The sequence below is a fragment of the Mobula birostris genome, chromosome 7 (genome assembly GCF_030028105.1).
Source record: "Mobula birostris isolate sMobBir1 chromosome 7, sMobBir1.hap1, whole genome shotgun sequence".
NCBI classification, from domain to species: Eukaryota; Metazoa; Chordata; class Chondrichthyes; order Myliobatiformes; family Myliobatidae; genus Mobula; species Mobula birostris.
The window spans coordinates 166,951,109-167,239,466 of NC_092376.1; the positions used below are offsets into that span (position 1 = coordinate 166,951,109).

Here is a 288,358-nt window from a genome sequence, read left to right on the forward strand (position 1 = left end):
TTGCAGCGATATTGTCCACAATTATCCAATCATCCTGAGTTCCATGAGTGGTACAAAGGAGAACTCCAAATGTTACAGTCCATTTCTCAAAATAAGGAGAAAAGATGAATCAGCCTACTTCTTTCACTGATAACCTTCACTGTCGAAGAACATTCTAGAAACAACAATACAGGACAAATTAACAGTCTTTGGGTGAATTATTTAAAGGAAGCTAGCATGAATTTGTAGGAGACAAAAGTCATGATTAACTAACATGATGGAATTTTTGTTTAGGTAATACATGAGGACAAAGCAGTTCTTGGGAAGTATGTGGACTTCAGATGGATGTTTACTGAAGGACCATGTTAGGCTTGTCTATTAAGAAAATAAAAAGCAGCAGAGGTAACATGGTAAGAAATTGCCTTTCTGATGGAAAATAATAGCAAATATTTCATATTGGGAGTAGAGAATGGCTCTGCTGGTAAAGAATGGCATCAATCAGTAGGAAGATGTTGAATCCTTGTGGGCTGAGTTAAGAAGCTGCAAGGGTAAAAGGACCCTGGTGGCAGTTATATACAGGCCTCCCAACAGTAGCTGTGATGTGGACCACAGATTACAACAGGAAATAGAAAAGGCGGGTCAAAAGGGACAAGGTTATTATAATCATGGGAGATTAAAACACGCATGTCAATTGAGAAAACAGGTTGGTAATGGGTCTCACAAGAGTGAATTTGCTTATTGCCCATGAGATGGCTTTTTAGAGCAGTTTGTTGTTGGGCCTACTGGGGGATCAGCAATACTGGATTGGGTGTTATGTAATGAACCAGAGGTGATTAAGGAGCTTAAGGTAAAAGAACCCTTAAGAGGCAGTGATCACAATATGATTGAGTTCAACTTGAAATTTGATAGCGAGAAAATAAAGTCTGACCATAGCAGTATTTCAGTGGAGTAAAGGAAATTACAGTGGTATGAGAGAGGAGTTGGCCAAACTAAATTGGAAGGAGATGCGGGCAGGGATGACAGCAGAGCAGCAGTAACTTGTTTCTGGGAAAAATAAAGAAGGTGGAGGATAGATATATTCCAAAAACAAAGAAATACTCAAATGGCAAAATAGTACAACCATGGCTGACAAGGGAAGTCAAAGCTAATGTAAAAGCAAAAGAGAGGGCATACAACAAAGCAAAAATTGGTCAGAGGATTAGGAAGCTTTTAAAAACCTACAACTAAAAGAGTCATTAGGAGGGAAAAGATAAAATATGAAAGCAAGCTAGCAAACAATATCAAAGTGGGTAGTAAAAGCTTTTTCAAGTATGTAAAAAATAAAAGAGAGATGAGAGTGGATATAGGACCACTAGAAAATGAGGCCAGATAAATAATAATGGGGGATGAGGAGATGACAAATAAACTAAATGAGTATCTTACATCAGTCTTCACTGTGGAAGACACTAGCAGTGTGCCATATGTTGAAGAGTGTGGGGGAAGAGAAGTGAGTGCAGTTACTATTACAAGGAGAAGATGCTCAAAAAGACTTAAGGATACGTAAGTCGCACAGGCCAGATGAACTGTACCCTAGGGTTCTGAAAGAGGTAGTGATCAAGATTGTGGAGGCGTTAGTAACGATCTTTCAAAATTCAGTGGACTCTGGCATGGTACCAGAGGACTGAAACATCGCAATTGTCACTCCACTCTTTAAGAAAGGAAGAAAACAGCAGAAAGGAAATTATAGACCAGTTAGCCTGACCTCATTGGTTGGGAAGATGTTGGAGTCAATTGTTAAGGATGAGGTTATGGAGTTCTTGGTGGCACAGGAGATGACAGGACAGTCAGCTTGATTTCCTTAAGGGAAAATCTTGCCTGATGAACCTGCTGAGATTCTTTGAGTAGATTACAAGTAGGATTGATAAAAGAAATGCAGTGCATGTTGTATTTTTAGACTTTCAGAAGGCCTTTGACAAGGCGCCACACATGAGGCTGCTTACCAAGTTAGGAACCCATGGTATTAGAGGAAAGTTACTGGCATAGTTAGAGCATTGGCTGATTGGTGGGAGGCAGCGAGTGGGAATAAAAGGATGCTTTTCTGGTTGACTGCCAGTGACAGATGATGTTCCGCAGGAGTCAGTGTTGGGACCACTTCTTTTTATGGTGTATATCAATGATTTAGATGATGGAATAGATGGCTTTGTTACCAAGTTTGCAGATGATACAAAGATTGGTGGAGGAGCAGGTTGTGTTGAAGATACATGTAGGTTGCAGAAGGACTTATACAGATTAGGAGAATGGGCAAGAAAGTTGCAAATGAAATACCATGTTGGAAAATGCATGGTTGTTTACTTTGGTAGAAGAAATAAATGTACAGACTATTTTCCAAACAGACAGCAAATCCAAAAATCTGAGATGTAAAGGGACTTGGGAATCCTTGTACAGGGCAACCTAAAGGTTAACTTGAAGATAGAGTCAATGGTAAGGAAGGCAAATGCAGTGTTCACATTCATTTCAAGAAGTCTAGAATACAAAAGCAGGGACGTGATGCTGAGGCTTTATAAGACACTGGTGAGGCTTCACATTAAGTTTTGAGCTCCTCATGTAAGACAAGATATGCTGGCATTGGAGTAGGTTCAGAGGAGGTTCGCAAGGATGATTCCGGGAATGAAAGGGTTAGCATATGAGAAACATTTAATAGTTCTGGGTCTGTACTTGCTGGAATTCAGAAACCTTACGAATGTTGAAAGGCCTAGACATCGTAGATGTGGAAAGGATGTTTCCCATGGTTGGGGAGTCTAGGACAAGAGAGCACAGCCTCAGGATAGAGGAGCATCCATTTTAAACAGAGATGAGGCAAAATTTCTTTAGCCAGAAAGTGGTGAATTTATGGAACTTATCGCCACGGGAAGCTGTGGAGGCCAGGTCGTTGGGTATATTTAAGGCAGAGCTTGATAAGTACCAGGAAGTGGGGCTGAGGAGGGGGGAGAAAAGGATCAGCCATGATTGAATGACGGAACAGACGCGATGGGCCAAATAGCCTAATTCTGCTCCTATGTCTTATGGTCTTATAGAGAAGATAGACAGTCATTTTCCCTCGGACTAAATGCTGAGACCAACCGGGTCCAAAGACCAAAAGGACCTTTCGTTTGAAGGCTCTGGAGGAGCAAATAACTTGGGCCAGACTACAGTCAGAATGAGTATCAACATGTCATGTATCAGGTGAATAATATGCCTTGTGAAGTAATAATTTTTTTGACAAACTCTTTTTCAGTCAGCTTCATCATGGGCTGGCTCACCATCAAGGACATCTTCAAAAGAACCACCCCCCACCCCCACTCCCCCGGCCACACCCAGGACATGCTGTGTTCTCATTACTACCAACAGGAAGGAGGTACAGGAGCCTGAGGGAACATACACAATGTTTTACGAACGGCTTCTTCCCTCCGTGATCAGGTTTCTGAATGGTCCATGAACCCGTGAACACTACCTTGCTAATTTTGCTCTCTCTTTGCACTATTTATTTATTTTTTTATATATTTCTCACTGTGATTTGTAGTATTTGTTTAATGTACTGCACAGTACTGCTGACAGAAATCAATAAAATTCATGGCATGTATCACCTGACTCTGATTCTGGACACTCACCTATTAACCCTACGCAGTATGTCACAATAATTGATGATCGCTTTGTGGGGAATTGAAGAGGAAGAATCAACAACTTCAAACTGGAACCTTGTTTAGGAGTCTCTGAAATCTGTAGCCCATTGAACATTTCAATCTCAGCTTCAAAACTAGGATCTGGTTGGTACCTTTTGTATTAAAAAAAAACATATTGATAAGTTAACTCTCTATCCTTATTACATTTGAACTGCATTTTCCTGTACATAGATATAGTGTTCTTACCTCAAAACAAGGATACATATTGCCACCAGTGTATAGGCTAGAAGTGTTCCAATGGACATCATATCAACCAATGCTTTCAAGTCAAGAAGGCAGGCCATTATAGCTAAAAGCAGTTCAAAAAAGATCATTAGTGAATAGTTTAGGTTTATATTTAATTTAAATACCCTACGTAAAGAATGCTTTTAAAATAAATTTGAATGTTGCTGATGTGCTGAGCTTCTTAAACTCAGAGTGTTGTGCGTGTGTGGAATACGCTAACAGCAGAAGTGGGAGATGCAGGCTCCTCCACAGCATTTCAAGGAAGTTTGGAAAAGTCCATGGATAGGAGGAACATAGAGGGCTGTGGTCCAGGAGAGGGTCGATAGGACTGGGCAGAATAACAGTTTGCCACAGACTAAATAGGCTGACGGGTGTGAATCAGTGCTACAGTGCTCTATGACTATGCCACAATATAGCTTAGAATATTTAGCATATCAAGATAATATTCAACTCCATTTGGAGTTCATGTGTGACTATTTCATTGAACACCTTCGCCTCTCTCTATGTCACTTGCAAGTCACTACATAAATGAGCTGAGATCCTTCCTTGTATGCAATAATAAAATTTCACGCAATAGTACAGTCATCTGGTTAAACACTCCACTCCTCCCTTTGATGACTATCTTGCAACCGCAGGTAAGTAACAGTCTTTCATGGAGTGAAGATCATATCCAGCTTTTCTGTGATGTAATAACCTCTGTGTGTAATAACCAGCATTATTTGCATTGATTCATATATCAGTAACGGCAATTTGGTTGAATCCTGGTGGACCAATTAATGGGCAAAAAGATCATGCAACTGTCACAAGGAGAGAAGGGAACAGAATGAGAATTAAGGGCAACAGGAAATGAATACTCTTAGAAAAGATTAGTCGTCTCTACTGGGAATATTATTCCCAATAGCAGTAATGTGTAGTGGTTAGCACAACGTTTTACAGTACAGGTGATCTGGGTTCGATTCCTGCCATTGCCTCAAAGGAGTTTGTACATTCTCTCTGTGAACTGTGTGGGTTTCCTCCGGGTGCTCTGGTTTCCTCCCACAGTCCAAAGACATACCAGTTAGTGGGTTAATTGGTCACTTTAAATTGTTGTCTCATGATTAGGCTGGGGTTTTTGGGCAGCACGGCTCGAAGGGCTTATTTTATGCTGTATCTCAATAAATAAATTAATTAATAATGCTGCGAAAGGTTTTCTTAAATAATGCTGCAGAACCGGAATTATTCCTTCATATACAGAATTGAAATTGATGAAGAACTATACTGACTGAAAAACTATTGACAGAAGTTGATTACATTTTGGTTACTTACAAACAAATTTTTACTTGGAAATAATAAGCAGAGTAAGGTTAAATCTAAATTGCCTCTTACCAGAGATGCTTCCTGCTGTGATTGTGGCAAGGACTGGAGTCTGACGTTTACTCAGTTTTGCTAAGGCTTTGAAAAGCAAACCATCTCTCGCCATTGCAAACAGAATGCGGGGTAGAGGGAACATGGAACCCAAAAGGCTGTGGGGAAATAAAAAAAAATTGAACCGAAAATCAAGACAAAGAGCACAGTGAGAAGATGATGAGCAGTGCTTGCTGAATTTCTTGTTAGTTAAGTGGGTAATCGTACACTCAGTAGCTGTTTATGAGGCCACTGGGTGGATGTTCATGGTCTTCTGCTGCTGTAGCCCATCCATTTCAAAGTTTGGCGAGTTGTGCTTTCAATGATACTCCTCTGCACACCACTGTTGTAACACGTGGTTATTCGGGTTACTGTTGCCTTCCTGTCAGTTTGAACCAGCCTGGCCATTCTCCCCTGACCTCTCACAAAGTGCTTTTGTCCAAAAAACTGCAATTCACTGGATGTTTTTTTGGTTTCTCACAAGTTTCTCTGTAAATTCTAGAGACTGTTGTGCATGAAAATTGCAGTGGATCAGCAGTCTCTGAGGTACTGAAATCACCCCATCTGGCACCCACAACTATTCCATGGTCAAGGTCACTTAGGACACATTTCTTCCCCATTCTTATAATTGGTCTGAACAGCAACTGAACCTCTTGACCATATCTGCATGTTTTTCTGCATTAAGTTCCTGCCACGTGATTGACTATTTAGATATTGTATTAACAAGCAGGTGTACCTAATAAAGTTACCACTGAGTGTACTAGGTACAACTGGTGTCATTAATGGATTAATGTAGATGTGTGCAGATTATTAGATTATTATCGGACCTATGGATGTCTGCGGGCTAGAGGATATAAGTTGGGGCACACACACACCAACACACACACACACACACACACACACACACACACACACACACACACACACACACACACATACACACACACACAACTAATATAAAAGTGCAATCACTCAAGTCGAGTGTGATGTCCTCTGAAGGGGTTTTCTATTGGTGGGTCCTCAGGTGGTTGTAGAGGTCGACCCGGAATCCACGTAACCATTCTGGGATGTCAGGGTGATTCTGTTAATGGAGAATGCCCGAGCATGATTTTGTTTAATGTGGGGAGGCAGCCACCACTCAGCCCTTGACAGATCAGGGTCGGGGTCCAGTGCCATGGAAAGCAAGATGACTGGGGACCTTTCATGACTGCAGCCTTCCTCCACCTTCACTGCTGATGTGACGTGTCATCATTTCTGCCAGCTCTGCTCTTGAGGTCCTGGTTGAACCTCTCTCTTATATGGAACCTACCCCTTGACCTTACTGCCACATGTGACCCTATGAGTCACTATAGTCACCTTTAAATTCAATACAGTCTTTATTTTAGGCTTACGGTTGTTTTATTTACCGTAACATTCTGACCGATTGCATCCAGTCATTCACACGCTCATGGATGTTGGCCACTAACAGTATCGCTCTCCGCCACAAACAGGTGGAGAAGATCAACTAACATTAAGCTACATCTGTGGGTATGTATTCACCACATGTAATTAAGGACATATGCAAGTACTGTTTGAAAATCCAGCATTTAAATCTGTACAATTGATCAGAACATGGGGCTGTGCAAAGAACTATATACGAATTCTGTTTATCTGTATTCTGTTTTTTATCTTTGTGCAAAGATATAATTGTAAACTCACTCATAATCATGATTTGATGATGAAAGAGTTTTTACATACCATAGGACCATTAGACATAGAAGCAAAATTAGGTCATTCAGCCCATCAAGTCTCCTCCTCCATTCCATCATGGCTGATTTATTATCCCTCTCAGCACCATTCTCCTACCTTCTCCCCATAACCTTTAATGACCTGGCTGATCAAAACTTATCAACCTCTGCTTTAAATATACCCAGAGACTAGGCCTCCACAAACTTCTGTGGCAATGGATTCTACAGATTCACCAATATCTGTCTAAAGAATTCCCTCCTCATGTCTGTTCTAAAAGGATGTCACTCTATTCTGAGAGTCTTAGACTCTCCCAAGACAGGAAACCTCCTCTCCATTTCCTCTCTATCTAAGCCTTTCTATATTCAATAGGCTTCAATAAGGCCTCATTTTTCTAGTAAGTACAGGCCCAGAACCATCAAACACACCTCATACATTAACCTTTTCATTCCTGGAATCATTCAGATGAATCTCCTCTGGACCCTCTCCAATGCCAGCACATCTTTTCTCAGATAAGGAGTCCAAAACTGTTCACAACACTCCAATTGATCTGACCTATGCCTTATAAAAGCATACAGGTAGGAGTGTATCATTTTGACTGGCTTCCTCTCCATTTTTCAGTGAGCAACAGGAAAACAGAATCTGTCTCCTTGTATTACAAAATGCTGAGATAAAACTCAGACTCCTTCTATGCTTCTATATGTATTAAATGTTTCAGCATGGACCAGATGGGTCGAAGAGCTTTTCTCTGACTCTATTCTATTCTCTAATTATAAAAATGTAGGAGATATTCAACAAATCAGACAATGTCTGTGGAACAGGAAACAAGCATCAATGTTTCTGATCTATGATGCTAGTCTTTCTACTGATACTCCATTGCATCCTGAATATTTTCAGCATCTTTTGTTGTTATCTCTGTTTCTCTCCCCACGGATGCCTCCCAACCAGTTGAGTATTACATTCATTTTTTCTTTGTTTTATTTCAGGCTTTCTCTCTCTGGCTGAGAGGAAAAGAAACTTCTTTACATAGAAGGATGTGAATCTCAGAGGTGGATAAGCAGTCCGTTAAGTATATTTAAGACTTTGGACAGCAGGGAAATCAAAGAGCATGGTGTTAGAATGGGAAAATAGACTGAGATAGAAGATTAGCCTTAACCTGGCCAACTTGTAGAGCTGGTTCAAGGAAGCATATAGTCTCTCCTATACCTATTTCTTATGTGCTGATGGAACATTGCAACGAATATGTTGGACTAATGGTTAAGGCTTATAATATTGCAGTTTTACAGGAATAAAATGATGACAAGGAGGCATACAAGAGCAAGATAGATCAGCTAGGTGAGTGGTGTCATAACAACCCTCCCCTCGGCATTAGTAAGACCAAGAAATTGATTGTGGACGTCAGGAAGGAGAAGTCGAGGGGAAACACACCAGTCCTCATCAAGGGAACAACAGTGTCAACATCTCTGAAGAACTATCATGGGCCCAACATATTGATGTCAACTACAAAGAAAGCATGACAGCGGCTACATTTCATTAGGAGTTTGAGGAAACTTGGTATGTCACCAAAGGCAATTGCAGATTTCTGCATGTGTACGTGGAGAGCATTCTAACTGGTTGCATCACTGTCTGGTATGGAGGGGCCATCACTCAGGATTGGAAAAAGCTGCAGAAAGTTGTAAAATCAGCCAGTTCTATCATGGGCACTGGCCTCCAAACCATTGAGGACACCTTCAAAAGGTGATGCCTGAAAAAGGCAGCATCCATCATTAAGGACCCTGATCATCCAGGACATTGCATCGTCTCATTGCTACCATCAGGGAGGAGGGACAGGAGCCTGAAGACACACACTCAACATTTCAGAAACAACTTCTTCTCTTCTGCCATCAAGTTTCTAAATGGACAATGAACCCATGTACACTACATCTCGCCACTATTTTTCTTTTCTTTTTGTTCTCATTTTGCAGTTATTTAATTTAATTTTTATACGTAGTACTGTGCCAGAAGTCTTAGGCACATATATATATAGCTCAGGTGCCTAAGACTTTAGCACAATACTGTAATTTGTCAGTGTGAGTTTGTAAATCTGGCAGCAGCTAAGGATGTTGGGAATGGCGAGGGTGAATCATTGCGAGGGGCGTGTGGGACAGGTGACAGAGAAGGAGGGCCAAGGGCGAATTGTGGCGCTGGTGCAGACACACCCAAAACCTGAGACACCAGGCAAGGTAATTTGATGCCAAACAATTGGTTTATTGATCATTACAGAATGCCTTTCTGGTGCTTCCCCCTCCCTTCCCTCTCCTTCTCTTGTTCCCAATCATGATTCCCTTCTCTCTGTCCCCTTCCCACTCTCAGTCCACAATAGAGACCCACATCAGAATCAGGTTTATTATCATTCACATGTTTTTTTTTTGTGGCAGCAGTACAGTGCAATACATAAAATTACTTCAGCACTATTCAAAACCCTTAGGCATCCTAGCTATATATATGTGCCTAAGACTTTTGCTCGGTTCTGTACTTCTCCATTGTTATAAATAATGAGCAGTCCTGGTATATTTGGAAGACAGAAGCCTTCTTGTCCTTTAAATGTAAGTTGAAATTATCAATTCTATTTGATTTTGGGGGATTTTCTTCACACATTACCTGGTGGAAAGGGAACATAGTGAGCCCATAGCCACAAAATATTTGGCAGCACCCCATTCAATATACTGGAAGGCCTCAGGGAATGGACTCTTGGTATCAAGGAGGTAATAGGGCATAATAAGAGTCAGTGCAGCAGAGACCCCAAAGTAGGCGAAGAAGCAAATGAGAAGAGATGACATAATCCCAATTGGGATGGCCTTCTGAGGATTTGTCACTTCCTCACCTGGGAAGATAACCACAAACAGAATCAAGGTGAAATATGACAGAATAAAAATAGCTTAAAATCTCCTCAGGTTCTGTTGAAGTTCTTTCATTTATAAACCTCTTTCATAGTAAAATCAACTGTCGATAGGCTACTTAATGATCCAAAGTGTAACCAAGCAGAAAGGCAGATCAAGAGACTGAGATCAGAAATAATGTGTTCACTGTAATTTTAACATCATCATTCCATTTTCTTTGCTAACAAAGGAGCTACGGAGAATTGAAATAGGAAGTGTTACAGCAATAATAACTTGCCTTTATATAGCACACTATAGAGCAAAACCTCCCAGGACCACCTTCAAGCAAAATTTAACATCATGTGAAACAAGTACAGATGACCAAATGTTTGGTCAAAGAGCTTTAGGAAGGTGTAATTCATTTTAGAGAAGGAACTTCATACTTGTGGGTGTTGGCAGCTTGAAATCTTGGACCTAATGGCAGAAATACTGAAACTAAAATGTTCGGTTGTTTGTCGGTCTGTTTTTTTTAATAGTTTTTCAGAAATTTTATTGTATTTCTTTATTTTCCTGTAAATGCCTGCAAGAAAATTAATCTCAAGATACTATATGGTGATATAAAAATACTTTGATAATAATTTACTTTGAAACTTAAACTGAACTTATTTTATGTTTATGGTTTTCTTGTGAATGCCGTTTATCTGATGCTGTTGCAAGTTTTTCATTGCTGCCAATTTTCTCCCATGTGTAGCTGTGTGGTAGAGTCCATGGGGAGTTGATGGGAAAGAGAGAACAATTTAAAAAAATAGGATTACTGAAGGATTAGTGTGAATGAGTGCTTGGTGTCAGTGAAGAATCAGTGGGCCTAAGGCCCTGTCTCAACTAGTTGACTCTATGACTAGAATAGTTTTAGTAAAGATTTCTGAAAGGAATGTACATGTAAACAGCAAACTAATACTCATGGAATATTTTCTTAGCACAATTCTGCAGAGAAGTTCACTTAAAATACAAAATCAAATGTCTCAAATCTTTATTGATTCGCATGCACTGGCTTTAAACTTTGTAGCATGCTTTTCACCATGTGAAACCTACCTGTGGTCGAAATGCAATCAAACCCCACAAATGCATAGAAGCAGGTGGCAGCGCCAGTCAGAGTACCTCTGAACCCATAGGGCATAAACCCTCCTGTTCCATAATCACTTGTTATGTTTGCACCTGAAGACAAGTTCCTGGGGAATGTGGAAGAACATATATGTAAGCATTCAAAGCAAATTATGAAGTATGTTTAGATGAGGTATTTCTCTTCGCTGCTGTGACTCTTGCTGTGGGACAGTCTCACCACTTCAAGAGGCCTTCTAATCCAGTGATCAACTGAAACTCTTCAACGTGAATAGGAAATGTTGGAAATGTTTAGGAATGATTTCGAGAGATACAGGGGGAACATAGGCATATGAGAATAGCTTTGGTCAGTATGGATGAGTTTGGCTGAAGGGCCTCTCTCTGTGCTATTCGGCTGTGTGGTCCCTCGAGCTTGGGGATGATTTTCTTCCACTCACTTACCTGGCTCAGAGATGACTGATTAGGTCAGTGTGGAACTTGGAAATTATGCAGACTGTGGGGTAGGAGGTCCTGAATATGTGGGTGGGTGGGTAGTTTGAAAGACAGTGCACTCCTTTCAACATATACAGTATGTTTCTTTGTGCTCACAACGCATTGACTGGAATTTTTCAGCACCATCCCAAAATTCTCCTTCCTCACTCTCCTGCAGTCATAGCCAGGGATTTCTAGGAGCCAAAAGGGGTGATGTATCTTTTTCCAAAGAAGCTTTGAGAACTTCCTAGAATATTTTCCTCTTGACTGGTAATGTCTTCCTGTGACAAAGTTGGAATTGTATGTATACTTTTTGGATTTAGGTGTCATAGGATGAGTGGCCTTATCCCAGGTTTGAAGCCTTGACTTCAAACACCTTTTCCTTAGTTGGTATTAAGGCACTGAGTGTTGAAATTCTTTTCTCCCTCTTTGGCAAGTTTTAAGAACTGAGGTCAGCTTTAATTCTTAGCACTTGGACAGAGATCAGTGAGCCTGCAACCTGGAAACTGTGTGATTTAGTTACGCCCAAGGTTCACAAAAAAGGGCCACTTGTGTAAAAACAACAATAATGTGAAATGGTCTCGCAAGTTCAAGGGAACAAATGGAAAAAAGATGGTTCACAAGAGCACAATCAAATAAATTTTGTTTCAAAAAACTATTTACTCAATGTCAGTAAGATCACGAGCTGATTATTGACTTCAGGAGAGGTACCCCAGAGGTCCATGAGACAGTCCTCATCAGGGGATCAGAGTGGAGAGGGTCAGTAATTTAAAATCCCTCAGTATTATCATTTCAGAGGATCTGTCTTGGGTCCAGCTTGTAACTGCAATTATGAGGAAAGTACTGCAGCTTCTCTGCTTTCTTAAGAGCTAGCGAAGGTTTGGCATGACATCTAAAACTTTGACAAACTTCTATAGCTGTGCACTGAAGAGTGTATTGACTGTCTGCATCATGGCTGGTATGGAAACACCAATGCCCTTGAACAGAAAATCCTACAGAAAGTAGTGGATGTGGCCCAGTCCATCATGGGTAAAGCCCTCTCTACCTTTGAGCACATCTACATGAAGCATTGTCACGGGAGAACATCTTCCATCATCAGGGACCCCCAACACCCTGATCATGCTCTCTTCTCATTGCTGCCATCAGGAGGAAGGTACAGGAGCCTCAGGACTCACACCACCAGGTTCAGGAACTGTTAATACTCCTCAACTATCAGACATTTGAACCAAAAGGGATAGCTTCACTTAATTACAATTGCTTCATCACTGAAATGTTCCTACAATCTATCGATTCACATTCAAGGACTCCTCATTTCATGTTCTTGACATTTATTGCTTATTTGTTTGTTTGTTTATTTATTCTTTCTTTTTGTATTTGCACATTTTGCCATCTTTTTCACACTGGCTGTATGCCCAGTTGGTGCGGTCTTTCATTGATTCTGTTATGGCTATTGGATTTACTGAGGATACCTACAAGAAAATGAATCTCAGGGTTGTATATGGTGACACTTACTTTGACCTTTGAACTTTTGAGTTTTGACTAAAAGCTGTAAGCAGCGTCCTAAAGGACAAATAAGGGAACAGGAAATGTTGGGAGTGAATTCCAAAGCTTAGAACCTTGCCGGAAGACGCCCTCGCTACAGGTAAGACCATAACACCGCAAGTCAGTTGAGCAGAATTAGACCATGCAGCCCATTAAGTCTGCTCCGCTATGCCATCATGGCTGATTTATTATCCCTCTCAACTCCATTCTCCCACCTTTTCCCTGTAGAATTTGACATCTTTACTAATCAGCAATCTAAAGTGGCCATTATGTGCATTTAATTTTTTTTCAGATCAATGATTAGCTTTATTTTGCACCTGTACATCAAAACATACAGTTAAGTTCATTGTTTGTGCCCAGGACCAGTCCGATTTGAGGATGGGTTGGGGCAGTCCACGAGAGTTGCCATGCTTCTGCCACCAAAATAGCATGCCTACAACTTACTAACCCTAAGCCACGCACCTTTGTAACATGGGAGGAAACCAGAGCACCCGGAAGAGGCCTATGCAGTCATAGGGAGAACGCACTAACTCCTTACAGACAGCAACAGGAATTGAACCCTAATCGTTGGTGTTGTAAAGCACCGCACCCACTGCTGTGCTATTGTGCCACATATTTGGAACACCAGGTGAACAGTAGAACAGAAACAAAGGAGTCGGCGGAATTTAGAGTCAATACTAAAAGGGGGCTGGAGAAATTCAAGTATTTTTTAAATAATGGTAAAAGTATAAAGGTACTTTTAGTGGGTGTGGTAAAATGCTAATGTTGTGTTACCCAATATGACAATAGTTTTCTAGTTTGCAAGCAAAGAAAAACACATGATGTACATTTGATCAAACCCTTGAATGTCCTAGTCAGCACATACCATGTTTCAGCAGTGATGTTCTTCAGCAACTCAGCAGTAATGTTCCAGTTCTTAATGTTTCCTTTAATGCAACCTCCAATAATAACAAATACAAGCACAAGGAGGTTGATAGTTGTAAAGATTTTGTTTACTGTAGTCGATTCTTTGGCCCCAAATGACAGGAGACCTACAGAACAGCAGGAAGAACACATTGGTGATCTGGACATGTTCACTTTGATATGTAAAGTCAGTTCATGTGGATTTAAGATCCACATTTGCACAACTTCTTGAGAAAAAGAAAGGGAGAAAGGAGAAATGTTTTCAGAGATAATTGTTAAAATTTGTAACATTCTATTCAGAACAGTAGTGTAAACCAATATTCTAATTAATTACAAGGTACTGTTGGGAATTATTTGAAGATTTAAAAATTTCAGCTTACTTGAACAAACGAAAGAGGAAAGAGATTTATAGATCCAGTACAGGCATCATGGGCCAAATGGCCTCCTTCCATAGCATAGGTTTCTATGATTCTAACAGCAACTGGTAAACAATTTAGATTATGAGGACACTCAGTCCTCGTTTATTGTCATTTAGAAATGTACGCATTAAGAAATGATACAATGTTCCTCCAGAGTGATATCACGAAAAAAAAGGACCAACCAAAGTCCAACACTAACAAGACCACATAATTATAACATATAGTTACAGCAGTGCAAAGCAATACCATAATTTGATAAAGAACAGACCATGGGAACGGTAAGAAAAAAGTCTCAAAGTTCCGATCGACTCCCAATAGTCCCCAATAACAGGCGGCAGAAGGTAGAAATTCTCTCTGCTCTAAACCGCCAGGCACCAAAATCTGTCGATGCATTGGAAGCACCTGACCCCAGCCAACTCTGAGTCCGTCTGAAAACTTCGAGCCTCCGGCCAGCCCTTTGACACCGAGCACCATTTCTGCTGAGTGCCTCGACCCCACCCTGGCCGCTGAGCAACAAGCAAAGGCGAGGATTCAGGGCCTTCCCCTCCGGAGATTCAGGATCACACAGTAACAGCGGCAGCCAAAAAGGCATCTCAGAAGTTTCTCCAGATGTTCCTCCTTTCTCTCACGTCTGTCTCCATCAAATCAGAATTGTGCACGGCACCCTACTTGACAGATTGCAGGTATCATTCACCTGAGTGGCCGCACAAGCTGCGTTGTGCCGCCATCTCCTCCTCCTCCTTTGAGAGCATAATATAGGATATTTGCTTCATTAGATCTGTGCTACTATTTATGCTCCATAACAGCCTCTTCTCATCTAACATCGCATCTTGTCAATGCATCTTTCTGCACATTTCTCTTCCAAGCTAGCTTTGGATGCATCTATTCTCCTCAACCACTCGATCTGGTAGCAAGCTCCATTTTCCCTAAGTACGAAATGGGGTCTACTTGCCTTAGAATAGATGACACAGTTACCTTGAACCTTGCACTAGCTAATCTTCTCTAACTAGAGAACTAGCTTAAACAGACTAAAACCACAAGACCATAAGACATGGGAGCACTATTAGGCCATTTGGCCCATTGAGTCTGCTCTGCCATTTCATCATGACTAATTCAATTTCCCTCTCAACTCCATTCTCCTCCTTTTCCCCATAGCCTTCAACACCTTTTCTAATTAAGAGCCTGTTGACTTGCACTTTAAATACACCCAGTGACTTGGCCTCCGCAGCTATCTGTGGTAATGGATTCCACAGATTCACCCCTTTCTGCCGAAAGAATTTCATCCACATCTCTCTTTTATTCTACGGCTATACCCACTGTTCCTAGACTCTTCCAATATTAGAAACATTCTCTCCACATTCGCTCTATCTACGCCTTTCAATAGTTAGTAATTTTTGATGAGGTAACCCGTTGCATTCTTCTTAACTCCTCTGAGTACAGGCTGGAGTTTAGGACTGAGCTACGAAATAAAAATAAAATCTTATGAGGCAGATTGTAAATATCTCAGCGAGATATCGAGGCGAGAAGACTGCAACTAGCGGGGCACTGTCTATGCCACCCTGAGCTACCCGCCAGCCTAGTCATCATATGGGAGCCCAAGCACGGGAGGATGAACCCTGGGCGCCCTCCCAAGACTATAGTCAACACGCGCTTAGAAGACAATGGCGTGGCTAATGTAGATGAACTGAACACACTGACGAGGGAGAGGGAGAAGTGGAGAGTCCGTCATCGTGCCCGACGCCGGCCCCCTAGGCCTGAGTTGACGTAGTAGTAGTAGTAGTAAGTATCTTGAGCTCTCTGCATTAGAAAACTACAGATGCTCAGACATAGAATGTATTGATGAATGATATTGATAGATTTTTGGGCATTAAGCTAGAGGATAAGGACGTTTGATATCAAAATTGGACTGAACACAAGATTGGTTATGATCCTGGAGGATGGTGAAGGAGGGCCAAGGGAACATACAAGCTAATCCTCCTTTTATCTGTACTTTTCTACATTTTTAAAAGATTATTTAATACTAGCTTGAAGATGATGTAAAAAAGTTGGAATATTTAGAGGTCTTTTTATACCAAGAACACAGGAAAAATTGTAATAGAAAATCTGGAGATACTGGAAATCTTAAAGTGCTTTAGATAGAGTGAATTTTAATTACACCTGTTGTGTATTTGATATTTCAGTAATATTGCTGAATAATCATATATATAATATATATATAATATGTATACATATAACCTGTAATGAATTGTTTAAGGGAACAAGAATGCTTAATCAAGGATATATGGGTATTTGATATTTCAGTAATATTGTTGAATAATCATGTACTATTGTTGAATATATATATATGATTATTCAACAATATTACTGAAATATCAAATACACATATATATATCCCTGATTAAGCATTCTTGTTCCCTTAAACAATTCATTACAGGTTATATGTATAAATACATGAATTGCATACCCCATCATGCTACCATGTGAAACGTGCCCCTTGCTTAAAGTAAACTCAAAGTTAGATCCGCTTTTCAGACTCACGTGTCTCCGTTTGAATTAATTTAATGTTTTGAAGTTACAAAACAAGACCTATACAGAGTTAAACTGAAATGTAACAGTATTAGTAAAAACTAGGTCAGAAAAGGACAGATAGTAACCGAGGATAAGTTGTAAATTGCCATGAAAGTGCTGCCATCTTGAAATAAAAGGTCCATTAAACTTCAGCGGGTGACTGTCATGATCAAGTAAGCTCAGTAAACTTTGAATCAACAATGAACAAGCATTCCTAAAAGAACTAACCTTTCACATGTGCCTGTGACAAATGGAAAGAAAATGTTAGCACCGAAGACCATAAAGAATATTTAATGACTGATTTTTCACTGCAGATAAACAAAATCAATAGAAGATGTTCAAAGATTCAGGCGTCAAATTGTTGTCAGTTTGAACAAAAAGTCACTTGAAGACTCCAGGAGAGGTTAAATGTTGTTCCTTGTTTAATCAATGTGCTGGTGGTCTAAGCCAGAGGATATCCGTGATACCTGTGCACATACTGTAATTATTCCTGGCAAAACTGATTCAGATCCAAGAACTCCAAGAGATGTGAAAGACAAATTAATCATGCACAATGAATGATATATTTTTAAGGCTATATTTATTCCGCTAACCTACTTAATTAGACTAAAGAGCCAACAAAATATTTAGGCTTTAACAAAGTATCATGTTACCAAAGTATCAGATAAAAAGAAAATAGAAGTAGCCAGAATGTATTTTCAAATGAGGCAATTATGCTTGGTAAACCTCTTAGCATTTCTTCAGCAAGTAATAGATAGGGTAGAAAGGGAAATTGCAGTGGACTCTGACATCAGGTAGACCTTTGATATGTTCCCACACAGGATTCTCCTGCAAGGGATCTACCATGTTGTGTCAGAGATAAAAGAATCAATGAAAGGAATATGGAACAAAGTGAAAGAGAACCACCAACAAGAGAAAACCTGCAGATGCTGGAAATCCAAAGCAACACACACAAAATGCTGGAGGAACTCAGCAAGTCAGGAGGCATCTATGAAAAGGACTAAACAGTCAACATTTCGGGCTGAGGCCCTTCATCAGGACTGGAAAGGAAAGAGAGAAGTCCACGTAAGATGATGGGTGGGGAGGGGAGGGCAGGAAGAAGCTTATAATTTACTTAGAAAGAAATGTAGCTGCTCAGCTAACTGCCAGGATGAAAAAGCATGGTGAAAGCTTAAATCAAAAGGACCAAGGGAATAAGAGATTAACTTCTTTTGCTTAGTAAACTTCGACATGACTAATCACCCCTTTTGAAAGTTTATTTGATGATTTCTTTAATTATCATTGAACCTTTTAGACATAAACCATACTACTGAGATGGCCAATAACCGAGCTAAAATCCCTTTGACTATCTAATTACATTATGGCCCAAATTCAGACGTAAGCTGTTTCTAGATTTCGATCTTCTATTCATTGCAGCGTTTCTTAAGTTGTTTAAATATAAAAATCACCTTACCTGCCAGTAAGATTATCAAGCATGCTGCAAAGAAATCTGGATATTCTGCCAATTCTGGTGCCTCCATTCTGAAATGATTGCTAAGAAAACTGCCAATACGTTTGCCTAACAGTTCATCAAATGTGCTGCTCCAGGCACGTGCCACACTGGATGTACCTGATGTGGAGAAAAATGTAAAATGAGACCAAAAAATGTGCATATTTTGTTTTGATATTTTAATCGAGGGTAATACTGACTTCTAGAAATAGCATAAAATGGTTATTTTGGATTAGGTATTCCTTGTACATCCTGCCCTTATTCCCTTTGTACAAAGCAGAACCACAGCAACAGTGCTTGATACTGGACTCCCTGGATGAGTGCTCATTTAATTGTGTTTATAACCAGCAATGTCAGTTTCAGCAGGAGGTGTATAATGAGCAGCTATTTCAATATCTCCCATTTTACACTCCCAAGCAAGATTAAAATTATACCAAGAAAGAGGAACTTCATGTCAAGAGAGATAGTTACAGTATAGTGAATAGCTTGCTTTGAGTTCATTCGCAAGCATCATCACTACATCATTGTCTATAAAATTAGGTCCAACTTTTGCACAGCATAGGAACAGGTCGCATCATCTGGTTAGTAACCATAGTTTACATAATAACATAAGAACATTAGCGACAGAAGCGGGAAAAGTTCATTTGGTTCTGGTGCCTAGTCCATCATTCAATAAGATTTATGGCTTTTTGTTTGTTTTATTTCAGCATTGCTTTCTTGCACCAACCTGATATTTATTGTCATTTTCCATAAAACAAAGGAGACCATTCTGTCCATCAAGTTCGTACCAGCACTCAGAGCAATCACATTCATCTCATTGCCCCTTTGTCTCCCTATATCATATTCTATCACACATGCTCAGTGACACCCATACAAGTCCTTCACTAGCCACCAGCACTAGGGATGATTTGCAGTAGCCAAGAAAGTTACCAGTCTATTATCAATTCTTTTTATACACAAATATCTATCAATTCCTGTCTTGAATATATAACCAGAAATATATTAGGTTCTTGATTAGACAGAGCCTCAAAGGGTATGGGGAGAAGGCAGGGGAGTGGGGATGACTGGAAGAATTGGAGCAGCCCATGATTGAATGGCCGAGCAAACTCGATGGGCTGAATGGCCTACTTCGGCTCCTATATTTTATGGTGTTATGGTCTTACATACTGAATGACAGGGCATCTGGAGCATTCCAAGATTCATTTCTCTCTGGTTAAACAATTTTCTTCTTATTTGAGTTATGTATGGCCCACCTCCTACTTGAACACTAGGACTGCAGGTTCCAGATTCCATAGCCAGGGAAATTATCAACTCTGCACTTCCCTGTTAACCACACTAAGAATTCTACAGGTTTCAGGGAGATCATATCTCAAGTTGCTAAACACTTGGGAGAATAAAACCAATTTTATATTGATTTTCTATATCCAAGAGTTTGCAAACTTGAGAGGTGATCTCATTGAAGCCTACTGAATTCTTATGGTGGTTTTATATCGGTTCTATAACCAATTAATCAGCTATGAACAAAAATAACTCAGCCACAATCAAATGGTACTGCAAATGTCACTCCACTCTTCAAGAAGGAAGAGGGGCAGAAGAAAAGAAACTATAGGCCAGTTAGTCTGACCTCTGTGATTGGGAACATGTTGGAGTCGATTATTAAGGATGAAGTCTCAAGATACCTGGAGGCACGTGATAAAATAGGCCGTAGTCAGTATGATTTCCTCAAGGTAAAATCTTGCCTGAGAAATTTGTTGGAATTCTTTGAAGAAGTAATAAGCAGGCTAGAGAAAGGAGAATTGGTTAATGTTGTGTACTTGGATTTTCAGAAGGCCTTTAAACAAGAGGCTGCTTAACAAATCATGAGTATTACAGGAAAGATTCTATCATGGATAAAGCAGTCGCTGATAGGCAGGAGGCAGGGAGTGTGAATAAAGAAATCCTTTTCTGGTTGGCTGTCTACGAGTAGTGGTGTCCCACAGGGGTCTATGTTGGGACCGATTCTTTTATGTTACACTGTATATCAATGATTTGGATGATGGAATTGATGGCTTTGTTCCAAAGTTTGCAGACTATATGAAGACAGGTGGAGGGGCAGGTGGTTTTGAGGAAGTAGAGAGGCTACAGAAGGACTTAGACAAATTAAGAGAATGGGAAAAGAAATGGCAGATAGAATATAGTGTCAAGGAATGTATGGTCATGCACTTTGGTAGAAGAAATGAAAGGACTGGCTGTTTTCTAAATGGAGAGAAAATACAAAAAAATTGAGGCACAAATTGATTTGGGAGTCCTTTTGCAAGATTCCCTAAAGGTTAATTTTTAAGATGAGCCTATGGTGAGGAAGGCAAATGGTTAGCAGTCATTTCAAGGGGAAGTTTCAACATTACATCCTTGCTTTTATATTTTAGTCCTTTTGAAAGCACTGGTGAGGCCTCACTTGGAGTATGATGAGCAGGTGTGGGTGCCTTATCTAATAAAGGAGAGGGTTCAAAGGAGATTCACGAAAATGATTCCAGGATTGAATGGCTGGTTGTATGAAGAGCGTTTGATTACTCTGGGCCTGTATTCACTAGAATTCAGAAGAATGAGGGGCGACTTCATTGAAACCTATAGAATAGTGAAAGGCCTTGATAGAGTGGATATGGAGAGGATGTTTTCTATGGTGGGAGAATCTAAGACCAGAGGATACAGCCTCAGAATAGAGGGAGGTCCTTTTAGAACAGAGATGAGGAGGAATTTCTTTAGCCAGAGAGTGGAATTGTTCACTTCAGGCAGCTGTGGAAGCCAAGTCTTTATGTTTATTTAAGGCAGAGGTTAATAGATTCTTGATTGGTCAGGGCATGAACGGATATGGCGAAAAGGCAGGAGATTGGGACTGAGAGGAAAATTGGATCAGCCATGTTGAAATGGTGGAGCAGACTCGATGGGCCAAATGGCCTTATTCTACTCCTATGCCTGATGGTCTAATTTGCTTTATTTACCCTCATATAAATAGTTGATTTTTTTTGTTAAAATCTTTCCCTTTACTATATGCTCATCTTTTACTATCTCTAGTTTTTCACTGGACAAAGGATTGTTCCAGTCACCATCAGTGACAGGAAAGCATACTCCATCCTCTCTTGATCTGTTAACCTGTGACCTCATACAAACTTCCTCCAAGAGGACCACAACCTTGTCGTGGTTTGGAGGCTTGCATGCCTCAATGACCCAGGGAGCTATGTTGGCTGGAGTCAGGGCATTATGCTTAGGCTCTTGGTAGGGTCACCCATGCTAAACAGGTCAAAGGGGAGAGACCAGACAAGGAGTGGTTCATTGGTCCTCCAGGATTCAGACTGGTAAAACAAAATTATTTCATAAACAGCAATGAAGAATACGTCTACGTTTGTGTCTCCACCTGGGACTTGCATGACTGACAGTAGTGAAAACCAAGAAGAAGCTACTGACATGAAGGAAGCCCTGACCACCAGAGATGGAGGACCTTCATTGCTGCCCTAAAAGCTAACAGCATAATTGTCAGTAAGCAAGTAAGTCATACACACTTATTTGTCAAATAGTGAACCTCATGGCTGAAATAATGGGAAATAAAGCTAGAATAAACATGAGCATGGTCAGAAACACAGCAATGTGTACAACCATAGATCCACTCCAAACTGGAAGAACTAAATATGACTCCAAATGCATGCCAATCATCATCATTATGTGCCCTGTCATATGACAAAGATGACCATGGTCCAATGACCATAATTCTTCTTGGCAAATTTTTCTACAAAAATGGTTTATCATTGTCTTCTTATGGGCTGTGTTGGATGACCCCAGCCGTTATCAATGCTTTTCAAAGACTGTCTGCCTGACGTCAATGGTTGCATAGCCAGGACTTGTGATATGCCCCAGCAGCTCACATGACCATCCATCACCTCTGCCCATGGCTTCATGTGACCCTGCTGAGTGGGCTAAGCAGACGTTACACTTTGCCTAATGGTGGCCTACAGGCTAGTGGAGGAAAGGAGCGCCTTACACCTCCGTCGATAGAGAAGTATCTCCACCCCACCACCCAGATGTACCAATACATGCTGTATTCATGTATTTATCCACATTTTTATTCCATATCCATCCTTTAACCCCCTAACTTTATTTTTATATAATCCTTTATTCAATATAGTTGTGGAATGTTGGTGTTTTTACTGCAATGTAACTAACACATTCACAGCAAATTCCTAATATATGTAATATATGGCAACCTAAGTTGATCCATGATCCTTGAAATACAGTTCGAAAGAGGCTGATGAGCTTGAAAACTGATAAATTCCAGAGAACAAATGATCTCTGGAATAATTCTGGAATTATTCCTGCAGATCCAAAGGTGGCAAATATGACCTTACAATTCAAGAAAGCAAATAAAACCACTGGCTTGTTAGCTAATGTGAGTGGTGAAAAAAAAAAAATCCCAATTTATTTATTTATTTATTTATTTAGCAAGGCAGTGTAGAATGGGCCATTCCATTCCAATGAGCCACACTACCCTACTTAACACTAGCCTAATCAGAGGACAATTTACAATGACCAATTAACCTAGTGAAGAATGTAACAGCAGAGCACCTTGAAAATAAATATTGAGCAGAAACAACAAGATTAAAACCATAAGACAAAGGAGAATTAGACCATTCAGCTTATCAAGTCTTCTCCACCATTCCATCATGGCCGATTTATTATCCCCCTCAACTCCACTTTTTAGCCTTCTTCCTGTAACCTCTGAAGCCCTGTAATTTAGAAGGGGGTTGGGAACTGGATATAGACTAGTTTGGCATGGGATGGAAACCAGAGTGACAGAACTGAGGATGTTGCTGTTAGTTTACAAGTAGATGCATTGTGTAGTGAGACCGAAGATAGGGCAAAATTGCAGACAGTGGGATGAGTTGAAGTGTAACACAGGAGGAAAATCAAAAATGTTGATGAATAGAGGACTGAAGGTGTTATGTTTTAATGCTTGAAGTATATGGAAAAAGGTAGATGATTTTGTCGTGCAGTTAGAGATTGGGGGTAGATATGATGTTGTCGGCATCACTGAGTCATGGCTAAAAGAAGATCATAGTTGGATCCAAGGATATGTCTTGTACTTAAAGGACGGGCAAGTAGGCAGAGGGATTGGGTTGGCTCAGTTCGTAAAAAAATGTAATTTGTTCCTTATAAAGAGATGATTTAGGACAAAGATGGAGAATTCTTGTGGGTAGAGTTAAGAAGCTGCAAGGACAGGCCCTGAACAGTAGCCAGGATGTGGGATGTAAATTACAACAGGAGGTAGAAAAGGCATGTAATAATGGGTAATGTTATGATAGTCATGATGGATTTCAATATGTAGGTAGACTGGGAAAATCAGGTTGGTGCTGGATCCCAAGAGAGGAAATGTTTAGAGCAGCTGGTGGTTGAGCCCACTTGGGGAAAGGCAGATCTGAATTGGGTGTTGTGTAATGAACCTAATTTAATTAAGGAGCTTAAGGTGAAGGAATACTTTGGAGTCAGTGATCATAATATGGTAGATACCACCCTGCAGTTTGAGAGGGAGAAGATAAAGTCAGATGTATCAGTATTACAGTGGAGTAAAGGGAATTACAGAGGCATGAGAGTGGAGCTGGCCAAAGTTGATTGGAAGGGAACACTATCGGGGATGAGAACAGAACAGCAATGGCTGGAGTTTCTGGGGGCAATTCGGAAAGCCATGATAGATACATCTCAAAGCTGAAGTATTCTGAAAGGAGGATGATGCAACTGTGGCTGACAAGGGAAGCCAAAGACAGCATAAAAGCAAAAGAGAGGGCATATAATATAGCAAAGATTAGTGAGAAGTTAAAGTATAGGGAAGATTTAAAAACCAACAGCAGGCAACTAAAAAAACATAAGGGGAGAAAGGATGAAATATGAAAGTAAGCTAGCCAACAATATCAAAAAGGATTCCAAATATTTTTTTCAGATAAGCAAAGAGTAAGTGAGAGATGAGTGTGGATATCAGACCACTGGAAAACAATGATGGAGAAGTAGTAATGGGGGACAAAGAAATGGCAAATGAACTTAATAGTGTTTTGTGCTAGTATTCTCTGTGGAAGACACTAGCAGTATGCCAGAAATTCAAAAGTGTCAGGGGGCAGAAATGAGTGTAGTTGCTATTACTAAGGAAAAGGTGCTTGGAAAGCTGATTCGTCCGAAGGTAGATAATTCATCTCAACCAGATGGACTACACCACAAGGTTCTGAAAGATGTAGCTGATGAAATTGTGGAGATATTAGTAATGATCTTTCAAGAATCACTAGATTCTGGTATGGTTCCAGAGGACTGGAAAATTGCACATGTCACTTCACTCTTTAAAAATGGCGGGAGTCGGTAGAAAGGAAATTAGACAGTAGCCAGTTAGCCTGACTTCAGTGACAATGTTGGAATCTATTATTAAGGACAGGTTTCAGGTTACTTGGAGGAGAATGATAAAATAGACTATAGTCAGCATGGTTTCCTCAAGGGAAAATCTTGCCTGACAAATCTGTTGGAATCCTTTAAGGAAATAACAAGGAAGATAGAGAGCAGAAAGTCAGTGGGTGTTGTTTTATTTCAATTTTCAGAAGGCCTTTGATGAGATACCTTTCATGAGGCTGCTTAACAAGATAAAAGCCCATAGTATGATAGGAAAGGTATAGCATGGATGTAAGATTGGCTGACTGGAAGGAGGCAAACAGTGGGAATAAAGGGGACCTTTTCTAGTTGGCTGCCAGTGACTAGTGGTGTTTGGCAGGAGTCGGCATTGGGACCACTTCTTTTCATGCTACACTGTATGTCAACAATTTGGATGACAAAATTGACGACTTTGTGGCCAAGTTTGCAGATAATACGAAGATAGGAGGAGGGGCAGGTAGCGTTGAGGAAGCAGAGAGTCTGCAGAAGGACTTAGACAGATTGAGAGAATGGGCAAATAAATGTCAGATGGAATATAGTGTAGGGAAGGGCACGGTCCTGCACTTTGTTACAAGGAATAAAAGTGTAATCTAGTTTCTAAATGGGGAGAAAATTCAAAAAACAGAGGTGTAAAGGGACTTGGGAGTCCTTGTGCAGGTTAGCTTGCAGGTTGAGTCGGTGGTAAAGAAGGCAAATGCAATGTTAGCATTCATTTGGAGAGAACTAGAAAATAAGAGCATTAATGTGATGCTAAGGCTTTATAAGGCAATAGTAAGACCACACTTGGAGTTTTGTTAGCAGTTTTGGGCCCCATATCTAAGAAAAGATGAGTCCGGAGGAGGTTCACAAGCATGATTCCAAAATTAAAGGGTTAATGTTTGAGGAGCATTTTTGTTGGCTCTGTAATTGTACTTGCTAGAGGTTAGAAGAATGAGGTGGGATGTCACTGAAACCTATCGAATGTTGAAGAGCCTCGACAGAGTGAATGTTGAGAGGATCTTTCCTGCATTGGGTGAGACTTGGACTGGACAGCACAGCCTCAGAATAGAGGGATGTCTATTTAGAACAGAGATAAGGAGGAATTTTTTTAGTCAGAGGGTGGTCAGTCTGTGGAATTCATAGCCACAGATAGCTGTGGAAACCAAGTCATTGAGTATATTTAAAATGGAGTTTCATTGTTCTTGATTAGCCAGTATTTCAAAGGTTACAGGAAGAAGGCAAGAGAGTGAGATTCTGAGGATAATAACTGAGCTACGAAGGAATAGTGGAGCAGGCTCGATGGGTCGAATGGCCTAATTATGTCTTATGATCTAATGGTCTATATATGAAGAGGATTGGTGTATTTGGATTTTTGGAGAGCTTTCAATAAATTCACAAACAGGAGATCAGACAATAAAATTGGATCACGTGGAAAGGGGTGTAATATACAGAGACAGAAAGCAAAGAGTAGGACTAATCAGAACATTTTCCAGTTCACAAGATGTGTCAACTCGAATAATGTAGAGATTTGTGCTCAGGATCCAGCTTTTCTAATATATAATAACAAAACAAAATTCGGTGAAGAGATTTAGAACGGAGATCAAGCCAAAATAATTAATTCATTTGACACTATGCTGGTAGGATACCCAGTCAAAGTTAGTGAATAAACTGCAATCCATGACAACTTATAGTTGGTAAAATAGTTGTTGAAGAAAATGACTTCCTCATTGGATGAGGACCAAAGCTCAAATAGAAGATAAAATTTAGTCTGAACTAGATGGGATGAATGGCCTGCTTATGTGTTGCATTTCAAATATGGCTTTGACAGTGATTGTTGGCAGAATATCTAACCCAACTTTTCAGTTCTGAGCCCAGTCATGATTTTACCTAATTCTCCTGATGAAGGGTCGCTGCCTGAAACGTCAACACTTTATTCCTTCCTATAGACATTGCCTGATCTGCTGAGTTCCTCCAGCATATTGTATGTGTTACTCTTGCCTAACTTCCACCACTTATGCACAGCAGCAATATCTGGATGACAATTGGAGGAGGGAGTCCCAGTCTATATTCTCCAGATGAATCCAAAGATACTGAGTCTTTACATTGCTAACCAGTAAGCGAATTGATTCTGCAAACCTTTGAATTACTAGGTTCAATCATTCACTTGATAAGTTTACAAAACTATCAAAGGTGTACTCAATGGTATGCCCACCATTGAGCAGATCGACACAAAGTACTGTCACAGAAAAGTAGCATCCATCATCAAGGACCCCCACTACCCATGTCATGTTCTCTTCTCGCTGCTGCCATTGAGAAAAAGTTACAGGAACCTCAGGACTCACACCACTGGGTCCAGGAACAATTATTACTCCTCAACTATCAGGCTCTTGAAACGAACTTCACTCAGCTTCATTTACCCCATCATTGAAATGTTCCCACAATCCATGGACTCACTTTCAAGAACTCTTCATCTCATGTTTTTGATATTTATTGCTTATTTATTTATTATTATTTCTTTCTTATTATATATGCACAGCTTGTTGACTTTTTCACACTAGTTGAACACCCACGTTGGTGCGGAATTTCATTGATTCTATTACGGTTATTTTTCTAATATGGCTTTATTGAGTATGCCCACAAGAAAATGAATCTCAGGGTTGTATACTTTGATAAGAAATTTACTTTGAACTTTGAAAAGGACCTGAAGGAATTTTTGTGGTAAGTGCTCTTATGATCCTTTTTCAGCATATACAATAACTATTGTTATCAATGAAACATACATAAACAGAAGCTGACAGGCAGCTAAAGGGTGGCTCAGTCCAAAATATTGACAGTTTATTCTCCATAGATGCTGCCTGAAATCCTGCTGTTCCTCCACTATTTTGTGGGTGTTGCTCAGTATTTCCAGCACCTGCAGAATCTCTTGGTTTTATGATGAGCTGCTCCACTGCAAGGTCTGTTTGAGGGACGCATACCATGAACAAGTTTAAATCTTCTCTTTGACGGGACTTCAGTGAGATCCTCTTCGATGCTCCCTCTGTGTGATCTTTGCTGCTCTCCAACTCTTTGACCATATGCTCAGCCGGACATACCACCACAGCACCCACCACTTGCCAGCTTGTATTCCATCCCCTCTGCCCACAATCTTATTCTGTCTTCTTCCCCCTTCCTTTCCAGTCCTGATGAAGGGTCTCGGCCAAAGCGATGAATGCTTATTCCTCTCCAGAGATTCTGATGGTCCTGCTGGATTCCTCCAGCATTTTGTGTTTGTTGCTCTGGATTTCCAGTATCTGCGGAATCTCCCTTGTTTATAGTTTTTTTTAAATTTGAATATTTCCCCTGGTGAAATAGGTTCCTGATTCATGTGGAGCTCTCTGCTAAGCTGTGGCTACAGTGTGTCAGGACACTGGCTGAGAACAGGATTAAGTTTACATGACATCTTCTCAATCACAGTTTTGAAGAACTGGCACTGCTCTATTTAGTTAGAAAGTTCACTAAAGTGAGTCCCCAGGGCTCGTACTATGAATAGAAGTGAAGAATATTGGGCCTCCCTCTCCAGAGCTTAGGAAAAAGTCAACAGAGTTCACTGTGCAATGTAAGATTTTCATGGGGCTTGAATTGCGTATCTGGAGCTGATATTTCCCTTTGCTGTGTCAAAGTTTTAAGTGCTTATGTCACCCAGAGGAATATGACTATTTGTTGTTCTTTACCAAAGAGAGCTGTATATGCTCTGTCACTGAAATATATTCAAGATACTGAAAGATTGTGGAATATAAAGGGAAACAAAGGATGTAGGGTTACTACAGGAAAGTGGTGCTGAGATAAACAAAAAAAATCATCCATAATATCATACTGAGTGGCAGAACAGAATGGAATGGACTTGTAAACTTACAATCGACCTCGTCATGGCCTTGCGCCATATTGGATTCAAAGTACATTTATTATCAATGAATGTATAAATTATACAACCTTGAGATTTGTTTGCTTACAGGCAGTCACAAAGCAAAGAATCCAAAAGAACCCAATTTTAAAAAATAAAAACCAACACTTGATCTGCAGAGAAAGGGGAAAAGAAACAAATCATGCAAACAATTGAAGTAAGCAACAACATTTCAAACCAAAAATGAGCCCTTAGATCCAAACCCAAAAGCAGCCTGGAGTAGGCCCAAGCCTGAGTATCAGTCCATTACATTAACAGGCACGGAGCACAGCAGCCAGGGGCAGTTTTCAAAGCCTCAGCGCCATGAGAGAGGAGTGAACATCATGGGAGAGTGAGCAAAATCAGCTCTCACTTCCGATCCCCACATCCTGTCTTTCCAGTATATTAATTAAATTAGCCAAACTGCGTTTCGTACCGCGCACTGGGACACAGGCACCGCTGCAGCAAAAGACTCCTGGCCTAGAACATGCTGCCCAGTGACCCACTCTGGGCTCAGATTTGACCACCCAGCCTCGACTTCTCCAAATAAGCCTGGCGCACTTAGCGATCCCACCTTGCACCCGGGCTAGTTGTACGGGCATCAGAACTCCTCAGACTCGACTTCTCCTCTCCAAATGTCTCACTCCAGCTGCATCGATCCTGCAACGTACTCGCACGGTTCATCCCTCAAATTCACTTCACCTTCGCTCGCCTCTTCATTGATTGCGGTGATAATTTACTACAATTTACTTCAGAAAAGGTGTCATCAGCAATGCTTTCAGTTGAATTTCTTGCTTTTCAAACTACCTGTGACCTGTCACGCGCGTTCAGTAGCACCGTCCTGATTCGGAAGTTTAAAAATTGTCTGCCTATACTGCACTTTCTCTGTAACTGTAACACTTTATTCTGATTATGTTTTTTGCTTTTCCCTTGCACTACCTCAATGTACTGATGTGATGAAATGATCTAGATGGATGGTGTGAAAAACAAAGATCTTCACACTATTTTAGAACATATGGCAATAATAAACCAATTTATTAATCTAATACCACTTAAGTTTCTACCAACTTAATTACCAATGTAAGGTCCATCAACTTTGTTTAATTGTGTCACTTAGGGATAATATTAATCTGCTACTTGCCAATGACGTAAGAGAGGATTAAATTCCAACCCGTAATGAAAGCCAAAAATTCTCCGATGGTAACATAGCTGTAGAGATAAGCCGAGCCAGCCTTCGGTACCCGTGCACCAAATTCCGCAAAGCATACACCTGCCAACGCTGAAGCAACTGCAGCAATTAAGAAGGAGAGGACGATACTGGGCCCAGCCTCTACTTTGGCAACTTCTCCTGCCAGCAAGTATACACCAGCACCCAGAGTACTGCCAATGCCGAGGGCAATGAGGTCAGCGGTAGATAAACAGCGACACAGACTGGATTCTTGAACGTTGTCCAACGTCACCACTTTTTTCCGAAAAAGGCACTGAGCAACCGATGGGACTCGACCACAGGAAATCATCCTAGTGGGAAAATAGAAAGAGTATGAATTATGAAGCAAAGAAAGATTAAAACATGATGTCTGTAACTGCCAAGGAATCACAAAGTGAGTTTTGAACTACCTTCTAACAACTGAATGAAGTGACAATGTCTTTCCTTTAGTTTTAAAAATATATCTTTTTAAAAACTTGTATTTCGGTAGTCATGCATTTAGTCATACTGTATCATATATTCTAGAAAACTCTAGTCAGGCCACATCTGGAATATTGCATCCAGCTCTGGTCACCCCATTACAGGAAAGACGTTGAGGCTTTGGAGAGGGTGTAGAAGAGGTTTACCAAGATACTGCCTGGTTTAGAGGGCATGTGCTGTAACGGGAGGTTGAACAAATTTAGACTGTCTCCTCTGGAGAGCCAAAGGCTGAGGGAAGATCGAGGAGAGGTTTATAAGATTATAAGAGGCATAGATAGAGTGAGCAAACAGTATTTTTTTCTCCCCAGCGTTGAAATGTCAAATACCAGAAGCCATGCATTTAAGGTGAGAGGGAGCAATTTCAAAGGAGATGTGAGGGGCAATTTTTTTTTAACTGCACAGAAAGTGGTGGGTGCCTGGAATACATCATCTGGGGTGGTGGTAGAGGCAGATGTATTAAGGACTTCTAAGAGACATATAGTTAGGCACATAAATGTGAGGAAAATGGAAGGATATAGACATTACGTCAGCATAAAGAATTTGGTAAGTTGGCCATTTGATTACTAATAGATTTGGTTCGGAACAGCATTGTGGTCCGAAGGGCCTGTTCCTGTGATGTACTCTTCTATGTTCTGTGATTCTGTTGAAATTTGCTTATTAATCACAAGTAGGTCAAAACATACAGTGAAATACTTTGTTTGCATTAACAACCAACTCAAACAAAGGATGTGCTGGGGGACTGTCTGTTTTGATGGTGAAGTTCTGTTTCTCACAATGTTGCAAATAATGCATAATATCTATCCTATTCCTTGGCGGTGAGTATATTTATTTATTGACATTCTGCGCAGTGTAAACCCTTCCGGCCCTTTGAGCCGCACCACCCAGCAATCCCCCAGTTTAATCCTAGTCTAATCATGGGACAATTTACAATGACCAGTTGACCTACCAGTGTAAGTATTTGATACACTAATTGGAAATTTATTTTGCTACCATTTTAACTCAGTTATTTTAACTAGTTTAATCCTTTGGTTTACTTACCAGAAAAGAAGATGTAAGACCTATTAGTTGTTTGAATGTAATAAAGAAATAGTTTAATTTCTAAAGCACTTTTCATGACCCAGTCTGTCCCAGATACACTCTAGCTGATTGGTGATGAAATGATAAAAATTTCTAATGTAACTGAAGAAATAGTGCAGGAACAGCTCCTAAGTCTCTTTGGTCTGGAGGTCGGAGGCCTGGAGGTAGCCTGCCTAGGCGTTGGAGGCCCCTCTGTGTGTGGGGGGGCGGGGGGTGGTAAAGGGGGTGTTGTTGGGGAAAGGGTTTGTTTTGCTGTTGTTGCTTGTTGCATGCTGGCTGTGTGTTGTTCTGCGGAATATTGTAGGCATGTAGTGTTTGTTGTGGTAGTTAATACTGTTATTCCTTTGCCATTCAGTTAGCCGCTCGCACTTGGGAGGAGTTCACATATTGTACAAGCAGCGTTATCAATGAAGTTTAGTTGAATATCCTGCATGCTGCTGGCAAACTGGTGTGCTTTGCACTCGCCCTCAATATTGAAAATGACGTGGTGTCAGAAATGGTCGCTCATCAATGAATTCGGGCTACAGACCAAAAGGGATCCCCAAGAGGAAGAATTTACAGTAAAATTGTCCTTGTTCATATATATCTAGGAAAAATATCCGAAGTCTTATCAACCTATATTGTCCATGCCAGTTGCAAATTATATGCACCATAAGGCAAAGCTGAAACTTGGCAACACTTTTGAGCCGTACCCAAAAGTGGATACATTGTAATAAACTGTGTGCCAATAGCCTAGGGAGGTGTACAGAGACACAGCAGAGAAAGCAGAGAAGTCAGTCAAACTCTCAGGGAGAGAAAAAAAGATTTTTTGTTGTCCAAATAAATAAAATACTGAACAAACAAATGGAAAAATGGAGCAACACACGCAAAATGCTGGAGAAACTCAGCAGGCCAGGCAGTATCAATGGAAAAAAGTACAGTTGATGTTTCAGCCCAAGACCCTTCAGCAGGACTGGAAAAAAAGAAATGAGGAGTAGATTTAAAAGATGGGGAGAAGGGAGAGAGAAACACAAGGTGATAGGTGAAACTGGGAGGGGGATGAGTGAAGTAAAGAGCTGGGAAGTTGATTGGTGAATGAGATACAGGGCTGGAGAAAGGGGAGTCTGTTAGGAGAGGAGAGAAGGCCATTGAAGAAAGAAAGCGGGGGGAGGGGGAGCACCAGAGGGAGGTGATGGGCAGGCAAGGAAATAAGGTGAGAGAGGGAAAAGGGGATGGGGAATGGTGAAGGAGGGAGGGGGTGCATTACTGGAAGTTCAAGAAGTCAATGTTCATACCATCAGGTTGGAGGCTACCCAGACGGAATATAAAGTGCTGTTCCTCCAACCTGAGTGTGACCTCATCCCGCTAGGAGAAGAGGCCATGGCTTGATATATCGGAATGGGAATTGGAAGTGGAATTAAAATGGGAGGCCACTGGGAGAGCCTGCTTCTTCTGGCAAATGGAGGATAGGTGTTCGGCGAAGTGGTCTTCCAATCTACGTCGAGTCTCACTGATTTACAGGAAGCCACACCAGGAGCATTGGACACAGGTATATGACCCCAACAGTATATGACAGGTAAAGTGTCACCTTACCTAGAAAGACGGTTTGGGGCCCTGAATGGTAGTGAGGGAGGAGGAGTAGGGGCAGGTGTAGCACTTGTCCCGCTTGCAAGGATAAGTGCCAGAAGCAAGATCTGTGGGGAGGGACGAATGGACAAGGAAGTCGTATAGGGAGTGACCCCTGCAAAAAGCAGAAAGTGGGGTGGGGGGTGAAGATGTGCTTGGTGGTGGGATCCCACTGGAGAAGGCGGAAGATCCGGAGAATTATGTACTAGACATGGAGGCTGGTGGGGTGGTAGGTGAGGACAAGAGCAACCCTATCCCTGGTAGGGTGGCAGGAGGATGGGGTGAGAGCAGACGTGGGCAAGATGGAAGAGATGCGGTTGAGGGCAACATTGATGGTTGAGAAAGGAAAGCCCCTTTCTTTGAAAAAGAAGGACATCTCCTTCATTCTGGAATGAAAAGTCTCATCCTGAGAGCAGATGCAGTGGAGCTAGAGGAATTGAGAGAAGAGGGTGGTGTTTTCACAAGTAACAGGGTGGGAAGAGGTATAGTTGAGGTAGCTGTGAGAGTCTGTGGGTTTATAAGAGGCATCGGTAGATAAGCTGTCTCCAGAGACAGAGACAGGGAGATCAAGAAAGGGGAGGGAGGTGTCAGAAACAGACCAGGTAAATTTGAAGGCAGGATGGAAGTTGGAGGCAAAGTTGATGAAGTCAATGAGCTCCCCATGGGTGCAGGAAGCAGCATCAGTGCAGTCGTCGATGTAGCGTAGGGGAAGTGGGGGACTATGAGTTCAAACACCAGACAAGCAGTCCACAGTACCCACAGGCTAATGGAGAAGTGGAAAGAGCCATGCAAACCGTTTTGGGCCCCCTATCTTCGAAAGGTTGTGCTGATACTGGAGTGGGTTCAAAAGAGGTTCACAAAAATGATTCCAGGATTGAACAGCTTGTCATATGAAGAGCATATGATGACTCTGGGCCTGTATCCACTAAAATTCAGAAGAAGGAAGGGTGACCTCATTGAAACTTATCGAATGGTGAAAGGCCTAGATAAAATGGATGTGGAGAGGATGTGTCTTATGGTGGGAGAGTCTAAGACCAGAAGATACAACCTCAGAATAGAGGGGCGTTCTTTTCGAATGGAGATGCGGAGGAACTTTTCTTACCAGGGAGTGGTAAATCTGTAGAATTCTTTGCCACAGGCAGCTGTGAGGACCAAGTCTTTATGTATATTTATGGCAGAGATTGATAGGTTCTTGATTAGTCACGGCATGACGGGATATGGAGAGAAGGCAGGAGATTGGGGCTGAAAGGAAAATTGGATCAGCCATGACTCGACAGGCCAAATGGCCCAATTCTGCTCCTATATCTTATGGTCTTATGGTCTAACAAGCCTGCCTATTCTTTCTTCCCTTCTTCACCCTCACTTGCCAGTCTTAGAGAAAGAGAGAAATTTTGTGACAATGGAGTGGAGAAAATGAAGAGCATGCATGATCTCAGAGACAGAGCTAAATCTTTGTCGTCACTCAGGAGTGGTGAAGCTGTTTATGTTCCAGACCAATTTTTCAGAGGAACAATAGTCCGGCAGCATGCAACACAATCGCTTGTGATCAGAAAACCACAAGGTGAAATCAGATGGAACAGGCACGTGCTCGTGCGCCTTCAAAGTCCACGAAAGGTAGAGAAAGAAATAGAGTGGTCTTATTCTTATGACCAGGGTGACCTGAGGTAGACGCACCTGGTCAAGAATCTCCTTCCGCTCCAACACCTCCAAGAACCTACACCAGATATGATTGTTTATCTGTCCCACCACAGGGATGTACTCCATAGCCTAATAGCTTAGGGCAGGTGACTAAAGAGGGAGAATAATCCTCTCACTTTGCCAATGTGTTCAGGTGGTCTACCCTGAGCTCCATTAAATTTAGTGTTTTAAAAAGAGTTCTAATGTTGGAAACATTTCACAAAATGAGACTGTTCTTATCAGTGAGAACAAAGCGAAAAAACAAAGAGAAAGACAGTTATAATGTTGGCAATTCTTTTTTACATTATGTAACGGGAATAAGGAGCTTTGCTATGGGCAAAGTGAACTAAATAGCTCAATTTCAGTGACAATAATTTCAATACAGTTCTATGGACAAGAAGTACATGTTCCCGCTGATGGGTGAGTCCAGAACCAGAGGCCACAGTTTAAGAATTAGGGGTAGGCCATTTAGAACGGAGTTGAGGATAAACTTTTTCACCCAGAGAGTGGTGGTTATATGGAATGCTCTGCCCCAGAAGGCTGTGGAGGCCAAGTCTCTGGATGCTTTCAAAAAAGAGATGGATAGAGCTCTTAAAGATAGCGGAATCAAAGGTTATGGGGATAGGGCAGGAACTGGATACTGATAGTGGATGATCAGCCATGATCACAGTGAATGGCGGTGCTGGCTCGAAGGGCTGAATGGCCTACTCCTGCACCTATTGTCTATTGTCTATTGTCTACGTACCTAGTTTTTCTTTATTTTTCAAGAAGGGGAGATGTTGTGGTAGTTAATAGTGTTATTACTGCGTCGCTCAGTTAGGCACTCTCACATGGGAGAAGTTCACATACTGTACAAGCAGTGTTATCAGTAAAGATTAGTTGAATATCTTGCATGTTGCTGGCATCCTGGGTGTACTCTGCTCTCTCCCTCAGTGGCGAACACAATAGTGTCAGCACCTGAATGTGTACTGACCCTTGCAGGCTGCCTCTGCATGTCCTTACTTTCAATGCACATGTGATTAATAATTAAATCTAATCTTTCAGCCTGTTTCATCAAAATCACAATTGATTTCCTAACCTAGTGCTGTCTGCATATCTCTGCATTGCGCCACAGTAGTGCAGCAGCTGGCGCAACGCTATTGCAGCTCGTGGTGTCTGAGTTCAGGGTTCAATTCCGGTGATGTCTGTAAGGAGTTTGTACGTTTTTTCCATGACTGTGCGTGCTTCCACCTGGTGCTCCTGTTTCCTCCCACAATCCAAAGACAAACTGGTTAATAGGTTAATTGGTCATTGTAAATTGTCTGGTGATTAGGCAAGGGTTAAATAGCTGTGTTGCTGGGCGATGGGGCTTGTTGGGCTGGAAGGGCCTGTTCCACACTGTATTTCTAAATAAATAAATATAAATAGGAATTACCTTGATATCCAGCAATCTATTGGCTTCTATTTTAAATAAACTTAGTAGCAGACTCTCCGTAGCCACCACCAGGATAGGGAAGACCAGATTACACCAAACACTGCATGAAATAAAACCAACACAGGATGACTGTTTCTGCTGACCCCACTTGCCCGCATTAAGCTTGCATTCCCCTACACTGGGAGTTCCCAACCTGGGGTCCACGACCCTGGCTTAGGTATTAGTCCACGGCATAAAAATTGCTGGGAACCCCTGCTCTACACCTTTCTTATCCAAGTACCCGCCCAAAAGCTTCTTAAACATTATAATTGCATTTGCCTCCACCACCTCACCACTGCTGGGTCCTGATGCTCTTGGAGGTGCTATTGAAATACTGAGATTTATGGATTGGACTGTATTTCAAACTAACTATAGTTCACACTGGACTCTTTCAGTTCCATGTTTTTTTTCGTGTTCTCACCATTCTTTCCTTTTGCCGATTGCCAGACTAGGCGTTTGATGTTCTTGTTGATGTGTGGGTGATCTGTTTTTGTGTGAGGGAGGGGTGGGTGTGTTTGCGAGCTTTTTTTTCTTTTTCTTTTCATGCTGAGGGTGAATACAATTAGAGAGCGAGGGGGGGGTTGATATCTTTTTTCAACTACTTCTATGGTTTTCTCTATTTTATGGCTATCTGGACAAGACAAATCCCAGAGTTGTATTCTACATACATACTTAGATAATAAAATGAACCTTTGAACCTTTTTGAATCTTTGAAGGGGCAGCTCATTCCAGGCGAACACTACCAGATGAATAACTTACCCCTCAGATCTCCTTTAAATAGTTCCCCTCTCACTTTTGAACTTTGAACTTTAAACCTGTGCATTCTAGGAAAGGCATTCTGATCATCTGCCTTAGAGTTTTAAAATCCTCTCTGAGATCACCCCTCAGTTTCCTATGTTACAGTGAGGAAAAATCCTGCACATACAATCTCTCCTTGTAACTACATCTCTCTCTCTTTGACCTACCTGACAAAGAATGGAACCCATTACTTATTTAACAAACCCTGCATGCAGAGTTGGCATAGACAAAAGTTTTTATACCAAAACAGATCTGTCATATACTCAGTTACACATGGACAAGATGAGGCTGAAATAATTGATGGTTTACATACAAAAGGAGTTTATAATTGTCTACAAAGCCATCTTACAGAGAGATATCATTATCAAAGTTCTCTCAAGCTACAGTTGACAGAATATAACGAGATATTGTGTACTCGAGTTGGTATACTCATTGCAATGCACATGAGAAGGAGTGTCAGAATCAGGTTTTACACCACTGGCATACGTTGTGAAATGTGTTGCTTTGTGGCAGCAGTACATAATAATAAAATTATAAGTTACTGTATATGTGTCTAAGACTTTTACACAGTTCTGTATCTCAGGAGGAACAGACAAGATCAGCGCGGGAGAACGAACTGCTGCCTCTACGGTGGCACTCCAGAACACTTCCATACGTCATATCCCAAGCACCCAGTAAAATCAGTTAGCAGGAAGGGGGAATTGTGAGGGGTCGATTCTCCCTTGAAGCACCTTCCCCTAATCCAGTAATACTCTCAGCTTCCTTGTCATGGGGGTTCCAGATCCTTGAGCTTCAAGCATTTCTTGACTCTGGAGCAGCCAGGAACCTCATGGATATCTCTCCGGCTAAAAGGTAGGGAGCTCCAACATAACAACTGTGAGAGAATATTGATGTCAAGGCTTTGGATGGTTGGCCTCTGGGCACCGGCAAGATCCACCTTTCACAGAGCCCCTTCAATTTGTGCTAGAAGGCAACCATAAGGAACAGCTCTCATTATGTTTCGTTGGTTCACCTGAACTGCCTCGGGTGCTTGGCCTTCCCTGGCATCTCAACACAAAACACCGATCGATTAGTTCCTAACTGCGCTCCGGGATTGGGGACCAGCATACGTGCCTACCTGTCTGGCTGTAGCTCAAACCCCTGTCAGTATATCTCGTCCTGTGCCAGCCGCTACTGTGGACCTGTCTGGTGTTCTGTCTGAATATGCTGATCTTCTTGAGGTCTTCAGCAAGAAAAGGGCCACCTTCCTATCTCCACACCAGCCATACTACTGTACCATTGACCTCTTAACAGTTTGAGACCTCCCCAAGGCTAGCTCTTTGCCCTCTCTCATCCTGAAATAGTGGCCGTGAAATACATCAAGAGGGCTTTGATCTTAGGATTTATCCATCCACCAACCTCTCCAGCAGGGGTCCTTTCTTTTAGTCATAGTCATATTCATACTTTATGGATCCCGGGGGAAATTGGTTTTCATTACAGTTGCACCATAAATAACAAATAGTAATAGAACCATAAATAGTTAAATAGTAATATGTAAATTAGGCCAGTAAATTATGAAATGAGTCCAGGACCAGCCTATTGGCTCAGGGTGCCTGATCCTCCAAGGGAGGAGTTGTAAAGTTTGATGGCCACAGGCAGGAATGACTTCCTACAACGCTCTGTGTTGCATCTCAGTGGAATGAGTCTCTGGCTGAATGTACTCCTGTGCCCACCCTATACATTATGTAGTGGATGGGAAACATTGACCAAGATGGCATGCAACTTAGGCAGCATCCTCTTTTCACACACCACCATCAGAGAGTCCAGTTCCATCCCCACAACATCACTGGCCTTACGAATGAGTTTGTTGATTCTGTTGGTGTCTGCTACCCTCAGCCTGTTGCCCCAGCGCACAACAGCAAACGTGACAGCACTGGCCACCACAGACTCGTAGAACATCCTCAGCATCGTCTGGCAGATGTTAAAGGACCTCAGTCTCCTCAGGAAATAGACACGGCTCTGACCCTTCTTGTAGACAACCTCAGTGTTCTTTGACCAGTCCAGTTTATTGTCAGTTCGTATCCCCAGGTATTTGTAATCCTCCACCATGTCCACACTGGCCCCCTGGATGGAAAGAGGGGTCACCGGTACCTTAGCTCTCCTCAGGTCTACCACCAGCTCCTTAGTCTTTTTCACATTAAGCTGCAAATAATTCCGCTCACACCATGTGACAAAGTTTCCTACCGTAGCCCTGTACTCAGCCTCATCTCCCTTGCTGATGCATCCAACTATGGCAGAGTCATCAGAAAACTTCTGAAGATGACAAGACTCTGTGCAGTAGTTGAAGTCCGAGGTGTAAATGGTGAAGAGAAAGGGAGACAAGACAGTCCCCTGTGGAGCCCCAGTGCTGCTGATCACTCTGTCGGACACACAGTGTTGCAAGCACACGTACTGTGGTCTGCCAGCGAGGTAATCAAGAATCCATGACACCAGGAAAGCATCCATCTGCATCGCTGTCAGCTTCTCCCCCAGCAGTGCAGGGGGGATGGTGTTGAACGCACTGGAGAAGTCAGAAAACATGACCCTCACAGTGCTCGCTGGCTTGTCCAGGTGGGCATAGACACGGTTCAGCAGGTAGACGATGGCATCCTCAACTCCTGGTCGGGGCTGGTAGGCGAACTGGAGGGGATCTAAGTCTGACCTGACCATAGGCCGGAGCAGCTCCAGGACAACTCTCTCCAGGGTCTTCATGATGTGGGAGGTCAGTGCCACCGGTCTGTAGTCATTGAGGCCGCTGGGGCACGGCGTCTTCGGCACAGGAACGAGGCAGGACGTCTTCCACAGTACAGGAACCCTTCGGAGCCTCAGGCTCAGGTTGAATACATGGCGAAGTACTCCACATAGCTGAGGGGCACAGGCTTTGAGCATCCTGGTGCTGACACCATCCAGTCCTGCAGCCTTGCTTGGGTTGAGACATTTCAGCTGCCTTCTCACCTGTTCAGGCTGTGAAGCCCACCATGGTGGTTTCGTGTGGGAAAGGGGTATAGTCATGAGAGCAGGGTGGGGGACTGTGAGGAGGAGTAGGAGGGGAGAGTGGAATATGTGTTTTGAATCAGAAGGATGGCAAGCTCCATCCCTGTATTGATTACCACTACCCTCTTCCCCTGCTTGCCTCTGCAATCAAACACCTCCAGTGAACAACCACATTTTCCAAGATATACGAGGAGTGATTGATAAGTTCGTGGCCTAAGGTAGAAGGAGTCAATTTTTGAAAACCTACATTTTTGAAAACCTACAACCTATTTTTCCTACATTTACACACTTAGTCCAGTGGTCGTAGAGCATACGGATCCCTTCTTTGTAGAAGTCGGTGTCTTAGACCTCCAGAAAGTGATCCATAGCAGGGGTGATTGATAAGTTCAGGGCCTAAGGTAGAAGGAGATGAGTTATTAACTTCAAACTTTCTGAATTTTCACTCAAAAAGTGAACTGCACGTGCATTGTAACAAGAGCTGTATAACTCACCTCCTTCTACCTTAGGCCACAAACTTATCAATCACCCCTGCTGTGGACCACTTCTACAAAGAAGGGATCCGTATGCTCCACGACCGCTGGACTAAATGCGTAAATGTAGGAGGGGACTATGTTGAAAAATAAATGTGCTAGGTTTTCTAAAATTGACTCCTTCTACCTTAGGCCATGAACTTATCAATCAACCCTCATATCTGTGCAATGCTTATAACCTGGTTCGTATCCTAGAAGGGGATGAGTGGAAGACAGCATTCAACACCTCCACTGGTCACTATGAGTTCCTTCTGATGCCTTTTGTCCGGCCAGTCCTCCTGATGCTTTTCAGGCCCTGGTCAATGAGGTGCTCTGGGACATGTGAATCCATTTGTTTTTCTGTATTTGGATGACATTCCTATCTATTCCCGCTCTCATCAAGAAAACGTACAGCATGTCCAGACTGTTTTCAAATGGCTACTCAAGAACAGCCTTCGTGCCAAGCTGGAGAAGTGTGAGTTCCACAAAGACCAGGGGTCATTCTTGGGTTACATCCCCACTCTTTCTGGTGTTCAAATGGACCCATGTAACATTCAGGCAGTCAGCATGGCCCAAACCATCTACGGGCAAACAGATGAGGGGTTGCAAACTTATCTCCTCTTCACCACAAACTTCAGTTTCATCGCGGTCCCCATAAATGCACTCACCAAGAAGACCTGTGCAGGATTTCTATGGACAAGTGGAGCAGACCGAGCATTCCCAGCGCTAAAGCAACACTTTGCCGCTACTCCAGCGCTGCAACATCCAGACCCATCCCACCCATTCAGCATCGAGCTTGATGTATCAGATGTGGGCATTGGAGCTGTATTCGTTAAGCGCTCTTCTGAAGAGAATTGGCTGCACCACTGTTCTCTTCTTTCCTGTCGCTCGACTCCTGCAGAGTGTAACTATGATGTCAGGAACTGGGAACTTCTGGCTACGAAGGATAGCAATACTGGCTGGAGGGACAGAACACCCCTTTCCGTTATGGTGTTACTGCCATAAGATTTCTGGATGAACAATGAACCCATGAACACTACCTCAATGTACAAACACAAGTCTGCAGATGCTGGAATTCCAAACCAACACACAAAACGCTGGAGGAACTCAGCAGGTCAGGTAGTATCTAAGGAAAAGAGTCAACGGTTGATGTTTCAGGCTGAGACTCTTCTTCAGGACTGAGAAGGAAAGGGTTAGGGTACCTGAATAAAATGGTGAGGGTAGGGGAAAGAATCTGGCTGGAAGGTGACAGATGAAGCTAGATGGGTGGGAAAGGTCAAAGGCTGCAGAAGGAAGAATCTGATAAGAGAGGAGAGTGGGCCATAGGAGATAGTGAAGGAGGAGGGGAACCAGGGGAAGTAATGGACAGGAGGGAAGAAGTGAAAGGTCAGAGTGGGGAATAGAAGAGGGAAGTGGAATTTGCTTAGTGGAAGGAGAAATCAATACTTATGCCATCTGGGTGGAGGGTATCTAGACGGAATGAGGGTGGCCTCTTCTTGACACAAGAGGAGGCCATGGATGGACATGGTGGTATGGGAATGGGAATTGGAATTAAAATTTTTGGCCACCAGGAAGTCCCACTTGTGGTGAATTTTGCAGAGGCGCTTAACGAAGCAGTCCCCCAACTTATGATAGGTCTCACTGGGAGCACAATGGACAACCCCAGCAGATTCGCAATTGAAGAGCTGCCTCACCTGGAAGGACTGTTTGGGGCCCTGAATGGAGGTGAGGGAGGAGGTGTATGGGCAGGTGGAGCATTTAGAATTTTATTTATTTATTTAAATCTTACATCTGCCCCACACTGTGAGGGAGTAAAAATCTTTGTGTTATGACTCCATTGAAATGTATGGACATGTCAATTAAAAGTCTAATGGTTTGTAGAAAGAAGCTGTCCCATAGCCTGTTGGTCCTGGCTTTAATGCTGTGGTACTGTTTGCCAGATGGAAGCAGCAGAAACAGTTTATGGTTGGGGTGACTGGTGTCCCCAATGATCTTCTAGGCCTTCTTTATGCACCTGCTGCTATAAATGTCCTCAAAATGGAGGGATGTTCACATCCACAGATGCGCCGGGCTGCCTGTACCACTCTCTGCAGTGCCCAGCGATCAAGGTTGGAGCAGTTCCCATACCAAGCGGGGTATAGCCAGTCAGGTTGCTCTCAATGGTGCCCCTGTAGAAGGTCTTGAGGATTTGGGTGCTCATGCCGAACTTCTGCAGTCTCCTGAGGTGGAAGGGACGCTGTTGTGCTTTTTTGCCACACAGCCGGTATGTACAGTTCAGCTGAGATCTTTGGTGATGTGTATACTAACGAGGAGCTTGAAACTAATCACCTTCTCAACTGCAATCCCATTGATGTTGATCAGGCCTGTCTCCGTTCCTCCTGCAATCCATAATCAGCTATTTCGTTTTTTGGAAACTGGGGGAGATGTTGTTATCTTGACACTGCTGTGTCAGGGCGTTAACCTCTCCTCTCTCTGCTGTCTTCTCGTCACTAGAAATAAGGCCAATCAATGTCGTTTCATCTGTAAATTTGATCAGCAAGTTGGAGCTGTGTGTGACAGCACAGCCATGGGTGTAAAGGGTGTAGAGAAGGGGACTCAGGACACAATGCTGGGGGGCACCTGTATTGAGGGGCAGAGGTGAGGGAGCCCATTCTTACCACCTGTCTGCGATCCGATAGGATGTTGAGCTGCACAAGCTGGGGTGTAGACCGTTTTCAGCGATAAGTGCCTGGAGGGAGATTAGTGGGGACGGACAAATAGACAAAGGAATTGCAGAGGGAGCGATCTCTGCAGAAAGCGGAAGGAGGGAAGTAAAGACATGTTGGTGGTAGGATCCCTTTGGAGATGGCAGAATTTGCAGAGAAGAATATGTTAGATGTGGAGGTTGATGGAGTGTAGATAAGGACAAGAGGAACTCTATCACTATTACGATGGTGGGAAGATAGGATAGGCGCAGGTGTACAGGAAATGGAGATGTGAGTGAGGGCAGGATCAATGCTGGATGAAGTGAAACCCCATTCTTTAAAGGAGGACATCTCTGATGTCCAGGAATGGAAAGCTGTGTGCTGGGAACAGATATGGCGAAGGCAGAGAAACTGAGATATATATACACACACACACAATCAGTGGCCACTTTATTAGATACACCTGTACACCTGCTCATTAATGCAATTATCTAATCAGCCAATCATGTTGCAGAAACTCAATACATGAAACTATGCATACGTGGTCAAGAGGTTCAGTTGTCGTTTCGACCAATTATCAGAATGGGAAAGAAATATGATTGAAGTGACTATGACTGTGGAATGATTGCCAGTGCCAAATGGGGTGGTTTCATTATCTCAGAAAGTGCTGACCTATTGGGATTTTTTCTTTAGAGTTTACAGAGAATGGAGTGAAAAACAAAACAAAAACATTCAATGAGCAACAGTTCTGTGGGTGAAAATGTCACAGCAACTCAAATAATCATGCATTTCAACAATAGTGTGCAGAAGAGCATCTGTGAAAGGACAATACATTGAGCCATGATGTGGATGGATTACAGTGGCAGAAGGCCACACCAGGTTTAGAAGGGTGTGCCCTGTAAAGTGGCTGCTGGGTGTATGCTTGAAGTCTTTTGCTGCTGTCCTAACTCTTCGTTGGATTGAGGTGCATTGGCTTGTGACAGACCATGTTGTGCTGTGATGTTCTTCACAGACTAATAGCATTTGGCAGGAGTCCAAAACACCCCCACACATTTCTCACTAAGTTTGAGGGGACGCTCTATCCCTTGGCATTATTTGCTTTTGGCTTTGAATGTTCAGTGTTGCAAATGTTGCAATGTTTTTCATCTAGTTAAACTATCAGAGCTGTCATTGTTTTTGTCAGACGTGAAGGTTGCTTGTTGGAAGTTAATTATTATCTCCTATTGTTCATTTACGACAATTGAGATTTCAGTCCTTTGTTGTCCTGCATCTATGCAAAGTAGGGGGTCACGAACTCCCAAGACAAGGACCTCAATGATAACAAGGAACACAGGCTATGAGGAGAAGGCAGCTCTGAGAACCACTGGTAGCATTCTGATTTGAAGTGCTAACAAACCAATGAATTACAGCTTGCTATCTTTGTAAAGAAACACAAGAATTCTGGCTCTCTCTATCTTGTCAAAAGGTAGGACAAGAATTTCATCATGTTGAAGGTGGGTGTCTTTTCATCTACGCTTGGAAGATGTGTTTCTTTGGACTTAAGTTATATGAAAGGAATACTTAGGGGTACTTGTTTCTGTTTTGGTTTGAAAGGTATTGCTGGTCTTTGTTATTCCATTTATTCAGTTGGAGGAGAGCAAGTTTTATGGGAATCAGTTTGGGGGTTGGGTTGTTGGGGGTTGGGGGTTACCTTATGTAGAAGATCCAGTCATTATCATGTAGCCAACTGATATTTTCTTCTCCTTCAGTCTGTGTTTATATATGGCTCAAAGTTGGCTGATCTGTAGAATTGTACATCCTAAGAGTCTGGATTAAGAATGGGGTCAGTAGGTCAGTGAGTCTGATCTGTTTTACTGACTATGTTTTTACTAACTTAAATAAATGGCTGGGAAATGAAAAGTACTTCAAATGAGAACACAAAGGATGCATTTCGCTGTACGTTTTGATGTTCTTTCGCTCGTATGCACCAATGTTATATGATGTGAGCCATCATGGGCTTTCCATGACCATGATTATTTTTGGCAAATTTTTCTACTGAAGTAGATAGGGTCCATAGGTAGATAGGGTCATAGAGGAAGCTTTTGGCACATTGCTCTTCATAAATCAAAATATTGAGTACAGAGATAGAATGTAATGTTGAAGTTGTATCAGACACTGGTGAGGCCTAATTTGGAGTATTGTGTGCAGTTTTGGTCACCTATCTACAGGAAAGATGTAAAAAAGATTGAACGAGTAGAGAGAAAATTTGTAAGGAAGTTGCTGGGTCTGAAGGACCTGAGTTATAAGGAAAGATTGAGTAGGTTATGACTTTATTCCTTAGGATGTAGAAGATTGAGAGGAGATATGATAGAGGTATACAAAATTATGAGGGAAATAGATAGGGTAAATGTAAGCAGACTTTTCCCACTGAAATTGGGTGGGACCTCAAAAGAGGTCATCGTTTAATTCAGACCATACATGGATACAGCCAAATGAGACTGCATTTCTCTGAAGCCAAAGTGCAAATACATACATGCGTATTCAAAACAACAAGAAAGAGAAAAGAAAGAACATAGTCACGTAAGAAAACACAGTTGTAGTCCAAGGCCCTGAGCAATGTCCTGCAAATTGATGGTTCCTGGCAGTCCAGCCTGTAATTCCACCAATCCAACACTGGAGGGCAGCACTAAAGGGAGCAGCCACCTCAACCGAGCCTGGATGCTATGCTACAATGCAGGCCCAAGGATTGAGGCCTAGTCCTTGTTACAACCAAGGCGACATTACTGCCTCACAACCTGTCTTACCACCAAACATGGGAAGCCAACCTGCAGCATTAATGTCCCACAGGGTCTTGCGATCACTAAAAAAATGCCTATGACAGTCACTTACAGTTTCACTACGTGCCGACCGTGCTAACTTGAAGGCACCAACACCTTTGCCTCGGCGTAGCAGGCAGCAGCACGATCTCCACCCAGGTCAGCTCTTCCAAACCCAATCCATCTCCTCCTGTGGCCCAAAAGCCCGACTCAAATCCCCTGGCTCAACAGCCCAACTTATATCTCCCAAATGGCACATCTCACCACCCCAGCCCGATGGCACAACATGACTCTGTCGGCCCAGTGGGCTAACACGCCTTCTCTGAACTGCCGGCTGGCTCTTATAACATCCTGGCTGGCTACTCCAAACAATGAGCTGTCCACTGATGCGGTGGACCTGCATCACGTGGTTATTGGAGTCAAGAATGTTCTTACTATGTATAGAAACACATTTAACAAAGAGAAAAACATCTTTAGTTGGCCCCCCGAGAGGTTGCTGCATGTATACATGCCGCCATTTTACTGGAAGTTCTTTACTCTGAGGGTAAAGGATGAAAAGTGAAAAATTTAAGGAGAACATGAGGGGAAATGCCTTCCCTTGGAGGACTGTGGGAGTGTGGAATGAGCTGCCAACTCAAGTGATGCATGCAAGCTCGATTTCAAAGTTTAAGAGTAGTTTGGATAGGTACATGGACAGTAGGGGTATGGAGGGCTGTGGTCCCGGTGTAGGTGGATGAGATTATACAGTTTAAATATTTCAGCATGTAGATGGGCTGAAGGTCTTGTTGCTGTGCTGTACTTTTCTTTATGACTCTAAGTGGTTTGCTTTTCCCTTTTTCTGAGCAATGTCTTTCTAAGTCGGGTGACCCCTGCCAAGAACAATACTCTTCAGATTGTCTGCCTGGCATCAGTGGTTGCATAGCCATGACCTGTGGTATCCACCAGCTGCTCATACGACCATCCACCACCTGCTCCTATGGCTTCATGTGACCCTGACTGGGGGGCTAAGCAGGTGTGACACCCTACCCAAAGGTGACCTACAGGCTAGTGGAGGGAAGGAGCGCCTTACAACTCCTTTGGTCAAGACGTATCTCCACACTGCCACCCAATATTTTGATGTACACGGGACAGATAAAGCTAATCTTCAATCTCTTTATTAGCAATGGGGGGGTGGAATGGTGGCTGTGATCAGTGGTCAGAGAGAGTAGAGTGGTGATCAGGATCCTGTGATCAGTGGTGGGGAAGGGAAGGTTTGGTGAATGAATGTATTCATGTTACCTCATTCAGTCAGGATCTTTTATTTGGACAGATGATAAAATCATGAGGCCATAAGATACAGGAGCAGAATTAGGCCATTTGACCCATCAAGTCTAGTCCGCCATTCAGTCATGGCTGAGTTATTCAAATCACAAACAAGAGAAAATCTGCAGATGCTGGAAATCCGAGTAACACACATAAAATGCTGGAGGAACTCAGCAGGCCAGGCAGCATCTATGGAAAAGAGTATAGTCGACGTTTCCACCCAAAATGTCGACTGTACTTTTTTCCATAGATGCTGCCTGGCCTGCTGAGTTCCTCCAGCAGTCTGTATGTAGGGATGGGTTATTGTTCTCTCTGAACCTCCATCTCTTCGCTTCTCCCCATAACCTTTGACGCATTTACTACTCTAGAACCTCTCAACCTTTGCTTTAAATATTCCCAATGACGAGGCCCCCACTGCTGTATGTGGCAATGAATTCCACAGACTCTGCATCCAAATGTGGTTTGACCAGTGCCTTATATAACATTGGTGTCTGAGGCTCAGGTAGGGTGATCAGGCGAGTGCTGTGTGTTTAGATGGGTGTAGAGGTTGATATTGTCGTCTGGGAATGAGCACAGAAGAGTTGATAGGTATAGTCAATCAATTAAAGAGGACCTACTGAGTGAGGTTCTCAGAGCATATCCAGAATTATTTCACTGCAGAAGAAGCACAACTATTAACACTCAGTTAAGCTGAACATATTCAACAAAGGACACCCTATGGAACCTCATGGACTATTTAATTTCAAGCAGTGCTTGCATGGGAGAATATGTCCACAATGGAAAAAGGCTAGAGTCATGGAGTACCATATCAAGTTTCCAAACCAGTGCAAATCAACCCAAATACAATGATAAGCATTCTCCATCACAGGGAAAATTCATTTAGATTCATTTACAGCATGGAAACAAGCCATTCAGCCCATCTAGTCTGTGCTGAACCATTTAAACTGCCTAGTCCCAATGATCTGCAACTGAACCATAGGACTCTATAACCTTCCCATTCATGTACCTGTCCAAACTTCTCTTAATTGTTGAAATTGAGCTCGACTTAACATATGACCTCTAGTCGTAGTTGCACCTAACCTAGGTGGGAAAAGCCTGTTTGCATTTACCCTATCTATACAACTCATAATTTTGTATACCTCTGTAAATCTCCCCTTAATCTTCTGTGTTCTAGAGTATAAAATCCTAACCTATTCAGTCTTCCATTATAACTCAGGTCCTCTAGTCCCAGCAACATCCCTGTAAATTTTCATTTTCCAATTTTTTTCAGTGTTATTGAAATCCAGTTTCAAGGCCAATGAAGTTAAACACTCAGGATCGTGTTACACCTGATAACAAATGCTATCACATTCTTTCAACTAAATTATCACTGTTTCTAAAGCAGTAAGTATATTACTATGACAAGAGAATGTATAGGACTGTGCAAAAATCTTAGGCACATTTATGTAGCTAGAATGCCCAAGACATTTGCACAGTACTATAGTAATTTTATGTACTGCACTGTACTGCTGTCGCAAAAAAAAAAATTCATGACACATTTGAGTGATGATAAACCTGATTCTGATATAGGTCTCTATTATAGACTGAATGGGAAGGAGGCAGGGAGAAGGGGATCTTAGTTGCAAAAAAGGGAAGGGAGAGGGGAGGGAGCGGGAAGCACCAGAGAGACATTCTGTGATGATCAATAAACCAATTATTTGGAATCAAATGACCTTGCCTGGTGTCTCAAGGCTGGGTGTATCTGCACCAGTGCCACAATGCCCCCCTCCCCTCCCCACAGCACCACTGACACTCTTTCTCTATCTCCTGTCCCACAATGCACCTGCGGCTCTCCACCCTTGCCATTCCCAACATCCTTTGCTGCTGCCAGATTTACAAACTTGCTCCCTGTTCCACATTCACCAATACAGTACCGTGCTAAAGTCTGAGGCTCCCTACCTATATAAATGTGCCTATGATTTTTGCACAGTACTGTAGAGTATTTATAAATCTTTTTAAATTTGTTCAGAAGACACAATGTACTACTTCCAAGATTGTAGACGGATCATATTCTGCATGGAAGTCGGTCACCAGTGGAGTGCATCAGGGATCTGTTCTGGGACCCTTACTTTTTGTGATTTTTATAAATGACCTGGATGAGGAAGCGGAGTGATGGGTTAATAAGTTTTCTGATGACACAAAGGTTGGAGGTGTTGTGGATAGTGTGGAGGGCTGTCAGAGGTTACAATGATGCATTGATAGGATACAAAAATGGACTGAGAAGTGGCAGATGGAGTTCAACCCAGATAAGTGTGAAGTGGTTCATTTTGGTAGGTCAAGTATAATGGCAGAATATAGTATTAATGGTAAGACTCTTGGCAGTGTGGAGGATCAGAGGGGTCTTGGGGTCCGAGCCGATAGGACACTCAAAGCTGCTGCGCAGATTGACTCTGTGGTTAAGAAGGCATATGGTGTATTGGTCTTCATCAATCATGGAACTTAATTTAGGAGTCAAGAAGTAATGTTGCAGCTATATAGGACCCTGGTCAGACCCCACTTGGTGCTCAGTTCTGGTCACCTCACTACAGGAAGGATGTGGAAGCCATTGAATGGGTGCACGGGAGATTTACAAGGATGTTGCCTGGATTGGGGAGCATGCCTTATGTGAATAGGTTGAGTGAACTTAGCCTTTTCTCCTTGGAGCGACAGAGGATGAGAGGTGACCTGATAGCAGTGTATAATATGATGAGAGGCATTGATTGTGTGGATAGTCAGAGGCTTTTTCCCAGGGCTGAAATGGTTGCCACAAGAGGGCACAGGTTTAAGGTGCTGGGGAGTAGGTACAGAGGAGATGTCAGGTGTAAGTTTTTTACTCAGAGTGTGGTGAGTGCGTGGAATGGGCTGCCGGCAACACTGGTGGAGGAGGATACAATAGGGTCTTTTAAGAGACTTTTGGATAGGTACATGGAGCTTAGAAAAATAAAGGGCTATCGGTAAGCCTAGTAATTTCTACGGTAGGGACATGATCGGCACAACTCTCTGGGCCGAAGGGCCTGTATTGTGCTGTAGGTTTTCTATGTTTCTATGTAAGATTCAAAATTCAGGTTTCATTGTGCAGTTTTTGTTAAGTTGAGAAAGTTCAACAAGTTGCCACATCCTGTATCTTGGGAAAACTAAAATTTAACATGAGAATCAAGGGCAATGAGTTCATTTTATAGGGTCTCAGTGAAAAGAATATAAGGAGGTTGGTTTTACCCAATTCAAGGCCATGGGACGGAACGAGTTCGAGAAGGTGACCGGGGGGGAGGGGTTGGGATCAGTTTTGCCTTCAACACACCAAGAAAGCAGGAGTGCGAAGGAAGTGTGAATGAGGAAAGTTATCAGCGCTAAAGCACGGACCAAACTGATGTCCACAAAAATTCCATCATAGCAGTGCAATCATAAACTGCTGATAAGAAGGAGATGAAGTACAACCCACAGAACATCATACACATTGGTTTCTTACAGAGGAACAACAATGAAACATCAATCAAAACATCTGAAAATATGATAGGCATTAATGCAACTACTTGTAAAACATCGTTTTATTTTGAAACATTTTGGTTTCATTTGTTTTTGTTACCTTTCATTTACAGGTCTGCAAATTATAATGTCCCCTTCTTCCAAGAAAAGACCCAGTTCACAGGTGATAAGAAATCTCTGGTCCGTTGTTTGAAATTGCCAAATATGAAATGCAAGACTTAACGCATTGACTAAAATATCAAAAAACATCTAAAGCATTAGACATCACACTGGTGGAATTTGCATATTTTGCGAACAATTTTCCAAGCATTCAATGAAACATTGGGTTTAACATCTATAGGCTCATTGTAAGCATTTCCAAATTAAGAGAAACACAATGTGCAAAAATGAAAATCCGATTTAAAAACAACACAAGAATAATCCTTTTAGAATGCAGTGCATTGTTCGGGGTAAACAGTCGAAAATGCAAGTTTAATACCACATTAATCCAGCATTAATGAGAGAGTAAAGGCGAGTAACAAGTTGGAGCAGCACCATCAGTCATTAGGTTAGAAGCTACCTAGATGATATGAGCTGTTGCTCCAGCAACCAGAGGTTGGTGTCGTCATGGCAGTAGAGAAAGCCATGAGCTAACATGTTAGAATGGGAGTGGGGACTGGAATTAAACTGGTTGGCCACTGGGAAATCCTGGTTTTTGCAGATGGAGTAAAGGTGTTTGACATAGCAATCCACATCAAAGTTGCTGGTGAACGCAGCAGGCCAGGCAGCATCTGTAGGAAGAGGTGCTGCCTGGCCTGCTGCGTTCACCAGCAACTTTGATGTGTGTTGCTTGAATTTCCAGCATCTGCAGAATTCCTGTTGTTGACATAGCAATCCCCCAATCTACATTGGGCCTCACCCCTTTAGAGGAGGCCACATTGGGAGCACTGGGTACAATAGATGGCCTGGCAGATTTGCAGGTGGAAATGTTGTCTCACCCGGAAGGACTATTTGGAGCACTGAATGGAGGGAGGGAGGGTGTGAATGGACAGGTGTAGCACTTCTTCCACTGGCAGGTATAAATGCCAGGAGGGAGGCTGGTGAGGAGGGATGAATAATCAAGGGAACCACAGCAGGAGAGATCCCTACTGAAAGTAGAAATTGGGGCTGGGAGTGGGTTAATGATGTGTTTGGCAGTGGGGTCCTATTGAAGATGGCAGAAGTTGGAGAGAATGATGGACCCAATCATGGGGTAGTAGGTGAGGAGAAGAAGAACTTTATCCTGGTTAAGGCAGTGGGAAGATGGGGTGAGTGCGGATGTTTAGGAAATGGAGGAGATGCCGGTGAGGGCAGCATCACTGGTAGAGGACAAGGATAGAGTTTAAGAAATACCAGATCATCTGATTCCAGGAGTTAGTTGATGCATGTTGGAGGAGAACCAGGAGATTTTGGGCTAGAATTTTATCACACAACTCCATAAAGGATTGTTGTGCAATCAAAAACTAGAGGATTGTAACTCTGTGTATATCTCTAGGTAATTTTGCACCCACCAGAAGCACATTTCTTCGTCTGTTGACCAGACTTTTCTGCTCTACAGCATTTTTGTTTCAGCATAAAACTATTTTCCCAAATATCTGCCTGCTGAGACATATTCAACCTCATTAGTCTGAGGCTGTTCACATATACTATGCCATGGTTATTCATATACAGTATAGTGTAACATAACGTCATTTATTCTCAAACTGTGCTGTTTAAAGATCCCATGTGCAAACTGTATCCTTTACTTCCTTTGCGATCGATGATCTCCTGCATTTCAAGCACAGTCTCAGAGTCAGTGTCAAAGCCAGAGGCAAAGTAAGTTACTATCAGAGTCAGAGGTCAGAGGCACTGTCACTCACAGTTTCTCAGCCATCGATATCCCAGGCCACTGCTGCTGATCCCTGCCATATCTCCCAGTTCTTCATCAGAGAGGCCACTTTTGCTTCATGTTCAAGGAAATGTGTCGCGAGACCAAGACAAGAATGGTTAGGACCCAAGTGCTGGAGAATCCAAGCCTAGAATTGAGACATGATACAAGACTGAAATGAGAACAGAGTACTAAGCTAGACACTAGACAATAATCCAACTAGAGGTGACGATTCTGCACTGAACCTCAGTTCAGGTGCTCTTTAAAAACTAAGATCCTCGTGCCAAACATAGGCACCAATTAGCAGGGTGGCCTGAATCTTTAAAGGAGCCATGCCAGCTATCCATTTTCCAGAGAGTTAAAGCATCTAAACCCTGGTAGCTAGCGCAGTTGGGTGTGTATCATAACAGAAAATTCATATGCCTCATATATTGTTGTAACAGAAAAAGCATTTTTTCTGACCTTGCGTGTTGAACCAGAAAATGCATTATACCTCATATACATTCCTTCAGCCCCCAGGAACTGACAGAGCAGGAACAGAATGAGGGCCTTATCTGTCCCAGCGCCTAGCTTCAGTCATTGGTGATGGATATTTGGTCAAAGTGATGGAGGAATGCTGGTGCTTATGAAAGCAGATTCTAACTTTGAAGAGGGAATTATTTTTTATTTGCACAGCTTGTCTTCTTTTGCACATTAGTTGTTTGTCAGTCTTTTTCTGTTCATGTATAATTTTCCGTAAAAATCTATTGTGTGTCTTCTTTTTCTTGTAAATGCATGCAAAAGAAAATAGATCTCATTATAATATACATTATAACATTCACATACTTTGATAATAAATTTACTTTGAAACTTGAGCTTTAAACATTTATTTATTTACTTATTGAGGTACAGCACGGAATAGGCCACACCAGCCCTTCGAGCCACCCCCCCCCACAGGAAATTTACAATGACCAATTAGCCTATCAACTTGGGCCCTTTAAAGATAGAAATGAGGTGAATTTTTTCCTCTTTCTCTCAGTAGTTGTGAGTCTTTGGAACTCTCTTTCTCAAAGGACAGTTGCTTCCCAGGTGCCAAGGTCAGGGATGTCTCAGATCGGGTCCACGGCATTCTAGAGGGGCAGAATGGCACCAATAACAGAGGTCAAGAAATCCCGAAGAGAGATTTTAGGGAGCTAGGTAGGAAGCTGAAAAACGAGACCTCCAGGGTAGTAATCTCTGGATTGCTGCCTATCTCACACACCAGTGAGGGTAAGAATAGAATGATTTAGCAATTGAATGTGTGGCTGAGGAACTGGTGCAGGAGGCAGGGATTCAGTCATTTATTGATCATTGGGATCTCTTCTAGGGAAGGTACGACCTGTACAGAAAAAGTAAGGAGGGCTGGTGGAACAGACAGGAGTTGAATCTACATGGTGGAATGGAATTGAAAGGGTTGGATGTCGCACTGAGCCTCCAAATTCAAACATTTGCAATATCCACAGGGAAAGACATATTTCCTTATCTCAGTACTGACTGCTTTATCCTACATCTCCAGCCTGAGGAAACAGCCTCACAGTATCTAGCACAACAGTCCCATTCAGCTGTGATATCATCTGTCATTTTTCCATCGCAAGTATAGATCCCATAGCTCAGCCTGCGTGTTATAACAATCAGTGTAATGATTCTACACTCCACTGCCTGTGTGGCTTGTCTGCTATATGCTTTTAATAAGATTAAAGTTCTGGATATAACCAGTCAAGGTTAATAACAGAAATTATAAGGTGTAGTTTAGTACTCCATACAGTTGTGGCAATATTGCGTTGTGGGGAAGGTGCTGACTAATATTATAAAACAAATATGCAAGTACAATAAGGAAAGCTGAGGTTGCTTTTAGTAAAATAAAAGGGTAGATGTGCTTGTAAACTATTTTGCTTGGGCAGCACAGTAGCGTAGTGGTTAGCGTAATGCTATTCCAGCACCAGTGATCCGGGTTCACTGTCTGTAAGGAGTTTGTATGTTCTTCCCGGGACCACATAGGTTTCCTCCGGATTCTCCCATTCCCTCCCACATTGCAAAGACATGGAAGTTAGCAGGTTAATTGGTCGTATGAGTGTACTTGAGCAGCGGGGGCCCTGTTGCATTGAAGGGCCTGATACCTTGCTGTATCTCTAAATAAATACTGATCCATGGCCTCAAGTGGCTGCAAAAATAATGTAGGACTTTTAAAAGATGAGAAAAAAAGGGAAGTGCAATATATGTGTTTGCACTTACTCAAACTGGTCTTACACTCAGCAACCACTTTGTTAAATACCTCTTCTACCTAATAAAATGGCTATTGAGTGTAAGTTTGTGGTCTTCTGCTGCTGCAGCTCATCCACTGCAAAGTTCGACAGTTAGTGCATTCAGAGATGCTCGTCTGCACACCACTGTTGTAGTGTGTGGTTATTTGAGTTACTGTCGCCTTCCTGTCAGCTTGAACCAGTCTGGCCATTCTCATCTGACCTCTCTCATGAGCAAGGTGTTTTCACCCACAGAACTACCACTCACTAGATGTTTTCTTTTTTGTTTTTTGCACCATTCTCTGTAAACAGAGAAGGCTCTATTTCCAGAGGAGACTGAGGTCCTTTAACATCTGCCGGACGATGCTGAGGATGTTCTACGCGTCTGTGGTGGCTAGTGCGATCATGTTTGCTGTTGTGTGCTGGGGCAGCAGGCTGAGGGTAGCAGACACCAACAGAATCAACAAACTCATTCATAAGGCCAGTGATGTTGTGGGGATGGAACTGGACTCTCTCACGGTGGTGTCTGAAAAGAGGATGCTGTCTAAGTTGCATGCCATCTTGGACAATGTCTCCCATTCACTACATAATGTGCTGGTTGGACACAGGAGTACATTCAGCCAGAGACTCATTCCACCGAGATGCAACACAGAGCGTCATAGGAAGTCATTCCTGCCTGTGGCCATAAACTTTACAACTCCTCCCTTGGAGGGTCAGACACCCTGAGCCAGTAGGCTGGTCCTGGACTTATTTCCTGGCATAATTTACATATTACTATTTAATTATTTATGGTTTCATTACTATTTAATTATTTATGGTGCAACTGTAGCGAAAACCAATTTCCCCCGGCATCAATAAAGTATGACTATGACTAAAACTCTAGAGCAGGGGATCCCAACCTAAGGTCAACAGACTCCTTGCTTAATGGTATTGGTCCATGGCATTAGAAATGTTGGAAATCCCTGTTCTACAGACCGTTGTGCATTGAAACTGTAGGAGATCAGCAGTTTCTGAGATACTCAAACCACCCTGTCTGGCACCAATGATTATTCCATGGTCAAAATCATTTAGATCATATTCCTTCCTCATTCTGGTATTTGGTCTGAACAACAACTGACTCTCTTGACTCTGTCTGTGAGTTTTTATTCATTAAGTTGCTGCCACATGATTTGCTGATTAGATATTTGCATTAATGAGCAAATATATAGGTGTTCCTGATAACGTGGCCACTTTTTGGATATGTATGTGGCCAGGTCAGTGGAGGGTGGAGGAAGCTCCATCCTATCAGGGTGCAGTAGTTTAGTAGTCATCCAGACCCCCAAACTAATAACAAGATGGTAGGTCAAATTCATTTAGTTCAACTAGTTGCAAAATCCATTTGGTTCATTGATGCTCTACATTGTAATTCCAGACCATATGATGACCCTCAGCTACCCTCTGAAAATGTCAAAAAAGCCACGCAGTTCAGTGGGAAGTAGGAAGAGGCAACAAATCCTGACATTGTTAATAATGGCAAGGAAGGAGAAATGAGTAAGAAGCACAGGGTTAGACTTTACGGAAAATATCTGATTGTAATGAGAGGATCAAATCACTAGATGGCAACAAAGTATAATAGAAATGTCCAAAATCAGCTGAGCAAATGCATGAACAGTCATAAATCAGCTGTGTGCACCATCTATGGGGACATATGTAGTAGACATTAGCCAACTTGGCCCTTTTAGAGTTAGGTTTGGAAATACAGCACAGTAACAGGCCCCTCTACCCCAACAAGCTCATATCAACCAATTACCCCCATGTGACCAATTAACCTTGTAATCCGTACATTTTTGGACTGTGGGAGGAAGCTGGAGCACCTGGAGGAAACCCTTGTGGCCATGGGGAGAATGTACAAACTCCTTACAGACAGTGGCGGGATTGAAGCCAGGTCACTGGCGTTGTAATAGCGTTACGCTAACAGCTGAGCTACCATGCCACCATGCGCTCTGTTGCTACTTTGTTATACACAAGGTCAACTTTCAACATTAACTTGCATTTTTATATTTCCTTATGACGTAGGAGACGGTATTTTGGTCCATTTATCCCATGCTGTTTCATAGAGGAATTTCCATTCCCGCACTAATTCTCCCATGTTCCCATTAACTCTCCCCAGATTCTACCTCCCACCTGCACAGGGTCAATTCACAGTGGCTAATCAACCTGACTAAAGCCCCCAGGAGCATCATTGGCACTGAGTTAATGGAGATATTATGACAGGAAGCCAAAAGCTTGGTCAAAGGGATAGATTTAATATACTGTGGGGTTTTAGCTAGTTTTAAGTGATGCTGAGATATATCCATAGAACCATAGAACCATAGAAACTACAGCACAGAAACAGGCCTTTTGGCCCTTCTTGGCTGTGCCGAACCATTTTCTGCCTAGTCCCACTGATCTGCACACGGACCATATCCCTCCATACACATCCCATCCATGTATCCGTCCAATTTATTCTTAAATGTCAAAAAAGAACCCGCATTTACCACCTCATCTGGCAGCTCATTCCATACTCCCACCACTCTCTGTGTGGAGAAGCCCCCACTAATGTTCCCTTTAAACTTTTCCCCCCTCACCTTTAACCCATGTCCTCTGGTTTTTTTCTCCCCTTGCCTCAGTGGAAAAAGCCTGCTTGCATTCACTCTATCTATACCCATCATATTTTATATACCTCTATCAAATCTCCCCTCATTCTTCTACGCTCCAGGGAATAAAGTCCTAACCTATTCAACCTTTCTCTGTAACTGAGTTTCTCAAGTCCCAGCAACAGCCTTGTAAACCTTCTCTGCACTCTTTCAACCTTATTTATATTCTTCCTGTAATTTGGTGACCAAAACTGAAGACAATACTCCAGATTCGGCCTCACCAATGCCTTATACAACCTCATCATAACATTCCAGCTCTTATACTCAATACTTTGATTAATAAAGGCCAATGTACCAAAAGCTCTCTTTACAACCCTATCTACCTGTGACACCACTTTTAGGGAATTTTGTATCTGTATTCCCAGATCCCTCTGTTCTACTGCACTCCTCAGTGCCTTACCATTAACCCTGTATGTTCTACGTTGGTTTGTCCTTCCAACGTGCAATTCCTCACAGTTGTCTGCATTAAACTCCATCTGCCATTTTTCAGCCCATTTTTCCAGCTGGTCCAAGTCCCTCTGCAGGCTCTGAAAACCTTCCTCGCTGTCTACTACACCTCCAACCTTTGTATCATCAGCAAATTTGCTGATCCAATTTTCCACATTATCATCCAGATCATTGATATAGATGACAAATAACAATGGACCCAGCACTGATCCCTGTGGCACACCACCAGTCACAGGCCTCCACTTGAAGAAGCAATTCTCTACTACCACTCTTTGGCTTCTTCCATTGAGCCAATGTCTGATCCAATTTACCACCTCTCCATGTATACCTAGCGACTGAATTTTCCTAACTAACCTCCCATGCGGGACTTTGTCAAAGGCCTTACTGAAGTTCATGTAGACAATATCCACTGCCTTCCCTTCATCCACTTTCCTGGTAACCTCCTTGAAAAACTCCAATAGATTGGTCAAACATGACCTACCAAGTACAAAGCCATGTTGACTCTTCCTAATAAGTCCCTGTCTATCCAAATGCTTGTAGATTCTGTCTCTTAGTACTCCCTCCAATAACTTACCTACTACCGACATGATGTGCTGGGACACATCATCAGTGATGTAACCTGGGGTTATTGGGTGTTTTAGGTCTTTCAACATTAGATACCCTCGCCCAGGCCCCAGCCAGGTTTGATCAGGCCCAGGCTTGTGTCCCAGCAGCACTGGCCCACATGTCACACCTTTTGATCCTCGGCTCGCTCGGCAGCCTCTGTTATGGTCCTGATGGCACTTTTCTAGTGCCAAGGAGAGAGTAGGTTCTGCACAGTGATCAGGCAGCAAAACCTCTACACCCCTCCTCCATAGGGCTGCATCATGCCCTCCACCCCTGTCTCTGACACTGCTGTAGCAGCTCCGGGTATTTGTCTTTCTTACGTGAAGATGTCTCCTCAACCTGGTCTTCCCGAAGCACAGTCAGTTTTCCCATGACCACCTGCTTCAAGGTTTCTGACAGAATGACCATGTTAGGCCTCAGTGATGATGTGATGAGGTCAGGGAATTTTAATTGCTTGCCAAATTCAACATGCAGTTGCCATTCAGAAACTGTGGTGAGCAAGCCTACAGGTGATCTGGGCTAAGGCTGTGGTTGGTCTCCAGAAAGCTTTAGAATAATGCAACCTATAAACAAGCAACAGATTTGGATTGGTATCTTAACTTTATTGAAAATTTTCTACTGCTGTTAATACTTTAGAAACTAGGTGCATCATAAAATTAAGATTATTGACATCTGTAATTTCTGATACAGTGCTATCTTAAGTAGAGCACGACTGTGGAGACAACCCACATCAAACCATTAGACTCATTGCTCTTGTGAATTGCTAAGCGATACTGCAGGATATATTCAATGCAATACTCAAGATATAGATTTTATTGTGCCCAGGGTTGCAAAAATCCATATGTACAAGACTTTGTCTGTAACATCCTTCACAGATGCAGCCCGGGAATTAGATCCAAAAGTATGTCCTTTTCTCAATGTCAAATTAAATTTGTTTCCTGGAAATGTCATTAGAGTGTGTCTGAATAGTGTAAAACAGAGTCAATAATTGATGTCCCTGAAAAACAGTGTACTTATAGTGTATCTTTTCTTTTTTGTAAAAATGCAATTAATGTTTAGCCATTAGTCAGGCACATCAAATATACAATTTCAATTATTTGGCAACAATCTTAGCGTGTGATTTATATTGTACCATCAAATGGCATGAAAATAAATGGGAAATGTTAGAGCAGGTCTCAGTGGGAATGCCTTTTTCTCAAAGCCACAATTGGCAGTGAAAGATCAGAAATTAGACTTTTTTGTCTTGTCTCATAATGTGGATATAATTTGTAGAAAAGCTTCACTTATTTGTCATGTGGCAGGAAAATTGTTGTGATCATCCAACAAAATACCGTTAAAGTCACAAATTACGTTCTTCTTCTGAGGCATTCCCTTTATGTTGAGGATGACTTCAGAATCAGAATCAGGATTAACGTCATTGGCATATCTCGTGAAATGTATTGCTATGCATCAGCAGTACATTGTAATACATAATTAAAAACTCTAAATTACAATACGTGCATCTATATTTAAAAGGTTAGTTAAATAAATAGTGCCAAAACAGGGGAAAAAGTGGTAGTGAGGTAGTGTTCTTGGGTTCAATATCCATTCGGAAATCTGATGATAGAGGGGGAAAAGCCATCCCTGAATTGTTGAGTGTGTGCCTTCAGGCTCTTGTACCTCCTCCGTGATAGACGAGGGTGCAGCACATGTACTTCTATCCCCTCCAATTTTGTGTGTTCTGAGGTGACTGATGAAGGCAGATTAGCATTTTCAGATGCTACTGCAGATTTGGTAGGTGACTGCCTGACCAGTATAAGGTGAATCCCCTTTCCTGATATTTATGTACGGCTTCTCATTCTCCTCTTGGTATTCATCAATACCAACCTGGGTGATCAATTTCTCCTCTGAGCAGCCATAAGAAGCAGTGAAGCTGATGCATTATTTTCCAAGGGAACTTTGACTACACCCTTGAATCTTTCCCTTGGTCCACCGAGTACTCTCTGTGGCACAGCTTATAAATAACAAACTGTTATGGGAGTTTGGTATCTGAAATGTAAGCAACGCGGCCTGCTCAATGAGTCCAATTGAGTATAATAAAAACCTCACTACTGAGGATATTGGTGTGGGAGAGGACACAAACTTGTGTTTGTGCATCCTTCCAGTAAATTTTTGGAGATAGTACCCATAGTATCATTCAGGCACCTTGAAGTGTCCACTATAAGTCATAAATGTAAATGTGGGTTGAGATCATTGCTGCCTCTGGGGCCAAGAGCTCTTTGCCAATTCTGAGGTCTTGATCTTCAAATACCCTTTCTCTTTAACTGAACAAATACCATTGAGGGTGAGGGTGAATTTCATCACTAACAACTGACTTCACCAAAAGGTGGTCACCTGAGCCACCCTCTGCTTCATCTGAAGATCTAAAATGGATCTCCTCTGTTGAATTGTGACGTGCAGATCTTCAGAGAAAGGGAAAATAAATGTACCCAATGGAGCCCTCATTTGATGACCACATTAGTGTTAGGTCTGGATCAAACTATGCATAGAACCTGACTACAGAAACACTATGTGTCACAATCTGCTGAGTTCTACCTGAAGCCACTAAGGGTTTTGTACAGTGATAATGGTATTTTCAGTTGAATCTGTAAATAGTGTGTTTTATGAAGTCCAGAATATTGTATAATAGTAAACACAAGAGATTCTGCCAATGCTGGAAATCTGGAGCAAAACACATAAAATTCTGGAGGAACTCAGCATGTCAGGCAGTATCTACGGATTGATGAAAATTCTCAGCCCGAAATGTCAACTGTATTTATTTCCATAGGTGCTGCCTGACCTGCTGAGATCCTCCAGCGTTTTGTGTATGTTATTGTATAATAATGTATTGTTGTGATAATGTAATCCTTTGAATAAAGTTTTGTATATGTAACGAAGAATTTCTTTATCTCAATTTTGCCAAGGGTGGACCTGTGTTGTTGCTGCATAACATTTCATTCATTTGGACCTTGCTACGCAGCTTGTACTCCATAAAAAAGTTATTGCATGAAAATAATTTTGACGACAAATCCATCAGATTCCGGTCAGCACAGAATGCCACTAAAGCCTTGCAGGTGAAAGAGATGGATATGGTTTCCACACAGATGAGTGAAGTAGTATGGTAGGATTCTCCATCTCACAGACAAAGAGCAAGGCCTTGCTTGGCTGGTGTTGAAAGAGGCCCTCCTCCTCAAATCATTCACGAATAGCTGGAGTCTCACTCCCACTTGAGATGGTTGTGATACATAAATCATGATCTTCCACATTTGCCATGAGGTTTCTGTAAAAAGATGCAATGGTTCTTGTCGAGCTTTGTCCTAAGTGGCTGTGCAACAGAGGGCTCAATGTTCCTCTGCCAGGTCCCAGAGACACACACCAAGATAAACATCAACCACTCCTGTGGAATCATCAACTCAGTTTGGTATCCCCTAAAATTATTAGTCTTCCAGTATAATTAATGCCCACAAGTGAATGCTGCTGACTAGCATATTCCAGGGTGGAGGTGTACATGCTGAAGAACAAACTGAAGCTCAAAGCAGCCTCAACAAAGGCCATACGGGAAAAGTCCTCAGACACTGAGGAAATGGACTCAGTATAACACTGTCTCAGACACTTCATGGGTGCACTTTTTAAAGGAAGAAACGTTTGTGGCATTGATGCATTGTAAAAGAAAGTATTGAATTGATGGTACAGTGATAGACTCTGGCCACTTTATTAGGTCCATCCGCACACCTGCTCATTAATGTAACTATCTAATCAGCCAATCATGCGGCAGCAACTCAATACATCAGATCATGCAGAAAAGGTTCAGTTGTTCAAACTTCAGAATGTGGAAAAAATGTGCTCGAAGTGACTTTGACCATGGAATGATTGTTGGTGCCAGATGGGGTGGTTTGAGTATTTCACAAACTGCTGATCTCTTGGGATTTTCACATACAACAGTCTCTAGAGCTTAGAGAGAATAGTGCGAAAAAGAAATCCACTGAGCAGCAGTTCTGTGGGTGAAAGTGTCTTGTTAATGAGATAGGTCAGAGGTGAATGGCCAGACTGGCTCAAGCCGATAGGAGGGCGACAGAGACTGAAATAAAAACACATTACAACAGTGAAATGTAGAAAAACATCTCTGAATGTACAACACATTGAACCTCGAATTGGACGGGGTACAGCAGCAGAAGACCATGAACATACACTCAAAGGCCACTTTATTTGATACAGGACATACCTAATCAAGTGGCCACTGAGTGGGATGTCCCTTCTAGGAAGGATATAATTTGAAGGTGAAATTTAAAGGTGAAATGAGGGGCAACTTCTCACACAGAAGGAGGTGGGTACCATGAACAAGTTGACAGAGGAAACTATAGAAGCAGGTACAATTACATTTTCTAAAAGGCATTTAGATAGGTACATGGGCAGCCAAGATTTAGATGCGTATGGTCCAATGTGACTAGCTCGAGCCAGCAATTTGGCTAGCATTCATGTGCTGGGCTGAAGGGCCTATTGCTCTATAACTCTTTGACTCAGTGGCTGCACTGTATTTACAAATTATATTGTGAATAACGCATATGTTTGAAAAATAAATGTTCACGTACATCTAGTTTTGCCAACTTTCTCACTCCCAAATAAGGGACAAAAGTAGCAGTCAAATACGGAACACTTGTGTTTACCCCGAGAAAGACTACCATGACCATGAAGCCTTGCGTGGGCACCCGTGTGCGCATGCGTGACGTGCGCATACATGACGTGTGCATGCGCGTACGTGCCGATTTTTTTCTACAAATCGGTTTTGGCTTAATCTTCCCGGCTACACTGTACATACATTATTTCTACTTTATATAGGCTGTGTATTTATCATATCATTCCTGCTTTTACTATATGTTAGTGTTAGTGTTATTTTAGGTTTTAAGTGTTATTGGTATGATTTGGTAGGTTATCTTTTGGGTCTGGGAACACTCAAAAACTTTTCCCATATAAATTAATGGTAATTGCTTCTGCGCTTTACGCCATTTCGGCTTACGAACGGTTTCATAGGAACGTTCTACCTTAGCGAGGGAAATACGGGACAAGGGCAGTCCCGTATGGAACAAACCAATTTAGCCCAATATACGGGATGTCCCAGCAAATACGGGACAGTTGGCAACCCTACTTACATCACCTTTAAAAGGGTATCTGGGTGTTGGGGCATGATGAACTTTTCATCTTCACTATTACCACACACTTTAAATGAAGGCTGTTAAATTTGTCACCTGCACATGAGGTTGGTGTATCTTTCTTGATCTGTGTGAATATTACTGCTCTTCTTTGCAGGGGCAGCACAGTAGCTTAACAGTTAGAGTAACACGTTACAGCACCAGCGACCCAGGTTCAATTCTCACCACTGTCTCTGTGGGGTTTGTATGTCCTCCCCTTTACCAAGTGGGTTTTCTCCAGCTGCACCAGTTTCTTCCTGCATCTCAAAGGGGTCAGGGGTTAGTAGGCCAATTGGTCACCTGGGTGTAATCGGCCACCCGGGCGTAATCGGTCACCTGGGTGTAATCGGTCACGGAGGTGTGATTGGTCACCTGGGTGCAGTCGGTCACACGAGTATAATCGGTGACCCGGGTGTAATCGGTCACATGGGTTTAATCGGTCACCTGGGTGTAATTGGTCACTGGGGTGTAATTGGTCACCTGGGTGTAATTGGTCACTGGGGTGTAATCGGTTACTGAGGTGTAATTGATCACCTGGGTGTAATTGGTCACCGGGGTGTAATTGGTCACCTGGGTGCAGTTGGTCACACAGGTGTAATCGGACACCCGGGTGTAATCGGTCACATGGGTGTGATTGGTCACCCGGGTTTAATCGGTCACCCAGGTGTAATCGGTCACCCAGGTGTAATTGGTCACCTGGGTTTAATCGGTCACCTGGGTGTAATTGGTCACTGGGGTGTAATTGGTCACAAGGGTGTGATTGGTCACCAGGGTGTAATTGGTCACCTGGGCGTAATCGGTCACCTGGGTGTGATTGGTCACTGGGGTGTACAGTAATTAGTCACCCGGGTGTAATCGGTCACCCGGGTGTAATTGGTCACCTGGGTGTAATCGGTCACCTGGGTGTGATTGGTCACTGGGGTGTACAGTAATTAGTCACCCGGGTGTAATTGGTCACCTGGGTGTAATCGGTCACCTGGGTGTGATTGGTCACTGGGGTGTACAGTAATTGGTCACCTGGGTTTAATCAGTCACCTGGGTTTACTCAGTCACCTGGGTGTAATTGGTCACCCGGGTGTGATTGGTCACCCGGGTGTAATTGGTCACCCGGGTGTGATTGGTCACCCGGGTGTGATTGGTCACCTGTGTTTAATCGGTCCCCTGGGTGTAGTTGGGCTGCACGGTCTCGTTGGGCCTGAAGGGCCGGTTACTGTACTGTATCTTTAAAGAAATAAATAAAAAGCTGAAACCAAAGTTTATTTACTGGTTCTGTGGCAAGGTATGTACTTTGAGAGGTAGTTTCGTTTAAAGCTTATTTTCCAAGTAACTGAAGTTCAGCAGTAATGGCTGGTTACGGAAATTATTCAAGGGGATCTGAGCAAACATAGTTTCAGAAAGCCCATAGTTATGGCTGAGAAACTAGTGAGGGCGCGTGAAGCCAGGTTACTGAGCAGTGATTCGTTCAGACAGTGCGATCGGCAAACAATTCAGAGGAACTAGAACACTCTGTCCTTGTGCTCTTGCACCGAGAATCCACCCAGAAGCAACCTGCACTCAGCACAGGCTGTCGACGTGTTTGTTGTTTGCTGCACTGGATTGTACAGCCCTAACCTCGCAGTCTCGCAGGGACAGTCGGCTGCAGGATTAGGAGTCTGACTGGCTATCGGCTCAGGCAGTGCAATCACACGACAGGCAGCTGTTGCACTCTGAGGCCTTTCATCCCTGCTCTCTGTATCCCCTGCTGCCATCTCCTTCCAGCACATTGTGCGGATCCCCAGATTTCTCAAAAGGTAAGGAAACCCTTCAATACATACCTTGGACTGTGCCAGAGCCACACTGAACAGTAAGTCTAATGTTGTCAGGATGACACTCAATTTTTGTAGGCCGACATGAGTTCAATTTGGATTAAACTGCCTCCATCTGAGATTTTAGATTATAATAAGACAAAATCCACATTAAAAGAGGCTGCTTTCTTATCTCGGAAGAGCTACTGCTCTATTCTAATCTGTATGTTTGCTGTTTATGCCACAGATCTATAATTTAACTGTTGCATTGCTCTAGGAACATGAATCTCAAACTGCCTCCCCCACTATTTTTAAAACACTGGGTTTGCTTTCAGAAATATTCTTATTGAGTGTCTTCAGACAGACTTCTACAGTAAAAGGGGTCCATGTTTGTTGTAAAGGGTGGTGAATAAATGTGGTATAAAATTCAGAGCTGAGGCCAGGTTCGGAAAGTCTAGTTTGAGTTCGACTAACCACAATTCACCTGAAATATTTTGATCCGATGTGATAAAATGTGAATGTATTTTGAAAAGCTGAAAGGGGAATTGTTAAGATTCTGACTCATATCCAGGATTAATAGAGGAAAAGAAGAACTTTGCTCTCCATTTTAAAACTCAGTGCAATTGCTTTTTTAGCCTCCTTTCCCTCTCCTTTTGATCCTTAAATCTTCCCATTAAACCTGCCAACTCCTCCAGCTATTTAGACAGCACCTCTTCCCACCCTGTTTAGAAACATAGAAACACAGAAAACCTACAGTACAATACAGGCCCTTTGGCCCACAAAGCTGTACTGAAAATGTCCTTACTATAGAAATTACCTAGGGATACCCATAGCCCTCTATTTTTCTAAGCTCCATGTACCTATCCATTGGTGGTTGTCTCTCGGGCTCTGAGGAAGACTAAACATTGTGCAGTCATCTATGGATACGCATGTGGCTTCGCAAGCCGAAAGCTGAATCACACATGCGGTTGCAGGTTGGACATGGAATGGCGGTTGTTAGAACAGGTGCACACACAGCTTTGTAGTGTCAGTCTCGTGCTGCTGCAAGGTGCTGATTTTGGTCATCCTCAAAGTCAGATGCAGCTTTTCTGGTCAGGGCGCGCCACGCAGCCCTGTCGGCTGCGGACTCCTCAAGTTGTCGAGGCTGGAGGTCTGCCCATTTGATGTACGACTTCAGATTGTCTTTGGATCTTTATTTGGGGCGGCTCTGATTGCGACTGCCATGCTCAAGCTCACCGTAGCGCAGCTGCCTGAGAATTCTTGTTTCACCCTTGAGGATTACATGGCCAGTCCAGCGTAGCTGGGCCTGGAGGGTCCTTGTCTCAATGCTTGTGCTGTTGGCTCTGTCAAGGACTTCCTGGTTGGTGATTCGGTCCTGTCATCGAATCCTCATGATCGACCGCAGAGAGCGCATGTGAAACTGCTCCAGCTGTTTGATGTGCCTGTGGTACAGGGTCCAGGTTTCGCAGCCGTACAGGAGAGAGGTGGGGACCACAGCCTTGTACACCTTGAGCCTGTTTGAAAGCTGAGTGTCCTTGTGCTCCAGAACTTTGACACAGAGTTTCCCGAGTGCCTGGCTGGCTTTCTGGATGCTTGCTATGATCTGTTTGTCAAGGAATCCATCACTAGAGATGGTGCTTCCTAGATACTTGTAGCTCTCCATATTCTTCAGGACAGTGCCATCGATGGTGATGCATGGCTGAGGAGGGTGACTGTTTGGTGCAGGTTGTAGGAGAACTTCTGACTTACTGAGGCTGATTGTCAGGCTGAACAGCTTTGAGGCTGTGGAGAACTTGTCGACAATCGTCTGCGGGTGGTTCTCCTGGTGGGCCATGAGGGCACAGTCATCAGCAAACAGGGCTTCAGTGATGAGCCTCCTCAACGTTTTGGTCTTTGCAGCAAGGTGTCTCAGGTCAAACATCGATCTGTCTAGGTGATATCTTATGTAGATACCCAAGTCTATGTCCTTAACAGCATGCTTCAGCATTTGGGTGAAGAAGAGCTTGACGAGCACTGGTTCCAACAGTGTCAGAAGAGAACCTTCCCGAGTTGCAATGTGGCTCTCATCCCGAATGCAGCACTGTCGACATGATCTTTGCAGTGAGACAGATACAGGAGAAATGCCTGGAACAGAGCATGACATTATACTCTGTCTTCATTGATCTGACGAAGGTGTTTGACACCGACAACAGAAAAGCGCTATGGATCATCCTTAGAATGCTTGGCTGCCTGCAGAAATTCACTACGCTCATCTGCCCTGCTCCACGATGGCATGACAGGAGAAGTGTTCTCAGATGGTTCCCCATCTGAGACCTTCAACACCTCAAATGGCGTGAAGCAAGGGTGCATTCAAGGAGCTGATTATTGACTTCAGGAGGAGGAAATTGGAGGTCCATGAGCCAGTCCTCATCTGGGCATCAGAGGTGGAGAGGGTCAACAACTTTAAATTCCTCAGAGGATCTGTCCTGGGCCCAGCAAGTAAATGTCATTACAAGGAAAGCATGACAGTGCATCTACTTCTTTAGAAACCTGCAAGGATCTGGCAAGACATCTAAAACTTTGACAAACTTCGATGGATGAGTGCTAGAAAGTATATTGACTGGCTACATCACAGTCTGGTATGGAAACACCAATACCCACGAAAGGAAAATCCTACAAAAAGTAGTGGACACGGCCCAGTCCATCACGGGTAAAGCCCTCTCCACCACTGAGGACATCTACATGGAGCAGTGTTGCAGGAAAGCAGCATCCATCATCAAGGACTCCACCAGCCAGGACATGCTCTTTTCTTGCTGCTGCCTTCAGGAAGAAGGTACAGAATCCTCAGGACTCATACCACCAAGTTCAAGAACAGTTATTAGCCCTCAACCATCAGGTTCTTGAACCATCTTCACTCATCTTCACTCACCACATCCCTGAATTTGCCCACAACCTATGGGCTCACTTTCAAGAACTCTTCATCTCATGTTCTTGATACTTATTGCACATGCAGTTATTTATTTCTTCTTTTGTATTCGCACAATGTTTTATCTTTTGCACATTGGCTGTTTATCTGTCCCGATTCTATTGTGTTTCATAAATTTACTGTGTATGCCCACAAGAAAATGAATCTCAGGGTTGTATATGGTGATATATATGTACTTTGATAATAAAGTTACTGTAAACTTTGAACTTGGAATGTAAACTGGAGGAGCAACACCTTGTATTCCACCTGGCATTCATATTGAGTTTTCCAATTTTAAGTGACCCAACACCCCCCTCACTTAATTTCTTTTTCTTCCCCTTCCCTCTCCCCACCCCCATTTTTCTGATCCTCCTGTCCTCCCACTTTTATCCCCTTTCCCACTTTGCCCCAAGCCTCCCTCTTCACCCTCTTTACCCCCTTCCTCCTGCCTCTATCCACTCACCACATGCAGGTTTACCCCCAAGCCCTCCCCAACTGTCCTTCACCTCTCTCCCTAACAGTTCCCCATCTCACCTCCGTCACTTATCTAGATCCCGCTCTGGTAGTTCTCTATACTCCTGCTTGTATCCTTCCAGCAGCTGTCATCCATCTTGGCATTCTCCTCCCCCCCCCCACCCCACCCAATTTACTTTCTTTTCCTCTTTCTCTCTTTGTTCTATCATTCACCTGCCCATCTTCCAACTCACCTCTCCTACTTGGTGCCAACTGCCTATCATCTCACACCCCTCCCCAATCCACCAATCACCTCCAAATCCTTTCTTATCATTACCCTTTGCCGTTTTATACTGACCACTCGCCTCTCTGGATTCAGGGTTTCAACCCCAAATTTTGACACTTCCTTCCCTCCCACGGATGGTGCCCGACCTGCTGAGTTCCTCCAGAACATAGCTGCAATACTTCTTCAAATCTTTCACTTCCCAATTTCTCCATCCCACAGACTAGCTCCCTGTTGTTTCCAATGATAGTTGATGCTGTGGTTCCTGGGCTGTTACAAAATTAGCAGCGGGCTAGCTATTGTGTGGAGCTACTGTAAGTGCCAATCCAAAGAGAAGAAAGACTTGGATTTAAGAAACAGCTTTCATGATCTCAAAACTTCTGCCATGCAATCCTTAAGTGAAAACTTTTGAAGCGTTATGATAGCAGAAACAGGACGGCCAGTCTAAGACAGAAATCCACCATATTTAACATTGTGACGAAGCTTCTTTGCTTGAGGGATAAATGTTGCCAGTGACACAGAGGTTAATTATGCTGCTTAAACACGAGGAATTCTGCAGATGCTGGAAATTCAAGCAACACACATCAAAGTTGCTGGTGAATGCAGCAGGCCAGGCCGCATCTATAGGAAGAGGTACAGTCGATGTTTCAGGCCGAGACCCTTTGTCAGGACTAACTGAAGGAAGAGCTAGTAAGAGATTTGAAAGTGGGAGGGGGAGGGGGAGATCAAAAATGATAGGAGAAGACAGGAGGGGGAGGGATGGAGCCAAGAGCTGGACAGGTGATTGGCAAAGGGGGTATGAGAGGATCATGGGACAGGAGGCCTAGGGAGAAGGAAAAGGTGGAGGGGAGGGGAAAAACCCAGAGGATGCGCAAGGGGTATAGTGAGAGGGACAGAGGGAGATAAAGGAGAGAGAGAGAAAGAATGTGTGTATATAAATAAATAACGGATGGAGTACGAGGGGGAGGTGGGGCATTAGCGGAAGTTAGAGAAGTCAATGTTTATACCATCAGGTCATGCCATTATGCTGCTGTTTGAATTAGTGTCAGAGAATCTTGGGAGAACAGATAGGACCTTGGTTTAACTTGTCTTCGAAAACACAGCATGTTCAATTGTGCAGCTTTCGTTCAGCAACTCCACAAGCATGCAGCCATCCACTCAAATACCACACTGCAGCCCATCACATATACCCCTTGGGTTCAAGGCTGACGTGCATCCAAACAAAATCTGCCAGAGGAACTCAGCAGGTCAAGCAGCATCTGTGGAGAAAACGGACCTATTGATGTTTCATAGAACAGAGAGCAAAGGACATAGAATATAGGACATAGAACAATACAGGCCCTCAGGCCCATGATGCTGTGCCAACCTTTTAACCTACTCCAGGATCAATCTAACCCTTCCCTCCCACATAGCACTCGATTTTTCTTTCATCCTTATATCTATTTAAGAGTTTCTTAAATGCTTCTAATATATATGGCTGTACCACCACCCCTCATGGTGCATTCCATGTACACACCAGTCTCTGTGTAAAAAAACTTGCTCTGACAACCCCCTTATACTTTCCTCCAATCACCTTAAAATTACACCTCCTGATATTAGCCATTTCTACTCTGGGGAGAAAAAGGCTCTGTTCCTCCACTCTATCTATGCCTCTTATCATCTTAAACACCACTATCAAATCACCTCTCATTCTCCCTTGCTGTCAAAAGAAAAGGCCTTGCATGCTCAATCTTTCCTCATAAGGCATGCCGTCTAATCCAGACAACATCCTGGGAAATGTCCTCTGCACCTTCTATAAAGCGTCCTCCTCCTCCCTATAATGAGGCAACCAGAACGGAACATAACTCTCCAGGTGTTGTCTAACCAGCGTTTTGTGGAGCTGCAACATTACTCTTGAACTCAATCCCCTGACTAATGAAGGCCAACATAGCATACACAATTTTAACCGTCCTATCAACTTTCTCAGAAGCACAGTGATCACTGCTGCCTCATACACCATGAGGCTTGTGCCAGGCCTGAGATCCTGGTCTTCAAGCAGGCTTTTCTAATGGCGGGCTGAAAACAATAGTGACATTCATCACTGGGGCTTGTTGTTACCAAGAACTGAAGGTGACATCACAGACAGACAGGATGGTGAAGAAGACATTTGGCATGTTGTCCTTCATCAGTCAGGGCATTGATTAGACCAAGATTAGCTTCACCTGTCACATGTACCTTAAAACATTGAAACATACAGTAAGATGTGTCATTTGCGTCAATAACCAACACAGTCCAAGGATTCTACTGAGGACAGCCAGCAAATGTTGGTGCCAACGTAGCATGCCTTCAGCTTACTAACCCTAACCTATACATCTTTGGAATGTGGGAGGAAACCAGAGCACCTGGAGGAAAACCACATGGTCATTGGGGAGAACATACAAACTTTTTGCAGGTAGCAGTGGGAATTGAACCCTGAATGATGATCATTGGCACTGTAAAGCGTTGCTCTAACTGCTACGCTACTGTGGTATCCTTGAGTATAAGAGTTGGACTGTTACGTTGCAGTTGTGGAGGATGTTGGTGAGGTCACATAAGGTGCATTGTGTACAGTTTTGGTCACCCTGTTGTAGATCATTAAGGTGGAAAGAGTGAAAGGAAGATTTGTGAGTATGTTGCCAGGACTCAAGGGCCTGAGTTATTGAGAGAGTAAGAGCAGGCAAAGGCTCCTTAAGAAGGAATTAATCATGGATTACAGGAGGAACGTAGACAGATTAGTCCCTGTTGACATCAATGGGACTGCAGTTGAGAGGGTGAGTAGTTTCAAGTTCCTTGGTAAACACATCACCAAGGATCTCACCTGGACTGTACATACTGGCTGTGTGGTGAAAAAAACACAACAGTGCCTCTTTCACCTCAGGTGGTTGAAGACGTTTGGCATGAGTCCCCAAATCCTCAGGACTTTCTACAGGAGCACCATTAGGAGCATCCTGACTGGCTATGTCACTGCCTGGTATGGGAACTGTACTGCCCTCAATCGTAGGGCACTGCAGAGAGTGGTGCGGACAGCCCAGCGCATCTGTGGATGTGAATTTCCCACTATTCAGGACATCTACAGCAGCAGGATAGTAGGTTGTGGGCCCGGAGGATTATCAGGGACTACAGCCACCCCAACCACAAACTGTTTCAGCTGCTTCCCTCTGGCAAGTGGTACCACAGAATTAAGGCCAGGACCAACAGCACAGCTTCTTTCACCAGGCCATCAGATTTATCAATACACACTGATCTGACTGTACATACATGTATACAACACAATTTTGTATACAATCTTCGTGTTAGGGCAATATCCTCCCACACTTCCCTTGTACATAGCGATGGAGATGCAACATAAAGATTTTTACTCCCTCATGTTGTGAGATGGATGTAAGAAATAAAATTCTAATTCTAATTCTATTCCTTGGAGCGTAAAGGAATGAGGAGCTGACCTTAATGGAGATGTATAAAATCATGAAGGGCAGGGATAACAAGGATAGCTTGAATGCACGTGGTCTTTTCCGAGGGAAAAGGCATCAAAAACTAGACAGCATGGGTTTAAAGTTAGATTAGATTAGATTATGAAGACACACAGTCCTCTTTTATTGTCATTTAGTAATGCATGCATTAAGAAATGATACAATATTTCCTCCAGTGTGATATCACAAAACACAGGACAGACCAAGACTGAAAAAACTAACAAAACCACATAATTATAACATATAGTTACAACAGTGCAACAATACCATAACTTGATGAGCACAGTAAAAAGTTCAAAGTCTTCAAATGTCTCACATCTCACGCAGACGGGAGAAGGAAGAAAACTCTCCCTGCCATGCCCAACTACAGTCTGACTCTGAGTCGTCTGAAAACTTCGAGCCTCTGATCAGCCCCCGACACCGAGTACCAGGGCTGGTTTAAGACACCTGAGGGGGAAGGTTTAAGACACCTGAGGAGAAAGTCCTCTTCCAGGGGTTGTTGCTATAATGGAATGAACTGGGAGAGGAAATGGTAGAGATTAGTACAACAACAGCATTTAAAAGACATTTGGACAGGTATATGGATAGGAAATATTAGAAGGGATATGGGCCAAACATGGGCAAATGGGACTAGCTTAGCTCAGCATGTTGGCCAGCATGGATGAGTTGGGCCAAATGGCCTTTTTCCATGCTTTATCACTATGATTCTATAACTGGCTCCCATGGTATGGACAACACAGTAACATAATGGTTAGCACAATGCTTTACTGCACCAACGAACCGGGTTCAATTCCCACTGCTGTCTGTAAAGAGTTTCTACATTCTCCCCATCACCGCGTGGGTTTCCTCCAGGTGCTCCAGTTTCCTCCCACAGTTCAAAGCCAGATGGGATAGTAGGTTAGTTGGTCATTGTAAATTGTCCCGTGATTAGGCTAGGTTTACATTGGGGGATTGATGTGTGGTACAGTTCGAAATGCTGGAAGAGCCTATGTTGTGTTGTATCTCAATCTTCTCCTTCTTCATGTGCCTTGCACGTTACACGCTTGGGCGATCATGGCTTTCCACATCGAACGATCTCTGGCAGTGTAAATGATATCTCGCACACTTAAATCTGTTAGTTCTTTCACAGTGTCCATATATTTTCTTCTTTGCCTTCCTCTTCCGTGTTTCCCAGGCATATGGCCTTGTAATGTAAGGCATTCTATTTCTCCCTTTCTGATGACGTGGTCCAGGAATTTAAGTTTCCTCTCATTTAATGTTCTCATTAAAGATCTTTTTGTATGGGCACGTTGGAGTACTGTCTCATTAGTTACCCTATCTCTATATGATATTTTCAGCATTCTTCTAAGAAACCACATTTCTGTTGCTTCCAAGTTTCCTTGGAGTTCTGGTGTTATAGTCCATGTTTCGGAAGCATACAGCAAGATTGACCAGGTGTAATATTTCAGTAGCCTAAGCCTTGTTGTCATAGAAATGTGTCTGTTGGTAAAAATGGGTTTCATTTTTTGGAAGTTGGTTTTGGCAATGGCAATTCTTCTTTTTATTTCTACTTTACTTCTAGCATCTTGTGATATGAAACTACCAAGGTAATTAAAGCTGGTCCTTTGTTCAATCTCTTGGTTACCGATGTACAATTGGCAGTTGGGAGTATCCTGCTGTTTTGATATTACCGTACATTTTGTTTTTTTACAGTTGATGGTTAGACCAAAATCTGCACTTGTTTATACTACTTTGTCTAGGATGATTTGTAGGTCTTCTGCAGCACTTGCTATTAGGCTGGTATCGTCTGCATGTCTTATATTGTTGATGTTAACATCTCCAATTTTTATCCCATCTGGGTCTTCCATTTCTGAGAGAATCATTTCACTATAGATATTAAACAATTCCGGTGAGGCAAGTATCTCAATCAATAAATAAGTAAATATGGGAAATGTTCCCAAAAATAACAAGGCCTTGAGAATATGTAGGAGGTTTCACTGTTGAATCCATAAGCTCAGCAGTGAAGAGCTTAAGTCAAAAGCCTCATACACCCATTGGGAAGTATAATGCATATACTTTTCAGAGATACAGGCCCTTCCAGCCCAGTTGTTCAGGACACCAAGATTTTCTACCATGGCTTGTTTTATATTCACCAGTGAGGGTGACTTTAGATTAATGCCTCGTCTGAAAGATTGCGTTTCCATAAGCATGGCAGGCAGTCCACTGTTGTCAAAGCATTGAGGAATTTCAGAGAGCTGCGTTCAGACACACATCTCTGCTGCCCAGTAGATGGTGCTCATTTTGAAGGAAAATAATTGCAGAACTATGGGGAGAGACCAGCAGCAATGGGCAGAATGGAGAGATGCGTGTTTCTATAATTCTGCATTTATTTATTATTTTAAATTAATATTTATGTAGCGATCTAGCACGGTAGCAGGCCCTTCTGGCCTACAAACCCGTGCTGCCCAATTACACCCATGTGACCAAGTAAGCTACCAACCCCACATGTTTGGACATAGTGTCAGGAGACCATTGAGTTGCTGTCATGATAATGTACCGTACCTAATCATAATTGCCAGGGTCCTCCTCTCAGAGCTGCTGCCTGATTCAATCCATTCAAAGGCACCACAAACAGGATCTTCACTGCACAACAACTTGAAGAAAAATACACAGAGCAGCACCCACCACTATACCTTTACACGTCACTTTCTCTGTAACTGCAACACTGCATCTGCATTCAGTGTCCTTATTACCCTGCAGAGCTGCTGCCTGAATTGCTGAGCTCCCCCAGCACTTTGTGTGTGTTGCTCAAGATTTTCAGCAACTGCAGAAACTCTGGTCTTTACTAGTAGCAAAGGCCTTTTCTCCCTCTCATCATAGCATGTGATTCCAGAAAACAAGAGGGCATGTTGTGGTCATAATCTAACTCCATGATGAAAAACAGGTCAAAATTAATAAAGAATGGAAGAAAATCGGGAAGAATCGTGACCTTCTAGTGAAAATCCAGTTAACCTTTCCCAGAAATGGATCAACCAGGAATAAATCAGTTTTAGTGGGAAACGGTGCCCCCTTCTGGTCTGAAGCACTGCACTGCAGAAACAGGAACTCTCAATGGGAAACCCAAGAGATTTATCAGATCAACAACACACACAGAATCTGGAGGAACTCAGCAGGTCAGGCAGCATCTATGGAGAGGAATAAAGTATCAACCTTTCAGGCTGATACCCTTCATCAGGACTGGGAAGGAAGCAGGAAGAACCCTGAATAAGAATATGGGGGAGGAAAAGGTGGTAGGTGATAGGTGAAACGCATCTCTCCCAATTCACGCAAAATGTATCTCTCCCATTTCACGCACATCTGCTCTCACTCCATCCTCCCGCCACCCCACTAGGAATAGGGTTCCCCTTGTCCTCACCTACCACCCCACCAGCCCCTGGGTCCGACATATTATTCTCTGTAACTTCCGCCACATCCAATGGAATCCCATAACTAAGCACATCTTTCCCTCCCCCCCCTCTGCTTTCCGCAGGGATCGCTCCCTACGTGACTCCCTTGTCCATTCGTCCCCCCCATCCCTCCCCACTGATCTCCCTCCTGGCACTTATCCTTGTAAGCGGAACAAGTGCTACACATGCCCTTACACTTCCTCCCTTACCACCATTCAGGGCCCCAGACAGTCCTTCCAGGTGAGGCGACACTTCACCTGTGAGTCGGCTGGGGTGATATACTGCGTCCGGTGCTCCCGATGCGGCCTTCTATATATTGGCGAGACCCGATACAGACTGGGAGATTGTTTCGCTGAACACCTGTGCTCTGTCTGCCAGAGAAAGCAGGATTTCCCAGTGGCCACACATTTTAATTCCACATCCCATTCCCATTCTGATACGTCTATCCACGGCCTCCTCTACTGTCAAGATGAAGCCACACTCAGGTTGGAGGAACAACACCTTATATTCCGTCTGGGTAGCCTCCAACCTGATGGCATGAACATTGACTTCTCTAACTTTCATTAATGCCCCACGTTCCTGTCATACCAACATCCCTTTTTTTTTCTTTTCCCTTTTTTCCCTCTTTTTTTCTCTCTCTGTCCCTTTCACTATAACTCCTTGCCCATCCTCTGGGTTTTCCCCCCCTCCCCCTTTCCTTCTTCCAAGGCCTCCCATCCCATGATCCTCTCCCTTCTCCAGCCTCGTATCCCTTTTGCCAATCACCTGTCCAGCTCTTAGCTCCATCCCTCCCCCTCCTGTCTTCTCCTATCATTTCGGGTCTCCCCCTCCCCCTCCCACTTTCAAATCTCTTACTATCTCTTCTTTCAGTTAGTCCTGATGAAGGGTCTTGGCCGGAAACGTCGACTGTACCACTTCTTATAGATGCTGCCTGGCTTGCTGTGTTCCACCAGCATTTTGAGTGTGTTGCTTGAATTTCCAGCATCTGCAGATTTCCTCGTGTTTGCGTGGGTGGTAGGTGAAGTCAGATGATGGGGAAGGTAGGTGTGTGGGTGGGGGAGGGTGAGATGAAGTGAGAAGCTGGGAGGTGATGGGAGGAAAAGACAAAGGGCTGAAGAAGAAGGAATCTTCTGTGAATAGCGCAAGAAAATGAATGTCAGGATAGTATATGGGTGACATATATGTACATTCAAAATAAATTTTCTTTGAATTTTGAATCTGATGGGAGGGGAGAGTGGACCATGGAAGAAAGGGAAGGGTGAGGGGCACGGTAGGGAGGTGATAGGCAGGTAAGGAGAAAAGAGGAGGAAGAGGCAAGAGGGAAGCCAGAATGGATCACCTATGTTCACATAGGGCAGCATAATAGTCCCAGAGCAAATGGAATTCTCCCACAAAACCTGCAAAGGACACATGTTGTAACAATGAAGAATAATTTTAAAGTAATCCTTTCTGAATTAGTTGAACAAACAACCGCCACCTCCACTATCCCTGCAAGATATTGACAAGTGAGCATTCAGTATCCCTGATTTCTAAAGTTGGAAGTAAATTTATTATCAAAGTACAAATATGTCTCCATATACAACCCTGAAATTCATTTTCTTGTGGGCATACTCAATAAATCCATAATAGTATAACAACCATGATAGAATCAGTGGAAGACCGCCGCAACCTGGGCGTTCAGCCATATGCACAAAAACAACAAACTACAAATACAACAGGAAAAATAAATCAATAAATAAACAGTAACTTAAGAACACGAGTCCTTGAAGGTGAGCCCATAGGTTGTGGGAACATTTCAGTGATGGGGTAAGTGAAGTTCAGTGAAATTCAGTGAGATGTGTATAAAATAAGACAACAGCCTTATTTATTATAATAATATATAATAATTAACTAAACAAATAAAAAGATGAATAGATAGACAGCAGGATAGTTAGACAGATAAATAGACAAACAGATGAATAAATAAATAATACTGAGAACAATGAATAAGCAAAAAAATAAGACTGAGAACAGACCTCAGGAGAAATGAAAGCTATCATTCTAAACAGTGCTCACTGTAGGCTCTGTCCAATTTGCTGTTGAAGAGAACAGGAGTGGTGGATGAGTGGGATGTTGAGGGACAGATGCACAGAGGGTTCATAATGCCCCCTCTCCCGTTGTGCATAATGCCAAGGGGAAAGTGCGCCCGACATGCGCAGCGCCTGTTAAAGCTCTCAAATCTGCCACCACAGGCTATTGAAATGATTTGGCATGGTTCCAATGCAAGCCCGGTTGATGGTGAAGTCTAACATCGTAAACCAAAGGTGAAAAAACTCGCACTGGGGAAAGCAACCTTCTTACGCAACGTCAAGTTCGATGCAAAGTTTAACATGGAAATGGTGCTTTTAACAGCACAGTGCTTCAAACTAAAATTAATCCCAATGCATTTGACTCCTTTGTCCCTCCCTTGCAATCCTTGTTGATTACTTCCTGTTTTCAGATGCTTCCAGACTAGCAAAGAAGGCAAGTACACAGTTCAATGTTGTTCGCTTGTCACCATGCTTTTAACTAGAAACTATATCCTGATATTTCTGAAAGAACTGTTAGTAGTTAAGTGATTGTACTGTTCTGGACAAGAAGTGATCCGTAGGTTACTTGAACGTCAGGAGACACGCTGTTTGGAACAGGTGTGAGTTTTTTCTCTTCTCTATGAAGCAATTAACAACTGGCAAAGATCAAACCATTTCCTACGTGCACACTTTCTATTCATTCCTGTTGTGTGTGGACTGTGGAACTGAATTAATTACAGCTGCAGATGAAAGGATGGATTAGCTGGGTCATAATGGGACCACAGAGGGAGAAGGAAAGAGTGTGGACTCTTTCTGCTGAACGAACTAAGTTACTTTGCCCGAAGCAGTCAGAGGAGCATAATTTAAAGTTGTATCTTGATGCTTACCATTGGGCAATAGTATTATTGGTGTGGTCCACATATCAAATCGCTAATTTCATTTCCTATAACAATTGTTTAATTCAGCGTACATGAAAACTGAATGAACAAAAAACACAGGAATCTTTTTGTGTTACTGAGTGAGCCATTCTGGTCAAAATAGCAAGACTCCACAGGGCTTCCTGATGGAAAACTCCCTAATACGGCGACAACTCCCTTTTTAATGAACTTATTAAGGAATGTTGAGAAACAAGTGTTTTTTTTAACATTAGTCCAATAAGCAAAAATACTAAGGACTGGAGGTTAAATGTCTGACTAGTCCAGGAAAATCAATAGCAATTCCTTAAATATTTGCAACAACAAGAGCTCATGCACGCAATAAACAAAAAGAAACTAAGATGAAATTCCTTTGATTTTGTCTGCCGAAGTCTCAACATGTTTTGTTTTCGTTTTCAGCGAGCATACAAAGCATTTCAGGTCTCAGGTTTGAGACTGTTGTTCCCTAATTTTAAAAAAAGATTATTTAAAGATACAATACTGAACAGGCCCTTCCAGCCCGATGAGCCACAGCACCCAGAAACCCAACTGTTAACCAGTAGCCTAATCACAGGACAACTTACAAACACAAATTATCTAACTGCTAACTGATGCACCTTTGGACTGTGGAAGGAAACCACAGCACCAGGGGAGACCTATGTGGTATACAGAGAGGAACCTGCAAATTTCTTACAGGCGGTGCTGCAATTGCACTCTGAACTCCAGAACCAGCATCTGGTTTAATATCACCAGCACATGTCGTGAAATTTGTTGTCTTTGTGGCAGCAGTACAATGCAATTCATAGTAATAGAAAAAACATGAATTACAGTCAATGTTTATCTATTTATATAAAATAGTTAAGTTATATATATTATTATATAATCAACATTCGCCAGGCTGACAAAGAGAGTCTGGGAGAACAGAAAGCTGACGACGCACACCAAAGTTGCAGTCTACAGGGCCTGCGTCCTCAGCACACTGCTTTACGGCAGCGAGACCTGGAGCCTCTACTACAGACAAGAGCAGCGTCTCAATGCCTTGCACCTTCGCAGTCTGAGACGCATCCTGGACATCACGTGGACTGACCGAGTCACCAACAATGAGGTCCTGGCCCGCGCCCAGATACCCAGCCCCTTCACCCTGCTCCAACAATGCCTACTCCGTTGGCTGGGCCACGTACACCGCATGTCAGACGGGAGGATCCCGAAAGACCTGCTGTACGGGGAACTGGCCTCCAGCAAGAGAGCACAAGGGCGGCCCCAACTTCGTTTCAAAGACGTTTGCAAGAGAGACATGAAGTCACTGAAAATGAACGTCGTGAGGTGGGAGGACATCGCAAGCGATCGCTCTCACTGGAGGCTGGAACTACGCAGAGGTCTAAAAAGAGGAGAAGAGAAGCTGAGGCTTGCTGCTGAAGTAAAGCGTGCTCGTCGGAAAAACAGCGTCAAGACAACACTGGAGGACAGCGCCTTCAAGTGCAGTCGATGCAGCCGAGACTGTCACTCCCGTGTGGGCCTCTACAGCCACACTCTCTACAGACGCTGCTCTAACACAGACTGAAGCAAGACTTTCCAGGCGCAGATCCATGGTCTCGTGAAACTAACGGATGCCACCACCATTATTATATATATATATATATACATACATAAATAAAATAGTTAAATTAAGTAAGTTGTGCAAAAATAGCATTGTGCTAACTGCTATGATGCCATGTCTTCCTAATTTAAGATGAGAAGTATTCATCTGGGGCCTTTACATTCCATGTGTATTCCTGATTGCTACACACTGGCAATTGTGTGTGTAGGTGTTGTATGAGGAGACAATTGGCCCATATTGTGATGTATCCAAAGGTCAAGTGGTCAGCCAAGGTTTATGAAGTGGTGTAATAGAGAGTCTGGTGCTCTTGGAATCATCTGCCAGGGGATGCCAACAACCTCAGGAGAGATGGAAAGGGTAAAACAGCAAGAAAAAAAAGTCTGAATAATCATGTAAATGTTTTGATTTCAAATGTTACAACTAGTTGCTATTTAAAATGAAAGTAGATTGATCTAGATTATTTCACAGGGCACGCCTTTTCTGTTCTAAAATGTACTGAAACAAGAAGTGACAGGATTTGCCTTCAAATGAAGTTCAGTTTCACTCCAAAATTATTGGGCTTGAAGCCAACTGTAAGTGGGAGCTACGTGGTAGTGTAGTCGTTAGCCTAACGATAGTACATTAGCAATTCAGATTTAAGTGTCAAAGCTAAAGAAAGAGTGCAGTGCAAGTAAACCATAAAATGCAAGATTATTACAAGGTAGGTTGTGAGGTCAGCACTCCATCTCATTGTACAAGTGGTCCATTCAAGATCTGGTAACTGATGGAGAGAAGCTGTCCTTGAATTTAGTGCTTACAGGCTTTTATACCTTCTGCTTGATAAGGGAGGGAAGAAAAGAGAATGTCTGGGGAGGGAAGTGTCCATGATTATTCTGGCTGCATTACCGAGGCAGTGAGAAGTATAGACAGAGTCCACAGAGGGGAGGCTGTTTTACGTGAAGCACTGAACACTTGTGCAGAGTCACGATTAAGTTGCAGCCTTTTTTTGGGCACTTGTTTTGTGCAATTGGTTTTTGTGTTCCCAGAATTACAACTGGTGCTAAGGACTCCTGAAAAAGACTCTTAGTTCCAAGCGTAGTCACAGGAAGAGATTACCAGCCTGACAGAGGAAATGATTCAAAGATGAGTTCCGAGCTTGCAACGTGCCCACAGTCTCGTAACAATTCTCGTGTCTACTCAAAGTGAGGAGAGAGCACGTGGGGTAATGCTGAGGACATCTGAGACAATGCAATGGGAATGGAATGAGCACCTGTATTAAAGGTGAAAAGAGTGCATCATCTGAAAAGCTGCTTGCCCAGTCACAATTGAAAGAGCCTAGGGTTCCCTCATTGCCATCAGCAGGCCCCTCAGAGTCCATAAACCAGGGGAGAAGAAAATTATCCTTGATCCTTGATCGGAGAAACGGCAGTACATGGCTATAATGTCCTTTGGGGGATCCTGAGGTTGTGCACTCTACAAATGCAAGTCTTCCAGTTTGTGAAACGCACATGGACACCTCCGCTTAATCTTTCCCATACCGTAGCAGATCAGCCTCTACAGCCACCTGAGGACCCAACAATAGACAATCTGCCATGGTAACGTAGTGGTCAGTGCAATACTATTATAGCTCGGGGCATCGGAGTTCAGCATTCATTTCCAATGCCATCTGTAAGAAGTTTGAACGTCCTTCTCGTAAGCAGCATGGGTTTCCCCTGGCTGCTCCAGTTTCCTCCCACAGTCCAAAGACGTACCAGTTAGTATTTTGATGGTCATCTTAAATTGCCCTGTGATTAGGCTAGGTTTAGATAGATGGGTAGTATGGCTTATTGGGCCGGAAGGGCCTGTTCCATGCTGGATTTCTAAATAAAATTTTTAAAAAATAAAACCCCTTCGGAGAACATCATACTTGAATAATTACACTTCTATGACTATTGCGTTGACAGAAGGTATGACAGAACATTTTATACCGCCCAAATAAAAACTGCAACCTTCACTATCCGACAATAAAATGCCCATGATGATATTAAACAAAATTGGAGACACTGAGTCACCCTGCTTTAATCCTCTTTTCATAGGGATGGACAATTGCTTTATTATCTTCGGTTGGGATAGTTGGCTTAAAATATAAATTGGGAATAAGATAAATAAAATGTATATTATGCCCATTTAGTCAGGGGGATGAACACCCATATTGGACTGTCTCAGTACTTTTATATTTGTATGCTGTAGCACTTACTTTTTATTCGCAGTTATTTTGTAAATAACACTATTCTTTTGCACTTCTGGTCACAGGCGAATTGCATTTCATTGGCTTTGTATCTGTACTCAGTACAATGACAATAAGGTTGAATCTAGTCTAATCTAACCTAATCTAATAAATGGATGACCCACTGAATCAAATGTCATGCCTACTTTGATTGAAAATATACCAAGGTTTTTAACACCCCTTCTGCCCCCTACTAACAAATTAATTAAGGTAAAGATATTTTGATTGCACGCAGGTGTTGCAACTAAAAATCCATTCTGTCATTTGCTCAGGGCAACTGCATAATTATGTCGTACAGTCACAGTGAGATACAGCATGGAAGTACAGCCCCTTTGAGACTGTGTTGACTGTCGATCACTCATTTGCATGAGTCCTACATAGAATGTAGAAGAGATATCTATGAATCACAAGCCTGAGAGTCCAGGTAGGCCCATTGTCCCTGCCTGCTCCTACCCCACTGAACTCGTGTCCGCATACCTCGACTCCATTCTACACCCCTTGGTTTAGTCACTCCTCATCTATATCCGCGACACTTCACATGCTCTCGACCTCCTCAACAGCTTTCAATTCTCTGTCGTTGACCGCTTCATTTCCACCATGGAAGTTCAGTACCTACACACTTCTATCCCCCATCAAGAAGGCCTTAAAGCTCGCTGGGTCATTCTCAAACAAAAGACTCAAGCAGGTCCCCTCCACCAACACCCTCCTCTGACTGGCATAACTGGTCCTCATCCTCAACAATTTCTATTTCAACTTCTCCCACTTTCTCCAATCTCAAGGGGTAGCCATGCATACCTGCATTGGCCCCAACTATGCTTACCTTTTCACTGGCTATGTAGAATAGCCCATGTTCCAAGCCTTTCCTGGTAATGCCCCCAACTCCTCCTGTGCTAAATCGATGACTGCATTGATGCTGATTCATGCACCCATGCTGAACTCGTCAATTTCATGAACTTACCCTCCAATTTCTACCCTGACCTTAAATTCCCTTGGTCCACTTCTGACACCTCTCTCCCCCCTTTCTCAACTCTCTGTCTCTATCTCCAGAGACAAACTGTCTACCAACATCTTTTATAAACCAACGAATTCCCAAAGCTATCTTGACTATACCTCTTCCCAACCCGTCCCCTGTAAAAATACTATTCACTTTTCTCAGTTATTCCGTCTCTGCCACAACTGCTGTCAGGATGAGGCTTTCCTTTCCAGTACAACAGAGATGTCCTCCTTCTGCAAAGAAAGCTTTTTCACTTCCTCCAATATTGATGCTACTCTCACGTGCATCTGCTCCATTTCACGGGCATCATGCTCACACCATTTTCGTGCTGCCTTAACAGGGATAGAGTTCCTCTTGTCATCACCTACCAACCTATGAACCTCCACATCCAACACATCAACCTTCACAACTTCCACTATCTTCAATGGGACCCTACCACCAAAGACATCTTTATCTATTCCCCCGCACCCCCCCCCCACTCTTCGCTTTCCATGATTCCCTTGTCCACTCATCCCATCCCATTAATCTACCTCCCGGCACTTATCCCTGAAAACGACAGCAATGCTGCGCCTGCCCATTCACTTCCTCCCTCACCTCCACTGAGGGCCCCAAGCAGCCCTTCCAGGTGAGGGAAGTCTTCACCTGTGAATCTGCTGGGGTCATCTACTGTGTCTGGCGCTCCTGATGTGGCCTCGTCTACAACAGTGAGACCCTACATAATTTGGGGGACATTATGCACATTCTGCCCCCTCCCCTCCTCCGGTATAAGCCATTTCTACCCTGGGAAACCTTTCTGTTTATTCTCTAGAGCTATGCCTCTAATCATTTTGCACATCTCTATCAAGTGACCTCTCATCCTCGTCGGTTCAGATTAATTCCAGATTTTATTTCCCTACATTGTCATCAATTCGTACCAGTTTCTATCACTCTCCTACTTACTACAACTTAGAGTGACCAATTAATGTACCAACCTGCATGTCTTTGGAAGACCAGAGTGCCCACAGAAAAGCTTAGCCCTTGCAATGAGAATACGCACAGACAGTACCTGAGCTTGGGTCTCTGCCACTGTATGGCAACAGACCTAGGGGCATAAGGAGCTGGTGGTAGACCTGAGGAGAGCTAAGGTACTGGTGACCCCTGTTTCCATCCAGGGGGTCAGTGTGGACAGTGTGGAGGATTACAAATACCTGGGGGTACGAATTGACAATAAACTGGACTGGTCAAAGAACACTGAGGCTGTCTACAAGAAGGGTCAGAGCCGTGTCTATTTCCTGAGGAGACTGAGGTCCTTTAACATCTGCCAGACGATGCTGAGGATGTTCTACGAGTCTGTGGTGGCCAGTGCTATCATGTTTGCTGTTGTGTGCTGGGGCAGCAGGCTGAAGGCAGCAGACACCAACAGAATCAACAAACTCATTCGTAAGGCCAGTGATCTTGTGGGGATGGAACTGGACTCTCTCATGGTGGTGTTTGAAAAGAGGATGCTGTCTAAGTTGCATGCCATCTTGGTCAATGTCTCCCATCCACTACATAATGTACTGGGTGGGCACAGGAGTACATTCAGCCAGAGACTCATTCCACCGAGATGCAACACAGAACGTCATAGGAAGTCATTCCTGCCTGTGGCCATCAAACTTTACAACTCCTCCCTTGGAGGGTCAGACACCCTGAGCCAATAGGCTGGTCCTGGACTTATTTCATAATTTACTGGCATAATTTACACATTGCTATTTATTATTTATGGTGCAACTGTAATGAAAACCAATTTCCCCCAGGAGCAATAAAGTATGACAATGACTATAACTTTAAGGAGGACAGTATAGGGGGGAAAGTCAGAGACAGTGTTTTTGCACAGTGAGTGGTAGGTGCATGGAATGTACAGTCAAGGGCAGATAGATTAGGGACATTTAAGAGACTCTTAGACAGGAATATGAATGAACAAAACATGGAGAGCTGTGTGGGAGTGAAGAATTAGATTGATCTCTGAGCAGTTTAAAGAGTCTGCACAACATTATGGACTGAAGACCCTGTCCTGTGCTCTACTGTCCTATGTTCTATGTTCTCAACAAGCTCTGCCACTCTGCTGCCCCTTCTAGCTTCTAGTCCCTTCTATCTAAAGGTTGTGTAAGCATTCTGAGTAAAATTGGTCTGTAGATACTTATGGCAATATTAAGACCTACACAGTAGTAAAGGCAGCACTGCAGTGAAGTTACACTGCAACATCCACTTAAGGTTGTAGATAAACCATAATACCGTAAGATATAAGAGCAGAATTCGGCCATATGGCCCATCAAGTCTGCTCCCCATGGCATCAAGGCTGATTCATTTTCACTCTTAGTCCTATTCTCCTGACTTTCTCCCCATTTCCCTTCATCCCTTGACCAATCAAGAATCTAACAACCTCTGCCTTAAATATACTTAAAGACTTGGCCCCCACAGTTGCCTGTAGCAGAGAATTCCACAGATTCACCAATCTCTGGCTAAAAAAACTCCTCCTCATCTCCATTCTAAAAGGATGCCCCTCTATTCTGAGCTATATCCTCTGATCCTAGACTCTCCCACCAAAAGAAACATGCTCTCCACATCCACTCTATCGAGGCCTTTCAACATTCGATAGGTTTCAATTAGGTCACACGTCATTCTTCTGAATTCCAATGAAAACATGTCCAGAGCCATGAAACAGTCTTCATTTGACAAGCCATGCAATCCTAGAATCATTTTCATGAAACACACATCAAAGTTGCTGGTGAACGCAGCAGGCCAGGCAGCATCTCTAGGAAGAGGTATGGTCGACGTTTTGGGCCGAGACCCTTCGTCAGGACTTTGATGTGTGTTGCTTGAATTTCCAGCATCTGCAGAATTCCTCGTGTTATCATTTTCATGAACCTCCTTTGAGTTCTACAGATTCATCCTGCAGTCTTCTAACTTCAAGGTGAATATCATATCCACTGTGTGACTTTAGCAAATTCAAACCCTGTTCATTATATTTGTCCTGTAATTTGATATTCAAACCCTTTTTTGGTTTATTTGACATTGGGGACATGATCCCAAGTGTCCTGTTTCCTTTGTTCCAGGCTTCTGGTTCAGAATGATAAAGAATTTTCATGTTTCGAAGCTCTCGGTCAGACCCCTTATCTTTGGATAAGCAGATGTAATTTTCTTATTAAGTTGCTTATTTCTTTAAGTCCATTATTTAACTTTTTGCATCCAGTGGTATTAAGGAAATTCTCTCTCTTCTAAAATTCTCTACTTCATAGAGAAATTTTCTCTCCTACTTGCTGCAAATTATGTCAGGCTTCATACTTCTCCACATGGATAGTTCTGATGGCCCAGGCATTTCCTTTAAGAAATCCAGATGTAAGTTTTTTTCTCGCGTGATAAATTTTCTTAGTCATTTGCTTTATTAGAAACTAAAAAAATTTTGAGGGGTAATTCATCAAAAATGAGTAATATTTTCAACAAGCATTACGTTAACTGGAAAGAAATCCCTGAAGGTAATTTGTTCTGAGAGAGTATATTAAACAATGACTGGGACTTCACGGTAAAAGGGAAGAGGAATTCAGAGTGTACTCTGGGGAGTAAGAGCTATTCATTGTTTTGAAAGATCTGGTTTGTTTTTACAAAGAGGCCTTATTACGATTTACATAAATTTCAAAGTGATAAGCAAGTTGATCTTCACTAACAATTGGGCCAAGTCAGAAGAAAGACAATTGGTAAGTTGAATTCTACAGCTGTGATATTTCAATTTACCTATCGAGCAGGTGCCAATCTATTTATTCTTGGGCAGTTTTTCATTACTTTACCAGGATCTTTGAGAGAGAGATAATTTAATGACAAATACCATTATCACTAATCTGCTATGAATACAAAAACAGAAAATACTGGAATGCTTAGTAGATCCGGCTGGCTGCATCTGTAGAAAGGGAAACAGAGTTAGTGTTTCAGACCTCTTCTTCAAACTGAAATGTTAACTGATTCTCGTGGCCTGAGCAAGAAGAGGGCATGAGAAGGCCTTGGCGAGTAGGGTAAAGGAAAACACCAAGGCATTCTTCAGTTATGGGAACAACAAAAGGATGACAGGAGTGAAGGTAGGACCGATTAGAGATAAAGCTGGGAAGATGTGCCTGGAGACTGTGGAAGCGAGCGAGGTTCTCAATGAATACTTCTCTTCGGTATTCACCAATGAGAGGGAACTTGATGATGGTGAGGACAATGTGAATGAGTTTGATGTTCTGGAGCATGTTGATATTAAGGGAGAGGAGGTGTTGGAGTTGTTAAAATACATTAGGACGGATAAGTCCCCGGGTTCTGACGGAATATTCCCCAGGCTGCTCCACGAGGCGAGGGAAGAGATTGCTGAGCCTCTGGCTAGGATCTTTATGTCCTTTTTGTCCATGATAGAGTCCTTTGAGGAGGTGACCAGGCATATAGATGAGAGTAGTGAAGTGGATGTGATCTACATGGATTTTAGTAAGGCATTTGACAAGGTTCCACACGGTAGGCTAATTCAGAAAGTCAGAAGGCATGGGATCCAGGGAAGTTTGGCCAGGTGGATTCAGAATTCACTGGCCTGCAGAAGGCAGAGGGTGGTGGTGGAGGAAGTACATTCAGATTGGAGGATTGTGACTGGTGGTGTCCCACAAGGATCTGTTCCAGGACCTCTACTTTTCGTGATTTTTATTAACGACCTGGATGTGGGGGTAGAAGGGTGGTTGGCAAGTTTGCAGACAACACAAAAGTTGGTGGTGTTGTGGATAGTGTAGAGGATTGTCGAAGAGTGCAGAGGATTGTCGAAGAGTGCAGAGAGACATTGATAGGATGCAGAAGCGGGCTGAGAAGTGGCAGATGGAGTTCAACCCAGAGAAGTGTGAGGTGGTACACTTTGGAAGGACAAACTCCAAGGCAGAGTACAAAGTAAATGGCAGGATACTTGGTAGTGTGGAGGAGCAGAGGGATCTGGGGGTACATGTCCACAGATCCCTGAAAGTTGCCTCACAGGTAGATAGGGTAGTTAAGAAAGCTTATGGGGTGTTAGTTTTCATAAGTCAAGGGATAGAGTTTAAGGGTCATGAGGTAATGATGTAGCTCTATAAGACTCTGGTTAGGCCACACTTGGAGTACTGTGTCCATTTCTGGTCGCCTCACTATAGGAAGGATGTGGAAGCATTGGAAAGGGTACAGAGGAGATTTACCAGGATGCTGCCTGGTTTAGAAAGTATGCATTATGATCAGAGATTAAGGGAGTTAGGGCTTTACTCTTTGGAGAGGAGGAGGATGAGAGGAGACATGATAGAGGTGTACAAGATATTAAGAGGAATAGACAAAGTGGATAGCCAGCGCCTCTTCCCCAGGGCACCACTGCTCAATACAAGAGGACATGGCTTTAAGGTAAGGGGTGGGAAGTTCAAGGGGGATATTAGAGGAAGGTTTTTTACTCAGAGAGTGGTTAGTGCGTGGAATGCACTGCCTGAGTCAGTGGTAGAGGCAGATACACTAGTGAAATTTAAGAGACTACTAGACAGGTATATGGAGGAATCTAAGGTGGGAGTTATATGGGAGGCAGGGTTTAAGGGTCGACACAACGTTGTGGGCTGAAGGGCCTGTACTGTGCTGTACTATTCTTTGTCCTATGATCTACATTCCTACATTTTCTGTTTTATTTTTCATATTCCACACAGCATTTTGTTTTATTTTCACTGCGGTTGATAAACTTTGCTCTGGAGATTACAAGAAAATGTCGAGAGGGCTCAAAACTCATAGTAAATACATGCCAGTTCCTGCGGGCACATGTAAAGTTGATATCATACAGGATAACCCTCTTGAGGATTTAATGAAGCCAGTCCTGCTCTAATTGCCAGTCTCCTGTTAGTTTATGTTTTATAATCTTTCCTTCGCATTTTTTTTCTCTTTCCCCCTTCTTAAGCATCCTGTTAAAGACGGTGGGATTAACCACCGTTTGTGTTTTTGCCTGTGAAATTCAAGTTGTTCACTGGTTCATTTCCAGAAGGGGGCACTTAAATGCTTTGTTAAATGACTTGTACAACCGTAAAAGCAACATCATTCACTTTTCCAAATATCAGGGGCTTTAAACAGGAAAAAACAGCAACCAGAACGATATTGAAAGTATATTTATGCTGTCCTACTAGTGACTAGTAACTAGTCTATGGTGTTCAACCAGTCAGGGATTACGACCTGCAAACCAAGAAGGTGGCCAATACTAATGACAAACACAAAAGATTCTACAGGTGCGGGAAATCCAGCGTAACACACAAGAATTCTGAATGAAGTCAGCAGGTCAGGCAGCATCTATGGGAAGGAACAAACACTTGAGGTTTCGAGCCAATACTTGATGAAAGGAAACTCTTTTATGATGTTCCCATGCTAAAAGTTCTCACAAGTAAGAATTACAGTCTCCTTCATGTTCTTTTGCAGTCTCTCAGGATTGAGGATGACTTGTTTCTATTCTTCTTTTGTAGCTCTCTGAAGTGATTGGTAAAGCCAACCACATATGGAACGGACAGTGCCTGACAGACAGGCTTTTACGTAAAATAGACAATAACCAGCACCGCCATTCACTGTGATCATGGCTGATCATCCAGTTCCTGCCTCAACCCTATAACCTTTGATTCCACTACCCTTAAGAGCTCTATCCATCTCTCTTTTGAAAGCGTTCCGAGACTTGGCCTCCACAGCCTTCTGGGGCACAGCATTCCATATATCCACCACGCTCTGGGTGAAAAAGTTTTTCCTCAACTCCATTCTAAATGACCTACCCCTTGTAGTAAAATGTCCCAAGGTTCTTTACAGGTGTATAATTTGGCTAGAATTGGTGCCAAACCAGAGACACAGCTTTTAATAGAGGTGATTAAATACTATGGGTGGCAGCCTAGAGATACACCCCTACCAAAAGAGGTGTAAGATGCGACTTCACTCCGCTAACCTGCAGATTACCCGTGGGCAAGGGGTAGCACCTGCTTAGTCCCCTGATCAGGGCCGCCTGAAGCCACAGGAGCAGGCGATAGATGGCCGTATGACTAGCTGGTGCATATCAGAACTGCTGGTTATGTGACCACTGACACCAGGCAGACAACCTGAAGTGTATTGATAATGGCTGGGGTCAGCCATCTTGTAAAGACTCTGCCCAGAAGAAGGCAATGGCAAAGCACTTACGTGCCAAAATTTGCCAAGAGCAATCATGGTCATGAGACCATGATCACCAACGTCATACTGCACGGCACAGAATAATGATGATGATAATTAAGTACCTGAAGTAAATAATTTGGAGTAGGGATTGCATAGGTGAAGCCAAAGCTACTGGTGGAGGAGCATAGACAATTGGGAGTGGAAGAAGTGAAGGAGTGCAGATCTCTCAGAGGAGTGTGAGGTGAGAAGTGGTCACAGAGATCTTGATGACAAAGCAAATATAATCTGGTAAAGTTTGCAGACAATAAAGCAATGTATAACAGTCAGTACAACAGTGATGTGTCAATGGGATATGGCTGAGATGGGAAACGAACAGATTTTGAGATGAACTCAAATTTATGGTGGGTGGAAGAAGAGTATATCTCGGATAACCTTGAAGAACCTGGTTTGGGAGGGAAAATAGTATTATTTAAACAGCAAAAGATTGGGAAGTATTGATCTATAAAAAGACCTGTTTCTTGTATACCAGCAAATATGTACTGTACATGCAGCAAGTTAAAAGGCAAATGATATGTTGTCCTTCATTGGGAAAGACTTCAAATAAGGAACAAGAACAGTTTGGTTCAATTATACAGAACATTCCTGAGATCACACCTGAAATATTGGAAAGAACGTACATTATTTGCTATTGACGGTGTCCAGCAAGGTTCATTCTTGACATAGCACGACTATCGTATGAGGGGACATTGAGATGCCTCAATCCACTCGAATTAAGTTGAGGGATGTGAAGGGTATTGAAGTTAAGGACAGGTGCATTGTTTTTCAGGAACATATAGGTATTAAGATGGCAGAGGTGTTATAACACGAAGAAAAGTAAGTCCTCAGGGATGGATGAAATCTAGCCCAGAGTGCTGAGGCGTGGAAGGACATTGCTGGGTTCAAACAAAGCTGCTTGTATCTTTGTTAGCCATAGGCAAGGTACTAGAAGAGCGGACAATAACTCGTGTAGTTCCTTTATTTAAGAAGAGCAACGGGACTAAGCCAGGTAACTGCAGGTTAGTGAGCTTTCTGTCAGCAGTAATTACTGGACAAAATTCTGAGGGGACAGAATTCGAAAAAAGGGCTGATCAGGAAAAGTCCGCTTGGCTTTCTGAGGTGGGGGTGGGGGGTGGGGAGAGATTCTGTCCCAATAACTTGACTGAGTTTTTCTGAGATGGAAATGAAATTGGTTAATGAAGACAGGCAAAAGATTTTGCCTATATGAACTTTAGTTAGGTATTTAACAAGGTCTCACATGGGAAGCTAGTTGAAAAGGTACCTAAGATCCAAGGTGACCTGACTAATTGGATCCAAAATCAGTTTGGTGATTGGAGGCAGCAGGTAATAGTAGAAAGATGTTTTGAAGATTGGAAACTTGTGACTACCATTGTACTACAGGGATCAACACGAAAGACCTTTGTTCTTTGTGATATATGTAACAAACTTGAAAGTGAAAGTAGAATTAAAGTTCATTGATGACACAAAAATTGGTATGGACAGTGAAAAAGGTGTCTAATGCTACAATATCATAAAAACAGTGGGAAGTAGATGTTACTAAAACCTCAGCTTAAGTCAGGAATCGAAAGGTTGGGCATGTGCAGCTAATGTTCTGAGCTCATATATTTCAATGTAAGAAGTATTGTAGGAAAGGCAGATGAGCTCAAGGCATAGATCAACACCTGGGTATGGATATTGTAGCCATTAATGAGACTTGGTTGTAAGAGGGGCTGGATTGGCAGTTTAGTATTCTGGGGTTCTATTGTTTTAGATGTGACAGAGCGGGAGGGATTAAAGGGGAAGAGGTGACATGACTAGTCAGGAAAATGTCATGGCAATGCTCAGTCAAGACAAACTAGAGAACTTGTCTAGAGAGCCTTTATAGGTTGAACTAAGGAATAAGAAAAGTATGACCATGTTAACGAGACTATATTATAGGCCACCCAACAGAGGAACAAATCTGTAGGGATTACAGGCTATTGCAAGAAGCATAAGCTTGATATAGTAGATGATTTTAACTTTCTACATATTGACTAGGACTCCCATACCATTCAGGGACTAGACAGGATGGAGTTTTTCAAATGTGTTCAGGGAAGTTTCTTTAATCAGCTCATAAAAGTCCCGAAGAGAGAATGTGCTATACTTGATCTCCTATTACAAAATGAGACTGCACAGGTGACAGAAGTTTGTGTAAGGGAACACTTTGCATCTAGTGATTATAATACCATTAGTATCAACGTAAATATGGAAAGAGATAGGTCTGGTCTGCAGGTTGAGATTCTAATTTGGAGAAAATCCAATTTTGATGGTATCAGAAAGGAGCTAGCAAGTAACAATTAGGGCAGGCTGTTTTCTGTCAAAGGTGTACTTGGTAAGTGGGAGGCCGTCAAAAGTAAAATTTTGAGAGGACAAAGCTTGTATGTGCCTATCAGAATAAAAAGTAAAAATGACAAGTGTAGGAAACCTTGGTTTTCAAGAGATATTGAGGCTCTGGTTAAGAAATAAAAAGGAGCTGAATCGCAGGTAGGAACAAATGAGGTGCTTATGGGGTACAAGAAATACAAGAGAACACTTAAAGTAATCAGGAGGGCTAAAAGAAAACATGAGGTTGCCCTGGCAGACAAGGTGACGGAGAATCCAAAGGGATTCTACAGATATGCTAAGAGCAAAAGGATTGCAGGAGACAAAATTGGTCTGCTGCTGGATCAGAATGGTACATGCGTAGAGCCAGAAGAGATGGGGGAGATCTTAAATGGATTTTTTGCATCTGTATTGACTCGGGAGATGGACCTAGAGTCTATAGAAGTGAGGCAAAGCAGAATGAGGTCATGGATTCAATATAGATTACAGTGGAGGAGGTGTTTGCTGTCTTGTGGCAAATTAGGATGGATGAATCCCCAGGGCTTGACAAGATGTTCCCTGAGGACCCTGTGGGAGGCAAGCGCAAAAATTACAGGGTCCCGAGCAAAGGTATTTAAATCATCCTTAGCGACAGGTGGGGTACCCGAGGGTAAGAGGACAGCTAATCTTGTTCCACTGTTTAAGAAAGGCTCTAAAAATAAGCCAGGAAATTACAGGCCCGTGAGCCTGACATCAGTTGTGGGAAAGTTATTGGAAGGTATTCAAAGAGACCGGATATATGAATATTTGGATTAATGGGGACTTATTAGGGATTGTCAGCATGGCTTTGTGTATGATAGGTTATGTCTAACCAATGTTATAGAGTTCTTAAAGGTAGTTACCAGGAAAGTAGATGAAAGCAAGGCAATGGATGTTGTCTACATGGACTCTAGTAAGGCACTTGACAAGGTTCCACATGCGAGGTTGGTCAAAGAGGTTCAGTCACTTGGTATTCAAAATGAGGTAGCAAACTGGATTGAACATTGGCTTTGAGAGAGAAACCAGACGGTGGTGGTAGGTTACTGTCTCTCTGACTAGCGGCCTGTGACTAGTGGAGTACCGCAGGGATCGTGCCGGGTCCGTTGTTGTTTGGCATTTATATCAATAAACTGGGTGGTAATGTGGCTAACTGATCAGCAAATTTGTGGGTGGCACAAAGATTGGCGGTGTAGTGGACAGTGAGTAAGACTATCAGAACCTCCAGCAGGATCTAGACCAGCTGGAATTTAATGCAGACAAGTGCAAGGCATTGCAACTCAGTGGGACCAACCAGAACAGGTCTACACAGTGAACGGTAGGACACTGAGGAGTCTGGTCGAACAAAGGGATCTGGGAATACAGGTACATAATTTATTGAAAGTGGTTTACAGGTTGATAAGATCATAAAGAAAACTTTTGCCACATTGGCCTTCATAAATCAAAGTATTGAGTACAGGAGGTGAGATATTTTGTTGAAGTTGTTAAAGACGCTGGTGAGATATAATTTGGAGTGCTGTGTGCAGTGTTGGTCACCTACCTACAGGAAAGATGTAAATAAGATTGAAAGAGTACAGAGAAAATTTACAAGGATGTTGCCATTTCTGGAAGAACCTGAGTTATAAGGAAAGATTGAACAGATTAAGACTTTATTCCTTGGCACATAGAAGGTGGAGAGGAGATTTGATAGAGGTATACAAAATTATGAGGAGTATAGATAGTGTAAATGCAACCAGGCTTTTTCCACTGAGGTTGGGTGGGACTTCAACCAGAAGTCATGGGTTAAGGTTGAAAGGTGAAACGTTTAAGGGGAACATGAGGGGAAACGTCTTCACTCACAGAGTCGTGAGAGTGTAGAACAAGCTGCCAGCACAAGTGGTGTATACAAATTTGATTTCAACATTTAATAGAAGTTTAGATAGGTACATGTATAGTGTCAGTAGGATAAGATGAGACAGCGATCACTTTATTTGCTGGACTCTTTGCCAATAGTTGCTATCTAGGCCCAGAAGGAAAATAAATCAGGACAAGGATAAGGAGAGAAGAAAACCATGATGGAAAAAAATGAAAAATATATAAATACACTTATGACGTAGACTTTGAATCATTTGGGTTTCTGCTTTGCTGATATTTTTAGCTCCTGGACTGGTATTCATTGAAGTATCTGCTTTCTTGTGTGTCTGTTGATATATTCCAGGAGAGAAGATCCATATGAACACTGTGTCGGAGGCATCATGGATGTTGGAACCGTGACAAGTTTATCAAACTTATCTGATTCCTTCAATCACTTCCTGTCGAGTTACAAAGACCCAAAGCTCTTGTACTGTCAAAATGGAGGGTATTTTATGCGAATTCTTCCTGACGGAACAGTGGAGGGAACACGAGACCACAGTGACATATACAGTGAGAATCATTTTCAATCATCCTGTACTCTACTATTTGTAAAAAGTGTGAGTGTGTATATACATATGTGTGTGTGTGTTTGACTTGTGCTGCTTGGCAACTGCTTTGAAACTTCCCAAGTTACTAAGTTCAATTCATTAAGATCTCTTTAGCAGCTAGAAGAACAAACACTCAGGGGAGCAAGAAATGTTAACCGTTAAAACAACATAATTTCAGCACAAATAGTGTAACTTCCATTTAAACTTTCCTGCAAGTTGAAACTAAGTTCTTGCAAGGCTGTGTTTACCTGTGCTGCATTTTGAATTATATTTTATTGACTTATTTATAGTATAATACTTCGGTTTATGAGCTGTGTGTGATTGATATATGTTGTGTCAGTGTACCATATTCTGGGGGAATATTGTTTTGTTGGTCCGTATATATATATAGAGTCAGGTGACAAACTTGGACTTGAACTGTGAATGTCCCGGTGTATAACTGCACCTTACAAGTGTTCATTAAGTGTCGGAGAGCTAAAGCTTTCACTTTCATTCTTACTGTTTTTCTTTCATTTTCTCTCAATAAAGCCCACACTTTACCGGAGCTACTGCCAAGTTGCCTCTCTCCAGGGGTGAAAATTTGGGGAGCTAGTTGAATATAGGGTGACGTTGCATTAATCCTGTTCATCTCTGTCCTTGATGCAGTTATGGGTCTGTTAATTAGTGGGGAAATGTGGGGATGATGCAGGGGGTGGGGGGAGGGGGGTTAGAGTCAAGCTACTATTGGTTCAAGGAGATGCTGGGTGGCTGAGGAGGTCGCGGACCCTTCTTCCTGCTGATACACCGTGAGAGCTGAAACAGCCATTTACATTGTGGTGCTGTCATGGTGGGGTTAATAACAAAACCAATGAGCAGTTTTAACTCTTCCCCTTCCGGGTCCCACAACCCTGAGACTGATTTCACTGGCCTTACATGGAAGTCATCTGCATCTGGGAAGCTTCAACCTGCCTGCCTGCTTGACATGTTAGCGGCACAGTGTCCAGTTTCTCTCAGATGAGCAGGGATGCAAGGTCTTATACAGACGGGTGTAATAAGAAGAGACTATTTGACCCTGTGAATGGTCAAAGTTATTAAAGTATTGGCAGGGATAGGGGTAGTAGTGGAGGTGAATTTAATTGTAGTGTTCAAAAGTAAGGAAGTGTTTGGTTGACTTTCTGAAAGAAAAGAATTTGCAAGGGTATGAGGAAGGGCATCACAATGGTAGCATGGCAGTCAGCTTTACAGCAGCACTGTATGATCAGGGTTCAATTCCCGCCACTGACTGTAACGAGTTTGCTCCTTCTCCCCATGACCGCGTGGTTTTTCTCCAGGTGCTCTAGTTTCCTCCCACGTTCCAAAGGTGCACGGGCTAGGGCTAGTGAGTTGTGGGCTTGCTATGTTGGCGCTGGAAGTGTGCCGACACCTGCGGGCTGCCCCCAGCATATCTCGGACTGCGTTGGTTGTAGACTCAGAAGAACACAGTTCAAGGAAAGTTTCGACGTACGTGTGACCAGTGAAGGGGCAGGAGAGTAGATCCTTTTTTAAGGGGCGGGAGAGTAGACCCATTTGAATTGCTCTGACACATAGCCTATATGGACTTGACAGGCTGACTAACTTCTCATGCTGAAACCCCCTCTTTTATGTTTCGGACGGCATGGTAGCACAGCCGTTAGCGCAGTGCTGTCACAGTTTGGGGCAATTCAGGGTTCAGTTCCAGTGCCAACAGTAAGGAGTTTATACGTTCCCCCAGGGTGCTCCGGTTGCCTCCCACGTTCTAAAGACGTACGGGTTAGTATGTTAATTGGTCACTTGGGTGTGCGTGGGCAGCGCAGGCCCGTTGGGCCGAAGGACCTGTTACCACACTGGTAAAAATAAAAATTTAATTTAAAATGTTGTGATTTGTTATCAGAGTAGTAAGCATTGAGATTTGATGATGTATAATGGGAGAAAAGAAACTGGATATATTCATGATAAGCTATCCAAAATTCAAAGTAAATTTATTATCAAAGTACACTTATGTCACCATATACAACCCTGAGATTCATTTTCTTGCAAACATAATGAGTAAATCCAAGAACAATAATAGAATCAATGAAAGACCGTACCAAACAGAACGGACAAACAACCATTATGCGAAAGACAACAAACTGTGCAAATACAAAAAGAGAGAATGTAATAATAATAAATATATAAGGAATAAATATCGAGAATATGAGAGGAAAAGTCCTTGAAAGTGAGTCCATAGGTTGTGGGAACATTTCAGTGATGGGGCAGGTGAAGTTGAGTGAAGTTATCCCTCTGGTTCAAGGGCCTAATGGTTGAGAGGTAATAACTGTTCCTGAACTTGGTGGTGTGAGTCCTGAAGCTCCTGTACCTTCTTCCTGATGGCAGCAGTGAGAAGAGAGCATGTCCTGAGTGGCGGGGGTCTGTAATGATGATGATGCTTTCCTGTGACAACACTCTGTGTAGACGTGCTGAATGGTGGGGAGGGCTTTACCTGTAATGGACTGGGGCATCAGTCAGTAGGTGCTGTCCCAAATCTGGGGTTGGCGGCTATGCACCTCCATCTTCTTCGATCTTGCGACAGCACCGAGTACAGCCTCTCCTCCAGTTTGTTCTTGCTGGCCGCCTTGGCACCGCCTGCTGCTGCCCCCGCCAAACTCGAGCCCGAGGCCGTGACAGCCTCCAGCCGCAGCCGCTTCTTCGAGATTGGCCCTTCCTTAGCTGGAGGCCTTGGGCAGGTCCAGGCACACAGTGCAGTGCCTGAGTTCATCACGTCTCTTCTAAGTAAGTGCTCTAAGTAAGTGCGTGGTGAGGCTTTGATCCCTTCCACGGAAGATGGCCGTTGGCTCACAAGGAGCTCATCCGCCCTTTGTCAGGTTTTTTTTCAGTCCTGCTGGGTGTCCTCACACCCTCCTCACCAGACTAAGTCCGGTGGGGGAGCCGGCCAAGTCACCGACCACTTGACCACGGCCCCCGGCCGAGCGCCAGGCGCCCGCCCCCACCGAATCTCTCCAAACATCCGGCGTCCGACTGAAAACCATGGTCGAGAGGCTGGCGACCAAATGACTGGGGCACATCCACCACTTTCAGGAGTATTTTCCGCTCAAGGTCATTAGTGTTTCTATACTAGGCCGTGATGCAGTCGGACAATATACTCTCCACCACACATCCACAGAAGTATTATTGTGGACTGGATAACTGCTGTCACTGGGACCTGCTGCATTTGCAACATAGGCTAAGAAAATGAAAATGTTATTTATTCAGAGCACAGGTTCCTCCAGCCCACAAGCCACACTGCCCAGCAACCCACCCATTTAACACTGGACTAATCACAGAACATTTTACAAAGACCACTTAACCTTCTAGTCTTTGGACTGTGGGAGGAAACTGGATCTTCCGGAAGAAACCCACGCTGGCACAAGGAGAGTGTACAAACTCCTTACAGATGGCACTGGAAATGAACTCTGAAACCCTCCCGACCTGTAATAGTGTTATGCTTACTGCTACGTTACTATGGTGCCCCAAAGTAGTTTATTTTATTTAGGGTTAAAGCACAGCAACAAGCCCTTCCGGCTGAATGAGTCCACATTGCCTCATTACACTTATCGAATGGTGAAAGGTCTTGACAGAGTGGATGTGGAGATGATGTTTCCTATGGTGGGAGAGTCCAAGACCAGAGGACACAGCTTCAGTTCAGAGGGCCGTCCTTTTAGAACGGAGATGAGGAGAAATTTCTTTGGCCAAAGGGTGGTGAATCTGGTATTGATTGCCACAGGCAGCTATGGAGACCAAGTCTTTATGTATATTTAAGGCAGAGGTTGATAGATTCTTAATTGGTCAGGACATGAAGGGATATGGGGGTGTCGGCAAAGGCAGGAGACTGGAGCTGAGAGGAAAAATGGATCAGCCATGATGAAATGGTGGAGCAGACTCAATAGGCCAAATGGCTTAATTCTGCTCCCATATCTTATAGTTTTATGGTCTTATTACACCCAGGTGATAATTAATCTACTAATTGTCTTTAGAATGTGGGAGGAAACCTGGGTACCCGGAGGAGACCTATGTGGTCACTGGGAGATTGTACAAACTCCTTACAGAAAGTAGCAAGAATTGACCCTGGGTCACTCATGCTGTAAAGCGACGTGCTGACCACTATGCTTCTGTGCCACCAATTACTGGAAAGTTCCGGTGATCCGGCAAGTTCGGGACATTAGTGCTGTAAGAATTGCACATTTTCAGGATTATTGGATATTTTTCCCCACCTATACCCTGCAATAGGATAACATATTTTCTAGTGAATCTGGATAGGTTTCAGAGAAGCACGGGAAACAGAATGAGGTGAGTTTTCATGGAGTGTGGGAACCAGGGTTCTGGTGTGTTAGAGGGAGAGTGGAAGTACACACCCAGTGAACCAGACACCGAGCCGCTAGGATATCTGACAAATCAGATGGTGAATTATCAGAACTTTTTCATACATCATTCAATTGCTTTTCACTCTTGGTCTCTCATTCCTTCTCTTACATTTAAACTTTATGGTGTAGGTGTGGCATGGCCTGGTCCCTTCACACCACAGATTAAGTTACTTGGTCGCTTTGGGATCATAGAAACACAGAAGGTTTATGGCACTGAAGCAGCAATTTGGTCCATCATTTGCAGCTTTGACTTGTCTCACAGTCTCAGTTCAAAGCCCAGTAGTTTTCAGAATCAGGTTTAATATCTTTGATGTGTGTCATGAAATTTATTGTTTATGTGGCAGCAGTACATCACAATACATAATAATAAAAACTGTAAATTACAGTAAACATATATATTTTTTTAATTCAGTAAGTAGTGCAAAAAGAGAATAAAAAAGTAGTGGGGTAGAGTCCATGGGTTCAATGTCCATTCAGAAATCTGATGACAAAGAGGAAGAAGCTGTTCCTGAGTTGTTGAGTGTGTGTCTTCAGGCTCTGGTACCTCCTCCCTGATGGTAGCATTGAGAAGAAGGGGTGCCCCAGGTGCCACCTTTTTGAGGCATCGGTCCTTAAAGATGTCCTGGATGCTGGGGAAGCTATTGCCCATGACGGAGTTGTCTGGGTTCACAGCTTTCTGCAGCGGGTAATTACTTCGTCCAAATGCTTTTTCCATGTGGCAGGAAGTTTCTGCCTCCAGCACCATTTCAGGGAGTGAGTTTGAGACTTACCGTGCTCCCTGGATGTAAAGGAAACTTCCTCAAATACCCTCTAATCTTCTACCAGTTACTTTAAATCTTGGCCCCTGGTTATTGACCTCTTTGCTAAGGGAAATAGTTCCTTTCTTTCCACCCTAGTTAGGCCTCTTAGAACTTCACATACTCACTTTCCCTCAGCCTCATCTGGTCCAAAGTAAACAAATCAGCTTGACTAAACTTTCTTCGGTACTAAAATCCTTCAGTTCTTACATTTTCCATCAGTAACATAACATCCTTCCTGAATGTGATTTCATTGCAAGTTCAACAATGGCTTTTTCTAAGTTACCAAGTTTTGAACATAAACTTCCCCAAGTCATAACTTCTGTTTTCTTACTCCATGGCTTAGTATTTTCCTTACATCCTTTTCTCATTTTTGTTAAATAAGGAGGAAAGAAAACAGAGATTGCGGGTGCTGGAATCGGGGGAAAAAGGCATAAGGCACTGGAGGAAGTCAACAGGTCAGGCTGCAGCTTTCTAGAGCAGGGGTTCCCACCCTTTTTTATGCCATGGACCAATATCATCGAGCAAGGTGTCCATGGAGCCCAGATTGGGAACCCCTGTTCTAGGGAAATGGAGATTCGACATCCCATTGAAATGCCTTGCCCTAAAATGTCAGCTGTCCATTTGCCTCCGTAGATGCTGCCCAACCCAGTGAGTTTCTACAGAGACTTTTCTGAGCTGCTCGAGGAAACTGAACCAATAGAAAGAATGCAGAAGCATCAGCATCAGTCTGAAACAAGAGATGGAAGCAGCCAGATAGGTTCACAGCATCCACATAGAAGGAGGAGGAGAAGATGGCGGCACGACACATCCAGTGAATGATATCTGTAATCTATCAAGTAGGAGATCGTGCACAATTCTGATTTGATGGAGACAGATGTGAGAGTACGGAGGAACATCTGGAGAAACTTCTGAAATGCCTGCTTCGCTGCCGCTGCTACTGTGTGGAAACTGGAATCTCTGGAGCAGAAGGCCCCGAATCCTCGGCTTTGCTTATTTTGGCGGCCGGGGCGAGGTCGAAGGCGCTCGGGAGAGGATGGCGCTCGGGAGGCTGTATCGGAGGGGCTGGTCGGAGGCTCGAAGCTTTCGGATGGACGGACTCGGTGTCGGCTGTGGTCGGCTGCTTCCAAGGCATCAGCAGTTGTCAACGCCTTGGAGTTTTATGATGGGGAGTTTCTCTCTTTTGCCGCCTGCAACCAGGGATTTGGGAGTCGATCGGGACTTGAGACTTTTTTTACTGTGCCCACGGTCTGTTCTTTATCAAATTATGGTATTGTTTAGCACTGTTGTAACTATATGTTATAATTATGTGGTTCTGTTAGTGTTAGTCTTTGGTTTGTCCTGTTTTCTGTGATATCACTCTGGAGGAACATTGTATCATTTCTTAATGCATGTATGCATTTCTAAATGATAATAAAAGAGGACTGAGTGTTCTCATAATCTAAAAAAAAAGTGGTCTCTTCTCCTTAAGTTGGAGGACAAATCCCCATCAGTTAATCCACATAAACATTTCAGCCTCAGACTCTTAAGATTCCACAATATGCTATTAGCTAAGACAAGAATTCTGTGAGGCTTGATACTTTGCCCATCAGCTTGCCGCATCACAGAACAACCAAAATAGTAATGATAACACACGCAAAATGCTGGAGGAACTCAGCAGGCCAGGCAGCATCTATGGAAAAGAGTGTCCTGCTGAAGGATCTCGGCCCAAAACGCTGACTGTACGCTTTTCCATTGATGCTGCCTGGCCTGCTAAGTTCCTCCAGCATTTTGTCTGTGTAGCTTGGATTTATAGCATCTGCAGATTTTCCCTTGTTTGAAAATAGTAATGACTGTGGGAACCTTTCCCATGTTGGGTCCTTTTTCCATTAGATTTACTCACACACTCAATGAACATGCTTCAAAAAATCAAGACATCGCTTCCACCCATCCGAGATATTTATCAGGAGTTGCAAAACCAGGGCCCTTAGCATTGTTAAGGATCCCTCCCACCCATCCCATTATCTATTGACCCTCTACCATCAGGCAGGAGGTACTGTAGCATTAGGACAAGGACTGTTAAGAATGGGAAACAGCTTCTTCCCCAGGCCGTGAGACTATTGCACTCCCTGCCTTCTCCCAGGTCTCGTCAGGTATGAAGCACCAGTAATGTTATGCTATTTACTTCTTAACTTGTGTCTTTATGCAAAATGTCAATCTTCTGGAATATATTTTATCTATTTGTTAACTTACTTGTGGTAATATTACTTTATGTGTTTTTTTTGTGAGTTATATGTACTGTGTTGTGTCCCTTAGTCCAGGGAAATGTTATTTTGTTGAATGACAATGAACCTGAACTTGAACTTTTACTTGAAATTTGCATCTTAGTTGCTCAATTTCGTCTTGTGGAAAATAAAATTCACCTTTCTGCCTTCCTCCTTTTTCAGTTCAGCTTCGGCTGCAGGCCGTGTGCAGAGGAGTGGTGACAATTCAGGGGGTTGAAGCCGGACACTACCTGGCAATGAGTGAAAAGGGTCATCTTCATGGCTCGGTAAGGAGAAACCTTGGCATTCCTGTGGAATTACATCATTATATGTAGATTGCACAATGCATCATTTACGTTCAGAGTTAACTGGAAAATGTCATGGGCTTTCAGTTGGGAAATTACTCCCCTGTCCACTCTCCTCTGTTTCCCCTTCTATTCCCACCTTTTTTTGTTTTCCCCCATTCTGGTAGCCTTCTCAGCCTTTCTCTTCTTCCCAACCCCCCAACTCCATCATGACCTGCCCATCACCTCCCTCTGGTTCCCTACCTCGTTCCCTTTATTCCATAGTCTACTGTCCTCTGCTCTCAGATTCCTTCTTTAGTTATTTACCATCTCCACCTATCACCTCCCAGCTACTCGCATCAACCCCCACCCACCCACCTTACCCCTCATCTGGTCTCACTTATCCCCTGCAAGTTTGTATCCCCTCCCCTTCCCTTCCAAAGTTTGAAGTAAGTTTACTATCCAAGTACATATATGTCACCACGTACAACCCTAAGATTCACTTCCTTGTGGGCATACTCAACAAATCTATGAGCACCTCTGTCAGTCAAAGTAACCATGGATATTGCATCCTAGCTGTCTAGATATGCAAGACAGGGCAGTACGATATGGACAGCAAGCTCCCCCTCGCCACACAACTGGTGAACCCAAAGGAACAGCAGGGGCCGATACAGTTCGGTACCGGCAGTGTTTCAGGAGTTGCCAGTCAGCATTGAATTCCCAAAGCCTTCCCCACGAGTGGGTATAGCCACAAGGCAGCAGAGGTTTGAGATCAGAGTTTCCCTTCTCCTAGATGAGCTGCCAACCACCGCTGACGAGCCCCATCTGCCCGAAACGACTGGTTTTAAGGTGCCAGTAACCAGCCTTTGTCCCTTCTCCTGCTGGTGAAATGGTTCCGACAGGCTTAGAAGCTAAGCCACACATGAAGGCCAGGAGTTGGACTTGGTTGTCAGGGCTATTTGAGGCACTTCCCATATGGGACTATTTAATAGGTAGTGGGAGCTTGTCCCCATTACTACCTCTGGCTGTAACAAACTTAAGGAACCACAACTATTGAATAATAGCTATAACTGAATCAGTGAAAGACCACTCAACTAGGGCGTTCAACCAGAGTGAAGAAGACAATAAACTGCACTAATACAAAAAGAAGAAACAATAATAAATAAATAACAAGAAAAATCGAGAACATGAGATGAAGAGTCCTTGAAAGTGAGTCCACAGGTGGCATGAACATTTAAGAACATAAGAACATAAGAAATAGGAGCAGGAGTCGGCCATCTGGCCCATCAAGCCTGCCCCGCCATTCAATAAAGTCATGGCTGATCTGTCCGTAAACTCAGCTCTATCTACCTGCCTTTTCCCCATAACCCTTAATTCCCCTACTATGTAAAAATCTAACTGTATCTTAAATATATTTAGTGAAGAAGCCTCAACTGCTTCCCTGGGCAGAGAATTCTACGGATTCACCACTCTCTGAGAAAAACAGTTTCTCCTCATCTCCATCCTAAATCTTCTCCCCTGAATCTTGAGGCGATGTCCCCTAGTTGTAGTCTCACCTACCAATGGAAACAACTTTCCTGCTTCTATCTTACCTATCCCTTTCAAAATTTTGTATGTTTCTATAAGATCCCCTCTCATTCTTCTGAATTCCAGAGAGTATAGTCCCAGGCGACTCAATCTCTCCTCTTAGGTTAACCCCTTCATCCCTGGAATCAACCTGGTGAACCTCTTCTGCACTGCCTCCAAAGCCAGTATATCCTTCCTCAAGTATGGAGACCAGAACTGCACACAGTACTTCAGGCACGGCCTCACCAGTACCCTGTATAGTTGCAGCATGACCTCCCTGTTCCTGAATTCAATCCTCTAGCAATGAAAGCCAACGTTCCATCTGGCTTCTTAATAACCTGTTGTACCTGCAAGCCAACTTTTTAAGATTCATGAACAAGCACTCACAAGTCCCTCTGCACAACAGTATGCTGCAATCTTTCACCATTTAAACAATAATCTGCTCTTCTATTATTCCTTCCAAAGTGGATGATCTCGCATTTACCAACGTTGTATTCCATCTGCCAGATCTTGGCCCACTCACTTAACCTATCTATATCCCTCTGCAGACTCTCCACATCCTCTGTACAATTTGTTTTTCCACTCAGATTAGTGTCATCAGCAAATTTTGCTACGCTACACTCAGTCCCCTCTTCCAAATCATCAATGTAAATGGTAAACAGCTGCGGGCCCAGCACCGACCCCTGCGGCACCCCACTCACCATTGACTGGCAACCGGAGAAACACCCATTTATACCAACTGTCTGCCTTAACCAATCGACTATCCATGCCAATATACTTCCTCCGACTCCATGCATCCATATCTTATTTATAAGCCTCTTGTGTGGCACCTTATCGAATGCCTTCTGGAAGTCGAAGTATATGACATCCACCTGTTCCCCTCTATCCACTGTACTCATTATGTCCTGAAAGAATTCCAGTAAGTTTGTCAAACAGGACCTGCCCTTTCTGAATCCATGCTGCGTCTGTCTAATGGAACCACTCCTTTCTAAATGTTTCGCTATTTCTTCCTTAATGACAGCTTCAAGCATTTTCCCGACTACGGATGTTAAGCTAACTGGCCTATAGTTGCCCATCTTTAGTCTACAATCAATGATGAGTCAACTGAAGTTATCCCCTTTGTTTCAAGAGCCTGATGGTTGAGGGTCCCCCTTCTTGTTCTGGCTTCTGCCTCCTTCCTTTCTAGTCCTGATGAAGGGTGCTCACTGTCTGGAGTTAGCACATCATTGTGGGACTCTCCTCACTGTTCTAGTTTACTCCCGCAGCCCGAAGGTTGACTTCTGGGCAAATTATTCACTATAAGTAGTCCCTAATAAGGAGGTAGGTGGCTTAACTTGGAGGAGTTAAGAGGTATGTTGGGAGAATTGAAAATGGGATTAGCATTAACTGAGTGTGAGTGCTCACTGCGGTCTCCGTGGGCTGTTCTGTGCTGTGTGACTCTATAACGAAATTGCTGGAGTGCGTGACAAAATAAAATATTTTCTTCAAAGAGCCAGTATGAAGATAATGGAATGAATGGCCACTTTTTATTCTGTAAGATCCTATAATTCTAGTGGAATTGTAATTCCTGCAGTAGTATGAGAAAAAGTCCTGCAAACTGCCAGGGGTGCTGGTGAAAAATATGCTTATTTAAGAGGCTCTTGTAGGCACATGAATGTGCAGAGAGTGGAGGGATATTTACCTTGTGATGGTTGAAGGAATTAGTTTAGTTAGGTATTTAGTTACACGTTTAAAAATAATATATTATATATACAGTATAAGTAAATGATATATATACAGCAATGTGCAAAAGTCTTAGGCACATATACCTACGGTGACTTAGACTTTTGCACGGTACTGTAGTAATTTTATGTATTGCACTGTACTGCTGCCACATAAAAAAAAGAAAATTTCATGACAGATGTGAGTGATGATAAACCTGATTCTGATATGGATCTCTATTGTGGACTGCGAGTGGGAAAGGGGCAGGGAGAGGGGAATCAGGTTTGGGAAAAGGGGAAGGGAGAGGGGAGGGAGCTGGAAGAGAGACATCCTGTAATGCTCAATAAACCAATTGTTTGGAATCAAATGACCCTGCCTGGTGTCTCAGTGTGGGGTGTGCCTGCACCTGCACCAACACCCATCCCCGGCACTTCTTCTCCGCCACCTGTCCCACACGCTCCCACGGCACTCCACCGTCACCATTCCCAACATCCTCTGCTCCCACCAGATTTACAAACACGCTCTCCACTCACATTGACAAATACAGTTCTGTGCAAGTCTTAGTAAGCACTCTAATTATATACATGTGCCTAAGACTTTAAGATAGTTATTGTATAAAATATAATGATATCATATAATTAAAAAAAATATATATATAGTATATAATAAATAAATAAAGGGGCAGCGTGGGTTTCCTCAGGGTGCTCCATTTTTCTCCAATGTTCCTAGGACATAGAAGTTAGAGGGTTAACGGGTCACATAGGTGTAATCGGACTGTACTGGCTCAATGGGCCAGAAGGGCCTGTTACTGTACTGTATCTTTAAATTAAAAAAATAGGTAGATAGGGGAATAAATTAGTGAATACATGGATGAATGACTGAAGATTTCAGTGCTGCATTGAGAGGTGAAAGGCCTCTTTCTGTACACTTCTATGCTCTGTCAGCTTTCTATTTATTTCTTTGAGATACAGCGTGGGATAGGCTTGTCCAGCCCTTCAAGCTGCGCTGCCCAGCAATCCCCCGATTTAACCCTCACCTAATCATGGGACAATTTACAATGACCAATTAGCTTCCCAACCAGTACATCTTTGGAATGTGGGAGGAAACCAGAGGTGGTCACAGAGAGAACGTACAAACTCTTTATAGGCAGGGATGGGAACTGAACCCGGGTCACCTGTACTGTAAGGTTCTATGCTTGTACAGTGCAGGATGACACTCCGGGAGGACACCAAAAGCAGATGTACAAAGTTAAGGAGGATTCCGTGCTATAAGGATCATGAAAGTGAGATCAGGCCTCAGGCTTTTGGAGTGAAGTCAACTTTGTGAGTTGGTCAGGGTCATCTGTTGTAGCACCTGAAAGAAACCCACACAGTCACGGGGAGAACATACAACCTCCTTACAGGATTATTCAAAGCAAGCCATGTCTAACAGCACTATGGGAGGGATTTTAGCCACCAAAGACAAGAAAGGTTCTGTCAGGACACAAATACAAATATTAAAACTCTAAAACCCATCTCTAACAAGGCATATTGCAGACCAATCCACAGGCTAGAGAAGGGTTAGTTATTTAAATATTATAATGGCAAGTGAAAAAAACTATAAGTTTTAGAAACTGAAAATGTTGGAGATAGTGAAGATGACCAGCAGCTTCGGTGGACAGAGAATAAAAGTTAATGTTTTAGTTTGATGACTTTGGTGGGGTGAGGAAATGTGGTTGGGGGATTGAGAGGGTGCAGTGCGGATTGTGTAAAAGAATTGTTGGGTCAAGATGTTAGTGCTTTCCAGTTGGACAGGTTTATTCGCTTCACCCGTCCTCTGCAATCAAGTTAAATCCCCAGCCCTATCATTTTATTCTCTGAAGAAGCCTCTGATTTCCTCCATCATCGTCACTTGCAATCTTCCCTCACACCACGGCCCTGCCAATCTCTCCCTGAGTCCTGCCCATAGTTCTGCCATCCTCTCCATAGCCTGTGTGATGTAATTTCCAGCCTTTTCAACCTGGCAACCTGTCCCTGGGCAGGGAATATGGAAAAACCATCAGATTCAATAGATCAGTCCTCAGGGGAAACAGTCTTCCTGTTATCAAAGCAGCATCTCTCATTCCACCACAGTCTCTGCTCTCTTCCTCTCCTCCCACCTCTGATATCCACTAACTTACATACATCCTTGTCTCCCTTTGGTGGCAGAAGATACAAAAGCCAAAAAGCATGTGCCATCAGGCTGAAGGACAGTTTATTTTGTTGCAAAACTGTTAAGACTATTAAGATGCAATTTTGACCTCACAATCTACTTTATCATGGTCTTGCACCTTACTGTCTGCCTGTACTTTCCCTGTAACTGTAATACTGTAGTCTGCATTCGGAGATTGCTTTTCTCAGGATGATGTACTGAGGTGATGAAATGACCTGTACGGGTGACAGGGAAAACAAACTCTTCACTGTACATGTGACAATAATAAAGAAATTCCCAATTACCAATGATCAATATCTTGGAGTATCTGAAGCAACATTCCTTCTGTTCCATGAATTAACGAACATTAAAATCCTATCAACTCCTCCAAAAAAAATCCAAGTTCAGGCGAGGTGTCTTTCAGCTTATGTTTCAATCAAAGCAACTGACTGCTTTTAACTACTAAGTGATTACTAAAACACATAATATTGATTTATATTCCTCCTTATAAAGTCAATCACTATCCCTTTTGGCTCTGAGATCTCATCTCAGCAAAATAGATTGATGGAATGATTTCCAGTAGTGCAAGTTTGATCACTGTCAAGACAGAAATTCATCTTTGTTTGCTTTCACTTGATACGTGATATAGTGCCATTGCTCTCCATTTCCAAAAGTCATTTATTTATTTATTTATCTATCTATTTATTGATTGATTGATTGAGATACAGAGCAGAACAGGTCCTTCCGACCCTTTTGAGCCATGCTGCTGAGCAATCCCCGAATTAATCTTAGCACATCACAGGACACTTTACAATGACCAATTAACTACCAATAGGTACATTTTGGACTATGGAAGGAAACTGGATCACCTGGAGGAAACAGTACAAACAATTTTGAAAAGCAGGGTTTGAATGCGTTCATGATTACCCTGTGTGTTTATCACAAATGACCAAAGATATTCTGTGATCTGTATCCCAATTACTTCTCATAGCTTCTTTGAAGACCATTATACAAAATTCTAGTATTTGTAGGTTCACAGAACTTACAGTACCATGCAAAAGTATTAGGCACATTTATATAGCTAGGGTGCTTGAGACTTTTGTACCATATTGTATTTGTCAGTGTCTCTAACTTTATAGCTTACTATATTTTAGATTCAAACCCAGCTACTTCTGAAGTGCAGTGTGGGTTTTGGCCCTTATTGCTCTTTCAACCAATGAGTGTAAGATCTCAACCAACATCTGGTATTCTCATCCCTTGACTAATTACTTTGAACCCTAGCCCCTCATTAATGACTTCTTAGCTAAGGGAAGTGGGCCCTTCCTACTCACTCTGCCTATGTCCTTTGTAATCTAATAAACCAAAAATAAATCTCCCCTCAGCTTTCTCTATTCCAACGAAAGCAAGCCTTGTGCTTTCTTTATTTCCCACACAATTTACTTTACTAACATTTCCTGCGCTTCACTCCAGACTACGTCTGACAGCTTGGAATCATCAGTTTCAAGGGGAGGGGTTGGGGTTAAAGAAAGGTCTTTTAAAGGCAAAGTCAAGTTTTAAACACAAGAGGTTCTACAGGTACTAGAAATCCAGAGTGACACACGTAAAATGCTGGAGGAACTCAGCAGGTCAGGCAGCATCTATGGGAAGGAATAATCAGCCAGTGTTTCAAGCCCAGAGTCAGAATCAGGTTTATTATCACATGTGTCATGAAATTTGTTAACTTAGCAGCAGTAGTTCGATTGACCCTCTATCAGGACTCAGTTGTCATGTGCACAAGTACATGTATGTACAGGTGCAATGAAATAATTACCCATAGCAGCATCACAGGCACATGGCATCAGATAGACAGCATTTACAAGAACATAAACAGAATTTTTACAAGAGAAAACAATTAGAACAAAAAAGATTACATTACAGTGCAAAGTGGTCACCCTGCAGCCATGTTGCGGTGGTGATTTGAGTGACAGAGTGAGTTGTCCTCTCAGGCCTCATGCCTTAATCTATAACCTCAGGTGCAAAATGTAAACTCAAGGTGAAATTACACTAAATTTCCTACTGATGCAGTCTATCATCAGCAATGTGATTTAATCTATTTGCACAGTACTGTGTTTGTTAATTGGAGCGGAGAGTAAGTTTCTCAATCAGGTGGGAGCAAAGGATGTTGGGAATGATGAGACTGGAGCACCATGGGAGGGGTGTGGCACAGGTGACAGAGAAGGAGTGCCCGGTGCGGGGTTGGTACTGGTGCAGACGAACTCAGCCCTGAGACACCCGGCAAGGTCATTTGATCCCAAACAATTGGTTTGTTGATCATTACAGGATGTCTCTCTGGTGCATCCCGCTCCCTCTCCCCTCTCTTCTCCTTTTCCCAGCCACGATTCCCTTCTCTCCCCTCCCCTCCCCTTTTCCTATTCTCAGTCCATACTGGAGACCCACATCAGAATCAGTTTATCATCACTCACATATGTCATAAAATTTGCTTTTTTTTTGTGTCAGCAGTACAGTGCAAAACACAGAATCAATACAGTACTGTGTAAAGGTCTCAGGCACCCTAGATACAGTATATATATACGTCCCTAAGACTTTTGCACAGTACTGTGCATCATCAACAGACCAACATTTCCCAAGTTTCTTTCTCCTCAGCTTGCATGGTGTGGATACTACCCTTCTCTGCCACCTGTCCCACGTTCCTCCCATGGCACTCCTCCCTCCCCGTTCCCAACGGTTTGCTCCCAGCTAATTTACAAACTCGCTCCCCACTTCACGTTGACAAATACAGTGCTGTGCAAAAGTCTTAGGCATCTTCGCTATATATATGCCCAAGACTTGTGCACAGTACTGTAAATATGGGAGGCCCTCAGGTATTCTGGCCAATAATTATCAATCAGCTGAAATTGAGAAATCAATAATTTTCACTACCCTCTCAGTGTCAAGCAACTAAGGTTTCACCTGCTCCTTCAACGTGACCTAAAGGATCTCACGGCACTGTTCTAAGGATCTAGTACTGTACAAATGTCTTAGGCACAAACTGTACATATAGCTATGGTGCCTAACTTTTGCACAATACTGTAGTAATTTTATGAATGGCACTGTACTGCTGCCACCAAAAGAAGAACAAATTTCATGGCAACACACATCAAAGTTGTTGGTGAATGCAGCAGGCCAGGCAGCATCTCTAGGAAGAGGTACAGTCAACGTTTCACGCCGAGACCCTTCGTCAGGACTAACTGAAGGAAGAGCTAGTAAGAGATTTGGAAGTGGGAGGGGGAGGGGAGATCCAAAATGATAGGAGACGACAGGAGGGGGAGGGATGGAGCCAAGAGCTGGACAGTTGATTGGCAAAAGGGATATGAGAGGATAGTGGGACAGGAGGCCTAAGGAGAAAGAAATGGGGAAGGGGGGGGAAACCCAGAGGATGGGCAAGGGGTATAGTCAGAGGGACAGAGGGAGAAAAAGGAGAGAGAGAGAAAGAATGTGTGTATATAAATAAATAACAGATGGAGTAAGAGGGGGAGGTGGGGCATTAGCGGAAGTTAGAGAAGTTAATGTTCATGGCATATGTGAATGATGATAAATCTATTCTGATATGAGTTTCTATTGTGGAGTGAGAGTGGGAAAGGGTCAGGGAGAGGGGAATCATGGTTGGGAAAAGGTGAAGGCAGAGGGGAGGGAGTGGGAAGCACCAGAGAGACATTTTGTAATGATCAATGAACCAATTGTTTGGAGTCAAGTGACCTTGCCTGGTGTCTCAGGGCTGGTGTGTCTGCACCCAATGCCACCACTCAGCTCCCCGCTCTGCCCTGGCACTCCTTCTCTGGCACCTGTTCCACATGCCCCCTGTGGCACTCCACCATCGCTATTCCCAACAACCTTTGCTCCCGTCGGATTTACAAACTCATGCTCTGCTCCACGTTGACAAACACAGCACTGTGTAAAAGTCTGAGGCACCTAGCTATATCCAGTAGATGTGCGGAAGACATTTGCAGAGTACAGTACTGTAAATATGGGAGTTCCTCGGGCATCCTGGTCAACAATTATCACTCAGCAGAAATCACTACTTAAAAATTGTTCAATTATTTCACTGCTATTTCTGAGAACATGCAGATTTCAAGCAGCTCTCTATGCTTCCTGTATTAGCACAGCGACCTTATTTCAAAAAGAACCGTTGAACGCCTTGACAACCTAAATTTGGGAAAGGCATGAAGTAAATGTCAGCCTTCCTTTGTATTTTCTATCCTACTGGAGTAGAAATACAACCATGCCCTGTACCTGAAAAGGATTCTTTGATCACAAAGAGCTCTGTACAAAAATGTGTTTCTCCGTAACAGCTTCCTTCCCCCCACTCCTCCCTCTTTTGCTTTCCTTCCTTGCTATTCTTTCTCATGCTCTTTCCTGTCAAACCATAAATCACGGCCTACAACTTGGCTCCCCTGGAAGAGATAAGTATAGGGGAGGTAACATCTTGGTAAATTACTGTTATAAGACAAAGGAAACACTACTCACCTGCAAACACTGAGCTGAGGACAGCTGCTCTTCCCCGGAGCAATGAAGAAACTGGAAAAACGAGTCAGAAAGAAAGGATTCTTGAAATTCATCGTCGCAGCCTTGCAATATTAGCTGATCCTCCTGCTCGACAGCTCATCACTCCCTGTAATAAAAAATATAGTCAAAGTTATTCACAGCATGTTTCTTTATTTTTCACAGTAACGTAATATTTCCTTACTAATCTATTCACCAGAACATCCTTCTTGATGGCACAGATTCTTAGAGCTCTGCAGTAATGAGCATGGAAACAGAACATTCACTCAACTTGTCCATGCCGACCAAGATGTCCAACTGAGCCTGTATACAGCCCATATTTCCCTAAATCTTTCTTACCCACTTACCTGTCCAAATATCTTCTAAGTGTTGTCTTTGTACTCATCTCAACCACTTCTGGCATCTCCGTCCAACCCCCCCTGAAATTTCTGAAGGATTGATAGAGGCTTATAAGGTTATGAGAGGCAGAGATAGAGTCGGCAGGGAGGATCTTTTTCCCCTGAGGGTGAGAGTGGGTAGGTTCAAGAGGGATGTGAGGCGTACGTTTTTGGACTCAGAGAGTGATAGATACCACCTGGTATGGTGGTGGTGGCAAATACGTTAGAGGCTTTTAAGAGACATTTAGAGAGGAACATGAATATGAGGAAGATGGAGGGATATGGACATTATGTAGGTAGGAGAGATTCTTTTCTTGGAGGGAGGGGTTGATTTAATTTTTAGCTGGTTCAGCACAACACTGTGGGCCGAGGGGCCTGTTCCTGTGCTGTACTCTTCTATGCACTAACTCATCAATCCCAATATCTCACTGAGGATGAAAATGAGGCTTAAAGTAGATGGACCACTGACGAGCATGGAGACTTAGCCTGTTTGATTGGCTGGATCTTATTTCAGCCAATAGTTCCAGTGTCTAGTCTGAACGTACCCTTTCCACTACCGAGGAAATTGGGCATCCATTAACCTATGATAACTATATTGATGACTGGTGAATAGGGAGCACTAAATGCTCAACAGGGTTGAGTCAAAATCTGGGGCAAATGTGTCCCAAGGATTGTGTGGCCTGGCTGGGAAACCCACTCACCAGGTCCAAGCCAACCAATAAAAATCATCTATACTAATTCTGCACTAATCCCATTTTATCCTCCCTATAGTCCTGTCCTGGGTGGTGGGGTGGAGATATGTCACCACCAGAAGGAGACGTAAGGAACTTCATCACTGCACTAGCATGCAGCTTACCCTTGGGCAAGCATAGCAACTGCTTAGAAACCACCCCCCCCCCGCACCGATCGGTGTCACGTAAAGCCGAGGAAGCAGGTGATGGATAGTCATACGAGCAGTTGGTGCACATCACAAGTTATGGAACCACTGACACCAGTCAGACAATGTCTGAAGAGTACTGATTATGACAAGACAGGGTCACCTATCTTGTAAAGACACGGCACAGGAGAAGGCAATGACAAACCACTTCTGTAGGCAAATTTGCCAAGAATAATCACGATCATGGAAAGACCATGATCGCCCATGTCATGTAACAGAGCACATGGAAAACAAATGATAGTCCTGTCCTCCCCCCCCCGCCAACTAATTCCTATCAGCCGCCTTTACTCTGGGGGCCATTCACAGTCACCAGTTAACCTCACAATCCCCATATCCTTGGAAATCTGGAAGAAACAAATTGAGGCTTAGATAGAGCAGGTAGCTGCTGCCTTTTCCCCAGGGTGCCAACAGCCAATACCAGAGGACACCTGTTCAAGGTGAGTGGAGGAAAGTTCGTGGGGGCGTCAGAGGTCATTTGTTTTACAGAGAGAGTGGTGGGTGATGGTAGAGACTGATGCAATAGCAACACTTAAGAGATTCTTGGAGAGGACACCGATGTAAGAACAACAGAGCATTGTACACTGCGTAGGAGGGAAGGATTAACTTTCTTTAAGATTAAGATTAGCTTTATTTGCCACATAAACATTGAAACTGAAAACATACAGTGAAATGCATTGTTTGTATCAACGACCAATGTGGTCTGATGATGTGCTGGGGGCAGCCTGCAGGTGTCTCCATGCTTCTGGTGCCAAAGTAACGTGCTCACAACTTACTAACCTGTACGTCTGTGGAGTGGCAGGGCACCCAGAGGAAACTCACATGGTCACAGGGAGAACGTAGAAACTTCTTACAGACGGGCAGGAATTAAACCCCTTCTGCTGGCGCCATAAAGCTTGACGCTGATCACGATGCTACCATCCCACTCTTATGAAGGTCAATGCACATCGCTCGTTTGTTTTGTGCTGTGTCATATGACACGGGCAATCATGGTCTTGCCATGACCAGGATTGTTCATGGCAAATCTTTCCACAGAAGTGGCTTGCCATGGCCTTCTGGGCAGTGCCTTTACAAGATGGGTGACCCCAGGCATTACCAATAATATTGTCCGCATGGTGTCAGTGGCGGCATAACCAGGACTTGTGATATGTACCAGCTGCTCATACAATCATCCATCTGCTGCTTCCGTGGCTCCAGGTGACCCTAATCCGGGGCGGTGGGGGGGGGAGGCTAAACAGCTACTAGACCTTCCTGATCGGTGAAGAAGTTACAGTGGTCTGCATGAACTCAAAGTTCAAAGGAAATTTATATGAAAATACATATATATACTACCCTGAGATTCATTTTCTTGCAGAACAGAGAAATACAATAGAATCAATGAAAAACTACCTATAAAAACTGACAAACAACCAGTGTCCAAAAAGAGACAATCTAAGCAAATAGAAAACATAAATAAACAATTAAGTAAATATTACTCAGAACTTGAGTTGTAGAGTGCTTGACAATAAGTCCATAGGCTGTTGTAACACACACAAAATTCTGGATAGAACTCAGCAGGCCAGGCAGCATCTATGGAAAAGAGTAAATGGTCGATGTTTTGGGCTGAGACTCCTTCTTCAGGAACATTGGCTGTGGAATCAGTTCAGGGTTGAGGTGAGTGAAGTTACCCACACTGGTTCAGGAAGCTGATAACTTCACTCACCTCATCTCTGAACTGAGTCCACTGTTTCGGAGATGTATGGCTCCGCAGTTCTATAACTGCAAGAGGAGTCCTGCATAAGGAAAACTACGTTGCTCAACCTGTCAGCTCCTAACCTCTTTGCATAACGTGTAAGTGTCTGGCTCCCAGCCCAGCGCTGCCACCACTGCCGGCTCTGAATGCAGGGACACATCCCGAGACACCATTGTAGGCAGCAAGTGCAAGAGGGAAGGAGGATATGGAGCACTTGTTGAGTGAGTGAGAGAGAGGACAGAGTGATGGAGTGGGAGACACACAGGAAAAGAGGGAAAAGGCAAAAAGTCATGCAGAGGAGGGGTGGGGGAGATGTAACGAGAGCTGAAGGGAGAGGCGGAAGGAAGGAATGTGGGAAGGAGGGAAGAAAGCAAGCAAGCAAGCAGAATTTAGTGTACATTTTCTAAACTAAAGACCACATTAAAAAAAACATAGCCACATACTTTCTAAAGTTGGAAGCATGAAAAGACCTCCAATTACATGCAAAAGATTGTGGTATACATTATCAACATCTTTAATATTGTATCATTATAATTTGGCTGGTTGACTTTTTAAAATGTAAATAATTAAGTGGTTATTAATTAAATAGTGATTTTATTGCTGTTTTAACCACATAAAACAATAACAGATGATTGAATAACACAGAAGTAAATGTTTTGATCTGGCATGGGAAAGTAGAGCTGACAGAAAAGGTTAAAGCACCACAGCTAACAGCTGACAATTCATACAGTTTTACAGCAATGCACAAATTCTATTACATAGTGTTCAACAATGTATTTTTAGACCTCTTTAAAATAGCATTAGAAACATGCACATAACTCTCATAAAACTGAGCAATTTATCTCTGGGTAGTTTCTCTTTATTTACAATGCATTCACAACATTGAGGCATGTCCGGGCTGGTAAAATAAATGCTTTCCAATGTGACCTTAACCAATGCAAAAGATTATTTTTAGAGTTATAGAACATTACAGCGCAGAAACAGGCCCTTCAGCCCATCTAGTCAATGCCGATACATTATCGTTTTGCTGAACACCTACACCCTGTCCGCCAGAGAAAGCAGGATCTCCCAGTGGCCACACATTTTAATTCCACATCCCATTCCCATTCTGATATGTCTATCCACGGCCTCCTCTACTGTAAAGATGAAGCCACACTCAAGTTGGAGGAACAACACCTTATATTCCGTCTGGGTAGCCTCCAACCTGATGGCATGAACATTGACTTCTCTAATTTCCGCTAATGCCCCACCTCCCCCTCATACCCCATCTATTTATTTATATACACACATTCTTTCTCTCTCTCTCCTTTTTCTCCCTCCGTCCCTCTGACTATACCCCTTGCCCATCCTCTGGGTTTCCCCCCTCCCCCTTTTCCTTCTCCCTGGGCCTCCTGTCCCATGATCCTCTCATATCCGTTTTGCCAATCACCTGTCCAGCTCTTGGCTTCATCCCTCCCCCTCCTGTCTTCTCCTATCATTTTGGATCCCCCCTCCCCCTCCCACTTTCAAATTACTTACTAGCTCTTCCTTCAGTTCGTCCTGACAAAGGGCCTTGGCCCGAAACATCGACTGTACCTCTTCCTAGAGATGCTGCCTGGCCTGCTGCGTTCACCAGCAACTTTGATGTGTGTTGCTTGAATTTCTAGCATCTGCAGAATTCCTCGTGTTTACGCGGATACATTATGCTGTCTTGTCCCATCAACCTGCACCTGATCCATAGTCTTCCATATCCTTTCCATCTACGTGCTTGTCCAAACTTCTCTTAAATGTTAAAATCAAACCTGCATCCAATACTTCCATTGGCAGCTCGTTCCACACTCACACCACCCTCTGAATGAAGAAGTTCCCCTTCAGATTCCTCTTAAAAACGTCTCCTTTCACCCTTAACCTCTAGAGTCTCACCCAACCTCAGTGGAAAAAGGCTGCTTGCATTTACCTCTATCAAATCTCCTCTCATTCTCCTACGCTACAGGGATTAAAGTCCTAACCGATCCACTCTTTCCCTAATAGCGCAGGTCCTCAGACCTGCCAACGTTCTTGTAAATTTTCTCCGCACTCTTTCAATCTTATTGATATGTTGCAGAGATAAGGTGACAGGTATTTGGAATTAAGGTGCAATCTGCCCCTGATTTCTCTATAAGATAGAACACAGTTAGAAGGGCTGAGCGGACTACTCTAGTTCTGAAGAGTGCAGTGCAATTCAAAGGAAGAGTACTCTGCCTCAACATTGCAATGAAACTTCCTTAAGACTGCATCAATCAATACTTTTAAAATTCCATAATTTAGTAGCCAAAGTAGATGGTCATGACACTGTGTGACTTAAGTCAGAGAAATTATATTATATTGCAAGTGTTAGATCTCTATACGAGGAAATCTGCAGATGCTGAAAATCCAAAGCAACACGCACAAGGTGTTGGAGGATCTCAGCAGGTCAAGCAGCATCTATGGAAAAGAGTAAACAATCAACATTTCGGGCCGAGACCCTTCATCAGGACCGAAAAAGAAGGGGAGAAGTCCTTCCTCAAGGAGGTGACAGAAACACCCAGGGTTTCTGAAGGAAGGCTTCTCCCCTTCCTTTCCAGCCCTGAGGAAGGGTCCTGGCCCAAAACGTCAACCGTACTCTTTTCCATAGATGCTGCCTGACCTGCTCTGTTCCTCCAACATTTTGTATGTGTTGCTTTGGATTTCCAGCATCTGCAGATTTCCTCGTATAGAGATCTAACACTTGCATTATAATATAATTTCTCTGACTTAAGTCACACAGTGTAACATGTTCATTGCGAAGACCACCTTCAATCAGCAAATAATATTCTAATTTCTACCTCATAAGATTGTGGACTCCAAAGTTATTTTAGCAGTGGTCTTGACCATCACATGAAACTTTAAACCATAGATCTACTGTATTTGCTTTTTCATAAGGATGAAAAAGATCTCTTGACTTCGAAGTTTTTTGATGCTATGGCCGATATTCTTTCTCAAACAGCATTAACTGGCAATTGCCTGCCAAAATGCTCCATGGAGAATGCACTTCAGAAGTAAATCATAAGCTGGGAAAGGCACCGGAGGTTCTTGAGATCATGGGGAGACACGTTGTCATGGCTAAACACTAAGTTCCCAGGAGCAATCCAGCAGTCCACTTCCTGCACTAAATCTTTCATTTATCCCAGAGCATACCAATGGGTGACATTTCTTTGTTCTTGGTGTCCTCCTTTCCTCTCCTGGAGGCTGTGGAATCGTGCATTCTACAACAGATGGTATCTTCTCATTAGCTCTTTGCAGTGACTGTTGGTAGCCTTTTTTTTTACTACGGTTGGAGACAATGAAGCTAGATTGTTGGTGGCCTCAGCTAATATTCACACAGGTCCGGATTCAAACAGGATCACCGGATGACAACCAGCAGCAGAAACCCTGGGTATTTCTCTCACCTCCCTTAGCCTGTGGTCAATCAAAGTGCCTCCAACCACAACCCTGCTTGAGACCAGCTGAGCCCAGACAAACCAGAACAGCAACACTACAGCGGATCAAGAAAGCAGCTCACCAGCCCTTCCACATGGTCAGTTAGGGATGGGCTAGAACTTGCCAGCAACTCCCACATCCGCAAAAGAATAAAGGAATTATTGGAAACGATGATTAGCATGAAGGGGCTAAATCATAGTGCGACTTGCTTTGACTAAGCTCATGTTTCCTTAGAAATAAAAGATTAAGGGGCAACTTTAATTGAGGTGTTTGATGTGAATGAAGGATTTGCCGATGTTGTTAAGGTGAATCTTTTTTTTTACGTTAGTACAGGGATGAAGGACAAGGGTCATAAAATTCAATTGAAGACCCATCTTTATACAAAGGGTCATGGAAATTGGAACCAAAGTCAATGGAAAATTCAAAGATGAATCTAGTTTTGTTATGTCAGGGCACAAAGAGAAATGATTTGAAGCTGAGATATAAATTACCTATGGAAAATGTAAGTAAACAGGTAATTGGTTTATTATTGTCAGAAGGGAGTTGAGAAAAAGGACTGCAAAGGTAGTAATCTCGGGATTACTGCCTGTGCCACGCGACAGTGAGAGTAGGAATGCGGTGAGGTGGAGGATAAATGCGTGGCTGAGGAATTGGAGCAGGGGGCAGGGATTCAAGTTTTTGGATCATTGGGACCTCTTTTGGCGCAGGCGTGACCTGTACAAAAAGGACGGGTTACACTTGAATCCTAGGGGGACCAATATCCTGGCAGGGAGATTAGCGGGGGCTACTGAGGTGACTTTAAACTAGAATGGTTGGGGGGTGGGAATCAAATTAAAGAGGCTAGGCGTGAGGAGGTTAGTTCATGACAGGGGGATGGGAAACAGTGCAGAGAGACAGAGGGGTGTAAAGTGAGGGTAGAAGCAACAAGTACTAAGGAAAAAAGTAAAAGTGGCAGGCCGACAAATCCAGGGCAAGCATTAAAAAGGGCCACTTTTCAGCATAATTGTATAAGGGCTAAGAGAGTTGTAAAAGAGCGCCTGAAGGCTTTGTGTGTCAATGCAAGGAGCATTCGTAATAAGGTGGATGAATTGAAAGTGCAGATTGTTATTAATGATTATGATATAGTTGGGATCACAGAGACATGGCTCCAGGGTGACCAGGGATGGGAGCTCAACGTTCAGGGATATTCAATATTTAGGAGGGATAGACATGAAGGAAGGGGAGGTGGGGTGGCGTTGCTGCTTAAAGAAGATATTAACGCAATAGAAAGGAAGGACATAAGCCGGGAAGATGTGGAATCGATATGGGTAGAGCTGCGTAACACTAAGGGGCAGAAAACGCTGGTGGGAGTTGTGTACAGGCCACCTAACAGTAGTAGTGAGGTTGGAGATGGTATTAAACAGGAAATTAGAAATGTGTGCAATAAAGGAACAGCAGTTATAATGGGTGACTTCAATCTACATGTAGATTGGGTGAACCAAATTGGTAAAGGTGCTGAGGAAGAGGATTTCTTGGAATGTATGCGGAATGGTTTTTTGAACCAACATGTCGAGGAACCAACTAGAGAGCAGGCTATTCTGGACTGGGTTTTGAGCAATGAGGAAGGGTTAATTAGCAATCTTGTCGTGAGAGGCCCCTTGGGTAAGAGTGACCATAATATGGTGGAATTCTTCATTAAGATGGAGAGTGACATAGTTAATTCAGAAACAAAGGTTCTGAACTTAAAGAGGGGTAACTTTGAAGGTATGAGACGTGAATTAGCTAAGATAGACTGGCAAATGACACTTAAAGGATTGACGGTGGATATGCAATGGCAAGCATTTAAAGGTTGCATGGATGAACTACAACAATTGTTCATCCCAGTTTGGCAAAAGAATAAATCAAGGAAGGTAGTGCACCCGTGGCTGACAAGAGCAATTAGGGATAGTATCAATTCCAAGGAAGAAGCATACAAATTAGCCAGAGAAAGTGGCTCACCTGAGGACTGGGAGAAATTCAGAGTTCAGCAGAGGAGGACAAAGGGCTTAATTAGGAAGGGGAAAAAAGATTATGAGAGAAAACTGGCAGGGAACATAAAAACGGACTGTAAAAGCTTTTATAGATATGTAAAAAGGAAAAGACTGGTAAAGACAAATGTAGGTCCCCTGCAGACAGAAACAGGTGAATTGATTATGGGGAGCAAGGACATGGCAGACCAATTGAATAATTACTTTGGTTCTGTCTTCACTAAGGAGGACATAAATAATCTTCCAGAAATAGTAGGGGACAGAGGGTCCAGTGAGATGGAGGAACTGAGCGAAATACATGTTAGTAGGGAAGTGGTGTTAGGTAACTTGAAGGGATTGAAGGCAGATAAATCCCCAGGGCCAGATGGTCTGCATCCTAGAGTGCTTAAGGAAGTAGCCCAAGAAATAGTGGATGCATTAGTGATAATTTTTCAAAACTCGTTAGATTCTAGACTAGTTCCTGAGGATTGGAGGGTGGCTAATGTAACTCCACTTTTAAAAAAGAGGGAGAGAGAAACCGGGGAATTATAGACCGGTTAGCCTAACGTCGGTGGTGGGGAAACTGCTGGAGTCAGTTATCAAGGATGTGATAACAGCACATTTGGAAAGCGGTGAAATGATCGGACAAAGTCAGCATGGATTTGTGAAAGGAAAATCATGTCTGACGAATCTCATAGAATTTTTTGAGGATGTAACTAGTAGAGTGGATAGGGGAGAACCAGTGGATGTGGTATATTTGGATTTTCAAAAGGCTTTTGACAAGGTCCCACACAGGAGATTAGTGTGCAAACTTAAAGCACACGGTATTGGGGGTAAGGTATTGGTGTGGGTGGAGAATTGGTTAGCAGACAGGAAGCAAAGAGTGGGAATAAACGGGACCTTTTCAGAATGGCAGGCGGTGACTAGTGGGGTACCGCAAGGCTCAGTGCTGGGACCCCAGTTGTTTACAATATATATTAATGACTTGGATGAGGGAATTAAATGCAGCATCTCCAAGTTTGCGGATGACACGAAGCTGGGTGGCAGTGTTAGCTGTGAGGAGGATGCTAAGAGGATGCAGGGTGACTTGGATAGGTTGGGTGAGTGGGCAAGTTCATGGCAGATGCAATTTAATGTGGATAAATGTGAAGTTATCCACTTTGGTGGCAAAAATAGGAAAACAGATTATTATCTGAATGGTGGCCGATTAGGAAAAGGGGAGGTGCAACGAGACCTGGGTGTCATTATACACCAGTCATTGAAAGTGGGCATGCAGGTACGGCAGGCGGTGAAAAAGGCGAATGGTATGCTGGCATTTTTAGTGAGAGGATTCGAGTACAGGAGCAGGGAGGTACTACTGCAGTTGTACAAGGCCTTGGTGAGACCACACCTGGAGCATTGAGTGCAGTTTTGGTCCCCTAATCTGAGGAAAGACATCCTTGCCATAGAGGGAGTACAAAGAAGGTTCACTAGATTGATTCCTGGGATGGCAGGACTTTCATATGAAGAAAGACTGGATGAACTGGGCTTGTACTCGTTGGAATTTAGAAGATTGAGGGGGGATCTGATTGAAATGTACAAGATCCTAAAGGGATTGGACAGGCTAGATGCAGGAAGATTATTCCCGATGTTGGGAAAGTCCAGAACAAGGGGTCACAGTTTGAGGATAGAGGGGAAGCCTTTTAGGACCGAGATTAGGAAAAACTTCTTCACACAGAGAGTGGTGAATCTGTGGAATTCTCTGCCACAGGAAACAGTTGAGGCCAGTTCATTGCTATATTTAAGAGGGAGTTAGATATGGCCCTTGTGGCTACGGGGGTCAGGGGGTATGGAGGGAAGGCTGGGGCGGGGTTCTGAGTTGGATGATCAGCCATGATCATAATAAATGGCGGTGCAGGTTCGAAGGGCCGAATGGCCTACTCCTGCACCTATTTTCTATGTTTCTATGTTTCTATATCAGAATCAGGTTTAATATCACTGGCATATGTCGTGAAATTTGTTAACTTTACAGCAGCAGCACAAGGCAATACATGATAAATAAATAGAGTGAAAAAGAAACTGAGTTATATTAAGTAGGTATATGTTTATTAAATAGTTATGTTAAAATAAGCAGTGCAGAAAAACCCAGAAATATAGAAGCAGTGAGGTGGTGTTAATGGGTTCAACATCCATTTAGAAACCAGATGACAGAGGGGAAGAAGCTGTTCCAGAATCGCGGAATGTGTGCCTTCAGGCTTCTGTACCTCCTTCCCAATGGTAACAGTGTGAAGAGGGCATGCCCTGGGTGGTGGGGATCCTTAGGCACTGCTCCTTGAAGATGTCTTGGAGACTACGGAGGCTGGACAAGGTAGAGCTGACTAACTTTACAAGTTTCTGCAACTTATTTTGATCTTGTGCCGTAGCCAAGGTTTCGAGGTACGGTGAAAAACTTGCATTCCAGCCTTTCCAACCACTTTACTACAATAGCGAATTAAGGCACATAACAATGATGAGGATGGAGGCAGTACGAGGTTAAAAGAATAACAGCACGGTAGCATAGCGGTTAGTGCAATGCTTTACAGCCAGCGCCAGCGGCCCAGCTTCAACTCCACTGCTGTCTGTAAGGAGTTTGTACGTTGTCCCCGTGACCATGTGGGTTTCCACCGGGTGCTCTGGTTTCCTCCCACAGTCCAAAGACCTACAGGTTAGTAGGTTAATTGTTCACATGGGTGTTATTGGGTGGTGCGGGAAGGGCCTGTTGCCTTATAAATACATTTAAAAAATAAGTAAAAGAATCAAGAAATCTAAATAAAAAATGAAGTACAGAATAAATTGCTACAGTTGTAAGAATTCATGTTGTAGGATCAGGAAGGAGGTACAGAAGTCTTAGGTCCCCCCCCGCCCCAACCAGGTTCAGAAACAATTATTACCCCTCAACCATCAGGCTCCTGAACAAGTGTTGATAACTTCACTCACCTCAACACCGAGCTATTCCACAACCTATGGACTCAGTTTCAGGGACTCTACAACTCAGATCCTCAATATTTATTGCTTATTTATTTAATATTATTATTATTTGTTTTTTGTGTCTTCGAATGCACATTGGTTGTTTGTCCATCTTTACGTGTAGTTTTCCATTGATTCTACTGTGTTTCTTTACATTTTCTGTGAATTCCCACAAGAAAATGAATCTCAGGGTAATATATGGTGACATATACTGAGTGTACCTTGATAATAAATTTACTTTGAACTCTGAAAATTGTATAATGGAATAAGCTTGGTGTTCATCATTGCTACATCATTGGGACTCACAGTTGGAGAGCATAAAACAAACAACATGACCCTGAATTCCAAAACACAAGTACTTCATATTCAATGGAGACTTGGTAGTTTGATTTTGGCTTCATGTTTGGACCGGGATCTTCCTTGTCAAAAACTTTACTGGTTCAGCCACCAGGGGGAGCTATTTTCATTTCAATCAGTTTTATTCCTTCTATTTATTCGCAGCCATCTCCGACAGAAGAATGCTTCTTCCTGGAAACCCTGGAGGAGAATGGCTATAACACGTACAGATCGAAAGAGTACTTGGAGAGGAACTGGTACGTCGCCATTCGAAAGAATGGGAATGCCAAGCCAGGGCCGAAAACCAACGCTGGGCAGAAAGCAATCCTGTTCCTTCCCATGCAAGTGAAGAACAATTAGCAGGACGCCGAACAGCCACCACATTCAAAAAACTTCTGAATGGACTTCTGAAAGAGGATTAAATGGTCAATGTGTTGATAAAGGCAGGTGACTAGTGATAGTCACTAGCAGTAAAAATGAGACCTACAGAACATTTTCCCCTTCACTCATTTCTGGTCATATTTACTCCTCCTTTACTGGCACCATTGACTTAGCCTGGAACCAAGGAGGTTTAGTCAGCATGCTCCTTCTGACCTGACCATCCCAGACGGGGAGCCTTGGCAGTGGTCAGTTTTCAAGGGCTCCGGACTAAAGCCAACCCTGACCTGTCTGGACAAAGTGCAGATAGGGATGAAACAACACCCGGATACAGACTGGGAGCTTGAGCTCTCACTGCATTTCACATTCATTACTGTATCATTACCGTTATTTGGACCTCTCCCAGATCGGAGAAGAGTTCAGAATTGTGCAGCTTACTGACATATGAAGTATTTTACTTATTTAGAGATGCAGCATGCTAACAGGCCCTTCCTGCCCACAGTCCCGCACCACCCAATTACACCCATGTGACCAGTTAACGTACTCACCCGTAGGTCTTTGGAATGTGAGAGGAAACCAGAGCACCTGGATGAAAGCTGTTCAGTGACAGGGAGAATGTGGGGACTCCTTACAGACAGCAGAATTGAATCCAGGACGATGTCGCTGTAAAGTGATGTGCTAGCCACTACACTACTGTGCCGCCAAATTCATAAATTCTCAGCCACGGAAGGAGGGGCAGGGTGAAGGGGGGAGGTGGTTGCCACTAGGAACCCAAGTTGAGGGGATGTACTGTTACTAAGTCATTCTATAACTGACATTTAAGAACAAAACCTCATGAGTTTTCCTCTGCAGTGGAGTATCTGACCTTTGGGTAGGGTTACCAGCTCTGGCAGTAGTTAATATGTACTTCCTGGAAACAATACCTGAGTTATATTAAGGCATCCGTTAGTCTTGCGAGACCATAGATCTGCACCTGGAAAGTCTTCACTCTCCAGGGCGCAGGCCTGGGCAAGGTTGTATGCAAGTCTCCCCTCTCCACGACACCAATGTTGTCCAAGGGAAGGGCAAGGGCCAATACAGTGGCACCAGCGTCGTCGCAGAGCAATGTGTGATTAAGGGCCTTGCTCAAGGACACAACACGCTGCCTCGGCTGGGGCTCGAACTCACGACCTTCAGGTCGCTAGTCCAATGCCTCAACCACTTGGCCACGTGCCCACGATACCTGAGTTATGGTTTGAAATAAAACAGGCCAACTATGAACATGACCATCTTCACGTTAAATAACCACTGCATTATATCCCGATCTTCAAACATTACAGGTGTGTAATTTCACTTCCAGTAAGGATTCAGAAAAAACCCGACTTCATTTCGGAATTTTAGAATACTAAATTTTGACAATTGTTATTTTATTTCAACGATCACCTACTTTAAGCTGCTGACTTGAAAGGTGAGAGATGATGTCACAAATTCAGTTCACTATGCTCTCTGCATACTTTAACCATGTATTTATTCATTATAGGCTGGATGAGATCATTAAAGAAACATTGTAAACTCAGACATAGCGGTTTCCTTTACATAATTCCTAAGGTATGTTATAAAAAGAAATCTGTGATAACATTATCACTTTATGCTGATACAGTGTCATGAGGGATGATGTAACTAATATTGTATTTTCTCCTTATTAGATGTGTGGAAATCTACTGATACTATTTACAATAAACATAATATTTTAAATGACAGCACCTGATAATATACTGTATATCCAAACAGAAAAAGACAACAGTAGCTGCTGAAAATCTGGAATATAAGCAGAAAATGCTGGGAAGACCCAGCATCTGTGAATTCAGAAACATTTAATATTTTAGGTTAATAATCCACATCAAAAATGGAAATTGGTTTTCCTATTCTGGTGAAAGATCGTTGTCCTGATATGTTAGCTCAGTTTCTCTCTCCTCGGATGCTGACAGATTCACTATTCCTAGTACGTTTGTTTTCAGTTCACGTAACGTATGACTAGTATCCTGTTTACCTCCTACACCATACCCTGCAGTTTCCTGCACAATAGTTTCCGCTGCCACAACACACACTGTTCGAGTGTCCAAAATGGGAGAGCGGGAAACAAAAGTGAACACTGCTTGGTTACAGTATCACTGATACCCTCACCAGTGATCCTACAACAACCACCACCTGTTAACAAACTTTCATCCCTCAGTCTACCTCAGTATGGTTCTTGTACTCTCTCTACCTGAACTGTACTTTCTCGGTAATGGTTAACACCGTATTCTGTACTCTGTTCATAACACACACAAACTGGAGGAACTTAGCAGGTCAGGCAGCATGTACGGGGAGCAATAAAGAGTTGACATTTTGGGACGAGACACTTCATCGGGACTGGGCAAGTCAGGACGGATCTTGGCCCGAAGCCTCAACTCATTATTCCTCTCCATAGATGCTGCCTGACCTGTTGAGTTCCTCCAGCATTTCTTATGTGTCCCTCTGGATTTCCAGCATCTGCAGAATCTCTTGTGTTGATGATATTTTGCAGTCTGTTATCATTTTCCCTTGGTATGACCTTGATATACTTACGTATGAAATTATTTGCCGAATAATATGTTTTTCACTGTATCTCAATACATGGAACAATAATAAATCACTCACCAATTAGCCAATTCAGTTAATTTCTCTATCGACCTCACATTATTTCCTGCTGTTCTCTGTTTTTCTTTCTGTCTCTCTTCCCACTCTTTTGCTTTATGTCACTTTATTAGAGTCAATTAAAAAATGGTGGCTTGATGCCAACCAAGGGACTCAAATACAAAAGGAGTAACACTTCAGCGCAACGTGAAGGGACCAATTGAATTGCTGTCTTTGAAACAAGACAAGATATTGAGTTAAGTCTCAATGGCATCATTTGGCTGAAAGCGGTAATACTTCCCCTGTGCTCTGGCCAATACTTATTTTTCCCTTCAACATCACTAAAACAGATGAAATCTACTCCCTCTTATAAGTGCTTTATGTGAAGTGCATTAATGTCTTTGTGCGGAATTCCATTTGAGAGTGAAGAGTTTGCTGATTGTCCCCTTCCTTAGCCAAAAGTCAATCAGACAGCCTCAAATGGCTGAAATCAGCCAATTCAGCTCAGATTGAAATCGGCATGTTCTTGGCCCCACAGCACAATGTATTCATCTGACATTCCCCCAATTCGACAGAAGAAAAAGCCATCAGGTCACTTTTAAATGCAAGAGACTCTGCAGATGCTGGAAATCCAGGGTAAGACATACAAAACGCAAGAGGCACTCAGCAGGACAGGCAACATATATGGAGAGGAATAGCAGGCCAATATTTTGAGGTCGAGAGCCTTCATTGGGACTAGAAAGGAAGGGGGAAGATACCAGAATAAGAAGGAGGGGAGGGCAGGAGGACAAGATGGAAGGGTGATAGTTGAAGCCAGATGAGGGGGAAGGCAGTTGAATGGAGGAAGGGGGATGAAGTGAGAAGCTGGGAAGTGATAGGTGGAATAAGTAAAGGGCTGAAAATACAGAAACATAAAGGTACCCTTTACCTATTCCACCTATCACCTTCCAGTTTTTCACATTATCCCTCCTCCCCCACCCATCCACTTTCCCCCTTACCTGGCTTCACCTCTCACCTTCTAGCTTGTACTTCTTCCTCTTCCTACCCCCCACCCCACCTTCTTATTCCACTTCCTCACATCTTATTCTGGCTTCTTTACCCTTCTTTTCCAGTCCTGAAGAACCTCAACCCGAAACGTCAGCTCTTTATTCTTCTCCATAGGTGTTGCCTGACCTGCTGAATTCCTCCAGCATTTTGTGTCTGTTGCTGTGGATTTCCAGCATCTGCAGAATCTCTTGATATTTTATCAAGCAATTTTGTTTAACCAAGAAGAACTAACTGTCTTGAAAATGTATTTTATAATAGAACCTTATAATAAACAGAAATTGCACTGGGACCTGATGATTGATGGAAAATAAAGTTCTCATAACCAGTATGTTTGAGTTACGCATCCCATGACGATCGAGGGTTTCTTTTTATAAACCATCCCGCCTCCATGTTTCTCCTCTCTTCTCGCTCAAGTCTTTAGGCCCTGAAAATCAGTCACAAAGTAGTCATTTTCCGATGACCTGTTAACAAATAACAGAACTGGCCCGGTTGTGTCGAGGTGTCTACTAAGTTTGCAATTTTATCTTCATATGCAAACTAACTTCTGTTCAAAATGGAGTCAGGTTCAGCTTTATTTCAGAATGAGATTTATTTACATCGAAGCCTAGAGTGAAAATGTCATTTGTGTTAACAATGAAAACATCCAAGGATGTGCTGGGGACAACCCACAAGTGTCGCCATACATCCCAGCGCCAACATAGCAAGCCCTCAACGCTTGAAAGAACAAAACAGTACTCAATAAATGACAAAGCAACAACAGCACAACAAGCCCCGTTCCACCCTCTCTCCTACCCACCCACACACACACACACACATGAACAGTCCTCTATCCCCAGTCGACCTCTGCTTCCAGCCTCCAGCAGATTCCTGGATTCACGGCCACTGGGCCTCTGACTTCCCCAACAGACCCGCAGAGATTCACAGACTCGGGGGTTCAGCCATCAGGCCTTAACGTCTGGACTTCCGATTGACCTTCAGGCTTTGATCTTCGGCATTGGCCCAAGAATCACCAATGATGACAAGTAAGGACTGTGGATGAGAACCCAAACACCAGGATTCTAACGCTAGATGTGCTGATGAACACTAGGCCTTGAACACCAGTCTTGCCAGCTCGCATATCTAGGAGGGGTCACCGGTCCTCGTGCCTCCTCTCTGCATGGAACTTCACCTTGTCCTCACTGGTCTGCCAGCCCAACATCTAACTATGTTCAAGTTGCTGGCCTTCGTACATGGAGTGGAGGCTTAGACTCCTGCCTGCCCTCTAATTTACCACATCCCTCTCCCTATTCTGTGCTTGGTGTCAGTGGAAGGTCCTGGAGGCTCCCAGCCTCCCGGACGACCACATCTGCACCAGTTGCGTCAAGCTGCAGCTCCTTAGAGACCGCATTAGGGAACTGGAGCTGCAGCTCGATGACCTTCATCTGGTCAAGGAGAGTGAGGAGGTGATAGAGAGGAGCTATAAGGCAGGTAGTCACCCCGGGACCATAGGTTTCAGAGAAGTGGGTAACAGTCAGGAAGGGGAAGGGCAAGAAGCAGGTACTAGAGAGTACCCCAATTGCTGAACCCCCTTAACAATAAGTATTCCTGCTTGAGTATTGGGGGGCGGGGGGAACAGCCTACCTGGGGGAAGCAACAGTGGTCGTGCCTCTGACACAGAGTCTGGCCCTGTGGCTCAGAAGGGTAGGGAAAGGAAGAGGATGGCAGCAGTGATAGGGGACTCTATAGTTAGGGGGTCAGTTAGGCGATTCTGTGGATGCAGGAAAGAAACACAGATAGTACAGTAGTTTGCCTCCCAGGTGCCAGGGTCCGGGATGTTTCTGATCACGTCCACAATACCTTGAAGTGGGAAGGAGAACAGCCAGAGGTCGTGGTACATATTGGTACCAATGACATAGGTAGGAAAAGGGAGGAGGTCCTGAAAACAGACTACAGGGAGTTAGGAAGGAAGGTTGAGAAGCAAGACCTCAAAGGTGGTAATCTCGGGATTACTGCCTATGCCACATGACAGTGAGTATAAGAATAGAATGAGGTGGAGGATAAATGCGTGGCTGAAGGATTGGAGCAGGGGGCAGGGATTCAGATTTCTGGATCACTGGGGCCTCTTTTGGGGCAGGAGTGACCTGTACAAAAAGGATGGGTTGCACTTGAATCCGAGGGGGACCAATATCCTGGTGGGAAGATTTGTTAAGGCTATTGGGGAGAGTTTAAACTAGAATTGCTGGGGGGTGGAAACTGAACTGAAGTGACTGAGGAAAGGGAGGTTTGCTTACAGATAGAGAAAGCTTGGAGACAGCGCAAAAGGGTGATAGAGAAGGGACACGCTCAGTCCGATGGTTTGAGATGTGTCTACTTTAATGAGAGGAGTATCATGAATAAAGCAGTTGAGCTTAGAGCATGGATCAGCACTTGGAGCTATGATGCTGTGGCCATTACAGAGACTGGATGGTGCAATGCCAGGAATGGCTACTTCAAGTGCCAGGCTTTAGATGTTTCAGAAAGGATAGGGAGAGAGGCAAAGGAGGTGGGAGCATGGCACCGTTGATCAGAGATAATGTCACGGCTGCAGAAAAGGAGGAAGTCTTGGAGGGGTTGTCTACGGAGTCTCTGTGGGTAGAAGTTAGGAATAGGAAGGGGTCAATAACTCTACTGGGTGCTTTTTATAGATCACCCAATAGTAACAGGGACATCGAGGAGCAGATAGGGAGACAGATTCTGGAAAGGAGTAATAATAACAGGGTTGTTGTGGTGGGAGATTTTAATTTCCCAAATATTGATTGGCATCTCCTTATAGTGAGGGGTTTAGATGGAGTAGAGTTTGTTAGGTGTGTTCAGGAAGGTTTCTTGACACAATATATAGATAAGCCTACAAGAGGAGAGGCTGTACTTGATCTGGTATTGGAAAATGAACATGGTCAGGTGTCAGGTCTCTCAGTGGCAGAGCATTTTGGAGATAGTGATCACAATTCTATCTCCTTTACCATAGCATTGGAGAGGGAGAGGAACAGACAAGTTAGGAAAGCGTTTACTTGGAATAAGGGGAAATACGAAGCTATCAGGCAGGAACTTGAAAGCATAAATTGGAAACGGATGTCCTTATGGAAACGTACAGAAGAAATGTGGCAAATGTTCAGGGGATATTTGTGTGGGGTTCTGTGTAGGTACGTTCCAATGAGACAGGGAAAGGATGGTAGGGTGCAAGATCTGTGGTGTACAAAGGCTGTTGTAAATCTAGTCAAGAAGAAAAGAAGAGCTTACGAAAGGTTCAAAAAACTAAGTTATGTTAGGAATCTAGAAGATTATAAGGTTAGTAGGAAGGAGCTAAAGAATGAAATTAGGAGAGTCAGAAGGGACCATGAGCAGGCATTGGCGGACAGGATTAAGGAAAACCCCAAGGCATTCTACAAGTATGTGAAGAGCAAGAGGATAAGATGTGAGAGAATAGGACCAATCGTGTGACAGTGGAAAAGTGTGTATGAAACTGGAAGAGATAAGGAAGGTACTTAATGAATACTTTGCTTCAGTATTCACTACGGAAAAGGATCTTGCAAATTGTAGGGATGACCTGTAGTGGACTGAAAAGCTTGAGAATGTAGATATTAAGGAAGAGGATGTGCTGGAGCTTTTGGAAAGCATGAAGTTGGATAAGTCACCAGGACCGGACGGGATGTACCCCAGGCTACTGTGGGAAATGAGGGAGAAGATTGCTGAGCCTCTGGCAACGATCTTTGCATCATCGATGAGGACGAGAGAGGTTCCAGAGGATTGGAAGGTTGTGGATGTTTTTCCCTTATCAAGAAAGGGATTAGGGATAGCCCAGGAAATTATAGATAGTGAGTCTTACTTCAGTGGTTGGTAAGTTGATGGAGAAGATCATGAAAGGCAGGACTTATGAACATTTGGAGAGGCATAATATGATTAGGAATAGTCAGCATGGCTTTGTGAAAGGTAGTTTGTGCCTTACGAGCCTGATTGAATTTTTTGAGGATGTGACTAAACACATTGATGAAGGTAGAGCAGTAGATGTAGTGTATATGGATTTTAGCAAGGCATTTGATAATGTACCCCATGCAAGGCTTATTGAGAAAGTAAGGAGGCATGGTATCCAAGGGGACATTGCTTTGTGGATCCAGAACTGGCTTGGCCACAGAAGACAAAAAAGTGGTTGTAGACAGGTCATGTTCTGCATGGAGGCCGGTGACAAGTGGTGTACCTCAGGGTTCTGTTCTGGGACCCCTATTCTTTGTGATTTTTATAAATGACCTGGATGAGGAAGTGGAGGGATGGGTTTGTAAATTTGCTGATGACACAAAGGTTGGAGGTGTTGTGGATAGTGCGAAGGGCTGTCAGAGGTTACAACGGGACATTGATAGGAACAAAACTGGGCTTAGAAGTGGCAGATGGAGTTCAACCCAGTTAAGTGTGAGGTGGTTCATTTTGGTAGGTCAAATATGATGGCAGAATATAGTATTAATGGTAAGTCTCTTGGCAGTGTGGAGGATCTTGGGGTCCGAGTCCATAGGACACTCAAAGCTGCTATGCAGTTTGACTCTGTGGTTAAGAAGGCATACAGTGCATTAGCCTTCATCAATTGTGGGATTGAGTTTAAGAGCCAAGAGGTATTGTTGCAGCTATATAGGACTCTGGTCAGACCCCACTTGGAGCACTGTGTTCAATTCTGGTCGCCTCACTACAGGAAGGACGTGGAAACCATAGAAAGGGTGCAAAGGAGATTTACAAGGATGTTGCCCGGATTAGGGAGCATGCCTTATGAGAATAGAAAAAAAAAATAGGTTGAGTGAACTTGGCCTTTTCTCCTTGGAGGATGGGAGGTGACCTGACAGAGGTGTATAAGATGATGAGAGGCATTGATCGTGTGGATAGTCAGAGGCTTTTCCCCAGGGCTGAAATGGCTAGCACGAGAGGGTATAGTTTTAAGGTGCTTGGAAGCAGGTACAGAGGAGATGTCAGGGGTAAGTTTTTTATGCAGAGAGTGGTGAAGGCATGGAATACACCGCCGGCAGTGGTGGTGGAGGCGGAAACGATAGGGTCTTTTAAGGGACTCCTGGATGGCTACATGGAGCTTAGAAAAATAGAGGGTTGTGGGTAAAGCCTAGGTAGTTCTAAGGCACAGACATGTTCGGCACAGCTTTGTGAGCTGAAGGGCCTGTATTGTGCTGTAGGTTTTCTATGTTCTATGTTCTATGTTCTATTCCCTAACCTGACCCCTAAATCCCCGCTCTGACCCCAAAGCAATCCCTACAAACTTAAAAAAACTAAAACTAAAGCTAACTCTGAGCCACAACCTTAACAAAGACCACAGCTCGACACTATCTTGACTGGAGGAGCCCTTTATTTGCAAAAGCACCATATGTTGGTTTGACGTTTCGATGTACTGGTAACAAATAAAGCTAATTTTTATCTTCATACAAGTGGTACCTACTCACTGCATGTCAGTTAATAGTGGGCGAACGTGAGTTTCTAGCGAGGGGTTTTTGTGTTTCAATGCATTTGATTTTAAGACCGATTAAAATTGATCTTTTCCTTTGAATGGGTTCCATGTTTTCTTTCTTTTGTGAAAAGATGAATATCGGGGTTGTATACTGCATGCATACTTTGATAATAAATGTATTTTGAATTTGAATCTTTGAAGTATAAACCAGATGTCTTTCAGAAATTGGAACAAACCGTTTATTCGATAATGGGTCATCAGATAATGAACTATTTAAGGGATGTAAAGCAGGATGATGAAGCGCTAAAGAGAACCACAAATCCCAAATTAAGACAAAAGAAAGGTCACCGACCCGTAACTTGACTACTGTTTCCATCTCCACCGTTACAGCTCAGCTCACTTTGCGTGTCTAACATTTTCTGGTTTCAATCTTAATGTAAAGTAAGAATAGTGTTTTCATCACAGAATCGCAATGTGGTCACAGTACCAATGAAGGTCTTTCTGTCCATCCAATTAATACTAGCACAACATACGAGCAATCTAGCTGAATCCGTTGCCTTCTTATGATCCTGCAAACTTGTTCCTCTCAGATAATTGTCCAGCTCCCTTTTGAAGTCTAAAACAACACCTGCTTTTAAGATCATAAGATGTAGGAGCAGAATTGGACCATTTGGCCCATCAAGTCTGCTTCACCACTTCATCAAGTCTGATCCATTTTACTGTGACACCTGCCAATACATTCCAAGCCCTAACAACTTGCACAGTGAAAAATGTCCAATTAAAAGAACTTGAATGTCAATCTTCTCCCCAGGGTGATAATGTCCATATTGGTGAGTAGTTGCCAACCTTTGATCAATGATTAACCATGGGAATGCCTTTAGTATTCAATTAACATTTGCTTTCACTTGATTCCCATTCCCTTTATTGGAAGGATAGTTCCAGCCTTTATCTGCACTGAACACCAGCACTGTGCAGGGGGAAACCTTATCTACAAAGTGTATGTGGCTAAGGCTTCTGCTCCACTATAACAATGCACACTAATACAGAAGTGTACCGAAGGACACAGTAGTGTATTGGTATTCAATACAGTATGGGAGGGGGTATCCCTGGAAAACAGGCATGCAGTGCACTGTATTCCAGAAGAGAAAACCTAACCAATTACCACACATAACTTCACCTAACCCTTTCGCTTATCCTTCAGTTCCATTCTTCCTCATCTATTCATCTGACTTCTCCTTATTGTAGTAATATTCGTTGCTTCATCTTCTCCACACGCTCACCTGCAAAGGATCTAATTTCTTTTTTTTGTTTGCCAGCTGGCAGATTTGATCCCTGGCTTGTGCAGAACCTGTTATCCATTGTCAGAGAGCATCACAGCACAGATACAGCCTCCTCGGCCCAACCATTCCAATACTTCTAATGACTTCAGTCTCCGCTGAGGCTCTCCTCACAGCAATGATTGAAATGTTTTGAAGATTTGAACTATTGAGGATTAGCTTTATTTGTCACAGGTACATCAAAACACGTTGTGAAATGAGTTGCTTTACTCAAAGCAAATCAGCGAGGGTTGTGTCTTAGGCAGCCCGCAAGTGCCATTACACCCCCAGACGACAACACAGTATGCCCACAACCACCAACCCCAACCCACACTACCCTGGAATGTGGGAGAAAACCAGAGCACCTGGGGGAAACCCGTGCAGTCACGGGCAGAACACACAAGCTCCCCACTGACAGTGGCGGGAATTGAACCCCAATCTTACAGCCGGCACTGTAATCATGTGACACCAACTGCTATGTCAACGTGGCACTTTACTCAGATGATTCCTATTCAGTCAGGGCACTGAATACAAGAGCTGGGACTGGTTTGTTTTGTGCCGTGTCGCATGATGTGGGCGATCAGAGTCCTTCCATGACCATGATTGTTCTTGGCCAAATTTTTCTACAGAAGTGACTTGCCATTGTCTTCTTCTGGGCAGTGTCTTTACTAGTCAGGTGACGCCAACCATTATCAAAGCTCTTCACAGATCGTCTGGCTTCAGCGGTCACATAACCAGGACTTGTGATATGCACCAGCTGCTCCTATGGCTTCAGGTGACCCTGACTGGGGACTAAACAGCTCCTACACCTTGCCCAAGGGTGACCTGCAGACGAAGCAGAGGGAAGGAGCACCTTACACCTCCTTTGGTAGCGACATAGCTCCACCCTGCCACTCATAAGAGTGGGATACTCAGTTAATAACTGCTTGAATGACAGGATGTGATGTGATGCTCCTGTGTTAGTCTTCCTAAATTAAACCACCTCAATTATTTTGTGATGACTAATCAGTGAATAAATTTCCTTCCCCTCTTGCTGAGAGATCACTAGTTAATCAGTGACATTAAAACTAAATGTAAGTATCCAAATATTTTGGTTGGGGATCATTTGGCAGTATTCGTGTCCTTCTCCCAGAATATGAGCACACAAAATTTTGTATGATACACTTGCCTAGGATAGAGGAAGTACTAGATTGCTGGAGGTGCCATGGCTGATGTCAGAGGATCTGGTTTTGGGAGGTGCTGACAGAGCAGTCCAAGCGAATGATTCCAGATAAGTGGCTACAGAGCATGTTGCATATCGTACCCACTGCAGCTGCTGTAAATGGAAAGACGGTTTAGGATGGAGAATGGTGCGCCACCCCATGAGCTCAGAATGCTTTTAGCCTTCTAGAGTTATGCTGCAATTGCGTTCGTCAGGCAAGTAGGGATTATTCCATCAGTTTCCCAATTTGTGCTATAGTGTTGAAAAGATGTCAAGAGTTGTGTCACCTGCCTGTTAACTGTCACTCCATACCTCACCCTTTGTCACTTTTACCTAAGAAAGAAAGTGAATTTTGCTGCGATTAGCCCTACGGCAGCATCAACTCACCATTAGAACATAGTACAGACCCTCGATGTTGCACCGAACTTTTAACCTACTCTAAGATCAATCTAACCCTCCCTCTACTTATCCCTCCATTTTTAGCTCATAATAAATGCTCCCTAATCCAAGCAGCATCCCAGGTAAACATCCTCTGCATCCTCTCAGAAGCTTCCACTTCCTTCCTAAAATGAGTGGACCATAACTGAACACAATATTCCATTTGCTGGGCAATGTGACTTTTCTCCAAGTGTTGTCCTCCCTAAGGAGTACCAGCAACTGTGGGTTATCATAGCTAAGGCTATTGCCACATAGCACCAATGTGCTGATTCACAAGGGTAGATTTAACAAGATCTATTCTGCATGTCCCACATGATGGATTCCACTCTCCCATTCCAATTTTGATCCCCAATCAAAATGGGACAACATTGTTTCAATATAATCCAAGAAAGACAAATGGGAATAGGGAAGAAATGAAGTGTTGATTGGATACCAATTACATTCCCATGGTTAATCATTGGCTAGTTGGCTCAATAATGCTGCCTGTTTTTTGGTAAACCTGTTTCTATCTCAATGGGGCTGACAGCTTAGCCTTTGAAAGAGATGCAGACTCTGCCTGGAAAAACAACTGTTATTAACAATTCATCAACTGATGCCCGCACTGTCATTTCATGGTTAACGCCACTTCCCTGACCTCGACGGCCATTCCTGAGATCAATGTCAATGTCAAAATACGTCTATTATCAAAGTCTGTACTCATTTCCATAAACTACTTCAAGATTTCTTGCAGGCATTTACAAGAAAATGCAGACATGTAATAGAATTTATGAAAACTATACATAAAGACTGTAAACAACCAATGTGCAAAAGAAGACAAATTGTGCAAATCCTCCCGAAAACATGAGTTGAAGAGTCTTTGACAGTGAGTCTGTAGAATCAGTTCTGTGTGGAGGTGAGTGAAGTTATCCACACTGGTTCAGGAGCCTGATGGTCATGGGACCTAAGGCTCTGATACCTCCTAACCAATTGTGGACATGAGAAGAGTGCATGGCCTGGATGGTGGGGGTCCTTGATGATGGATTCTGCTTTCTTGTGGCAGTGCTCCTTGTAAGTGTACCTCATAGAAATCAGGTTCAAGCTAAAGTTGATACACAGGGTGGAAATGCTATAAAAATTAGTTTTTGCAGCAGCAGCAGCTCTGTACATTGCATACATGACAAGCATGTTAACATGAACTTAAATTAACATAAATTATATGACAAAATAAAATAGGAATAACAATATTAGTGCACACTTGAGAGCAAGTAAAAGAGAAATATAATCCAAAGTAGTGTTAGGGCTTTACATGTCAGTTCAAGAACCCATCTCTGTGGTGCAAACGTTCAGCAAATTCAGCCACTAATGCAAAGACTGGTGGTTCGAGACCAACCAGAGACGCTAGCGTCCAGCAGCTTGGGCTGGTTCGATAGCACAGCGGTTAACATAATGCTATTAAGGCACCCTCGAACTGGGTTCAGTTCCCACAGCTGGCTGAAGGAAGTCTACACGGTCTCCCTGTGACTGTGTGGGATCCCTTCGGATGCCCTGGCTTCTTCACACAGACTAAAGATGGACGGGTTATTAGGTTAATTGGTCACAAGGGTGTAATTGTTGTGGCAGAAAGGCCTGTTACCACCAAATAAAAATGAATAAATGAACATGATGACAGTGGGGAGAAAAAGAGGAGTGGGTAGTATAAATGGCTGCAACTTTACTAATGATATTTATTAAAGATTCTTCTTTCAATTGCCTCTGCATTTCCTTTTTAAAACATTTGGATTCAGCCAGTCTGTTGCTATAACTGTTGGTCTGTGAATAAACATTGAGCCGGCTGTAGGACCAAGCATTCTAGGTATGTTATCCACTTGTGCCCTACAATGGAGGAGCAGTAGCGTAGTGGTAGGCACATCGCTTTAGGGTGCCAGCTACCCGGGGTTCAATTCCCACTGCTGCCTGTGAGGAGTTTGTACGTTCTCCCCGTGACCACGTGGGTTTCCTCCAGGTCGGTTTCCTCCCACAGTCCAAAGACCTACCAGTTGGTCGGTTAATGAGTCATTGTAAGTTGTCCCGTGATTAAGCTAGGATTAGATTAGAAGATTGTTAGACAGCATGGCTCAATGGGCCAGAAGGGCCTACTCCGCTCTGTATCTCAACAAATGAATAAATATTGACAGCGTTAGCACAGGTGTTGACTGATATAGGAGTCTGTTCACCCAACAACACATTAAAAGGTCCTATGTAATGACTAAGTATAGAGCAAGACCCACAGGAACTCAGCAAGTCAGGAGAGGAATAAGCGTTCGACGTTTCGGGCCGAGACTCTGCGAAGTATAAATCATCAGCAATAGATCTGGTCAGGAGCTCAGAAGAGAGTTCCTCAACAAAAGAATGCACAGAATGTGGAACAAATGGTATGCTAGTCTGGGGCAACAAAAAAACTAAATGGAATCTATGAGATTGAATAAGGGCCACAGCAGAAAAGACAAACAGGACTGATGGGATTGTTCTGCCCCAAGTTGTCGTGGATCCAATGAGTTAAATGAGCTTCCTTTCTATGCCATAGTAAGGAGTCAGTAGAGCAGTTATGAAGAATAGTTTAAATACTTTTAAGATAAAGCTATATAAATTCATGAAAGAGAAATAAGTGGAAGCATACACAGATAGTGTTCATCAGAGGATCAGAACGTGGAGAGGGTCATCAGCTTCAACTTCCTCAGTGTTATTATTTTGGAGGACCTGTCTTGGGCCCAGTCAGTAAGCGCAATTACGAAGAAAGCGCAGCAGTGCATCTATTTCCTTAGGAGTTTGGTGAAGATTTGGCATGACACCTAAAACTTTTACAGGCTTCTATAGGTATGTAGTGGAGAGTATATCGACTGGGCTGCACCACAGCCTGGTATGGAAACACCCACGCCCTTGAATGGAAAATCCTACAAAAAGAAGTGGATATGGCCCAATCCTTCACAGGTAAAGCCCTCCCATCACCGAGCACATCTACATGAAATACTGGAAAGTAGCATCCTTCACCCACACCCAGGACATGATCTGTTCTCACTGCTGCCATCAGGAAGAAGGTACAGGAACCTTAGGATTCTTACATCCAGGTTTGCAAAGTAGTTATTACCCCTCAACCATCAGACTCTTGAACCAAACAGGATGGCTTCACTCGTCCCATCAATGAAATGTCCCCACAACCTTTGGACTAATTTTCAAGGATCTTACGTTGTCAATATTCATTGCTTGCTTATTTCTTTCTTTCTTTCTTTCTTTATTATTTTGATTTTTGCACACTGGTGCTGCATCCCAGTTGGTTCGGTCTTTCATTAATTCTATAATGCTTATTATTCTATTAAGGATTTATTGAGTATGCCTGCAAGAAAATGAATCTCATAGCTGCATATAGTGACATATATATACTTTGTTAATCTGTTGTAAGGAGGTCTGGTCCAAACACTGATGGGGAAGCTGCAAATCAACAGCAGAGAGCATCATCAAAAATAAATCACTGAGAAGAAATGCCTGTGAACTCAATTGTGACTGCGGTGTTTGCGAAGACAATATCATCTTTTCATTAGGTCTTTTGACTCAGCCTGGGTTCTGTGCGCTAAGTTGTGGTTAGAGAAACAAAAGGTCAAAAATGTTCCATCGGAGATGATATTTGTTTGACCTCGTGATAGTGTAAGTGGCTTTGGGGCCCACAATGCTTTGTGGAGGTGGCTGTATCACAAGAATTCCATGCAGCCTGGCCTTCGGCTCTTGTGCGCTGTAATTTCTTCCAAAGGAGATGCTGTCTTTCTGCAAAGGGTTATGGAAAAGGTGAACACATATCACCTGTTTATGTCACTGAAATCAGCCTCTGAGACATGCAACCTTGTAATGGCTTGATGACGCAATGGCACCTCTCAGTATAGGTCACGCTCTCAGATCCAGTGAGCTAAGCTTTCCAAGCAGTTTTTGAAGCCTACTAACTCTTTGGCCTAAACTACTATTTCCACGATCACTTGATCTTCTCAATTCTTAATAAATTTTAAATTTGGTTATGAGCAAATGTAAGACATTAATGGACGAGTCTTCGGGAATAATTTTAACCTTACCCACCCAGCAGAAAAATATTGGCCGAAGCACAGTCATTACTGTAATTCTTTACAGGGCAGCGACCCAGGTTCAATTCCTGCAGCGGTCGGTAAGAAGTTTGTATGCTCACCTTGTGACCTCGTGGGTTTCCTCCAGGTGCTCCGGTTTCATCCCACATTCCAAAGGCATACGGGTTTGGGTTAGTGAGTTGTGGGAATATTACTACATGTTGGCATGGCAAAACTCATGGACTGTTCTCAGCACATCTCAGACTGTGTTGATCACTGACACAAATAACACATTATGTTTCAATAAAACCCTGATCTACAGGTCCAAGCCCTAGAACATTTCCTGTCAAGAAAGTAAATGCAAAATTATAAGCCAAAAAATGATAAGTTTCTGTGCTACTTTAGAAAATGAAGTGAAATTTTTCTCTCAGAAGGCCATGAGACATAAAAAAATAAAAATGTGGAAAACTGAAGCAAGACTGGACTATTTTGCATTTGAGCGCATACCACCACTCAGTTGTTGTCCCTTTATATCATGTTCCAGCTCTTTACTGCTATCCTTCAATGCGCTTTGAATCTAGAAATTGACCTCTCTTTCTTTCGTTTTCAATGACTTTTCCTTCATCTTTTGGGGTAGTGAATTCTACAGGTACACTATCATCTGCATGTCAAAATTTCTGAGTCTGCGATTAGATGAGCTGGCCTCCAGAAATCATGTGGTAAAGACTTACTCATTTCCCAGATGAGGAAAGGAGATTTAAACTGGATATCGGATGGGCGCAAGAGGAAATGATTTGCAGCACTACATGGAAAGAGCTGAGGACAGGGATTACAAAATTGCTCTGTTAATAGCCACGGGAGACTTGACGAGCCAAATGGCTCATGCTCGGCTGCCAAAATTTTATGACCAGTGGCTTAACTGCCGTAAGAAACTATTGACAACAAGGACCCAGATTCCGAGATGAAAGAAAAATAACAAAAGTTGGATAATCAGGGCTCGATCACTGGAGTAAGTTGCTACCTCCTGTACTTAATAAAATGGTCACTGAGTGTGTGTTTGTGGTCTTCTGCTGCTGTAGCCCATCCACTTCTAGGTTCAACATTTTGTGCGTTCAGAGATGCTCTTCTAAACACCACTGTTGTAACACGTAGTTGTTTGAGTCACTGTTGCCTTCCTGTCAGTTTGAACCAGTCTGGCCATTCTCCTCTGACCTCACTTCTTTCCAAGGCGTTTTCACACTGCTGCTCATTTTACGTTTTTTTTTGTTTTTCGCACAATTCTTGGGAAACTCTAGAGAATGGTGTACATGAAAATGCAACGAGATCAGCAATTTCTGAGATACTCAAGTCACCTCATCTGGCACCAACGATCGTTTTACAGTCAAAGTCACTTAGATCACATGTCGGCCCCACTTTGATGTTGCACTGAACAACAACTGAATCCCTTGACCCACATAAAAGTGGGCATACTTTTGTGATTGAGTTGCCACACATAATTGGCTAATTAAATATTTGCATTAATGAGGAGGAGTACAGGTGTATCTAATAAACTGTCCATTGAGTGTATGTCTGCCCTGTTCCATCTCCATTAGGATTGATTAGATCTTATGATGGTAGTGTACCAGGGTATCACAATTTGAACAATATCAATGGTCTCTCATTGTTTAATCTACTGCATTAATTACATGTACCAGCTTTATCTTTCAACTTCAAGCCATCTGAATGACGTGATTCCATCTTGTTCCCATCTCCTTGTAATTGAAGGATTGGAGAGCACATCCAGTTGAGCAAGCTAGGGCTTTCCTCTTTGGAGCGGAGGAGGATGAGAGGTGACTTGATAGAGGTTTATAACATGATAAGAGGCGTAAATCAAATGGACAGCCTGAGACTATTTCCCAGGGCAGAAATGTCTAATACAAGGAGGCATAATTTTAAGGTGATTGGAGGAAAGTACAGGGGGAATGTCAGAGGTGAGTATTTTACGCAGAGAGTGGTGGGTGCATGGAACAAGATCCCCAGGATGATGGTAGAGGCAGATACATGAGGGACATTGAAGAAACTCTTAGCTAGACACATTGATGATAGAAAAATTGAAGGCTATGTGGGAGTGAAGGGTTAGATTGATCTTAAAGTAATCTAAAAAGATGGCACAACATTGTGGGGCCGAAGGGTCTATACTGATAAGGAAGCTTAATTATGAAAAGTGGAGGGAGAGAGAGAGAGATGAAACTATTTCTGCCATTTGTAGGAACAAATGTATGCACAATTTATATCAGTCTTTTAAATTTAATAATATTACGGGAACTTGTTTATAAGCCTGGCATTCTTGTCCCAGGGACAGTCTATATTCTTTTGTAGAGGGCAAGCACTCCAACCAGAGCATATCTGGTTAGAGGACCGGTCAAGCTGGCTGCTTTTTCCTGGATATTGTTGAATCTCCCTGAATGTTGTTGCTGTTGTAACACTCATCCAGGCAAGTGGAAAGTATTCCATCATACCCTTGACTTGTATTTTGTAGATGGTGGAAATACACAGGCGCTTTATGGTATTCGTGTGGTTTAGTCCAGCTGAATTCCCAGTCAATAGTGACCTTCAGGATATGAGTAACTCAGTGGAAAAGAAAGAACTTGCATCCATGGAGCACCATTAACAACCCTGGATATCTCAGAACACTTTCCAGTCAACTCAATACATTTAAAGTGTTATCACTTCTGTAACATAAGGCAGCATTCACAGCCCATTTGCACCACAAACCGTAATGCAATAATGACCTGGTTTTCAACTTTAGTGTCTGGTTGAAGGCCAGGTATCCAGATAAAATTCCCCTCAGCCGTGCACTACTCAATCCACGCTGCACAGGAGTGTTCACCTTAATTTTACGTTCATAGCTGGAGCCATTAACGTCTTGAAACGTGGATGTAAATGGAACTAACTGAACCTTCACTGATACTGTGGTCTTCTGTTTAGCAGCACACAAAAGGGTCAGATAGCATCTATAGAGGGAAAAGGACAGTCAGCATTTCAGATTGAGATTCTTCAGAATCAGAATCTAGTTTTCTATCACTGACATTATTTATTGATAATCTATTAATATTTATTAATAATTATTGATTGATTGATTGAGATACAACACAGAATAGGCTCTTCCGGCCCTTTGAGCTGCACCACCCAGCAATCCCCCAATTTCATCCAAGCCTAATCACAGGACAATGACCAATTAACCTACCAAGCAGTACATCTTTGGACTGTGGGAGGGAACTGGAGCATCCACAGGAAACGCACACAGTCACGGGGAGAACATGCAAGCTGCTCATGGGCAGCGGCGGGAATTGAACCTGGTCACCAGTAATGTAAAATGCTGTGCAAACCACCGTACTATCGTGCCAACCAACAAATTTATGTAGTGAAATTTGTTGTTCTGCAGCAGCGTTCCAGCGCACGACGTAAGAAATACTAAGTTAAATAGTGCAATGCAGCAATAGTGAGGTAATGATCACGGACCATTCAGAAATTTGATGACGGAGGGAAGGAAGCTGTTACTAAATCATTGAGCGTGGGTCATCAGGCTCCTGTTCCCCTGCTTGATGGTAGCAATGGCATGTCCTGACTGGTGAGGGTCCTCAATGATGGATAACGCCTTCCGAAGGCACTGCTGTTTGAAGATATCTCCAGTGGCTGAGAGGCATGTGCTGTTGATGAAGATGGCTGAGCCTACAACCCGCTGTAGCTTCTTTTGACCCTGGTGGTGATGCAACTAGTCAGAATTCACTCCACCATGCACCTGTAGAAATTTGCATCCAGACTGGCAATTTTTTTTTTAGTTTGGAGAAGACTTGAAGAAAGCAAGGTCCTCCATGTTCTCAGCTTCTTCTAAACTAGAAATTTAAAAAAGATGGCATCCTTTTTTTTGATTCCTACCCACTAACACCTAGTCGATAACTATGGCTGAAGATTGGACAGTAGTTGGCTGTGCCACCTTATCCCAAGAAAGTCATCTTGCTTGAAAAAAGCCATGGTCAAATACACACAAAGAGAATCATTGGCTGGTGTCACCAAAGCAAAGCCAAGGACGTTGTGTCAACATATTCACAAAAAAAAAGTTGCCAAAATATGTTTTTTATTCATTTTATTTCAGCAATGTGGGTATTCAAAGTTTGAAATTCAAGGTAAATTTATTTTCAAAGAACATAGTGTCCATAAAAAGTATTCACTCCCCTCGAAAGTTTTCATTTTTTATTGTTTTACAACGTTGAATCGCAGTGGATTTAATTTGGCTTTTTTTGACACTGATCAACAGAAAAAAGCTCTTTCTTGTCAAGGTGAGAACAAATCTCTTCAAAGTGATCTAAATTAATTACAAATATAAAACACAAAATAAATGATTGCATAAGTATTCACTGTCTTTAATTTGACACGCCAAACCATCACTGCTGCAGCCAATTGATTTAAGGAGTCATCTAATTAGTTAAATGGAGATCTGATTTTGGAGACCTGTGTGCAGTCAAGGTGTTTCAGTTGATTGTAGTAAAAATACACCTGTCTCTGGAAGGTCCAACTGCTGGTGAGTCAGTATCCTGGCAAAAATTACACCATGAAGACAAAAGAACACTCAAGGCTACTCCGTGAAAAGGTTTTTGAAAAGGACAAGTCAGGAGATGGATACAAGAAAATGTCCAAATCACTGAATATCCCTTGCAGTACAGTTAAACCAAACGTCAAGAAATGGAAAGAATATGGCAAAGCTGTAAATCTGTCTAGAGCAGGCTTTTTCCCTCAAAAACTGAGTGAATATGCAAGAAGGGGACTAGTGAGGGAGGCCACCAAGAGACTTATGACAACTCGGGAGGAATTACAAGCTTCAATGGCTGAAATGGAGAGACTGCGCATACAATAACTGTTGCCTGGGTGCTTCACCAGTCACAGCATTATGGGAAAGTGGCAAAGAGAAAGCCACTGTTGAAAAAAACTCACATGAAATCTGCTGCTGTATTCACCAGCAACTTTTATGTGTGTTACATGAAATCCCAACTAGTTTGCCAGAAGGCATGCGGGAGACTCTGAAGTCAGCTGGAAGAAGGTTCTGTGTGTGATGAAAACAAAATTGAGCTTTTTGGCCATCAGACTAAATACTAAGTTTGGTGTAAGCAAAATGCCACACATCATCAAAAACATACCATCCCTACTGTGAAACATGGTGGTGGCTGCCTCATGCCATGGGGATGCTTCACTGTAGCAGGCCCTGGAAGGCTTATGAAGGTAGAGGGTAACATGAAAGCAGCAAAATACAGGGAAACCTTGGAGGAAAATCTGGTGCAATCTACAAGAGAACTGTGACTTGGGATAAGACTTGTTTTCCAGTAAGAAAATGAACCCAAGCATAAAGCCAAAGCTATACAGGAATGGCTTAAATACAACGAAGTTAATGTCTTGGAGTGGCCAAGTCAGAGTCGAGACCTCCATGCATTTGAGAATTTGTGGCTGGATTTGAAAAGGGTCATGATCCCCTTGCAATCTGACAGAGTTTAAGCAGCTTTGTAAAGAAGAATGGGGAAAAAGTGTCCAGATGTGCAAAGCTGTTAGAGACCTATCCACACAGACTCAAAGCTGTAACTACTGCCAAAGGTACATCTACTGAATACTGATTTGAAGGGGGTAATCATGCAATCGATTATCTTGTGTTTAATAAAATCGTGCAATCAATTATTTTCTGTGATATCATTCTGGAGGAACATTGTATCATTTCTTAATGCATGCATTACTAAATGACAATAAAAGAGGACTGCGTGTCTTCATAATCTAATCTAATCTAATCTAATAATTAGACCAATTGGTAGACATTTGTTTTAACATGAAAGTCTTTTCTGTTAATCAGTGTCAAAAGAGCCAAAGTAAATCCACTGTGATTCAATGTGGTAAAACAATAAACCATTAAAACTTCCAAGGGGGTTGAATACTCTTAGAGGCACTGTATATATTGGGGTGTATGTGGAAAGAGTTTGCACCTCTGTTGAAGGGATTTGTCATGTTCAATCTGGAGCAGTTGACTCACCATTAGTACCCACCAGACACTCAGCTCTCACCTGTGGCTCCAAGTACCATTTGCATACTGCAGCAGCCGCACCCTAGTACACCACTTTGACAGGCAGGCTAAACCCAGTGTGGATAGCTGGCAAACCTCATACCCTGGTGAGATAGGGACGGGGCTGTCTTAGCATGCAAAGTCCACTCTGGCAGACTGGGCAGATGAGATCTACAGTGAGATCCAACGGCCAGCTCTGCAATGCTATGTGGAGAGCGAAGGGCATTCAGAGGAACAGAAGAAATCAGCGCCATCCACTGCAACCAAAGAAGACCACAATTGTGACGAGTAGTGTATCACTGGACCCAGACTTCCGAGGTCGAGAGAGAGTGGAACTACCCCAGTGTAATGTGTGTCAAATGTACACTGTAGGTACCGCGCACCCTACATCGTACCCTACGCCATAGGGTGACATGAACCTCCTCAAAAATGTAACTCACACGTCGCGGTGACGCAGACCACAACTGTGATTGGTCCGCTTGGTAGCATCGCATTTCCTCCTACGCACTTCTGGTTGCTTTTCTCCGTCATGTCTGTACACTGATGTGAAATAAATGGTTGGAGATGATGAACCGAATCGTCAAATCTACCTGCCGACATCCGAAAGTATTTGAAATGCATTTCCTCATCCACGTCTCTCACGAAGAATCTCAACGCAGTGCCATAGAAACCCCAGCGCCAACTGGCATTTTGGCGGTGAATTGCAGAGCGATGCAGACACAACTACACGTGCTTGCTATGGCGTAGGGCTACGCAGAAGTATAAATCAGCCTTAAGGCTCCAGTACCTCCTAACAGAAAACAGCAGTGAAATGAGAGCGTGTCCTGGACGGTGGGGGTTCTTAAACCTTGTCAGTGGCGTTGGGGGGCCTTACCTGTGATGGCCTAGGCTGTATCCACTACTTTTTATAGGCTTTTTTGTTCATAGGCATTGGTGCTACTATACCAGACTGTGATGCAACCAGTCAGGATAGTCTTCACTGTGTATCTTTAGAAGTTTGTCAAAGTTTTAGATGTCATGCCAAATCTGCGCTAACAGTGTCTTCCTTATGATGGCACATACGTGCTGGTCCCAGGGTAGGTCACTCAATATATTCACACAAAAAATTGGTTGCCAATAATTTTTTTATTCATTTTAAATCAGCAATGCAGTTATTCCAAACCCAGAAAAAGCTTAATTTAAATCATCTAGTTTAAGTAAAATAGAAGTACTTGTTTTTTACGCGTGTCACATCTGCCTAAATTCTAATGTACCATTCACTAGTGTTCACTAACTTTCACGTTATTCTAGAAGCACTTTTGTCTGAAACCACCTACAGGTTAATGAAAGGGTTAAGCTTTTGCAAAGTGCTTCAGGAAGCCTGCTGGCCCCAGGGTACAGTGAGAGCAGGAAGGGAGTCATTAGCTGTAAACTGACATGGTATTACTTCCTTCTGGATTACTGTTTAAGGAGGGCAGGAATTTGAGCCCTGTCACTACCACAGTAAAGCAATTTGGCAAGCATGTGTCAGCACTGACAGCAAAGAAGCCTCTGTGGTTTTAGTGAGCTGCTGTGCATTGACAATCATATATTTATACGTCTGGTCAAGGTCTATACTTTACAATTTGGAAATTCTGGCCTTCCGCTTCTTTCAACTACTGTCATTTGAGTGTCACCTAATGTAATAGTAATCTATAATCTGTGGGCCTCTGAATTTGACCTTGATGAGTCTAGGCTGCTTCCGGGAATGAAAATACAACATCGAAAATGTGTCATTAGGACTCTACTTGTGATTCATTGGACAAGTACACCAAATGGCCAAGTGTTATAGACCCATACACTCCAAGATCTCTAAATGAAGTGGTTGATTTTATTTTCTTTTAATGTTCATTCATTTAGAGGACCCACCAGCCCTTGATGGTATTTATTGCTCGTCCCTCATAGACTGAGTAGTTTGTAGAATCAGCCATCACTGTAGTGCTGGACTCAAGAAGGATAAATTCAATAGATCTTCTTCCCTATAAGAAGTGTGAATAGGAAGAATTTTTATAGCTATCGAGTCAATTAACGCACTGTATGTTCACCACTGCTGATGTAGTGCTGAACCTTTCCGTGCCTTGTAGCACATCGGGTGGCAATCTTGCTGTTTCTTTAGCATTGGTCTGTTTTTTTTCATGAGGCCGAGTTGCTAGCTTGACACTCAGCCCAGCAGGGATGGAAAGCGTGCAAGGAGCCGGCCAGATTCGAACCTCAGTCCGCTCATCACAAAGTCTGGTGTGGATGCCTCCACACCACCAGCCAGCAACAGCTGATGTGGCGTGTGGGGGAAAGCTGTGGACTGTGGGGAAATTTTCACTGGGTTGGAAGAGGGCCTATTGTGGCCCAGTTTCCCACATATCAGTGCCCCTGACACTGTCAATTAAGTCTCGTATGTTGTCAGTTAAGGACATAGCTCAGCAATACTCTATAAACTCCACAACTAATAAAAGGAATCAGCAGATCTAAACCAAATTTCCCAAATAGTGGAAAATAATCTAATCCATTAACATAAAATTCACGTTGCTTCTGAAATCCTGCACAGTGAATGGAAGCAATCTAATTACTTTGACTTTGGACAAAAATGTTGAGCTGGCAATATCAGGTCAGTGGCCTGATGTCACCCTGACTGATTTTCCTTTTTATTGATTGCAATGCAAATTAAAATTGAACTGCCTGCATAATGGGTGTCTGATTCAATATTATCTGTTTTCTTCTGTCCCTGAGGGTTAAAATTGGTCCCATTATCTTTAAAAAAGGCTTTAGTGTAGGTCACATTGAGGATTGTACAGCAGGCACACAGTCCCTTGTCCAGATTATATTTTTATTCGCTATTTTCCGTGGAGTATTTGGGTTCTAGAACTGTGTGTATTGCAGAATGTACTTGGTCTCCAAGGATTTATTGTAACAGAGGGGTGGCATGTGGTGCGGCGTGGTGGCATAGCAGCTAGTTTAATGTTTTACAACGCCAGTGGCATGGGTTCAATTCCCACCTCTGCCTGTAAGGAGATTGTACGTTCTCCACGTGACCGCATGGGTTTCCTCCGGGTGCTCTGGTTTACTCCCACAGTCCAAAGACTGGACCGACAGATTAGAAAGTCACGGGCATGCCAGAAGCACAACGATACTTGCCGGCTGCCCCCACCACATATTCGGACTGCATTGGTCATTGATGCAAACGATGCATTTTATTATATGCTTTGATAAACGTGTGCCAAATAAAGCTAATCTTTAAAAATGCAAGCAAGAGGAAATCTGCAGATGCTGGAAATTCAAGTGACAACACAAAAAATGCTGGTGAACGCAGCAGGCCAGGCAGCATCTACAGGAAGAGGTACAGTCGATGTTTCGGGCCGAAATCCTGAGCTGTACTTCTTCCTGTAGATGCTGCCTGGCCTGTTGCGTTCACCAGCATTTTTTGTGTGTGAAGCTAATCTTTAGATTTTTTTCAGAGATTTTCAGCTGAACCTAAAGCAAGGTACATCCAGTGCTGTAAACATTAACCACATGACACATTTCCTCAAGGTAGCGACTCCTTATGGCTACATTAACAGTCAGTATACACAAGCCACAAAACAAGGCATGCTACATTTTCTTAAACGAAATCCATGGAACTGATCTCACCAAGTCTCCAGTTGCAGCCCAGAGCTGAACTTGCTCTGCTGCGTAAAATATGGCATTAAAAGTCTTCAGCTAAGTATTCGAATTCAATCATTTATTCAGTCGTTAAAAAATATACATGTAAATACTACATATACAAACATCCTCTCCATGTCCACTTATCTAGGTCTTTCAGTCTCACCTGGCCCCTCAACACCATCTCTTTGGTCAAGAAGGCACATCAGCATCTCCATTTCCTTAGGAGGTTGTTCCTCTCCCTCACTCCTCCCACCATCTCCCCCCCCACCCTCCGCAATGCCTCCATTCTAAACAATGTTTATACTACCATCAGGCAAGAGGTACTGTAGCTTTAGACAAGAAATGTTTGGATGAGAAACAGCTTCTTCTCCCAGGCCATAAAACTACTGAGCTCCCAGTCAACACCCACATCTCATCAAGTATGAAACGCCAGCAGTGTTTTGGTATTTACTTTATAACTCGTGTTACAAATGCACCTTATTTTTGTTAATTTATTTGCGGCAGTATTACTGTATGTTGCATTGTGTGTATGTGTGTGTGAGTTATATGTACTGTGTTGTGCACCTTGCTCCAGAGAAACCTTGTTCCGTTTGGTGGTATACACATGTACAATTCAATGACCATAGACCGACCTTCACATTGAGCTTGAACACATCAATGTTGAAAGGCCCAGAAAGAGTGGATGTGAGGAGGACCAGAGGGCACGTCCTCAGAGCAGATGAATGTCCCTTCGGAGGAGGAATTTCTTCAGCTAGGGGGTGGTGAATCTGTGGAATTCATTGCCACAGATGGCTGTGAAGGCCAAGTCATTGGTTATGTTTAGCGTGGAAGTTGATAGGTTCTTGATTAGTAAGGGCATCGAAAGTTACAAGAAGAAGACAAAAGAATGGGGTTGAGAGGGATAATAAATCAGCAATGATCGAATGGCAGATAAGACTCCATGGGCCAAATGGCCTAATTCTGCCCCTGTGCTTTATGGTCCTATGGTCTTGCATTCATGTAACATCAAATAAATAGGTTCCTTTACATCAAAGTCACTCATATCTTCTCCTTAAACAATAAACCCATCATGTGTTTGGTTTGAAAGACTGTTAGACAGGATCCAGCCCCTCAGTGTCCAGTGATGGCAGAAACATAGACTGTTAGACAGGACCCAGAGCCTCATTGTCCAATGATGGCAGAACCATCGACTATTAGACAGGAAAGGACCCCTCAGTGTCCAGTGATGGCAGAACCATAGACTGTTAGACAGGACTCAGCCTCTCAGTGTCCAGTGATATCAGAACCATAGACTGCAGTTTTTACGTTTCATAACTTCAAACTTACTTACCTCATGCCCATTACGCCATTGGCTTTAGGGCAGCAATAAAGATCCTTCTTCACTTGGGGTGTTCAGGGCTTCCTTCATCATGTCTGCAGCTTCCTGTCAGTTTTCACTACTAGAAGTCATGCAAGTCCTGAGTGGAGAACCAGGAATAGCATTGCATTCCGATGTAGAAGGGTTCTTCATTGCTGTTTCCATAACAATTTTGTTTGACGAGTCAGGTCTGCTAGCATTGAGCTGAACCCTCAAACCTGGAAGACCTCTTGCCTTTGACCTTATTGATATGGGTGACCCTACCAAAGGCCAAAGCACAAGGCCCTGACTCCAGCCAGCGTGGTTCGCCGGGTTATTGAGGCACGCAAGCCTCCAGACCACGACAACGCTTTGGTCCTCTTGGAGGTTTTTATTTCAAAACATTAAACTAATTCAAAGGAATACACGGGAGTCTGAAGTGCAGGTCTAAGTTCGAGTTGCTTTAAGCGAGGCATGTACATATCACGTGGTAGTGTGCAATTCATGTATTTATCCATCTAACTGGCAATTAATTATTTGAACAAATAACATATATACAAAATTACTCAAATATTATTGAAATAAATACACAATAATAGTCCTTCCCCACACAGAGGCTGCACCCTAGACACATTCACCCATTGGCAATTGTGGGATGAAATCTAAAGAAATGAAAGAAAGACTCGCATTTACATAGCATCCTTCATGGTCTTCCAGAACATCCCAAAGTGTATCGAGGTCAACGAAACTCGTTCAATGTGCGCTCACTATAGCCAGCCAGCCAGCAGTGTAAAGATCTAATCATCTGCTCCAGTAATTTTCCGTGAGGAATAAATAGAGGCCAGGGCACTGGGGATAACGTCTTCAAACTGGTACGCTGGAACTCCAGCAGTCGACCGGAAACGCTGATGATCCGGCTTCTGCCTCTGTCACTGGGGTGAGATGTGAGTGAGGGATCCAGAGTGCAAGCAGGGAGTGTGGCCAGAGCCCTGGCCAGAGTGCAGTTGGGACCAGGATCCAGAGTGTTGGCCTTGTGTGCAGCCAGTACTGGGGTCTTGGAATGTGGACCAGATTCATGACTAGAGCTGGAGTCCGCAGTACTTGTACCATTGTCTTCTCCCTTTAACCTCATTAGAACATTTATTATACAATTTTATAACATGTAAAAGTCTTTCAATATTAAATGAAAAACATGCCGTTTACACAAACAGCCCTGTAACACCAAGGTCCCAAGGGTGGCAGATTTTGTGGAGTTTTTCCACACTGTGAAATCTTCCTGCACATGAGAAAGCAGAGACATTTCAACACACACAAAATGTTGGAGGAGCTCAGCAGGACAGGCAGCATCCATGGAAAGGAATGAGATGGTTCAGCAGGACTGTCTCCCAGTATCTGCAGAATCTCTTGGGAGATGTTCAAGTGCTGTAATTTCAAACTGACTGACTAAGAGGAAAGAGGAAAAAAATAATCCAAACACTGTAAAGAGCCTGAAATTACTTAATGAAACTGGTGATAAGATTTAATATTTATTTATGCTATGCACAATTCCTTCTCATTTGATTGCAGATTTTAGTTGAATGACTGAAGAAAAAGGCCACTAGAGGGGGCACAAGAGATTTTTTAAAATTTATTTTAATATATTTAAAGATACAGCGAGGAACAGGCCCTTCTGGCCTAACAAGTCGCACTGTCCAGCAGCCTACCTGTTTAGCCCTAGCCTAATCACAGGACAATTTACAATGACCAATTAACCTACTAACCTGTACATCTTTGGACTGTGGGATGAAACTAGAGCACCCAGAGAAAATCCACGTGGTTCACAGAGAGACCGTACCAACTCACGACAGACCGCACCGGAATTGAACTCCAAACTCCGGAATATCCCAAGCTGTAACAGTTTTTTTTTACAAGTTTATTCTCTAACAAAAACACAATGCAACGATCAAGCTATAGCTATTTACAATTTCAAATTAAAATATGATTATATTTCTCTGATTTGAAGGTCGCTAGTTCGAGCCTTGGCTGAGGCAACGTGTTGTGTCCTTGAGCAAGGCACTTAACCACACATTGCTCTGCGACAACACCGGTGCCAAGCTGTATGGGCCCTAATGCCCTTCCCTTGGACAACACCGTTGGCGTGGAGAGGGGAGACACGCAGCATGGGCAACTGCTGGTCTTCCATACAACCTTGCCCAGGCCTGCGCCCTGGAAACCTTCCAAGGCGCAAATCCATGGTCTCATGAGACTAACAGATGCCTATACGAATTTCTCTACCACATATTGGGGTCCCTTAGGGGCCGACCATTCTCAGAAATCCCCCCACAGTACCTGTGGATACCACGTGCTCCTTTCCAGGGACAGGGGACATAACCCCAGAAAAGGGCAGGCGATCGGCTCAGGCAGAGGCCTCGACTGACTACACCGCCTGGACCCGTGACTGGCCAGCTCGGCCAGGCCCAGGAGCAAACCAAGCCTAAAGCAGTTTCTGCTATTCTATTTGCCCAGTCTTGCTGATCATTCATTTGTTCTCACATTTTCTACATTACCCCAGTATCCTCAAGTTCCTGAACAATATTTATCAGCTGCTGCACATCACTGTTTGTGCATTGACTCTAAGGTTGCCAACTTTCTCACTCCCAAATAAGGGACAAAAGTAGCAGTCTAATACGGGACACTTGTGTTTACCCTGAGAAAGACTACCATGACCATGAAGCCTTGCGCGGGCACTTGTGTGCGCATGTGTGTACGTGCCGATTTTTTTTCTACAAATTGGTTTTGGCTTAATCTTCCCGATTCTGTTAAGTGAAACTACACTGTACATACATTATTACTACTTTATATAGGCTGTGTATTTATCATATCATTCCTGCTTTTACTATATGTTGGTGTTATTTTAGGTTTTATGTGTTATTGGTATGATTTGGTAGGTTATTTTTTGGGTCTGGGAACGCTCAAAAAATTTTCCCATATAAATTAATGGCAATTGCTTCTTCGCTTTACGTCATTTCGGCTTACGAACGGTTTCATAGGAACGCTCTACCCTAGCAGGGGAAATACAAGACAAGGGCAGTCCCGTATGGGACAAACCAATTTAGCCTAATATACGGGATGTCCTGGCTAATACGGGACAGTTGGCAACCCTAATTGACTCTGCTGTTCCAGGCTGCTTGCTTTGAATTAACTGGGTACAACACTTTCAATGTTACAATGGTAACAACAACTCAAAGTTTTTTCAAAGACTGCAATTCACCTTGCAACACTCTGAGAAATACAAGGTAATAGGACGTGTTGGTCTCATTAATCAGCAACTGAGTTTGCCGGCTCTTTAAAACCCTGGTTGGATCACCCTTGGAGCATTGTGTTCAGTTCCGGTCACTTCATCATAGGAAGGATACGGATGCTTTAGAGGGAGCAGAGGAGATTTACCAGGATGCCGCCTGGACTTGGGAGCATATCTCATGAGGATAGGTTAAGTGAGCTGGGGCTTTTCTCTTTGGAGCGAGGGAGGATGAGAAGTGACTTGATAGGTATGTACAAGATGACAACTGGCATAGATCGAATGGACATCCAGAGACCATGTCCCAGCACAGAAATGGCTAACACAAGGGGGCATAACTTTAAAGAGTTTAGAGGAATGTGTCGGGGGGATGTCAGAGGTGAGTTTTTGCACAGAGTGTTAGGTGCATGGAAGGCACTGCAAGCGGTGGTGATAAATGCACATTCAAGAGATCCTTAAACAAGGAGCTATATGGGAGAGAAGGGCTACATTAATCTTGGAGTAGGTTAGATGTGACAGCACAACATTGTGGGCTGAAGAGCCTGTAATATGCTGCACAGTTCCATATTCCAAGATCATAAATGTCAATATGAGGAGTGTAAAACATCTCGGGATCTAATGGGGGTAAATGGCAGGTACAAGGATCCAGACATTGTAAATTTTGAGAGGAGGGTATTTCAATCATTTTTTTTTCCTTCCCTTCTTTATATCTGCTCAGCTAGGACAGTAGAGATGACAGGCAGGATAGTTGAAAGCTCCTCTCGTGGGATATGGGAAGGCTGGGAGACCTCCAGTGTCCCGGACAACTACAGCTGCGAGAAGTAGATCCAACTGCACCTTCTAACAAATCACATTAAGGAGTTGGAGCTGGAACTGAATGAGCTCCAGGTCATTCGGGAGGCTGAGAGGGTGATAGGATATTTAGAGAGGGAGTTACACACAAGGTGCAGCACACAGGAAACTGGGTGACAGTCAGGAAGGGGAAAGGGATTAAGGAGCCAGTGCAGAATACCCCTATGGCCATCTCATTCAATAACAGATATAACACTTTGGAGGAAAGTCACAGTGGTCAGGTCTCTGGCACTGCGTTTTCCACTATGACTCAGAAGGGAAGGGGGAAGAAGAAGCATACTGTGTGATGGGGGAATTCAATAGTTAGGGGAACAAGCAGGAGGTTCTGTGGGCAAGAACAAGATTCCCAGATGGTATATTGCGTCCTGGGTGCCAGGGTCCAGAATATCTCGGATCGAGTCCTCAGCATTCTTAAGTGGGAGGGTGAACAGCCAGAAGTCATGGTCCATGTAGGTACCATTGACATAGGTAGGATGAGTGACGAGGTTCTGTGTAGGAAGTTAGATGCCAGGTTAAAGGGCAGGACCTCCAGGGCTGTGATCTCAGGATTGCTACCTGTGCCATGTGCTAGTGAGGCCAGAACCAGGAAGATTTTCCCGTTAATATATGGCTAAGGAGTTGGTGTAGGAGGGAGGGTGGATGATTTTTGGAACATGGGACTCTCTTCTAGGGAAGGTGGGACCTATACAGAAGGGTTAGTTTCCACCTGACCTGGAGGGGGACTAATATCCTAGCAGGAAGGTTTGTTAATACCGCATGGTGGGGTTGAAACTAGAGTTGCAACGGGATGGGAGCCAGAGTGCCAAAGCAGTCAGTGGAGAGGTTGTAGAGGCAGATGTTGGTAAGATCTCAGACAAAGTTAGGAATCAAAAGGTTGAGCATGGTGCGACCAGTGTCCTCAGCTGCATATATTTCAATGCAATTAGGGAAGGCAGATAATGGTACTGGTTAACAAACAGAGGGAACGGGTAGTAAGGAGAGGCTGCTGATAGGGCAAAATTACAGTCAACAGGATGAGTTGCAATGTAAAAGGCAAATAAGATTGAAAAGGGTGAATGCAGGACTGAAGGTGTTGCATTTGAATGCGTGCAGTGTACAGAGTAAGGTAGATGAATTTGTAGCTCAGTTGCAAAATGGCAGTATGATGTGGTAGGCATCACTGAATCATGGCTGAAGGAAGATTACAGCTGAGAGCTTAATGTCCAAAGATACACATTGTCTCAAAAGGACAAACAGGAAGGCAGAGGGGGGAGGCTTTGCTCTGTTGGTAAAAAATGAAATCGAATCATCGGTAAAAGGTGGCATAGGATCAGAAGGTATTGAATCATTGTGGATAGAGCTAAGGAACTGCAAGGGTATAAAGACCCTGATGGGAGTTCTATACAGAGCCCCAAATGGTAGTAAGGAGATAGAAAATGCATATCAAAAGGACAATGTTACAATAGTCATGGGAAGAAGGTTCTTGGGAAACTGAAAGGTCTGAAGGTAGATAAGTCACCTGGATCAGAAGGTGTACAGCCCAGGGTTCTGAAAGAGATGGCTGAAGAGATTGTGGAGGCACTAGTAATGATTTTTCAAGAATCACTAGTTTCTGGAATGGTTCCAGAAGACTGGAAAATTACAAGTGCCTCTCCACTCTTCAGAAAGAGAGAGAGGCAGAAGAAAGGAAACTTTAGGCCAGTTAATCTGACCTCAGTGGTTGGGAAGATGTTAGAGTCAATTATTAAGTATGCGGTCTCAGGGTACTTGGAGACACATGATAAAATCGGCCATCGTCAGCATGGATTCCTCAAGGGAAAACCTTGCCTGACAAATTTGTTGAAATTCTTTGAAGAAAAAACAAGTAGGATGGGCAAAGGAGAATCTGTTGATGTTGTGTACTTGGATTTTCAGAAGGCCTTTGATAAAGTGCTGCACATGAGGCTGTTTAACAAGCAACAAGCCCATGGTATTACAGGGAAGATTCTATCATGCATAGAACAGTGGCTGATTGGCAGGAGGCAGAGTGGGAATAAAGGGAGCCTTTTCTGATTGGCTGCCGGTGACTAGTGGTATTTCACAGGGGTCTGTGTTGGGATCAATTCTTTTTATGTTATATGTTAATAACTTGGATGATAAAATTGATGGCTTTGTTGCAAAGTTTGCAGCCATTATGAAATAGCTGGGGGGACAGTAGTTTTCAGGAAGTAGAGAGGCTACAGAAGGGCAAAGAAATGGCAGATGGAACACAATATTGGGAAGTGTATGGTCATGCACTTTGGTAGAAGAAATAAAGGGGTTGACTATTTTCTAAATGAAGAGAAAATGCGAAAAAAAAACTGTGGTGCAAGTGGACTTGGGAGTCCTTGTGCAGGATTCCCTAAAGGTTAACTTGCAGGTTGAGTCTGTGGTGAGGAAGGCAAATTCAATGTTAGCATTCATTTCAAGAGGACTAAAACGTAAAAGCAAGAATGTAATGTTGGGACTTTATAAAGGACTGTTGAGGCCTCACTTGGAGTATTGTGAGCAGTTTTGGGCCCCTTATCTTAGAAAGAATGTGCTGAACCTGGAGAGGGTTCAATGGAGTTTATGAAAATGATTTCAGGATTAAGTGGCTTGACACATGAAGAGCATTTGATGACTCTGGGCCTGTATTCAGTGGCACTCAGAAGAATGAAGGAGACATCACTGAAATCTATCAAATGGTGAAAGGCCTTGATAGAGTGGATGTGGAGAGGATGTTTCCTGTGGTGGGGAAGTCTAAGACCAGAGGACCATAGCCTCAGAATAGAAGGGTGTCTTTTTAAAACAGAGAACAGGAGTTTCTTCAGCCAGAGAGTGGTGAATCTCTGGAATTCTTTGCCACAGGCAGCCATGGAGGCCAAGGCTTTACGTATATCTAAGGCAGAGGTTGATAGGTTCTTGACTGGTCAGGGCATGAAGGGATACGGGGAGAAGGCAGGAGATTGAGGATGAGACAAAAACTGGATCATCTATAATGAAATGGCAGAACAGATTCAATGGGCCAAATGGCTTAATTCTGTTCTTATATCTTATGGTCTTATATCCTAGATACAGTTGGCCGAGAGGACTTTGTACTGTATGATTCAATCGTTCCATCACTAAACAATGGAAGGATCATATCCTGAGCCTGTTTTTAACCATTGTCCAAATTGCCAGCAGAATCTGGCTGCTTATTTTCCACGGTCCCTGTCAAAACTCTTGCTATCATATAAACTCACATTGCAGAGAAAGGCAGCAAACTCTGACAAAGTAAAATCATCTGCCTACAAAGCTGCAAAAATGTCAATGCTTATCTTAATTGCAAAAAAAAACAAGTACTTAGTTACGTGAATGCTATTATTGTCCCCAAAGAGTTAAGACTATGAGAATGAGACATTCGTCCTCGGACTGGTTTGGAACTGAGCCTGGGTCCCAGAGGTGGATATGGGCAACTTTGGAACAAGTTGTACTCTACAATCCCACATCAGAGACGATGGAGAAATCTAGCCTTTTCCATCTGGGCTTCTTTTGACTTCAACTCAGATGCAGAAGGACAGGACTCTAAAATAAAAGTCACTGTACTTATCTTCAGCAAGGATCAAGTTTCAATCTTTATGTGATTGGTCAGCAGAGAATGGTAGATAAAGAGGCAGGTTTGAAACAGCAGGAACTATAAAAATAATTAGCAAAGAATTTTGCATGGGTAAGGTTCATTTAATGATTAGTGAACAAGAAACCTATGGACATTTTATTACAACACAATCAAACCTGCAGAAAATGACAATAAAGTATTGAATTGCAAACATTCTCTTGGAAGCATATGTTATTCTAATTTAGCTTTACAGTTTTCAGCAGTAGAATGTTCCAGAACGTATTATTTTCGCAGATGTTCCACACAAGCAGTGCGTGTGTTGAAGTCATCAAAGGACAAGCGGCATTTAAAGGATTAATCACTGCATTATCATCGTTTGCCCTCCAGGCAATAAGAGTGCGTTAACAGTTTGTGAAATATTTCCGTATACACAACACAAATTATGGTTTCTATAGCTCAGCAAATGGAACTTCAGAGACATTCCACTGGGGCAGAGGGGTACAATTATGCAGATAGACCTGGGAACTTCTTCTCTGTGCATGCACTGAAGATATCAGCTGCAAAAGATCTCTTGCTTGGAAGTATTCTGATTGCTCAACAAATTTCCCTTGTAAGCAGCCAAGCCAAGCAAATGCAAGATGTCTTTGGTTTGGTCTCCAGCCTGATCTGACTGAGTGATCTGCCAGCAAGTGTTACAATTGTTGTCACGAGCAGCTGTGGAGGACAAGTCAGTGGGTGTATTTAAGGCAGAGATCGACAGGTTCTTGATTAGCCAGGGCGTCAAAGGGTATGGGGTAAAAGCAGCGGAGTGGAGATAACTGGAAAAATTAGATCAGCCCATGATTGAGTGGTGGAGCAGACTTGATGGACCGAATAGCCTACTTCTGCTCCCATATCTTATGGTCTTATGGTCTAATTGGTCAAAGTCCATTTGCCCATTATGTGCCGTGTTGCACGACATAGCTGATCATGGTCTTTCCATGACCACTATTTTTCTACAAATTTTTCTACAGAAGTGGTTTGCCATTACCTTCTTCCGGACAGTGCCTTTGCAAGATGGGTGACCCCAGCCATTATCAATACCCTTCAGAGATTGTCTGCCTGGTATCAGTGGTCGCATAACCAGGATTTGTGGTATCCACCAGCTGCTCATACGACCATCCACCACCTGCTCCCACGGCTTCACGTGACCCTGGCCATGGGGCGAAGCAGATGCTACACCTTGCCCAATGGTGACCTACATGCTAGTGGAGAGAAGGAGTGCCTTACACCTCCTTTGGTAGAAAAGTAATGTATCTCCACCCCACCATAGTGTCCTTGGTATTTATAAATTAATTGGCATATAAACTTTAATTGAAGGGCTGGTTTTACCAATTGAACTGTTCAGAGCTCACTCAGACTGGTTTCTTGGGCAAAGTTCTTGGAGCACGCAATGTACACTCAGTGGCCACTGCACTAAATACCTCCTGTACCTCAGAAAGTGGCCACTGACTGCAGATTTGTGGTCTTCTCCTGCCGTAGCCCATCCACTTCAAAGTTTTGAAGTTCGACATGCTGGGCGTTCAGAGATGCTCTTCTGCACACCACTGTTGTAACGTGTGTTTATTTGAGTTACTGTCACCTTCCTGTCAGTTTGAACCAGTCTGGCTATTCCCCTGTGATCTGTCTCATTAACAAGGTGTTATCACCCAAAGAACTGCCGCTCACCGGCTGTGCTTTTTTGTTTTTCACACCATTTTTTGTAAGCTCTAGAGAATGCTGTGCACGAAAATCCCAGGAGGTCAGCAGTTTCTGAATCATTCAAGCTTTCCTATTTGGCACCAACAATCATTAGGCAGTCAAAAACACTAAGATAAATGTGTTCCCCATTCTCATCCTCACAGCTGGTCTGAACAACAATTGAACCTTTTGGCCATCTCTGCATACTCCTATCCATTGAGTTGCTGCCACATGCTTGGCTGATCAGATATTTGCATTAATGAGCAAGTGTACATGTGCATCTAATAAAGTGGCCACTGATTATAACTTGCATATGACATAGGAGCAGAATTAGGCCGTTCGGCCCACTGAGTCTGTTCCACCATTTCATCATGGCTGATCCCAGATCCCACTCAACCCATACACCTGCTTCCTCACCATGTCCTTTGATGCCCTGACTAATCAGAAAACTATCAACTTTTGCTTTAAGTATACCCACGGACATGGCCTCCACCACAGTCTGTGGCAGAGCATTCCACAGATTCACTACTCTCTGGATAAAAAAGTTCCTCCTTACCTCTGTTCTAAAATGTCACCCTTCAATTTTGAGGCTTTACCCTCTAGTTCTGGGTATCCCCACCATAGGAGGCATCCTCTCCACATCCACCTTATCTAGTCTTTCAACATTTGGTAGGTTTCAATGAGATCCCCCTGCATCCTTCTAAATTCCAATGAGTACTGGCCCAAAGCTGCCAAACAGTCTTCATATGTTAACCCCTTCATTCCTGGAATCATCCTCATGAAACTCCTCTGGACTCCAATAACAACACATTCTTTCTGAGATAAGGGGCCCAATACTGTTGACAATACTCCAAGTGTGGCCTGACTAGTGTCTTATAAAACCTTGGCATTATCTCCTTGCATTTATATTCTATTCCCCTTGAAATAAATGTATTTGCCTTCTTTACCACAGACACAACCTGTAAATTAACCTTCCAGGAGTCTCGCATGAGGATTCTGAAGTGCCCCTGCACTTCTGATGTTTGAATTTTCTCCCCGTTTAGATAATAGTCTGCACTATTGTTCCTTTTACCAAAATGCATTATCACACATTTCCCAACACAGTATTCCATCTGCCCATTCTTCCAATTTGTCTAAGTCCTGCTGCAATTTTATTGTTTCTCACACGATCTACCCCTCCATCTATCTTCATATCATCTGCACCTTGGCCACAAAACCATCAATTCCATTATCTAATACATTGAAAAACAATGTGAAAAACAGCGGTCCCAATACCGACCCCTGAGGAACACCACTACTCACTGGCAGCCAACCAGAAAAGGCCCCACTTATTCCTACTTACTGCCTCCTGCCTACCAGCCATTCCTCTATCCATATCAGTACTGTATCTTTCCTGTAACGGCATAGGATTTTATCTTGTTAAGCAGCCTCATGTGTGGTGTCTTATCAATTGCCTTCTGAAAATCCAAGTAAATGACATCCACTGCCTCAAATTTGTCTACCCTGCTGATTACTTCCTCGAAGAACCCTAACAGATTTGTCAGGCAAGATTTCTCTTTCCAGAAACCATGCTAATTTTGACTTATTTTATCATTAGTCTCCAAGTAACCCGAAACGTCATCCTTAATAATAGACTCCAACACTTTTCCAAGCACTGAGGTTAGGCTAAATGGCCTATAATTTCCTTTCTTTTGTTTTCCTCCCTTCTTAAAGAGTAGAGTGACATTTGCAGTGTTACAGACCTTCAGGACCAGGCCAGAATCAAATGGTTCTTGAAAGATCATAACCAATGCATCTGTTATCTCTTCAGCAACCCCTCTCAGGACTCTAGAATGTAGTCCACCTGGTTCAGGTGACTTATCCACCTTAAGACCTTTGAGATTGCCTAGCACTTTTTGTTTTGTAATAGCAATGGCATTAATTCCTGCTCCCTGACATTCACGGACCTCTAGCACACTGCTAGTGTCTTCCAGTGAAGACTGATGCAAAGTACTTGTTAAGTTCATCTGCCATTTCTTTGTCCCCCATTACTACCTCAACAGCATCATTTTCCAGTGGACCAATATCAACTCTCACCTCCCTTTTACTCTTTATATAACTGAAAAAAACTTTTAGTATCCTGCTTTATATTATTGGCGAGTTTGCCCACATATTTCACCTTTTCCCTTCTTTATAGTTTTTTTAGTTGCCTTTTATTGCATTTTAAAAGCTTCCCAATCATCCAACTTCTCACTCACTTTTGCTACATTATATGCCCTTTTCTTTGCTTTTAAACTGTCCATAACTTCCCTTGTCAGCCATGGTTGCCTCACCCTGCTATTTGCAAACTTCTTCTGTGGGACATATCTATCCTGCGCCTTGTGAACTATTTCCAGAAACCTCAGCCGCCTCTGCTCTGCCATCATCCCCACCTATATCTTCCTCCAATCCACCTGGGCAAGTTCCTCTCTCATGCCTCTGTAATTCCTATTATTCCGTTGCAATACTGATACACGTGACTTGTGCTTCTCCCACTCAGGTTGCAGGATGAGTTCAATCATATTATGATCACTGCCTCCTAAAGATTCCTTTACGTTAAGCTCCTAATAAGATCAGGGTTATTACACAACACCCAATCTAAGATAGCCTTTCCCTGAGTGGGCTCAAGCACAAGCTGCTGGAAAAGCCATCTTGCAGGCATTCACTTGTGATCCGACACCAACCTGACTTTCCCAGTCCCCTTGCATATTGAAGTCCACCATTACAATTGTGTCATTACCTTTAATACATGCTTTTTCCAGCTTCTATTGCAATATCAACCCCACATCTTGGCTACTATTTGGAGACTTATATATGATTCTCATAATGGTGTTTTTACCCTTGCAGTTTCTTAACTCCACTCACAAAAGCTCAACATTCTCTGACCTTATGTCACCTTTCTCTAAAATGTAATTCCATCTCTTACTAACAGAATCACACCACCGCCTATGCCTATACCTTCCTGCCAGACCTTTCAATACCATGTATCTCCTTGGATGTTAAGTTCCCAACTATGGCCTTCTTTCAGCCACAACTGAGAGATGCTCACAACATGATACCAACCAATCCCTAATTGTACCACGAGTTCATCCACTTTATTCCAAAGACTCTGTGTATTTAAATATAGCATCTTCAGTCCTGCATTTCTCGCCCTTTTGAATTTTGCCTCTGTGGTACAATTTTACTCTTCACTCTGTCTGTATTCCTATCCAGTCATTGGTTTGTCCTTCCTTGCATTCATGTTACACCCATCATCCACTGGAAAACCTGTTGGCTCATCCTCTGCTCTATCATACTGGTTCCCATACCCTTGCCGTATTAGTTTAAGCCACTCCCAACAGCTCTAGTAAAATCTGCCCTCAAGAATATTGGTCCCCCTCAGATTCAGGTGCAACCCATCCCTTTTCTACATGTCAAACCTGCCCCAGAAGAGATCCCAATTATCCAGAAATCTGAATCCCTGCTCCCTGCTCCAATTCTTCATCCATGTATTTATCTGCCACCTCACTCTATTCCTATCCTCTCTGTCACGTGGCACAGGCAGCAACCCTGAGAGTTCTACCCTTGGGGTCCTGCTTCTCAGCTTCCTTCCTATCTACCTGCATTCTGTTTTTTGGACCTCTCCCTTTTTTCTACCTATGATGTTGGTACCCATATGTACCAGGACTTCTGGCTGCTCACCCTCCCTTTTCAGGATATTGTGAAACATCTCGGACCCCAGCATCTGGGAGGCAAGCTACCAACTCTGTTTTTTTTCATGTCCACAGACTTGCCTATCTGTCCCCCTGACTATAGAGTCCCTTATTACTGTTGCCATCCTCTTCTGTTCCCTACTGTTCTAAGCCACAGGGCCAGACTCCGTGCCAGAGGAACGACCGTTGTTGCTTCCCCCAGGTAGATTGTTTCCCCCCTCCACAACCCCCCCCCCACCAACAGAACTCAAAATGGAGTACCTATTGTTGAGGGGCTCGGCCACAGTAGTGTTCTCTACTATCTGATGTTATCCCTTCCCTCTCTTGACAGTCACCCATTTAGCTGTCTCCTGTAGCCTTGGGGTGACTACCTCCCTGTAGCTCCTGTCTATCACCTCTTCGCTTTCCCTAACAAGCTGAAAGTCATCGAGCTGCAGCTTCAGTTCCCTAACACTTTCTCTAAGGAGCTGCATCTCGATGTTGCTGGTGCAGCTGTAGCCATCAGGGAGATGGTAGTCTCCCAGAAATCCCACATCTGACACCCAGAACAGAACAACTCTGCTGTAGTAGAAACTAGAAATATTAAATGACTGAAATCTAAAGTAACATTTCAAAATTCAAAGTAAATTTATTATTAAAGTACATATATGTCACCATATACAACCCTGAGATTCATTTGCTTTTAGGCATACTCAATAAATCAAACAACAGGAATTCTGCAGATGCTGGAAATTCAAGCAACACACATAAAAGTTGCTGGTGAACGCAGCAGGCCAGGCAGCATCTCTAGGAAGAGGTGCAGTCAACGTTTCAGGCCGAGACCCTTCATCAGGACTAATGAAGTCCTGACGAAGGGTCTCGGCCTGAAACGTCGACTGTACCTCTTCCTAGAGATGCTGCCTGGCCTGCTGTGTTCACCAGCAACTTTGATGTGTGTTGCTCAATAAATCAATACAGAATCAATAGAAGACTGTGCTAACAAGGCAGACAACCAGTGTGTAAAGGAGAACAAACTGCACAGAAAAATGGGGGTTTGGTCTTTTAGGACTGAGACAAATTATTTATTTATTCAGAGAATTGTTAGTTTTTTGGTGGGAATTGCTGTCTTGGGGGCTTTGGTTTCAATGCCAAGATCAGTAGGTTTTCGGACACTAAGGGAACCAAGGCCATGTCTTTTACCAAATGCCAAGGTTTTTTGAATGATAAGCAGGCTCAAGGAGGCATATGATCCAATCCTAGTTCCATGTTTAAATATCTCTGTGCCATTATCTAGTAAACAGTACATCCACTAAGGCAAAGTAAGTGTCAACATTGAATCTATGGTCTATATGGAGTTTCCTGAATGGTCTCCTTGTTTTCTTGCCCTGATATGTATGGTAGAAGGAGTGCTCTAATAGTGGATTCCATCCAATATGTAGGGCAGAAATACACTCAATGACCACTTTATTAGATACACCTGCTTGTTAATACAAATATCTTATCAGCCAATTCAATGAATGAAGATATGCAGACATGGTCAGGAGGTTCAGTTGTTGGTGCTCCTATCTCTCTCCACGGAGAAGCCACTTACGTGTAGTAAGGAGTTGTCATCCTTCACTTTCCTAAAGCCCACAACAATCATCTCTAGTCTTGGCCATGTTGAGACTCAAGTTGCTGTGCTCGCAGTATTCCACCAGCTGCTCTACCTCCTCTCTGTATGCCATCTCGTCATTGTTGTTGATGAGGCCAACCACTGTTGTGCCATCAGCAAATTTGATAAGACCATAAGACCATAAGACATAAGAGCAGAATTAGGCCATCTGGCCCATCGAGGTTCATGATGATTCAGTTCGAACTGGATCTAGCAGTGCAGTCATCCATCAGCAGCAGGCTGAGCACGCAGTACTCTGTGTGACAGAGCTAGACATGTTACTGACTGTGGTCTTTCTGTTAAGAAGTTCAAGATCCAGTTCCAGAGAGAGAGGTGTTGAGACCCAACAAGGACAGTTTACCCACCAGAAGAGACCAGTCTCTAAATATTTTCGATCCATTTTCCAATTGACCACGATCTTGAAGCTCCATCATGAGCACAAATCTCCCACCATAGAGGACATATTGAAAAGGTGAAGCCTCAAGAAGATGCCATTTGTCATTACAGACCCTAAGCAGCCACACATGCCCTTTTCTCATTGCCACAATCACGGAGGAGATACAGGAACTTCAGTCAACATTTTAAGAACAGCTTCTTCCCCTCTGCTGTCAGATTTCTGAACACTACTTTGCAATTTTGCTCTCTTTTGTACTAATTATGTTTTATGTCATTGTAACTTACATTAATATTTTGTTATTGCACTGTCCTGCTGCACAAAACAAGAAAATTCACTGCATATGTCAGTGATAATACACCTGATTCAGATTCTGATTGCTACCTTGCTCTGCTAACATTGTGTAGCAATAGCTTGCAATACCTATCTGCTGGTAAAGAATTTAAGCATGGGCAGCTTCCACTTGAGGAATTGCTTAAGAAGAAATTGACAATTTTCTGGGGAAATGAAAACCTGACAGCTTTTTACACTGGAACCTGCTGGGTTGCAGAATAATGCACAACTTTCAAAACTCTACAAAATACTGGAACATGAAAACTCATTTTTCTTGGACTTATGAAATGGAGCCAAGAGATGGAGAGAAGACATTAGCATCTCTTGTGGAAAAACTGCTCAAAGGAATAGACATCAAGAAATAGGGAAGTTTACATATCAAATAATAACCAAGCGGCCTACAGAGGAGAAGTCATCATCCTGACACAGTGGTGTCAAGAAAACAACCTCTCCCTCAATGTCGCAAAAACAAAGGAGCTGGTTGTGGACTACAGGAGGTATGGAGACAGGCTAACCTCTATTGACATCAATCGATCTGGGGTTCAAATGGTGAACAGCTTTAAGTTCTTTGGCATAGACATCACCGAGGACTTCACGTGGTCTGTACATACCAGCTGTGTGCCTCTTTCACCTCAGACAGTTGAAGAAGTTTGGTATCGGCCCTCAAATCCTAAGAATTTTCTGTAAGGGCACAATTGAGAGCATCCTGACTGGCTGCATCACTGCCTCGTATGGGAACCGTACCTTCCTTAATCGCAGGACTCTACAGAGAGTGGGGCAGACAGCCCAGTGCATCTGTAGATGTGAACTTCCCACTATTCAGAACATTAACAAAGGCAGATGTGTAAAAAGGGCCCAAAGGGTCATTGGGGACCTGAATCACCCCAACCACAAACTGTTCCAGTTGCTACCTTCCGGGAAACAGTACCGCAGCATAAAAGCCAGAACCAACAGACTCCATGACAGCTTCTTCCACCAGGCCATCAGACTAATTAATTCATGCTGATACAATTGTATTTCTATGTTACATTGACTGTCCTGTTGTACATACTATTCATTATAAATTACTATAAATTGCACATTGCACATTTAGACAGAGACGTAACACAAAGATTTTTACTCCTCATGTATATGAAGGATGTAAGTAATAAAGCCATTTCAATTCAATATGGTGTAACCACCTAAAGTTGTCAAGTAAATGAGGTGTGAATATGATACAGCACTTAGCATTTGTTTTGGCACTTGGGTGTATTGTCAATACAGCACCCACATGTGCATTACCAGTACCATCAGCCTATTCACACCTTCTCTGCAGCAGAGAAGACGAGAATCTAAAATTTCAAGCCATTTAATTGCTACCTTTTGCCTTCTTTTCTTGAGGACTAAACTCTGGATCACAGTTTTTAGCAACCTTCAACACATATTTGTAGAAAATAGCTCTTACCTTGCTGCAAAGTTTAAGAAGTGCAAAGTAAATGCATTATCGAAGTACATATACATGCCCCAGGTTCATTTTCTTAAGAGCAGACTCAAGAAATCTATAATAGAATAGTAACCATAATAGAATCAATGAAAGACCTCACCAATTGGGCATTCAACCAGGGTGCATAAGGCAACGAACTGTGCAAATACAAGAAAGAAATAATAATAATAAAATAAATAAGCAATAAATACCAAGAACATGAGATGAAGAGTCTTTGAAAGTGAGTTCATAGGTTGTTGGAACATTTCAGTGATGGGGCAAGTGAAGTTGAGTGAAGTTATCCCCTTTGGGTCAAGAGACTGGTGGTGGGGGGTAATAACCATTCCTGAACCTGGGGAATGGGTCCCAACTCCTGTGCTTTCTTCCTGGTGGTAGCAGTGAAAAGAGATCACGGTGTTGTTGGTGGGGGTCCCTGATGATGGATGCTGCTTCTCTGCAACAACGCTCCATGTAGGTGTGCTCAATGGTGGGGAGGGCTTTACCTGTGACAGACTGGGCCATATCTACTATATTTTGTAGGATTTTTCATCCAAGGGTATTGGTGTTTCCATACTAGGCTGTGGTGCAGCCGGTCAATATCCTCTCCACTGCACATCTACAGCAGTTAGTCAAAGTTTTAGATGTCATTTTGAATCTTTGCAAACTCTTAAGGAAGTAGAGGCACTGCCATACTTTCTGAATAATTGCACTATGTGCTGGGCACGGGACCCATCTGGTGATCAGCACAGTTCATCCCTTGTAGCAGTTAAAGGAGAGCCCATTATAATTATCAGAGTTACAGATCTACAAAATGTTATGACTATATGTTCCTTTTCCAGTGGTGTGCCTTAGGGATCTGTTCTGTCACCTCTCCTCTTCGTGATTTTTATAAATGACCTGGATGAGGAAGTGGAAGGATGGGTTAGTAAATTTGCTGATGACACAAAGGTTGGGGGTGTTGTGGATAGTGTAGAGGGCTATCAGAGGTTACAACAGGACATTGATAGGATGCAAAACTGGACTGAGAAGTGGCAGATGGAGTTCAACCCGGATAAATGTAAGGTGGTTCATTTTGCTAGGTCAAATATGATGGCAGAATATAGTATTAATAGTAAGACTCTTGGCAGTGCGGAGGATCAGAGGGATCTTGGGGTCTGAGTCCATAAGACACTCAAAGCTGCTGTGCAGCTTGATTGTGTAGTTAAGAAGGCATACGGTGCGTTGGCCTTCATCAACTGTGGGATTGAGTTCAAGAGCCGAGAGGTAATGTTACAGCTATATAGGACCCTGGTCAGACCTCTCTTGGAGTATTGTGCTCAGTTCTGGTCACCTCACTACAGGAAGGATGTGGAAGCCATAGAAAGGGTGCAGAGGAGATTTACAAGGACGTTGTCTGGATTAGGGAGCATGCCTTACATGAAAAGGTTGAGTGAACTTGGCCTTTTCTCCTTGGAGCGACAGAGGATGAGAGGTGACCTGATAGAAGTGTATAAGATGATGAGAGGCATTGATTGTACAGGTAAATAGAGGCTTTTCCCCAGGGCTGAAATGGTTAACATGAGAGAGCATAGTTTTAAGGTGCTTAGAAATAGGTACAAAGGGGATGTCAGGGGTAAGTTTTTTATGCAGAGAGTGGTGAGAGCGTGGAATGGGCTGCTAGCAACAGTGGTGGGGTGGATAAAATAGAGTCTTTTAAGTGAGCTTAAAAAAATAGAGGGCTATGGGGAACCTTAGGTAATTTCTAAAGTAATTACATTTTCAGCACAGCATTGTGGGCTGAAAGGCCTGTATTGTGTTGTGTTTCTATGTTTCTGTGTTTCAGCTTATAATAAATTCCAGTTTCAAACAATAAAAGAAATGTCACCAACAAAACTGAATATATCTCTGGCACGTGGGATGATGAGGGTGTTTGATAGAGGTATTCAAAATTCCTGAGGGGTCTGGTTAGTGGAAGTACAAGCAGGATTCTTACACTGAGGTTGGGTGAGATTACAACTAGAGTTCATGGGTTAAGGGTAAAAGGTGAAAGGTTTAAGGAGATCATGAGGGGGAGCTTCTTGACTCAGAGCCTGGAATGAGCTGCCAGCCAAAGTGATAGATACAGGTTCAATTTCAACATTTGATAGAAATTTGGATAGGTATATTGATGGGAGGGGTATGAGTGGCAATGGTCCAGGTGCAGTCGATGGGACTATGCAACATAGTAGTTCACCACATGGTTCTGAAGGTTGTCATAGCTAGGGGTGGTAGTGGGGATAAACTCCCACTACCTATAAAGTACCTCGAGTGGTGTGCGGCTCTAACAGCCTCTGACAACTAATTCCAACTCTTGGCCTTCTCGTGTGGCTTAGCTACTAGGCCCGGCGGAACTGTTCCTACTGACAAGAGAGGGGGCAAAGGCAGACCACTGGCACCTCAAAACCAGTTGCTTCGGGCAGGTGGGGCTCGTCAGCCTTGGATGGCAGACCGCCTAGGAGAAGGAAAACTGATTTGAAACCTCCGCTGCCTTGCAGCCACACCCACCCTTGGGAAAGCTTCGGGAGTAAACCCCGAGGAAGAAATCTGGAACCGGTCTCCCTAAGGCAGTTTGATGTTGATTACAACTTCACTCTGGCAACCTCTGTGACGACACTGGTGCCAAGCTGTGTCGGCACTTGCCCTTCCCTTGGACTACATCAGTGACATGGAGAGGGGGAACCCACTGCATGGGCAATAGCCAGTTCTTCAAATCGTCCCGCCCAGGCTTGCGCCCTGGAGAGGGCATAGTCCACCAGAGGTGCAAACCCATGATCCCCTGGGATCAACAGCTGCCTACTAGTTCACCACGTATTAGGTGGGTTGAAGAGCCTGTTTCTGTGCTGTGGTGTTAAATGACTCTATGTGCTCAATAGTCATTCTATGCATTACAGATGAGTTCACTCCCATTCCTGCTGTCAGTGTTTGGGGTCTTGGGTGCGATAGCTTTAGAGCACTGAAGAACCTTAGAGGTTCAAGACACCGACTTCTACAAAGAAGGGATCCATAAAGTCCACGACTGCTGGACTAAGTGTGTAAATGTAGGAGGAGACTATGTTGAAAAATAAGTGTGCTAGGTTTTCAAAAATTGACTCCTTCTGCATTAGGCTACGAACTTATCAATCACCCCTCATATGTCATGGTTCTTTTTTTTTGTAATTTATTTTTTATTGAACTTCATCATCAAACAAAAATTTCCATAAGATGGATTTCAGATACTGTACATATATATCATATAATGATATTTATCACAAATCTCCACATAATAGCTGCAGTCTCTCCATCTATCATCTTTTACTTTAGGTCCCAAGTTTTCTCCTGGGCTTCTGCTTTCTTGTGCTTTGCTAAAAATCTGGAACCCTTATTGTTGGTGGTTAACTAACTATTCGGTCACTGGCTAGTCAAAGGTCCAAAGTACATGTTATTTATCAGAGTATGTATGCAACATACACCCCTGAAGTTCGCCTTCACCACAGAGAGCCACAAAACAAAGAACCACAGAACTAACCCATTCAAAGAGAAACATCACACCCCCACCTTTTCCCCACATGCAAAAAAGTTGAACAAACAACAATAAAAAAATGAGTGGAAACACAGAATACAAAACACAAAATAAAAAGGCATAGTTCAGTTCAGCTCAGTGTTCACTACCTGCAGGCCACCCTGATTCATAAGTTGCCAAAAAGTAACAACGAAAAAAAAAGTGACCGGTATAGAACACATCATAAACTTGAATTAGAGTCCAAAAATACAAACCACGTCGATTAAACTTTCCACTGACAGCATTGCGGGAGAAAGAGAAAGAGATCACTGTATGTAAGGAGCTCCCCTTGACATTAGCGAGCGAGAGGGAGAGAGAGAGACTGTCAGACACAGTCACCAACCTCCGGCAGAGGCTGGTAGATGTCGATGAACACTCCCTTGTCCTCCACACTCACTTCAACGATTTCAGTCTTCCTTGGCGCATTAATCAGCCAGATCTACTCCTGGCTTCTTGAACTTCATGATGCACACTTTGCTCGCAACTTCTTGGAGACAGCAAAGCGCCAGATCGCACAATTGGCCTGAATACTCATCACCAGAGTGGAGATAACAGGATCCAACAGCAGCAGATTCACACCTGAAATAGAGAAACGATGTCAAAAAAAGTGAGAGGAATTGCTTTGTGAACCATCTTGAGGATATCACTTTAGGTAGCGTTGCTTGCTGGCGCCATCTTCTTTCACCAATCCAGTCCAGATGAAGGATCTTGATCTGTAACATCAATTTTTCAGATGCTGCCTGATAGTCTGAACTTCTTCAGCGTCTCTCTGTCCTGACGAAGGATCTCGGCCTGAAACGTCGACTGTACCTCTTCCTAGAGATGCTGCCTGGCCTGCTGCGTTCACCAGCAACTTTGATGCGTGTTTCTCCAGCGCTTTGTGTTTTTCTTCCAAATTTCAGCATGTTTTAGTTTTGCTCCATATTGTGCGATCTCCTGTGTCTCCTGGATCTTCCAGTTAGGGAAGATACTATTATTTTGCACAAACACTTTACAGCACCACCGTTGCCTACAAGGAGGCTGTACGTTCTCCCTGTGACCGCGTGTGTTTCCCCAGGTATTCCGGTTTCCTCCCAAATTCCAGAGATGTACAGGTTGGGGTGGAAAGTGGTGGACATGCTATGTGGATGCCAGAAGCATGACGACACTTGCGGGCTACCCAGCACAATCCTCACTGACTTGATTTGAGACAAAGAATGCACTTCACTGTACATTTTGATGCTCATTTGTTCCTGACAAAGTTTTCTACAGAAGTGGTTTGCCATTGCCTTCTTCTGGGCAGTGTCCTTACAGTACAGGTGACCCCAGCCATTACCAATACTCTTCAGAGGTTGTCCTACCTGAAATCAGTGGTCACATAACCAGGACTTGTGCTCATACAACCATCCACCAGCTCCTCCGATGATTTCATATGACCCTAATTGGGGATGCTAAACAGGTGCTACGCCTTGCCCAAGGGTGACCTGCAGGCTAGCGGAGGGAAGGAGCACCTTACGCCCCCTTTGGTAGAGATGTATCTCCAACCTACCAGCCCATATTTTGATGTACATGTGACAAATAAATCTCATCTTTAATCTTTACACAGTTGGTAATTATTGTGGACTTCAAAGCAGAGCTTAAGTTGTACAGCTCTGTACAGTACTGGCCGCCCCAGGAAGTATTTGGTCCTGATATGCTCTCGGTTGGATTTGGCACTGTATCCTGGGACATGTGACAATAATAAACCAACAGCAATGAGGCATGATGAACTTGGTCACTCTGGAGCAGGCAGGGTGGGTTTAGTACCTGGTCAGATGATGGGGTCAATGGGGCTAGGCAGCACTAACTCAATGGGCCTGTTTATCTGCTGTCGTCCTCTATGAATTTCACTTTTTGGTTAGTCTTTATTAGACCCTACTTGTAAATACAAATGTGAATGAGGGGAAAGGACAGAATTCGGGTGGATGTGGTATCCCCTGCAGGGGTATTAGTGTGTACCAATTCTAACTTGGGTAATTTAGCTCATAGATGATCATTCAAATTTCCTGTGGCTTTAGTCCATCAACAATGATAATAGAATATGTTAAACTACTCCTTCCTCCTCCATTCCCCAGATATCTAATCTCCTGATAGGGATTTTAAAAATTCCCAGAGATACAAATGTAATACTCATAGGCAATAAGGGGCAAATTATTGTGGTAAATTTTTTTTAAGTGATCAAGACCATTGAGATTACATGGTCCATGGATATCTTCAGATGTGCTCAACAGCACAAGGAAATGTCTTCAGATGAGAGAAAGGGATGAGATTTTGCTTCACTTCACTGCTGTTGATTTTCAACACGTAATCAACATCACTCAACAATGTAATCTGAGTGGTTCCAGGTGAGAGAAGGCAGCAAAGACAGACTTGAAAATATACACCTATATCTTATAAACTTTCAAAAGCCCCAAGATGTTCCAAGAAATTTGGCCTGTCCCCTAAAACCCTCACTAATTTTTATAGAAGCACCGTAGAAAGCATTTTTCTAGGGTGCATCACAGCCTGGTATGGAAGTTGTCCTGTCCAAGACCGAAGAAGCTTCAGAAGATCATGAACATGGCGCAGCACATCACACAAACCAATCTTACGTCCTTGGATTCACTTTACACTGCATGCTGTCCGAGCAGTGCTGCCAGGATAATCAAGGACACGACTCACCCAGCCAACACACTTTCCGTCGCTCTTCCCTCCGGGAGAAGGCTCAGGAGCTTGAAGACTCGTACAGCCAGATTTAGGAACAGCTTCTTTCCAACTGTGATAAGACAGCTGAACGGATCCTGACCCGGATCTGGGCCGTACCCTCCAAATATCCGGACCTGCCTCTCGGTTGTTTTTTGCACTACCTTACTTCCCTTTTTCTGTTTTCTATTTATGACTTATAATTTAAATTTTTAATAATTACTACCGATTTGTACTCCAGGGAGCACGAAGCACAGAATCAAATATCGCTGTGATGATTGTATGTTCTAGTATCAATTGTTTGGTGACAATAAAGTATAAAGTATGTTTCTCATAACCTGAAGAAGTCAAAGAGAATTCTCAGAGTGGCAGGAAAAGAAGGCTAGTTCAATATCAGATGCCAGTGACGTCCAGCTCCCTTCCTGACAGGGCTGCCAACTTCCCATCCCATCCCTTGGCTACTGATGGGGTTCTTCCATTCAACTCCGGAGGGCACAGCCTCAGAATAGAGGGAGTTTGTACATCTCCCCATGAACTGCATAAGTTTCATCCGGGCGCTCTGGTATCCTCCCACAGCCAGGTTAGCAGGTTAACTGGTCTTTTGTAAATTGTCCCATGATTAGGTTAGGGTACAATCGAGGTTGCTGAGTGGTGCGGCTCGAAGGGCTGGAAGGGCCTATCTATCCACGTTGTATCTCAATAAATAAATGAATGAATTAATTAAATAGATGGGTATCTCTCTAGAACAGAGATGAGAAGGACTATCTTTAGCCAGAGGGTGCTGAATCTGTGGAACTCAATGCCACAGACAGGTGTGAGGGCATGTCATCGGATATATTTAAAGCGGAGGTTGATAGGTTTTTGATTAGTAAAGGCGTCAAAGTTTATGTAGGAGAGTGGAATTGAGAGGGATAATGAATCAGCCATGATGGAATGGCAGAGCAGACTCGATGGGCCAAATGGCCTACTTCTGCTCCTATGTCTTATGGTTTTATGGTCGAACTCAGAAACGATAACATATGCAAAAAAGTGTTTTTTTAGGTGATAGTGAGACATGTTGGGTGGATGTTGAAACTTCCATGATACATCTCTGAAGAAGGAAAAATATTCTGGCCACTATTCAATGCTCGATGTCTCCGAAATATATTATCTGGTCATTTGTAGCATAACTCTTTCTGGGACGTTGCTGTGCAGGTTGGCTGCTGTAATTTCTATGTCACAACCATAACTTCTAAAATATTTATTGGATGCAAAATGCTTTGGAACATCCTAAAATTCTTGATTGTCCAGGGAATGACAACCATGAACTGCGTTTGCTGGGAACTAAGATGATCGGATATCAAAAAAGAGATTAGCTCAATTTGTCAGGGATACGTTAAAACATCAAACATTCAGTGAAATGTGTTATTTGTGTCAAATCAAATCAGTAAGGATAGTGCTGTGCAGTATTGTTGGTGACACCAACAAAGCACACCTACATCCCACTAACCCCAACTGCGTGTCTTTGGAAAATGGGAGAGAACCAGAACAGTCAGAAGAAACCCACAAGGTCATACGGAGAACGTGCAACTTCCTTACAGACAGCAGCAGGATTTAAACCCCGGCTGGTTATCGCTGGTGCTGTGATAGTATTATGCAAACCGCTACACTAATGCGCCCAAATCTGAACAATAGGAAGACCAGGTATCAGTGTGGCTAAAGAAGCTGTGGGCTACAGTGGGGGAGGGAGAAAGTCACTGAGGGAAGGCAGTGAGGTGGGTGCTGTACACTTTTAGTATTCTACTCTCCTGCAGGTCAGACAAAAGTGAAAGCTCTTTGAGCTAATCCATTCCATCCTTCTCTGGAAGTGACTGCCGGCGAATCATTTCAAAGGCCCGTTGGTAAATAAATAAAGGTTACACCCTGTGAACTGTGCAAGCTGTCCCTAAGTGGGTGTGAATAAGGACACACATATATAGCCACACTCCTGTGAATCCTTTTGAAGGTGGAGAGCCCAGGAAATTAGTATCTCACCAGCTGGGAAATTATCCGTTTGCAGGAGCTGTTGGTTCTTGCCAGTTGCTTCCAAGTGAAAATAATCCTACTTAAAACAATAAAGAATTCATGTAGTTTTTACTTTGACGGGCCGTGTCTTGTCTTGGATCTTCATATGTGTGTCTCCCGCTTTCTGAGTTTGTCAAATGTAGTTAACTCCTTCAGAGTACGCCCCCCAAGTCCATACAAGTGATTATTTGGTCCCAATAACAAGGGACCGATTTAGTAATTATACTAAATCCCCTCATCTGGGCATAGAAACATAAACCAATTCATCTAGAATATATTGTCCTGCAGACAAGTATTGTTATATTTAGCAGTGCAAATGCTAATGTGCACTGGTTATCTGAAATATGATTTCTATGTCTCTATAACTAGAGGTCATAGGTTAAGGGCGAAAGTGAAATATTTAAAGGGAACTTGAGGGGAAAACTTCTTCACTCAGAGGGTAGTAGTAGCGTAGTGCGATCCCTCGAGTCGAGTACTCAGGCGGCTGGTGAGAGTGTGGAACAAGCCACCAGCAGAAGTGACGGATGTGGAATGGATTTCAACATTAAAGAGTGGCTTGGATAGACCGTAAGACCATAAGACCATAAGGTAAAGGAGCAGAAGTAGGCCATTCAGCCCATCGAGTCTGCTCCGCCATTTTATCATGAGCTGATCCATTTTATCCTATTTAGTCCCACTGCCCTGCTTTCTCACCATAACCTTTGATGCCCTGGCTACTCAGATAACTATCAATCTCTGCCTTAAATACACCCAATGACTTGGCCTCCACTGCTGCCTGTGGCAACAAATTCCATAGATTCACCACCCTCTGACTAAAAAAATTTTTTCGCATTTCTGTTCTGAAAGGGCGCCCTTCAATCCTGAAGTCATGCCCTCTCGTACTTGACTCCCCCATCATGGGAAACAACTTTGCCACATCCACTCTGTCCATGCCTTTCAACATTCAAAATGTTTCTATGAGGTCTCCCCTCATTCTTCTAAACTCCAAGGAATACAGTCCAAGAGCGGACAAATGTTCCTCATATGTTAACCCTCTCATTCCTGGAATCATTCTGGTGAATCTTCTCTGTACCCTCTCCAACGTCAGCACATCCTTTCTTAAATAAGGAGACCAAAACTGCCCACAGTACTCCAAGTGAGGTCTCACCAGCGCCTTATAGAGCCTCAACATCACATCCCTGCTCCTATACTCTATTCCTCTAGAAATGAATGCCAACATTGCATTCGCCTTCTTCACTACCGACTCAACCTGGAGGTTAATTTTAAGGGAATCCTGTACGAGGACTCCCAAGTTCCGTTGCATCTCAGAACTTTGAATTCTTTCCCCATTTAAATAATAGTCTGCCAGTTTATTTTTTCTGCCAAAGTGCATAACCATACACTTTCCAACATTGTACTTCATTTGCCACTTCTCTGCACATTCTTCCAATCTATCCAAGTCTTTCTGCAGACTCTCCATTTCCTCAGCACTACCGGCCCCTCCGCCTATCTTCGTATCGTCAGCAAACTTAGCCACAAAGCCATCTATTCCATAATCCAAATCGTTGATGTGCAATGTAAAAAGAAGCAGCCCCAACACTGATCCCTGTGGAACACCACTGGTAACCGGCGGCCAACCAGAATAGGATCCCTTTATTCCCACTCTCTGTTTCCTGCCAATCAGCCAACGCTCTATCCACGTATGTAAGCTTCCTGTAATTCCATGGGCTCTTATCTTGTTAAGCAGCCTCATGTGTGGCACCTTGTCAAAGGCCTTCTGAAAATCCAAATATACAACATCCACTGCATCTCCCTTGTCTAGCCTACTGGTAATTTCCTCAAAAAATTGTCATAGGTTTGTCAGGCAGGATTTTCCTTTAAGGAATCCATGCTGAGTTCTGCCTATCTTGTCATATGCCTCCAGGTACTCTGTAACCTCATCCTTGACAATCGACTCCAACAACTTCCCAACCAGCGACGTCAAGCTAACAGGTCTATAATTAGGTCTATACCTAACAGGATAGGTACATGGATGGGAGGGGTATGGATGGATATGGTCCAAGTGCAGGTCGATACGACTCAGCAGAATAATAGTTTGGCAATGATTACATGGGCCAAATGGCCTGTTTCTGTGCTGTAGTACTCTATAACTGTTAACAAATTTCATTCCGTCATTATCTTTGTCTTTACTCCAGCTTTTAAAGAAATGCTATATACACAAATAATGCAATTAGAACTTCTCTTCCTCAACCACCATGCCCCTCCAAGTCTTTAAAAACCTTCACAAAACCTATCAGTTGGCCTCATCTTAAATTGCTTCAACTCCTCTAATTTTGTCCAATTTCTACTCAAAACTGATTTGCGATTAATTTTAAAAATTTTCTATTTTGCAAGTTAACCAGGATCCATTCAATACAGGAAAGATGTTATTTCTGTGAAGTCGCTGTAAGTTTATGGTCAATAGCTAACCTCAAACAATCATTTTCCAATTAGCCTTTCACCTACACTAATATTGATATGGCTACTTGGTGGCCAACCATTTTAGTTCCAATCCCCATTCCCATTCCGACATGTTGGGCCACAGCCTCCCCTACTGCCAAAGTGAGGCCACTCTCAGGTTGGAGGAGCAACACCTCATATTCCATCTGAGTAGCTTCCAACCTGTCAGTATAAGCATTGATCTCTCTATCGGTATTTGCTCAGCTTCCCACTTCTCTCTTCTTCCATTCCCCATTCTGGTCCCCTCCTACTTCTTCTTTTCTCCTTACCTGCTTATCACCTCCGTCTGGTGCCCCTCCTCCTTCCCTTTCTCTCATGGTCCACTCTCCACTCCTATTCAGCACTTTACCTTTTCCACCTATCACCTCCGAGCTTCTCACTTCATCCCACTTCCCCACCCACCTCCCTTTCCCCCTCACCTGGCTTCACCTATCAGCTTCTAGCTTGTACTCTTACCCTCACCTTTTTATTCTGGTTTCTTCCCCCTTCCTCTCCAGTCCTCATGAAGGGCCTCAGCCAAAAAAGTTGACTCTTTATTGCTTTCCATAGATGTTTCCTGACCTGAACAGTCCCTCCATCATTTTCTGTGTGTTGCTCTGGATTTCCAGCATCTACAGAATCTCTTTTAGTAATGGCTGGCTTTTAGTAATCAATACTGTTTGATCAAAACAGAGACCACTAGTTAACCAGGCAACAAAATGACAGTTCGGTCATTTTAATGCCCTTTTTTTTTCAAATTTATGCAAATATTTTCTTCATTCTGTAAATATTGTTTTCATCATCTACATTGGCAGCCCACCTTCCCTGCCTCTCATCCCAGGCAGTGAATTGTGAAGAGATAGAACAAACTACTTCTGGAAATGTACTGGCCCACCTAATCTCTGTTCAGAGTCTACTTAATCCATAAAGGATCATCCAAGTTCTAGGACAGAAGAGGCTGTTCTCTGCATAATATTGATTGCTTGATAGGATATGCAGGCTTCAGAACAATTTCCTCTAGTTTACAAATTATTATACAATTTCATTCTGCATTTATATAGGACCTGCCATAAACTTCAGTTATCCCAAAGTGCTTTATATTGATGAGCACTTTCAAAGTGTTGTTTGTAGTCAGTGAGTCTGCATGAACAACGATGAGATAATGACCAAGTGACCTTTTCTAATTACGTTAAATGCTAGCTGGGACAATAGGCAAAATTCTCCTACCCTCCTTCAAAGCAATACCATGGGGTACTTTATTTGAATGTATAGACAGGGCCCGGGTTGGGTTAAATTCTGATTGTGAGACTGCACCTCTGGCAGTGAAGCACCTGAGGTGTTCACCTCAGTTGTTGCTTGAGTGGGAGAAGTGGAGAGTCCGTCATGGTGCACGACGCCGGCTCCCTAGGTCTGAGTTGATGTGGTTGTAGTAGTAGTTGTTGCTTGAGTGTCTGGAGTGGAAAGCTGCGACGCGATGTGAATCAGTCTGCTGCTTGCAAGCTGTGAGTGGGTGCGTGTGGATCCGCAATATCGGTAAATGGTTGTCCACCTCCTTCAAATGCACAAGCATGTTCTGAAAGTTATTGAATACATCTTTTAAAATTATACTTCAAAACTGACAACTTAGAAACTCTAATTGAAATATGGTGCTGTGGAGATCGTTTAAATACATTTCTGTGTTTAATTTCATTCCTTCCAAAGGTGACTGCTTGACACTGTGATATTAAAGCATATATTTGTTTAGACCAGCCAATTTTCAGTTAATTCTACCTCTTAAATATATTATGCAATGGTTTCTTTTTCTTAAAGCACAGCTTCTCTCTTGTGATGTGTTGCCCCGTTCCACAAGTTCAGGAGACAGTTTTTTAATTCAGTAAATCACAAGTAAACAAAAATCCTGGGCAACACACACACACACCTGGAGGAACTCAGCAGGTCAGGCAGCATCTATGGAGAGAAATAAAGAGCCCTTGTTTCGGGTGGAGACCCTTCGTCAGGACTCAGAGCTCAGCCTAAAGCATCGACTGGACAACGGCAGCGATGACTGGCTTCGTGGTTGCAGACTCACTTTTGTGAACTTCAGTTCTGAATGTTATTTGCTTACTTTAATTGCTTGCACGATTTTTTTTCCCTACGCACTGGGTGTTTGATTTTTTTTTAATGGATTCTATTGGGTTTCTTTGTTTTGTGGCTGCCTGTAAGCAGACAAATCTAAAGGTTGTATAGTATTCATACTTTGATAATAAATGTATTTTGTACTTAGGGCTCTTCATTCCTCTCCATGGTTGCTACCTGGCCTACTGTGTTCCTCCAGTATTGTGTGTGTGTGTGTTACTTTGGATTTCCAGCATCTGCAGAATCTCTTGTGCTAAAATTCTTGGGCCTTATTTTCAGCTGGAATGTCCCAGAAACCCTAGCACAGATGATTTAAGGCTGGTGTCTTTCTGGCAGATGCTGGGCCAGGCAGATGGAACTCAGGTGGTATATGCAGCTCAGCCAGAAATGATGGGAAGTGTCAGCAAATGTCACAGGCAAGACGGCAAATGTGTCTCATTGTTATTTATAAAAGGCTTCCTCAAATATAAATCACTCCCAGAGGAGGGGGAGTGGGTGGGGGAAATTGTGATTGACTAAATTGGTATTGGATTCACACAATTTACAGCAGGAAATTGAGTACCTACTCTGTCATCTAATTTAACATCCCAGCCTAGGGGGAATTGTACAGAAGAAGGAAGAAGCTCCGAAACTTATCCTCAACAAATTCAGATTTCTGGATGCCAGAGCCAGTTTGCACCAGAATCCCTGGGCACATTTAACATCGGGAAGCTGACAGGAAGCCAAGAAAGCTCTGGAAGTTTCTGGAGATTAAGGACAGAATCCCTTTATAGAGAGGTTCTTATACCTCTTCTAGATTGCCCAAAGGTACTTCACAGCCAGTGAAGTATTTTTTCTGTATCATATACAACACACAACCACAATCAGTCTCTGGACCAGGCCTCTTGTACAATAAGATGGACTCTCGGCCTTACAATCTACCTTGTTGTGATCTTGTTATTCACTGTTTACCTGCACTGCACTCTTCTGCAAGCTTTTATTCTGCATTGCTATTGTTTTACCTAGTTCTAGCTCAATTCACTGTGCAATGACTTGATCTGTATAAACAGGCTTTTTACTGATTCAAAGGATTTCAAAAGGGTTTCAAAGCACATTTATTATCAAAGAATATATAAATTACACATCCTTGAGATTTGTTTGCCTGCAGGTGGCCACAAAGTAAGAAACTCAAAAGAACCCAATTAAAAAAATGAAGACCAACAAAAGGAAGAAAAAAACACAAATCATGCAAACAACAATCAAGATGAGTCCTTGGATCTGAACCCTGGAGCAGCTCAGATTAGGCCCAGGCATTGATCATATTAGTGGACATGGAGCACAGCAGCCAGGGGACAGTCTTCGTAGCCCCAGCGCCATGGAGAGAGGAGTGACCATCACTGGAGCACGAGCGAAATCGGCTCCCCCCTCTGATCTGACACCTTGTCTTTCCAGTAGATCATATAAATTGTTCAAACAGCGTACTGAACCTCACACCAAAATACGGGCACCGCTGCAGAGAAAGGCTATGGGCCTAGAACATGTCGGCCAGCTTGGTACATGTGATACAATATACTACAATTTGCTTTCAGAAAAGGCAACACAGGCAGCAATATCTCCAGCACAATTGCTCTCAGCACTGATGCCCCCACAAGGTTGTGTCCTTAGCCCTTGACTCTACTCCCTGTTTACTCATGACCTTGGTGCCAGATTCTACTTTATTATCATCTGCAACTCTTTAGATGATCCCACTATAGTGGACTTTATCTCAAATAATGATGAGTTGGAGCACAGGAAGAGATAGGGAGCTTATTAACATGGTGCCATGGCAACAACCTTTCCTTTAGTGTCAGCAAAACAAAAGAGCTGGTCATTGACGTCAGGAAGGGGAGTGGTGCACATGCTGCTATCAACATCAATGGTGATGAGGCCAAGAAGTTTCAAAGTTTTAAGATACTTGATCCCACAATGTAGATGCCCTGACCAAGAAAGTTCATTTAAACTTCCTCATGAGGTTAAGATATTTGGGATGTTCCTTTGTCCATTACTGATTTTTATTGATGCACCATAGAAAGCATTTCTCCAGATGCTTCCTAGTTTGGTTTGGGCAGCTACTCTATCTGTGACTACAAAAAACCACAGTGAGTTGTGAACACAGCTCAGTACATCAGGGAAACCAATTTCCCTCCGTGGATTTTGTCCATACTTCTCAATGCTTCAGTAAAGCAGTCAGCATAACCGAAGACCCAACCCACCCCAGACATTCTCTCCTCACTCCCTCTCTCTCTCTCTCTCTCTCTCTCTCTCTCTCTCTCTCTCTCTCTCTCTCTCTCTCTCTCTCTCTCTCTCTCTCTCTCTATTTCTCTCTCCCTCTCCCTCTCTCTCTCTCCCTCTCTCTCTCTTTTATCAAAGATACAAATGCATGAAAGCATGTACTATGAGACTCAAGCAGGACACCGATAGAAGACTATTAAATAGTCTGGATGTAGGGTGTAAATTGAATCAAGAGTTAAAATTGGCATGTCGCAAAGGTAATGCTACAGTTGTTATGGGGGACTTCAACATGCAGGTAGACTGGGGGAATCAGGTTGGTGCTGGACCCCAAGAAAGGGAGTTTGTGGAGTCCCTCCGAGATGGATTCTTAGAACAGCTTGTACTGGAGCCTACCAGAGAGAACGCAATTCTAGATTTACTGTTGTGCAATGAACCGGATTTAATCAGGGGCCTCGAGGTAAAGGAGCCATTAGGAGGTAGTGACCATAATATGATAAGTTTTAATCTACAATTTGAGAGGGAGAAGGGAAACTCGGAAGTGTCAGTATTACAGTTGAACAAAGGGAACTATGGTGCTATGAGGGAGGAGCTGGCCAAAGTTCAATGGAACAATACCCTAGCAGGGATGGCAGTGGAACAGCAATGGCAAGCGTTTCTGGGAATAACGCAGAAGGTGCAGGATCAGTTCGTTCCAAAGAGGAAGAAAGATCCTAAGGGGAGTAAGGGGAGGCCGTGGCTGAAAGGGAAGTAATGGACAGCATAAAAATAAAAGAGAAGAAGTATAACATAGCAAAGACGAGTGGGAAGCCAGAGGATTGGGAAACTTTTAAAGAGCAACAGAAGGTAACTAAAAAGGCAATATGTGGAGAAAAATGAGGTACGAAGGTAAACTAGCCAAGAATATAAAGGAGGATAGTAAAAGCTTCTTTAGGTATGTGAAAAGGAAAAAAATAGTTAAGACCAAAATTGGGCCCTTGAAGAAAGAAGCGGGTGAATTTATTATGGGGAACAAGGAAATGGCAGACGAGTTGAACAGGTACCTCGGATCTGTCTTCACTAGGGAAGACACAAACAATCTCCCAGATGTAATAGTGGCCAAAAGACCTAGGGTAATGGATGAATTGAAGGAAATTTCTATTAGGCAGGAAATGGTGTTGGATGGGCTGTTGGGTCTCTGATAAGTCCCCGAGACCTGATGGTCTGCATCCCAGGGTACTTAAGTAGGTGGCTTTAGAAATCGTGGACACATTGGTAATCATCTTCCAATGTTCTATAGATTCAGGATCAGTTCCTGTGGATTGGAGGGTGGCAAATGTTGTCCCTCTCTTCAAGAAGGGAGGAAGAGAGAAAACAGGGAATTATAGACCAGTTAGCCTGACGTCGGTGGTGGGAAAGATGCTGGAGTCAATTATAAAAGATGAAATTACAACACATCTGGATAGTAGTAACAGGATTGGTCTGAGTCAGCATGGATTTACGAAGGGGAAATCGTGCTTGACTAATCTTCTGGAATTTTTTGAAGATGTAACTATGAAAATGGACAAGGGAGAGCCAGTGGATGTAGTGTACCTGGACTTTCAGAAAGCCTTTGATAAAGTCCCACATAGGAGATTAGTGGGCAAAATTAGGGCACATGGTATTGGGGGCAGAGTACTGACATGGATTGAAAATTGGCTGGCTGACAGAAAACAAGGAGTAGCGATTAACAGGTCCCTTTTGGAATGGCAGGCGTTGACCAGTGGGGTACTGCAGGGTTCAGTGCTGGGACCGCAGCTGTTTACAATATATATTAATGATTTAGATGAGGGAATTAAAAGTAACATTAGCAAATTTGCCTATGACACAAAGCTGGGAGGCAGTGTGAAATGTGAGGAGGATGTTATGAGAATGCAGGTGACTTGGACAGGCTGGGTGAGTGGGCAGATGCAGTTTAATGTGGATAAATGTGAGGTTATCCACTTTGGTGGTAAGAACAGGAAGGCAGATTATTATCTAAATGAAGTCAAGTTAGGAAAAGGGGAAGCACAACGAGTCTAGGTGTTCTTGTACATCAGTCACTGAAAGCAAGTACGCAAATACAGCAGGCAGTGAAAAAATCTAATGGCACGCTGGCCTTCATAACAAGGGGAATTGAGTATAAGAGCAAAGAGGTCCTTCTGCAGCTGTACAGGGCCCTGGTGACACCACACCTGGAGTACTGTGTGCAGTTTTGGTCTCCAAATTTGAGGAAGGACATTCTTGCTATTGAGGGAGTGCAGCGTAGGTTCACAAGGTTAATTCCCGGGATGGCGGGACTGTCATATGTTGAAAGGTTGGAGCGACTGGGCTTGTGTACTCTGGAATTTAGAAGGCTGAGAGGGGATCTTATTGAAACATATAAGATTATTAAGGGATTGGACATGCTGCAGGCAGGAAGCATGTTCCCACTGATGGGTGAGTCCAGAACCAGAGGCCACAGTTTAAGAATTAGGGGTAGGCCATTTAGAACGGAGTTGAGGAAAAACTTTCACCCAGAGAGTGGTGGATATTTGGAATGCTCTGCCCCAGAAGGCTGTGGAGGCCAAGTCTCTGGATGCTTTCAAAAAAGAGATGGATAGAGCTCTTAAAGATAGTGGAATCAAAGGTTACGGGGATAAGGCAGGAACTGGATACTGATAGTGGATGATCAGCCATGATCACAGTGAATGGTGGTGCTGGCTCAAAGGGCCGAATGGTCTACTCCTGCACCTATTGTCTATTGTCTATAAATAGTTCCCTAGTTAGCTGAGTTGGACTCTTGACCACAATATATCTCTTTATGACCTTACACCTTGTTGTGCACCTCATCTGCACTTTCTATGTAGCTGTTACCCTTTATTCTGTATTATGTTATTGTCTTATCTTGAATTACCTCAATGCACTATGTAATGAATGGATCTGCATGAACAGTGTGCAAGACAAGCTTCTCACTGTATTCTGGTACATGTGACAATAATAAACCAAATCCAATTCCAATTCCAATTCCATTGATAAGAGAGGAAGACAGAGGCTGCAGATCTGGAGCAACAAGAAAGATGCTGGAGGAACCCAGCAGGTCGAGCAGCACCTCTGGATCAAGACATTGAGAATACATTTTCCTCCACCATAGGTAACGGGAAGGGACACACACCCAAACCCAGCCCCACTAACTCCACACCACACTCAACCCTGGGTCCCTGAGGGTTAAGGGGAACCTGAGGGGGAACATCTTCTCTCAGAGGGTGGTGCAAGTGTGGAATGATCCGCCAGTGGAAGTGATGGATGCAGTTTCAAGTTCAACATTTAAGGAGAAGTTGGATAAATACACGGAGGGGAGAGGTCTGAAGGGCTGTGGTCCAAGTGAGGATCGATGGATTAGATTAAATTAGATTCGATTCAACTTTATTGTCTTTGTGCCAAGTACAGATACAAAGCCAACGAAATGCATTTAACATCTGACCAGAAATGCAAAGGATAGCGTTATTTACAAAATAACTGTGCATAAAAAAGTGCTACAGCACACAAATATAAAAGTACTGAGACAGTACAATATGGATGCAGTACTGCTTAGCACTGTGATGAGAGGTTCAGCAGTGTCACAGCCTCAGGGAAGAAGCTCTTCCTGCGCCTGTTGGTGCAGGAGCGGAGGCTCCTGTAGCGCCTACCGGATGGGAGGAGAGTAAAAAGTCCATAGTTAGGGTGAGATGCATTCCTGATAATGCTTTTCGCCCTGCCCAGGCAGTGTTTATGGTAGATGTTCTCAATGGTGGACAATTGGGTGCCGATAATCCGCTGGGCAGTTTTCACCACACACTGGAGTGCTTTGCGGTCTGATACGGGACAATTGCCATTCCACACTGAGATGCAGTTGGTGAGTATGCTCTCAATGGTACAGCGGTAAAAGTCCATCAGTATCCTGGGACAGAGGTGAGCTTTCTTCATGCTCCACAGGAAATAAGGCGCTGTTGCGCCTTTTTGATCAGGATGGAGGAGTTCAGGGACCAGGTGAGATCCTGGGAAATGTGGACACCAAGAAAATCCAGGCAGAATAAACATTCGGCATGGACTAGATGGGCCAAAGGGCCTGTTTGTATGCTGTAGTGCGCTATGACTGGACTGAAGGATAGGAATGTAGGAGTCGAGGATGAAGGAACCACTCGTCCTGTCAGGCAGCATCAATGGGGAGAAAGGCAGGACTGGAAAACTCACATGAGCATATTTTAAGTAACAGAAAGTGGGAGGTGGAGAGGACGGTGGAAATGCCTGCGATAAGGAGCAAATCAAAATAAACAAAGTAAAAATTACCTTAAAAACTGTCAGTCAGGATAAAATGACACAGAAAAGCTGAAATACAGGTCCAGACACAGCTCAGAAAGATAGGGATTTGCATGAAATTGCTAAACAATTATCAATTGTTAAAGTAAATACGCCGAGTAAAGGAAAAAGCAGAGGGGAATGGGTGAGAGAAAGAAAAAAAAATAGGGTGGTGATAAATCTTTCCTAAGAGTATAATGATTCTTTCATGCAGAATCAGCTTTTAATAAATAATATGACTGTGGTACAATAAACTGAAGAAATGCAGGCAGGAAGCATTACTTGTCTCTCACAATGGTTTTGCAACATGTTGGAGGAATCCCAGTCTGACAGTGGGTTTAATATTTGACAGTAAAGGAGGATGGATAGTGTGTGCTGATGGTGTATCCCGCTTCTATTTGCCCCGACGGTGACTCGCTGGAGGTTGGTTCAGAAGCTGTCGGCCATATGGTGCCTGATTCTCACAGGCAATAAATGCTTAATGTGCCTTCCAAAAAAATATCGAACTCCGTCTGGGTTTTCTTCCCCCAGCGATGCATAATCTGCACACAACCGTTGAGGCACCACCTGAGTGGACGCTAATTTCGATCTAATTGCGCAATTTTACCGGGAGAGGAAGGGAAAAGTGGCCACGGGGCCCTATGTGTCAGAGGAAATGAAGGTTATTTGCGGAGAATGGGAAGTGCTTTGTGACGGAACGGCGTGTGAAATGTCCTCCTTTGTTCCTTTATTGTCGCTTTCATGGGATTCCTCATTCAAGCAGCAGAAATTTGCTCTAATTGCTGATGACACTTGCCAGTGAAGAGTTAAGATCCTAATCCAACTGGTCTGTTGGAGAGTGACAAGGAGCACAGAGCCATCTTACTATAAAGCGAAATTATTTATTAAAGATATTTTATATGGACGTCTCCCAAGTAAAGCTGGAAAACTTGTTAAAATAGCTTGCTGCCTGAGGGCGGCTTTCCGGGCATTGCGGAAAAGAAGGGGATGGCGCGGTAGTTGTCAGCGTAACGTACTACAGCGCTAGCAACCCGGGTTCAGTTCTGCCGCTGGCTGTAAGGAATTTCTACGTTCTCCCCGTGTCCGTGTGGGTATCCTCCGGGGGGCTCCGGTTTCCTCCCACATTGCAAAGATGTACGGGTCACATGGCTGTAATTGGGCTGCAGGAGTTCTTTGGGCCTGTCCCTGTGCTGTATCTCTAAATAAAAACGAATTAAATAAGGCAAAATGGACAAAACTAGAAGAATTTGCTCAATTTTGCCCCCATTTATGACAGCAACTGCTGTACATTTAAAATGTGGAAGCTTGCTTCTTTCCATCCAGCCAGCAGTGAGCGACACAAGTAACATTGTTCCCTGTCTATTAGCTAACCCAAGCACCAAGAGCCATTTAACCAGGCTGAGAACAAAGAGATAAGTTAACATTGCACGCGTAGCCCTTTTGTCAGAATATTAATTTTTCATAATCCTGTATTTATATAGCACCTTTCTATCATGGTCCAGATCAGCGTCCCTTTAAATTTACCTTGTTTATGTTACGATCCGGACCGTTGATTTCCTGTTTTCTTGTGTCCCTCGACTTTGGTGATTAGAGGCAATTAACACTCGGCTGAACCAGTAGTTTATAGCCTCTGGCTTTCAGCCGTTCAGGCGGGAGCGTCTGCAAAGTCATCTAAGGTACGGTGTGTCGATGTCATCTGGCCGGAGCAAGTCTAGTCTCTGCCGAAGCGAGTGCCGGTAATTCGCCTTTTCCTCACCGGAGCAACCCAGTCCAGTTACCTCGCCAAAGCGAGCCTGCAAAGTTTCCTCACCGAGGTGGGTCTGTCAGTTAACCCGCCAGAGGGAATCAAGAACCGCTGTCTACTGTTCCCGGGTCGAGTCGAGAGCTCGGCACTACCCAGAGGCTCCAAGTCAAGTCCTGGCTCTGGGGGCATTCAAGTACCAAGTCAAGTCCTGGCCCTGGCGGTCTGTGATTCCTGTCCTACCACCTTGTCTGAATCCCTTCTCTGCCCCTCTCACCTCTAGCCCTCATCTGCAGTCCCCGCCTGCACTTCGGTCTAGTTCCATCGCCGGAGCTAGATAGGTACTGTCTGGTGTTCATTCATGTTGGCCTTGTCTTGTCTTGTCCTCCGTGGGGTAAGTCAGACCGTCTTGCTGTTGCCCCGCGGGGGGGTCATGAGTCCCGGCCCTATGTCCTGTACCCAAGGAGGGGTCCCGACTCTGTGTTCTGTGTATGTGTCCATGGTTCCATGTACCTGCTCTCCTGAGACCGAGGATCCATTTTTCCATGTTCCTCCTCTCCCTAGCCCATGTCATGTCCATGCCTGGTTCTGGGGTCCGAGCCCGAGGCAAGACCTAGGTATTAGGTCCTTGCCCAGTCTCTGGCTGAGAGTCCATACCCTAGCCTCTTCATGTCTCCTTTAGTTCTGGGAGCCAATTCCGAGTCCAAGCCCAGACCCTTGGTCCCAGCCTAGTTGTAGTCCTGAGACCTTGTTCAGTTCGCTATTTCCTGCTCCTGCCTTGCTCTCCTGGTATGGAACAATAAACTAAATCTAAGTAACCTCACAAGATGTGTCTTGCATTTGGGTCCACCCTTGCTCCCAATGCCCCCACCAGTGTGACACTTTCAGAACATCACAATAACTTAAAACTCTGCTTAAATTAATGGGCGTAATCTGAGAACCTGGGCTAATAATCTAGGAATGCCAGTTCAGCAGCAGCTTCAAAATTTTAATTCAATGTTCAAGGCAAATTTAATATCTAAATACATATATGTTACCATATACTACTTTGAGATTTATTTTCTTATAGGAATATAAAGAAATACAATACAATTTGTGAAAAATATACACTATTAAAGATCAATAACCAATATTGAAAAGAAGACAAATTAAGCATACTGAGAAAATGAGTTGTAGATTCCTTGAAAGTGAGTCCATACATTGTGGGATCAGTTCAGAGTTGAGGTGGGTGAAGTTATTCATGCTGGTTCAGGAGCCTGATGACTGCAGGGTATTAACTGCTCCTGAACCTGACCAGGTTGTATGGGAGCCTTAGGGTCCCATACCAACAGGTTCAGGAACAGTTATTATCCTCAAATCATCAAACTCCTGAGCCAGCGTGTACATCTTCACTCAATATTGGAACTGATCACTGAACACAACCTATGGACTCACTTTCAAGGACTCTAGAACTCATGTTCTCAGTATTATTTAGTTAATGATTATTACAGTGGATTCTGGTTAATTGATCCATCAGTTAATAGGGCCAGCTGCTTATTTGGCACAGCTCTTAAGGAACAATTTTGCAGGCATTCCCTTTGTTTATTTGGGACATTATGCCACTTTACTGGGGCATGAGAATTGCGGAACAGTTTCCAACTAGAGTCTGATGGTGCATTTGCGTAGCTATTACATACGACACCATACTTAGAGCAAACAGTTATGGAATAGCTTCAAATGTGTGTGTTTGTGTTCAAAATGCAGAGATTTTGTCACTGAAAGTTAGCGAGAAATAAGCAGTAAAACAATTCAGAATGGTTTTGCTCATTGCGGTTTCAAGCATTCAAGCTTAGAGATGTCAGAAACGGCTAAGAGTGAAAATGAAACAATTGCACTTCTTCAACAACTTAGGAACTACAAAGAATTTGAAGGTATCAACAAGCATTTTGAGTGTTACAATGAAAATGAAGTTTTGGAAAATGCAATAGTTGAAAGCATTGTATGGAGGTGGTGCATTATCTGCACCAGGTGTATGTGCTAATTTTTTTCATTTACAGTCAATCAAAAGAACACAGCAGTGTGTTCATTGTCCATTGTATCTGACAATGGACACAATGAAACCGGTGCAGGTGAGTTTTAAAGTGGGAAAGCTGTTGATTTGAGACAACTCCACTCTACTCTCTATACCTCGGAAATCCAGTTCCAGTGGTACGAGTAGGCGTCACAAACTGGGGTCTTCCTTGGTTGCAGTCGACGACCATGACTTCTTCTGTGCCTTGTCATGCCCTTTGCTCTCCACAAAGTGTTACAGAACTGCCTTCTTGGCCATTGAATCTTACTGTTGATCTCTTCCACCCGGTCCACCAAAACTGACTTCACATGCTAGGGCAGGCATGTCCCTCCTTCACTGGGATATGAGGCCCACTGGATACCCTCACACATTTTAGCCTGCCTTTCGTAGCTGTGTATCGGGCTGTGGCCTCTGTTGCATGCACACAGTTACTTGGGGCCAGAGCTGAGTGTCCATTGGGGACCAAAAGTGAGTGAGCTGCCCCAGAACGGACACAACAAGCCCTTTCACCAGAGGCTTCCAAGTCTTTTCCTTGGACACCTTATACACAGCAGCATACACTGGATCAATTCCTCCATCAATAACCTTTAGGAACTAAATCACAGCTTTACCATCAAGAGAAAGGCTACAGATGTTGGAAATTTGAGCAACGCACACAAAATGCTGGAGGCCAGGGATTATCTATGGAAAAAAGTACAGTTGATGTTCCGGGCTGACAGGACTGCTGAAGGGTTTTGGCCCAAAGCATCGACTATACTTTTTCCCATAGATGTTCCCTGGCCTGCTGAATTCTTCCAGCAGTTTGTATGGGTTGCACAGTTTTACAGTACTGTAGTAGCATTTGGTAGTGTTCTAATTTGTTCTGTGTTTCATTTAAATACTTAATTAAGCAGTAGATGGACTCTTTTAGATCTGTTTAACTATTTCCATGAAATTTTGACTTACTGGGGCAACCACTTAATTGGGCCAAAATTTACCAGTCCCGATGTGTCCCTATTAACCTGAATCCACTATTTCTTATTTTATTTGGATAATTTGTTGGTCGTTTTTATGTGTAGTTTTTCATTGATTCTATTGTACTTCTATGTTCTACTGTGAATGCCTAAAAGAAAATGAATCTCAGGTATTTGGCAACACATACAATGCTTTGACAATAAATTCAGTTTGAGTACTTCGAACTGGCGGTGGTGGTGATTCAGTGCAGATTGGCTATTGTCATTTAATGATCCTGAGCAGTCTGATTCCCTCTCAGTGCAGCTTCTCAGCAATGCAAATACACTGCATTGGCAGCAGAAATAGTGAGTAACGCAGCAACATCCCTTTATTGTGCAATACCTTGAGTCTATTTTTGGAAAGGACACAATGAGTAATAAGCCTCCTTCTAAATTTAAAAAAAAGTGTGGTATGTAAACCTTGAATGGGAGCAAGTTAAGGAAAGGCAAACAGAAATAGGTGGAGCTAAGGCTTGGAGAAAAGGCTGAATAACTTAGGACTCTTTTCCTTGCAGCATGTGGGTGGCAAGGTGAGGATACATCTCTAATAAAGGAGGTGTAAGATGCTCCTTCCCTCCGCTAGTCTGCAGGTCACTCCTGAGCAAGACGTAGCTTGACCTTCTTGGCCTCCCACCGCAATCAGGGTCACGTGAAGCCATGGGAGCAGGTGGTAGATGGTCGCATGAGCATATCACAAGTCCTGATTACGTGACAGCTGACGCGAGGCAGACGATCTCCGAAGAGTACTAATAATAACTTGGGTCACCCTTCCTGTAAAGACACTGCCCAGGAGAAGGCAATGGCAAACCACTTCTGTGGAAAAATTTGCCAGGCACAATCACTGTCATGGAAAGATCATATAATGAATGAACGATAGGAGAATGAGGAGAGATATACAAAATTATGAATGACATAGATGGGATGAATGCATTGCAGGATTCATCCTCTCAGTATGGATGAGACTAGAACTAGAGGTCGTCGGTTTAGGGTGAAAGGAGAAATATTTAATTTTTACTTTTACTAATTTTTGCCAATCTCCATATGTATGCTGTTTCTTTGGACTGTCTTTTAGTCACTGAAACTCAGTGCTGTGGTACAGCATAGTGTAACAGAATTAACACCCACTCAGTTTTGATCATTTATTTTCATCAGAAAAGTAACAGTAAAAATTCATTAAGCTATGCAATGTTAGTGCTTTTTTTTTACTGGTATTTCTGGCTGTTTCACAATACATGTTGATTGCTGGTCATTTCCTCAAGTTTCGTCTTCATGTTGTTGCCCATGTCACCAAAAAAACACAAAAATTGCCCTGGTGAGTCACTGTGCCAGCACAATGTTCAGCTATGTTCATCACAGTAAGATGCACTCAACAAAGCAGTGTTGCTGAAAGGTGATAGGTTTATAAGACTTCTTCTAGACATGGATGGTTTATAGTTTTGTACAAAGCTCCAGTACTGCATTAGTCTCAGGCTAAATGAATATATATAAATAAAAGTTCTCACCAAACTCCAGTATACTCCTAGCAAACCTTCCTATACTTGTACCCACACTTGTCGGTTGTGAGCGCTCATCTGGCCATTACACCGTGCTTAGAGGGAGTAGTTTTTAAATAATGTCAGTTGGGTGTGCTTGTGTTCAAAATGCAGTGATTTTTGTCACTGATAATTGGCAAAAAATAAGCAGTAAGACAATTCAGAATTATTTTGCTCACCGAGGTTTCAAGCATTCAGGCTTGGCGATGCCAGAAACAGACGGGAGTGAAAACAAAACTATTTCACTACTTCAACAAGTTAGAAGCTATGAAGAATTTGAGGGTACTGACAATCATCTTGAAGATAATAATGAAAAAGAAGATTTGGGGGATGAAATTATCGAAAGCATTGTATGAATGCAGTCTATTATCTGCACCAGGTGTCTGTGCTGATTTTGTTCTTTACAATCAAAGGTACACAGTAGCATACACTTGATGAATTCCTCCATCAGTAAATTTTAGGAACGAATATACAGTTTTAATACCAGCCAGTGGTGGAGTGGCATCGCACCAAACTTCGAAGTGAGTAGTCCTGGCTTCGAATCCGGTTTGGCTCCTTGCACGCTTTCTATCGCGCTGGGTTGAGCACCAAGCTAGGAACTCAGCCTCGTAAAAAACAGGCAAGTGCCGAAGAAACGGCAAGGTTACCTCCTGATGTGCCACAAGACGCGGAGAAGAACAGCAACGCCGTTTTATAGACACCCAAGAGAAAATCTGCAGACACTGGAAATCCAAGCAACACACACTAAATGCTGGAGGAACTCAGCAGGTCAGGCGGCATCTATGGAAAAGAGCAAACTGTCAACGTTTTGGGCTGAGACCCTTCTTCAGGACTGGACAAAAAAAGATGAAAAGTCAGAGTAAGAGGTAGTACTGTGGTAGTATTGGTAGTGTTCTAATTTTTTATGTATTTCATTTAAATACATAATTTGTTACTCAGTTAAACAGTAGTTTCATTTTTATGCCTTTCTGACTATTCCCATGAATCTTCGGCTAGTTGGGGCAGCCAGTTAATTGGGCCAAAATATTTTGATCCCGATGTGTCCCAATGAACCAGATTCCATTATATACTGTATGTATATAATGAATTGTTTGTCAATGATATACATTGCTCAGGTGTATATAACTGACAAACTCCAGATACAGTTTGCAGATACAAGCTGCAAAAAGAGACAGCAGATACTAGAATCTGGACAACAGAAAACAGATCTCCAGAAAACCATAAATTACCATATAGACATTGGTTGTTTGTCAGTCTTTATTTACTGTGTGTATTGTTTTTCACTAATTCTATTATATTTCTCTATTTTCCTGTAAATGCCTGAAAGAAAATGGATCTCTTTTCAGCTCGTCGGATGATTGCATTTCTTACATTAATGGCTAGAAGATCCATTTTGCTGAACTGGAAAGAGATTAATCCTCTCACCACATTTCATTGATTCTCTCAAACTATGTTGTGCTTAAACTTGGAAAAAATTAGAAGCGTTGTTTATGATCCCTCTATTAAATTTGAAAAGACTTGGAGGCCATTTATTCAACATTTTCATATGATGTAATTTGACCTTTTCCAAACTTATTCTATCTCTTTGTAATATATGTTGAGAGGAACGGAGTCAACAACACTAATGGTTCCTTTTTTTATGATGTTACATAACAGCCCATGTCTTTTTTTTCTTAGTTTAGTTGATTAACACTGTTTAGGTTAGTTTTTTTTGGGGGGGTATATTTTTTTTCAGGATTTTTTTTAGATTTTTGTTTGTTTTATATCGTTCATCTGTATCCTGTATGATTGGGAGATTTAACACTCGTGTCAACTGGGCTTATATTTAACTATGTTAACTACAACAATGTATTCCCAATAATTTTCTATCAATATTATGGTATGTTTATTATTATGAAACTAATTTGAAAAAGAAAAAAAGAAAATGGATCTCAAGTAAACACACCTTAATAATAAATATACTTTGACCTTTGTTGTTGAGTTTGAGGCTCCTTTAAAGTGATATGCATTGTCAATGCTCAATAGCCTTCATGTCAGTCTCCACCCCACCATGAACATTACTCCCCTCCCATAAACTCATGGCAGGCAGGGTATTCTTTGGGAGAGCATTAAATCCGGATCTCTTCTGTTCTTAATATCCCTTGGCACTACTTTGAAAAGAACAGAGAAGTCTCCAGCAACTGGCCAAATTTATTCTCTAACCAACTTCATTAAACTAAGTTATTTTGTAATTATCACCTTGTTGCATTCGGGGTTTTGCTGTGTACAAAGTGGCTGCTGTGTTACCTTCATTACAGCATGGATTAGTGCTCAGATGTTCCTCATTGGCAGTAAAGTGCTTTGGGACATGCTGTGGTCAGGACTGACATTCTGTTCAATGTAGGTCTTTCAGTCTGCAGTCTACCCACTACTCTGCCACCAGGAAATGGTGAGCTGCAGTGGAACGTGGGATTGCTGCTGCTTTATGGAGGCTGCAGTTCACCCAACGCCATGGTGATGAGTTGGGGATTCACAACAGTGTGAAGGGGCAGGCCACATCAAATGCTTAGCATCTATTCTGAGAAAGTGGAGTTTGAGCCTTTTCTGCTTTTTTCCATCATCTAATTGCAACTCCTGTGCAACAGCAACCAGACATGCCACTGGGCACACCATTTCCTAGTGGCTGGGCCAAAGGTAGGAAGACACAAGTGAGTGAGTATGACATTAGTCATTACGCCAGAATGTCTCAAAGTACTATTGAGGAAGATTATGCCTACTCTAATTCCCCAAGCCTTGTGCACTTTGATGGCAAAAGGGGCTGCAGATACTAGAAACTGGACCAAAAAAAATCAGAACACGAGAAGAACTCAACAGGTGATGCAGCATCTGTGGAGAAAAGTAGACATTTTGGCTTGAGAGTCTGCACCAGGACTGAGTAGGAAGAGGAAAGACTACCAGTATGTACCCATCCTTGTGCTGATCAAGTTTTTTGAAAGGAAACCTACGGAGGCCGAGGTTCAACTTCGGTTAGAAAAATTAAAGAGGGAGGATGAGAAAGAGGCTGAGACCCTTTCAGAGTCTGCTAAGATAGCAGACGAAGTTGTTTTAACCCATGAGGTTGAGTTTACTCCAGATGAGAGTTTGCCAGAGAGTAGCTGGGAGGATCAGGGTAACTTTGAATTTGAAACTGGGATTAGCAATGAAGGCCTAGAAGAGGCAGCTGTTCCGTTTGCCTGTGTTGAGGTTGTCAAGTTTTTCCACTTCCCTCTCGACCCCAAAATGTCAACTTACACCTTTTGCCTCCGTGGATACTTCTGACCTGCTGAGTACTTCCAGTGTTCTGTTTTTTCTGTTGTGGATTTGGTTGGTAATGTTGAATTAGTTTCCGCAGAGGGGCAAGTCATTGGGTATACCTGAGGCAGTTACTGACAGGCTCTTGATTGGTGAAGGGGTTAGGGGTTACAGGGAGACGGCAGAGCAATGCTTTGAAACAGAATTAGCCATGATTGAATTGATGGGCTGAATGGCCTAATTCTGTTCCTATATTATGGTCTTAAGGCCTTTTATCAAATGTTGGCTGTCCAGCTTGCTGGCTTGTTGAGTCCTACTGCATGCATTCCTTTAATTAATTATAACACCTGCATTGAGTCTCACTTTAACTCTTCAAACTTTTTTTTTGATACCCATTCACTGTTAACATGTTCTTTGCCACTATCTTAAAGGCAAGGACAGTAACTTCCTTGACTTCAGATATCTTCACAGGCAACAGAAGTGGTTTGCTTTTCCTTCTTCTGTTTGGTGTCTTTATAAGATGAATGACCTCAGCCATTATCAATATTCTACAGAGATTGTCTGTCTGGTGTCAGTGTGTCACATAACCAGGACTTGTGATATGCACCAGCTGCTCAGACAACCAACAACCAACTGTCTCCATGGCTTCACTTGACCCTGATTGGGAGGGTTAAGCAGGTGGCCTGCAGGCTAGAGGAAGGAAGGAGCACCTTACACCTCCTTTGGTTGAGTCATATCTCTACCTCATTACCCAATTTCTTTTTACCATTCTTATTTTAACATACAACATAGAACATTGCAGCACCATACAGGACCTTCGACCCAGGACATTATGCCGAGCTGTTAACCTTCTGTAAGTTCAATCTAACCCTTCTCTCCTACATAGACCACTATGTTTCTATCTTCCATGATCCTATCTCAGAGTTCCTTAAATGCCCTTAATGTATCTGCCTCTGCCGCCACCCCCAGCAGGGTGTTCCATGCACCCACCACTCTCTGTCCAAAATAAACTTAAATAAACTCTGACTTTCCCCCTATACTTTCTTCCAATCAACTTAAAATTATGCCCCTTTGACAGAGCTACACAAGATAATAAGAGGCTTAGATCGAGCGGATAGCCAGAGAATTTTTTTCCGGGGCAGAAATACAAAGGGACATAATTTTAAGGTGATTGGATGAAGGTATGGGGGGTGTGAATCAAGGTAAGTTTTTACTCAGAGAGCGGTGAGTGGGTGGAACATGTTGCCAGAGATGGCGGCAGAGGCAGATTCATTCGAAGTACTTAAGAAGTTCTTAGGCACATGGATGATTAAAAAAATGAAGGGCTTTGGGAGGGGGAGGGGTTCAATTGATCATAAGAGAAGTTTAAAAGGTTGGCATAAAATTGTGGGACGAAGGGCTTAGACTGTGCTGTAATGTTCTATGTTGTTGAGCAAGGTGGACTTCAGAAAGGATCTGAACAGGAAAGGAAGCGAAGGAGATTGAGAAGGGAATTCCAGGTTAAGTGTATTGGCAATCGTAGACAAAGCTATAACTATGGGACAAAGGACAGAGAATGTGTAGAAGAAAACAAAGAAAGAATTACAAAATTGTGAAAGAATTGAACTGATTACAGAAATATGAAATGAATAAAACTATTGAGGTGTCAAGGGAAAGGCTCATAAGCTTGGAGAGTTAGAAGTTCAGATGTCATTGTGGGTTAACAAGGATATTTATGATGGTTAAAAATAATTTCATTTGGAAAAGAAAAGGACTATTAGGCTTCATCATGAGCTATCATGGGAGAGGAAGGGCAACTGTCTGGAAGCTTTGAAACAGTCAAAGCCGGAGGTAACAAAGGCATAATTGATGCAACAAAAACATATTTTCACCCAAGTATGAAAACCAATGTCCTTTCTCTTCAAAACCAATCTTAATCTTAATGCAAGAATTTCCTCATATTTCAAACAAAGTAACTGCAGCCAAATTCTCTTGTAAATTCCAGAAAATCTTCAGCTTGAAAATCAGTCGCATCATTATTATTGTTTTTTCAAAAGTTGATTTTATTCATGATAAGAAAATACCTACAAGGGATGAAACAGTACAAAGCAAACCCATAACATTCATTTCTGTTGTATTCATTAGTGTATCAGACAGAGAGTGTGGTAACATGGTGTCATGGCAACACCTTTCCCTTAATGTCAGCCAAAAAGTTCTATTCAAAAGGTTCAAAGGAACATCTAAACAAGCCTAATGCATTTTGAAAACAAGTCCTGTGGACTGTTGAAGTTAAAATAGAACTTTTTGGCCACAATGAGTAAAGGTATGTTTGGAGATAAAAGAACCCCTCTCCAACTGTTAAGCACGGGGGTGGATCGATCATGCTTTGGGCTTGTGTTGCAGCCAGTGGCACAGGGAACTTTTATTGGTAGAGGGAAGAATGAATTCCGTTAAATACCAGCAAATTCTGGAAGCAAACATCACACTGTCTGTAAAAAAGCCGAAGATGAAAAGAGGATGGCTTCTACAACAGGATAATGATCCTAAACACACCTCAAAATCCACAATGGACTACTTCAAGAGGCACAAGCTGAAGGTTTTGCCATGGCCATCACAGTCCCCTGACCTAAACATCATCGAGAATCTGTGGATAGACCTCAAAAGAGCAGTGCATGCAAGACGGCCCAAGAATCTCACAGAACTAGAAGCCTTTTGCAAGGAAGAATAGGCAAAAATCCCCCAAACAAGAATTGAAAGACTCTTAGCTGGCTCCAAAAATTGTTTACAGTACAAGCCGTGATACTTGCCAAAGGGGGTGTTACTAAGTACTGACTTGCAGGGTGCCCAAACTTTCACTTTGGGCCCTTCTCCTTTTTTGTTAGTTTGAAACTGTAAAAGATGGAAATAAAAAAGTTTTCTTGCTTAAAATATTAAAGAAATGTGTCATCTTTAACCTTATGCCTTTTGGAAATCAATTCATCTTTTACTCGCTTAGCTATTCACAGTAACAGAAATTTTGACCAGGGGTGCCCAAACTTTTGCATGCCACTGTATATGTACTCTGATAATAAAAATTACTTTGAACTTTGAGAGCATCCTATCCATGCATTCTGGCTTGGTATAGCAATTGCTCTGTGCATGACAGCAAGAAACTGCAGCGAGCGGTGGACACAAGTCAACATGTCACAGAAATCAGACTCTTCTCAATGGGCTCTGTCTTCACATCTTACCGCTTTGTTGAAGCAGCCAGCATAATCAAAGATCCCACCCACCCGGACATCCTCTTCCCCCCTCCCATCAGGCAGAAGCTTCAAAAGTCTAAAGGCACGCACCATCAGTCTCAAGGGCAGCTTCTATCCTGCTGTTATAAGACTATTGAACAGTCACCTAGTACAATAAGATGAACTCTTGACCTCACAATTTACTTCATTATGGTCTTGCACCTTATTGTCTGTCTGCACCTTCTCTGTAACTCTAACACTTTCTTCTGCATTCTGTTATTGTTTTGCTTTGTACTACCTCAATGCACCATTGTAATGGACTGATCTGTATAGACAGTATGCAAGGCAAGATTTTCAATGTATTTTGCAAAAGTCTTAGGCACATATATATAGCTAGGGTGCCTAAGATTTGCACAGTACTGTAGTAATTTTATGTATTGCACTGTACTGCTGCCGTAAAAAATAAACAAATTTCATGACACGTGAGTGATGATAAACCTGATTCTGATATGGGTGCCTATTGAGGACTGAGAGTGGGAAGGGGGCAGGGAGAGGGGAATGAATCATGGTTGGGGAAAGGGGACGGGAGAGGGGAGGAAGACACTCTGCAATGATCAATAAACCGATTGTTTGGAATCAAATTGCCTTGCCTGATGTCTGAGGGCTGAGTGAGTCTGTAACCACACCCCCCCCCCTTCTCTGCCAGCTGTGCACACCCCTCTCAAGGTGCTCCACCCTCACTGTTCCCTACGTTCTTTGCTCCCACCAGATTTATAATTTCGGTCTCCAGTCCACATTAACAAATACAGTACTGTTCAAAATTCTTAGGTACCCTAGCTACTGTATATATATGCCTAAGACTTTCACACAGTACTGTAGGTACGTGTAACAATTATAAAGCAATTTAATCTTATGTTACCCATTTTACTAGTTCAATTCTGAGGTTCTTGCCTGCTTGACCTCATCTTTGCCAGCACCTCTTTCAATGGTCCATTTGCTCCAAATGAATTTAAGGAATTGTTTTAGAAGTTCAAAGTTCATCCACCAATGTAACCAATTACCCACTACATTCGACCAGCAAAGAACAAGCAGTATTGACTAATATTTTCCCAGTACTGATTCAGATAAAAATCTCGTGATCTTTACGTTTGAAAGAAAAATCATTTGATTCAATCTTCTGCTGCTTAACTCTGTGATGTGCTTGCTTCCTACTGAAGGAGAACAAGCCCTCCCCTTATATGGAGTAAACAGTTATTATTTTGTAAAGATACCATTAGCATCAGGTACGAAGTTTCCAATGTAAGCAATGCCAAATTTCACAGAATAAGCCAGTTTCCTTTATTTGTTAGCTATAAGTGAACTTCCATCCTTATATTCCAGACAAACAGATGTTAGAGTTTACTTGTCTTCTTAACAGTAACTTCCTGATAAATAGCAACTTAACACAAACAATTATAGCTTTATTGTTATTTACCCTATCACATCACTATGATCTTAATGTTTGATGGAGTTGTTCAGTTGAAGAAGTCATATATATTTACAAAATGGTGTGGATTTAATATTTGCTTTTTAAAGTCAAAAACTTGTAAAATCACTTTGAATTTCTGAGATTGAAATACCCTAAGGCCTCTTTGCTCTTTCCTTCCCCAGTTGCCATTGACCAGATTGTGTTTTGGATGAGTTTTTTTGTCATAAATGCTTTAGTCTACCATCTCAGTACCTCTCCTATTAAATAAACAACCCTCTAGCTCATTCTAACAGAGAACTATAAGACCATAAGACACTAAGACAAAGGAACAGAAGTCGGCCATTCAGCCCATCGAGTCTGCCCTGCCATTTTATCATGAACTGATCCATTCCCCCATTTAGTCCCACTCCCCCGCCTTTGCACCATAACCTTTGATGCCCTGGCTACTCAGATACCTATCAATCTCTGCCTTAAATACACCCAATGACTTGGCCTCCACTGCTGCCCATGGCAACAAATTCCATAGATTCACCACCCTCTGACTAAAAAAATTTCTTCGCATTTCTGTTCTGAATGGGCGCCCTTCAATCCTTAAGTCATGCCCTCTCGTACTAGACTCCCCCATCATGGGAGACAACTTTGCCACATCCACTCTGTCCATGCCTTTCAACATTCAAAATGTTTCTATGAGGTCTCCCCTCATTCTTCTAAACTCCAAGGAATACGGTCCAAGAGCGGACAAATGTTCCTCACATGTTAACCCTCTCATTCCCGGAATCATTCTAGTGAATCTTCTCTGTACCCTCTCCAACGTCAGCACATCCTTCCTTAAATAAGGAGACCAAAACTGCCCACAGTACTCCAAGTAAGGTCTCACCAGCGCCTTATAGAGCCTCAACATCACATCCCTGCTCCTATACTCTATTCCTCTAGAAATGAATGCCAACATTGCATTCCCCTTCTTCACTACTGACTCAACCTGGAGGTTAACTTTAAGGGTATCCTGGATGAGGACTCCGAAGTTCCGTTGCATCTCCGAACTTTGAATTCTTTCCCCATTTAAATAATAGTCCGCCCGTTTATTTTTCTGCCAAAGTGCATAACCATACACTTTCCAACATTGTACTTCATTTGCCACTTCTCTGTCCATTCTTCCAATCTATCCAAGTCTCTCTGCAGACTCTCCATTTCCTCAGCATTACCAGCCCCTCCACCTATCTTCGTATCGCCAGCAAACTTAGCCACAAAGCCATCTATTCCATAATCCAAGTCGTTGATGTACAATGTAAAAAGAAGCGGTCCCCAACACGGACCCCTGTGGAACATCACTGGTAACCGGCAGCCAACCAGAATAGGATCCTTTTATTCCCACTCTCTGTTTCCTGCCAATCAGCCAATGCTCTATCCACGTATGTAACTTTCCTATAATTCCATGGGCTCTTATCTTGTTAAGTAGCCTCATGTGTGGCACCTTGTCAAAGGCCTCCTGAAAATCCAAATATACAACATCCACTACATCTCCCTTGTCTAGCCTATTGGTAATTTCCTCAAAAATTTGTAATAGGTTTGTCAGGCAGGATTTTCCTTTAAGGAATCCATGCTGAGTTCTGCCTATCTTGTCATATGCCTCCAGGTACTCTGTAACCTCATCCTTGACAATCAACTCCAACAACTTCCCAACCACCAATGTCAAACTAACAGGTCTATAATTTCCTTTTTGCTTCCTTGCCCCCTTCTTAAATAGCGGAGTGACATTTGTAATCTTCCGGTCCTCCGGAACCATGCCAGAATCTATCGACTTTTGAAAGATCATCGCTAATGCCTCTGCAATCTCCACAGCTACTTCCTTCAGAACACATGGGTGCATTCCATCTGGTCCGGGAGATTTATCTACCTTTAGACTATTCAGCTTCCTGAGTACTTTCTCTGTCGTAATTGTGACTGCGCACACTTCTTTTTCCTGCCACCCTTGAGTGTCCGGTATACTGCTGATGTCTTCCTCAGTGAAGACTGATGCAAAATACTCATTCAGTTCCTCTGCCATCTCCTTATCTCCCATTACAATTTCTCCAGCATCATTTTCTGTCGGTCCTATATCTACTCTCACCTGTCTTTTACTCTTTATATACTTGAAAAAGCTTTTAGTATCCTCTTTGATATTATTTGCTAGCTTCCTTTCATAGTTAATCTTTTTCCTCTTAATGACCTTCTTGGTTTCCTTTTGTAAGGTTTTAAGAACTTCCCAATCCTCTGCCTTCCCACAAATTTTTGCTTCCTTGTATACTCTCTCCTTTGCTTTCTTTGGCTTTGACTTCTCTTGCCAACCACGGTTGCATCCTTTTTCCACTCGAAAATTTCTTCTTTTTTGGAATATACCTGTCTTGCACCTTCCTCACTTCTCGCATAAACTCCAGCCACTGCTGCTCTGCTGTCTTTTCCGCCAGTCTCCCTTTCCAGTCAGCTTTGGCCAGTTCCTCTCTCATGCCACTGTAATTTCCTTTACTCCACTGAAATACCGATACATCAGATTTTGGCTTCTCTTTTTCAAATTTCACAGTAAACTCAATCATGTTATGATCACTGCCTCCTAAGGGTTCCTTCACCTCAGTCTCTCTAATCACCTCCGGTTCATTACACAATATCCAATCCAGTACAGCTGATCCCCTAGTGGGCTCAACAACATGCTGTTCTAAAAAGCCATCTCGCAGATATTCTACAAACTCTCTCTCTTGAGATCCAGTGCCAATCTGATTTTCCCAATCCACTCGCATGTTAAAATCCCCCACAATTATCATAACACTGCCCTTCTGACAAGCCTTTTCTATTTCCTGTTGTAATTTGTAGTCCACATCCCTGCAGCTGTTTGGAGGCCTATAAATAACTGCCACCAGGGTCCTTTTACCCCTGCTATTTCTTAGCTCAACCCATAAAGATTCTGCACCTTCTGATCCTATATCACCTCTTTCTAATGATTTAATATCATTTCTTACCAATAAAGCCACGCCTTCCCCTCTGCCTACCTGCCTATCCTTCCGATACACCGTGTATCCTTGGACGTTCAGCTCCCAGAGACATGCATCCTTTAGCCAGGTCTCAGTGATGGCCACAATATCATACCTGCCAATATGTAGCTGTACGACAAGATCATCCACTTTATTCCTTATGCTGCTGGCATTTAAGTATAACACCTTAAGACCAGTATTTGATACTTTTCACTTTGATTTCACTGTAACTTTATTGCACTGCAACTCATTCCAATGGCTACAAATTTGCCCCATCACCTGCCTGTCTTTCCTGACATCTTTACTGCTCACTATCTTAGATTTATTTCTGATTTCCCCTTCCTCCGCTCTGTCATTCCAGTTCCCATTCCCCTGCCAAATTAGTTTAAACCCTCCCCAACAGCTCTATTAAACTTTTCCGCCAGGATATTGGTCCCCTCCGGGTTCATGTGTAACCCGTCCTTTTTGAACCAGTATACACGACAGTCATTAGCATATATATCTCATTCTTGGAAACTACAACTGAGACCAAGAAAGCCTTTAAAAAATCTCATCACAAAGGAAGTCAAATTGATCCACCCAGGTGATTTCAATGCCAGCATCAGAAGAGACACGATCATCTCCAAGGACATGATTGAAAGGAAGGGAGTAACTAATAATGTAAGAATTAGGAATAGAATTAGATTCTCTGGCTCATCAAACCTCTTCCCCTGTCCATCAAAGTCATTGTTGATCTTCCACCTCAGTGCCATATTTCTGCATTGTCCCCATGTTCTGTTAACATTCAGATATCAATCAATCTCTGTTCTGAATTAACTCAATGGCTGAACCGTCACAGACCTCCAGAGTAATGAATTGCAACGAATCACCACCATCTGAGTGAAGAAATTTCTTCTCATCGCACCATGAGAAGAGATTATCATAAGACTGTCACTTCTTGTTCCAGACTACTCTGTCACGTAAAGCATGCTCTCCCTACAGCAGCCCTATTGAGCTCTGTAAGCATACAACATAGAACATAGACCAGAGAACAGAGAACATAGAATACTACAGCGCAGGACAGGTCTTTCAGCCCACGATGTTGTGCAGAAATTTAAACCCGTTTAAGATCAATCTAACCCTTCCTTCGTACGTAGCCCTCTGTTTTCCTATTATTCATGTGCCTGTCTAAGAGTTTCTTAATCGAATGTTGTACATTTCAATGGATCACCTTGCATTCATGAAGATTAAAGAGAATGCATGCATAGTCTACTCGTGCTCACCTCATAGAACAAAACTGTTTTCCAAGGAACTTGTCTGGGAACCTTTGTTGCACTTTTCTACAACATATGTTCATTTTTAGGTAAATAGACCAGACTAACAAAATACTCCAGATGTCATCTCAGCAAGACCTTAAATAATTGCAATATGACAACTTTCCTCTTGTACTCAAATCCTCTCATAACAATGCATTAGCCTTCCTAGTCCGTTGATGTACTTAACAAGTGACAAGTATACTCTAGCACCTTGGAACACTACTATTTCCCAATCTATCACCAAAGTTCAAAGTACATTTATTATCAAAGTACGTACACTATATATCAAGCTTGAGATTCGTCTTCTTACAGGCAGCCGCAAAACAAAGAAAGCCAATAAAACCATTAAAAAAAAGGAGACAGTCGAACATCCAATGTACAGAAAAAAAAAACAAATTGTGCAAAGAATAAAAGTAAGCAGATAACATTTAGAACTGAAGTTCACAAAAGGGAATCCACAGCCTCAAAGCCAGTCATCACTGCAGCTGATGCATGAGCCCATTTAATAGATATTCTAATTCATAGTTTTGTGTATGAAAGTGGATGATCTCACATCTACATTGTATTCCATCCGCCATATTCTTATTGATGCTCTGAGCTTGCCTCCATCCACAAAACCCCATAATGTCCCAACTCCTAATCCCATTGCCCTGTGTGATAAAGACCACTATGCTAAATACCTTCTTCACCAACACCTTTAAGTGTGATGCTGCTATCAGGCAACTATGCACTTGTACACCTAGGTTCCTCTATTATACTAGTGCCCTATCATGGTCTGACTTTCTACTTACACTTATCTCTATTGTCCCTTCTCGGCCCACTTCTCTAATCAATCAATGCACCTTGTAATCTACAATAACCTTTGTCACTATTAACAACACCTCCCTATTTCATGTCATCTGTAAACTTCAAGATTCAAGATTGTTTAATGTCATTTCCAGTACACAAATGTAAAGGAGAACAAAAAAAACCACAATTAGATAAAGAACACAATAATAAAAAAGCACAATAAATATAAGTACAAAATATACACAGATTGCTTGTATGTACATAGGGTGATGCCAAGTCCAAGTGTGTCTGTACGTAAATCGTCTCTGATAGGAAATGATAAAGTAGTGGTAGTGAGGTGGGTCAGTGAGTGGAGCTGCTGAACACCTTACTGTCTGGTGGTCTTGGCGTGGATGCTATGTAGTCTCCTCCCTGAAGGGAGTGGCAAAAACAGCCCATGAGCAGGGTAGGAAGGATTCCTCATGACATTGCTGGCACCTTTATGTATATATCACTAAATAATTACCCAGAGGAATCAACACACTGGACCACTGTTACACCACCATCAAGAATGCCTGCCATGCTATTCCATGCCCTCACTTCAGACAATCTGATCACCTGGCTGTACTTCTACTCCCTGAGTATAGACAGAGACTGAAGCCTCCAGCACTAGCAGTGAGGACCAAGAAGAAAGGAAGCACAGGACTGTCTACAGGTCTGCTTTGAATCAGTGGTCTGGACTGTATTCAGGGATTCATCTTCCAAGCTGGATGAGTATGCTGCTGTTGTTACTGACTTCATTAAAATCTGTGAAGATGGGTGTGTGCCTCCGAAAACTTGCTCTACATTATCAAACCAAAAGTCATGGATGAACCCGGAGGTTCGTCATCTGCTGAGGGCTAGATCTGTGGCATTTAAGTCTAGTGACCCAGGTCTGTACAAGAAAACCAGGTATGATTTGTGGAGAGCTATTTCAAGAGCAAAGAGACAGTTCTGAGTGAGGTTGGAGGTGACATCTAATGCACGATAACTCTGGCAGGGTCTGCAAGACATTACTTCCTACAAAGTGAAACCCAACAGCAAGAATAGCAGCGATGCTTCACTACCAGGTGAGCTCAACGCCTTCTATGCCCGCTTTGAAAGAGAGAATATAACTACAGCTGTGAAGATCCCTGCTGCATCTGGTGACCCTGTGATCTCCATCTCAGAGGCCGATGTTAGGCTGTCTTTCAGGAGGGTGAACCCTCACAAGGTGGCAGGCCCCGATGGAGTGCCTGGTAAGGCTCTGAAAACTTGTGCCAACCAACTCGTGGAAGTATTCAAGGACATTTTCAACCTCTCATTGCTATGGTTGGAAGTTCCCACCTGTTTCAAAAAGGCAACAATTATATCAGTGCCTAAGGAGAGCAGTGTGGTCTGCCTTAATGACTATCACCCAGTAGCACCCACATCCACGGTGACGAGATGCTTTGAGAGGTTGGTCATGGCTAGAATGAACACTTGTCTCAGCAAGGACCTGGACTCACTGCAATTTGCTTATCACCACAATAGATCTACAACAGATGTAATCTCAATGGTTCTTCACATGGGCTTAAATCACTTGGACAATAGGAACACCCAAGTCAGTATGCAGTTCGTTGAATATAGCTCAGTGTTTATCACCATCATTCCCACAGTCCTGATTGATAAGCTACAGAACTTGGGCCTCTGTACCTCCCTCTGCAATTGGATCCTCAACTTCTTAACCGGATGACCATAATCTGTGCACATCTGTACATATCTCCTCCTCACGGATGATCAACATAGGAGCGTCTCAGGGGTGTGTTCTTAGCCCACTGTTCTATTTTCTCTATACCCATGACTGTGTGGCTAAGTGTAGCTCAAATGCCATCTATAAACTTGCTGATGATACAACCATTGTTTCATAATCTCAGATGGAGATGAGAGGGCGTACAGGAGCGAGATATACCAGCTAGTTGAGTGGTATCACAGCAACAGCCTTACACTCAATGTCAATAAGACAAAAGAGCTGATTGTGGACTTCTGGAAGGGTAAGAAGAGGGAACACAAACTAATCCTCATAGAGGGATCAGAAGTTGAGAAAGTGGGCAACTTCAAGCTCCTGGTTGTCAAGATCTCTGAGGATCTAACTTGGTTGCAACACGTCGATGCAGCTATATAGAAGGCTATATTTCATTAGGAGTTTGAAGAGATTTGGTTTGTCACCTAAGACACTCGAAAACTTCTATAGAAGTATCGTAGAGAGCATTCTGATAGGCTGCATCACCGTCTGGTATGGGGGAGGGAGCGGTGTACAGGCTACCACACAGGATTGAAAGAAGTTACAGAAAGTTGCAAAATTAGTCAGCTGCATCTTGGGTACTAGCCTCCATAGTATCCAAGACATTTTCAAAGAGCAGTGGCTCAGAAAGCTAGCACATATCATTAAGGACCCCCATCACCCAGGGCATGCTCTTCTCACTGTTACCATCAGGTAAGAGGTACAGAAGCCTGAAGGCACACATTCAGCAATTCAGGAACAGCTTCTTCCCCTCTGCCATACGATCCCTAAATGGACATTGAACCAATGAACACTGACTCACTTTTTAAAAATACATATTACTTCTGTTTTGCATTATTTTAAATGCATTTAATATGCATATGTAAACTTGCTGCATTTCACCACACATGCCAATGATAATAAACCTGATTCTGATTTTGATATATCCTTGCTGGCAGGTAGCCTGTGATATCTTGGGCAGTTTTGGCTACCCATCGTAGAGCCTTCCTGTCCACTACGTACAGTTTCCGTACCAAGCTGTGATGCAGCATGTTAGGATGCTCTCTACTGAACATCTGTAAAAGGTCAGGAGTATCGATGTGAAAAATCCACTCTCTTCAATCTCCTCAGAAAATAGAGGTGTTGGTGAGCTTTCTTGATTGTGTAGGGTGTGTTCTAGGACCCTGAGAGGTTGTGCGAGATGTGCACTCCCAGGCGTTTGAAACTGCTAGCAGTTTCCACTGCTATGCCGCTGATATAAAGAGGGGTGTGAGTGTTGTGAGTTCTTCTGAAATAGATAACTGTCTGTTTTGCCTTGTTGAGATGGAAGAAGAGGTTATTTGCTTGGCACCAGGTCTTGAGCTCTTCCACCTCCTCTCTGTAGGTTGTTTCATCATGCTGGTGATGAGCTCCACCATTGTGGTGTTGTCAGCAAACTTAACCATGTGATTAATTGGCTGTTTGGTCATGCAATCATGTGTGAGCCGACTGTACAGCAATGGGCTCAGCACACACCCGTGTTGGGGATGTTGGGGATGGAGGAGTGGTTGTTCATCTTGACTGTCTGGGGTCTGTTAGTTGGGAAGATCAACACCCAGTTGTACAGTGGTGTATTTAGACTGAGGAGCAGGAGTTTGTTCACAAAGGTCTGTGGGACAATAGCATTGAATGCGGCACTGAAATCCAAGAGCAGCATTCTGACATGCGTCCTTGTTTTCTAGGTGTGTTCAGGCCAGGTGTTTTACAGAGTGATTCTATGTGTAAGCGTATTGGTGACTGCCTCTTGTCTCGAACCACAAAGCCTCTTCGTATCCTCCTCAACCCTGCTGACAATCCTACCCAATTGTGCACCATCAGGGGAGGCACAGTAGCGTAGTGGTTCGCACAATGCTTTTCAGTACCAGCGACCTGGGTTCAATTCCCGCCACTGTCTGTAAGAAGTTTGCATGTTCTCCCTGTGACTGTGTGGGTTTTCTCTGGGTGCTCTAGTTTCCTCTCACAGTCCAAAGACAGCTGGTAGGTTAATTGGTCATTGCAAATTGTCCCTTGATTAGGCCAGGAATAAAATTGGAGGGTTGCTGGGCAGCGTGGCTCAAAGGGCCAGAAGGGCCTATTGCACACTGTATGTCAACAAAAACAACAAGTAAGTCTGCAAACTTAGAAGTATGAACATTGGTACCTTCAGCAAAATTGATATAAATTGTGAATATCTGGGACCCAAGCACCAATGCCTGTGTGATTTTCCCCATCTCAACATACCACCAAGCAATCTGTTAATTCCCACTCTCCGTCTTCTGAGTGATAACCAGTTCTTAATCCTTACCACTATATTACTCACAATTCCACGTACACTAACTTTTTGACTGACCTACTCTGTAGAACAAGCCTTGGGGACAGACAGTGTGGCTGCTCCACAGTTACTATAAGAACTAAGAACTATATTTTAAGCATCATCAGACAAAATAGCTGAGACCTAAGAAAAACATCTATTCTGGCTTGGGAAATCTCCTGTGAGGTTGTTTGAAATAATTACATTTCAACTACCAGAATCCATTTATGAATACATAACATTTATTTCAAGAAATAAGAACATATTTAGAAACCAAACAAGAACACAGATATGGTAAAAAGCTAACTTCACTGGGTTTAAAATAGCTTTGATACACTGAAGATAAAGATCTTGATTTCGGTTGTATTTGGAAAAAATTACGCTATAGGAAATGATGAAATTGTCCCTCAAATCAACTCATTCTCTAAAGGGACTTTTGAGATCTGAGAATAGATGTGGTTTACTTGTGTTCATGGCAACCGAAAAAAGACACTGGTTTCGTATACAGCAGACTTAATTATTTAATTAGGTTTCACTTTAGCTACAAATTCAGACTGTTTGGAAGTTCTGTGATGTATAACTTTGATGGAGTATTCATTCAGTGTAAGTTGGTCCAAGGATGGAGCATTACATCGCCTGCATAAAGTCACAATCAGCAGTAGGTGAGCCCTGTTGAAGGTGGTACCCGCAGAGGATGTAGCAAGAGAGCTCCTTTAAAGTCTGTGGAGAGAGTGTTAATTTGAACATAAGTGCCCACTGCCAGTGGTAAATTAATTTGTATCAGGCAAACATGTAATTCTTGGTGATCATAACCAAAGCTCATGCACAAAAATGATATTTTAAGAACATGGCACAATGAAGTAGAAATAATGCTAGTGAAACCACACAGACAGGAAGAAGAGTGCTTTCAGTGAAAGAAGAAAATAGGTCAAATTAGTCTGATGAACTATGCAAAGGCCACTTGGTCCATTATGTCTTTGCCAGCCCTTTGAAACAACAGTCTAATTAGTCTACTTTCCTCATACCCTACAATTTTTTTTAATTCACTCACCTTCTGGAACTTACTATTGAATTTGGTTAGAGTCATAAAGTTGTAGAGCACTTCTTCAGTCCTGAAGAAGGTTCTTGGCTCAAAACGTTGACTGTCTGCTGTTTTCCATAGATGCTGCCTGACCTTCTGAGTTCCTCCAGCACTGGATGTCCAGCATCTGCAGACTTTCTCATGTTTGTGAGCACGAGTGCTGCTTCTTTGGCCCACCGCCCTTTCCCTGCATTGGATCAATAAGCTCCACTAGTTAAGCAACACACATAAAAGTTGCTTGAAATTCCAGCATCTGCAGATTTCCTCGTGCTTGCATGTCCACTAGTTAAGTTCAGTTTATTGCCAAATGTACAAGTTCATCCCCATGTATGAAATGCTGGTGGAACACAGCAGGCCAGGCAGCATCTCTAGGAAGAAGTACAGTCGACGTTTCGGGTCAAGACCCTTCGTCAGGACTAACGGAAAGAAGAGATAGTAAGAGATTTGAAAGTGGGAGGGGGAGGGGAGACCTGAAATGATAGAAGAAGACAGGAGGGGTAGGGATGAAGCCAAGAGCTAGGAAGTTGATTGGCAAAAGGGATACGAGGCTGGAGAAGGGAGAGGATCATGAGACGGATGGCCTTGGAAGAAAGAAAGGGAGAGGGGAGCAGCAGAGGAAGATGGACAGCAGGCAAGGAGTTATTGTGAGAGGGACAGAGAGAGAGAGAGAGAAAATAAATAAATGAATAAGTAATAAATTAGGGATGGGGTAAGAAGGGGAGGAGGGGCATTAACGGAGTTTAGAGAAATCGATGTTCATGCTATCAGGTTGGAGGCTACCCAGACGGAATATAAGATGTTGTTCCTCCAGCCTGAGTGTGGAACAACACCTTATATTCCGTCAAGCCACACTTAGGTTGGAGGAACAACACTTTATGTTCCATCAAGCCACACTCAGGTTGGAGGAACAACACCTTATATTCCGTCTGGGTAGCCTCCAACCTGATGGCATGAACATCGATTTCTCTAACTTCCGTTAATGCCCCTCCTCCCCTTCTTACCCCATCCCTATTTATTTTTCTTTCTTTCTCTCTCTCTCTCTCTCTCTCTCTCTCTTTCCCTCTCACAATAACTCCTTGCCTGATCTCCATCTCCCTCTGGTGCTCCCCTCCCCCTTTCTTTCTTCCAAGGCCTTCCGTCCCATGATCCTCCCCCTTCCCCAGCTTTGTATCCCTTTTGCCCATCAACTTCCAGCTGTTACCTTCATCCCTCCCCCTCCTGTCTTCTCCTATCATTTCCGATCTCGCCCTCCTCCTCCCACTTTCAAATCTCTTGCTATCTCTTTTTTCCATTAGTCCTGACAAAGGGTCCCGACCTGAAACGCCGACTGTACTTCTTCCTATAGATGCTGCCTGGCCTGCTGTGTTCACCAGCATTTTGTGTGTGTTGCTTGAATTTCCAGCATCTGCAGATTTTCTCATGTTTGCGTCCTCATGTATGCACATCTGCAGTGAAAAACTTACTTGCACACACTATTACAGGCACAAAGCTTCAGGGACATAACATTCACAGGAAAAACATAACTTACATATAACTTATATGTAATTTATGCAAGAAAGAATACAGAACAAAAAATAACAAAGCCCTTTGCAGGGCAAAGTGGTCAAAGTGGTCATTCTTCTGTTGAGGTGGTGATTAGGATTGTGCAGGTTAGTTCAAGATCTAAATGGTTGAAGCAATGTAGCTGGTCTTGAACCTCCTGATGTGGGTCTTCAGGCCTGCAAGATGATGGCATGACCCATACATTGGGGATCTGTGATGATAAATGCTGCCTTCTTGAAGCAATGCCTCAGGTAGGTACTTTTGATGGTATGGAGGGATGTGCCTGTGATGCATTGGAATGAGTCCACTGCTCTTCGCCACTTCTTACACTCCAATGCATTCCATGAAGCAGCCAGCCAGAATACTTTCAGCAGTAGATCTGTGGAAATCTGCTGGCATTTGGTGACATCCCAAACCTCTTTACCCTTCTAAGAAGGGGGGCCACTTACACATCTTCTTCATGATTGCTCCTATGTACTGGGCCATGATTTTCATACCATGTCTTTCTCTCTACTGCCCATTATGCCACTGGCATTCAGGGCACCAATGAAGGTCCCCCATCTCTGGTGGTGTTCATGGCTTCCTTCATCATGTCAGCAGCTCGGTTTTCGCTGCTCTTGAGTCATACAAGTCCTGACCGGAGACTCAGAAATACTGTCACACTCCAGTAGGATTCTTCATGGTTATTCCCGTAGCAATTTTGTTTTACCAGTTAGGGTTGTTAGCCCTAAGCTGAAACCCCGAACCTGGAGGACCAGTGGGCTACTCTTAATCTGACCTCTACCCTTTGACCTGTTTGGCATGGGTGACCCTACCAAGAGCCAAAGCATAAAGCCCTGACTTCAGCCAGCATAGCTCTCCAGATAATTGAGGCATGCAAGCCTCCAAACCACGACAAGAATGTTGTCCTGTTGGAGGCATATCTATCTTTCTGATCATATTTTATTTGCCTTTCTTTCCCAGCTGATTCTTTCGCCAATCCTCTTAAAATTTGACTCACCTGGATATGGATCCATCTGCCAATGGAAACTATTTTTATTTATTCTGTCAAGTCAATCTGTAAGTAGCCTTTTGCTTTTTCCCGGTACAAGGATACAGAACAGCAGCTAATACTGTTTATGAGTCACACTCTCTGGCTTCAGTCTCAACCTGTGAATGAAAAACAGGGGAGGGCGATTAGTGTTTATCAGTAAGCAATGCATTGAAATAAATGTATGGAGGCAGTGTTAACTGAGGGGAAAGAAACAGGAAATCATATGTGAAATGGAATAATGGGTGGCAAGTGGACAGAGAGAGAATTCCTGGAGCAAAATATAAGGATATGACGGTTTAATGACATTTTTTTCATTCTGTATTACATGCTCATTAAGGAAAGGGCAGCTGAAAGTGAAACGTAGCCTGGCTAAGACACAACCACAGAAATGATGGTTTCAGATGAAAATTGAGATATAAGTGTTCAATGCAAACACTCGTTCCCAGAGATCACCATATCTATCCAAGGGACAAGGAGACTGGATTGACCGAGAAAGGAAAGTGTTAAGAACTTAAAGGCAAATTGCTGTATTTAATAAGCAATTAAATGGATACCTATTACACTCGCTCAGAGAGCTAATCCATGTCAGCTTCTGTCCATCTTTGGAAGACTTACCCCAGTTTTGTGAAATTCCCTAAAGCAGTGAAGCAGCAAAATACCTTTTTTCCTATTGGGATACTATTAATAATTTGCTTTTTAAAGAGTCAGTGTCACTACGGGATGTGATCTGAGGACCATTCTAAGCCTTCTCCAAATACTCTTATCCTGATCGCAAGGTGAATGGAATCATGTGATTTGACGTGAAGTTCTCAGTAGAAATATGTGCAAGAACATTATGTTTATTTTAATCCCTTCACAGGATGTTCCATTACAACCCAAGATCAGAATTTATCACTCACCTCTATTAGCTGTGGAACTGAGTGCCTGTTAGTGGTGAGTGGTTACTGAAGGTCACTTAAGAATCGGGCATGAGACGGATGTGGTGACACATTCTGCGCAGGCCAGTTGAGGGCGGCAGATTCTCTTAAAAAATATGGATTGTTATAATAATCCTGCATTTCCATAGCCTGCAAAACAGACATGAACATCATAATTCCGGATAATTTATTTAACTGAATATGAACTTTCCAACAGCTGAGTTTGGATTGAAACTTATCTCACTGCAGATATCTGGGGAAAGATCTGTGTTTGCTCCACAGGGACGTAGAGTCATAGAGCACTACAGCAGAGAAACAGGCATTTTTGTCATTCTAGTCCATGCCAAACCATTGTTTTCCCCAGTCCCATTGGCGCACATCTGATCCATAGCCCTCCATATCCCTCTCATTGATTAACATATTCAAATTTCTCTTAGTTGTTGAAATCGAACCTTCATCCACCACTTCCTCTGGCAGCTCATTCCACATTCTCACCATCCTCTGACTGAAGAAGCTCCCCCTCATAAGACTATAAGATATAGAAGCAGAATTAGGCCATTAGACCATTTGGTCTATCAAGTCTGTTCTGCCATTTCATCGTGGTTGATCCATTTTTCCTCTCAGCCCCAGTCTCCTGCCCCTCACCCTGTATCTCCTCGTGCTCATGTTTCCCTTAAGCATTTCACCTTTCACCCCCAACCCATGACCTTTAGTTCTAGTCTCACCAAACCTCAGTGGGAAAAGCATATTTGTAGTTACCCTATCTGTACCACTCATAATTTTATATGCCTCTCCTCTTTCCCCTGCGCTCCAGGGAATAAAGTGCTAAACCATTCCAGCTTTCACTATAACTCAGGTCCCCAAGTCCCAGCAACTTCCTTGTATATCTGCAAACTTCTTCGAAAACCCGTATCAAACTTTGCTCAGTCCAATGAGCAGCAGTTAGCATGCAGTTTATTCTTACATAAGGCAGGTCAGTAGTGCTCGTCTCACACGCCAGCTGAATTAATTACATTTAGTATAGGTACAAGATCAATGCGGCCCATTTATTTTCGTTGGAGCGCTGTGTTTCCATTAATTGAAATTCAGCTTATGTGACCATAAAAACACCTAATGTCAATCCACAGTGTAATGAAAACAGAATAAGATTTCACTTCCTTACTTTCCAACAAAAGTCTAATTATAGATTCTGAACTGGTCAATGCCCGTATGCTCCCCTTCTTTGCGAGTGCAATGTCACAGTGTTTCTGGACATTCAAAAGCAAATGTTGGTTCATTTTAACACAAGAGATTCACACGGATGCTAGAGATCTAGACAAAGCACACACACAAAATGCTGGAGGGACTCAGAAGGTCAGGCAGCATCTATGGAAATGAATAGAGTCAACGTTTCATGCCGAGACCCTTCATTCGGACTGGAAAGAGAAGGGGAAGAAGCCAGAATAAGAAGGTTGGGGGGGGGGAAGGACAAGTTGGAAGGTAATATGTGAAATTAGATGGGGGGAGGGAGGATGAAGTGAGAAGCTATTGGTAATAGATGGAAAAGGTAAAGGACTGAAGAAGAAAAATTCTGATAGGAGAGGAGAGTGGACTATGGGAGAAAGGGAAGGAGGAGGGGCACCAGAGGTAGACGATAGGCAAGTGAGGTGAAGAGAAGAGGCAAGAGAGGAGTCAGAATGGGGAACAGAAATAGAGCGAAGGTGAAGAAATTCCCAGAAGTTAGAGAAATAGATGTTCATCCCGTTAGGTTGGAGGCTACCAGATGGAATATGGGGTGCTGCTCCTCCAATCTGAGAGTGGCCTCATCATGGCAGTAGTCCCGGTCATGGATCGACATGTTGGAATGGGAACGGGGATTGGAATTTAAATAGTTGGCCACAGGGAAATTCTGCTTATTGCAGATAGAGCGAAGGTGCTTGGTTCACTTCTCTGACATAAGGGTAGCCTGTATTTTTATGGGAGCAAGCAGGATCGTTAATGAAGGACTGGCTTGTGTCATCCGCACATAAGTTTGGATTATCTTTTTGCATACTGAATGGAAGGTTTCGGATGCCTCATAGGCAAAAGATTTTCTCGTGAGTCCCCAGTGCTACTCTTCAACAGTGATGACCTGTGTCCGTCAGTTTTTTTTTATTTTGCTTGTCACAAAAGGCATGAAAATTGAGATTCCTTAGGAGGAGATATAGTCAAAACCTAAACCCCATTGAGACAGAGGAAGCCAGACATGAGAAGGACACAGCAGGGTTGTAGACAGCTCCTGGGAGGAATTTACAAGACAGCTTCCAGCAGACAACCTTTCAATAATGTTAATAACATGTGATAAAATTTTAACTAAGCAACATCTGTAACAACCAGGATGCTCGATATAATTCAAAACTACAAGCCTTGAGAATACTCAATGGCTGGTCTTAGCTTGCCTTTTTATCAGAAGGTTAAGTGTTCAAGCTACACTCCAGAGAGTTATCCAGGCTGAGACTTCAGTGCCTTACTAAGAAAGAGCTGCATTGTGCTGTTCTTTTGACAGAATGTTTAATCAAGATTCCACCTCCCTCTTCAGAGGATATAAAAGTAGAAGAGTTCTCCTCATGTTTGTACCTCAATATTTAATCTTCAAACAACATTACTAGCACACTTCATTCAATCATTTACCTCAATGCAGCAGTGAGATCTTCCTGAGTGGTAAACTCCATTTCCTACTTTGTGACACAGCGCTTTAAATTTGCAAAGTAATTTATTGTTCGTGCGACACTTTGGGATCTCATGAATTCATCTGATACAAACATATCTTCTTTCTCTATAGTCATGCCTCAAAAAGGCATCATCCATCATTAAGGACATGCTTTCTTCTCATTGTTACCATCAGGAAGGAGGTACATAAGCCTGAAGTCACATACTCAACGATTCAGGAACAGCTTCTGCCATCCGATTTCTGAATGGACAATGAACCCATAAACACTATCACACTACTTTTTAATTTCTGTTTTTGCACTACTTATTTAATTCAACTATTATAATTCACAGGATTTTTTTCTATATTATCATGTGTTGCATTGTATTGCTGCCGCAATGTTAACAAATTTCATGACATATGCCAGTGATATTAAACCTGATTCTGATTGTGAATCTAATCATTGAAAGCAAAATCTAAAGAATGGCTCCAGCCTGTAACATTTTTTTTTGTTTTTAACAAAGAAAATATTAAATTTTTGATATACTCTGACAAAAGTGACCAGTTGACTTTGAAACTTTAACCAGGAAGTTACTTTGAATTATCAGTGTGCACCATCTTTGTTATTTTCACCTATTTACTCTGCAGCTGAAAATGATCTGACATTCGAAGCTCTAAAATCTGACTGACTGTTCAATATGACCACACTCTTTCCTGGCAAGAGGTAACCACACTCTGTCACTGAAGTCAGGAATGGTTGATGGTTTGGCAATTACTTCCAAAACTCAGCTTATTGATTTTCTTGCAATGTCTACACATTTGCCCAAGAGCTGAACCTTATAATATTAATGTCCTGGGGTAAAGTCAAATTCTTTGTATTCTTTAAATGTTCTGGAATATTGTATTAATTTAATATCACAATTTAGAGGCAGGTTGCTAATGAGTGTCCTAGTGAGTAGTAAGCAGCTTCAGATTCCTCAGCACTAACTACTCAGTGACCTGTTCTGGGTCCAGCAATCAGGAAGAAGGTGTGCCAACCTTCCTACTTTCTTAAAAGCTGAAGTAGATTTGTCATGTAACCAACTTTCACTAACTTCTGCAGATACACTGTTGAAAGATGCTGACAAGATACATCATGGCTGAACATGGTAATTTCAATGTAACTCAGCTATTCATAGGTACAGCTCTCCCCATCATTGACAGAATCTACAGGAGGTCCTGCTTCGAGAAATCAGCAACTATCACCAAGGAATGAGAATCAGAATCTGGTTTATTATCTGCTGCCCCTTATCCTTTCCTTTCTCCCATGGTCCACTCTCCTCTCCTATCAGATTCCTTCTCCTCCTGTCTTTTACCTTTGCCACCTATCACCTCCCTGATGCTTTCTTCCCTCCCCACTCACCTGGCTTCACCTAACACCTCCCAGCTTGTTCTCCTTCCTCTCCCCTACCTTCTTATTTTGGCTTCTTCCCTCTTCCTTTCCAATCCTGATGAAGGGTCTTGGCTGAAAACATCAACTGTTCATTCATTTCCGTTGGTTACACCTGACCTGCTGAGTTCCTCCAGCATTTTGTGTGCATTGCTTTGGATCTTTTCTGCTTTTATCAATGATATATGTCGTGAAATTTGTTTTTGTTTTGCGGCAGCAGGACAATGCGATACATAAAATACAGTATTTTACTGTAAGTTATGAAAAGAAATATAAAAATAGAAGTATGTAGTGCAAAAAGGCAGGAAAATGTTGAGGTAGTGTTTATGGGCTCATGTTCAGTTCAGAATTCTGATGGTGGAAGGAAAGGTGCTGTTCCTAAATGCTGAGTGTGTGCCTTCTGCCTTCTGCCTCCTGTACCTGATCCACACTCTCTGAGTTAAGGCTTCTTCCGTCAGACAGACAGTAAAGAAACCTGAAACACAAACCACCAGGTTCAGGAACAGCTACTTTACTATTCCTCAAAGTTCAAAGTAAGCAAAGTAAGTTTATCATCAAAGTACATATATGTCACCATATGCAACCCTGAGATCCATTGTCTTGTGGGCATACTCAATAAGTTCATAGATTAGTAACCATAACAGTATAAATGAAAGACCCCACCAACCGGGGCATTCAACCAGCGTGCAAAAGACAACAAACTGAGCAAATAGATAAAGAAAGAAATAACAATCATCGCAATATCGCAATTGGTTCATTCGTCCTCTTATCAATAGATAATCCAAAACAGACTGCTAGCAGGAAGGACTTTCTCAGCAGTTATCATAACAAAGAAGTCCTTTCAATTATAACATAACAAAGAAGCCATTTTGATTAGACTACGCAGTGACATAAAAAAAAGAAAACCCTTACAAAATAAATAAGCAATAAATATTGAGAACATGGGATGAAGAGTCCTTGAAAGTGAGTTTGTAGGTTGTGGAAACATTTTAGTGATGGGGCAAGTGAAGTTGAGTGAAGTTATCACCTTTGATTCAAAAACCTGATGGTTGAGGGGTAATAACTGTTCCTGAACTTGGCGGCGTAGTTCCCAAGGCTCCTGTTCCTTCTTCCTGATGGCAGCAGTGGGAAGGGAGCATGTTTTGGGTGCTGGGAGGTTCCTGTTAATGGATGCTGCTTTCCTGTGACAGTGTTTCATTGTAGATTTGCTCAATGATGAGTGGGATTTATCCATATCCGACAGGGTCATATCCACTATTTTTTGTAGGATTTTCCATTCAAGGGCACTGGTGTTTCCATTCCAGGCTGTGTACTCTCCACTGCATATCTATAGAAGCTGACCTGCAGAACCCTAATCATACATCAGCAATAGAACACTGAAGACGACTTCTTGCAAAACCGTTGACTTGTCTGGGATCGTGTTTATTTTGAACTTGTGTCCTGATTTGCATAATATTTTAGAGTCTCTTCACTGTCTCATATAATTCATGTTTATTTCTGTTCCAGTTGTTGTTTGAGTCTGTGTTTGTGTTTCACTGCTGCACCTGTTCTACACCATACTTGTACACATGGTAATGAACTCAACTTGACTGGCCTTATCTTGAGTGTCAGGAAATGATGGTGTTGGCAAACTTCTGTGCACTCTAAGCACAAGAGATTCTGCAGATGCTGGAAACCCAGAGTAACACACACAGCATGCAGGAGGAAATTAGCAGCATGGACAGCATCCATGGAGAAGAATAAAGAGCCAGCGTTTGGTTTCTTCTGGTTTATTATTGTCACATGTACCAAGATGCAGTGAAAGGCTTGTCATTGCATAGTGTTTATACAGATCATTGCATGATGTGCAGGAGCCATGTATCTCTTTTCTGTCAGTATATTGTATTTGCGTTATTATGGGTTACAGTAAATTTGGCACATGGATTGGGGCAGGTAGAAGCAAATGAGTATAGTCACATTATCACCCTTTGTGCCATTAGTTTAGTTTAGCTTAGTCAGAGAGAGATTTGGCTGGATGTCTTTTGTTGACTGCTTATTTTGCTAATTCTGCTTGTCTTTGCTGGTTTCGTAATAAAGAATCGAACATACTTTTTTTGACTTGGAACTCAATTATTTGGAAGCGTGTCAGGCAGGGTCAAGCTCCTCACTGTCTGTCTGTGGTTTCGGTTTATTTTTAAGACAACTGCTACATGGTGCATTGAACTAGAATAAGGTAAAATAATAACAATTCAGAATAAATTAAAGAAGCTACTGAAAAGTGCGGTGCAGTAAATGAAGAAGTGTAAGATCATAATGAGGTGGATTGTGAGGGCAAGAGTCCATCTTATAGTACACAGGGTTCATTCAATAGTCTGATATTAGTGGTATAGAAACTATCCTTTAGCCTGGTGGTATTCCTTTTGTTTCTTCCGTCCAATGGGAGAAGGGAAAAGAGAGAATGTCTAGGGCGGGTAGGGCCCTTGATGATGCTGACAGTTTCACTGAGGCAGCAAGAAGTATACACAGAGCCCGCAGAGAGGACGCTGGTACCCATGATGCACTGTGCCGTGTCCACAGCTCTCTGCAATTTCTTGCAGTCATATGCAGAGTCGTTACCTTGCCAAGCCACGATGCATCTGTACAGAATGCTTTCTATTTTTTCCACTCACTTAGGTGAGAGCTCGCTTGGAGCCTAACCTACCAATATCCCTTGGATATGCTTGGAGCCTAACCAATATCAGTGCTGGTTCTTGGGGCCTGTTCCACCACGTGTCCTTGGGAGCCTGCCCAATGTCAGACCTTGTACCCTCTCCTTCTTCTTGCTGTTTTCACTTCCCTGGACTGCCCTGTGAAATGCTAACAGGTAAGAGTTCTAATCTCACTTCCTCACAGGAGAACCTGTGAAACATGAAATGCTTAGGAAGATAGGGTGAGAGAGAGATATTCAAAGTCAAAGTCAAAGTAAATTTATTTATTAATGTTACCCAATACTACTCTGAGATTCACACTCTTGCAGGAATTTACAGGAAAATAAAGAAATACCGTAGAATTTATGCAAAAAACATACATAAACAAAGACTGACAAACAACTAATGTACAAAAGAAGGCAAATTGAGCAATAAAATAATAACATAAATAAATATTGAGAATATTAGTTATAGAGTCTGTATATTGTGGGATCAGTTCAGAGCTGAGTCTAGTGAGGTCATCCACACTGATTCAGGAGCCTGATGTTTGAAGTGTAATAACTTTTCCTGAACTTGGTGCTGTGGGACCTAAGTCTCATGTACCTCCTGCCCGATGGTAGTAGCGAGAAGAATGAGAATCCAAATCAGGTTTATTATCACCGGCATGTGTCGTGAAATTTGTTAACTTAGCAGCAGCAGTTCAATGCGATACATAATACGGAAGAGAAAATAATAATAATAATAACTAAATAAATAAATTACAGTATATGTATATTGAATAGATTAAAAATCGTGCAAAAAAACAGAAATAAAATATATTTAAAAAGTGAGATAGTGTTCAATCTATTTAGGAATCGGATGGCAGAGGGGAAGAAGCTGTTCCTGAATCGCTGACTGTGTGCCTTCAGGCTTCTGTACCTCCTACCTGATGGTAACAGTGAGAAAAGGGCATGCCCTGGGTGCTGGAGGTCTTTAATAATGGATGCTGCCTTTTTGAGACACTGCTCCTTGAACATGTCCTGGGTACTTTGTAGACTAGTACCCAAGATGGAGCCGACTACATTTACAACCCTCTGCAGCTTCTTTCGGTCCCTTGCCGTAGCCCCTCCAATACCAGACAGTGAAGAGAGCATGGCCTGGATGGTGGGGGTCCTTGAAGACGGATAGTGCTTTCTTGTGGCAGCGCTCCTTTTAAAAGTGCTCAGTGGTGTGGAGGGCTTTGCCTGTGATGGTGATAGAGGAGGTCAGAGAGGGAGAGTGGAAGGAGAGAAGAGGGATGGGCTTAGAGCAGGAATGGAGAAAGGGAAAGGGATTGAAGTTTGATGGTATCTTTCTCTATCCCCTGTTCTCTTTCTCCTGCCTCTCTCTCTGATACTTTACTGATCTCCAGTTTGCAATTTTTCTGCACATAATTTCCCAGGACATGTCCAATCCCACTGCCCAACTTGTGAAAGCCGATAGTACTTGGCCATACTACAGCCATTCATGGACTGTTGGTAAGGGCATAAACTTCATATCTCTCTCTGCAATCTTCTCAAACTTTGCAATCTGAACATCAATTTTTTCCAGACTGCGTATTGTGAAGGGTAAATATCTTTAAAGATCAGCTTTATTTGTCACATACATATTGAGACATTGAAACCTACAGTGAAATGCATTGCTTGTTTCAATGACAATACAGTCTGAGGATGTGCTGGGGGGCAGCCTGTAAGGGTCACCATGCTTCCCGCATCAACGTAACTCACAATATACTAACCCTGACCCAACCCGTACACCTTTGGAATGTGCGAGGAAACCAGAGCACTGGGAGGAAACCAAACTCTTCAGGGAAAGCTGGAGTTTTTTCAAGAGAAGTATGTTCCTGAAGTTGAAATCCCCAAAAGGAGTAGTGTCTTATACACTGGGCTGACTAATCTACAGGACTTTATGGTATATGTTTTCTGAAGTCTATGTTTGCCATGTTCAAAGTCTGTTAGAGCGGTCCGGTAATGGAATGTGCAGTCATTAACCTAGGTTGAAAACGGACTCTGCTATGCACCATGAATGAGCATACTGGTTTCTGTGTTTTGGTTTCGTCCAGCATTTATGGCTGCAAAATGTAAACAACAGACTGCTTCGGTATTTCAAGTAAATATCATTGGGATTTCTCAACCACTGTTACCAGAAGTTCTGGAGCTGTTCAAACACAAAGTCGAAGTGAGGTGCAGTGTGGAGGCAGACCCTTCAGCCGGCTGAGACAGTGCTATCAATTTCCACTCATCCTAGTCCCATTTCTATTCTGCACATAATGCCACCAATAACCCTTAGATCCTACCATCCACCTACAAAGACCAAGGAGCGGAATTAGGCCATTCAGCCCATCGAGTCTACTCTGCCATTCCATCATGGCTGATTTATTATCCCTCTTAACCCCATTCTCCTGCTTTCTCTCTCTCTCTAACCTTTGATGCCCTTACTAGTCAATAACTATGGCTGTCACAGACTTTATAAAAATCAATATGTCCCCACAAAACCATTCAGAGACTTCCCCAACCAGAAGCCCTGAATGAAACATGAGATGCTCACTCTGCTGAGGGCCAGGTCAGTGGCATTGACAGCATGATTTGTAGATACCTTGAAAGTGAGTCCATAGGCTGTGGAATCAGTTTAGAGTTGAGGTGAGTGAAGTTATCCATGCTGATCCAGAAGCCTGATGGGCGAAAGGTATTAGCAATTTCTGAACTTGGTGGTGTGGGGCCTGAGAATTCTATATCTCCTTCCCAACGGCAGCAGCAAGAAGAGAGTATAGCCTGGATGGTAAGGGGGGGGGGGGTGGTGCTTGATAATGGATGTTGCTTATTTGTGGCAGTACTCCTTAAAAATGTGTTCAATGGTGGGGAGTCATAGACTCATAGAAAACCACAGCACTGAAATCAGGCCCTTCGGCCCATCTAGTCCATGCCAAACCACTTAAACTGCCTAGTCCTATCGACCTGCACCTGGGCCATAGCCCTCCATTCTCCTCCCATCCATGTACCTATCTAAACGTTTTCTCTTAAATGTTTAAATCGAAATCACTTCTCCTGTGATTTCCCCTGTGCCCACCACTTTTTGGAGGACTTTCCATTCTTGGCCTTTGGTGTTACCGTACCAGGCTGTGATGCAGCCAGCCAGTCTCCACCGTGCATCTATAACAGTTTGTCAAAGTTTCAGATGACATGCCGATCTGTACAATCTATGTCTGATCTCCATGGCTCTATGATTCTAATGAAATAATGGGACAGTGTAGGATTAGTGTTAATAGGAACTTTATGGTTGGTGTTGACTTAATGGTCTGAAAGACCTACCACGTTACCCATTTAACTCATTTTATGCTGATTCCACTCTCTTCTCAGTACACTGTACCAGTCCATATTCACTTACTTTCATTTCTGACTATGCAGCCCATCACGATGATCAGAAGTTAGCTTTCATCAAGACCAATTAGTCAGTGCTCCAGTGTCTGAATTCTGACTATGATAAGTCCTTGGTCAGATCAGCGATGATATAGATGAATGGTGGAGCAGGCTCAATGGACCAGATGGCCTACTCCTGCTCCTATTTCTTATGTTCTTATGTTCTGTGGTCGAGAGAGTGCAACTGCCTCAGTGCATTGGCTTTCCCACTTTAAAAACTCTCCTACACGGGTCTCCTGTCACTGTTGGATAAGGCAGTCAACCAACAGTGTCTGAGTACTGAAATTGTAAATTCCAAGGCCATTCCAAAGGCCTGTATAGAGAAAATACTGTATATGTACATAGGAAATAGAAGTGGTCAAACCCAGACAAGGACAGAAAATCCCCTTCACTGAAGAACATAAGTGAAGCAAAAAAAACAAATTAGTGAGAAAATAAATTAATGACAACAATATTAATCTAGCACTGCAAAAGGCTGCAAGCCTGCACAGCAGTAGGATCAGAATCAGATTCTGATTTATTATCATTGAAAGTTTTCATGAAATTTGCTGCTGCAAAAGAACAAATTTCACGTAACACTCACAACACGCTGGAAGAACTCAGCAGATCGGGCAGCATCCATGGAAAAGATGAGTCGACGATTCGGGCCGGAACCCTTCGTCAGGACTGTAGAGGGAAGGGGCAGAGGCCCTGTAAAGAAGGTGGGGGGAGGGTGGGAAGGAGAAGGCTGGTAGGTTCCAGGTGAAAAACCAGTAAGGGGAAAGATAAAGGGGTGGTGGAGGGGAGGCAGGGAGGTGATAGGCAGGAAAGGTGAAGAAGGAATAGGGGAAAATACAATGGGTAGTAGACATAGTCCTGACATAGGGATAGAGGAAGGGAGGGGGAGGGAATTACCGGAAGTTGGAGAATTCTATGTTCGTACCAAGGGGCTGGAGACTACCTAGACAGTATATGAGGTGTTGCTCCTCCAGTCTGAGCTTAGCCTCATCATGGCAGTAGAGGAGGCCATGTATGGACATATCTGAATGGGAGTGGGAAGCAGAGTTTCCCCCTACAGTCCTGACGAAGAGTTCCGGCCCGAAACGTCGACTCATCTTTTCCACTGATGCTGTCCGGCCTGCTGAGTTCCTCCAGCGTGTTGTGAGTGTTGCTTTGACCACAGCATCTGCAGATTATTTTGTGTTAACAAATTTCACGCGATACGAATGTGATGATAAGTCTGATTCTGATTCTGATAGGGCGCAGCTAGCTCCCTTTTCCATCAGAGTCAGAATCGGGTTTGTTATCTCTGACATCAGTAGTGAAGTTTGTCGTTTGGCAGCAGCAGTATAGTGCGAGACGTAAAATTACTGTAAGTTACAAGAATTAATAAATAGCGCAAAAGAGGAGTAACAAGGTAGTGCTCGGGGGTTCACAGAGGGTCAGAAACCTGATGGCTGAGGGAAAGAAGCCGTTTGTAAAATGTTGAGTTTGGGCCTTCAGGCTCCTGCATCCCCCTCCCTCTCACTCACTGCTCTCAGGAAAGGACCCTCGCATTTGAGAGATCACTTTCTCCATTGATGCTATCAGAGGATGATGCCGGAGAAAGGTTTTGTGGTAACTTCTACTTTGGAAAAGACCAGGGGTGGGAGCTCAACGTTCAGGGATATTCAATATTCAGGAGGGATAGACATGAAGGAAGGAGAGGTGGGGTGGCGTTGCTGGTTAAAGAAGAGATTAACGCAATAGAAAGGAAGGACATAAGCCGGGAAGATGTGGAATCGATATGGGTAGATCTGCGTAACACTAAGGGGCAGAAGACGCTGGTGGGAGTTGTGTACAGGCCACCTAACAGTAGTAGTGAGGTCGGAGATGGTATTAAACAGGAAATTAGAAATGTGTGCAATAAAGGAACAGCAGTTATAATGGGTGACTTCAATCTACATGTAGATTGGGTGAACCAAATTGGTAAAGGTGCTGAGGAAGAGGATTTCTTGGAATGTATGCGGGATGGTTTTTTGAACCAACATGTCGAGGAACCAACTAGAGAGCAGGCTATTCTGGACTGGGGTTTGAGCAATGAGGAAGGGTTAATTAGCAATCTTGTCGTGAGAAGCCCCTTGGGTAAGAGTGATCATAATATGGTGGAATTCTTCATTAAGATGGAGAGTGACATAGTTAATTCAGAAACAAAGGTTCTGAACTGAAAGAGGGGTAACTTTGAAGGTATGAGACGTGAATTAGCTAAGATAGACTGGCAAATGACACTTAAAGGATTGACGGTGGGTATGCAATGGCAAGCATTTAAAGGTTGCATGGATGAACTACAACAATTGTTCATCCCAGTTTGGCAAAAGAATAAATCAAGGAAGGTAGTGCACCCGTGGCCGACAAGAGAAATTAGGGATAGTATCAATTCCAAAGAAGGAGCATACAAATTAGCCAGAGAAAGTGGCTCACCTGAGGACTGGGAGAAATTCAGAATTCAGCAGAGGAGGACAAAGGGCTTAATTAGGAAGGGGAAAAAAGATTATGAGAGAAAACTGGCAGGAAACATAAAAACGGACTGTAAAAGCTTTTATAGATATGTAAAAAGGAAAAGACTGGTAAAGACAAATGTAGGTCCCCTGCAGACAGAAACAGGTGAATTGATTAGAGCAAGGACATGGCAGACCAATTGAATAATTACTTTGGTTCTGTCTTCACTAAGGAGGACATAAATAATCTTCCAGAAATAGTAGGGGACAGAGGGTCCAGTGAGATGGAGGAACTGAGCGAAATACATGTTAGTAGGGAAGTGGTGTTACGTAAATTGAAGGGATTGAAGGCAGATAAGTCCCCAGGGCCAGATGGTCTGCATCCTAGAGTGCTTAAGGAAGTAGCCCAAGAAATAGTGGATGCATTAGTGATAATTTTTCAAAACTCGTTAGATTCTGGACTAGTTCCTGAGGATTGGAGTGTGGCTAATGTAACCCCACTTTTTAAAAAAGGAGGGAGAGAGAAACCGGGGAATTATAGACCGGTTAGCCTAACGTCGGTGGTGGGGAAACTGCTGGAGTCAGTTATCAAGGATGTGATAACAGCACATTTGGAAAGCGGTGAAATGATCGGACAAAGTCAGCATGGATTTGTGAAAGGAAAATCATGTCTGACAAATCTCATAGAATTTTTTGAGGATGTAACTAGTAGAGTGGATAGGGGAGAACCAGTGGATGTGGTATATTTGGATTTTCAAAAGGCTTTTGACAAGGTCCCACACAGGAGATTAGTGTGCAAACTTAAAGCACACGGTATTGGGGGTAAGGTATTGGTGTGGGTGGACAATTGGTTAGCAGACAGGAAGCAAAGAGTGGGAATAAACGGGACCTTTTCAGAATGGCAGGCGGTGACTAGTGGGGTACCGCAAGGCTCAGTGCTGGGACCCCAGTTGTTTACAATATATATTAATGACTTGGATGAGGGAATTAAATGCAGCATCTCCAAGTTTGCAGATGACACAAAGCTGGGTGGCGGTGTTGGCTGTGAGGAGGATGCTAAGAGGATGCAGGGTGACTTGGATAGGTTGGGTGAGTGGGCAAATTCATGGCAGATGCAATTTAATGTGGATAAATGTGAAGTTATCCACTTTGGTGGCAAAAATAGGAAAACAGATTATTATCTGAATGGTGGCCGATTAGGAAAAGGGGAGGTGCAATGAGACCTGGGTGTCATTATACACCAGTCATTGAAAGTGGGCATGCAGGTACAGCAGGCGGTGAAAAAGGCAAATGGTATGCTGGCATTTATAGCGAGAGGATTCGAGTACAGGAGCAGGGAGGTACTACTGCAGTTGTACAAGGCCTTGGTGAGACCACACCTGGAGTATTGTGTGCAGTTTTGGTCCCCTAATCTGAGGAAAGACATCCTTGCCACAGAGGGAGTACAAAGAAGGTTCACCAGATTGATTCCTGGGATGGCAGGACTTTCATATGAAGAAAGACTGGATGAACTAGGCTTGTACTCATTGGAATTTAGAAGATTGAGGGGGGATCTGATTGAAACATATAAAATCCTAAAGGGATTGGACAGGCTAGATGCAGGAAGATTGTTCCCGATGTTGGGGAAGTCCAGAACAAGGGGTCACAGTTTGAGGATAAAGGGGAAGCCTTTTAGGACCGAGATTAGGAAAAACTTCTTCACACAGAGAGTGGTGAATCTGTGGAATTCTCTGCCACAGGACACAGTTGAGGCCAGTTCATTGGCTATATTTAAGAGGGAGTTAGATATGGCCCTTGTGGCTACGGGGATCGGGGGTATGGAGGGAAGGCTGGGGCGGTGTTCTGAGTTGGATGATCAGCCATGATCATAATAAATGGCGGTGCAGGCTCGAAGGGCCGAATGGCCTACCCCTGCCCCTATTTTCTATGTTTCTACGTTTCTATGATAATTTCATGTCCAAAGGAACAATTTTATCTCGAACAGCAAAAGCAATATTTATATGCAGAGGCTTTCACAACCCGTACAGCATGGCAGGGACACTAAATACAAAAGCAAACCAGAAGTAAAAGAACGGAAGTAAACCCCCCCCACCCCCCATTATCCTAATTAACATTAACTTACTATTAATAATGCTCACATTGCAACAGGTTTAATCATCGCAGTTCGTAGATTTGGACTTAATTCAGGTTTATGATGCGCTCCAGTTTCAGATCACTCCTTTTTTTATTGCTAATTGTGGACAACTTTTGAGTCCTGGTGGCCTGCAGGTAGTGAACACTGAGCCAAGGTGAAACATGCCTCTTGATTTTTGTGCTTTACATTTTGTGCTTTTGCTCATTCTTTATGTTGCCATTTGCATGATATTTTTTAGCGTGGGCGGGGGAGGGTGGGAGTTGGATGTTTCTCTTTGAACAGGTTGGTTCCATGGCTCTTTGTTCTGCGGCTGTTTGTAGGGAAGAAGAATTTCAGGGCTGTATGCTGCATGCATCCTTTGGTAATAAATGTACTTCGAGTCTTCGAATCCTTCCTGATGGTAGGAACCTGGAAGGTGAGGGTGCTTCTTGACGGAGGCCACCTTCCTGGGGCACCACTCCTTGAAGATGTCCTCGATGTTGTGCCTGTGGTGGAGCCGGCTGGGTCTACAACCATCTACAGTTCACCGGAAGCGAGTCTACCCTGTACTCCAGCAGATGGGATCTGTGGTTTCATTTCAAAGATCAATGTCAAAAGCAAGACTCTGGGGTAACTGAAAAAGTACTGTAAGTAAAGCAGAGGATGTTGTGGACTCTCAGTAGGCCAAGCAGCATCTTTCACAAGAGAAAGAAAGTTAACATTTCAGGTCAATGATCCTCTGATGGAAGGTCAACTAGATCACACTTTTACTCCTGGTTTGTAGTTATCTGCATGAGTTGTTACTGGTACCCTGACCAATATTCGCAATGTTCATCTCCTTTTCAGCTTTCTGTGAACTAGACACCTGCACGTGAGTGTGTGAAAGACAAATGGTGTAGCTGTGGCATTCTTCTCTTTACTTTCACAGTGACTGGCATGGACTCTTTTGCAGGTCATTTCAAAGGCAATCAGTGGCCACTTTGCTAGGTATACCAGTACACCGGCTCGTTATTGCAAATATCTAATTAATCAATCATGTGATGGCAACTCAATGAATAAAATCATGCGGACGTGGTCAAGAACTTTCAGTCGCTGTTCAGCACAAACATCAGAATGAGGAAGAAATGTGATTTAAGTGACTTTGACTATGGAATGATCTTTGGTGCCAAAGGGAATAGTCTGAATATTTCAGAAACTGCTGATCTCCTGGGATTTTCATACACAGCAGTCTTTAGAGTTCACAGAGAATGGTGTGAAAAACAAAAAAAAAACATTCAGTGAGCAGCAGTTCTGTGGGGAAAAATGCCTTGTTAATGAGAGAGGTCAGAGGAAAGTGGCTAGACCAGTTCAAGCTGACAGGAACATGACTGTAACTCAAATAACCAGGTATTACAACAGTGGTGTGCAGAAGAGCATCTCTGAAAGCACCAAACATTGAACCTTGAAGTGGATGGGCTACAGCAGCAAAAGACCACAAATATGTACGCAGTGGCCACTTTATTAGATACAGGAGGTATTTAATAAAGTGGCCACTGATTGTTTTTATCATCTATATTTCTCTAGAAGTAATATTGAAATTTCTCTCAGTTCTAACTGTTACCAATTAACTTTCTAGTGGAATTTGATTGAGATGTGCCTCTAGCTACAATTTGTGTATAAACTTCCGTAAATGTATTTAAATGCTGCTTGAGTGTTTTCTTTGTGGAAACTCAAAAGGTTCTGAAATTGAAACCTGCCCGTTAGTTGTTCCATGGAAGGTATGAATGGGCTGCTTGATTTTAGGATTGCCTTTGTGAAATCTCAATGGTGACATTATCTCTTTGCCTTTTGGAAACTCCCCCAGAACTGGAGTAGCTGGTGATGTTAATTTAACCTATAGGTTAATAAGGGGCATCAAAGCATGTGGCTGTGTTTTGGGTTAGTAAACCAAAGGCTCAGAGGAATGATTGAGTGAGCTGGTATTGTATCATGAGACTGAATTTGAAGTCAGTGTACTAAGTAGTCTGTGATTGTACTAGTAATGTTACTGCGAGATCGCAGAGCTACTGAGCCCATTTTGTTCCTTTTCTCAAGGCAGGGAAACGTGCCACAAGTCCACAGCACTGCTGTGATCTCAGTGATTGTTGGAGATCCTTCGCAACTGGGCTGGAAATGTTATTGGAAGTGTCGATTGCTAACAACCGTTCTTGAGTCAGGTTTGATGTTAAGCCCAGTTTGCTAACAATCAGCACCTCCAAAAACTTTTTTAAAATTTTATTTTGTTAAGGTACAGCACAGAACAGACCCTTTGAGCCACACTTGATGATTTAATACTAGCCTAATATAGAATAGTACAGCACATTACAGGCCCTTCAGCCCACGATGTTGTGTTGACCCTCAAACCCTGCCTCCCATATAACCCCCCACCTTAACTTCCTCCATATACCTGCCTAGTAGTCTCTTGAACTTCACCAGTGTATCTGCCTCCACCACTGACTCAGGCAGTGCATTCCACGCACCAACCACTCCCTGAGTAAAAAACCTTCCTCTAATATCCCCCTTGAACTTCCCACCCCTTATCTTAAAGCCATGTCCTCTTGTATTGAGCAGTGGTGCCCTGAGAAAGAGCCGCTGGCTGTCCACTCTATCTATCTAATCACAGGACAATTTACAATGACCAATTATCTAACCTTCTGGTACATCTTTGGACACTGGGAGGAAATCGGAGCACCCGGAGGAAACTCACATGATCACAGGAAGAATACAGAAACTGCTTGCGGGCAACGGCGGGAATTGAACCCGGTTTACTGGTACTCTAAAGTGTGTGCTAACCACCAAGCTATCATGGTGGTTAGGTGGTGCCCACTACTGTCTCAGGAATTGTCAGTGGGAGGACTTCAAAACTGATCGCAGGAATGGTCACTCCTTATCCAGGCTGACTTCAAGTTCAAGTTTAATTGTCATTCAACCATACATGAACTCCCATGAATACAACCAAACAGAGTAGAGTTACTCTGGGGCCAAGGTGCAAAGCACAGTACCAACAGTCACATACAGCTCAAGGTGCATATAAGGTAGCAAGCACATATGAGATATCAGTAAAATACAGTCACACAAAAAAAAATACAGTCCAAGTCCCTGAGTCCATCAATGTTGCAGCAGTCTGCAGTCAAACACAATACGGCTTGTCTTCTGCCAAGTGAACACCAGGGGACAGCACCAATTCCAGCTTGCATGCTATGCCACACTGCCTCCAGTGGAATGCACCAACTCCAATGGCTATGTCACGGGTGGCTGGAAATAGGAGACACTGTGGTTTTTATGCTTATCTACATTAGATCCATATTCCTCTATGCATTTCCTATTCAAGGACTTGCCAAAGCATCCTTTCAATATTGTAGTCATGTGTACCTCCACCATCTCCTCGGACAGATTATTCCAGATATTCACCACCCTCTGTGAGTAAAAACTGCCCCTCAGGTCTTCATTAAGTTTAGTCAATGTCTAATTAACCTTTGAACCCAGTTGTCTTTGGCGGGTGGGAAGAAACTGGAACACCCAGCAGGAATTCATGTATTTGCAGGCAAAGTGTGCAAACTTCAGATGAGTGTCACCAAGCCCAGCTCTGAGCCCTGGGAAGAGGCAGCAGATCTGCCAGCTGCACCTTTGTGCTGGTCTTTGAGGGTGGAGGAAGAGAAAAAAAAGGTTAGAAATGGAAATAAACAGTTTTGCTCTTTTGAAAATTGTACACAGAGCAGACATGGAATACCGTGAACAGTTTTGGGCCCCTTATCTAAGAAAGTATGTGCTGGCATTGGAGAGAGTAGGATTCCAGGAATGAAGGGGTTAATGTATAAGGAGCATTTGATGGCTCTAGGTTTGTACTCTTTGGAGTTTAGAAAACGAGGAAGGGCTGAGCAGTGATCTCATTGAAACCTATTGAATACTGAAAGGACTAGATAGAGTGGATGTGGAGAGGATGTTTCCTATATTGGGGAATCTAGGACCAGAGGGCACAGCTTGGAGTACAAGTATGTTCATTTAGAACAGAGATGAGGAGGAATTTCTTTAACCAAAGGGTGGTGAATCTGTGGAATTCATTCCTATGGATGGCTATGGAGGCCAGGTCATTGGGTTTATTTAAAATAGAGGTTGCTAGGTTCTTGATAAGTAAAGGTGTCTAAGGTTACAGGAAGAAGGCGGGATGTTGAGGTTGAGTGGCAAATGGATCAGCCGTGATCAAATGGCAGAACTGAATGGCCTAATTCTGCTCCTACGTCTTATGGTTTTACTTGAAGCAGTAAACAGTTCAGGCAGACGTGAGTAATCCAGCTGTTCTATGGAAGGAAGACCAGATCAGCTTTGTACCCCACAGATCTTTGGCACGAATAGATTTGCTCCAGGGCAATGGCCAACACAGCTCACAATGTAAGTGAGCTAAATCAACAGTTCTTGTGCAGTATGTGCTATCGCAGACTGAAGTGAGTATTCAGTGGGCTCAAAGAAGCTCTTGAGGTCATTGACCTGCTTACACCCATTTTCCACTTTACAGATCTGTCTACATTAAAAAAAGGAAAATAGGAAAATTGTTAAAATTAAACATATTTGGTATTCAAGAATACTAAAAATGAAACTCTTTTAAAGTGAGTATAGTGAGGTTATTATACATAGAAAATAATTGTATCAAAAATATCTGCTTATGTTGAAATTTGCATATAAGCAAATGTTCCACGGAAATTCCAGCAAATGTTTTACTCCCTAGTCTTTATTCTTTTGGATTCCATTTCTTTATACTTTTATATTTACACAGTTGTTGTATTTTGCATATTGATTGTTTGTTTGTCCATCCTATTGGGTACAGTCTTTCAATGATTCTGCTGTGTTTTTTGGATTTATTGAGTATGCCCACAAGAAAATGAATCTCAGGGTGAGATATACTTTGATAATAAATTTACTTTGAATTACTGCAAATTTCAAGCACCAAAAATTCCATCAGGTGTCTCCCAGGTATCTGATAATGAGCGAGAGAGGAGTAGGAACTGTAAGGAGTTCTGCACTTAAGCTTACTGCAGCCAGTGCAAGGGCTCAGTGGGGAAGGACTATTCCAGACACGGGGGACTGGGATCCGAAAGGAAAGCCCCTCAAAAAATGTAATGGTGTATCACCCCAAGGGACCAGCTGAACAGCAATGGTATTATGCACAAAAATGTGCTAATGCTACCTAATGTATGGACAAAATGTTACAATGAGTTGTAAAACATTTTGTGATGTAAAAATAAGATCTAGTGTTTTCCCGGCGTATATCACAAATAAACTCTTCTCGGGTTTCCAGCTGGGTACAGGCATCGATTATAACCAACATTTCAATGACAAACTCTGCCATCTTCAGGGGTGACGCCTGAGCAAGTCTAGTCTGGTGGTATTTATACCCCATGTAGTCTATCTCTCCTGATTGGTTAGTCCTCATCCAATCAGGTTTCCGCTGTCCCACCTTGTTTACAATTGAATCCCAGTTCTTAGTTAGAGCAAGACCTTCGTCCTTGTTAAAATTCTTTTCCTCTAGTTTTATTTCAATGGCTTCCTTTACCAGGCAGTCCCAAAAGCCAATGTAACGTTGGTGTAATCAATATGTGTAGCCAGCTGGAAACCTGAGAAGAGTTTATTCTTTTATTCCTTTTGTGGTGTGTTTATTCTTTATAATAAAAGAAGTTTAATTTTTTCAAAATAAAAAGCACTAGTGCCATTGCAAGTATTTGCTAGAGGAATAGTTTGAAGAATTAAGCCACAGTCCTGAAAAATACTTGCATTGGTGAAATGCTTTTCACAATCTCAGGACATTCCAAAGAGCTTTACAACCAGTAAAGTACTTTTAAATTGTAGTCACTGTTAGCATATGGGAAATTTTCATCCTAATTGTTAAGTCGTGTTTCGTTCCATAATCTGTCCTTATAACCTATCACACGGTTTTAATAGAATCATAGAGTCATAGAACACTGCAGCACAGAAACAGGCTCTTCCCCCATCTAGTCCACGCTGAACTATTATTGTGCCTCATCCCATTGACATGCACCTAGACCATAGCCCTCCATACCCACCTCCCATCCATGCACTTATCCAAACTTCTCCTAAGTATTGGAATTGAAACTGCATCCACCACTTCCACACTCTCAACACTCTCTGACTGAAAAAGTTCCAGCATGTGGAAACCTTCCAATACCCAGGTGACTCTCTCTTTTTTTTCTTTTTTTCTTTTTAGGTAGGACTTTATATGGGGGGGGAGGGTAGATACTATCTTTTCATGTATTTTTGAAAACTCAATAAAAATTATATTAAAAAAAAAGTTCCCCCTCATGTTCCCCTTAAACCATGACCTCTAGTTCTAGTCTCACCCAAACTCAGTGGAAAAAGCCTGCTTGCATCTACTCTATCTATACCCCTCCTAATCTTGTATGCCTCTATCAAATCTCCCCTCGTTCTCCTGCACTTCAGAGAATAAAACCTGTTCAACCTTTCCCTATAACTGAGCTCCTCAAGTCCCAGCAACATCCCTGTAAATTTTCTCGGTACTCCTTCAATCTTATTAACATCTTTCCTGTAGGTAAGTGACAGAATTGCACACAAAATTCAATGCACCTCTATTATCAAAGTTTGTATGCAGTTATCAACCGTGAGATTCATCTTCCCCACAGATAGCCACAAAACAAAGAAAACCGTGGAACCCGCTCAATGAAGAACATCAATCTCCAACCCCCCTCACATGCAAAAAAAGGCAAATCACACAAAAAGCAAACAAAAAAATGAGTGCGAAACATGGAATATAAAGCACAAAATCAAAAGCACCCAGGCACAATCAGTTCAACTCAATGTTCATTATCTGCAGGTTGCCCCGATCCAAAATCGGCCAAAATAGCAACAGAAAAAAGAAGTGAGCAGAGACCAGAAACACATCAAAACGTAAACTACAGAGTCAAATCCACAAACCATATTGACTAAACCTTGACCAAGACCCAGAACTCTGGTACCATCCTCTGGCGGTGTCAAGGGAGACATGACTATGCAGGGACCTTCCTTTGGAAGCAGCAAGAGAGAGAGAAAGACTGTTACACACAGATTCAATTCAAGATTCAAAAAACTTTACAGTCATTCTAACCATACATCAGCTCTGCAGGGCAGAATGAGAGCGTTTCCCAGGAGCAGTGCAATCATAACATTACAAACGCAACACTAAATAATAAACGTAACAATAAATAGTAAAACACAACAGCCACATGTCAGTTAAATTAGTTATAAGTGTTCAGTGTGAGTTAAAAGTGTCCAAAAGCAGAGTCAGGTAGAGCAGCTAATTAGCAGTCTGACTGCCTGCGGGAGGAAGCTGTTTAGTAGCCTTGTGGTTTTAGTTTTGATGCTCCTGTAACGTTTGCCTGATGGCAGAAGAACAAACAGTTCATGGAGAGGGTGTGAGGAGTCTTTAATGATGTACCGTGTCTTCTGGAGGCATTGACTCTGAAAGAGGTCTTGGATAGAAGGTAGGGAGACCCCAATAACCTTCTCTGCTCCCCTAACCATCCTCTGCAAGGTTTGTTTGTCGACAGCACTGCAGCTGGAGTACCAGGCTGTGATGCGAAAGGTCAGCACACTCTCAACCATGCCTCTGTAGAATGTAGTTAAGATGTTAGTGGGGAGTGATGTTTGTTTAAGCTTCCTCAGAAAGTGCAATCTCTGCTGGGCCCGTTTCACAATCCCAGTGGTGTTCCTGGACCAGGTGAGATTTTCACCTTCCTTTGGAAGCAGCAAGCGAGTGACTGGTAGATAGCACTGAACACCCGCTGGCCATTCCGCACTTGCCTCGATTATTCCAATCCTCCTCGGCACTTTAATCAGTGAGATTGGCGAGAAGTGGCTCATGCCCCATCTCCAGGCCTCTTGGCCTCGAGGCCACACCCCTGGAAGACAGCAAAGCACCAAATCGCTTAACCGGCCTGAGAACACTTCACCAAAATGTAGATCACAGTCTCCAAAAGTAGCAGAACCACATTTTTGAAAGAAAAAGATGTAAAAGAAGTGAGAGAAGTAGTCTTGTGACCCATCTGGAGGATGTCACCCTTAGTCGTGTTGTTCACTGGTGCCATCTTCTTCCAGAACCCAAATTAGGCCTCAGCAATGTTTCATACAACTTCAACAACTCCTGTACTCAGCACTTCAGTTTATGAAGGCCAATGTGCCAGAAGCTCTCTTTAAGACCCTATCTATCCGTGAATAAAAAAACTATACCAAAAAAAATCGCAAGTTTTGTATGTACATTCTAACCTTCATGGACAAAGTGCTTTATCCCCAATTAAACACTGATGTGCAACTACCATTGTATGGTGGAAATACGGCAGCTAATTTATGAACGACATGCTTCCACAAATAGCAATGTAACATTCACTTGCAAACCTGTTTTGTGGCATTGTTTGTGACTTGTTTAGCCACTTATCACATACATTCATCTCCTCTTCCTTTTCCAATGTAATTCCAGGAATGAAAGGGTTAAATATGAGGCACATTTCATGGCTCTGGGCCTGTACTCTGTAGCATTTATTAGAATGAAGGTGGATCTCATTGAAAACTATCAAATATTGAAAAGCCGAGACAGAGTGGATGTGGAGAAAATGTTTGTCATAACGTGTGAGTCTTGGGCCAGAGGGCGCACCCTCAGAATAGGGGGACATTCGTTTAGAACAGAGATGAGAAGGAATTTTTTTTTTGGCCAGAGGGTGGTGAATCTGTGGAATTCGCTGCCACAGACAGCTGTGAAAGCCAAGTCATTGAGCATATTTGAGGGAGAGGTTGATAGTTTCTTGGTTAGAGGTTACGAGGAGAAGGGGTTGAGAGGGATAATAAATCAGCTATGATGGAATGGCTGAGCAGACTTGATGGGGCGAGTGGCCTAATTCTGCTCCTATGCCTTATGGTCTTGCTTGAATGTGTCATAAATTCTTAACTATACTGTCATAGACTTATATGGTGCAGAAACAAGCTCTTCAGTCAATTGCACCTGCAACAATAATCACCTATTTAGACTAATCCTAACTAATCCTATTTTATTCTCCACGCCTTTCCACCAGTTCCCCTGAGATTCCTGCTTTAATGTACATAACAGGGGCAGTTTACAGTGGCCAGTTCACCTACTAAAGCATCGGAAAGATCACTGCCACCAATTTCAGCCCCACATAAGCCCTAAACCCTCACCGCCTACTCATTATCTCAGACTGAGCCATCTATTTTACGTGCTCGGCATCCTGTATTACCTTGGGCTGGGTTTCCAACCGCACTTACCCGAGATCACAAAAAGTGATTATTTGTGCAACAATGCCCACCCAACTCAACTCGTCTTCTGGTAATTAGCCATCTCCAGCCTTAATTATTCAAACAATCCCTGTCCACCCTCCACCCTCAATAAACCACTTCTCATCCAAAATTCCTGTCACCCTATCACCCACCAAAATGTGCACCAACCAATTATTCTTAAACATAACGTGCTGTTATGTAGTAGAACTTCGATTAAAATAAGACTGTTTTGTAAGTACACCAAAACCTTTTTTCTTTTTTTTACTGTAAGTTTTTACAAATCATTGTTGGCTTGACTTTCTGCTTTCAAAACCTCAGATTCTGCAATTCCTACCCATCCTCTTCAACTAAATCCCCAAGATTTGAATGAGCATGTACAAGATATGGTTAGTAAGTTTGCAGATCACACCAAAACAATTCTACTCCTATGTCTTATGGTCTGTTAGGTACATCTGTTCGCTTGCTGTTTAATGTGGCAGCAACTCAATGCATTAAAGTATGTAGACATGGTCAAGAGATTCAGTTATTGTTCAGACCAAACATCAGAATAGGGAAGAAATGTGATCTAAGTGACGTTGACCATGGAATGATTATTGGTTCTAGACGTGGTGGTTTGAGTATCTGAGGCACTGCAGATCTCCCGGGATTTTCACACACACCAGTTTACAGAAAAAGACCCAGTAAGCGGCAATTCTGTGGGCAAAAATGCCTTTTTAATGAATGATGTTAGAGAAGGTTCAGACTCACTCAAGACAGTAACTCCAATAACTACGCATTACAACAGTGGTGTGCAGAAGAACATCTCTGAATGCGCAATACATCGAAACTTGAAGTGGATGGGCTACAGCAGCAGAAGACCATGAACATACACTCAGTGGCCATTTTATTAAGTACAGGAGGTACCTGATAAAGTAGCCGCTGAGTGTAGATATCTCCTAGATTATCCTTATATTTATTTCCCCTTTCTTTACCTATTTATTGTATTCCTTTGCCCAAATTCTACTGTGTTTGTTTTCCTCAGTTTACAGGCCTTATCAGACTCACTGACATGTTCTGGAATGCTGTCTACACCTATCGGCAATTTCCTGTGAAGAGCTGAAGGTTAAGGTAGTACTCCCCATGTGAATAAACCCTACGGGATCATCCTGTGCTTCTGCACCCCAACGAATATTCTTCTCCACAGGTTCTAGTCGTTTTATCTAGGGTGTGGAACAGTCATAACATGAGCAATCACTTTGTGCATTGTAGAATTCGCTGTGGTTTTTCATACTGGCATTATCAAACCAAAGTCAGTGCTGAGTCAGAGAGAACAGGGGACTAAACTCTGGTTGAAAAATGTTAGCTTTAAAGGGAGACTGACAGATTTAGAGAGGTGAATTAAGCAGCCTGGGCTTGTCAAATGAAGGCTGTGGTCCTAATGCTTGAGAAGACATTTGGGCATGATTAACAGGCTAGAGTGGAAGAGCACAAAGACCTAGTAGGTTGGTAGATTACAGAGATGGAAACTAGCTGAGAAAGCCATCAGAATGAGAATTTTGAAAAGAAAATGTTGCTTTGACCACAAGGCCATAAGATATAGTTGCAGGATCAGGCCACTTGGCCTGCTCCACCATTCCATCATGGCTGATTTAACATCCCTCTCAACCCCATTCTTCTGCCTTCTCCCTGTAGCATTTAATACCCTTACTAATCAACAACCACAGTTGTCACGGACTCTATAAAAACAGTCATAGACAAGTGTGTCCCCACAAAATCGTTCAGAGTCTTCTCCAAGAAGCCCTGGATGAACCATAAGATCTTTACTTTCTTTTCAAATTTTTTTATTATTATTATCCAAAATTAACATGAGTACATCAAAGTAAGCAACACGTACAATGTCTCAAGAAAAGAAACATTATTTTAAAGATTGAAAAAATTTGGTGATAAAAAACCCTACTAAGCGAGAAAAAGTGGGAAAAAAGAAACCCCATTCAGTGTTCAACCTCGGAGTCATGCGCCAAACAGAAAGCTTCTAAAGATAAACGTCAAACAGCCAGCAAGAAAAAAAAATGTACCAAAAATTTACAATTAGGTCATGGAGGAAATCTATCAATTAACTCAAATGATAATAATGAGCAAATGAACCCCATCTTTTCTCAAAATCAAACATAGATTCAAAGGTTCGACTTCTAATTTTCTCCAAACTAAGTCATAGCATCACTTGAGAGAACCATTGTGACAAGGTGAGAGCTGATGTATTCTTCCACTTCAACAAAATGGCCCTCCTAGCTAAAACTATAAGATCTGCTGAGGGCCAGATTAGTGGCTTTCAGGTCTGGCGACCAAGTAAGAGACAAGAGGTCCAGCTATGATCTCCAGAAAGCTATCACATGTGCTAAGTGGCAATTCCAGACCAAACTTGAATCTCTGAGCTATGTTCAACAGCTGTGGCAGGGTTTGATGCTGTTACTTTTTACAAAGTGAAACCAAGCAACATCCATGACAACGAGGCTTGGCTCCCAAATGAGCTCAATGCCTCCTATGCTCACATCGACAACTCAAATATGGAGGAACCTTCATGAACTCCCAAGTCACCGAAGGCCCTGTGATTTCAGTCTCTAAGACTGATGTGAGAACATCCTTCAGGAGGGTGAACTCACACAAAGTATCCAGCCCAGATGGGGTATTTGGCCAAGTACTAAAAACCTGTGATGATCAACTTGCTAGGGTGTTCACTGATATCTTTAATCTCTCACTTTGGCAGTCTGAGGTCCCCACCTGCTTCAAGCAGGCTTCAATTATACCGGTGCCTAAAAAGAATATGGTAATTTGCCTCAATGACTATCGCCCAGTAGCACTTACGCCCAGTGAGATGAAGTGCCTTGAGAGGTTGGTGATGGAACTTATCAACTCCTGCCTGAGAAGCAACTCGGATCCAATCCAATTTGCTTACTGGCACAACAGTTCTATAGCAGATACCAATTCATTGACTTTTCACTCCACCCTTAACATCTGGACAGCAAAAATGCACACACCAGTATACTCTTTATTACTACAGCTCGGCATCACCTCAAAACTGATCAATAAGCTTCAAGACCTTGGCCTAAATACCTCCTTGTTCAATTGGATACTCAATTTCCTCAAGACCCCAGTCTGTTCAGATTGGCAACATCTCCTCCACAATCCCTATCAGCATAGGTGCACCACAGCCTGTGTGCTTAGACCCTGCTTGCTTGCTTTATACTTATGACTGTGAGGCTAAGCACAGCTCAAATATTTAATTTTGCTGATGATACCATTGTCGCTGGACGAGTGAAAGGTGGTGACGAATCAACATATAGGAGGGAGATTGAAACTCTTGCCTAGTGGTGCCATAACAACCTCTCAGTCAATGAAAGCAAGACCAAGGAGCTGATATTGACTTCAGGAGGAGGAAACTGAAGGTCCACGAGTTAGTCTTCATCAGGGGATCAGAGTTGGAGAGGGTCAACAACTTTAAATACCTCGGTGTTACCATTTCAGAGGATCTGGACCCAGCATGTAAGTACAATTATAAAGAAAGTACGGCAACACCTCTACTTCCTTAGAAGTTTATGACGATTGGGCATGATGTCTAAAATTTTGACAAACTTCTATAGATGTGCGGTGGGGAGTATATTGACTTGGTGCATCACAGCCTGGTGCAGAAACAGCAACACCCTTGAACAGAAAATTCGTCAAAAGGTAATGGATACCACCCAGTCCATCACAGGTAAAGTCCTTCCCACCCTTGAGCACACCTACACGGAACACTGTCACAGGAAAGCAAGACCTCATCAACCAGGCCATTCACTCTCTTCAGTGCAGTCATCAGAATGAAGGTGCAGGAGCCTCAGGACCCACACCACTAGGTTCAGGAATAGTTATTACCCCTCAGCCATCAGTCTGCTGAACCAGAGAGGATAACTTCATTCACCCCATCTCCGGACTGGACTCACTTTCAAGGACTCTTCATTTCATGTTCTCGTTGTTTATAGCTTATTTATTCATTATTGTTATTTCTTTTTTTACTCTTTTATTTTGTATTTGCAGAGTTTGTTTTGTTTTTGCACATTGGTTGAGGTCTACCTGGTTGAGTGTGGTCTTTCACTGATTCCGTTGTATTTCTTGTATGTACTGTGATTGCCCGCTGGGACATGAATCTGTGTTCTATATGGTGACATACTGTATAGGTATCATGAAAATAAATTTACTTTGGATATAGATCACAAGATCACAAGACAAAGGAGCAGAAGTAGGCCATTCGGCCCATCGAGTCTGCTCCACAGCTCCCCCATGAGCTAAACTATTCACCCATCTAGTTCCAATTTCCGGCTTTTTCCCCATGTCCCTTGATACCGTGACTAACTAGATACCTGTCAATCTCCTCCTTAAACACCCTCAATGATCGGGCCTCCGCAGCTGTATGTGGCAACGAATTCCACAAATCCACGACCCTCTGGCTAAAAAAATTTCTCCTCATCTCTGTCTTAACTGGGTACCCTCTAATTCTAAGACTATGGCCTCTTGTCCTGGACTCACCCACCAAGGGAAACAACCTTTCCACATCTACTCTGTCCCACCCTTTCAACATTCGAAATGTTTCTATGAGATCCCCTCTCATTCTTCTATACTCTAATGAATACAATCCAAGAGCCGACAAACACTCCTCATATGTTAGCCCCTGCATTCCAGGAATCATCCTCGTAAATCTTCTGTGAACTCTCTCCAACATCAGTACATCCTTTCTAAGATAGGGGGCCCAAAACTGCACACAGTATTCCAAATGAGGTCTCACTAATGCCCCATAGAGCCTCATCAACACCTCCTTACTCTTATACACTATTCCTCTTGAAATGAATGCCAACATAGCATTCGCTTTCCTTACTGCCGATCCAACTTGGTGGTTAACCTTTAGGGTATCCTGCACGAGGACCCCCAAGTCCCTTTGTACTTTCGATTTTTGAATTTTCTCCCCATCTACATAATAATCTGCCTGATTATTTCTTCTTCCGAAATGTACAACCGTACATTTGTCAATGTTGTATCTCATCTGCCATTTCTTTGTCCACTCTCCTAAACTGACTAAGTCTCTCTGCAACCTTTCCATTTCTTCAACATTTCCTGCTCCTCCACCTATCTTGGTGTCATCCACAAACTTAGCCACAAAACCATTTAATCCATAATCCAAATCGTCGATATACATCGTAAAAAGAAACGGCCCCAACACTCAATGACTTGGCCTCCACAGCCATCTGTGCCAATGAGTTCCACACAATCATCAATCTCTGGCTAAAGGAATTCCTCTTCGTTTCTGTTCTAAAGGGACACCTTTCTGTTCTGAGGCTGTGACTCCCTTCTATAGAAAGCATCCTCTCCAAGTCCACCCTGTATTGGCTTTTCAATATTTAATAGGTTCAGATAGATTAGTTGAGTGCCATTGCTAGGAGTGATAAGTAAATGGGAAGGAATTAGTGCAAGTTTGGACACCAGCTAGAGTTTTGAATGATTTCAATTTTATGGAGGTAGTTTTGGAGTTTTGGAATCTGATTCTGCATAAGCAGAGGTCAGACAAGTTAATCTGGCTGCAGCGATGGCCTTATCACTTTACAATACGAGTTTATCATCCTGGCGTGTGATCATGACACTGTGACATGTTCTGACTCTGGATATGGACTGGTATCTCAGCTCCGCACTTCTGATCCCATGACACGTGTTCAAATCCCACCTTGGCAGCTGAGAGATTTAGATTCACTTCAATAATTTCTGAAACAAGATAAAAGGTCTTAATAAGTTTGGTAAATGACAGGATTGCCGTAAGAATTCGTTTGGTTCACTTAGCTTATTGTGGAAGGAAATCTGCTATCGTCAACACAAGAGATTCCACAGATGCTGGAAATCCAGAGCAACACACACAAAATGCTGGAGGAACTCAGCAGGTCAGGAAGTATTAAGCGAACAGTCGATATTTTCGGCCGAGACCGTTCATCAGGACTCTCCCCGGCCTTATTCTCTCTTCCCTTTCAGTCTTAATGTAGGCTTTCGCTTGAAACGCTTGGACCATAAACTTTTTTTTCAGTCTTATGGTTTTTTATATTCTGTGTTTTTTGCCCAATCTTTCTCATTTTTATTTTGTGCCGAGAGGTGGGATTTGGGGGTTGCTGATCGTGCTGCTTTTCTTTTCCATCTTGGTTTCATGACTACCCGGAGAAGAAGAATTTCAGAGTTGTATACTTAAATGAACCTTTGAGACCCCGATTCTTTATTCCTCTCCACGGAGGCTGCCTGACCTGCTGAGTTCCTCCAGCGTTTTGTGTCAGGTATATGATGTAAGGAAAAGCAAGGGGAGCAGTTTCTGCCACAGATGACCTGCGGCACAGGGCAGTCCAGTGAAATTACAAGGGAAAAGTAGAGGGTCTAAACGATGGCTTTGAACTTATAATTCTAAAATGAGCAGGCAGACAGAGTCGGTGACTAATGAATGCAGACTCGGACAAGTAATGCACCAAATTCTGTTTGTTTGTTGACAGGCAAGTTAGAATGCAATGATGATGCCAGGATAATTGCTGTTTACTGGTGCTCTTTAGAAAGAGAGGAGTCACCTGTTTATTTAATAAGGGTCTGTAGAGGTGTTCATGAAGCCTATTCATTTCCTTATCTCACTTCCTCATAGGTGTTCAGTCCAAGGAAGAATGGAAGCCTTGTCCCTGTTTTATTATTCCACAGCTGGGTGACCATGACACTAGATACACTGTTGCTGCCAGCACTCTGACTGCGATCAGATAACAAACTCAGCTCGAGTCAAACCTGAAACCATCTTTGAGAGTATGGAAGGAAGGAAAAATGGAAGATCAGATTATTATTTAAATGGTAAAAAACTGCAGCATGCTGCTGTGCAGAGGGACTTGGGAGAGCTTGTGCACGAATCACAAAAGGTCGGTTTGCAGGTGCAGCAGGCTATCAGGAAGGCAAGTGGAATGTTGGCCTTCACTGTTAGAGGGACTGAACTTAAAGAGCAGGGAGGTTATGCTGCAACTGTACAGGGTGCTGGTGAGGCTGCACCTGGAGTACTGTGTGCAGTTCTGGTCTCCATACTTGAGGAAGGATATACTGGCTTTGGAGGCAGTGCAGAGGAGGTTCACCAGGTTGATTCCAGAGATGAAGGGGTTAACCTATGAGGAGAGATTGAGTCGCCTGGGACTACTCACTGGAATTCAGAAGAAAGGAGATCTTATAGAAACAGATAAAATTATAAAAGGGATAGATAAGACAGAGGCAGGAAAGTTGTTTCCACTGCCAGGTGTGACTAGAACTAGAACCAGGGGACATAGCCTGAAGATTCGGGGGAGTGGATGTAGGGTGGAGATGAAGAGGAACTGCTTTTCCCAGAGAATGGTGGATCTGTGGAATTCTCTGCCCAATGAAGCAGTGGAGGCTTCCTCAGTGAATATACTTAAGACAAGATTGGATAGATTTTTGCTTAGTAGGGGAATTAAGGGTTATGGGGAAACAGCAGGCAGGTGGAGATGAGACAATAGTCAGATCAGCCACGATCTTATTGAATAACGGAGCAGGCTCAACAGGCCAGATGGCCTACTCCTGCTCCTATTTCTTATTGTCTTATGTTGGGGGGGGGGGGTGGTTCTTGCCTTCACCCACTGAGCCGGTACGACGACTTGTTGCAGGCTTAGAGAAGTAACAATGTGCGGCACTGTAAATATATCTGGGGTTCACCAAGCATCACATGCAAATCTGCTGTCCACTTAGAACACATGGTACAGTTTTCAGGGTGGGGTGCGGTACGGTGAGGTGCACCAGAGTAGCATCGAGGTTTGCACAACGCTTTACGGTACAGGAGGCTCAGGTCGAATGTCCGCTGCTGCCTGTAAGGATTTGTACGTTCTCCCTGTGAACATCTGGGTTTCCTTCTGGTGCTCTGGTTTCCTCCCACACTCCAAAGATCTACTGATAGGCAGGCTAACTGCTCGTAGTAAATTGTCCCATGATTAGGCTAAGGTTAAATTGAGGAATTGCTGGGCAGCGCTGCTCAAAAGGCCGGAAGGGCCTATTCCATGCAGTATCTCAATAAATAAATAAGCAAGACGCTGAAGACCCTGTGAGACTGTACTTCACAGAAACAACGCTCTATATTTTAACTGTCAATATTATATGAGAATATGACGATTTCTGTTTTGGCCATTGTAGCTGTATGTCTGAGGCCAGTTTAACAAAATCAGATATCTTCGTTCCATCCAGCTCATATGAGTTGATCTTTCCTACAGACACAGAACCACTAACCTGCAGAGTTTAGCATTTATTTCCTCCAATGAGCAAGCAAATTTAACCTTTTTTCTGTGTGGGACGTCTTTAATCTGATGTGATATTCGTAACATTAAATTCCGCATTTTTGCCGGGTGTGCAATTGCATTTGGTTTCTGATGTTTTTGCTGTTTCTTTACTCTCTCACACACATTGCTTACTTCACCACTGTTCTCTCATTTTCTCCCTATCGCTGTCATTAATTTTTTTCCCCCTATAGTTCTTTTTTCTGCCTTTCTTTCTCTCTCTTGCTTTGTCCCGTGCAGAGTCCCAGAGCAGGGATGAATCTACAGTGAAGTTTCATGTTTCATTTGATGAATAAAGCACATGCCAAATTCAATTAAATTCAATGCGAGTGGGTAACAAAATTGTCCCAAATGATTCAGTCACACAACAAACAAAAGTGTATTTGAAACTTCACAGCAACTGCAGCTCAGAAACCTTAATAAGTGCTTTCCTGTAAACAGCGTGGGGTGGTAAAGAGGTTAAGGCCCCAAGCTGCCTTAGGCAATCACCCAGAGACGCTCTAACGGTCTCTTCAGCTTCTGATGGTGATGATAAGCTTTTTGACAAAAGGCCATTGTGATCAAGCCTTAATAGGGGCGTGGGGAGATGCCAGTAGCAAGACCACCTACCTGTGTTCCTGTCCTTGCAACACCTGCTCCTCACGGCCGTGAATACAGGAAATGTTGAGTTTATGATTTGTGGAGGCTGGGATTGATATGATAGTCACAGCCCTTTTAGGAAGTTAACAATTTGGACCTTGACATTTCCTCTTCAGGATGTTGATTTAACCCTTTAGCCTTTATTACCACGGCAGCTGTGTATCTTTGGCATATGTTCTCTTTGATTCCTACCAATAATGTGTCTTTTAATCTTGATAGGAACCTGAATCAGAATCAGGCTTAGTATCACTGGTATAAGTCATGAAATTTGTTGTTTTGTGACAGCAGTACATTGAAATACATAATAATAAATTACAATAAGAAGTATATATCCAGGTATATTTATATGTGTGTGTGTGTGTGTGTGTGTGTGTGTGTGTGTGTGTGTGTGTGTGTGTACTTTACTTTATACTTTATTGTCGCCAAACAATTGATACTAGGGCATACAATCATCACAGCCATATTTGATTCTGCTCTTCGTGCTCCCTGGAGTACAAATCGGTAGTAAATATTAAAAATTTAAATTATAAATCATAAACAGGAAGTAGAAAAGGGAAAGTAGGTAGTGAAAAAAAACTGAGAGGCAGGTCCGGATATTTGGAGGGTATGGCCCAGATCCAGGTCATATATATATATATACATATATATATTATATACTATAAGATTGATAGATCCTTTATTGATTCCAAAGGAAATTACAGTGGCACAGTAGCATTACAACTACACACATATAAATATTAGAAAAGTATAAAGAATAATAAAAAAATAAGTTACCACAAACAGTATATACCATCATTATGTGTTGTGTCATGCAATCGCAGTCATGGATGGATTACACCACAGGGTTCAGAAAGGGGTAGCTGAAGAGATTGTGCAGGCATTAATAATGTTCTTTAAAGAATCACTTTAAGATTCTGGAATGGTTAAGAAGGGAGGGAGGCAGAAGAGAGGAAATTACAGGCCAGTTAGCCTGACATCAGTGGTTGGGAAGATGTTGAGATGTTGGAAGGATGAGGTTTCAGGGTATTGGAGGCACACAATAAAATAGGCTGAAAATTGTATGGTTTCCTTAAGGAGAAATTTTTTGCCTGACAAATATGTTGGAAATCTTTGAGGAAATAAGAGGCAGGATAGGCAAAAGAGATTCAATGGGTGCTTACTTGGATTTTCAGAAGGCCTTTGACAAGTTGCTTCACATGAGGCTGCTTAACAAGATAAGAGCCCATGATATTACAGGCAAGATATTAGCATGGATAGAAGATTGGCTGACTGGCAGGATGATTGGTGCCCTTTTGAAATAGGTGGGAACCTCTGACTGTAGCAGTGAGAGATTGAAAATGTCCTTTAAAACTCCTGTGTTGGCTTTTATAGCAAGAGGATTTGAGAACACCCTTCTGTAATTATACATGGCTCTGGTGAATCAACACATGGAATATTAAATATACATCTGGTCTTCCTCCCTTTGGAAGAATATACGAATATACAGGTGATAGAAAGAATGGTTCCTAAGGTTGTCATAGCCAGGGGTGGTAGTGGGGATAAGCTCCCATGACCTATAAAGTGCTCCAAATGGTGTACGACTCTAACAGCCTCTGACAACCAAGTCCAATTCTTGGCCTTCACATGTGGCTTATCCACTAGGCCCGGCAGAACTGTTTCTACTGACAAGAGAGGGGGCAAAGGCAGACCACTGGCACCCCAAAACCAGTTGCTTCAGGCAAGTGGGGTTTGTCAGCCTTGGACGGCAGCCTGCCTAGGAGAAAGAAAACTCTGATTTTAAACCTCTGCTGCCTTGCAGCCATACCACCCATGGGAAGGGCTTCGGAAGTAAACCCTGAGGAAGAAATCCGGAGCTGGGGTCCCTAAGGCAGTTTGATATTGTTTACAACTTCACTCTGGCAACCTCTGTGACAATACCGGTGCCAAGCTGTGTGGGCACTTGCCCTTCCCTTGGACTACATCAGTGACGTGGAGAGGGGGAACCCACTGCATGGGCAACAGCCAGTTCTTCAAACCTTCCTGCCCAGGCTTGTGCCCCTGGAGAGGACACAGTCCACCAGAAGGGCAAACCCATGATCCCCTGGGATCAACGGCTGCCTACTACTAGAAAGAATGAAAGCAAGGCTCTGCAGCTTGACTTATGCATGGAGTGTTTGCCCCTAGAGGAGACATTAAGTGGACTCAGCCTCTGCTCTCTTGAGTTTAGAAGAATGGGAGACCATTTCACTGAATCATCAAATTCCTACTGGACAGGACAGGGTAGATGCAGGGATGATATTTCCTCTGGATAAGCTGTGAAGAACCGGAGTTCACACTCTCATGTTAAGAGGTTAACTACTCAAAACTGAGGTGAGAAGACATACATTCATCCAGAAGGAGCCGAGTCTTTAAAAGTCTATAGGCAAGAGGGATGTGGAGGCTGTTGTTTGCTATCATCGATATATGCCATGAAATTTGTTGTTATGTGGCAGCAGTACGGTACAAGGCATAACATTACCATAAATTACAGTAAGAACATACGTAAAATATAGTGCAAAAATAGAGCTAAATACTGAGGTCATGTTCAAGGGTTTATGGACCTTCAGAAATCTGCTGGTGGAGAGGGAGAAGCTGATCTTTAAATGTCGAGTGTGAGTCCCCTGGCTCCTTTATCTCCTCCCAGATGCAAAGAAAGAGAATGTACCTAAATGGTGAGGTCCTTCACGATGGGTGTCACCTCCTTTTGAAGATATCCTCGATGGTGCTCAAGGTGGATCTGGCTGAGTCTACAGCTCTCTGTAGTGTTTTCTGATCCTGTGCGTTTGTAGTGCAGAGAGTAGATCAGCAGGTTTTTAGATACTAAGGGATTCAAGAGATGTGGTGCTACATTGGGAGAGTGGTACTGAGGTGAAAGATCAGCCATGATCTTTATTATGTTTTGTAACTTCAAAACATTACATTGATTCAAAGGATAGTACAAGATTCTGAAAATGTTGGTGTATCTTCACCAACATTACCATGTTTACCTTTAGTTTAAGCGAGGCACACACTGATCATGTGATGTCATAATGGTGTGCAATTAGCATATTTTTACATATAACTCATAATTAATTATTTAAATGAACAAGAATGCTTAATCAACCCAAATATACAAGATTACTGAAATATTATTGAAATTTTAAATACACAATCTTACTGAATGGTAAAGCAGGCTTGTAGAACTTTTGTTCTAAAGTCTTTCCAACATCATGGAGAAAGGACAGGTTAAGAAGTGTGCAAAAGCTGTTTCCCATTTGGTGAAGCACATTAGGCAAGCTGCTCACGCCCTTACCAGAGTAGATATAAACATAAGATACCCAGCAGGAATCAGAATGCAGAATGCAGGCAGGGAGAGTCTGATCGTGCCTTCAGCAATGCAAGAGGTGCTCACTGCGTGACAAGAGATGCCACAGCATTTCAGGTAAAACATTAAAGCCGGGGTCTTCTCTCCCCCCCAGCAACATCTCCAAAACCCATGGCCACTACCACCCAGCAGTAGCCACATGGCCAGCACATCATGGGCACATCCCTCCCCACCATCAGGAGTATTATCATGAGGCACTGCCCCAAGAAGGCAGCATCAAAGCTCCACACCTTCTGAGCCATGCTACCTTCTCATAGCTATAACCGGGTAGGAGGCACAGAAACCTGAAGTCCCACATCACCACTTTTCAAGAACAGTTACTTCCCTTCAGCCATTTGGCTCTTTAGTACCAGGGTCATTTTTTCCAAGATTGGTTGTATTGTGCCTAGGAGTTCTGAATGAGTCTAAAGTTTTAAAAGGAATGAAAACATGCCTTCTGTGTTTCTTTCAGGAAAATGTAAAGTGCTTTCGATGAGCTAGTTTTAAAGTGGGGTTTAATGCATAAAATCAATAGAACGAAGCTGATTGTGAAGATGGACTCGGCGGCCACTCTACTAGGTACAGCTGTACACCTGCTCATTAATGCAAATGTCTAATTAGCCAGTCACATAGCATAAAAGCATGCTGACATGAACAAGAAGTTCAGACTAAACATTAGAATGGGGAAGACCAGCTTGCACAATCCTAATCACAGCCTGTCTGACCACCGCACTACAACGGACTTTTATTTTGTTCTAATTGCATTGTTTGTTGTATAATTTATGTAGTTACCTTACACTCAGTGGCCATTTTATTCAATACCTTCTGTAACTAATAAAGTGGCCACTGGGTGTATGCTTGTGGTCTTCTACTGCTGTAGCCCGTCCACTTCAAGGTTTGATGTGTTGTGCATTCAGAGATGCACCTCTGCACACCATAGTTGTAGTTTGTGATTACTTGAGTTACTGTTGCCTTCCTGTCGGCTTGAACCATTCTTGCCCCTTCTCCTCTGACTTCGCTCATTAACAAGGCATTTTTGCCCACAGAACTGCCACTCACTGGATGTTTTTTTTTGTTTTTTTGCACCATTCTCTGTAAACTTTAGAGACTGTTGTGCATGAAAATCCCAGGAGACCATCCAGGGTAACTCCAACAATCATTTCACAAAGTCACTTAAATCACATTTCTTCCCCTTTCTGATGTTTGTTCTGAACCTCTTGACCATATTTGCATGCTTTTATGCGTTGAGTTTCTGCTACGTGATTGACTGATTAGTTATTTCCATTAATGAACAGGTATACAGGTGTAAACACGAGGAATTCTGCAGATGCTGGAAATTCAAGCAACACACATCAAAATTGCTGGTGAACACAGCAAGCCAGGCAGCGTCTCTAGGAAGAGGTACAGTCGACGTTTCGGGCCGAGACCCTTCGTCAGGACTTTGATGTGCGTTGCAGGTATACAGGTGTACCCAGTAAAGTGGCCACTGAGTCTATCTTCACAAATAGCTTCATTCTATTGTTTTATGCATTAAACCCCACTTTTCAAAAGTACTTTACATCTTTCTAAAAGAAACACAGAAGGCACGTTTTTATTTCTTTTTAAACTTTAGACTTGTTCAGAACTCCTAGGTACAATACAACCAAAATGATCATTTTGGTATTAAAGTAAGTTTACTTTAATTTTGATCCATTTACAGTCTGGTTGGTCTGGGGCTTGACAGAGTGTAGCCATCTCTGCCTCTATCACAAAGCATATATGGGGGAGAAAATGGTTGCCAAAAATCAAATAATCAATTTCTTTAAATCTAATTAAAAAAACTGAAAATGCTGAAAATAGTCAACATGTCAGGTGGCATCTGGGGAGAGAGTAGAAGATTCACCCTTTTAGGTTGATGACCTTTCATCCGAAGTGGGGTCCTGTTCTGATAAAGAAGCATCGACTTTAATTGTCAACTCAAAAGGAAGTAGGGCAGATGGTAGCATAGTGGTTAACACAACGCTTTACAGCACAGATGACCCAGTTTCAATTCCCGCTGCTGCCTGTAAGGAGTTTGTACATTCTTCCCATGACTGCGTGCGTCTCCTCCGGGTGCTTCAGTTTCCTCCCACGGTCCAATGACATACTGGTTGGTGGGTTCATTGTTCATTGTAAATTGTCCCATGATTAGGCTAGGATTAAATCGGGGGATTGTTGAGCAGCACGGCGCGAAGGGTTGGAAGGAACTTTTCCGTGCTGTATCTCAATCAATGGATAGATAGCTAGATAGTTAGATAGATAAATTAGTATTTTTTTTACAGTGGGATTAGGCCTCCTGGTCCCTTACGCCTATCCCGCTATTCATTTTCTGGGCTCAGTTACCCCCAAGATTCTACTCTGCCACTGTGCCAGTTCCCTTTCGCTCTCAATTCCCCAATTTTTCCCTGTTTCTCTGTCCATTTATGTTCAGCATTTGCTGTTTTTAACTTGAGAAAATGGCTATACATTTTCCTGTCCAGATATGAAGACATCCTGCTGAAAGTCAGATTTAAAAACAGAGATCCAATCTGAAAACACAGCATTGTTCACCAATCTATCTATTAATATCTAATCCCGTAACATACTATGCTCAACCATTCTAGATAATGTTTCTACTATTACTAAGCAGCAAGTTCTCCCTAGAATACGCTCATTTATTTATAAGTACTATGATTATTTGGGTTTTTTGCAATTGTACAGTTTGTTTTTTGCACATTAGTTGTTTATCATTCTTTGTTTGAGTGCAGTTTTCCCATGGATTTTATTTTATTACTTTGTTCTACTGTGAATGTTAGCAAAAAAAAATCTCAGGGTAGTATATGGCGACCTATACATACGTCCTTTGATTTAAAAAAATACTTTAAATATTCTGGATATAGATTCCAGATATATTCAATACTCCACTTATGCACTAGATAACTAACACAGACTGAAACCTTTTAACATCAAGGAACGCTGCCTGTAAGGACCATAAAATTGTTAATTATTATGAAAAGGATCAAAGGAACATCACAACTTAAGCAAAGTAATTAACATTAGGACAGCTAAAGCTTTGAAAGAACACAATGGCAACAGATCCAAAATAGATTAAAAGATTCAATATAGTATTTCGATGTAAGTTGAATTGGTAAAAGCCAAACTGGTGATAGGAGCAAAAGGTTATTGAACACATAACTTGACATTTGTTCTTTTGTTCTCTGTGCAGAGAGTGTTGTCATTTGTGGATGATGACTAAAACGTGGCTGAGGTACTTAATGAGTATCTTCCTTTGGTCTTCACCAAAGGGGAAGGATGCAAGAGAGGAGGTGGGTCTTGAAGTGGTTGAGAGTGAGATAAATGATATTGCAATGGGCAAAGGGAAATTCTTAGATAATTTAGTCTAAAGAAAGGCAAAACTCCGGGGCCTGACAGGATACATCCTGGAGTCCTAAGGGATATGAGGGAGGAAATTGCCAGTGGCTCTATTACTTAGTGCGGATGTGTGCCCTAGCACTGGGGAGTGGACAATTTGGTACCCATTTCTGAATAGGGAGACATAGCTAATCTGGGTAATTACAGGCCAGCTGGTTTTACATAGGCGGTAGAAAAAATGTCAGAATTGTTAATAAGGATAAAATTACCATGTACGTAGATAAAGAGAAAATAATTAGAGGTAACTAGTAACTGATGAAATTAGTGGCAAGGGAGTAAAATAGACTGAGGATTAGTTGAAAGGAAGGAAGCACAAAATATGTGAGCCAATCTCCAGAGAATTTAACTATGGGTCACTGGTGCTAATTGTTAACAAAAGTTTTCTATGTTAGTTATAATCTGCCCAACGTTCAGTTTCACAAATTCAACAGAGTTAAGTGTTCAGAGGTGGCATAGTAATACACAAGACATTAGACATAGGAGCAGATTTAGGCCATTCAGCTCATCGAGTCTGCTCCATTATTCCATCAAGGCTGATTTGTTATTCCTCTCAACCCCATTCTCCTGCCTTTTCTCTGTAATTTTTGGCATTCTTATTAATCAACCTGTCAAGCTCTGCTTTACATATACCCAATGACTTGGCCTCCACAGCCATCCATGCCATGAATTCCACAGATTTACCACCCTAAAGAAATTCCTCCTCTAAATTGATGTCCTATTCTGAGGCTGTGCTCTCTGGTCCTAGACTCCCCCACTATAGGAAACATACTCTCCACGTCCACTGTGTTAAGGCCTTTCAATATTCATTACGTTTCAATGAGATCACCTCTCCTTCTTCTAAACTCCAGCAAGTACAGGCTCACCGCCATCAAACGCCCTTCATATGTTAACCGTTTAATTCCTGGGATCATTCTCGTGAACATCTTCTGGACTATCTCGAATACCAGCACGTCCTTTCTTAGCTAAGGGACAAATACTCTCGTATCAGTTTAGTGCTAGTGATCAGAAATGACTCACTTTGTTTCGTTTTTAACATACAGCACTTCTCATTGAAGGGGCTGCAGTAGAAAGAGTGATCAGCTTCAAGTTGTTAGGTGTCGACATATCTGATGATAAGAAGGCAAGACAGCGGCTATATTTTCATTAGGAGTTTGAGGAGATTTGGTTTCTAACCTAAAACACTCAAAAACATCTACAGATGTACCGTGGAGAGCATTCTGACAGACTACATCACTGTCTGGTATGGAGGGGCTACTGCACAGGACCGAAAGAAGCTGCAGAAAGTTGTGAAGTTAGTCAGCTCCATTTTGGGTACTGGTCTCCGTAGTATCCAAGCCATCTTCAAAGAGCAGTGTCCCAGAAAGGCAGCATCTTTCATTAAGGACCCCCCATTGCCCCCTTCTCATTGTTACCATCAGGAAGGAGATACAGAAGCCTGAAGGCTCACATTCAGGAACAGCTTCTTCCACTCTGCCATATGATTGCTAAATGGACATTGAACCCATGAACATTACCTCACTTTTTATATATTATTTCTGGTTTTGCACTATTTTTAATTTCACTATTTAATACACATAAATATGCATACTGTAATTGATTTACTTATTTTTTTTCCCATGTTATTATGTACTGTATTGTACTGCTGCCGCTACTTTAACAAATTTCACGAAATATGCCGACGATATTAAACGTGATTGTGATTCTAAAAGCAATGATTTAATGCTCAGACTTTAAGACCATATTTGGATTATTGTGATTGGTCATGGGCTCCTTATCTGAGAAAGAACATACCAGCATTATAGAGATTTAGGAAGAAAAATTCAGGCACTATGAGCTCTGTTCATTAGTACATTCCTTCAGGAAGATCAGTAGTAAACTAATCAATAAGCCAAGACTTGAGCCTCAATACCTTCTTGTGCTATTGGATCCTCAATTTCCTCACTTGTAGACCCCAGTCAGTTTGGATTGACAACAATCTCTCCTCCATGATCTCCATCAGCACAGATGCACCACAAGGCTGTGTGCTTAGCTCCCTGCTCTACTCACTTCATGCCTATGACTGTGTGGCTAAGCACAGCTCCAATGCCATATTCAAGTTTGCTGATGACACCACTGTTGCAGGCCGATCAAAGGCAGTTATCAATCAGCATACAGGAGGGAGATTGAAAATTCAGGCTGAGTGGTGTCATAACAATCTCTCACTCAATGTCAGCAAGACCAAGGAACTGATTGTAGACTTCAGGAGAGGGAAACCAGAGATTCATGAGCCAGTCCTCATCAGAGGATCAGAGGTGGAGAGGGTGAGCAACTTTAAATTCCTGGTATTACTTTTTCAGAGGACCTGTCCTGAACCCAGCACGTAAGAAAGAATTGCGAAGAAAGCACTGCAGCGCCTCTACTTCCTTAGGAGTCTGAGAAGATTCGGCATGACATCTAAAACTTTGACAAACTTCTATAGATGTGTAGTGGAGAGCATATTGTCCGGCTGCATCATAGCCTGGTATGGAAACACCAATACCTTTGAATGGAAAATCCTACAAAAGATAATGGATTTGCCCCAGTACATCACGGGTAAATTCCACCCAACCTTTGAGCACATTACATGAAATGCTGTCGTAGGAAAGCAGCATCCATCATCAGAGATCCTCACCACCACGGACCGTGCTCCTTTCTCACTGCTATCATCAGTTAGAAGGTACAAAGGCCACAGGCCTCACACCACCAGGTTCAAGACCCACCAGGCTCTTGAACAAAAGAGATTACTACACTCACTTGCCCATCCATGGAGGTGTTCCCACAACCAATGATCTCACTTTAAGGACTCTTTATCTTGTCATCTCATGTTCTCATTATTTATTGCTGTTCATTTATATTTGCATTTCCACAGTTTGTTGTCTTCTGCACTCTGGTTGATCTTTCACTGATCCTGTTATAGTTGCTGTTCTATAGATTTGCTGAGCATGTGCACAGGAAAATGAATCTCAGGGCTGTGTGTGTTGACATATATGTACTGAGATAATTGAATTTACTTCGAACTTTACTATTGTCAGGAATCTATCGTCGAGGATGATTGGCACTCTGGCTACCCATTTTTCTTTCCTCTGCCTTTTGGGAGAAGATATATGAGCTTGAATGCCCACAAGTACAGGCTCAAGCTCAGCTTCCTGACCATGGTCTATCAGACTTCTAAACCAGTCACCTATTTCACACCCATTTCACAGAGTTGTTCGCGACACTTTCATTCTCAACGCTTCTCTCGGTTATTCTATTATTGTCACTCTCGTGCACTATTTTGCATAATTCAGACTGCATAACAATTTTTACAGCATTCTGCTATTTTGCGCTTGTCATCATATTTATTGTTGTCTTTATCATTGCCACATATAGTACTTACTCCACGAGCTCCTAGGAAAAAAGAATCTCATTGCACCCTGGTCTGTATGACAATAAACAAAACTCATCTAATCTACTTGCTGTATACCCAAGTGGGATCACGCTGTGGCTTTAAATCAGCTATAACTTTTTAGGGTATTGCAAGGTATGCAAAAACATCAATGCAAAGATGCAACTGTAATATTGGAGATTTCCATTAAAATTGTGGTTCATGGATCAAGGAACAATTTTATTCACCATATATGTTTACAGGTATTTGGAATTTGCTGTGGTGTATTAACAGGACGTACAATAAGAAACAACAGTCAACAGTTATAAAGATGCAGGCTAAGGTTCAGATTTATTTATTAAGTGTACACCAAAACAGTGAAGTGTGTTGTTTGCATTAACAACCAACACAACCCACCCGCAAGTATCACCACACATCCTGCAACGCCATGTTCAGCAGAACAAGTCAAGCAACAACAACACAAGCCTCCTTTCTCCCTCCCACCCACCCACGCACACACATGCACGGCCCTCAACCTCCAGTCCCTGGCCTAAACTTGCGGAATTATTTAAAAATCAAGTTAGAAGTACAGAAATGGAATAAAATGAGAAGACAAAACATTTAAATTATAAAAGGATTTGATATTTGTAATAGAAGCAGACCAAAATAAATATTATTGCTTTCTAAAATGGGTAAAGAGCATTTCTTTACAGAAAGACACAGCAGGTCAGACAGCATCTATGGAAAGAGAAACAGAGGTAGTGCCACTGTCAAGGGTTTCTGCCGGACATGTTAACTCCTTCCCACATAAGCCTCCTGATCTGCTGAGAGCATTAAGTATTTTATATCTATATTTCAGGCTTCAACAAATCTTTAAAATTTTCTTTGCTAAGAGAATTTTTTGCACTTTCAGTTAGAGCGAAAACGATGTCAATGTCAGTAGGTTATGAAGACACGCAGTCCTCTTTTATTGTCATTTAGTAATGCATGCATTAAGAAATGATACAAAATTTCCTCCAGTATTAAGTATTAAGGATTAATTGATACAGTATTAAGGATTAATTGGATCGATGGCTGAAGGAGAAGGATTGATGAGAAATATGTTCGGCAAATCTGATTAAGACTACCTGATGAAGAGAAGGGTAATCATCAGTCTGTTTGTTCCAACGAGCCGAAATCCATTCAGCAATATTAAAAGTTTATATATCACTTTGAAAATCTTGAGGAATGATTTATACAAATCTCAGCTCAGTACTGGACTATCTTGCTGGAATATTTATATTGATCATAATATCTGCACGGGGCGATGTCGCAGCAAATCAGCATCGATCATCAGGGACCCCCACGACCCAGGATAGGCTCGTTTCTCACTCTGCCATCAGGAAGAAGGTACAGAAGCCTCAGGACTCACCAGGTTCAGGAACAGTTATTACCCCTCAACCATCAGGCTCTTGAACCAAAGGGAATAACCTCACTCAACTTCACTTGCCCCATCACTGAAATGTTCCCATGACCCTGTGGACTCAGTTTCAAGGAATCTTTATCTGATGTTCTCAACATTTATTGCTTATTCATTTGTTATTATTATTATTTTTCTCTCAGCTCAAGCTGGTAAAACCTGAGGTCCCGGTATAGCCAAACACTCATTTGTCAATTGCTAGGAACTTACAGTCTATTCTAGTGGTGTTTAGTATTGTGACTTTCTGAAGATTTACATAAATATTATTGTGTAGCCCAAATTGTTTAATGCTATTCTGTATTGACTTTGGGATGATACCAGTTGTAGCTATTACTATCGGAACAATGATATCCTGTTCATGTTCAAAATCTTTCAATTTCTTCTTTTAATTCAGCATACTTCTGGTGATTTTTACTTATTCTGTAAGTTATGTGTGTGGGGATAGGCTATATCTATTAAATAAGTTGTTCTTGCTTGTTTATCCTGTATTATTATATCCAGACAGTTATTATGGATTTCCTATCTGTAATAACAGATTGATCGTAATATAATTTGTAGGATTCTGATTCTAAAACTGGATCCTGCTAGTATTTATAGTAAGGTATGATTTCATTTATGAGTTTGTATTTTAAAGCAAGATTTGGATGAATTATTATTTCTTTCTTTTTGTATTTGCACAATTTATTATCTTTTGCACACTGGTTGAATGCCCAAGTTAGTGTGGTCTTTAATTGATTCTATTACAGTTATTATTCTATTATGGGTTCATTGAGTATGCCCACAAGAAAATGAATCTCAGGGTGCATATGGTGACAGAGATGTACTTTAACAATAAATTTACTTTGAATATCATAAAAATATGCATCATAGTGGTGGCCATTTGACACATTCTGCCTAGCACAACCCAAGAAGATCTATTTACTGAGAGTGCTCTTGTAATCCATTTCCAGCTTGTTCATCTGTGTTTATAGACTCAAAGATTGAGTTTATGATAGGTTTCCTTTTCAGGGTTTAGAAACATTACCTTTGCTTTTTAGCTGGGGGGGGGTAGGGGGAGGGTAGAAAGAAACATTCCTTTGAGGTTTGCTCTTAGCATTTTGCTTAAAATGATGCCGAATTCATTTAGTTCTCCTTTTTCTTTGATGTACTCTGCTTCAAGCGTTTCACTGACCTCTTCCTTCTGTTTTTTTGTCATGGTGATGATAATTTTACTAAAGCTTTTCAGGTCTAAAAACAGCTCAGTGAATTATACAAAATAGCCGTTGTAAAGAAAACTTGCAATGCTCACATTCTTCAGCATTGCCTCTGACTGAGTATACCTGCCAGTGGGGTCTGTTTATGCAACAAAAGTCTGTTTAGGCACTCTTCCTTAGACTCAATGTGTATCCCCAAGGAGCTCCACTACAGCCCATCTTTCTTTACGTACCAGGAAATGTCTCGACCATTTTACCATATCAGTGGGTGGGAGGGCCACACACCAAGCAAGAAGGTTGTTGGGGGGGGGGTGAAGTTGGAGGCTTGGGCGGGGGGGGGTGGGTAGCAATACCAGGAGAGCAATTCAATACCAGTCAGTGCAAATAGTCCTTAGAACTTGTCTGAGAGAAAAGAGGTTAGGAAGGCAGAGAGTATGGAGGAAGAAGTGTCTGGAAAAGCAGCAGCTGCTGATGAAAAGAGGAGTGAAACAAGAACATAGCCAGTATTGGAGGGTTAGAGAAGGGGAAGAAGACAATAAGAGTTGAGACCTGACAGGATTGGAAGACATTTGACGGTCAGTTTGTGCAGCCTCTTCTAGCTCTACAGCCCTCTGAGATCGCTGCTTTTCTCCAAATGTGGACCACTCCTTATCTCTAAGTTTCACCGTTGTCAGCCCTGCCTTGAGCTACATCACCATAATTCCCTCGCTTTTCCCCTCCGTCTCTCTAGTTTTGTAAGGCACCCCTAAAAACCCACCTCTTCGACCCAGCTTTACCTCTCTCGTTTAAATCGTCAAGTAAAGCCAATAACCCGAGAATAAGGGGCTGACCTGACAGGATTGGAAGACATTTGGAAGTCAGTTTGTGCAGCCTCTTCTAGCCTTACAGCCCTCTGAGATCATCGCTTTTCTCCAAATGTGGACCACTCTTTTCACTGTGGAGTTGAGTTTATTTATTTATTTATTATCGATTTATTTATTGAGATGCAGTGTGGAATAGGCCCTTCTGGGCCTTTGAGCCACACTGCCTAGCAATCCCCGAATTTAATCCCAGCCAGATCACGGGACAATTTACAATGACCGACTAACCTACCAACTGGTGGGTCTTTGGACTGTGGGAGGAAACTGGAGCATCTGGAGGAAACCCATGCGGTCACGGAGAGGATGTACAATCTTCTTACAAGCAGTGGCGGGAATTGAACCTGAGTTGCTGGTACTATAGAGCACTGTGCTAACCACTACGCAACCATGACCCCCCCCATCTGTCATGTGCACAAGTACGGTGAGGTACAGGTACGTTACAAAACGTTCTTGGGGCAGCACCTCAGGCACGTAGGTGCAGACAGCACATGTTTTCCATAGGTTGATACTTTTTGGTAATTATCCTGGAATTTTACAATAAGCTTTAGGTATTCTATCAGGGAGCCACAGGTTTGTGGCATTTGGCATTAACCTAGGAGAAGTAAGCAAAGACAACAGGAAGAAAATGTGTGCTTGTGACTCAAATTTGTTCTGGGCATGAGTGCAATGTGGTCAAAAGTGAATCATCTGCCTGCTTCACAAGAGCTTAAAATAATTTTGATATTCACTGTTAGCAACCATACCCAATATCTCATACTTTTGAGGCTCTGCAGCAGCTGACTCATCTGGTTGCCTTGAGTAATGACAATAAACTTCAATTCTATTCTATTCTATGCTCATGAGGCCATAAGTATGCTGCACCAAATTATTTTCCCATTTTCTGTGAAGTTCAGGAGCCAAAAGCCTGAATTGGTGAAGAGGAAATCTGAGAGATTGGTACTCTTAGTAAAACCATGAGTTGCCCCTATACAATGCTATTTAAGTTCTCTTTCAATGTTACCGGGGTGGTCGTAGAAGCAGAGACATTAAGGGCTTTTAAGAGACTCAGATCGACTGGAAAAATGGAGGACTATGTGGGAGGGAAGGGTTAGATTGATCTTAAAGTAGGTTAAAAGATTGGTACAACAGTGAGCCGAAGGGCCTGTAGTGAGCTATGGAGTTCTATGTTACCCCTGAGCCTCAAACTGAAAAATCACTTTGGTGCATAATGACACCAGTAAGTGCCTGATGAAGTTCCTGGAGTGAATGAAACAACCCTAAAATTGTTTCACTCTCGGAGTGAACAGCCTTATGTAATTGAATTTCTAGTCAATAGGATTTAAACAGAAGAGATTCTGCAAATGCTGGAAATTTAGAGTATAACGTACAAAATAAATAACAAAAATGTAATGCAGGTCAGACAGCATCAATGCAAAGGAATAAATAATCGACGTTTAAGGCAAAACCCTTAAAGTTTCTTTCGGTTACTTTTTCTTGGGTTGCAATTAAACTCCTGCTGTAACGTGAATCACAGTTAAAGAGAGGTCACTGGTTGCTAGTTCCAAGCTGCCTACGTCTTCTTAACTTAGAGATGACATTGAAAGACATTAGTGCTGTGAGCCTACATCTTTGTTTCCAGGCAACCACTAGGATAAGGAACTGTGAGTGATTAAAGGTCACCTACGTTACAATATTTCTGTGATCACAAAAAAATGTTTCATTCCTTTTTTGTTTCTGTTTTTTTTTGTTTATTTTCTTCCACTCCATTGCTTAAGTCATGAGAAATATTTCCTCAGGAGCCTGAAATTGTCCAGTGTTACTCGAAGCACCATTCTTCTTCAACGAACTAGTACAAAAATATTAGAAAACTATTCCACTTGATATGCACACACGAGGAATTCTGCAGATGCTGGAAATTCAAGCAACACACATCAAAGTTGCTGGTGAACGCAGCAGGCCAGGCAGCATCTCTAGGAAGAGGTACAGTCGACGTTTCAGGCCGAGACCCTTCGTCAGGACTAACTGAAGGAAGAGTTAGTAAGGGGGGGGGATCCAAAATGATAGGAGAAGACAGGAGGGGGAGGGATGGAGCCAAGAGCTGGACAGTTGACTGACAAAAGGGATATGAGAGGATCATGGGACAGGAGGCCCAGGGAGAAAGAAAAGGGGGAGGGGGGGAAAACCCAGAGGATGGGCAAGGGGTATAGTGAGAGGGACAGAGGAAGAAAAAGGAGAGAGAGAAAGAATGTGTGTATATAAATAAATAACAGATGGGGTACGAGGGGGAGGTTGGGCATTAGCGGAAGTTTGAGAAGTTAATGTTCATGCCATCAGGTTGGAGGCTACCCAGACGGAATATAAGGTGTTGTTCCCCCAACCTGAGTGTGGCTTCATCTTTACAGTAGAGGAGGCTGCGGATAAACATATCAGAATGGGAATGGGACGTAGAATTATAATATGTGCCCACTGGGAGATCCTGCTTTCTCTGGTGGACAGAGCATAGGTGTTCAGCAAAACGATCTCCCAGTCTGCGTCGGATCTCGCCAATATATAGAAGGCCACATTGGGAGCACCGGACGCAGTATATCACCCCAGCCCACTCACAGGTGAAGTGTCGCTTCACCTGGAAGGACTGTCTGGGGCCCTGGGTGGTGGTAAGGGAGGAAATGTAAGGGCATGCGTAGCACTTGTTCCGCTTACAAGGATAAGTGCCAGGAGGGAGATCAGCGGGAAGGGATGGGGGAACAAATGGACAAGAGAGTCACGTAGGGAACGATCCCTGCGGAAAGCAGAGAGAGAGGGGGAGGGAAAGATGTGCTTAGTGGTGGGATCCCGTTGGAGGTGGTGGAAGTTACGGAGAATTATATGTTGGACCCAGAGGCTGGTGGGGTGGTAGGTGAGGACCAGGGGTACCCTATTCCCAGTGGGGTGGCGGGAGGATGGAGTGAGAGCAGATGTGCGTGAAGTGGGGGTGATGCATTTGAGAGCAGAGTTGATGGTGGAGGAAGGGAGGATATGCATCACAATGTGGCCCAATTCTGTTCCCATCTGATGTCGGCAACATGTGCAGTTCTTTTGTGTTACTGCTTGCATTAGCAAATAACAAAGGCAGAGTGACAAACAGAATGTGCTTTATTGGAGATAATATCTCTCCATTAAACAACAGCATCTGATATAACAATGCATCAGGGTCATACAGCACATGTGCACAGTTGTGGAAGATATACTCACATGTATTGTATATGCAGTACTGTGCAAAAGTTTTAGGCACCCTAGCTATGTACATATGTGTGCCTAAGAATTTTACACAGTACTGTACATTACAAAATCCTTGTGCATGCTTAGAAAAATATGTAAGCAAATCTACATTCTTTCAGCTCAATTTTGGTTTCATCAGACCATAAAACCTTCTTTCAGCTGACTTCAGAGCCTCCCACATGCCTTCTGGCAAACTCTACCCAAGATTTTATGTGAGTTTTTTTTTTCTCTTTGCCACTATCCCATAAAGCTGTGACTGGTGAAGCACCCGGGCAACAGTTATTGTATGCGCCATCTCCCACGCCAGCCACTGAAGCTTGCAACTCCTCCAGAGTTGTCATAGGTCTCTTAGTGGCCTCCCTCACTAGTCCCTGTCTTGTACAGTCGCTCAGTTTTTGAGGATGGCTCAATCTAGGCAGACTTAGAGCTGTGCCATATTCTTTCCATTTCTTAATGATTGACTTCCCTGTTCCAAGGGATAGTCAGTGACTTGGAAATTTTCTTGTATCCATCTCCTGACCTGCATTTTTCAGTCACCGTTTTATGGAATTGCTTGGAGTGTTCTTTCGTCTTCATGCTGTAGTTTTTGCCAGGATACTGACTCATCAGCCGTTGGACCTTCCAGATACAGGTGTATTTTTACTACTATCAATTGAAACAGCTTGACTGCACACAGGTCTCCTAAAACAGATTTAACTAATTATGTAACTTCTGAAACCAATTGACTGCACTGGCGATGATTTAGTGTGTCATATTAAAGGGGGAAGGGGGGGTGAATACTTATGCAATCAATTATTTTGTGTTTTATGCTTGTAATTAATTTAGATCACTTTGTAGAGATCTGTTTTCACTTTGACACAAGAGTCTTGTTCTGCTGATCGATGTCAAAGAAAGCCAATTTAAATGCATTGTGATTCAATGTTATAAAACAATAAAACATGAAAACTTCCAAGGGGGTGAATACTTTTTGTAGGCACTGTATGCGTGTACTTTGATAATTAATGTGCTTTGATCTTTAAAGGTTTAGCAGACAGCAATCCTTGGGCAGCTAAGGCAACTTAGCTCCAGCCTTGACCAGGATTATCTAACAATGCTAAAGAGCAAATGAAGGACATTTCTGGAATTGATATCTTAAGACTTCATCGTTTGGAAACATGTGGGTTATCGAGATGGCATGAAATAGAGGTCATCCATATTTCAAATGAATCTAAAAAAAATCTTCCTTTTTATCTAAATGATCAATATAACCGCCTTTCAACTTTTTTTCTTCCCTTAATCAAATTAGTGGTCAATTTAAGATCCACTGAACAAATCCAAGATCACTAAACCCTGTGCTCAAGCAGATTCAGAATGAAAAGTTATCAGATCAAAATTGCAAAAGAATGGATGGTGGGGTGGAGATACGTCTCTACCAAAGTAGTGCAAGCAAGGTGCTCCTTTCCTCCACTAGCCTCCACTTGCCAAGGTGCAGATCCTGCTCAGCCGCCCGGTCAGGATCACATGAAGCCATGGAAGCAGATATGAGCATCTGGGGCATATCACAAGTCCTGGTTATGTGACCACTGACACCAGGCCGACAATCGCTGAAGAAATAGCTGGGGACTCCTGTCTTGTGAAAACAGTGCCCAGAAGAAGGCAATGGCAAACCACGTCTGTAGAAAACTTTGCCAAGCACAATCATGGTCATGGAGCTCATGATCACCCATGTCCTACGACTCAGCACATAATGATGATGATACCAAAAAAAATGTACGAGGGAGAAATAATTATAGCATCTGGTACTTTGATGGTCCAAGATGGCCCCGAGCTGCTCCCCCTGTTGAATTATAGCTCAGATTTAGTCTTTTTTTATTGTTTTTGTGACATAAGAATGGTTTGGGGGACAGAGAGAGCAGTTAGGAGCCACATTGGGGTTTAGGAACAGGGATATGGGGGAATTGGAGGTAAGGCTAGTGTCTAAGTCTCCGTTGCATGTTTGAAAGCCAGCGGCATGGGACATCTGTGGTTGGATGTCAGATGTCGGGTCAGCAGAAAGGAAATGCGGACCCACCCCCCAAGGTCAGTGAGTTGTTGGAGGGTTTGGAGTCGTAGTGGAGGGTCTCGAGTCCGTGTCCGCTGCAGGCTAGAGGCTGAAGACGACGACCTGCCCTAGGGTTAAAGGACTCTGTATGTGTGTGGGTGAGAGGGAGGAATGGGGCCTGTTTTGTTTGGTTGCTTGTTGGGTTTTGCGTTGCACTGCTGAGAATCATGGGCATGCTATGTTGGCGCCAGAGTGAATGGCGACACTTGCCAGCTGCCACCCAGCACACACTCAGATGTGTTGTTTGTTAACTTCACTGTATGTTTCAATGTACACATGATAAATAAACTTGAATCTGGAATCTTGATTCTGTCTGTTTTCTTTTTAAGAATTTGTAGAATGCATTCGTCCAACATCCTGTCCTGGCAGCAATCTGCTTTTATAACTGAAATGTTTGGATTACACAGACTCTGGACCACACGTTACCAATTCAGCTTAACCTCAACACTGAACTTAAAACTGGCCCAACGCTGGTTCCATTCAAAGAAAAGTGTTTGGCAAACCTTTATTATTTTGGGCAGTCGTGTGTCAGTTTCCTTACCGCGAGCTAATCTTCCAAGGCATTGCTAAGGGTGAGTTGCAAAATACGGTATAATTGAGGTTATAGATATGAACGTTCAGAGGAGAAAAAACAGATTTGCAGCTTGGGGAGATGCTTACAGGGACAGTGAAGTAATTGCTAAAGGTCTCATGGTTGGTGCACAGATAACCATCTTCTCAAAATAACAAAAGGTAACATATACAAGATACTGCAGGAACTCAATAGGTCAGGCACCATCTATAGGGAGGAATAAACAGTCTATGTTTCGGGCCGAGACCCTTCACCAGACTTCATTCCTCTCCGTAGAAGAGAATGGAATAAGTTCCCAAGAATGAAAAAAACATACAAAAACCAGTGAAGACAGTCTAATCATCACAGGCAAAGCTCTCTCCACCACTGAGTATGTCACCGAGGAGCTCTGCCACATAAACAAAACCAGTATCCGTGATTAAGGACACCCATCATCCAGACCATGCTGTCTTTTACTGTGCCGCCATCGAAAGGAACCTCAAGGCATTATGGGTCCAATTCCCTTTGCATGTCTGATACAATGGAAGAAAGAGCAAGTTACCTGAGAAGAGAAGTTATGCCTGCTCCAAGTTAACCCAAAGTTGAAGAGTAAGGCTGCTCATGCCCTAATCTCACTGAGATGCTTCTATCGCCATCTCCCAAGTCAACGGCCTTGCAGAGAATCTGCAAACTTGGAACACGTGTGTGCACTCTTCAAGCTGGCAGCTGGGGAGTCTCCATGGTAAAGGGCTTTCCCAGCGATCATCTGGGTTTATGCTCGCAATTGGCCATCAGCGGAGCATACTGTTCCAACATCCTACCGACTATGATACAAAGCAGGTAAAGTGACACTTTGGCCAGAGGGTGGGGAATCCATGGAAATTCGTTGCCACAGATGGCTGTGGAGGCCAAGTCATTGAGTTTATTTAAACCTGAGGTTGATAGGTTCTTGATTAATAAAGACATCAGAAGTTATGGGGGGGAAGGCGGGAGAATGGGGTTGAAAGAGATAATAAATTATGGGGAGGGGAGGAGAAGATGGCGGTGCAACGCAGCACGCTGCTGCTCCAAATGATATCGTATTTGTTAATAGGGGTCGTGCACAAACCTGATTTGATGGAGACAGACGTGAAGAAGCACGGATGAGCATCTGGAGAAACTTCTGAAATGCCTGCTTCGCTGCCGCTGCTACTGTGCGATCGAGAATCTCCGGAGGGGTAGGCCCCAAATCCTCGGCTTTGCCTATTGCCTATTGCCGGGGCTGGGGTCGAAGCGCTCAGCAGAGATGGTGCTCGGTGCTCAGTGTCAGAGGGCTGGTCAGAGGCTCGAAGTTTTCGGACGGACTCAGAGTCGGACCGTGGTCGGGTGCTTCCAGGATGCTGCATCGGCAAATTTGCGGTGCTGGAAGCTCATGGCAGGGAGAGTTTCTCCCTTCTACCGTCTGCGTGAGATGATGGGACTTTCGAGAGACCTTGAGACTTTTTTTTACGTGCCCTTGGTCTGTTCTTCATCAAATTACGGTATTGCTTTGCTCTGTTGAAACTATATGTTATAATTATGTGGTTTTTGTTAGTTTTTTTTTAGTCTTGGTTTGTTTTGTATTTCTGTGATATCATTCTGGAGAAACAAATTGTATCATTTCTTAATTCATGCATTACTAAATGACAATAAAAGAGGACTGCGTGTCCTCATAATCTAACCTAATCTAATCTAAATCAGCCACAATTGAGTGGCAGAGCTGACTTTGACGGACTCAATGGCCTAATTCTGCTCCTATGTCTAATGGTCTTATGGTAATGTCTCCAACAGAATGGAGAAAAAACAAGTTAAAACTGATTAACTGGAATCAAAGCGGATGTGACCTTGCTCTGCTGTTGAGTAAATACTATGTTCACAATAGAGATGTATAAACATGTTTACACTGGCAACTGGGGCCATGGTGCACAAACAGAATGGTGGTCGGAGCTGGTCGAGTTCATAAGTTATGATATATCCACTTCGGCTTCAAGATCTTTTCCTGTGAGTAACCCACCTTTTCCAGCCCTGGATGGAGCGTTTGTCCTCCTGGTGCCTGGATACAGACATCAGTTTTCGCCACAAAGCTGACAGGCAGGTCCTGCTCCCCTGTGATACAAGGTACAAATGACAAATTACAAAAGTTCAAAGTAAATTTATTATCAAAGTTTACATTTGGTTCTGTGCAAAAGTCTTAGGCACATAGATATAGCTAGGGTGCCTAAGACTTTTGCATAGTACTGGAGTAATTTTATAAATTGTATTGTACTGCTGCTGCAAAAAAAACCAAATTTCATGACATATGTGAGTGATGATAAACCTGATTCTGATATGGGTTTCTATTGTGGACTGAGAGTGGGAAGGGGGCAGGGAGAGGGGGAATCATGGTTGGGAAAAGGGGAAGGGAGAGGGGAGGGAGCATGAAGCACCAGAGAGATATTCTGTAATGATCAATAAACCAAATGTTTTGAATCAAATAACCTTGCCTGGAGTCTCAAGACTGGCTGTGATGCACCCACATCTCCCCCTGCCCCTGGCAATCCTTCTCTGCCACCCGTCCCACAACACCACACCTCCCCCCCCCCGTGGCACTCCAGCCTCGCCACTCCCAACATCCTTTGCCCCTGCCAATTTACAAACTCACTCCCCGCTCCATGTTGACAAAGATAGTACTGTAAAAAGGTCTTGGGCAACCTAGCTCTATATATATGCCTAAGACTTTTGCACAGTACCGTACATCTTCTTTCAACATTTAGGTTTTGGACAATGGATAGTCATTCCATCCAGATGGTCAGTTTCTATTGGTGGTCTCTATTTGGGTGGTGTACAGGTCATAGCAAATGTTGTAGCACATGATATTCAATACCCTAGTCACACTTTATTAGCTTGTTAAGCACCTTTGTCAGGGAATGGAGAATTGCGAAGGCTAGTATGCAGAGAACTATATCTGAACTCTATATGTATTCAAATTCCTATCCCTTAAAAATATTAAGATTAATGTTACACTCTGAGAAGTGCCTTGGCTGCGTTCTGCAACTGTGTATCTGTGGCAGCCTTAATTCCTTATCAGAAGTGTGACCTTTCCTTCCTGTGAGGAAGACTGGTTGGAACTGGTTTTCTCCGCTCTGACCTTTATGGTTATTAAGAAAAGGAAGAGCTGGAAGGGGTTCCTGGAAAACCTGTCTTTCGTTTTCATTTTGCAGGCAGTCAAAAGCATATTTACCAGTAATGCTGCTGTTCTGCCCTGTAATGATCACAGTAGTGTTGAACGCGCACACTTGAAAAGTAGGCTGTGCATTGCAAGCCCTACCCCTCACGTACTTCATTACAAATAACATCTCCACCCCTTATTCCCTTTCCCAAATAGTCCCTATAGTAGTCAGGGGAGAGAAAACGAGAGATTATTTAACCCTTTGACTTTTTCTTTCTGATGGCAATGACCTATAGTGTCAAGTTAAATGCACCAAAGAAACAAATCAATCAATATTGTTCGGTGTTTTACCCCATTTAAGTTGCTCTCTATTTTATTTCATAAAACCATAAGCCTATGAACCTATTAAGTCATTCCGCCAATCCATCAAGGCTGATTTATTGTCCCTCTCAACCCCATTCCCCTGCCTTCTCCCAACCTTACTAATCAAGAACTTATCAACCACTATGTTAAATATCCCTCAAACACAAGGAAATCTGCAGATGCTGGAATTTCAAGCAACACACATAAAGGTTGCTGGTGAACGCAGCAGGCCAGACAGCATCTCTAGGAAGAGGTACTTCTTCCTAGAGATGCTGCCTGACCTGCTGCGCTCACCAGCAACTTTTATGTGTGTTGTTAAATATACCTAATGACTTCTCTCACAGCCATCTGTGGCAAAGAATTGCACAGATTCACCACCCTCTGGCGGAAGAAATTCCTCCTTGTCTCTTTTCTAAAGGGATGTCCCTCTATTCTAAGTCTGTGCCCTCTGGTGCTAGACTCCCTCACTATAGGAAACATCCTCTCCATGTTCACTCTGTCCAGGCCTTTCAACATTTGATAGGTTTCATTGAGATCCCCCCCTCATTCTTATAAACTCCAGCGAGTACAGACCCAGAGATGTCAAACGTGCCTCATACGTTAACTCTTTCGTTCCCAGAATCATTCTTATGAATCTCCTCTGCTCTCACCTTCTCTTTTTGCTGACAAAGTTCATAAGGTATTGTTTCAAAGCCGTCATTCACTCTCAGCTGCCTCATCCAGGTAGCCAGTGTTCATTTTCAGATTTCGACGTTGAACACGAGATGGCTTCTCATGATTAAGTAAATACAGAGCTGAATGATTTCCTGGCTACATTTAAGTTGTTCTTTCAAAGACCTTTTCAGCTGTTTAGAATTGTCTCAGAGACATTTAAATTTTGAAGAAATACCTTTGAAACTTCAAAATATAAATTAAAAAATGAAAACATTACTGCATATTATATAGGAGGCCATTCAGCCCATCAGGTTTATGAAAGCTCATAGAGCAATTCCATTTCCCCATTTAATTTGTCCTGCAGCCTCATTACCATTAACTACCTCAGACATTACCCCTCACTAACACATGAGGGGCAGTTTATGTTAACTTACACTCAGTTGTCACTTTATTAGATACAGAAGCTACCTAATAAAGTGGCCACTATAGTCTTCTGCTGTTGTAGCCCATCCACTTCAAGGTTTGAAGTTTTGTGCATTCAAAGATACTCTTCTACACACCACTGTTGTAAAACCTAGTTATCTGAGTTACTATTACCTTCTTGTCAGCTTGTCTGGCCATTCTGCTTTGACCTCTGTCATTAAAAGGTGCTCTCGCCCACAGAACTGCTGCTCACTGGATGTTTTTTTTTTGGTTTTTCACACCCTTCTCTGCAAACTCTAGAGACTGCTCTCCATGAAAACCCCAGGAGATCAGCAGTTTCTGAGATACACAAACCACCCCACAAACCACCCCATCTGGCACCAACATTCATTCCACAGTCAAAATTATTTAAATCCCATTTCTTCCCATTGTATTGTTTGGGCTGAATGACATCTGAACCTCTTGACCATGTCTGCATGCTTTAATGCATTGAGTTGCTGCCACATGATTGGCTGATAGGATATTTGCATTAGCGAGCAGGTGTACTGGTGTACCTAATAAAATGGCAACTGAGTGTATAACCTGCTTGCCTTTGAGATGCAGGGAGAAGCTGGTGCTCCCAGAGAAAGCATGCCTGAACCAAGGGAGAAAGTGTAAAGTCCACAAACAGCACAGGATCCTAGAATTGAACCCAAATTCATCAAATGGATCTGTGAGACAGCAGTTCCATTAACTGTCCCCAACAAAGGAAAAAATATAAGTCTGCTTCAGATTTTACTTAAAGTTGAAGAGTAATGCTGCTCATATCCTAAGTTCACTGGGATGTTTGTCCCACTATCTACCAGGTCAATGTCCTTGCACAGGAAACTGCAGACCAAGGATAATTTACTTGTGAAATGTGTTGGCAGAAGGAGAAGATGTAGTGAGCAGCATTGATACATTAAAGGGAATCACACGAATGGATGTTAATAAAGATTGGAAGGATATGTTGCATGAGTTTTATTGAATAAAATAGGAAGCAACTTAAATATTTAACTGCTGTAAGTTCATTGAAAGTATTTATGTTAAATAATATTGGAACAAAATTTACCTTCACTTGTCTTTTTGGTGCCAGTTTGAATGAATGAGGTTGTATGGGGGAGGGGGTTGTCAGTAATGTGTATCTAACCCCTCAGTTTGGCATTGGTGAGCACCTTCCCCAGAGCCAGAGTGAATGCCGCGGCAGGGAGTGAGGTCAGGTGCCAATGAGGAATTCAGAAAGATAATGACCTATAAGTCTCTTATCGATAGTTCTCTTTGGGTACACCTGCGAGAGCTGAGCACATTTCAACCCAATAACATCTACTGGTTCATGAGGTGACCAAATCTTTTTTCCTTCTTCAGAAAATACCCAACTGTTGCAAGAAGTATACCTCTGCCAATATAGCACCATACCAGTAAAAAAAGGTGAAGTAACCTGGCTTTTTACATTCTTCATGCCCAGTTCCTTTTCATTACCTTTCTTCACTATTTCGGATCAGAGGAACCTTCTCTCTTAGATGCTGTTGTTCAATCTTCCCCAACTTTCTATTCCTCCCTCCATCCACAGCTCTTAATTGTTCCATTCAAACAAAATATATAGTATAGAAACACACCATGGGTCCTACAAAATCATTTCCCTTGGCTCTCCATCCAATTCCCCTTCGAAAGCACTGCCCACCAAGCATCTGCAGGGTTTAAATTTCAGATCAGAACCACTATCTGTATAAAGTACTCTTTCCTCCCATCTCTTCCCACCCTGTAATCTTCTTGCCTTCTTTTAACCTAAACCTAGCCCTTGATCTACAGTATTTCCCCATTCTGAACCACTCACAATATTATAATACTGTAAATCCTTCTTTCACCCTTCATTAGTCCCGAAAGAACAACCTTAACTTGTTCACTATAAACTTACAGCTAAGAACTGTTTTCTTTCAACCATTCTAGTTAATCTTTTTCAAAGAGAAGTTGTGAAGAAGCAATTTTATGACTGCCCTAGAAAGGCAGGGGCAAGTCAGTCCCATTCTCCAGAAAGTGGATGTTTGAGAAATCATTTGAGGGTTAAAGAACAAACAGAATAATCAGGCTAAGCATGGATTATTACTCAAGGCTCACGGTAAATACACAGAGTAAAGGTGGCAAGAAATAAGTGATTAAAGTGTTCAGTTTTGCATGACATTACATTATGGGATAAAATTGAGGTTAAACAGTGTATGAATAGGCATATCTGCATGTGTTTGGTGTGTGTATGTATGTATGTACAAATGTATGTATGTGTACATGAGTGTGTGTGCACACAAGTGTATGTGTGCATATGTACTTGAGTGTGTGCATGCATGTGGGTGGGTGTGCATTGCGTGTGTGTGTGTGTGTGTGTGTGTGTGTGTGTGTGTTCTTGTGCCTAATTCTGTTTTGCTTACATTTATATTTACACTTGTATGTGTTTAACTCTTCACTTGCTTGTGGGATTTTATGTGTGTTTATATAAATAAAAAATGTTATAGATAACAGATTATGTATATGTTTGTGTGTGTATAGGTTAATGTTTGTGTACTAATGTATACACATGATTGCAAGTGTGCAGATATTTGTATATATCTGATTCATTCATGTGAATACTTTTGTGTATGTTTTGTGTATGTTTAAGTCCAGATATATTACTGTACTCATTTATGTGCGTTCGGATCACTTTCTGAATGATTTGTGTGCATGTGTGGAATTTATACACAAATATAAATTTTCATGCATTTGTATGCACATACGAAATGGTTGGTGACTGTCTGTGTTTGACTCCCCAAGTGTTTGCTTCTCTATATTTATGTGCATATGTCTGGGTTGACTACATTCATTTTAGTGTATTGATAATGGTAAATGTCATATTTTTGTGTACAGATGATTGCACTCAAGAGGAAGGTAGAAAGGAAATACATTTTTTAGAACAGCAAGAACTGTTCCAAACAGTAAGAATACCGGGGGCAGAATAGGAAAACAAGACAATAGAAGTACAGTAGATTTAATTCTATCAGCAGTTATCTTAATTACAACTTTCTTGGTAGCAAGCCGCAACCTCCTTTCTCTAGCAGAGAACATGACCTAACTTTGGCTCTGCTCATAAATACATTAATAAACTGACCTAAACAAGAGCGTTCTTGCCAGAATGTTTTGTACACAAGTGAACACAAGTTACAGATTGAAAATGTTTCCTAGAGTTTTTCCAGTATCAAATTAAGAGTATCATCAGCAAAGCAAGTATAGCTGGGACGAAACCACATAACCCTGAAAACTCTTTGTCTGTCAACAAGACATTAATTGATTCTTAAGGATGAAAGTTCATTTATCAACTTTAGTTGCCATATACTTTTACATGTATTCGAAATTCGTAGCGTTGTATTGGTCAGGGCATGACATGGAACAATAAACAGCAAAATTCAACAAATACACATAATAAAGAATTATAAGGCACAGTAGCATAGAGGTTAGCACAACACTTTACAGTAATAGTGACCTGGGTTCAACTCCCGACACTGCTTGTAAGTAGTTTATACACTCTCTCTATGACCACGTGGGTTTCCTCCGGGTGCTCTGGTTTCCTCCCACAGTCCAAAGACCTACCGATTAATAGGTTAATTGGTCCTTGTAAATTGTCCTGTAATTAGGCTAGGATTAAATCAGGAGATTGCTGGGTGGTGCAGCAAAAAGGGCCTATTCTGCATTGTAACGCAATAATTAATTAATTAATTAAGTTAGCGGTTAAAGTATGAATGTAGAATAATATGTGCGTAAATACATAAATACCAATGTGTCTTTACAATGCAAACAGCATTATAAACAGTGATTTAAAGTGTTTACAGTACCTGCAGTGATGGGTGGTAATAATTTGAGGGGGAAGGGGGAGCTAACTATATAGGTTGATCAGATTAACTGTTCGGGAAAGAGTTAAAGGTTCTGTGTTCATTGCACTTTTTGCCTGATTTCTATTCCTTCTAAATCTCAAAAAATATAGTTCCTTCAAAAAACATACTCAAAAGATGAGGATCAGTCTTCTGGAGTTGAGAATTTCAGGAATCAAAGTTCAAAAGCTCAAAGTAAATTTATTATCCAAGTACATATAGTTCACCATATACAACACAGAGATGTATTTTCTTGTGGGGCATACTCAGTAAATCCAGTAAGCATAATACAATCAATGAAAGACCACACTTAACCATTCGGGCAAACAAACAACATGCGAAAAGTAACAATAGTGCAGATACAAAAGAAAAAATGATAATAACAAATAAATAAACAAACAATAAATATTGAGAACACAAGATGAAGAGTGCTTAAAAGTGAGTCCAAAGTTGTGGGAACATTTCAGTGAAGGAGTGAGTGAAGTTGAATGAAGTTATTCCCAGTGGTCCAAGAACCTGAGGGTTGAGGGATAATAACTGTTCCTGAACTTGGAGCTGTGGGTCCTGAGGCTCCTGTACCTTTTTCCTGATGGCAACAATGAGAAGAGAGCATGACCTTGGTGGTGAGGGTCCTTGATAATGGAGGTTGCTTTCCTGCGTCTATGCTCTGTGTAGATGTGCTCAATGGTGGGGAGGACTTTACCATGATCGGCTGGGCCAGATCCACTACATTTTGTAGGATCTCCTGGTGTTTCCATACCAGGCTGTGATGTCGCCTGTCAATATACTCTCCACCACACATCTAAAGAAGTTTGTCAAAGTTTTACATGTCGTGCTGGATCTTCGCAAACTTTTAAAGAAGTAGAGGAGCTGCTGTGCCTTCTCCGTAACTGTACTTACAGTACATGCTGGGCCCAAGGCAGATCCTCTGAAGTGATAATGCTGAGGAATTTAAAGTTGTTGATCCTCTCCACCTCTGATTCTCCCAGTGAGGACTGGCTAACTGATCTCCGGTTTCCTCCTCCTGAAGTCAACAATCAGCTCCTTGGTCATGCTGACATTGAGTGAGAGATTTCCAGCCTTCTGAAGAAAGACATTTTCCTAACCTCAGTGCCAGCTTGCTCTTTGAGACTATATCCCCCTAGTCTGCATTCTCTCACCTGGGGAAAGAGCCTCTCTACACTTACCCAATCGATTCCTCTCAAAATCTTAAGTTTCAATGGCATCTCCTGTACTTCAGAACTACAGGGAGTCTGTGAAGATTATGCTCAGTTTCTCCTCAATGGACTGTCCCACCCTCACTAAAAAAAAGACACCAGTGCATTGAATCTACCCTACACTGACTCCAAAGAAAGAATATACATCATTCAGATGCAGACAAAAACTGCACGTGATTTTCTAATGCAGCCAACAACAATTGCAGCAAGACTTCCTTATTCTTTGACTAAACCCCAAGTAAATATAATAAATGATGTTTCTATAAAGCTATCATTTGTCATGGCTTATCAGAGATTCCCCTTCATTACTCGGTCTCGCTGTTCTGTCCGATCGGACAAACCAATTCTTGGAAAGCCATGCCAATTTGCTTAATATTGACATTTCAGTTCCATTTGACTGTGTGAACAGTCACTTTGGTGAAAGCAGAAATGTTTAAGAGTCAAGTCTGTCACTGTTCAAAGTCCAAGGCAGCCTGCTGGCTTTATGAGCAGATACTTGAATGACAGCTGAACCTGGGAGAAGCATAATTACTTCCTTTGGTGGAGTTTTGTGAAGGACAGTGAGAAAATAGGCCCAAGGCTCAGACTTTTAACATTTTATAGGCCACAGACTGGTATAAATAATTATTAGGAGAGGTGATGGTTTTGCTAGATTAGTAATGGGAAACAGAGCCTTTCAACTGATCGAAAAATTATACTTGAGCTCATAAAAGAGAACTATATATTGCATTTTATAAAATGGCCTACGCAAAGTGCAAACAATTGACATCATTTACCCAAGCTTAGAAAAAAAAATGTTCAGTGTAATTTAAAGAGCAAGACAGCAGCATGGTGATTAAAGTCATTAAGGACTTGAGCAGCAGAGATCTGACACGCTGACCTGACATTTTATAACAAGTTATCTTGTCTCATCACAGCGCTAGAAGCTCTAGGAACTCCGAGTTCAGGAAAAACTGCATTCTTAGGTAGCATTTTCCTAACTTTGGGTTATCTTTACTAACTTTATCTCACAACATACTTTCAAAGAGTGAAAAAGGTATGGAAACACCATTGTAATCTGTATCCAACTGCTCCAGGGATATCAGGCTCAAGCATTAATAAAGCACAGGGTCTGGTATAGCTGTGATGTTCCCTGGTTCTTGGTTGTCACCCATGAGTGATGCCTGATTGGATGAGCTGCTGGAAGTTTTGGTTTGGTTTATTCTTATCGTCACATGTACCATGATACAGTGTCTTGCAAACTGTTTATACAGATCACATCATTACATATTGCATTGAACTAGAGCAGGGGTCCCCAGTCTAGGGTCCATGCACCCTTGCTTAATGGTATTGGTCCATGGCGTAACAAAGGTTTGGAGTCTCTGTTCTAGAATATGGTAAAGCATTAACAATGCAGAATAAAATGTGAAAGCTACCAAAAAAAAGTGCAGCACGGGTAAACAATGAGGTGTTAGAGGAGGCCAAGAGTCCACCTTATCATAAAGAGCTCCTTTCCAGAATCTGGTAACAGTGGGATAGAAGCTGTTCCTGAACCTGGTAGTACGTGCTTTCAGCACATTTATCTTCTGCCCAAAGGGAGAAGGCTTGAGGTTAGAAGAAGGTTAAAGAAGATTAGCTTTATTTGTCACATGTACATCGCAACATACAGTGAAATGTGCCATTCGTGAAAACAACCTTCTCAGCCTGAAGATGTCCTAAGGCAGCCTGCAAGTGTCACCATTCATCCGGCACCAACTTAGCATACCAACAGCTCATTAACCCTAACCCACACATCTTTGGAATGTTGGAGGAAGCCCACATGGTCATGGGGAGAACATGCAAACTCCTCAAAGACAGCAACGGGAATTAAACCTCACCCTGACAGCTGGCCCTGTAAAGCATTACACTACCATTGCACCTGGGAGAATGCCTGGAGTGGGTGGGATCTTTGAAGGTGCTGCCTACTTTTCTGAGGCAGCAGGAAATATGGACAGAGTCTGTAGTGAGAAGGCTGATTCTGGTGATGTCCGTCTTCAATTCTGCAATTTCTTGCTAGTCATATGCAGGGCAGTTTCCATACCAAGCTCTTCATGGTGCATTGATAAATATTGATAAGAGTTAATAGGGACATGCTGAATTTCTTTAGCCTCCTGAGGAAGTAGAGGCATTGGTGAGCTTCCTTAGCCATGACATCAATGTGACTGGACCAGAGTAGGCTATTAGTGATATTCACACCTCGTAAGCTAACGCTCTCAACTTCAACAATGTTGATGCAGACAGGAGCATGTACACCAACCCCCACCCGCCGCCGCCCCGAGGTCAATGACCATTGTGGGACGGTCCCCAGTGAAGAGATGAGTTAAAGGAGCAGAATTAGAGTAAGTAGAGAAAAAAAGAAAATCCATTTGAGGACTACTAATGGCTATCACTTCCCTCACCATGAGGAAATTTACATTTAGCAGCAATAAAATGGTTTGAAAGCTCTTCTCCCTGCTACCATTTGACAAAGTCCTCCACTAGGGCCCTGCATTCGTCCTTCTGTCTTCCCTCCATACACCCAACTATGGCTGAGTCATCGAAGAATTTCTGCAGATGACGTGACTTAGTGTTGTATCTAAGGTCTGAGGTGTACAGGGTAAACAGGAAGGGAGTCAATATAGTCCCCTGTGAGACCCCAGTGCTGCTTGTAGCCATGTCTGACTCACAGCTCTGAAGCTGTTCAAATTGTGGTCTGCCAGTCAGGTGGTCCATTATTCAAGTTACAATGGAAGTGCCAATCTGCACTGAATGGAGCTTTTTCCCCAGCAATGAAGGCTGTATGATACTGAAGGCACTTCAGAAATCAAAACATGTGATGCTCACAGGGCTGCCCTTATCCATATGGGAATAGGAGTTCACTCAGCAGGTAGATGACAACTCCAGTGTGCTCCTGGTAGACAAACTGCAGGGGATTGAGGGCTGATCTGACCAGGGGTTGGAGGTGAGCCAGGACCAGGCTCTCTAGGCTCTTCATGACGTGTGAGGTCAAGGCCACTGGATGGTCGTTTTCCACACAGTCGGGACCCTTTCCAGGCTGAGACTCAGATTGAAAATGCACTGAAGAACTCCACACGACTGCTCAGCACACTCCTTCAGGACCCTGGGGTTCACACCGTCCAGTCCCAATGCTTTGCCACGCCTGAGTTTCCCCAGAGCCCTTCTCACCTGCTCAGTACTGAAGGTGAGTCCGTGATGACTGGGGAGTTGGTGGAAGTTGGGGGTTGGGTGAGGTGAGGATGGGAATGATAGCAGTTGGTATGTGGAGGTGTGGGTGGTAGGTTCAGGGCAAGGAGGGGATGTAGACAGTGGTAGTCTGTGTTGTTCATCCATGTGTTGAATTGGAGGGTGGAAGAGGGAGGAGGGGAGACTTTGGTGCAGAGGGACTATTGGGTGCCTCTACAACTGGACTGGTATACTGAGGGGGATGTGAACAGGAGGCCAATTTTCAAACCTATTGAAGAATTGGTTTAATTTATTAGCCCATTCATGGCTGCATTCCGAGGCTCTACAGCCTGGCTGACTGAGCCAGTGAAGTTCTTCATGCCTCTCCACACCTCCTGTGTGCTACTCTGCCCAAGCTTGTTCTCCAGTGTTGGGCAGAAGAGTTTCACTGGATCATCATAAATTGTCATTAAATATTGTCCAACTGATTAAAAACGCAAGCATTTAACCTACGGACTCATTTTCAAGAATTGTTATTGTTTATTTATTTATTTGTTTGTTTGTTTATTTATTTATTGTTATTTTAATTCTTTTCTCTTTTTGTATTTGCACAGTTTGTTGGCTTTAGTTGGTCCATCTTGATTGCGGTTACTCATTTATTCTATTGTGTTTCTTTGCATTTACAGTGAACACCTGCAAGAAAATGAATCTCAGGGTAGTATATGATGACATTTATGTACTTAGATAAAATTTACTTTGAACTTTGAACTTTTTTGAACTAACATAATAAATGCACAAAATAAAATTTGAATTCCTGTTTAGCCAGGGTGGGGATTAAAGTATATTGACTGACAGAGTTTAGTGGACTTTGAAAGTAAACATAGAACATAGTACAGCACAGTATGGGCCATTCGGCCCTTTAACTCTTCCTAGATCAATCTAATCCTTTCCTCCCACATAGCCCTCCATTTTCCTTTCATCCATGTGCCTATCCAAGTGCTTCTTAAATGTCCCTATGTATCTGCCTAAAGTAAGGAAATGAATTGTATTTAAGCACCACCTTTCATTACTTCAGGATCTTAGAGTGACTCAAGCACTTTTAGAGGGAAGTTACTCTTGCAGGAAAACGCAGCAGCCATTTCGCAGTTGAATTATACTCATATAAAAAGGATTGTCTTGCTCTTAAAATTGTATCCCCAGTCTTGAATATTTCCTACATGTTATACGTATTAATATGGAGGCCATTGCTATTGATCTAATTAACTAACTAAAGTGATTTCATACACAAACATGAGGAAATCTGCAGATGCTGGAATTTCAAGCAGCACACATAAAAGTTGCTGGCGAACGTAGCAGGCCAGGCAGCATCTATTGGAAGAGGTACAGTCGACTGTCTCGGGCCGAGACCCTTCGTCAGGACTCATTTCGGATCTCCCCTTCCCCCTCCCACTTTCAAATCTCTTACTAGCTCTTCTTTCAGTTAGTCCTGACGAAGGGTCTCGGCCCGAAACGTCGACTGTACCTCTTCCTAGAGATGCTGCCTGGCCTGCTGCATTCACCAGCAACTTTTATGAAAGTGATTTCATACCTTACTGGAGCCATGTGGCATCAAATTCAATAAATAGGGTACTAAAGTGGAAAGAACTGAGAATTTGGCAAGGTTGGTTAAAGAAAGGGTAAAAATGGTATAAGAATACTTACAGCATTCTGCTGGCCTCAGCTGCCACGATCATTGTCTTGATCAAAAACACAGCCGTGCGATAATAATGCAGCATGCTCTTATGTCTACCTGAAGGAATTATAAAGTCATACTATACCAACACAGGCCCTTCAGCCCACTAAACCCATGCTGACCACCCTGATCCCTTTACAATAATCATATTTTTTTTCTCCGCATACCCATCAACTCTCCCAAAATTCTTCCACTTTCCTATACACTAGAGACAATTAACAAACTTTCCTACGTTTTCTCAGAATGTGGAAGGAGACCAGAGTACTGGAAGAAGTATCATGATCTCAGAAGCCAAACGTGCAAACTCCACACAGACCGACCCAGAGGTCAGTCTTGAACCCGTATTACCGGAGTTGTAAGCTCTATCAACTGTGCGATTGTTCCACTCTGCTAAAACCACACAAGATGTTGCCAGGACTTGAGGACCTGAGTGAAAGAGAAAGGATGAATAGGTTCAAAGGTTCAAAGGTTTATTTATTATCAAAGCAGGTATCCATATACAGATAGCCATGAAACAAAGAAAGAACATAAAAGTCATTCAGAGAGAAACATCAAACTCACCTTCCCCCCCACCGCCCCAACAGAAAATGGCAACCCAATCATCAGCCTGCAAAAACCACCCTCCCCCTGCACAAAACAGAACAGGAACATTCATCCCCAAAAAGCAACCCCTCCCCCACACAAAGAACTAACAGAACACAACGCAACATCAACCCCCAAACTCTCTCCCCTCGCGCAACAAAATGGAAGAGGAACAGGTAAGGAAAGAAACACAGAATATAAAAACCCTAAGTCTGAAAAAAAGTCCACAGTCCATAAATGCAGATCCATGATACCATCCTTCGATATCACCAACATTCATCTAAAGAGAGGGACACCACACAAGGCAGAGGCCTACCCACCTGCCATAGTGAGCCACACAGGGATAGGCCACTCACAGACGCCTTCTCCAGCAGCAATCAAAAGGAAGGCAGCCGGCGATGAAACTCTCCCTCACCTTCCATATTCGTCTCGATATCTCAATCTTCCTTGATGGTTTAATCGGAGATTAATGGACATTTTAAACAGCATAATGCAATCAAACATCGGGTTGTGCCCCATCTCGACATTTCTTTGCACCGAGGCCATCTGAGTACGCGCCCGCTTCTCAGAATCTTGGAGACAGCAAAGTGCTGAATCACTCAACCAACCTCCAAACTGTAAATCGAAGGCTCTTACAGTCCCAGAAACACAGTTAAGCTGAAAAACAGATGTAAATGGAGAAAAATATATATTTCGTGAGCAACCGGAAGATGTCGACCGAGGGAGTGTTGTACGCTGGCACTATCTTGACCGGTTAGGATTTTATTTGCTGGAGTTTAGGAGAATGAGGGTAAATTTGACAGAGGTACGATATATAAAATTATGAGGGTATAGATAGGGTAAGTGCAAGTGGGCATTCTCCACTGAGGTTGGGGTCATGGGTTAAGGGTAAAAGGTGAAATGTTTAAGGGAAACTATAGGGGGAACTCCTTCGCTCAGTGGGTGGTGAGAATGTGGAACGAGCTTCCTTCGGAAGAGGTGGATGCAGGTTTGGTTTAAAAGAAGTTTGGATAAGTACATGGATGGGAAGGGCCCAGATGCAGGTCAATGGGACCAGATACAATAACAGTTTGCCATGGACTGGATGGTTTGAAGGCATGTTTCTATGCTGTAGTGCTCTATGATTCTATGCTCTACAAACTCGTAACTCTAGTACGAGTGCCCATAAGATGTCAATTTAATCGTGACTGGCCCTTTTACATCATCACCGGTTAAAGTGGAAAAGCACTTTATCTTGAACAACAGGCCCTGAATGAAAAAAAAATTGAATCAACCAAAAGTAAATGGCATATTTTAAAATGGATTTCCAGACTGTGAAATAAACCACATTTCTTATTGTTCAATACCTTCTGCACCTCTTGTGGTCACCTTTTCCGCACATGTCTCAAAGGACTGAACAGCTTCAATGATTTTCCTTTCATATCCTTTAGTAACTAGGGACCGGTGCCTTACTCTTTGAAATACCTCCAAAATTTGAAAGTTTCCCACATGTTATAAGCATTAGCGCAGAGGCCATAGCTTTGTCCTAGGAAACCTGCAGGAGTGAGATCAAACCTCATGAGCACTATGCAGAATTGAATTCAGTAAAGGGGCTTCCAAGGTGGAAGTGACCGTAAAATTTGACAGATTGATGTGAAAGTCTAATGTCCTTCAGGGTATGAAGGCTACTAACCCACCTGGTGTGAGGTTTTAAGCTCTGTGGTCGAGGGTAACGCTCAGTGAGGAAATTTTAAAATGGGTAAATATTGCCATGTTATGAGAAATGCCTTAAAGTAATTTTGAATCTTTATCTACAGTTTATTTAGTTCAGAGCTCTCCTTGCTCCTTGCTCTGTTGTTTTTTTGACTTGAGTTCTACCAAAACTCTGAGATTTTTGAAAATGTCCACCTGGCTTTAGCCTGACATCTCTTTCATTGCCTCCTTGTACTTTCTGCTAAATCTGTGTTTGATACGTCACCTAAGGCATTTCCACAGATGTACTGTGGAGAGCATCCTGACTGGTTGTATTTCCATCTCCTACGAAGGGACCACTGCACAGGATCAGAAAAAGCTGCAGAAAATTGCAAGCACAGCCAGCTCCATCACTGGTACTAACTTCCCCAGCACCCAGGACATCTTCAAATGGCAATGGCTCAAAAAGACAGCCATCTATTATTAAGGACCATCGTCACCCAGGGCATGCCCTCTTCGCTTTGCTACCGTCAAGCAGGAGGTACAGGAGCCTGAAAACACACACGCAGCATTTCAAGAGCAGCTTCTTCCCCTCCACCATCAGATTTCTGAATGAACAATGAACCCGTGTGCACTCCCTCAGGATCTCCCAGTGGCCGCACATTTTAATTCCACGTCCCATTCCCATTCTGACATGTCTATCCACGGCCTCCTCTACTGTCAAGATGAAGCCACACTCAGGTTGGAGGAACAACACCTTATATTCCGTCTGGGTAGCCTCCAACCTGATGGCATGAACATTGACTTCTCTAACTTCCACTAATGCCCCACCTCCCTCTCGTACCCCATCCGTTATTTATTTATATACACACATTCTTTCTCTCTCTTTTTTCTCCCTCTGTCCCTCTGACCATAACCCTTGCCCATCCTCTGGGTTTTTCCCCCCTCCCATTTTTCCTTCTCCCTGGGCCTCCTGTCCCATGATCCTCTCGCATCCCTTTTGCCTATCACCTGTCCAGCTCTTGGCTCCATTCCTCTCCCTCCTGTCTTCTCCCATCGTTTTGGTTATCCCCCTCCCCCTCCCACTTTCAAATCTCTTACTCACTCTTCCTTCAGTTAGTTCTGACGAAGGGTCTCAGCCCGAAACGTCAACTGGACCTCTTCCTAGAGATGCTGCCTGGCCTGCTGCGTTTACCAGCAACTTTGATGTATGTTGCTTGAATTTCCAGCATCTGCAGAATGCCTCATGTGCGCACTCCCTCAATATTTTTATTTAACTTTTGTTCTCTTTTTACACTACTTACTTCATTTTATATATATATATTT

General features: G+C 42.8%; 2 protein-coding genes and 2 long non-coding RNA genes across 7 annotated transcripts in view; 1 reads left to right on the top strand and 3 right to left on the bottom strand.

Annotated features, from left to right (window-relative positions):
* The window catches only part of LOC140200553 (cationic amino acid transporter 2-like), a 25,413-nt gene extending 6,929 nt beyond the window's left edge, over positions 1-18,484 (bottom strand). Inside the window, exons 1-7 of the mRNA XM_072264051.1 lie at positions 18,344-18,484; positions 13,866-14,031; positions 10,961-11,097; positions 9,651-9,873; positions 5,268-5,404; positions 3,864-3,966; positions 3,606-3,769 (exon numbers count right to left, since the gene is read on the bottom strand). Coding sequence (XP_072120152.1) covers positions 3,606-3,769; positions 3,864-3,966; positions 5,268-5,404; positions 9,651-9,873; positions 10,961-11,097; positions 13,866-14,031; positions 18,344-18,410 — 997 coding nt within the window. The 5' untranslated portion in view covers positions 18,411-18,484. The remainder of the gene's footprint in view (positions 1-3,605; positions 3,770-3,863; positions 3,967-5,267; positions 5,405-9,650; positions 9,874-10,960; positions 11,098-13,865; positions 14,032-18,343) is intronic.
* A 33,153-nt stretch (positions 18,485-51,637) lies between these two features.
* Positions 51,638-176,435, bottom strand: LOC140200555 (uncharacterized). Of its 2 annotated transcripts, none has more exons than XR_011886661.1 (4): positions 176,333-176,435; positions 113,713-113,857; positions 52,687-52,842; positions 51,638-52,594 (listed from the first exon to the last, which is right to left on the bottom strand). It is a non-coding gene; the product is annotated as an uncharacterized lncRNA (long non-coding RNA). The 2 variants fall into 2 exon arrangements; XR_011886660.1 differs by lacking the exon at positions 176,333-176,435 and adding an exon at positions 170,080-170,156.
* Positions 65,412-128,573, top strand: LOC140200554 (fibroblast growth factor 1-like). Of its 3 annotated transcripts, none has more exons than XM_072264055.1 (4): positions 65,412-65,674; positions 95,812-96,017; positions 103,673-103,776; positions 125,719-128,573. In XM_072264055.1, the coding sequence occupies exons 2-4, from the start codon at positions 95,849-95,851 to the stop codon at positions 125,911-125,913; spliced, it is 468 nt and encodes a 155-aa protein (XP_072120156.1). In that variant the 5' UTR covers positions 65,412-65,674; positions 95,812-95,848; the 3' UTR covers positions 125,914-128,573. The 3 variants fall into 3 exon arrangements, with proteins under 3 accessions (XP_072120156.1, XP_072120153.1, XP_072120157.1); XM_072264052.1 differs by lacking the exon at positions 65,412-65,674 and adding an exon at positions 87,361-87,416; XM_072264056.1 differs by lacking the exon at positions 65,412-65,674 and adding an exon at positions 87,716-87,772.
* Positions 176,436-213,274: 36,839 nt separating the features above from the next.
* On the bottom strand, positions 213,275-217,307 carry LOC140200878 (uncharacterized). Its single transcript, XR_011886746.1, has 3 exons — positions 217,228-217,307; positions 216,580-216,728; positions 213,275-213,676 (listed from the first exon to the last, which is right to left on the bottom strand). It is a non-coding gene; the product is annotated as an uncharacterized lncRNA (long non-coding RNA).
* Positions 217,308-288,358: the final 71,051 nt, after the last annotated feature.

What these genes read in the sequence shown, in the direction of transcription:
- LOC140200554 (XM_072264052.1), top strand. An exon ending in AGACCACAGTGACATATACA is followed by an intron (nt 96,018 to 103,672) that starts GTGAGAATCATT and finishes CTCCTTTTTCAG; the next exon opens with TTCAGCTTCGGCTGCAGGCC. An exon ending in AGGGTCATCTTCATGGCTCG is followed by an intron (nt 103,777 to 125,718) that starts GTAAGGAGAAAC and finishes ATTTATTCGCAG; the next exon opens with CCATCTCCGACAGAAGAATG.